The following is a 288,358-nucleotide window of genomic DNA, read 5'->3' on the forward strand; positions in this document are numbered from 1 at the left end:
TGAGGTTCATTCTCATGTTACACAGCACGTTTGAGCTTCAGCAAGAACCAATGAGGTTCATTCTCATGTTACGCATCACGTTTGAGCTTCAGCAAGAACCAATGAGGTTCATGCTTGTGTTACGCAGCACGTTTGAGCTTCCTCAAGAACCAATGAGGTTCATTCTTGTGTTACGCAGCACGTTTGAGCTTCTGCAAGAACCAATGAGGTTCATTCTCATGTTACACAGCACGTTTGAGCTTCAGCAAGAACCAATGAGGTTCATTCTCATGTTACGCATCACGTTTGAGCTTCAGCAAGAACCAATGAGGTTCATGCTTGTGTTACGCAGCACGTTTGAGCTTCCTCAAGAACCAATGAGGTTCATTCTCGTGTTACGCAGCACGTTTGAGCTTCAGCAAGAACCAATGAGGTTCATTCTCGTGTTACGCAGCACGTTTGAGCTTCCTCAAGAACCAATGAGGTTCATTCTTGTGTTACGCAGCACGTTTGAGCTTCAGCAAGAACCAATGAGGTTCATTCTCGTGTTACGCAGCACGTTTGAGCTTCCGCAAGAGGTTTGTTCTCGCGCTTTAAGTAGGTTCGGTTTAGCTTCTGTTTAGGTCCGTTGATGAATGTTTATATAATGAATGAATAAAAGCTTAAATTAAATCTGTTCATCATATAAAGCGATCGTGTCTCTTCAGAAAATTTGGACTAAACCGCTCAATTCACATGGATTAGTTTTACGATCTCTTTATGAACTTTTTAAAGTGTCAAAGTGGTAGTTGCACAGCTGTCAATGGAGAGAACAGAACTGGCTCAGATTTCATTAAAAAAAAAATGAATATGAACGAAAGTTTTACGGATTTGGATTGACATTAGGGTGAGCAATTAATGGCACGCTGTGTAAGCAGATAAAACCGGTCCCCTGTTCCCTGTTGGTTCATGGGAGCATCTCAAACACCACCATCTCACTGTCAGCAAACAGAGCGAGAGAGAGAGAGAGACATTTAATTAAAACTCACAATTGAGTTTGGTGTCCCGACAGCTTGTTACGCTTTAATAATTCACTGTCCGGTGAAGTCCTGGAGATGTGACGGGTATATGTTGTGTAGAACCCTGTTAGGTAATGAGAAGATCTGGTGGCCAACGGTCGAAACTGAGCCACAGCTGAAACCCAACAGTGACTCCTGTAATCATGCAGAAACTGGAGCGGAGAGGGGAAATGGATGCGAGAACGCCGGCGTTTCGTGTTGGGGTTTGACAGGGCCTGAAATCCACCGGCTAGCGGAGCGTCTCTGATAAACAACTCCTGGAGCGGGGACTGATCACATGTGTCAGGATAATGCAAAGTCTGGTAGTTTAGAAGGATAGTTCACCCAAAAAATTAAATTAGCTCATGATTTACTCACCCTGAAGTCATCCCAGGTGTATATGACATTCTTCTTTCAGACGAATACAACCAGAGTAATATTAAAAAATGTCCTGGCTCTTCCAAGCTTTATAATAGTAGTGAATGGCCGTTTCTGTTTTGAAGTCCATAAAAGCGCATCCATCCATGATAAAAGCGCATCCATCCATCCATCCATCCATCCATCCATCATAAAAGTGCATCTCTCCATGATAAAAGTGCATCTCTCCATGATAAAAGTGCATCTATCCATGATAAAAGTGCATCTATCCATGATAAAAGTGCATCTCTCCATGATAAAAGTGCATTTATCCATGATAAAAGTGCATCTATCCATGATAAAAGTGCATCTCTCCATGATAAAAGTGCATCTCTCCATGATAAAAGTGCATCTATCCATGATAAAAGTGCATTTATCCATGATAAAAGTGCATCTATCCATGATAAAAGTGCATCTCTCCATGATAAAAGTGCATCTCTCCATGATAAAAGTGCATCTATCCATCATAAAAGTGCATCTATCCATGATAAAAGCGCGTCTCTCCATGATAAAAGTGCTTCTCTCCATGATAAAAGTGCATCTATCCATGATAAAAGTGCATCTATCCATGATAAAAGTGCATCTATCCATGATAAAAGTGCATCTCTCCATGATAAAAGTGCATCTCTCCATGATAAAAGTGCATCTATCCATGATAAAAGTGCATCTCTCCATGATAAAAGTGCATCTCTCCATGATAAAAGTGCATCTATCCATCATAAAAGTGCATCTATCCATGATAAAAGCGCGTCTCTCCATGATAAAAGTGCTTCTCTCCATGATAAAAGTGCATCTATCCATGATAAAAGTGCATCTATCCATGATAAAAGCGCATCTATCCATGATAAAAGTGCATCTATCCATGATAAAAGTGCATCTCTCCATGATAAAAGTGCATCTCTCCATGATAAAAGTGCATCTATCCATGATAAAAGTGCATCTATCCATGATAAAAGTGCATCTCTCCATGATAAAAGTGCATCTATCATGATAAAAGTGCATCTCTCCATGATAAAAGTGCATCTCTCCATGATAAAAGTGCATCTATCCATGATAAAAGTGCTTCTCTCCATGATAAAAGTGCATCTCTCCATGATAAAAGTGCATCTCTCCATCATAAAAGTGCATCTATCCATGATAAAAGTGCATCTCTCCATCATAAAAGTGCATCTATCCATGATAAAAGTGCATCTATCCATGATAAAAGTGCATCTATCCATTATAAAAGTGCATCTATCCATGATAAAAGTGCATCTATCCATTATAAAAGTGCATCTATCCATGATAAAAGTGCATCTATCCATGATAAAAGTGCATCTCTCCATTATAAAAGTGCATCTATCCATTATAAAAGTGCATCCATCCGTGATAAAAGTGCTCCACACGGCTCTGGCGTGTTAATAAAGGCCTTCTGAAGTGAAGCGATGCTTTCGTGTAAGAAAAATATCCATATTTACAACTTTATCGACTAAAATAACTAGCCTCCAGCAGACGGGCGTACGCATCGATTTACAGTGAAAGAGTAACTCGTGACCCGACGCACAACGTAATGACGAACGCGGAAGCCCAGAGGATAGAGCAAAACAAAACACCAGTCACGAATTAGAAGTCTAAAACGACAATTTTTAAAGAGAAATGTCTGAGGAGCTTGAGTTTGTTATCCAGCCCTGTTTGTTTGAACCGCGAGAGGCGTCAAATCTTACGCTACTCCTACATCCTACGTCATACATCGTCAAGTGTTACTCTTTTGGCGTAAGTCGACTTGCGTACGGCCGTCTGGCGGAAACTAGTTATTTTAGTCGATAAAGTTTTATATATGGATATTTTTCTTACACGAATGCATCACTTCTCTTCAGAAGGCCTTTATTAACCCGCAGGAAGACGCGTGGAGCACTTTTATCATGGATGGATTCACTTTTATGCACTTAAAATCAGAAAGAGAGGGGCTGGAACACTGTTTAATATTGTCTGATACTGAATGGTTTAGTCACAGTTGCTGAATCGAACCGAACCCAATCTTACTGAATCTTCAAAATGTCATCAGTGCTGTGTGCATTTGGATGACTATATTTCCAACACAAGGTTTTTTATTATCAAATGAAGTGTTCCCAGACATTTGAATGGTCTTTTATTGCCAAATGAGGGATTCCTCAAAATTTGAATGCCTTAAGAACCTTGAATGGATAATCTGGAACAGCCACAACCCACAGGTCATGACACATGAGGCAAGCAAGAGGAAATATACAGCAAAAGAACGAACTTCTTGGCATATCTGAATCAATTTAGTAGTTTGTACAGAAAAAAAAAAACAGCTTTGGTCATTATTATGGATAATAAGTTATTAATGTGGAAGTTATTAATGTAATTAATATGGATTTCCGTAAAAAGTATTTTTAAGTGTACTTTTTTCCACAAGGGAAACATAAAGCACAAACACAAAACCTCATGACTCCAATGCTCGACATTGAATGAAAATGTATTGTAGTTTACATTTGTATTTAACGCAATTAGTTGAACTTGCGAACATTTTTCACACACTGGGACTAATATGTAATTTCATAATTACTTCTATTGTTTTTGAAATATGGTTCAAGTTACTGCTGAGTGAACAAGCATTTACGATCAACTAAAGTATACTTTAATGTCATTTCTATTGAAACTTGTATGTATTTCAATATATTTCTAATCACACATTTGTAATGATGAAACTTCAATTTAGTACATTTATGATATATTAAGTTTAATATTGAATAACAACACTACAGTTAAAATTATAATTATGCTTTACATGGGCTTTAGTATGATAGTCAGCACATTAAAACAAGTGCACTTATAAACATGATTTAAAATGTATTTTAAAGTAAACCTTTCAATTTGACATTATTACAAAGTGCACTTTTTAAGTTTGCATAAGTGTGTTAAGAAACAAAGTGTGCTCTCTTTAAGTGCACTTAAGTGTTAATAACCAATACCTACTAATGATATTTTTATTATTATTATTGCATGACATAACAAAAACAACATACACATACAGAGGATCACAATGTATTTAACTATTATCTATTACATTCATAATAGCATCAAAGGAAACAATAAAATACAAATAAAATAAAAATACAGGGGATAACTTACAAAACATCCCGAAAAGAAAAGTATTCTATAAATCCGGTTTTCTTTTTTATTTCTTGCATCTTTTAAGGCCTCAATATAATGCTTGAGTGCAATTTTAAATAATATAATGTTAGGTTTATTATTACTCCATTTCTGTTTGTGTATATGGACCTACTGATGACTATGCTGTTGTTTTCCCACTAAAATGATGTCACTTCCTAGTGGGTGATGTCATTAAGAAACTGCCTTTTCTTACTTTTTTCAAAGATTAACAGCATGGAATATGCAACTCAAAATTGAAATGATATTAAAACAATAATATCAAAGCAAAACATGCTTTGTTTAACATTAAATGGTCATTTTTCATGTTGTACAATTATTAGGCCATCCCCATGTCTGCTTAGTGATTAAATAAATCGTATCGTGATTTCCATATTTAAAAATGATGAATTAAGACTCCCCAGACAGCAACACAGTGCCGGCCCAGATCCGGCCCACATCTGGTACACGTTGAATCCACATTTACCAGATGTGGGCCGGATCCAGGCCGACGCTGCTGTCTGGGACGCGTAACATGACCTGCCTGAGAGGACTGACCCGTATCACAGCTGATGTCATTCTCAACCTTAGGCTGAGATTTCTCATAATGTATAAGTGTCAGTTTTGTAACCCTACGCAGAGGTTAAACAATAGCAGCTGACTCGCTGACCAGAAGCCCACGCTGCATAATGCACGAGGATCCAGCCAACCGCTCTCTTCCACAACACTTAAAACTTTGATGACGCTCGTGCTCTTTCAGGACTCGGGCGAGCCCAAATTGAATCGGATCTGAATAATAGCAGGTGATCCCCTTTATCCCAATCTGTAATTATTGTTTTCCATACTTCATACACCATCTAGCCGAAACAAACACCCTAGAGCTGACTAGCCGGTAACGCCGTGTTATCACGGAGGATGAGGTGCCCATTAAAGATTCAGAGACCTTTAATAAGTAAGACGACCCTGACACTTCTTCCTTGGTATGAGTTTTTGGTGACAATGAAGCGAGGCGCATCAATTATTGACCAGCGAGAGACACAGGCACAAGACGCTGGGATCTCCGGCCTTCATCCCACCAGACCAGTTAATCGCCACGGCAGGACAAAAGAAATTTGGCCGGCATTACTTATTTACTTCACTCTTTTGCTTGCCTTGATGAGACGCTCTCATCAAATCTTGCCGGGAAGCCCTGCTCGAGTTGCAGAGCGATAATCCCACCCATTCTTGCGGTTTCTTCGTGGCCCCCATGCATGACTGAGATGTCAAGTGTTCAGGCCACGTCTAATGAGAACATGCAGTCGATACTGTTCACCGTAGCTTCAGTTAATTACACGGGATTATCATTAAATGTGCATTATATCGCGCTGAACTGGTAGGTGCAGTCCTTCATTATTTATTAGATGCATTGGGATGGAGGTGAAAAGCTGGAGGACGCTTTAAAACATGGATTTGACATTTAGCCTATTTTTTTTTTTTTTTACCAGCTTGCTAATACCATATAGACCTTGATTAAAGTTGACTGCATATTTAATATAATATTAGGGACGCGTTTGTATCATGGGAGAATATCAAAAACTGTAAAGTGTTTAAGTAGATAGATGGCGTTTGGATAAATGTGCTTGGGATGCCAAAAGATAATATCTGAAGACAAATCTTAAAGTGCCCCTACTATGCTAATTTAAGGGTTGCATTTTCTCATACAATAGGTTTACATAAAAAAACACACACAAAAAAACACTATAATTTTCTCATAATATACATTGCACCATCACCTTTTTTTCTCACCAGTTTGTTGTGATTGGTCTACTCTGCTCTGATTGGTCAGATGACCTGGGGCACGTTCAAGTTCAAGGCCCTGTCCCAAATGGCGTACTTCATGCGGACTTTCGGTCTCGTGGACTTAAATTGCGCGTGCTCGCCGAGTCCGTAGGCCGTCCCATTTAGCATGTTAACGCTCTGAAGTGTGCTCAGCAGCGCCCCCTTTGTACCCTTGAAGCGGTCTTCCGCGAAGCCCGCGTAGATGCAGACTCCACGCACTTTAACTACCCAGGAATCCTTGCGAAAGGCCAATCAGACAACAGATGGGAGGAGATTTCGGTCACGGACAATTATTAACATGGCTGAGAAGAAAATATTTAAGCGTAATTATGATTACGGTTTTTATGACAAGTTTATACAAACATTATGATCATCGACCAGTGGTTGATGTCTCAAACATAGGCGAATAATAGCGAGCTGAATAATACGATCGAATTATGATTCATTAAATAAATAGAACAGACTGTCAGGGCTTTACTGAGTCATATGTAAACACAACAACAATAGGCAGCATATTTCCCCGAACCTGTAGCTCCTGTCCATAACAACAATCAGACCGTCTTCCTGTTTCCGGCGTGGTGATCGAGTCTGTCCCAAAAATACCTCTCAATGCGCCCTCGCGGACTCGCGCTAAGGGCCCTATAGGTCTGCACTACATGACGTCATCGAAGTGTGGACTCTGAGGAAGTCCACAAGTCCGGAGTGTGCCATTTGGGACAGGGCCCAAAACGGTGTGCAACAGGGTTTGAGATACGTTTTCTCTTGTTTGGTGGGCGTGTCAGAACTGCAGTCCAATCAGCAGCAACATGTATATAAAGCACGCCGTAATAAAGTAAACTCGCACAATGCGTTCAAGGAGTCACAAATGTGTTCGATGTAGCTCGGTATACGCAACAACTGAGGGTATTAGAAGACATGTTTGTCGTAAGTTTTATAGTAAAAATATAGGATATCAACATAATGATGTAGTTGTTTATATTTTTAGCTTCATTGCAAGTGTATGACATTTGGTATAGAAATAAACAATGGTAATTAAGTGCTTTTCCTAAAAATGAGAAAGAAAATACAGGGTATTAAAACAGTATGAACTACAAATAAAGTCAGTAGCCTATGTGAGGCTAAATAGATGTGTTTTAGTCTGAATTAGGTAAGATGTGCTTCCATTTCAGTTTCCAGAAATCCCTTCACTCGATTGGGATGTTCTCTTGTGTTCTGGGCGGCAAGTGCAGTAACTGTAACATCGGGCATATTTTGTAGTATTAAACACATATTTATATCGACTTCATCAGGCTCCGAAAATTCTTCACAAAGAACACAAAGATTGGCCTTCTCAGCTGCCATAGTTGCAACTCTTGCGTCATCAGAACAGTGTGTTCAACGCATCACCGTTTCTGTTTAAAAAACGTTGTGCAACGTTTTGTCGGGGCTGAACGCAGCCCATTGGTCTACTCTGCTCTGATTGGTCAGATGGCCCAGTCTGTTGTGATTGGTCTACTCTACTCTGATTGGTCAGGTGACCCAGTCTTTGTGATTGGTCTACTCTGATTGGTCAGATGACCCAGTCTGTTGTGATTGGTCTACTCTGCTCTGATTGGTCAGATGACCTAGTCTGTTGTGATTGGTCTACTCTGCTCTGATTGGTCAGATGACCTAGTCTGTTGTGATTGGTCTACTCTCCTCTGATTGGTCAGATGATCCAGTCTGTTGTGATTGGTCTACTCTACTCTGATTAGTCAGATGACCCAGTCAGTTGTGATTGGTCTACTCTGCTCTGATTAGTCAGATGACCCAGTCTGTTGTGATTGGTCTACTCTGCTCTGATTAGTCAGATGACCCAGTCTGTTGTGATTGGTCTACTCTGCTCTGATTGGTCAGATGACCCAGTCTGTTGTGATTGGTCTACTCTACTCTGATTGGTCAGGTGACCCAGTCTTTGTGATTGGTCTACTCTGCTCTGATTGGTCAGATGGCCCAGTCTGTTGTGATTGGTCTACTCTGATTGGTCAGATGACCCAGTCTGTTGTGATTGGTCTACTCTGCTCTGATTGGTCAGATGACCTAGTCTGTTGTGATTGGTCTACTCTGCTCTGATTGGTCAGATGACCTAGTCTGTTGTGATTGGTCTACTCTCCTCTGATTGGTCAGATGATCCAGTCTGTTGTGATTGGTCTACTCTACTCTGATTAGTCAGATGACCCAGTCTGTTGTGATTGGTCTACTCTGCTCTGATTGGTCAGATGACCTAGTCTGTTGTGATTGGTCTACTCTGCTCTGATTGGTCAGATGACCTAGTCTGTTGTGATTGGTCTACTCTCCTCTGATTGGTCAGATGATCCAGTCAGTTGTGATTGGTCTACTCTGCTCTGATTAGTCAGATGACCCAGTCTGTTGTGATTGGTCTACTCTGCTCTGATTAGTCAGATGACCCAGTCTGTTGTGATTGGTCTACTCTGCTCTGATTGGTCAGATGACCCAGTCTGTTGTGATTGGTCTACTGTGCTCTGATTAGTCAGATGACCTAGTCTGTTGTGATTGGTCTACTCTGCTCTGATTAGTCAGATGACCCAGTCTGTTGTGATTGGTCTACTCTGCTCTGATTGGTCAGATGACCCAGTCTGTTGTGATTGGTCTACTCTGCTCTGATTGGTTAGATGACCCAGTCTGTTGTGATTGGTCTACTCTACTCTGATTGGTCAGATGACCCAGTCTGTTGTGATTGGTCTACTCTTCTCTGATTGGTCAGATGACCCAGTCTGTTGTGATTGGTCTACTCTGCTCTGATTGGTCAGATGACCCAGTCTGTTGTGATTGGTCTACTCTACTCTGATTGGTCAGATGGCCCAGTCTGTTGTGATTGGTCTACTCTGCTCTGATTGGTCAGATGACCCAGTCTGTTGTGATTGGTCTACTCTGCTCTGATTGGTCAGATGACCCAGTCTGTTGTGATTGGTCTACTGCTTACACTGCGTGTCGGAAACCAAGCGGCCAACGCCATATCTGAATTTCAGCTCCAGATCATCATCAGCACACAGTACACAGTGATGCGAACAGTACCAAAGACGTTGGGTTTTCTGCATCCATTTGATCTTGAGTCCTCATCCTTTGGAAGTAAATGCAAACTGGTTTTGCTTTCACAGCACAGAAAACAGTGTCTTCTCGACATGTCAACAACACAAACCAAAGTCTCAGCTAAAACTACAGTGTTTAAGAGTCAAAGTAGACATTGTTTGCGAGCAGCCAATAAAGACCATAGGCTGGCAATATACACATTTGTTACAAACGTACCTAGGTTTGCTCAGGAAGTAAGACCGAATTACTGATGACTCGTTTCAGGCAGTTCTGCTTTTCCCTGCTTTTTTTGTTTATTTTATTTCTTTCTTCTTCTTTTTTTTTCTTTTTTTTCCCTGATAATGAATTATACTGAATCCACTTTGGGTCAATTGGCAGCAGCACAAAAATCAAACCCAGAATTTGAATGTAATGCAAGGGATTAAAAGTTGACCACCTGTAGGTGTATCAATTCTATTAAACATAATTTGATGTTGTAAGGTGAGAAAGCTGAGTAAGACTAATAACTAAAAAGCAAGAATGATGGCTAAACACATCACATGCAGTCTTGCGATTCAGATATTTGTGAAAACCATGCCTTTGCCTTAATTTGGCTTCTTCTTGTTCTTACTCTTCAGCTTAAGACTGTACAGTAATAATATTGCACTGTCACAACTGTCCTGCTCAACTGCCCTTGTCACATGATCCTATTCTACTGTCCAAAGAGTCAGCCTGGACCTGGCGTCTCCGATTTCCTTCCTGTTTACAAGTCATGGTTTCTGATCCTTTAGGGGTCATAGATCTATTGTATCCCTGAATAGTGGTATCCATGACTGTCCCAGCCCTGTATATCCCAGCAGTGCTGCATGCACCTCATTCACAGCTCTTACGTCTTTGTCAAGCTCATTAATATACACTTGACATTGTTTATTTATTTATGTCACTTTTTTCAGTTCATAAACATGGCAGGATTTTCTTTGACAATGGATTATGAAAATGTTCTAACTATTTCGACAAAAATTGCATTTAGGCAACGCCAATGGTTTTCTGCTCTGGATTTAATCTGGGATTTTTTAGGAGATGATTATCAGATAAATAATAAAATATCAAAACTGCAGCATTAAATGTTCAGGGAATATATTTTGAAACATTGGAAATGACTTTTTTTTTTGCGAAATTAAGTCCAAGCAGAAGCCTCAATCACATGCTTCAGCGGTGGGCGGGACAAACACACAATCGGTAATGCCATTGGCTGAACGCACATATGGTGATTAATATTCATGAGCCTGCCTGACATTAACCTGACAGGAACTGAGCTGCCGCTGACAATATGCAATCTACCTGAGGGAAAATGTGAACAAAAAGAGAAGCCATCTCAGACTTTTGTAAGTTAATGTTGTAAAAGCATAGATGCAATTTTTAATATGTTCTTAATATTCTGAAACCTAAAATTACAAATGGGACACACTATGTTTCCTGATTTTGCTGAGTTAGACCAACATATTTTGTTGATCCTGGAACAACATTCCTCTCCGAAAAATGTGCCTGTGCATTTTATAGTTCCCATACATAATTAATTAACTGATATAATATGCATTGCCAACATATTTCAACTTCAAAAACTGCTTTAAAACATATACTGATAATCATCATCATAATAATAAGGGGTTGTAAAATAAAAGGCCTTGATGGTTTAAAATGCATCAAACTGTCCCTTTAAACTGTAGTGGAGCAGCTGAGCCTAAATTGAGAAGAGATCCACATTTTGGTGGAATGGGATGTATGATATTGAGATTCACAATGCAAATCATGTTATTAATGTCTCTCAACACAATGTTCAATAATATAGAGACAACCATATTTGGTTGATCATTAATCAGAGTGCCTAACCAGAATTTAACAATATTTGTTTACTGTAAAACGCTATCATTGGAATTTTACTCTGAAATCAATGGAGACCATTCTGTCATGACACACACATTTACAGAGAAAAACACAACTTTGAAGTGTTAGAACAGGAAATGACATAACCTACAGCGAATGTGTAGTACATTATTTTATTGTAATGATTGCTGTTACTGTTTTTGGTGAGATCCTGGCGATACCAGCCAGCGCGGGCCTGAAGCAGCAGAGCGCTGTGTGCTAATGTCAGGGTGTGGCGTGTCTGGTGGTCAACATGCTCGCTCTAATTCTAGGTCCTGTTGTGTAATTCTCTGCTATTAAAGTCTACAGTGAGCTGACTGTTTGGAAAACATGCATTTGTGTAGTAAATCCATTGATACACTGGGGTTGAATTACAGTGTATATGGAGCCAGAATTCTCCACCGACATCCTGACTGAGAGCAACCGGAAAAACGTCCAGAACAACTCACTAAACGTGGGTTAGAGGCCATCTATCTATCTATCTATCTATCTATCTATCTATCTATCTATCTATCTATCTATCTATCTATCTATCTATCTATCTATCTATCTATCTATCTATCTATCTATCTATCTATCTATCTATCTATCTATCTATCTATCTATCTATCTATCTATCTATCTAACTATCTATCTAACTATCTATCTGTCCACATCCATCCATCCATCCACATATCTATCTATCTATCTATCTATCTATCTATCTATCTATCTATCTATCTATCTATCTATCTATCTATCTATCTATCTATCTGTCTATCTGTCTATCTATCTATCTATCTATCTATCTATCTATCTATCTATCTATCTATCTATCTATCTAGCCACATCCATCCATCCATTCACATATCTATCTATCTACCTATCTATCTATCTATCTATCTATCTATCTATCTATCTATCTATCTATCTATCTATCTATCTATCTATCTATCTATCTATCTATCTATCTATCTAGCCACATCCATCCATCCATTCACATATCTATCTATCTATCTATCTATCTATCTATCTATCTATCTATCTATCTATCTATCTATCTATCTATCTATCTATCTATCTATCTATCTATCTATCTATCTATCTATCTATCTATCTATCTATCTATCCATCCATCCACATATCCATCCATCCATCCATCCATCCATCCATCCACCCATTTATCCATCCACCCATTTATCCATCCATCCATCCATCCATCCATCCATCCATCCATCCATCCATCCATCCATCCATCCATCCATCCATCCATCCATCCATCCATCCATCCATCCATCCATCCATCCATCCATCCATCCATCCATCCATCCATCCATCCATCCATCCGTCCGTCTGTCTGTCCATCTATCTATAGATTTATGCCACAGGCAAAACTGTGCACGCTAACTCTAAGATGATTGACAGCAGCCATAGTTCTCCTAATAATATTTGCTCACACATTGTCTCTGTGCATTGCGTGCTCAAACTGAATGACTCACTTTATGTGCTCTAGCAGCTAGCTAAGGTAAACACCTAAATTATCAAGCTTTTAGGATTACTTTTGTTGGCATATCATTTTACAACACATTTTATTTCAGCAGTAATAAATTCATTGTTTTAGTTCATTTATCATAAATGTAAAAATATTATTATAATTCTTGTAGCTATTATTAACTCATTATTTTTAATTTCACTACATTTTATTTATATATTCATTACATTGAATTAATGATTTATATAATTTTATTAATACACTGCAATCTTGCATCATCTATCCATATCTGTATCTTGCGATCAGAAATGTGAGTGACTCTTTGTGTATGAGGAGTTTTACATATTATTTTTCGGCACCTTTATGTTTTATTTCTAGCGAACATTTACCATAGGTCATTTACAGTAACTGACACTTTTTTCCAAAGTGAATCCCATCAGTAGCAACATGTTATCACTCATACTGTAATTGTAAAGTTTTATTTTCTGAAGACATTCATCAAACCTCACTGTCTCATTGGGATAGGTGTTATTCCAGGTCTATTGTTCACCTCTTCAATATTTCATAACAGTAATGAAAATAACACAGACAACATTTTAAAGATTTTGATCCGTTTATTTATTTATTTATTTATTTATTTATTCACTTAAATAGTTTTCAGGTAGTTTTACATTTGGTCAATGCCCATGTGCGCCCCTCTACATATTCAAAAATCAAATAAAACCTCTGGAGTGTGTACAGTATACATCTGCATGTGTGTGGACTCTATTGACCGGGGTGGTGTCCCGGGCCGGGAGTAAAAAGAGTCCTGTGTATGGAGTGGCGAGGCTGCTGAACTAAAATGAAATCTGAGTACAAGAGAGGGGTGAGATGTGTACTGATCATTCAGGACAGAACCATCGCCTGGAATTCTGCAAGAGATCAGAGAAACATTTTCATTGACGTGGGACGTAAACCTGCAGATGCTTCAATAAAACAATTTACAGCAGTTATCATAACTCTCTGAATAGTTTAAGCATTTTATTGAATGTGGCAGTGTTCATGTATTTGCTGTGAAATAGACATACATAGATCGTGTAGCTGATATAGGCAGGTGGAGCTGGGGAGGTGGAGGGGTTCAGCAACACTGATCTAGGATATTTGAATGTTGAGCAAGCAATCTCATTGGCTGCAGGATCAGCCAATCAGCTTGTGCCATGTGATAATGATGTGGTAGATTGGACCGATCAGCCTGCGCCCTCTAAAGTTTTACGACTTACCTATACATATCCCACTAAGCATGATTTGGATATTAAAATTGCAACTAACTTTACATAGATGTGAGGTGACAGCTATTCAAATCATGTCAGAAGAATAGCAATCAAATTAAAACTGACTTGCTATTTATTCAGTTAATTGCGAAAGATGGAAATAAAAGCCATAATCACCATCTACTCCGATCTTGCCATCGCTGTCATCGTCGGCTGCTGCTAGGAAAGCCTTGGTCTCCTTATCGGTCAGCACACGAGCACCAGCTGAGAACCGCTGCAAGAAAAACCTGGAGAAAAAGAAAAAAAAAAGAGAGTCGGCTCATGTCCCACATCAGATAATCCCGCTGCCTCGGGAGGCAATACTCTAAATATTGGTAGCTAGAGACAGGGTGCAAAAAAGCAGCTGGAGGATAAAGTGTCTAGCTTAATTCAAAGGCTGAATGCATAAAAACAGACTGTCCTCGGGCAACGTAATCCCTTTCTGTTTATGAACACTTGGAAAGCCCAGGAAAGGCTAAAGTCTGTTGTTAGGGTTGATTCTGCACATATGCCGTTATTAAGTCAAACATCCTAAAAGTTCTTTCATGTTGAAAGAATCAACGTGGCTTTAAATGCGTGTAAAACTCGTGTACTTGAGTTCCTCCTCCTCGATGAATCCACTGGCGTCGTTGTCCAAGATGTTAAAGACATTCTTCACTTCCTGAGGGCTTTTCTTTGTCAGACCGCACAGCTGGAAGAACTTTTTGGGGGTGAATGAGTCTGGAGCTGGAAAAGCAACAACGGAATAACCGATTAAAACACACGTGAAACCTGACACTGGCATTTATGGTAAGGCGCAGCAGAATTGGACTGGGGTGAAATGGATTCGCGCTAAGATCAAAAACATTGCTTGAGGTAAATGAAGTAAAGACTTCAGAAATGAATGCAAATACAGGTTCAATTTCTAATGTGCGGATGAGACACAAACATGCTGAGACAGGAGAGACGGCGGATCCTACCTTGACAGTCCTTGAGCGCACTGTCGATGGCATCAGCGGAAAGAACAGATGACAGTGACATGGTCCTGAAGAAGAAATAATTCACTTATTTTCATATCTCTTCACACTGTAAAAAGTGTTCACTTAGGCTACTTAAAAAAAAGCCTTAAAATGATTAAGACAGTAAACTTAATGCTCAATCAAAAAAATTAAGTTGTCAAGTTCAACTTAATTTTTTTCAGTTAAGCATTACTCATTTCTTTTAAGTAAGTGAACTGAACACTTTTTACAGTGGTACAAAAACCTTTGAATACACAAATCAGCCTGGACTAGATTCAAATAAGTCTCGCCTAGATTAAAACGAAAAAGATGGTCAGCCTGAAACGTTGTTGAGCTAAATGCTTTCCATCAAAATAAATAAATAATCGACTAAAGATACAGGATGACACAACCTCAGCAAAGCATTTTACGTGCTCCTTTTTCCCCCCTTAAATATGTTCTAATGCAATCAAATAAAACCTCTATATGCATGCATTTTCAATGCAATTATTATTACATATAAATCCAATAAAAAGAAAAGAGTAAATGCATGCATTTGAATGCACTTCATTAATGCAATTTTCTTTAAAAAATAAAATAAAAACTGTAGCCTAAATGCATGCTGTTTTAATATAAACCTTGCACACTCATGCAGGTGAAGTTTCCAGCTGAAGCAGCGAACAATATGCCGCCCCACAAAAAAAGAGCTCGGCGTGGTAAAGCTGGGACTCTTACCTCGGTGAAGTTCTCCTGGCAGGTGATTCAACAGAAGTAAGGCTGAGTGGTGACTGCGGGTCGGTCCAGGTGCGATTTATATAGGTCTGAATGCAGTGACAATGGCTAATTCTTGAGTTACCAGTCTGTGGATCAAATTCGAACTGCCAGGCCCTAGCTCAAATTACTTACCTAACTAATTAACCTGTACTATTTATATCTGTTTGACTGTGTGTGTGTGTGGGCCAGCCCTTAGACATCTGTGTGACGCCCTTGTAAAAGGCAAATTAAGTAATAAATGCTTTGCTGTCTACCTGCTCATCACGTCCCTCCCATCCTATATCATAATACAGGCATCACACTCGTTCACCCCTGTCATGCACATCCGATCCTCCTCTCAGGTTGGTCAGCTCCCTCGTTCCCCGCTGCTTTACATGAGGTCATTCCGAATTCCTCATTATAATATTACATAAACACTTTTATATTGCATTGCTGTGGGGAGGGGGACAAATTCCGGGGATGCTCGAAAGCCATCTTTCTTTGATGTTAGCTTTAATTTATCACTTTCCAGATGTCTATTAATTTATAAATCCCATAATCTGCAATGGATTTTTTTTTTTTTTTTGCCATAATCTGCTCCATATTGTCTTTCTGAACAGATGGGAGCATATAATCCACTGCTCACCAGATGCAAAACTAATTCATAGGTATAGCTGTGGACACACACACACAGAGAGAGAGTTTATCCTTCTCATTTCACCCTCCATAGGCAGACAAACAGCGAGCTGTCATTTTTCCTCTGCTGATTCAGGGATTCAAGGTCACCTTTTGACCAGCGCCCAGCAGAACACTGTAATCAATGTTTAAAACGCACCTGCTAGACGCATATATTATGTAAGAGGGTGCAATATGTCCTCAAGTGCAGGAAAAGAAAAAGGAAAGACACTGCTCGCTTAACTTTTTGTCACCAAACCCGCATGTTTCAATTAAATCGAGGTACTGTTTCCATCGGAGCGATGGAGTTACAGACAGCGCATCCTTCATACGCGTGTAACAGATACAGTGGCCATTATTGGTATTGACTTTCCTAGTTATCTCATGATTTAATGGTCATGAACATAAAATGTATTGGTTTAATTTGTTTCAATGACAGATTGTGCAGTTGAATCATGTGCATTATAGCTTTAAGTAGAAATTTTGGGGTCAGAAAGATTTTTTTTTTTTTTAAAGAAAGTAATACTTTTATTCAGCAAGGATGCATTTATTTAATAGATCAAAGGTGACAGTAAAGACATTTATAATGTTACGAAATATGTCTGTTTCAAATAAATGATGTTATTTTGCACTTTCTGTTCATCAAAAAGAATCCTGACAAAAAAAGATCATGGTTTCCACAGAGACATTAAGCTGCATAAACTGTTAAAAATGTATAAGAATAATAAGAAATGTTTCTTGAACATCAAATCATCATATTATAATGGTTTCTGCAGGATCATGTGACACTGAAGACTAGAGTAATGCTGCTTTACTAGACTAAAAATTACATTATAAAATGTATTCAAATAGAAAACATATATTGTAACAATATTTCACAAAATAATATTATTTGACTCTCTTTTTGATCAAATAAATACAGCCTTGTTAAGCATAAGATACTTTAAAAAACATTAAAAAATCTGACTGAAAGTTTTGAATGGTATTTATGTTTGTTTGAACAGGTAAATGCTGTCATTTTTGATCAATGCAGGGGTGCCCAACCCTGCTCCTGCCGATCGACTGTCCTGCACTGTTTATCTCCAACACCCTTATTAAACACACCTGCCTTTAATTTTCAAGTGAGCCTGAAGATCTTAATTGGTTGCTTCAGGTGTGTTTGATTAGGGTTGGAGATGAACTGTACAGGACAGTCGATCGGCAGGAGCAGGGTTGGGCACACATCCTTGCCAAATAAAAGTATGAATTATATATGGCAAGTTTAAATTTGTTTTTATTGAACAATTTTAATGCATCTATTATTATTAAAATTATTATTACTACTATAGCAAATAAGTCCATTTGCAGTCAGCACATCTGCTAGTGTCAGCATCTATAAGCATTTACATTGACCGTCATGTTTGAGCGCATCATCACAAGAGACTGCGTTACTTCATGCTTGCCTGCCTATTGAGTTGCAGGGCGCACATGGCCCATTTAAATGCATTAGGTGGAGGTGTTTGCTGTGACAAGCTTTGGGACAGTCCATGCGTGGGATGGGATAACCCGGCGTGATGCCGCACGGAGAAACCCAAGACCCTGGAGCTGACAAGGACACCGGATACAGAGGTGCCGCTTACCCAGAAACACTGATGTCATGGGCCATGATGATACCTCATATCCTATACGGTTACTAAGCAATCCTTTTATTTATTAATTTACGTTTGCTTATATTCTCTGCAGGCATTAAGCTACACTACGCTTACTGGCCTCTACTAAGGTGTCTGTTTTGGCAACACTCCGCTGGGATTAAGTACGTCTTTAAGTGGTACGATATGCTAGTTACCCTCTGACTCTGACTAGAGGCTAACTAGCGGCTAACTAGCATATCGTGCCACTTTTAGCCTCTACTCTCTCTCTCAAAAGCAAAAAAAAAGCAAAATTGTGTACCTTTATTTAGTGGTACAACAGCAGCATTTAAGGGACATATTTTGTACCGTATCTAACTCTAAAAGGTGCATATAGTAACTTAATAATAATAAAAATAATATAAAATTTATTTTATATAACGCTTTTAAAGCGGGTTCCCAAGGCACTTTACACAATAAAACAGACATAACAATACAAAGCTTAAGAACAGACAGGAATACAAAATAATTAAGACCATAAAGAAAAAGCTAATAAAAAAAAAATATGCCTATACTAATACTAATTTTGCACACATTGCAATTTGTTAAGTGTGGTTTTAGGAACGCCAACAAGAAGTGCATCACAGTAGTCAATGCCGGAACAAAATAAAATATTGATAAGCCTTTCAGTCACAGGAAAAGATGACATAGGGCGAAAAAGTTATTCTTAACAGTATATTGCAAGTGTGGGTCAAAAGACAAACCTCCTGATGAGAGCCAATAAGCATTTTCACTATTAAGACACAAAAAGTTTTGGGTCATCCATGTTTTTATCTCATAAATGCAATGTGAGAGAAAAGAAACATCCACATTTTGACCTGGCAAATCTGAGTATCATCTGCATGGAAGGGATAATTAACCCTGAGTGATCTTAAGAACAATCCGAGAGGAAATACTATATATAAATTCAGAAAAAAGTAAGGGGCCTAAAATCAAACCCTGTTGGACACCAGTAGGGACAGAGCCAATCTCAGACCTGAAACCATTCAAACAAACTGCCGGCGATCAGAGAGATATGATCTAACCCAGGTTAAAACAGTCTCAGAAACACCCAAGACAGTTTCAAGTCTGTTGAGTGGTTGACAGTATTAAAAGATCAAGAAGGATAAGGATGGAGAACGAACCAGAATCTGAAGCTATTAACAGATCATTGGTTAATAGCTGAGCTGTGACCAGAGCTGTCTCTGTACTATAAAGTTGTCAAAAACCAGACTGAAGGTGCTCGAACAGATCATTAAGATCATTGTAGCTTTCCTGTAGCTCAAACAGCAGATCGTTGGCGCTTGCAACGCCAAGGTCATGGGTTCGATTCCCTGGGAAAGCAAGAACTGATAAGAATGTAAATGTGTACCTTGAAATGCAATGTAAGTCGCTTGATAAAAGAGTCTGCCAAACGTATAAAATGTAAATCAAAAGTAAGGTGATTGTGTAGCTGCAAAGCCACAATGCGTTATACATTTTTTTATGCCAGAAATGGAAAGTTTGATATGGGGCGATAATTATTTAAACTGTCTAAATCAACATTATGCTTTTTTTGGAACTGTAACTTAGAGAAGGAATATATGCACTACTATTAAGACGAAACCACTAGCTTTTTACATAAATATTGTACATCAGGATTGCCAGGTCTGCGTAACAAAACTAGCCCAATGGCCAATCAAAAGTAGCCCAACTATAAAAACTCAAAATATGCCATTCCCACATCTAAAATACATATTTTAGAGTCACTGCAAATTGAAAACCAATAGTGATCATAAACGCAGCTCAAGTGCACCAGTGGCCCTGCTTTGCAAAGCTTAACATCTAGAACAGTTTTATCCCTGTGGTTAAAATCAAGTTTTTAATGTTGTTTATGTGTCTATTTGGTGTTTTTGATATGCTTTAAGACACACCATGTGCAAAGTCATAAGTCGACAGCATTGCTGAGTATTTTCTCCTTAAAACTGCAGTGAACCAAAGACAGTCTTAAAAACACGGTTTGAAATCGCTGGTGTTTCTGACGTCACAAACTACCTTGTAACCAATCAGGCCGACGTGTGATCGTCAACCAGTGGATCTCTGAGCTGGTGTGAGTGAGTGGAGGCGGGGCTCATTTGCATATTCATAGAACCGTGTATACTAAATGAGGCAAGGGTGTAGAGTTACATTCCAGCTATTTTAAGGGATTAAGACGTTTTTTTTTCAAGGAAAAAACGTTTCAATATGTAATTTTAGTGATCAAAGGGGAATTGTATTAAAATGATTGACTACAGGTGGGACTTTAAAATATTTCAATACAAGCATTTCAGTCATATTTAATTCATGCAATGTCAAACCTTTAACCCCTGGGTATCAACCCGCAATTTTTTTTCTGACAGTCAGTGTATAAAAAAAAAAAAAAAAAAGAATAATTAGCTACTTATACATTTTTAAAAAGTAAGTAAACATGTGTGCAATATAATGTTTACAATAAGCAATTCATTGTGTCCGGTGTGTGCACTTTCAAAGGAGTTTGAGATGCTTTTCCTACTCATTAACACATTGTAAAGTAATGCCATCTAGTGGACCATTTAACCCAAAACATCACTGTAAAGAAAATGCTGCCTTAAATTCTTGTAAGTCATTTCAACTTACAGTTGAATCTTGTATAACTTCTAAAAATGGTGCTTAACTTATTTTGATGAGTTAAAGCAATCTAATACATATGTTGTCATAACTTATTGATCATACAATTGTGTTGATTTATTGTTGATTTATTTGAACAGGTAAACATTGGCTTGTTAGTGAGTAATTTTCACCTTTGTAATAGTTTCTTAAGTATGAGTCTACAATAAAAAATGCATGTGATCAACCAAACAAACCGGAAATATAATAAATAAGCCATTGATAATAATAATAATATATAAAATCATAGTGTATGGCAGTGATCCCATAGATAAACCTAGCAAATATGTGTATTTTTCATTTTATTTCATGGAAATGTGATTAATATAAACTCTCTCCATACAGCTATCTAGAGTGAAAAGCAGATTTGCAACAAGAAATGAAAAGAAGTCTAGGCTATATTGTAAAAGAATATTTATTCTTTTCTTGTCGTCCGTTCCCGTAAAAGTGCATCAGATTTTACAGTAAGCAAAATTCATATTTAAGACAGGAGACACAACCGCTACATTCAACGGTCATCGTTTTGACAGTGTGCTGCATGGGAGGAAACTTCTCATAAGCATCATGAGTATAAAAATTATTTATAGTAGGATGAAAATGGGAGGTCTTGGGCAAAGTTGTTCCTTCAGAGCTAAAGGTGTTGTTGGTCAGAGGCAATTTTATGCCTTAACCAAGGCAGCGAACTCTGTCGGAAAGAAACAAACAAGCACGTTAAACGTTCAGTCGTGGTTTTCAATCAAATATAATGCATTTTGATATTCTTAGAGCACTTTGAAGCACATTGGGATTGTACTAGAGGTTCCAAGACCGTGTGGAAAGTGTGAAGCCGGCTTAATCTTAAAGGTGACTGACCATCAATCCCGATCTTGCCGTCACCGTCAGCGTCTCCAGCCTTTAGGAAAATCTTGGTCTCTCCGTCAGTCAGTGCCCTGGCACCAGCCTTGAAGTTCTGCAGGAACAGTCTGCCAGCACACGGTTCAGTTTATCAGTACATTCAAGATGCAAGTATTTCTTTATGAGCTCAAAGCTGCTCTTACTTGAGTTCCTCCTCCTCAATGAAGCCACTCTTGTCCTGGTCGATGATTTCAAAAGCCTTCTTGACATCATCGGCGGACTTGGCTGACATGCCGACCTTGGCGAAGAAAGCCTTGTGGTTGAAGGAGTCAGCAGCTGTGTGAGAAATATGGGAAAGAGGTCAATAAATACCCGCGTTTAATGTGTCGAAGATCTGGCGGCTCACGCTGTCTCACCCTTGCATGCCTCCAGTGCTGCAGCGATGTCAGCTTCCTTCAGGCCGAATGCCATCTTTAGCTGAATGATACATAAAACAACATTAAAACATGAAACGCGTGTCGTCACACAGCTGCCCGAAAGCTCGGGTGTGTTTAGTCCAGTCAGTTTGCCTCACATTTGACAGATTACTCAATATAATATAACTTCATATCTGAACATGTATAACATTTCAAGCCATGATTTCATTTTCAACCCATGCAAATCCAGCGAAAAGGGAAACGTGGCTTTGAGTTACGAGGATGTTAAATCCCAAAGGGTCCTTGAGGTCCTCTTAAAATAAGCCAGCATTGCAAACAATCCCACAGCCGATTGAGATGATGAGAAAATTTAGGATGCAAACTTTTCCGTTTCTGCTCCGAAAACAAATCTGGAAGAACCAGTCCTTTTTTTTTTTTCTCCGTAGATAAACTGCAAACTCACCTCTTTTGTCTTTTGGTGCTGAAGGTAGTTTCAGAAGACTCGAGCTGTGAACTGCAGTGGTCTCCGGGCCCCTGATCTCCCCCTTATATACCTTCAGCCACTCCAAATAGGAATCATAATGTAATAGACACCCGCTGGCTGAGGGGGGCGGCTCGACATGCGCCCACCAGACACGCCGTACTATATTTATCCTCAAAAGTGAAGATGCTTAAAAGGTGCGTTTGAAAAAAAAGTCCATCATATACTTGCATGCTAATAATACACGCTGCTGATAGTGCATTGACATATTCCTATGGACACTCGCTCATGGGGTTTGGAAAGAGTATATGAAGGGAAGCTTGCGGGACGCTTTTCAGAGGGACATTTCTGTTTGTGTTCAGGGTATGGACTCTGCTGCGGTTGATTTTGCTTGTATTTCGTGTAAAGTGGTTCGTTTAGTGATAATTTTGCATGTTGTTGTTTGTGTGTGCATATGTTGCTTGTGTTGGATTTTGCCACATTAAACACGTTGTCTGAATTTGTCCTGGTTTTCTTCTGTACCCAAACAGACCAAAAAGAAAATGTAATATTTTAGTTTTGGGTAACTCCAGGATATACTAGTCCGTTATGTTACCTTGACTTACTTTTTCTCCATTTGACATATGGCAAACTTGAATTTACTATAATATATAGTTTATACACTGAGGAAACTAATTTAGTGTAGACAATTTTCACTCAGAAATTGCAAGCAAATTTCACAATTACTTTCAAAGAAATTGCAAGTAACACCATTGATTTGAATGTGAAATTCTGAGGTAGAAAAACTGATAAAAAAAGTGATCTTTCTTTTATTTATGGCTACATCTTTCCCCCATTAAAATTATTACAGCTTTGCCTGTTCTTTTTAGTGTATGTAGGTCTACACTGTACAGTATGAAGTGTGTTAATTCGCCCCTGACAGTTGCATACAGCGTTCAAACAGCAGAGAGCAGCAGTGCTCATCCTGGCTGATGATGGCTCTCTTTCACAGGTCAGAAACCCTTCTGCTTGTTCTACACCGTCGAAAGCTGAACTGTAATAACTGAATTTCGTTTTACATTAGAACTTAAGGCTAACGCCGTGTTTACACCGTCGTTCCATTTCTGACGTAGGCAGAGAAGTAGCGCGAGCTCGTTCCTCGTGTGAGAAGTAGCGCGAGCGCTTGAAGTAGCCTATACGTCAGAAATAGAACGAAACACCATCGTCTGGAATTTATCGTGATTCGTCGCGTCACAACGGCGATGATTAAAATGGGTTCTACTTGCTTTTGTCGCATTGTTTTTGTCCGGTGTAGAAACGGTGTAAATTCTAAATTCTCTATAGCTGTGGTGTCTAAACTCGGTCCCAGAGAGCCTCTGTCCTGCAGAGTTTAGCTCAAACCATGATCGAAATCACCTTTATGCAATTGTCTAGTTACTCTGAAGACTTTGAATAGCTCTCTGTGTGTTTGATTAGGGTTTGAACTAAACTCTGCAGGGACCAGATTTGAGGAACCCCGATCTAAACTTCTAATACGTCAACGATTTGATCACCATTGTGGTTAGGAGAACATTATTACACGAGCATTACCAGTTGCTCTGATGAAATCGTGCCCGTTGGGGGGCGTTTAATGGGATTTGGACGACTGAGCTTGGCTGAGTGTTCGATGAGCTATTCTGAGCATTCGGGACGCTGCCATGGACTCTAATTGGGCATGCGAAAACTATCCTCTGCAAATCCCTTCCAGTGCATCTCAGCAAATCTCCGGGCCTTCCCTCGCCCAGCCTTGTGCCAAGAGCATCCTGCAGGACATCCATGGCTATTGGTGCGTTCAAGTCCTCCTGGGAAGTTCGTATGTACGAGTTGGGAAGTCGTGTTTAGCCACCCAGACATCAACATAGTGTCGGCCCAGATCCGGGCCACGTCTGGTACATGTGGATTCCACGCGTGCCAGATGTGGGCCGGATCAGATGCTATTGGAAATTTCCAAATTCCCACTTCTGAAGTGATTACTTGTCGCATTCAATTGCTTTGTTGTCGTAAATAACACGAATCATGGAGGACACCGGGTTTATTCATGCCGATTATTTGGGAAAATCTGATGATATTTGGCATCCCATTCATTGACAACCATAAACATTCACTACGCTATCAAAAATGATCCCAGAGCTTCCCAGTGGTAAATATATCTTGAGTTCATGTCAAATTTTTAACAATGAAACTCGTATTTGCGATAATTCCAATAGCATGTGAAGGCAGCATTAGCTTATTTGGTTGTAAATAAGAAAAGCATGACAATGTTACTGCTATAATACCTATAAATATTGTTGTATTCTGCCATGTTTCTCACTGACACATCCCCAATTTGTATACATCGGGTCTTCCCACAAGAAAGTCCCGAGCTTCCCACTTGTATTTACGACTTTGTGGTGGCGTTCATACGAGTTCAACTCGCGAATACGATCTTTCCGGCTATGACTTGAACGCACCATATGAGTGGATTATCATGAAGAGATTGTCCCGGGAGGACATCTGACAACACAACGGGAACGTCGATTAGCGGCGAATGCGTAAAAAAGCTCGCTTCAAAGACATGTTACACCAAAACTATGTTTATTCCTTGTTTTTCACTCTTCCCCAGAAGTGCATTCAAGATTGTACATTTGCACAGGCCAATGGGCTTGAAATAAAACATCCAACTTACGCATACAAATACCCTTATCCAGACACGTACTCGAAACTGAGTAAACTGTCCAAAGTCAGTCATAAATAAGATCATATAAAAAAGTTTCAGCTGAGAAAGTTGTGAGCTGTCGTGAGTTCTGGTTCCTTGAATATGGAAGGGTCTTGGTCAGACGACAATTTAAGCCTTTACAAGAGCAGCAAACTCTGTGAGATGAGACAAAGATGAGACAGAGATCAGACTACCATTAGTCAATTCTGCAAGTATGAATTATTCTCATTTCCAAATATCATCAAGGGTCGGCTATAGTGTTGATAAACGGCACTGCCACTCGTCATCCTAAACTATAGCTGGAACTGACACTTACATTATTAGGCCTTTTTGTGTGGTTGTGATATTCTTTTTTTTGACAACTTGTTAGCTATAGGCAAAACAATCTTACTGGCTAACATTAATAATTAATAATTCATTAATTTGTTTCAATATACCTCTTAAACGTCATATATTTATTTATAATTTGCATATGAATATAAATATATATTCATATATATCTTGTTGAAATTGCAAGAACAGATTGTGATAGTTTCGGTAGCATCCATGAGAACGGGTTGAAAATGTTATTGCGAAATTGTCTTTGTAAAGAAAAATGTAACATTTTATAAAAAATTGTATATGTGCAGAAAATGTATAATCATGATGAATATATTTTTTTTATTTGCATATGAAGTAAATATATTATATATGTAATATTTTTTATATCTACAATTAGAAATTTACATATTTAAAAATGTTGACTTGATAGCATCAGTAAAAATGGGTTTAAAATGTTATTTTCTTAAATTTATGTGTGGAAAACGTATAATGATTAATATTATTTTTTATTAAATCTACAATTAGGAATTTACATTTTTACTTTTTAACTTGATATCATCCTTGTTTGGAAATGTTATTGCGACTTTTTTTAATGAAAAATGTAAATGTATATGCGTGGAAGATGTATAGAAAAAAATAACAGTTGCATTTGAATAATTATATTTAAGTTAATATTAAAATATATACAATTAGTCATTTACTTTTCAATTTTTTTTATCTTTTTTCAAAATGACTATTTATTGTTATATCTGAACAAATAATTCATTCATTTGTTTCAGTATACCTCTTAAACGTCATTTATTTATAATTTGGATATGAATATAATATATATCTAAGTACATATTAAATATATATGTAAAATATTTTTACAATTAGATTGAATTTTTTTTTAATTGTTTTTTATTCATGTTGAGGCCATGCAGTATAAATGTGAAATCTGAACTATTGGCCTGACCGCTGCAATCTCACAGCAATTCATAACTATTTTACGTTTTGCTTAAAGGGATAGTTCACCCAAAAACTCAAAACTCTGTCATTATTTACTCCCCCTCAAGCGGGGACCCATTGACTCCCATAGTATTTGTTTTTCCTACTATGGAAATCAACTCTCTGGTTACCGACATTCTTATAATATCTTCCTTTGTGTTCAACAGAAGAGAGAAACTCACACAGGTTTGGAACAACATGACAGGAATTTCATTTTTGGGTGAACTACCCCTTTAATTGGTGGCTAATTATGTAGCATCTGTTTAAACGCAGTGACGGTTAAGTTTAGGGGCGGAGTTAGATGAAATAAGTTACTTTTTAAAAATAGTACCATTCAAACCGTACGTACGAATTCATTCGAGATCGCCACCTTGTAAAATAATGAGATCAGATTGGCCCGACCCAGTGTTGCCAATTTAGCGACTTTTTACACCCCTTAAGCGACTTTTTTTCGAAAAAGCGAACAGCTTCATTGGATATTCGCTATATATCGCATTAAAATACAGTATGAGAGGGGACGGATGTAAAGTGCCGACAGTTGGAGCGTTACGTCACCTAGCGACATTTACTGACTTTTCGAGCAGGCTTTAGCTGCTTTCCAGTGAAAATAGCTGGCAAACCAAGCTTTCTCCGCTACACCGAACTTTAATGTAAAGCACACAGGGGTTTAAGCTTCCTATCTCGACGTGAGTTCAACTCTTCTATATCTATAATTGACATTTTTTCATTTACCGTCGACTCCAAGCATGCCGTCACCGTCTTTGTCACCAGCAGCAAGGAAGGTCTTGGTCTCTTTGTCGGTCAGCGCCCTGGCGCCAGCCTTGAAGTTCTGCAGGAACAGCCTGAGGAAAGAGCACAGGCCTGCTGTGAAGCCCACAACTGACTTGCGTTGGACATTTGTTTCATGTAAACGATGTGTTAAGAGTCTCACTTCAGCTCCTCCTCCTCAATGAAGCCACTGTTGTCCTGGTCAATGATGAAGAAAGCCTTCTTGACATCGTCGGCGGACTTGGCTGACAGGCCGACCTTGGCGAAGAAGGACTTGTAGTCGAAGGAGTCGGCAGCTGCGGGGAGAGATGATTCATTTGATCAAACTGTTGTTATGGTAATTTTACGGTAACCCAGCTAAGTCTCAGAAGAACAAACATTGCTGCGAGGTTCTCTCGAATTTAGGAACAATCGTTATAGACTACTAGTGACGTTCTTCCAGGGTTGCCTGGTCTTTAACCCGAATGAACGTTCTTCTATTGATGTTTCCGGATACTGGTTACTTTAGCATTAGCACCAAAATGTTTTTAATGGAAACTTCTTCTGACATTTTTCAAATGGTACTACTTGTTTCAGAAGCTTCAGAGAACATTCAAAAGTAACGTTTGAAGAGTGATAACATTTTCCACTTAACTTTTGCAAAAAAAAAAAAGTCTGCACATCCTAAACATTCAGAAATAGCGTTTTCATATGTAAATGGGAACGTTTGCAAAACAGTCTTAGAACATAATTTTGTTAGCTGGGAAGGAAGCCACTATATATTACTTTTAAAGTAAAAAAAAAAAAATGCATGTGCTTTTTTACTGTTTTTCACATCTTAGAATGGCATCAAAAATACAGAAACGCTTTGTAGAAAAAAGTACAAAAAAAGTTCCATAAATAAATTCCATAGTATTTCTGTGTATATATACTGGCCACTTGTTGACTGTTTGTTCCCCCCTCAATATCCTGTCCAATTCATTTATGAAAAATGAATTATATTTATGAAAAATTTAATATATTCATTAATATTTTAGTTATGAAAAATAAATTCAACTTCTACAAAAAAACAACAACATTTTAAGCATTTAAGCAGAAGTCTTTAGATCATGTTTATAAATAACCCAAATATTTATTTATTTATCATGAGTCTGTATTTATTCATGTATGTCATTATTAAATCTTCAGATTAAATCTGGCCACTTGTTAACCCCCCCCCCCCCCCCCCCCCCCCCCCATTTTTAATAAATAATATAATATATTTGCTATAAATGGCTTTCTTTGGTGTTCTATCTGATATATATCTTATATTTTTACTAATTTGTTTCATTATACCTCTTCCACATCATTTGTTTGTTTTGGATTCCATAGGTCTATAATTATTCATGTATATCAAATCTTCAGATTAAATTTGGCCACTTTTCCCCCACCCAATTCTGTATTATATTTATTAAAATTTAGATATTTATTCATATTTTTGTTTTGAAAAAGAAATTCAACTCCTACTCAACGAATTTAGACATTTAGGCAGAAGTCTTTAGATCATGTTTCTAATATAATATAATATAATTAGTGTAGTATAATTGCTATAAATGACTTTCTTTTGTGTTTGTATCTGATATATGTATATATATATATCTTAAAATATATTAATTTCATTATGCCTCTTCAACATCATTTGTTTGTTTTGGATTTCATGTGATCCAAAAAAATTATTATATTAAATTTGGCCACTTGTTGAGTATATTTCTTAAAAAAAATCAATATGTATTAATATTTTTGTTTTGAAAAAGAAATTCAACTTCTACAAAACAAATTTTGTATTTGGATCATGTTTCTAAATAGCCCAAATAATATAATATAATTGTTATAAATCACTTTTAGTGTTATATCTGATAATATATATATTTTTTTCATTCTACCTCTTTGTTTGATTTGGATTTCATCATGTGTCTACATATAGGCTACTCGCATATATCAAATCTTCAGATTAAATTTCACTAATTGATAACAGCTAATCTCTTTAAAATCATCATCAGCAAGCGCTTCACAGATCACTAGTCCGTGTGCAACGGCAGGAAATATAATCCAGCCAGAAAACTGTTTGGCTCATCCCTTTTTATATCTGAATGCACACGAGCTACTGATGTCCACTCACGCCAGTCTGTCATCTAGTGTTTTCCCAGATGTGGGATCCCCTGTCCCAGTCTGAGAGTGCCACGTGATGTCTTACCCTGGCAGGCGGCGATGGCAGCATCCACATCAGCTGCGGCGAGCATACTGGCAACGGCCATTTCTCTGCTTCTGAGTAAAGCTGCAAAACAGTAAACTGAGTGAGAACAATTCACAAATGAGTTCAATAGCTTATGCAATGCATTAGAGAAAGAAACTCAATTCTGCATTCCCCCATCGGTGCCACACATGCAACTGCCCTGCTCTCCCTCTTTCACAACTGACAGTATATTCTGTAATAAATATTTTAGCAATTTAGTTATTTCAACTTATTTTTTTGTGTAGAGATAACTAGATTGTCCAGACAACAAGAAATTTTAAGTTTTCTTGTCCTCAACTTATCGAAATAAGTTAGTTAAACTAAAAACAACCCATGCAAAAAGATAACACAAAATAATGAGTTAAGTTTTTTTACAGTGTATTCACAACCCCCCTATGTCCTCTAGTTATCCTCAGAGTTCAAGCAATCGACATGTACTCTCCAATGTCTTATCGCCCGCATCCATCGCGGGACGTGTGACCCGGAGCACACATGATGCTCTCTCCGTTACCAGTACAGCATATTCCCATCATCATCAGTTCAGTGGCTGTCCCCTGCTGAGGAGCATGGATGTGTCAGATCCACTTGCACTCACCTTGCGCTCGTCTAAGGCGAGTGAAAAAGCGAAGGAGTTAGTCGAGGTGTGAGCGGCTCTGCCCCGGCTCCCGGCTTATATACCCCTCAGCCTCACCATTTACAGGAATTCGGGGCTCAGTAACGGATAGCTCTAGGTTTGGAATAGTGTCGAAAAAATGTGTCCAGTAGTCAAGTCGGACTATTTTTAGTTTCACAAACGGCGTTCAGAACCGCGTGTGGGACCCTATAGATCATGAGGCCCTCCCTCGGGTTGAGCTGCCGTCCCTTTCCCTGCCTGATCATCCCGATTTAAGATTTTGGGGAGACTCCCATCTGTTGATTGCTTTCATTCGTCCCCGATTGTTTGATTGAGGGGGATCGTGTTTCTCTTCCAGGTAGAAGCATGAGTTCATGTCACATGGAGATATATGATTGGTTTCAGTGTTCATGTTGAATTCTTCTTACACATGCATGAACCAGACTGTGCAATCTGAAACCTTCCTTACAATGTTAAACGCAGATCGAGTCATTGCTCATCTTTAAATTCATTTTTATTTATCATATCTTATCATGTTTTTATTTGATCTTATATCTCATCATATTTTATTATTTTATTTTTAATCTTATACTATATTTTATCATATCTTATATCTTATCTTGTTGTATTTTATTGTTTAATTTTTAATTATGTCTAATGTCTTATATTTTTTATTTTAATAAAAAATAATTTGATCATATCATATATATATATTTTTTTAATTTCAATTATATCTTATTTATTTTTATTTTTTTATATTATATTCTTATGTCTTATTTTATTGTATTTATATCTTATATTTTATCTGATCTTATCTTGTTTTATTTTTTATCTTATGTCATCATTATTTTATCTTATATATTGTCTTATCATATATTTTTTAAATTTGGTCTTAGGCTATATCTTATCTTATCGTATTTTATTATTTAATTGTATTTTTTATTTAATATTTCATCTTATCGCATTTTATTTTATCTTATTTTAAGAAGAACTTTATTCTTTTTAATATTTGTATTATTTATTATTTTTATCTTATATTTTAAATTATTTTATTTTTGTCTTATTTTTTCAATATTAGCCTACTTCTTATTATATATTTTTATTTTATTTTATATCTTTTCTTATTTTATTTGATCTAATCTTATATCTTATCATATTTAAATTTTTTTTGTCTTAAATCTTATTTTTTATTTTATCTTAATGCATTTTTATTTGATTTTTTATTTTATATTATATCGTATCTTATCATATATATATATATATATATATATATATATTATTTTACTGCTGTTATAGTGATATTTGTATTGTTGTTATGCCATCTGTTTCATAAACTTGAGAGGTATAAAAAGATCACATGAAGCAAAGCATTCCCGTACTTGGAGACTTCACTTTATTGAGCAGTTTCATCATTTCCTACGATCACTATAGTTACAGAAGCAAGTTTTTATTCAATTTTATTCCCAAACATGATTTGCACATTTTCTACAAAGACTTACTAAGCATATTTTAATTAGCAACTCATAAGCAACTTAATTAGCAACTTATAAAACACAAGAACGAACCACAGATAACACATGCAATGAGAGAATCTGGAAATGAAGTTCAAGTCGGTCCAGACAATCCCCCCGTTTTCAATTCAGCAGGCCGCAGAACTCTGAGGGGGGAAAGAGAGAGAGAAAAATAAGTGAACGGTCCAATCAGTTAAATCACTGGATACTGTCCCAGACAGCAACATAATCTGGTACGTGTTGAATCCACATGTGCCAGATGTGGCCCGGATCTGGCCCGGACACTATGTTGCTGCTGGGTGTCACATTATATTAAGTAGCCTAAATGAAGTCAATTAATATCAAAGTGTGGATGTTTCTCACATGCAAATCTAATCCTTCCTTCCCAGACAGAGTCAAACACCCTGCCGGAAAGACATTGCCTTGGGAGAAAGAGAATTCCCAGTCTTTCAGGATAATCAGTACATGTGTGTGTGTGTGTGTTAATGGGAGCAGAACTGGTCTGATTCTCATGTGTAGAGCTGATTAATTCCCCAGGCTAGCCGAGGAGCCAGACAGTGAAAGAGGAGCCCTGGTTTCTATAGGAGTACGGCTCCCCATGGGCCAGTTCAACCGCTGATTTGGCTTTATACCTTCCATCCCGATTTTGCCGTCTCCATCGCTGTCCCCAGCCGATAGGAGGGTGTTGGTCTCCGCCTCCGTGAGCTCTCTGGCCCCCGAGGAGAAGTTCTGGAGGAAGCGTCTGGAGACCCAAGCAAAGAACAGGGCTTCATGTTGTGCCGTCATACAATGTGCCTCACAATACAAACAAGGTTTAAAGAACGCTTTACTTCAGCTCCTCTTTTTCGATGAATCCACTCTTGTCCTGGTCCAGGGCCTTGAACACCTTCTCCCCATCGGAGGAGGCTTTACCCATCAGGCCCACTTGTTCAAAGAACGTCTTGTAGTGGAACGTTCCTGGGGCTGAAAGACAAAAATATGACAAACAAAATGGAATATTAAATATTAAGGCCTAAATTTCATGTAAACTTATAAACTTCCAAGTGGATTACACAGTTTGATCATAAACTTAGTGAGATAATTGTCAGTCATATATGAAATAATCAGGTTTAGCTATATATTTATCATCCATAAATTTGTTTTAATCTCATATATTTTAACTAATTGATTCTTGCTTGTTCCACAGCCATGATAAACCTGCAAATGTTAGTGCTGTTTCTGCATTAACCCATAAAATTAATTTTGTTGGTATAAATTAATGTGTTTAGGTTGATTCAGTGATGTTGTTTAAAGCCCTGCTCACACAAATAATGATACCTATAACTATAACTATATTAAAGCGTCCACACCAAAGTACAACATTGTTCTGTTTATGCTCGCGCTCTATAAAGCAGGATGGATTCTGATTGGCTGTCAATGATTTTATCGTTCATCAGCTGAAAAAAAAAAAATCGTTCGGAAAGTGATTCCAATGAAATCGTTACTCTGTGCCGTTTTCGCTATAGTGTGGACTGGACTCTAATTATTCTTTTATATTTAGAACGATTTTTAGAACTATATCTTTATCGTTATTGATACTTGTGAATTATATAATTCTGTTTATTCTAAACGCTCGCTGCAGTTTTGTTGCCTGCCTCTTTAAATGCTCGAGCTCGTCATAGCAGGATGGATTCTGATTGGCTGTCGTTAACATTATGCCGGTGGTGTGGACTCTACTATTCTCTATTCTCTACTTACTCTAATAGCCTAGTCCTTAAAACTATAGGCTAGTTAATTTAGATGTAACCATTTTAGGTTACAACAGTTGCATTAACTGCCAATACAGTTGTATTATAATTTATAAGTTATAATACATTTTTTAGTTTAAATGTTAATTTATAAGTTTTTTTTTTAAATATGCAAATGTGATAAAAAACAAATTAGTTAGGCTATATTAGCCTATATATTGCATTGGTTTGGACAACATGCTTTTGTGTGCCATTTTTATGAATATACAGTAAGCGTGATTGTGATCTGAGATGTGTATGGCTGGTGTGAGTGTGTATGGTCTTGGATACTCGGCACAAACACACTGGTATCCTGATGGCAACTGCTCCCCAGTCTCCGGCTGCCTGGATACCTGGATCTACCCATTCCCAATACACCCGTGTGTGTGTGTGTGTGTGTGTGGCATGGTATACATTATGGGGACACAATGCCCCCACAAAGATGGCAATATCCGAAATCCTTGTCCTTGTGGGGACACATTTTTTATATTATGTCCATGGAAAGTGCCTATAAAACTTGAAAACACAATGTGTGTGTGTGTGTGTGTGTGTCTCACCTTGACAAGCCTGGATAGCTGCAGTAATGTTGTCTTGTTTCAGGAGTCCTGCAAGTGCCATGATTCTTCCCCAAAAAGCTCTACAAATGCACATTACAATTAAAGAACCAGTGAAATACTGAATCAAGCATGATGAAATCTGCATGTGTTCGCTAAACGTGCATCATCATACGGTGGAATTTTTAGAAACTTTTCTGTCAAATTTGAATGTATACATGAACAACACTCACATAAATCTCTGAAATGATCTTGGAAAATGTGAGGATGCTATAAATCTCCGAACTGACCTTGGGAAAATGCAAGGATGCAATGCAATGAGAAATGTACCAACTGGCATCAACAAGTTCAATGTGGCGGTAAAATGAATGGGAAGAAGCAGGCATTACTAACCTTTGGACCGGGCGTAGAGGTGATGATGAATCCTCAGCTGTATCCTTTGGAACAATGAAGAGAGTCTCTCCTGCAGTTCTGGGACCTAAAGTGCACAGAGAGCGAGACACTCGTGCCCTTAAACCCACGGAGGCCTTCCTCACCACAGAACACCTCCCTCCTCATTAGCTGGTCCAAGCACATCGTTTCTGATCGCTATTGGCTTGAAATGCGTTTTTTTTGTTGTTGTTGCACATGCTCGTGAAGGACTCGGAGGTCATTGGCTCTGGTTTACTACTGAGACCTGGGACATGGTTTGCCTTTGTTCTAGTTTGTGAAGGATGCTTAGTTGTGAAACCAAATTACACACCACATATAGAAATAAAACAGAGAATCAGCGTAGAAAGGTTAATGATGATGAGCTGAGGTGGACTTCCTACTTGGAAAATAAATATTCAAATTGATTTCAAATACTAATATTTGTTTCTGTGAGGCATTTTTACACATGTAACACTACATGATAAAAGTATTTTCCAATCCCTTTAACTTTTAACATCATTTTCTGTCATTTCTACTCAACGATTTAACCTGATGACAGTGAAATATAGGATATAAAGAACTTTTCACTTTGATTGCACTTAAGCCTTTGCAGCAATTGAAAGTTGAAGCTTATTTCATATTTCATAGCTTTAACAATACTTAATGGCAAACTTTTGTTATAATTCAGAGGTTTTTCCTTTGTGTGTCTTCAAGTGTTTAATTATTTCAAGTTAAGCACCCCAGAAAAGTCACTGTAAACCCTAACACTCAAAATAATTAATTGTAATAATTAACTTAAATTAAACAAATTAGTTCAATCAAATTAACTTTTATGAGTATTGTTATTTTTTTTGTTTTATTAACTTGATTCTTTTAATTTAGACTAACATAAATTTAACTGAAACTGGGCTGGGATTTCTATTTCCCAGTATACTTTGCAATGACACAAGGGAGAGTAGCCTACAGTAAATGCTAAAATTAGGTTTTATATAATGTTCTGCTTACTTAAACTTTGAATTTGTTAACTTAAAAAATTTGAAGTAACTGATTGCCTCATTCTTTTGAGTTTTGCCAACTTATTCGGGTTTACAGTGATAACTTTTAAAGGCCACTCTTTTGGAAAATGTATATACTTACGCATTTGTGTGTGTGTGTGTGTGTGTGTGTTGGGACCTGTTGGGACATTTTTTGGTCACTGTGAGGAAAACGGCTCATAAACCATATTAAATTGTGTTTTTTGAATATGTATAAATCCAGTTTTCTGTAAGGGTTGTATTTTTAAAAAAATCATTATGTCTATGTAAAGTCCCCAAAAAACATGGAAAACTAACACGCGCGCGCGTGTGTGTGTGTGTGTGTGAGGTAATTTTTTTACAGAAAAATTAGAGAAACAAAACAATTTGTGTGAAAATGAGTAATAAAATAAAGTGGTGAGCACAGGACATAGGAGTGGGTTGCTAAAGTGATATAGATACAGTCATGTGAAAAAGAAAGTACACCCTTTTGAATATATCAGAAGCCCCAGGACATAATTAAAAAATCATCTGGGGCCGTATTCACACACATCAAGGCTAAAAGTATAGCACCTAACTTGCCGATTTAGGATAAACTCTTAAAAATAATGGGTGTGTCAGTCCTAATTTTATTGGCTGTTGTCGGCAAAGACACTGAACACCATTGAGGCAAGAGGCGATCGAGCCTTTTCAGGCAATAAATATAAATAGTTTTTATTTTAATCTCCGATGACATAACATAAAGGTGCATTTATGTATAGGTAATATGCATTGAATGATGGAGAATAAAATGTTGTAGTCAGGTTGAAAATAATGTCCCATCGTCTGCGCTGATAGTCTTGTTCGGGAGAACGGAGTTCAGTTCCGGCTCGTGGACCTTTCCCGATCCCGTTCCCCCTTTCTCTCTTCCACTTCGCTGCCTGTCTACTCACTGTCCTATCATAATATAAAAGGCAAAAATAAATCTTTAATAAATAAATAATTTAAAAACGAAAATAATGGCCGCTGTGGCTGTTGTTTTCACTAGTTCGAATAGAGTAAACGAGTAAAATAAGCATTTGGTGTGCTGTCCGAGGGGATTGAGGGAACCGAGCACTGAATTTAGCCCAGAGTTCCCGCCATATCCCCGGCTGGGCCAAGAGTGAGGAGTCGGGGTGGCGGAGCGATGCAGAAAACTGTCGAGGTAACTAGACGAGTCGCCTGTCTGTGTATGTGTAGTTAAACAAAAGCAATGAGCTGAATATTTGTTTAATTTGACACTTTATCCTACATTTTAAAATCTTTATTTGAATATGGCAACATGATACCTCGTTCTACAATATTTCTATGATCAAATCACTGACAGAAACCCCTCCCCTATCAGACACACATGTCTATGTGGTGTTTTTAATATGCTTTAAGACAACCCATGTGCAAACTCATAAGTCGACAGCATTGCTGAGTATTTTCTCCTTAAAACTGCAGTGAACCAAAGACAGTCTCAAAAACACGGTTTGAAATCGCTGGTGTTTCTGACGTCACAAACTACCTTGTAACCAATCAGATCAACGTGTGATCGTCAACCAGTGGATCTCTGAGCTGGGCTGCGTTCAAGTTCAAAACGGTGCGCAACGTTTTGCTACGGTTTCCGGGTTGAACGTCATGTTTCCTGGAAACGGCGTGCACCAGTGTGCAACGGGGTTTGAGATCTTTTCTTTTACTGTCTATGTTTGAGATACGTTTTCTCTTGTTTGGTGGGCGTGTCTAGCCTGGCATGCCAGACCTACATCAAGATGTTAGGTCTGGGAACTCTCCATTGACATGCCTCTCAATCCGAGGGGCGGGATAAACGGTTACCTTTCAAAATCCCTCTGCACGCAATAGGATAACGCTACAACCAACCAGAGCAACGAACGGTTGTGGATGAGTGAGTCCCATGCGTTTTTCCACCAGCGGAGCTAATTGATATATTAAACTTTTGCCGTATCAGGACGGCAAAAATCCGAACACATCTTCCTTTTTTAAGAATGACTTGAGTGACGTTCTCTTAACTCCAAGTCCTCCAGAGTCGCGGCCAAAGCCGATTCGAAAGACCGCTGCATCTTCATTGTTTTCAAGTAGCAGGGAAATCACATAGACAGTAAAAGAAATGGACAGAGCGATCTCATTGGAACTCAGTTGAGACAGTTGAAGCCCACTTTTAGCGATTTTTGAGAACTTCCGTTCCTGACGCGCAGACTCAGACCGACTCAAACTAAGCTTGATGACGTGAGCAACCTGTCTGACAGACGTTAATCTTCTAGTAGCTGTGCGTGAAAACTGCCAACGTTAATCTGGCAGAGACGGGGAACTTGAGCAAAGAGTTCTTTGGCGTGAGTGAGCAGGAGTAAGTATTCCGTTGCTTTTATGAACTCATTATCTATGGGCTTCTCCCTTGACGGGACGTCCCCCCGATTGCCTGCGAGCTTCTCCTCCTGTCTGTACGGTAACTTCTGTACAGCGCGACAGAGAGTCGAGTGGTTATGACGCAATCGTTAGCCTATTTTTACTAAATCTGTTTCTACGGGGCCATAGTGTAACATAGAAGGTAATGGAGCCCTTTATACATTGTCGTGTTTCTTTAGAAATAAATAATGGACAAATGGAGTCTTTAAACGCCTCAGATGTAAAGTTATTCGCTGTCAAAGTGACGCAAAAATGAATGGGAGTCAATGGAAATGCTAACGCAAGTGAAGTTCTGCTACAACATGGCGGCACCCGGCCGGCTTCAACTTCAGGTCGATGGATTACCCCCTTGGGAAATCACCAATGGAAATCACGCGGAACGGCATGAACTGTGCCGTCATTGTGTTAAGCCCGCCCGCCGACTCTTTACACGATGTGATTGGCCTGACCAGTTTTTGGTTTTTCCAGCTATGGAGAGTTGCTAGACCACACTGGCTGCGAAATAATTTTCGCTGCCGCTAGGGTGCGTCTAGATTTCTAGGCTAGGGCGTGTCAGAACTGCAGTCCAATCAGCAGCAACATGTATATAACGCACGAAAGTGAACTCGCACAATAGGTTCAAGGAAAGTAATTTACAAATGTGTTCGATGTAGCTCGGTATACGCAACAACTGAGGATATTAAAAGACATGTTTGTCGTAAGTTTTATAGTAAAGTATAGGATATCAACATAATGATGTAGTTGTTTATATTTTTGGCTTCATTGCAAGTGTATGACATTTGGTATAGAAATAAACAATGGTAATTAAGTGCTTTTCCTAAAAATGAGAAAGAAAATACAGGGTATTAAAACAGTATGAACTACAAATAAAGTCAGTAGCCTATGTGAGGCTAAATAGATGTGTTTTAATTGTGTGCTTCCATTTCAGTTTCCACAAATACCTTCACTCGATTGGGATGTTCTCTTGTGTTCTGGGCGGCAAGTGCAGTAACTGTAACATCGGGCATATTTTGTAAAAACATATTTATATCGACTTCATCATGCTCCGAAAATTCTTCACAAAGAACACAAAGATTGGCCTTCTCAGCTGCCATAGTTGCAACTCTTGCGTCATCAGAACAGTGTGTTCAACGCATCACCGTTTCTGTTTAAAAAACGTTGTGCAACGTTTTGTCGGGGATGAACGCAGCCCTGGTATGAGTGAGTGGAGGCGGGGCTCATTTGTATATTCATAGAACCTTGTACTAAATGAGGCAAGGGTGTAGAGTTACGTTCACGCTATAAGGCATGGCGAAGGAAAAGGAAAAAACATTTAGATATGTAATTTTGGTGATCAGAGATGAGTTTTAAGGGATACAATTATTGACTGCAGGGGGGCTTTAAGACTTCTCTCTGTTCCTTAGTAAAAGTTGGTCTCGGCAGCTTTGTGAACCAGTTTTAAGAGAAAACTCTAAGAACTTATAAGAACTCTTAGTGGTAAGATTTTGTGAATACGGCCCCTGGTCGTTAGCTCTTGAAATGAGGACCTCAGGTGAACAACAACACATGGCATATTAAACCATGTCATTATTTATTTAACAAAAATAAAGCAAAAATTGAGAGACCATGTGTGACAAACTACACCCTGTGATTAAATTGCTTAGAACCACCTTTAACAGAAATAACCTGAATGATCATTTTCATCAGTCTCCCACAATGAATTTTGTCTTGTCTTCTTTACAACGTTGCTTCGGTTCGTTGAGGTTTGTGGGCATCTGTTTATGCACAGCTTTCTTACGGTCTCTGGACTTTGACTGGGTCACTGCAAAACTTTGATTCTGGTCTTTTTCAGCCATCATTGTCCTGTCTCACGACCTCACATTTGACTCTAGAATACTTTGGTTTACAGAGGAATTCATGGTCTTGAGGCTGCAAAACAAGCCCAAAATCCTCACCCCTGCATCAGTGTGATGGACAGTGAGGTGTTTGTGCTGATATGTGTTTAGTTTCGCCTAACTTAGTGCCAAACATCAAGCTATTGATTCAATCACCTTAACCAATAAGTCCCAAAATATATAATATTTACAATGACTCTTATTACATTCATCAGGATCATTCACATTTGATCAAATTACTTCAAAATCAGCCTTTTGTCATTGCGCTGTGACCTCATCAAGACAATTTTTGAAATGCAATGGGGGTTAAAAAGTGTTTAGGAAAGTAGGCTATGGGATTTGTAATACATCAAATAATTATTATCTCCTATATAGATATGGATGAATAAGAGGCTTATGTGCTAAAACAAATCAGTAATCCTTCTGAAATTGTTCAGTATAGCCTACAGCATGTTATGACAGTTTCACGGTTTCCTCCTAAAACAGGTTTTGCGTTGCTCATCATGGTCAACACATTTTTGTTTGTTTGTTTAGTGTTTCTCATCTCATCTCATCTCAGTGACAATGACATGGCCAGACTGTGTGTCATCATTCTGAACGCTGTCAGTTTCTGTCACCAACGCCCTCGCGTGCGGCGTGCGTGCGTGACGCGGGGGGCGGCGCGTGACGTCACGAGACATGGCGCTCGTGCGGAAAAGTGATGCTGGACCACTGTGTTTACTGCGCCTTTGATTTTTCCACGAACCCGGGAGTCTTACAATGCAGGAAAAAGACACATCATCGCATTTAATCGTCCTAGAGAGGTAGTAAACGAACGAGCGGTTTCAAACGATGAGAATTAATCGTAAATAAGACGCCGGTAGCGGTTAGCATTAGCTTAGCTCGATGAACATCACAGCACTGTCGTGTTAGCTAACGCTCATAACACGACATATGACTAATATCGCACAACATGAGTCTTTGACACGGCGGACATGACAATATAGATGTACATAGACATAGATGAGCCAATTCAGGCGTCCTTCGTGTTATTTATTTAGATGTAATAGCTGTTTATTGGTAGTTGAGCTAGTGGATTAGCTGCAGTGGTGAGGATGGAGGCTCTTCGTGCAGGTGTGTGTTTACTGGGATTTGCCACACTCACACAAGCTGCTCCAGTCTCAAAAACACACGCAGGTAAGATGTCGAGCACGTTGTAATGTGTGTTTGATCATGTTATCATTTATGAAAGTTGTATTGGGTGTGTATAGACCTTATTTACATGGTACTCCAAAGCAGGGCTTATCAATGTTGTAGATGCCAGGGACTCCCATCCTAAAATTTAAATGGCAGCTATATAGTTTAATGTCTAAAGGGCCTTTGTAAAAACTAATAATATTATAAATATGCATAAAATAGATTGTGGGGGATATTTAGCTTCTATTACGTTAGATTACTTTCTCATTTGTTCTACTTATTGTGGCATTGTACTTATTAAATCTATGCTAACACAGTACTATCATGGGACATGTCCCAAACCATTTTAATACCATGTTAGTCTTTTGTTATGGTGTCATTAGGTGAGTTGACAGCTGACCTGTCTGTAAACAAACCACCTTGACCATTGATCAAAACTACCAGCAGATAAACTGGTAATTCAACGCTAATCCAATACGGCCATTGTCTTGGAACTGGAAATTCGTGGGTTAATGACTGATCTTGCTCATACGGTAAATGATTCCTGCTTTTAGACGTATGAGCACTTCAATGAGTCAGTACTCAGCATTGTGTAACAGATTGTAAACCTTTGTGTTGGCCTTCTGGATCATCCTGATATATTAGGGATGCACTGATGCACCGAAATGAAAATTATGGGCTTTCAGGATGCACTTGGGCCAAAACCAAAAATAAATAAATTAATAATCAATTAATTAATCAAACTTATTTGATGAACAACACTCAAATAGCTAAAATAGTTGTACGAACATTTAAATTGTACATAAAGTAGTTTTATATCAACTTTTTAATAATAGAATTCTTTCTAATTCACTTTTTTTTGGTGAAATATAAACATTTAAATGACAATAAACAGTATTAACTTGATTTCATGACAGATTTATTCAAACATACATTAAATAATGAAGATATCACTAACAGGTTAAGTATAAATAGAATGAATATGTAATACAGTGCTAAACGTGCTTCTCTAGAGTTATTTTTTTCTAGCTGACTGAGTTTATTGACATTGACTGGCTTTCCTGAGGTGAATCTATGATTAAGTGACATTATAGCCTACAAGCTGTTTTGTTGACATCTTTCCCCGGTTGAAACACCGATTGAGCGATTATGACACGTGACAGGAATCAGGATTCATTTCCGTAAGTTTTAACATATCTATAAACATACCTTCTGGTGTTCATCCATGTTTGTTTGGTGCCGTAACTAGTAGTAAAGAGGAAGAGATGATCTGCGCTGCCACTTGAACAGTGATCTGTGTCACGCCGTATTAAAAAGCGCCTAAACAACATTTATTGTTTGAAATTCGTAATAAAATCGACAGAATATTAAAGTTGAGACTTTGCTTCATATTAAAAGTAACAAAGCTTTTGCGATTCATTGGATGGCGGGTGCGCTACAAATGTTTGGTGAAGTTTTGCTCACTCATCAACAGAAAACAGCACAGATTAAAAGATTTTAGATTTAAGAAACCATGTCATTACCGATTAAAATGGAGAAACGAATAATGTCAATCAATCAAGATCTAGTGTCCACACAGCTGACATGTTTAACTGGTGTAGTTGTGTGCACGAATAGAAACCGAAAACAGTCAAAACGTGCCATCTGCCGCTGATTTCGCCAATTGTAGCCAAAATTTCGGTGCATCCCTGTAATGTCAGTGTGTGAGGTTTGCAAGCAGATGTGGTGAGTGTTACGCTCATCTAAAACTTGATTGGTGCTGATGTAAAAAAAAAAAAAAGGGCCTGACATGCTCTACATTTACATTTATGCCTTTGGCAGACGCCTTTATCCGAGGCAACGCACACTGCATTGAAGCTATGGAGTTCGTTTGTTCATGTATTCCCTGGGAGATGAACCCATGACATTGGCATTGTTAGCACCATGCTCTGCTGATTGAGCTACAGAAACTCAATTTGTTCTCTTAAATGGGTCTGGTGGTTTCACTAGGTGAGGTATCCCCCTTTCTTCCCCCCATGATGCTTTGCAGGAATCAGATACTGACAAGAAACTGCAAAAACTGGTTACAGTGACTTTTGTCTCATCACCCCTTAACCACTGAACATCAAAAGGAAACAAAGTATAAAAGTTATTAACAAATTACTGTCAGCAGACCATGAATAAACCCAAATGCTCAAATGAGTCTTTCCGCAGCAATATTACAGACTTGTTAAATATTATCGTAGTAATATGCACTGTAAAAAAACTACTTTTTATGATTTATCACAACATTTTTTCTTTCTTCAAATCAACTTAGATCATTTACGTGGTTCAGATAACAGAATATTTTGAGTTTCTGTTGATTAAACCAATCTCCTTAATTGTATTAACTTACTTTTTTTTTATTTCAATGAGCTCAAAGTTTTAAGTCAACCAGCTTACTTTTTAAGTTTTTTTTTACAGTGTATGTAAGTCTATATATTATGTAAGATACAAGTGTTGGGTCATTATCTGGGACATTGATGGGTATTTTATTATATAATTCTTTAGAAACATTCCAGTAAACACTGCTGAGAGGAATAGCAGTGAAAAAGGAAAGAAAATTGCATTTAAAGCACCCATTTGAAAAAAGGAGTGAGGATTTGAGGAGAAAAACAAGAGATTCTTAGTTAATTCTAGCAAATTATTCATGTTCATTAAATCGGGAAAGTAGTACACAATGTCTTTTCTATATTGTCTTTTCCCATCAGACTGAAGGAGCTCGTCGTAATAGATATTCTTGTCACATAGAAATACCAAACATATTTACCTGACGGGCAAAATCACATTTACAGCTCATTCAGTCAGGATTATTTGTAGTGCAACCTTATTATTTGAAATTTGTTTGTGTCCCTTTGAGCGGATGCTTCACAAACCAGAAGTGCCAGCCATAATTTAAAACACAGTATTTCTCGTTTGGAAAAATATTGTTAGGCCTCTACTTCCTTATTACAGGTAGTGTGAGTTACAGTAAGGCCAAGTATAAACCCATGCATGACGCTCTTATCTGTGGTGAATCATTTACTTGGGTAGAAGGTCTTTTAGAAAGATGACTTGGGAATTACAAGCACTTTATAATCATGTTTGAATGAACCATCGTCATGTGATGGGTTTTATTTTTAAGACCACTTTCAAGGCCATGTGTCTCTCAGTAAACAACTGATGCAGTTAATTAGGAAGCACTGATGAAGATGATGAAGATGAAGTCTGCGCGGACTAATAAATGTGTCCCAGATGGAGTCTCTTCACTGCTTTGGTTTTGTGATTATATTTGTATTGATGGTTCAGGCTTGACCAGCAGTCTTAGGGTGTAAATGTTTACTCTGACGGGGATTGTCTTCGATTATGATTCTTTTGAATTTTGAAATTTGAACTTGGTATTGATTCAGTTTGATCATTTTTGTATGATTCATCAAATATAGTGTTTCTGGACATTGGACTGTATTATTGTGTTATCCAGCTCATTCGTCCCGTTCATGAGTCGCTATAGGTAAACAACCAGAAGGCAACAGTAAAACAATTTGCACTACAAATCAGTGTGTTTATGATAATAGATAATGTGATTATAAATACTAGTTTGCATTGACAATCACCATAATGGACTGTTTTTGTATAGCTAAAAGTAACTGGAAGTGGCTGACAAAGTTACAAATTTAAAGTTACAAATGGGTGTGCTTTCTCTTACGTTCAAACTAAGATGGATAATTGATTATTACATTTTGTAATTATTAGTGCATTGAATTTTCATTGTCAGTTCGATGCACTGATAAATGTTCCTTATGCCTGTCTTTGTGTTTAGCTTTGCCTTATTAGCCTTTTTTTCCTGTGGTCGTCCGTGTGGAGTGTGAGTGTCTTTCATTTCTCACGGTGGCTTCATCTTCACATTTATGTTTTTTTCTATGCAGATGAGCTAAATCTGGAAGGAGTGCTATTTGTATTGTGTTTGACTTTGTTTCAACTCGGTCTTCTGACACAAATTCCCAGCAACAGACTTTAGAGTCGAGAAGCCCAAGCCTGTCTCGAAACGCCCTGTTCTCGCACTTTCAGAGGTGTTGTCAAAAAAGATTATACCTTACACACAAAATGTGACTTAATCATCATTGTTTATTTTCAGTTGGGCAGTTTGCAGTGTCATACTGTCATTATTATTCAATAACACTATGAGCAATCTAGCAGCAGTGCTTAAACCAGTCATTTTAGTAAATGAAAGCGCTAATCCTTTACACACAGTTGAGTGATTCAGACTAGGCCTAAGTCTACATGCAAATCTACACATTTTCAAAATCAAAGGCTCAGTGGGTTGGAACGAAAAGTTGACGAGTCTGTCTTAAGGACAATTTTTAATCAGGCTGGTTTAGGATAAAGTGCATGAGAAGACAGTCAGATGTGTTTCTTACCAATAAATGGAGAGAAGTGCAACTTTTCAAAAGTGTAATTAATAGATATAGCCGACAAATAAATAGGCTAAATTGGTGTAAGCTAAGCTAGGTTTATTGTCGAAGGTAGTGAATTTATTACAAAAGTTGTGCTTTGATGGTTTTAGCAGCGACGTTGTGGCAGAGATTGTATTTAGAGTTGTAATCCTTATAATCTTGCAAATGTTGTATTGTACACGTCCTTTTAGCATGCTGAAGTTCACCCACACAGCACTTTATTTTTAGCGCACTGACAGTCAGCCAGTGAGTGTAGACCTGTGTGTCGTTCCTTTCCAAACACACACTGTTAATCCCAGATCATCATCATAAGATCACATCGCATGTGTAGTTTAAACACTCATCAGTCCTGACCAACATATAGGCTCGTTGGAAAAATGCGTTTTTGACTCACGTTTGCTTTTGTTAACACTATTGGTTAGGCGTAGTTTAGTTGGTACATTTTCAATGTGATAGAGCATTTTTGGCCACTATATTTAGCCACTCACTGGACATTTCATTTACGAAATGTCATGATACGTACATATTCGTTAAAATGTTGGATTTTCTTCTTGGCAACATTTTAAAGTGTACCAAAATGTGTTCATGCAAGTCACATGTGCCTCTGTGAGTGAAGCTGTCCTCTTATATTATGATATTATATACACTCACCTAAAGGTTTACTAGGAACACCTGTTCAATTTCTCATTAATGCAATTATCTAATCAACCAATCACATGGCAGTTGCTTCAATGCATTTAGGGGTGTGGTCCTGGTCAAGACAATCTCCTGAACTCCAAACTGAATGTCAGAATGGGAAAGAAAGGTAATTTAAGTAATTTTGAGCGTGGCATGGTTGTTGGTGCCAGACGGGCCGGTCTGAGTATTTCACAATCTGATCAGTTACTGGGATTTTCACGCACAACCATTTCTAGGGTTTACAAAGAATGGTGTGAAAAGGGAAAAACATCCAGTATGCGGCAGTCCTGTGGGTGAAAATGCCTTGTTGATGCTAGAGGTCAGAGGAGAATGGGCCGACTGATTCAAGCTGATAGAAGAGCAACTTTGAAATATCCACTCGTTACAACTGAAGAATGCAGCAAAGCATTTGTGAAGCCACAACACGCACAACCTTGAGGCGGATGGGCTACAACAGCAGAAGACCCCACCGGGTACCACTCATCTCCACTACAAATAGGAAAAAGAGGCTACAATTTGCAAGAGCTCACCAAAATTGGACAGTTGAAGACTGGAAAAATGTTGCCTGGTCTGATGAGTCTCGATTTCTGTTGAGACATTCAGATGGTAGAGTCAGAATTTGGCGTTAAGAGAATGAGAACATGGATCCATCATTCCTTGTTACCACTGTGCAGGCTGGTGGTGGTGGTGTAATGGTGTGGGGGATGTTTACTTGGCACACTTTAGGCCCCTTAGTGCCAATTGGGCATCGTTTAAATGCCACGGCCTACCTGAGCATTGTTTCTGACCATGTCCATCCCTTTATGGCCACCATGTACCCATCGCCTGATGGCTACTTCCAGCAGGATAATGCACCATGTCACAAAGCTCGAATCATTTCAAACTGGTTTCTTGAACATGACAATGAGTTCACTGTACTAAAATGGCCCCCACAGTCACCAGATCTCAACCCAATAGAGCATCTTTGGGATGTGGTGGAATAATTCCTGTTATGAATTATTATTCCGCTGCATAGTTCGATTCCAATCGGGCCGAGACCACCTCGTTCAGGTGGTCTCGGAGCCATTGTTTTGCAACCGGCACATTCAGTGAGCCTGGGTTGGCTCTGATGCGTCCCGGACTGCAGTGATGCTCCGTCCCCTCACCTACAGTAACACATGATTGATCTGGGTCATGTGAGATTACACGTGCACCAGAGAGAGAGACATTCTCAGTCTAGAGAGCATTTGATATTTATATAAATGTGTATATGTATATACACATATATTTCCCCATCTTCCTGGAAGAGAAAGACTTTGAGGTTTAGATGTGAATGTTACCTAAAACTTGATGTGAATGACCTGAAAGCTAACAGAAGCCACGGAGCTCCAGTTTTGGTTTAATGGGTTTTTTAAAGCTAAAATAAATGCTGGTTGGGTTAAAATGAAACCAATTTGACCAGACTATTCTTGGGCATTATGAAATCTGTTTTATTTTTTTCTCTCCAAATTTTTAGTTTTTTTTCGGACTCCCATTTTAATGGTTAAATTTAAATGTTAGTACCCAAAAAGCATGTCTAATTAATTGAAATCATGAAACTTATACAATTTCACATCAATTTGTTAAAAGTTTAATAAAAATTACATGTTTAGGGCCCTATGAAATATGTTTGTTTTTTTCCCCCCTCAAATTCTTTTTTTTTTTATAACCAAATTCTTTGTTTTCCGTTTTAAGTTTTCTGGATTCAATTTTAATGGTTTAATAAAATTGTAATAATCACATTTTTCTTTTTAATTTTTATGGTTTTTTTTTAAATGTGATGTGTATTTAAATTTGTCTGGCAATCAAATGAAGGCATACAACATTAATTTAATTTATCTTTCAGCCATATTAATGACTTTGTCAAAAGTGCTGCACAACAGAGCTTTACTGTTAAAAATAAAACATGGAAGAAACTATTTGATTTATTCCTTAAAGTTTTAATAATAATTTATTATTAGTGTTAGTATTATTATTACTACGTTGAGACGTAGCTAAATTCTACTGTACAACAGTAATATATATTTCACGCGTGCTTCTGTGTGTGTGGTAAATGAAACCATTCATTCACACACACAGAGACACGCAGAACATGCAGGATTCATATTTAAATAGTATTTTTTGCAGTTTAATATTCACAGACACTAGTCTATATGGTGATTTGACTAAGTGTACTGACCTGCTTTTTATTTATTCATCAAAAATTTGACAAACTCCGCGTTATACAATGAATTCCGTTTTTATGACTGGATTCCACGATTCCGTCCACGTTTTCCGCATCGTGGAAATCATAGGGCCCTACTATTCAAATAATCAAGTACTTGTTTATTAGATGATAGTGTCATCCCAAAAGGCACTAGCTAACTCTACGAGTTTTGTCTTCAAGTGTCCGTCTAAAACTCCATCTGAATCTGTCCACACGTACGCCAAATCGAGAAGAAAACACCCCGTCCAATTGGGTCATCTCCACTTCTGTGTGAGCGAACATCACTTCATTATGCAAGAGAGACGAAATAAGAGCTGACAGCTTGGTGTTTATTGGCCTGGGAAGCAGTTGAATAATTCGTGCTGCTTGCCAAGTCATGATATAAATTCATGACTCAGATAAGAAGAACAAACGGGGTGGTATTTGTGCTGCTGCCCACCGCTTGTCACTCATCAGAGGAGCAGGAGCACTGGCCGCAGTAAGGATCTCTCAACCCCTCTTAACCTTTGTAGTCACTGAGCGGAAACCCTGCCATCTTTTGCTCTTGCTTAGTCTCAGGTGATGCGTCGACGCTTCAGCCTTTAATTTTTTATTTTCGGAGCACATGACGCAGCGTTGTTATTGATTTACTCTCAAACTCAAGAAATAAGTAATGTAGTGCACTCTTGCTCAAGGCTGTCAGGTTCTGTATGTCTGAAACCGTCTCTCAAATGAGCCACCATTTATTATTAACAATTAAACCTTTGACCTCCTTTCAATTGTGTGTTGTAGCTGAGAGTCGGACAGTTTTACTTTCACACCCTGCAATCTATGAACTGTTGTGCCCTTTATCGAGAGAATTAACCCCAGTGAATTGGCTGTACGTTTAAGATAGGTTGTTTAAAATTTGTACAAATGTTTGTGATTGACAACCATATTGAAATACGGGAAATAATCTCCTAAATTGACATTTTGCGTGTTGCAGGGTTCATTCTAGTAATTGAAATAGGCTAGGTGATAACCATAGCAATGTTTTAGTATCTCATACCTGTAACCAAGGAAAAATGGATACCAACAGTTTAACACGTTGTGTGTCAACAGTTTTTCATGAAAGAAATATTAGCAACCGGAGAAGTATTAATGTCTAGCAGTTTTTGGAGATAGATTGGTGTCAAAGTGTCAAGACACATATCTGTTTGTGGGTCGATGACATATAATAAAATATTATAATGTCATTTGACTCTGTGTACTGAGGAGTTCAGGTGTACATTACAGTCAAAGGGGATGTGGCTAGTAGGGCTTGGTATCGTTCAAAAATTTTCGATACCTTGACTTCGATACCGGTTCCTGAACGATACTTTTTTTGATACCAATTTTATGAAATCCGTTTTAACAAGATTACTTTACATATTGCCTTGACTTTTGAAGTTTGTTGACTTTTTTTACAGCCACTGGGGGGCGTAATATATGCCTCGCGCTCAAGCGCACATAAAGCTTGGAGCAAAGCACTGGCAAAAGTAGCCTAATGATTATGAATGTGTCGGGAAGAAATAGCAAGACATTTTAATTGTTTATTGTTAAACTAGTGTTTTCTGAGTCAGTTGGCTGCAAATATGAAGTTGACGTTGCTGACTTGTCATCTCCGCAGTATAGTGAACCTATAGAGCGAAATGCACCTTTCATTTGATTACATTATCAGAGTAGGCTATTTGTTTTCGATTTGAATTGGTTCTTTTTTTCGAAATGGTTCGTTTAAAAATGGTTTCGCGCCTATAGAGCGAAATGCACCTTTCAGCAACTTTCTGCTCTTAAAGGAGAACTCCGGCGCAAAATGAACCTTTGGTCTAATAAAACATTGGTACCTAGTCAACCGTTCTCTGAGATTTGTTTTCATGATAATCGAATGTAAAGAGTTTTATCTCTAAAAACTGTTTAGCGTATAACGCTAGTAATGGGGGCATATAATAAGTAAAAAGAAATCGCTAGTTAATACCACTAACAAGGGTCAAAATAGCCCCACACTAACACAGTTACATAATGAGGGTCCCTACTAGGGATGGGACGGTATGAAAATTTCATATCACGATTATAGTGACCAAAGTTATCACGATTATCAATATTATCACGGTTTTGTTAAAATGAGATGGAAATGTTCAAAAAGAACTGATGCTCACCCTGAGAACATTTGAAAATCAACAAACAAAAAATACAATTAGCAGGCTAGCAGCTATATGCACTTTTTTAAGCATAAACATTATATTAACATTAACATGGAGCCCTGAGAGTGAGAGGTAGTGCAGGTTTTAATGAACCCGTCATTAAACCCTATCATTAATAATGATAATAACACTTATGGATGTGTGTATGACTGAATATTATTATTATTAATAAATAATAAATCGCTTTCTCTCTCACACACACTCACACCCACAAACGCACACACACACACTTTAAATGAACAAAATATGTTGGTTGGGTCAGGGTGACTAAACTACTGGAATACTTATAATGACTGTTGTAAATAGCAACGCACTACACAGCGCACATCCATGTCTCGGATCACCGTGGACGCAATCTCTGGTTTCATTCAAATGTGTATGTCTTGCGTCTCAGTTTTGATTGTATTGAAAATTAAATCAGAGTAATTTAGTATTAATACTACTAAAATATTGTTGAAGTGATCACATTTACTTTACGATTGATTTGGACACTGTAACTTGTATAATGGATTTATAAACCGGCAAGATTTAAAAACATTAAGTTAATCACAATTCAATATTTCATGTCCCTGAAATTATTTCTGTGGTAAAAAATAAAACTGTAATAAGTTTACTATGAATGAATACAATATCCCTTAAATGTCACCCTTAATAGTTTGAATATGTTCGTTCGTCTTGGCTCAAATCCACTTGCTGTAAAACTTTTCTCTTCGCGGAAGCTTTGCAATAATTACAAGTGAGATAATGAAATAATTCATCTCCAATAATTGTTTGTCTAATTATTTGCCCAAGTTAGTTGTGCTATTAAGGTACAAATTAACTCAGTGGGTGGTTGTCACGTAACGTTAGATGACTTAGCAGATTTGACGTGTTTCCCCCTTTTGCAGCGACTTTCCTCTTGCAAGATTTGCAGACAGGGTGCCCATCCTCGATTAAATTGCCCTCGGGACTCTTGTAATAGCCAAAATACGACCATACCTCCGATTTTGTCCTCTTGGATGGCTGAAAAATCTCCCGTGCGCTGTCACTGCCTTCCGCCATGTCTTCTCGCGCAAAAAAACAACATTGCATCTGCGCGCCTGCTCGCGTCGCGCCTGCGTCAGACTGATTCTGGCTGGACAGGATTTACCGCGAGTTTTCAAAATCACGATAATAAAACACGGTTTTTATGATAATTAAATTTTAAACGATAATACTAACCGCCAGGACATTTTATCGTGGTTTATCGTGAAACCGGTAATCGTCCCATCCCTAGTCCCTACATGCAAAACGAAGCATTGAGAACTTTGTAAGTGTACAGACCGTTTAATAAGAAGATATTTTATAAAGACAGTCCACTTCGTGTATACAGACAGGAGCCATCTTTGGAAAACGTCTAATCAAACCACGAACGCCATTCATACAGTTTAGAAGTTCACTGAACTTCATACAGTTCAGCTCACTTAGCACGTCGTCCTTGGTTTGATTAGTCGAGACTGTTTTCCAAAGATGGCTCCTGTCTGTATACACGAAGTGGACTGTCTTTATCTTTATCTTCTCCATTGACTTTATATTGCGTGAAGCTGCCTCCTTGTCATTTATGACATTTTAAACAAAACAATGTCTTAAAGCTGCTATGTGACAGTGGGTACAGCAAACCCCAGAACTACGTTTTTATATGTCGACCCCAGAAAACCAGCGTTTAATGAGACAAAAGTGGATACAGGCAATAAGACGTGAAGCATCAGCTGGAAGGATTAGGTAAATTGTGGGATCCTGACACTCAGTGTGCACTAAAAATACACTACGTGTCAGGGATGGAAATTAGCACCCGCCACCAGCCAAATGCGGGTGATTTTGTGTTGTGTTCTGGATGCTTCAATAAATTATTTTGTACTAAATGCCTGATGTGGTTCTAATGCACAACAAAGCAAATATTTTATCACATAAATGGTAAATGGTAAATGGACTGCATTTATATAGCGCTTTCACAGACCCAATGGCCACCAAAGCGCTTTACAATTTGCCTCACATTCACCCATTCACTCACTCATTCATACACCGACGGGCGACACATAAAACTTGATTTCAATATATGAGACATATTCATTTTGTATTGAATGCTATTTATTCCATTTCATATCTAGATTATATTAAATATTATTCTAATGTAAAGGCAACCAACATACTATAGCTCATAAATCCGTGTCTGGAGAGTGTTGTGTGAGAGAGAAAAAAAATCACAGGACAGGTTAATTACTTTTGGAGGCTGGCTCAATTTATCATCAAAACAAAAATAAATGACAGATTAGGTGGATGAGGCCGAGGGTGAGAGAAAGAGAAAATGTCAGTATTTTATTGAGACTTGAGATTAAATAAACTGCTTAAGTATTCTTGTAGTATTCATTTTCACATGCAGTTACACATTGTCGGTTAAAAACAAGAAAGTGGCTGGTAAAAACATTGAGTGGCTGGTAGATTTTGAAATCCACCAGCCACAGTGGCCGGTGGACAAAAAAGTTAATTTCCATCCCTGCTACGTGTGCAGTAAACATTTTGTTGCCCAAATTTTAGTTTTATATATTATATTTCTGTAAGCTAAGCTATCCCTGTCGCCGATTACGTTCCCCTCCAGTGAGTGAGCGTAGTTCTCAGAGTAATATGACACGTTGCGCTCCCTCTCAATTGCCTGTATCCACTTTTGTGTCCTTTAACACTTGTTTTTTGGGGTCGACAGCTTATAAAAACGTATTTCTGTGTTTTTTTTTAGCTTGTTTGCTGTACACACCGTCACATAGCAGTTTTTAGACATTTTGTTTTTTGTAATAAGTCAAAAATGACAAGGAAGCAGCTTCACGCAATGCAAAATCAATGGAGACGGTTGGATTGTCCCAAGGTGTGGGCGTGGCCTAAATGCGCTCTGTCTCTATACCGACCTATACAGAAAACATACTGAACTGTGACAGAAACATCATATTAGTGTACCGTTACACCCCTAAAACACAGTAAATTCTAGTTTGAAAAGATCAAGGCATCTTTTCCAAACCCTAATGCTGCTGTTACTGAAGTTTAAATAAGGAAAATCTGTCTCTCATACTCTCAAAGGGAAGGACCAGTGGATATTAATCTTACATGTGAGATTATGGCAGAATGAGAGAGTTACCCTCGAGCCACGACCTGTGTACAGCAAACCACCTTTTATGAGAAGGTGTTCAAAATAGCTCCGTCTTTGCTCCTCGTGTTTCATGCGGTTCTGTGTGTGGCCTGTAGGATTACTGAAGCCACATTTATTACTATTATGGGCGATCATGCCAGCCACTGCTGAAAGATTCGTCTTAGCATATTATCCATACATGCACATCCTTGTCATCTAATTGCGCAAGACAAACTACTGGGTTAGCAACACGCCAAACATGCACAGACACGTGACACTGGCGGCCCGACTCATCTGATCTCAGATCTGTTACTAACCTCTCCTGCCACCAATTATACCGCCTGCTGTTCTCAAACCCCAGAGGGTTGTTTTGTTTTGATGAGAGGAATGGAGAGCGGTGTTAATGGTGTTGTAGTGACAGAACAGGTGCTGAAGCACATCCAGTCTTTCATCACTTGATATCTGAACTGCTGTTGGAGGACAATGGTTTGTGTGTAGGCCCGTGAGAGATCCGAGTCGTCCCATAATCTCTCAGAGAGAGACAAGAGTGGAGATTATTAAGCATAGACCAATCTAGTGCAAACATTCACCCAGCACCTTTTTTTTATTCATGATGTGGCATGTTTTTGGGTATTGTATCTGTCTGCTGAGCTGTTCATATAATCCCCTCATATAACCTTTTACACTTATGACTTTTGACTCTATACAAACAGGTATAGAGCGATTGTACAAAAAATATACATTTTAATAATACATATGAATATATCGTTTTTCTCGTTTACTTCTCATTTATATATTTATGCTGTGTTTTGGGGGATATGAAGTACTTTTTTACCTATTTACTGCAAAATTCCTCAACTACACCATTAGCATACATTATGAAATATTAAATTTTTATGAAAAAAAAAACATTAATGACAATCAAATTTAAATTTAAATTCTGGATATTGATCTAGGTGTTAGATGCATAATTCTGCTATCTGCTGGTTAGATGTTTTTTTTTTGTAGATAATATAGTTTTAGTCAGAAAGTGTAGCCCCATAGAGATCCTTTCATTTTTCTGGATGTGACTATAACTGCTCTTATAACAGCTTTTGTTATGAATATATATATTTAAACATTGTGAAATACATTAAATCAGTATTTTGTCAAAGTTTAGAATTATTTTTGCTGTTGTTTGAGGTCTTTTGAAGTATCTTGTTATTGCAATAATGCTATATAAATTTGCAGTAATGCCACATACGTTGCCGCTAAAAGAAAATACTTGATTGCAATTACATATTATTTCAATAATCGAAATGTTCAATAATCGAACAGTTATAGGCGAATAGGAACAGGAGTGAAGAGTAAACACACCTGTGTGTGTTTGTGTGCGCGCACGTGCATGTGTGTGTGTGTAATCATGCTCATTCCACATTGTTTTTTTGCTCTAGTGCCAGGCCTTCATTTATGTGTGAACATATTTAGATTCATGCTGAAATTATTGATTTTATTTGCCAATTTCAATAAAAATGCTCTATTGCAGTCGCACCTCTCTCTATCTGTGTGTGTCTGTGTGGGCGCACGTGTGTGTGATAATGTTTTTTCCACATTGTATTAGTGATCTAGTACCAGGCCTTCATTTATGTGTGAGAATTTTCAGATTTATGCTGGGATTATTGATTTTATTTGCCAATTAATTTCTATTAAAATGCTTTCTATTGGAGTCACACCTGTGTGTGTGTTTGTGTGCGCGTGCATGTGTGTGATCATGTTTGTTCCATACTCATTGCATTTGTGCTCTAGTAACAGGACTTCATTGCGGTATGGAAATTTTCAGATTTATTCTGGATGTATTGATTTTTTTTTTTTGACAAATGAAAAATTAAAAACACTTTTTTTTTTCGATTTTCCCATTCCCATCATATTGACCCCAAAGGTCATGAGTGTGACTTTTTTTGTTTTTATTTATTTAAAAAATTTTTTTTTATACATACCTTTAGAACAACCGAATCAAGCCCAGTTTTTTTTTGTGTGTATAGTGATAAGGATAATGCAGAAAAAGTGACAACATTTTATGCAACTAAGATGAAGGGAACCAAGTTTATTTACTACGGAAAAGTCGATTGGGGTCATATAGACCCCAAAGATAAATTGAGGGTTAAGTACACAGAAAATAAGGGAAAATACATTATAAAATTGACTGGATGAGCCTTATTTGAAGCCACTGCAAAATTTGCGACCACACATTTAAATGCCGTGTTAATGCGGCACATTAAGACATTGCTACTGTGAGATATATTTGAATAAATTAGGTATTGTGATATGGCTTAATGCTTTATTTATATCAATCCTCAATTTTAATTTTACACTAGTACAATAGCATTATTACAATTTTTTTATTTAGTTTAATATTTCTATAATTGCTACTAGAGCTGTGCAATAATATATATATTAGTCCGTGAGGCAAACCCCCAAATTTCAGAAATTTGTGTCATAAGAGGGCACCAATGCTACTCTTTTTTTATTCAACAGAGGGATGTCCCTGGACCACAAAAATGCATGATAGCAATTCTTAGTGGGTAGCTTAAGGTAAAAAATCACCAATTTTATGTTTGACCCCCCAAACATTTGGCAAATTCCATTTACGGTCGGTTATTTCTATAATTCATTATTTTTGGTACCAAAGCATTCATACTTGGTGATATCTAGGTTGGAATTTTGTCGAAATTTTAACTTGTTTAAAAAATATTGTTATTGTGATTATTTCTTTTGCAGAAAACATAGTGGTGTACAGCTTTAACTCATTGTTTTAAACTTAAGACCAGTCTGTAAATGCCTCCGTTTAACAGGTAAGAATGAATTTTGCAATGAGGGCGTGGCTATCAAACAAACGCTCTCTGGCTATTCTGCGACTCGCAAGCTCGTTTAGAGCGGGGACCAAGAGTCCCCACAGAACCTTTCTGAGGATGCTAGGCCTCATGGCCTCTGCTTCATAAGTACGTCCGCAGAGTATGCTACACATACTGCAGTACTGGCTAAAACCACAGGTTTCCCCCCAATCATGGCGCTAGAGCCATCTCTATATCAGGGTAAGCCACGGCTGCACCAGAGCCCTGGTCGAAACCCAGTCTCTTGGAGTCAGGGGTGAGCTTGGACCAGCACGGAAGGACGGTTTCATATCAACTGCCTAGAATTGCTGGTGGTTTTAAAACCTTTCTACCACGTTTGTCAGGTCACCATGTCCTGGTCCACACGGACAACACAACAGTAGTGTCCTATATAAACTGCCAGGGGGGGCTCAGGTTGAGACGACTGTACGAACTGGCCAGAAGTCTCCTCTTATGGGCAGAAAACAACCTGCGCTCACTGAGAGCAACGCATGTTCCACGGAAACTGAACCAGGAAGCAGATATGCTGTCCCGGGGCAATGTGTCCCTAGGGGAATGGACCCTCCATCCCCAAACAGTTCAAATTATCTGGAGTGTTTTCAGGAGGGCAGAGGTCAAATTCTTTGCCTCCAAAGACAACTCTCACTGCCCAATATTTTTCTCGAAAAGCAGGAATGCGCTGGCCCACGAATGGCCCAGCCTTCCCCTGTATGCCTTTCCTCCAGTCTTGCTCCTCCCTCAGGTCATAAAGAGGATCAGGGAGGGCAGACACTCAGTCCTACTAGTGGCCCCTCTCTGGCGGACCCAACCTTGGTTCCCCGAGTTGATTCTGCTGCTCACAGCAGCCCCATGGCCAATACCCCTGAGGAAAGACCTAGGCGAACAGGAAAATTTGGCACCCCCCGTCCCAAACTATGGGCCCTCAATGTGTGGCCCCTCGACGGGAGCTAGTGGAGCTCCCAGCGAGTGTCCTGAGCACAATCAATGAGGCTAGAGCTCCGTCCACAAAGACGCCTCTTTGCTCTTAAGTGGTCTGTGTTCTCTGGCTGGTGCTCAGCAAGAAACCAGGACCCAAACCTATGTGAGGTGTCACTGATACTTTTCTCCAAACTCATTCAACCCTGTTTAAAGCACAAGTGATCACTCTCTCTGCTCTTCCCACATCGGAAGATGAGCAGCAATTACACCTACTCTGCCCGGTACAGACGCTCCGCTCAGTACAAACAGTCAGAGCAGCTCTTTATGAGCTTCGGTGGTCGCACAGTGCTTGATCACAAAGCAAAGATTATGCCGATGGCTGGTGGATGCTATGGCTTTAGCATATGGGCCTGCAATGCCCCATAGGCATCACAGCTCCCTCCACTAGAGGCATGGCCTCCTCCTGGGCATGGTCCAGTGGAGTATCTATTGACGATCGATATATGTATAGTGGCCGGCTGGTCCTCGCAGTCCATCTACGCCAGGTTTTATAACTTGGAAGTCCCTTCATTGCAGGCACATATCCTTTCTGTGTGATGAAGTCAGCCTCAGTAAACAGGCCCATCATAATTAGGGCTTTTGCCCACTCAACACGTCATGCCAAAAGGCCCTTGCTTCGGACCCTTATGCAAGCATCCTGACATCAGAAGATGTCGTTGCTCTTATCATAGCACAGCGTGATTGGGTTGGTTCCCCATAGCGTATAGCTACGCAATACATATGACCGTTCGAAGGGAGATATATTGAATCATATTTGCACAAAATATTATTTTGTGTTAATATAATTCCAAAATTGTGTTATATTTTCCTTATTTTGTTGTATATTTTCTGTCCTAAAGAGCATATATATTTTATTTTTAATTTCACTGTGATATCTCATAAAAGAGAAGATCTAAAGCAATAGATATGTCAATATAACAGTTTATCAATGTTGAAATTTAGTTTGCATAATTAGAATTTTTCAGCACAATTAAATGTAAAATTGGTATTTTTCATACCTTAAGGCTTAAGCTACCTACATGGCACTGCTATCATGCATTTTTGTGGTCAGGGGGCATGCCTGTTTTGAGAAATAACCATTAGAATTGGTGCCCTTTTTGATACCAATTTTCTCCCCGCCTCACGGACTATATTGCAGAAAAACAAAATATGGCAATATCAGTTTTTATTTGTATATTGTGCATCCCTAATTGCTACTGTAAACAACCTACAAAATACATATGTCTATCGGATGTGTGATGTAACGTGTAGTGTCAAAACTAAATTGCTCCCATTACAATCAGTTCTTGGTGTTAAGTAGGCCTCTCTTGATGGTGACCTGCTGTGTTGTTACTCTAGAAACTGAATAAGTGTGTGTGTGGTCCCTCTCATTTCAAATAATACTGGCTACTACACAAGGGATTCCCTCTAAGAGATCATCACTGGTTTAGCTAATCAGGTGTGTGTGTGTGTGTGTTTGTGTTCAGCAGAGGCTGCCGGTGGATATGTGGATTTCTCTCTGGCCATCCCGCTGCTGCTGTCTCTGGCTGTGTTGGTGGCCCTCGTGGTTTTGCTGCTCAACTGTGCTTCCTGCTGCAAAGAGCAAGAGATCAACTTTAAGGTGAGTGAAATGTTCTGTCTCTGAAAGTCTGTATATTGTTTTGTAGCAATTTCTGTCCCATCAGTTCAAGAGTAGCTATTTCTTAAGTGCCGCTATTATTCATTTCAAATGTGATTTGTGATCTGTCAGGAGTTTGATGACCACTTTGAGGATGAGGTTGATTTCACGCCCCCAGCGGAGGACACCCCCTCTATGCAGTCGCCCGCGGAGGTTTACACACTCGCTGTTCCCCCTGTGCCCCTCCCTGGACCCCCTCACCTCCAACTGCCCCGCTTAACAGGTCAGGTCATTAGCACGCCTGCAAATGCACCCCACTGCGTTGAGTACAAAGATACACTCTTTTATCTAAATAGAGAAAAGTTGCTCCTTTTGACGCGTGTATGGTGTGGGAGCGGCAGGTTAGTTGTAACAATGAGCGAGAAAGGTTGACATGGAGCAGCTAAACTTCTGGGAAATCACCCGTTTTAAACAAATGCTGAACAGAGGAGAGTCTGCTGGCTAAAAAAGAACAAGACAGAGCTCGTAATAAAACAAGAATCAACATTGGCTTGGCTTTTCGGAGAGGGTGAGAACTAGGGCTGGGTGATGTGGCCAAAGAATGATACGGCATATCTCTGTATTTTTGTGCTGAATGGTATATCTTTCTTCATATTTGGATTTTTTAAATATTTGTATAAAAAAAATAATAATAATAATCACTTCCTGCCCAATGTTGTCCTACAAACAATGTTTATAATGGAAGCAATGAAAACAAATGTAGTGAACGTAGAACGTATTATGTGGAAAAAAGGAAAGAATTAAAAACGCATTACGTTGTAACAGTATTACAATCTAAAAACAAAAGTAAAGCAGAAGTTAAAATCATTAAAGCGCAGACTTAATGTTCACTGGTAAGAGGAACACATTCACTCCCCTGATCTTAGTACTTATATTAGCCTACATTTGATTACCCCTTTACAGTTACTGCGATCATAAAAATACACTTACTTGTAGGTTTAAAATTCTACATATGGCAAATATTTGATCAGAATCTATACATTTAGTCAGAAATGTTATGTTCCTATTCTATTGCGCTGCTTCTGTTTGGCATACGGTGGCGTCTGTGACGTTTAGCAGAGACTCGCTTGCATAAGGCTTGTCCACTCCTGACAGCAAAATGGATATATTTGCAAGACTTTCTAACGTACAGATGGAGAATACCTGTTTTGCACTGAGGAAAACGCATCTCCAACAGATGTAGCTCTATAACAGAGTTCATTGTGAAGCATTATCTATTGTGAAGGGTCATTTCATTATGGTTGTTGTAGTGCTGTGCAGGAATTTATTTTCAAGGAAGTACAGTGTCCATTAAACAGTCCTTCCAGAAAAACGCGGAGTTTTTTTGTGATTGTTGCGGGCAAAAATCCTTGATTACGCGGCCCGTTTTCTTTAAAAATGCGATGGAATATGCGGGATATTTATGCAATTTTTTGCGATGAAATTGCGGGAACTTGCAAAAACTGCGGTTTGATGAAAAAGAGAAAAAAAAGTGATTCCCCCAACACCCTTTTCTCACTAGGCTACTACCTTAATGTAAAGAGTCATTTCTTATTACTTGCTATGATAAGCAAGCATACTACATCACAGAAAGTGCTGGAAATATTTAATTTCTCATCTTGTTTTATTTCAGACTGTAACGAGTGGAAATAAGGCGTGGCCCCTTTAAGAGCTGCGCGCTCCCTGTCTTAACTGTCTGCAGTGTTATACTCTATGTGCGCCTCGAACACCCCATGTGTGCGGGTAATTTCTGTTTGATGCTACTTATTTTATCTTATTTTGTTTATTAAGTAACAACGTGGACGGGAGAACGCGTGACAGACAGTTATACGAGTTCGATTTGGGAATAAAGTGTGAGTTGTGAGAAGATGCCAATCGCCTCCGTGAGTCTGTCTGGCCTCTAATAACTTCAGCTGTGAGCTATCCCTAGTTACAAGACCTTAATAAACACATCAAACTTACAAAAGATTGATGAGTCAAACAAATTCTGTAGCTTTACTAGAGGAATATGCTACAACTTCAGTAAAAATGAATAAATTAAATATTTAAAAATAAAGTGTGCTCCTGTTTTACAGCTTTTCGATGATGTTCACGTCGTGTAATTACGTCACTTCATAACGTTCCCATGGCAACAGGGGTAACGGCTGCTCTTGTGTGAAGCAAACGCAACATTTTCCAACTTTCTGCTAAGATATATGTGACTTTTTTGCGACGAAAATGCGGGGATTATGAAATCATGCAAGCCCCGCATATTTTGCGCGGAAATCAGCAATTTATGCGGCGAAATTGCGGAGTATTTGAAAAAATGCCACCCCCGCATAAATATGCGGACTTTGGCTGATTTTGCATTGAATTCAGCGATCGCATAATCGCGTTTTTCTGGAGGGACTGATTAAAGGGTAAAGCTATAGTAACGTCTTCAGCTAGTCAGCTTGAGATCCTTTAAATCTAAACCGGTTATATATCTTAAGCCTAGTGGTGAATCTTTTATGAGCAGTGGGACAATCTTTCTCTTTGACCAGAATATCAGTTCTAAAAATATTGCAACGTTTGACCATATCAGACCGGCAATTGTCATCGCTTTTGTAACGTCATTCATTTAAAAATGTCTGTTTCTCCAATTAGTCAAAACAACAGCACAACTTGAATGCTCATATGACATAATTTTTGGATATCCATGTGTTCACAGTCTCGCAGAGCCAAAGCACAGCCAAAACAATGTTCTTCTGCAAAATGCATGCAGTTTTGTTTTTCAACTGCTAGAGGGCCAAAAGTTACATAGTGCACCTTTAAGTGAAAAAAAAAGCGCTGTTGAAGTCTTATTCGCTCTCAATATCCAAACATGCTTCTGAAATAAACCGTATTATGATGAATGAAGGGTCAGTCTTACATAACCAGTTTAGGAGTAATAGATTCTATTGTCTTTGTTATTCGGGAGGTTTCATGTTCATTTTAAGCGTTATATTCAGACTAGCTGACTTTTTTCCTACTCCTTGCATTTGCTGTTTATTTGGTCACAATGATCCATCTCTATGTTCTTATATTTGGTCTTTTAGACGTCTCATCAGGTCCTCACGTGGCACGACACTCTCTCAGTTACATTCAGGAGATCGGGAGCGGCTGGTTTGGAAAGGTAAGCCTGTCTTCCTGAAAGTGTGAAGGTGCATTGATAGACTTTTGTCTTGCGACACACATTGTGTGAAAGCAAAGCACTGGCTTCTGAAGTTTCTACAATTTCCTCCTGAGGTTTAATCTTAAATAATCGCACCCTGTGATCTTGTTGGTACTTGCTCTCATCTCTATGCGCGGGGGCCCTTGGAGGCCATAGTTTGACGTGTTCGAGGGAGCATTATACGGCGCTCAAGCTGTCCTCCCGTTGCCTGCGTGTGGATGTGTTTACCGAGATTAAGACTTAAGGGAAAACCTTATTTCCTGATGCTTTTTCCTGCCATGGGAACATCCTCATCTGAGCCACCTGCTGCGCTGGGGTCCACCTAACAGGCCTTGTTTTCAGGAAGGACTCGGTTCCTCCCCAAATCAACAGTCAGTCTTAGAATCGATTCTATATCAGACAAAATGTCTCTGTTTGTCTTCTTCTGACAGGTTCTGCTCAGTGAGATCTACGTGGACCCTGCGGTCGCCCGAGCCGTTGTCAAAGAGCTGAAGGCCAACGGCAGCTCCAAAGAGCAGAATGAGTTCCTGCAGCAGGGCGACCCGTTCAGGTAAGAGAGGGCCTTTATCTGTATTAGGTTTGATATAAGCTTTTACTTTGTAATGTATGTTATATTAGCAGTGTTTTCAATAACACATAGTTAGTCAGTGTTAACAGATTTTTGTAAATACTGATATAGTATTATTGTGGCTAGCTGAATGTGTTAAACATGGCTGTATTTGGTGTTTTTCGTTGTGTCTTTACAGGGTTCTTCAGCATCCCAATATACTGCAATGTCTTGGTCAGTGTGTGGAGGCCATTCCTTTTCTGCTCATCTTCGAGTACTGTGAACTGGTAAGTGTATAGATTTGTTTGCATCTCAGATGAACAACAAAACATGACATCTTACACAGTGTCATTATTTATTTAAAAGAAATAAAGCAAAAATTGAGGAGACGTGTGGAAAAACTAAGTACACACTGTGATTCAATAACTTGTAGAACCACCTTTAGCAGAAATACCTTGAAGTAATATTTTCTGCATGACTTTATCTGTCTCTCATAATGAATTTTGTCCCGCTGTTCTTTACAACGTTGCTTCAGTTCATTGAGGTTTGCGTGCATCTGTCAATGGCATCATTGCAAAATCTTTTCTTTTTCAGCCATTCTGGTGTAGGTTTTCCATAATTCCTGTAGATTTTACTGAGATTTTAGAAGAGACCGTGATCAGTCAGGACACCATATTTAATGTGATGTGAGAGGACAGAAGTAAATGTGAAAAGTTGTCCTATCTTAAAGCCAAAGCGCACTCTTTTTAAAGTGTGCCATCAAAAGTGTGTCGTCTATTCTGACTCTGTTCTTTCAGAGACGCGAGACTGCCGTATAATAGGAAAGCAGATAAGCAGGTGCTAGTCCTTTAGCATAAGATGGAGCACAGTGTGATGCATGGTTATAATGGGAAATCTTTAGTGATGTTATTTGTTGTTTGGTACTCATTATTCATCTCTTATTGTGATCAATGATGTATTAGAGACCTGAAAACATCATTTTTTTTATTAATTCTTCTGCATCTGTTTAGCACTCCAGGTCATCTCGTCTTGAATCTTGTTTCACAGCCACGTACGGCATCTCAAATTCATTTCGGACAAGTCTGATAAAAGCACGGATACTCCAGCGTACCTCACTACTTCATTTGTTCCCAGCACTTTAATTAGGCCAGCATCCGTCATAAGTTACACAGCCAGTGTCTGTCAGTGGGCCGTTTCTTGCCCTTTGATTTATTTTCTGTTTTTCTTGTTCTATTTCGGGTGCGCTGCTTGTGCCTGTGAAGGATATGAGCCGCATAACTGCATGCAGGAGGTAGCTCTCCGATTCCCTCATATCCCAATAAAGCAATAGGATTCTTTTACTGACACTGTCACTCTCACATCTTGCTGCGTTGGTGCATTTTATCACCATGCTGCAAAAGACACTAGGAGCTAGATTATGATTATTAACGTGGTTTAATAATCATACTGCATATGAACTACATATTTGTGCAGGTAAGTAACACAATAAATAGGTTACACTTTATTTTACAGTACATGTACCCAGGAAAGTACTGGTAATATAAGGTAACTAACTACACGGGTTAAGGTTAAGTTTAGGGGTATGTTCAGGATTAGTACCTAGTTATAACCCAGTTATTGTAATTATATAATAAGTGTAGAGTATGTACATGCAGAGCAGAACTGTAAAATAAAGTGCTACCAATAAATATTTGTATATAATATGTTAAATTAAATAATAAAATAAATATTCAAACAGGCTTGCCTCAAAACGATTTGAAAGTAATATTCTGATTTCTCATTTCTAAGATGTCTTTACATGCAGTTACATATTAATTACTAATGCTAAAGTGCTGCAATAAAGCCACGCTGTCTTTACAAGTCTCAAATGTGCAAGTGCAAAGTAAAAAAACTAAAAAAACAGATGTCATCATCTAATAATGAATTCCCTGCTATTGCTTTTATGCACACAGATGGAGTCTTGCTAATGTCCTAACTGTTTATATGCAAAAATATAGTAACACTTTATGCCAGTTCACTGCTCGTGTTTGTGTCTGAGAAAGAGACGATATTATCTAGTTCCTTTCGGTTTCTGCTGCACCTGACTCTGTAATTAGTTAGCTGTTAATCCCAGAGCGGTAGTGGTTAGGAACATCCTCCACACCTGACCAGTTGTCAGGAACAATGGCTGTGGTCTGGGATCCTCTGGGCCTGAGCAGGTGGATGGCTTCGAGCCATGTCGCCCGTCTCCAGAGAGGGCATGAGCTCACTGCGGCCCGCTGTTGCGTAATGCAGTCTGGGCCGTTTCCTTAGCTGGTGTTACGGCTCGGGTTTCGACCCAAGCCGTTCCTTACCCAGTCAGAGAGTAGCTTCACACGAACCGAGAGGCTGAGACATAGACCATTTTGTGTGTATGGTCCTACGACTTCTCATCTCAGAAGAATAATGGAGAGGCCTGGGCATTTCATTGCTCTGCTCTGGCTTTGTTTCCCACCCTAGACCAGTTTGTATGGCGTATTGACATTCATATTGAGAGGTTTTGTTGAGGTTGTCAATGGCTGAGTTCAGAATAGCATACTGGCTTTATTAGCGTGTGCTGTAGTATGTTTACTGTGGACAGTGTGTGGTTTTCTGTACGTGTGACCTGCTATATTTGACTAAATGTGCAGGATACAACCAGATCACAATTCAGTGCGCTTAACTAGATTGACATATGAGCCTGATCAACCCCATTTTCTCATTCTTGACTCATTTTTATCGGACTGGAAGAAATACAATTTTCAAGATAATTGGATTCCAGTCGGTTAATTTAACATGCTGATATCTGTAGACTTGATGAGGTCATGTGACAACTGTGTTGGTTTTAAAATGCTTTCTGGTTGCATAATGTTTACAATTTTATCTACACTGTCGCTCAAAAGTTTAAAATCAGTAGATTTTTTTTTTTTTAAGTCTTCTGCTCACCCAGACTGCATTTATTTGAGCAAAAATACAGTAAAAACAGCTGTGGCATACATTTTGTGGCATAAAGAATCCTAAACCATTATTTTAGGATTCTTTGATCAATAGAATGTCCAGAAAACTTTACTAACTGCTTTCACTGTGTTTTTTGATCAATTTAATGCATCCATTTCTTTAAAAAAATAATTTTACTGACCCCAAATTTATTAATGATAGTGTACATTTTTAAATATCAGGCAGAATACAAGTATATATTTTCAATTATACTACAAGGCTGTTGAATGCTTGAATCTGATTGGTCGACAAACATGCAAAGGCGTGTAATTATTTTCAGGGAAACGCACGGCTAAAGTAGTTCCAGCCAGGCAGGTTTTGACCGCCTTACAGTCCATATCACTTCACCAAATGATTTCAGTTATTTCAAAGGTCCTTACACACTACAACAGCAAAATAACCAAAACCCACAAGGACACTGACCGAGCAAATAAATATAGCAAACAAAAGGATATAAACAACAAATAATTTCCATGTTTTTGCCACAAATTTAAGTTATGTACAGAAAGCACATACTCTAGTCTCTTTCTCCTGCTCTCTCTCCCACTCAGACACACACTCGCACAGAAACGTGTTGTCAGCACTGCTCAAATGATTTTATTAGTAAAATAGTTTAGCAACTTAAAAGCTACATGACATTTCTCACTAGCGTGGAGATAACGGCGCTGTTCTTGAAGCAGATAAACTTACATTTTCGCGATTAGTTGAGACGCAGACTCAGGCAATTCACACACGCTTAATCTCTCTTGCTAGTAACATCAGTAATAGCTGCATTAGTCTGCTGTCAATGGCTCAAGCCTCTGTTACTAGCTTTAAAGAGACGTTTTGGAATTAGCAACAGAGGCATGGGATGAGATACGTAAGAAATTAGTCCTACCCTCAAGATTGTTTTAAGGACAAACCTGACAAATGTCTTGAAATGCATCATCTGAACAATGTCTTGAGGTGTGGTGACCGTAGTATAAGTGGAATAATTGACTCTGGTCCGTTGAAAAATAATGCACACCCGAGGTGTAACTCCACTTTGCGTGGTGGCTGCATTACCAGCTCAGGTGTGCATTATTTATTTTGTAATAATTCAACGACCTGTCGTCGATTATTCCTTGCGTATGATTTTTCATGGCCGATTCATATTACCGTTTTTGTTTTTTACAAGCAAATTGGCAAATTTTGATAACGTTTGCCGAACTTTTTTTTTTTTAATACATACCAATTTTACATACCACTTCTGATACCGGTGCATCTCTATTCTGAACATATCAGCACCAGCACTCTTCTAATGAGTCGGCTGCTACTCATTACCAGTTTGTAAGGTGCAGAACAGGACGTTTTAAGACTATGTTCAATCACTGTGATTTTTATCTTTTACTTTATATTAAAACGTTTGCTCAACGTTTCGCTCTACCGAGGTAGAGAGAAGCACATCTGAAAGCTCTTTGGATGGTTGATTTTCTTTGTGTATCACTAGTAACCACTGGTAACCCTGACACAGTGCATTTTAGAGAGCAATATAGCTGCAGGGTGCAACTGGAGCTGGTTTGCAGAATGCCAGTTGCTCTCTGATTGAGTGACAGTCTCTCCTGGAAAGGCTTTCTTTAGGGAGCTGCTCTAAGCGTATGCGTGTTTGTGTGTTTAAAGGAAGACCTTGTCCCCTGCTAAGATTTTGGGAGGGCTTTCGTATGTTTCACAATGCTGTGCTCTTAAAATTGCTTTAAAAACATCAAACAAAAAGAGTGTACATTTCTTAAAGTCCTCCTGTGGTGAAAATCAAGCTTTTAATGTCGTTTATGTGGGGTTTTTAATATGCTTTAAGTAGGGCTGTCAGTTAAACGCGTTATTAACGGCGTTAACGCAAACCCATTTTAACAGCGTCAATTTTTTTATCGCGCGATTAGCGCCCTTTTTGGCCTAGCAAACTTTGTAGTTTTTTTCACATGCTTTTGCAACAGGACGTGGCGTTGCGCTATGAAACCCATTCATTTCAATGGCTTGCGCCGCGCGAGGACGTTTTGAAAGTGCAAGCGGACCTAGCTAGACCGGAAACAAAACAACAGGCACGACGCACACAAATGGATGCCAATAAGATTCTGAATGGAAAGTTTACTTTTAAAAAGTTGCCAAACGGTCCCATTGACAAGACCAAAGTGATCTGTGTGTTTTGTCGTTGTGAACTGAGCTATCATCATCGCAGCACGTCCAGTCTGAAACACCACTTGATGATGGCCAAGCACACACACACACACACACACACACACACACACACACACACACACACACACACACACACACACACACACACACACACACACACACACACACACACACACACACACACACACAGCTGATGTGAATTCTCCGCCCCCTCGTCAATATCAGGACCTCGTCAGTATTTTTCACCCTTTTATTGATGAACAGTGTTACATTGAGAGATTATTTGCTCCAAGAGCGAATGTTAGTGTGAATTTGAACACAGTATATGTCAATGTTGTTTTCAATAAAAAACATTTGCACAAAGCAAGCCGATCCACTTTTCCATGTTGATAAGAGCATTAAAATGAGAAAAAATAATGGGGCAAAAAGAAATCAAGAGACATTTAGAATAGATAAAAATGTGCGATTAATCGCGAGTTAACTATGACATTAATGCGATTAATCGCGATTAAATATTTTAATCGTTTGACAGCACTAGCTTTAAGACAAACCATGTGTAAATTCATAAGTCGACAGCATTGCTGAGTATTTTCTCCTTTAAAACTGCAGTGAACCAAAGACAGTCTCAAAAACACGGTTTGAAATCGCTGGTGTTTCTGACGTCACACACTACCTTGTAACCAATCAGGTCAACGTGTGATCGTCAACCAGTGGATCTCTGAGCTGGTGCGAGTGAGTGGAGGCGGGGCTCATTTGCATATTCATAAAACCGCGTATACTAAATGAGGCAAGGGTGTAGAGTTACATTCAAGCTATTTTAAGCCATGAAGACTTTTTTTTTTCCAAGGAAAAAACATTTAAATTTGTAATTTTGGTGATCAAAGATGAGTTTTAAGGAATACAATTATTGAATACAGGGGGACTTTAAAATGTGTAAAGAACATGCTTGAGCCATATGTCCCCCAAAATCAAAAGGAAGAAATAAATAAATAAAGATTTGCTTGCTTTTAATTGTGATATTGTCGTCACGACAAATTAAGCACATCCCCCCCCTAAAAATATTTTTTTTAGAAATGAGAATTTAATGACAATGACCAGTGAGAACAATGGGTATTACAAAGTACAACATCTGTTGGCATAATAGCATATGCAAGAAAGCTTAATGGTACTAAAAATGGGCTGCAGTTCATTTGGCAATACATCACTTTTTCCTTAAGATTTTCACAATATTCACATCCTATTGGGTGGATGTTTACTGACTCATGCTCTTTCATTCATATCATAGACTGGTCATAAAAAATGGGCATCCAGTTTTAAAAATGGATAGGTTAAAGGCAGAATTGATGGCAGTTTGCCAAACCTCATGTTGTGTGCAAACAAAGCTCCTTTCCCAGCTTGGTTTACAGGTTGGCTGATTTAACAGAAAGTTAATCATATATTACACGGCTGCCAGCTGTAACGCTGTTTCTCCATTATCATTCCAAAGGGAGAACTTCGCCCTGTGTGTCGCTAGGAGTCTGAGATATCAGGATCCTCTCGAGACCAATGCATACGCACTACTTGACTTGTGTAATAATCCTCAGTCGTTGAGCGAGAAGACTTGAAATAGTGGAAGGAAACCATTCGAAAGGATTTATCTGACTAATATATTTTTTTTATTGAAACATGGCTACAAGTGGAGGCTGAGAGGGCAATTTTATAAGCAAAAGACGTTAAGCAATTAATCAAATGTGTGTTTAATGTAATCAAGTCAGTGATTTTATTGTGACTTTTTAAAATAAAAGAAATACAGGACAGTTAATTCTTTCTGCCACTTTCTATGCAAGACCTGCAACATTGTCAGAATTCATAGTTTTCGTGTGGCGTCACACCCTTAAGGAGGGCAAAACAAGGCTTTCCTCTGTTGTCCGCCAGTTAAATTTACCAGGTTTGTACTGAGTACTAATGCAGTAAGACCTACTTCTGTATACACAATATTAATGATGCATACTATGTACAATCAAGTAGATACACCCAGAATATAAACACAACACACAGTTTCTCGTCACGTTTTTCCATAGAAAACCATTATGAAAAAACTCAAGAGCATTACATTTATAATCTGGGCTCATCTGCTTGCCTATATGCATCATCAAAAATGTTTATATGGAATATGATCTGTAAATATCACAGTTTTAGTACTTTAAGTGTTGTTCACACAAGTGTTTTATAATGTCCTGCTGTTTTTAGGGATTGAAATACTGCAGCAGGTACTGTATATGGCTCACAAAAGTCACAATTGGCCAAAACATGCGTTTTGCTCACATATTTAGTTTTTAGTTTTGTGATCTAAATATGCATGGCTTGAAACGGATGGAAAATTGTGCTGCAGCTCTATGGATGTTTTGCCCTCCAGGTCTCCGTGCCAGTCACGTTACTGAAAATGATGAATGATGTGATTCAATGCAGTCTCTCCAAGAGCTAAACTGGCCTGTAGACTTTGGGCCCAGAAACCCAGCACAGCTGAACAGCCCGGCACTGTCTTGCTGCTACTTTTTTATTTTTACATGACTGTGGCACGGCATATAGTAGTCACTATTAAACAGCCTTTCCCTTATTTGGTCGAGTTATCCATTCGGCAGTACAGCATCTGTACAGAGAGAGAATACTGCCCCTCTGTGGCTGCCTCCACAAGTTACCTTTCACACACAGGCTGTTATATGTTCAGGCTGGTTTACTGCTGGAAACTGCTGCTTCCCAGGATGCTTATAATCATGTTTCAGCAAATTGTTTGTTTTTGTGGTCTTAAAACTTGATTCTGTGTGACTGGGTCGTGAACTCTTGCCCTTGTGTTTGTGTTTTGGTGCGTAGGGGGACCTGAAGAGTTACGTCTCTCAGCATGAATGGCTGTACAGGAATGGAGAACTTCTACAGCTGCAGAAAATGGCCTGCGAGATCGCTGCGGGAGTCACCCACATGCACAAACACAACTTCCTGCACAGGTTAACCCTACAAATATCACCTTCAGCTCACTTTAGATGCATCATATGTGTCTGACATTGCTTAACCTTTATGTGAACATCTTACAAGTAGGTTTAATGCAACTCAATGCATCTATCCGAATGCATGCGTGTGTGTTTTTGTCCAGCCTTTCCTCCTCAGTGCTGGCTGTCCTCGTTTTTTTTCCCCAAAAAAGGCCACGGGGCTGTAAAAGGCAACGTTGCACTTTCATTCTTCCCCTTCCAGTCTTCTAGAGGAAGGTTGAGTTATCTAGGGTGTCTTGCTGTACCCTCCTGCATGCTCAGAATATGCTGAAAGGTGTCCGATTGCACAGCTCCTCTGGATTATGGGGTTGTTGGCTGTCCTCCGCTGCTGGGATATGATGATTCTGCGGTTTGAGCGTAAGAGGATCCCCTCGTATGGGGCGCGGAGCGTGGGCGGGGTCGTTTGGGATACAACTCCAAAGGAGGCATGGAGATTCCTTGCTGTTGTTGTGGCCGTCATGAAAATACTTGGGCTCTTGGATTTTGGGTTTCAGAGGTGATTTACTGCAAAACGCTGTCTGACACTCCCACTGTGGGCATCTACATGAGCTCGTTCAGTTGTCTGGAATGGCACGAAGTTCAAAAGCGCAGTGGTATCTTGGGAAATATAGCCATTTCAGCAGCTTTGCATGTCCAAATGCAACTTTTTTAGACTGCTCATGTGCTAAAGGCCTGCTTAACCCTGTTTAGAGTCTATTTTTGGGGTCCGAGCAGTAAAGGAACAGTAAAGGAACTCTTTTTATGATTTTTATGCCCAAGAGTATCCAGTATATGCGTCAAAACAGAAAAGTGCAGAGACTCTTGGTAGAATGTCCCACCCACTACTCGGGCAAGCGCGCGCACAGACACCCACCCAACATTATGTGGCGCTATAATAAGGAAGCTGTAAGCTCACTATGAACTTTATGGCACTTTTCCCCTGCGTGGTACGATTCGGCTCGGTTTGCTTTTCCACTGCAGTTTAGTACCGCTTCAAAGTGGGTGGGTTTATAGACTGCTCGTTAAGCCTGGAACACACCAAGCCGACGCCGACGAACTAGCGCTGATGAAAGCCGACTGTGTTGTCGCCTTGCGTCGGGGTAAAAAGCTGCACTTGAACACAGCGAGAGAACTACTGCCGACTGTCAGCTAGAATGCGCGTTCTGCGCCTGCGTGTAAATGAGACAGCTGTCTATTTCTGCAGATATATTCGTCTATATTAGTCATTCAAAAAGGGAAAACCGACGCTGCCGGTTGCAGATACACATATACCATAAACAAAGCAGTGCGTGCTTACCGTTTTAAATATCAATCCTGCTAAACACTTTCTTTATTCCACTCCGCTCGTGTTAATATTGAAATATTCGCCAAGGAACACTCAGGTAAGATGACGTAACATAAGAACAGCCTTCTATCTGTAGAGTTTTGACTTCTTTGCTCGCTGTTTTGCTATTATTCTCATGCATGACTCTTTCACTAAGCTAAAACAGCCAATCAAAGTTCCCTCTTTCACCGACGGCCCGACGCCGATTCAACATGTCGGATCGGCCGAAACAAAGCCGGCGAGGACCAATTTCAGCCGACGGCACGGAACCATGCGGAACACACCGAGGAAACTTAGTGGGTGGCTTGGTGTGTTCCAGGCTTTAAAGTTGCTGAGAACATTTTCTTTCCTAGTCGCAATATCCGCTCCTCAGCTACCAACGAGAGGAACGTCTGCAGGAACGTTCGGCCATTTCTTTTTTCAAGTTTTCTTTTCTTCTTTTTGTCAAGCAAGTCGTTTAATACAAATTTTGCAAACAAATAACACTGCGGTGGCTGTTTCTGAACTATTTAAATCTAGCGGGTTTGGTATCTCGTGTTGCAAATCCAATGACGATTAGTAGTGACGATTCCCTCTGACCAATCAGTGATCTGTAGTGTTTTCATGTCACATTTTAGTATCGGTACGGTACGCTTGCAAACTCCACAGAGGTGGTACCATAAAGCGAGCCTTACTGAACTGTACCATGCAGTGGAAAAGCGCCAAAGTGAGCTGTACCGAGCCGTACCATGCAGTAGAAAAGCGCCAATAGTAGCTGGAATAATTTTACCCCCTAATTTTTTATGTTTTCTTTATTTGAATTGACCTCTGTTTATGGATTTAGTTTTAGTTAACAATAATAACCCTGGTCTGCACATGTGAATTTTCCATGTATGGCTAAAAGCACAGCTCTGCTTCCCTGTGACCCGCCAACAGTACTGTATTTGCCCCTTTTGCCAAGGCCAGAGTATCACGTCTAAAATATCAGTCCATTTATCATGTGGCGGGTTCAGTGAGCACGACTAGAGTCAGCGGTTTCACAAGAGAGGGTGTAAAAGAGACAAATCAGAGAAGATGGCCAAAGCTGAACTCAGATCTGCCGTGTTCACAAGCTCAGTTTGAACGAGACCCCATATGTCCTCCTATCCCACTTACTGCTTAAATGGGCGTATTGTTCCCCTCTGGAAACAATATTCTGATGCTTTTTGCATGTGGATAAGCTCCAGCATCACTGTTTTTGTTGAAGGGGGTGAGTAGGGCTCGACAAAGTAGCCTGTTGCTTAGATTTGTTCTTGCCTTGCCAGTGTTTTCACTGACCCGACCACAAAACAACAAGAAACTCAAATGAAGCAACATGGACACTTCTGCTAGTCTGTTCACAGAAACCACACCTCAAAACCCACTCGCTACTTCTTGCATGGTGTTAGCAAACTAGCTTGCTACCTTATTATCTGTCCACTCTGTCAGCATGCACTTATACTAATTGGACTCAGAGTGGATCGAGATGATGACATCTTTGTGATGGGTTTGTAGCCAATTTTTAAACAGTTGATTCCTTGCTAATCTTTTAGTTAGGAGTCCTGCTTTAGGCTGCTTGTAAATGACATGAGAAGAGGGCAAATAGGGATGAAAATCTGGATCACACAGGCTTCCTTGTAAACATTGAAGCACCATTTGTTGGATCTTGTGGCATTGGGTCCCATTCTCTAATCGTACATGTCTGTGTAAAACCTGTATGCAAATTTTAATGTAGAAGTCATGTTTCTATCAAAGGTTTGCACTTACATTTTTCTACTTTTATGCTAAAATTGGGAAACTTGGAAAGTGTTGAGACAATGTTTATTTATATCTTATTAATAGATTATTATTAGGAATTAAATAACTGAATGACCTTACAGTAACAGTTTTCAGAGTAGTTGATACTAAAGTAACATTTGTATAAAGTTATTAGTGGATGAGATCCAATGTATAAAGTCGACATGAAATCAAAATTCACACTGTAATTCATATGTTCTAAATGCGTGTTATTGTTTTCATAAAAACAATTCACACATGCATGTGTTTTATATTTTATATGACCGTATAATTTTAATTTACGGTCATACAGCTCACTTCACAATGCATCACAATACGGAAGAGAAGATCTGTCAGATACTTCAGTTTCATCGCAACTTTAATATAATTTTTTTAGTATGTAGTCAGTATAGTTAATACTTCACACTACAAGAGAACCATTTTATATGTGAATGTTTTTTAAAAGCATGCCATGCAATTTTTTTCTTCCTATCACAGTGATTTGGCTTTGAGGAACTGCTATCTCACAACGGACCTGACTGTCAAAGTAGGAGACTATGGCATTGGCCCTACGAGTTTTAAGGTAAAACTTGAAAAGCATCATTATTTTTTATTGATTTTATTATTTAACATTTTTGTAACATAATTTTTCTGTCTCCTTGCAGGAAGATTACATCACCACAGAGGATGACCAATGTGTGGCACTGCGCTGGCTTTCCCCTGAGCTGATTGGTGAGCTGCATGGGGGCTTGATCACATCAGAACAGACTAAACCCAGCAATGTTTGGTAGGTAACTCAAAATGATAGGTTTACTTGTTTAACAGGATGCACTTTTGCAGTCTCATGTCTTTTTGAAATTAAAAAAATATGTAGAGGGAAATGGTAAACGGCGGTAGTGATGTTGTGGCCTCTCACAGCATTCGGCAGATCAGAGCACTCTGTAAGTGAGGTACCACTACACATGTCTGAATGCAGGGTTGTACATTTTAAAGGTTTTTGACTCTTATAGCATCTGTGAATCACTCTGACTGACCAAATGATGGCTTGGATGTCAGCCAGTTATTTCATGAGCATATTAGGAGGCCTTATTACAGACATACCCCTTTTTATGTTTATGTTGAATATGGATATTGGATTTCTAGTGTCTTAGTTTAATTTTTGGACATTTGAGTTACATTAATAAATGACCTGGATTGAAATAAAAAGTTTTATTGTAAATATGCTATAGATGTAATATTACAATTCAATTATTCAATTACATTATAATTCTACATTATATGTTCATAACAGAACAAGATTTTTGTGTTTTCAGGGCACTGGGTGTGACATTATGGGAGCTGTTTGAAAGTGGAAAGCAGCCGTATCCTCACTTGTCAGATAGAGAAGTGCTTCACCATGTGCTCAAGGATCAACAAGTCAGACTTCTCAAGCCACAACTGGACTTACCATACTCAGAAAGATGGTTAGTCCTTCACAGATTCATAAACAAGATCAGTTTCTCTCTAGAAACGTCTTAACTCTATGCTTTGGTCTACAGGTATGAAGTTCTACAGTTTTGTTGGCTCCCTGCAGACAAGAGGGCCACTGCTGAAGAGGTCCACCGCCTGCTCACTTACCTCCGTATGCAGGGTCAAAAAGATGTGGAGGATGACTTCGAGCAGCGCTGGAGCTCTCTCAAACCCAATCCCACTACTCGTCAAGCCACCGTCAGTCATTCCTCCTTCCCCATTCTGGAACAGTTTGATGACGGCCGAGAACCAGACGAGGTGCTCACAGTCACCGAAACGAGTCGTGGACTGAGTTTTGAATATGTGTGGGAGGCAGCCAAGCATGACCACTATGACAACCACAATCGTTCTGCCTTGGACACTACTTTGAATTACCACAGTATGTTCTTTCCAGTGCCACGGCAGGACATTCAGGCTCATTTCCCTGACACTGTAGCGCAAGTCCCGGAAACCCTGCCAGTTTTTGATGCACATAAAGCATCCTCTGGAAATGACTATTTTATTAAGTTGGAGGAGCTAGATGAGAGTGAAATTGGGATGGGGGAAAGTCAGGGTGCTGAAGGTACCAATGCTTCAGAGCAGGATCAGTTTGTAGTCTTACAGGATGTCCGATTGGATGAATCCAGTACAGATGCTGATTTCTTTCATCAGAGCATTGACTCAAAAGACTCTTTCCTTCAGGACAGCCACATATGGTCCTCAAGTGAACATGATAGCCCTTACCATACTAACATTTTCAGTGAGGGCGATGCAAAACTGGAAGATTCTCATTCATTCAGGGGAGGTCTCATGGAGCTCCCAGAGATGAATGTACCGAAGAGGGATTCTGATGGTGAAACTAATAGTAACGAGGCAAGTAATAGTTTTCCAAAGTCTTTTTTAGGGGTTCGACCAGAAGCCATTCATCTGGAGATCTCCGATAAGGACAGTTCAGATGTAATGATGCTTCTTAACACTGAGAAACTGGCTGAAAACTTCTTATTTCTTAAAGATAACAGCCTAATGAAGGACAAGTCTGCGCTTTCACAGCCCGACTCAAAAAATATAGAGGAGACCATGAGCTCCATTGTTGAGACGGATGTCTCAGATAGTGTAAACCTTACAGGTGAGTCTTTGAAATCAGCTGTGAATTCTACGCAGCTTAAGGATGAATTCTTGGACTTAGTCAGCCCGATTTTAGAAGATTTTCTGTCGCCTTTGAAAGGAAATGAAACAATGGTGCCTTTTGATATATTAGTAACAGGACAGACCTGTAGCAACCACCTGCCAGACTCAAATGGCTCTTTGCATTCCCCAAAATCTGGGAATTACTCCTCTTCCGAGTCTACCTCGAGTGTTGAGGTCATTGTTGACAGTCCATCTAAAAGTCATCAGTTCCTTGAAAGTGCCACTACAGAGACACTGCATATGTGCATAGATGCCAAACCCCCCAGCCTTGAAGAATGCTTTGGAGCCTCAAAGGAGAATGGGCAGTATAAAGGAATCATAGACACAGCTGTGCTTAGCTTTACTCCTTCACCTGTTGGTGAATGTACAGAAGGTGGCCTCACTGAAGGTCTAACAAGTAGTGACTCAATGAGTGATATAATGGAGCTAGATAAGAAGACCGCCAATGATATTGCACTCTTAGAAGCCATCGATCAAGATCAAGAAACTTTATTGGACAACCATGCAACTCAGGACTTGTCCTCACTGTTGGTTTCAGACTCCTGTCTTGACCAAATAAGTCAGGACAGCCTTCTTGATGATAGCACCTTATCCACTCTTCCAACCATTGAGAATTCGGCTGAAACGCCAGACTCATTAGATTCTTTGGACATGCATAGGGATGTGGTGCATGGACAGTCATCGGAAAATCCTGTAAACAATAAGCTTCAACCCCCATACAAAGCCGCTGACAGTGGGTATGAAACAGAGAACTTGGAGTCACCCGAGTGGAACTCTCAAACAGGCTTGAGGGATTCCTCTGAAGAGAATGAGACGGGTAGTGCCGTGGAGCCTATGGCACTGGTTCCACCGGAAATCATTGTGTCTGAGGTGGACAGTGTACCTGACGTTCAGGTAAATGCTGGTAGAGTTGATCACCAACAAGAACTTGGTGAAGTTCCCTTGGGAGGAAACTACAGAGACTCTGCTTACTTCTCAGACAATGAGGAGCTAGATAAAAAGAGTGATGACATTGGTGGAAGCGGCCAAGGAGATGCTTCATTTTGGCTCCAGGGTAATCGAGAAGCTGGCGAAAGTCAAGGAGCTGAAGCTGTTGAGGAGCATTCGGTGTCCGAGATATCCCTTCAATCTGCAGGTCCTACTTTAGAATCAACTGATGGTGATGTACAGACTCCTTTGCCTGAGTTGGTTCTCACCACTGAGGAAGATTGGAGGCAGGATAAACCATTGACTGTTGACGACTCAGACCAAACTCATCCCCATGCAGCCCCAGAACATGCAGCAACACCACCTACCTCAACGCAGCCCTCAACAGACGTCAAGGTCCATGCAAAGCTAACAAGGACATATGCTGGGGAGGGAACAAAGAAAAAAGAGCCAGATATGGAGGGGAGGTACTTAGGAAAGCTCGATGGATCCTCAATGGAATATGGCACTGAGGATGGAATGGATGCTGATGAAGAAGATGAGAACAGTGATGAGTCAGATGACGACATGCGTGCCTACCGATTACACAGCTCTAGCTCTGAGTGCAGTGAGGATGAAGTTGTGCACCCGGTACCTGTTATCATCTCGGACAACAGCAGTTCCCTCAGCCTCAAAAGCTTACTGAAACCCAAATCCCTTCAGACTGCTAAAGCAACATCAGAAGAGGGCAGCGATGGAAATAATAGACGTGGCGTGTCGTTCTTTGATGACGTCACTGTCTACCTTTTTGACCAGGTCAGATGTTTCCCTTGCATTCTTAAATCTTTTTAAATAAACTCGATTATTTTTTTAAGAGAGGCTTTTTCTGTGCCTGATTCCCTGTTTTTCAACCAAATAGGAAACCCCAACAAAGGAGCTTGGTGAGCATACTCTTGACCCCAGTAGTCAATTGTCTGATTTCAACAGTCCAGTGTCCTCCAGCTACTTTAATAGATTTACCAACTCTGAGAGCTCCACTGATGAAGAAGGTAATGACTATTGATAATTTTCTTCTTTACGGTCATCAGTGTTTCCCAACCTTGGTCCTGGACCCCTCCAAACAGTGCACTTTTTGGAGGTTATCATTATCTGACACACTCATTTCAGGTCTCATGCTGTCCCCCAATTCCTCCTCTTATACTATGCCCTAAATGTAACGTACTCTTTTTAAGAGGAAAAAGTAGATACTTTTGAGTGTGTTGCAGAAGGCAAGATTTTGGGACATACTACCATGTCTTAAAATTGTCCTTTGTCGCATAGTGACCTGCATTCTGCCACCATAAAAGCTACATTCTCATATGCAAAAATCTACCAAAAATAATAGACCACCGTTACATTTGGCGTACCCTTTTCTACATACTATTTTTTGGGACACTTATTTCACACACTATTTATGATGGAAAGTATGCACATTGGGATGCAGGGTGGGAGTCTCTATTAATGAGCCAATGAGTTCAGTCAGGTGTGTTTGATTGACGAGGCGTTCAAAATATGCTGTGTGGCGGATACTCCATGACCGGGGTTGGCAAGCACTGGTCTACATTTGAACTGTGAACCCATTAAACCAGTGGTACTTAACTTAAGGCCAATCAGAAACCAAATTTCCAAACATTTTTTGGTGTCTCTGCGAATTAAATTCTTTTAAATTGACATGTCATCAAAGAGCCATGGTTGAATACAAAGACTTTAAACCTTTGGATTTGATTCACAGGCGGCGCATTTGAGTGGGATGATGACTTCCCATCTCCAGAGCCCAATTTTCTTGCAAAAGCAGCCAGTGATCATTCTGCCAGTAGGTCCAGTGGGACCTCGGCAGCTTCTAAGTATTTGTCACCACCCCCTGCGAATCGCACCTTGGAGCAGAGCTGGAACAGTCCCTCCAACTACACGCGCTTCTCCATCTCCCCAGCCAGCATCGCTAGCTTCTCCCTCACCCACCTCACAGACTCCGACATTGAACAAGGGGGTAAGTTGAACACAAACATCCACGCATGAACAAACTAGAATGGGACCTCAAGAATCTCGACTTCTGAATCCTGTTTCTCGTTTTCTTTCTCAGGAAGTGGTGAAGATGGAGAGAAAGATTAACCAGTCTTTTGGAGACGTGTAAATGTTGGAGAAATGTGACGGATACATTTGCTTTGAAGGCTTTGATTGCTTCTCAGGCAGCATTGGTATTTATTTGAGGTTATGAAGGGGACTGCAGAAACTGAGCAGGTGGAATCATGTGTTCTGCAAATGAGATATGATTTGCAATGTTTTTCATCAGTGCAATTTGAAAGAAACTTTGCTTCACATATGCTTTAGAAACTTTCACGCGCTTCCCAAGTGTCCTGCCTCACTTTTGTTTTTTCCTTTTGCTCCATATGCATTACTTCTTAGTGTCCACATTTTACTTCAGAAGGATGAAGCTGAAATCTATCGTTTAACCAGAGGACTCCCTCTTAAACACTAATGAGCCAATCGACTCAAACTCAGTTGTGCAATTGAAACCGTACAATACTTGCCTTTTATTTTAACACACTGGATTTTAAATGTTTTTTTAAAAATGTGAAATCTAGTGTGACATGCTTATTTATATGATTGTGTATCGGATTAGATGTCCAATAGAAGCAGTATGGGTCTCTCCATAGATATTTTTGTACAGTGTTTGGACCGTTCATTCATGACAACGCACCACTTTCACCCAAGCAACAACTTGCATAGTTTCAGTGACTTGTTTTGTATTACATGATGTAAAAAGTCAGGATATGAGCAGCTGAGCGGTTTCGGACATGAGACGCTAATAAGTCTTAAAGTAGTGAGCAGTCTTTGTCATTGTGGTCTATTCATGAGGAGTTCTTAAGGAGTGCTGCATATCAGGGCTTTTTGTTGAAGCTTTGTGGGATTGTATATTGAATGGGCCGTCGCAGTGCCTCACAGCCCCCTCTCCTCCCGTGTCTTCATCCTTGCTGAATGTTGTGCGAGTTTTATTATTCAGTACCAAGGGGATTCTCACCCATCTAGAACATACCAAGCTCATATTTCACCTCAAAATCAAAAGAAAAAAAACGTATATTTCTCCAAAAAATGAAGCCTATTTTTGGGATCATTTTTTCGTGAGATTCACCAACAAGTTGTCATTTGTGGCGGTGGATTGATCTACAAGTCAGCGAGTAATTCTGAAAGGTGGTGCAGAGAGACTAGCTCGCAACTGGCAGGACTTCCAGCTGACGGCTGCTTGCGAGCATCGAGTAGACATACTGTTCAATGGAAAAACAAAAGAACCTCCTTACATTTCTGATTCCCTGTGTTCACTTTAAAAAGCAGCTTGTAAACACTCAAGGGATTGGAAATGATTGAGTTTTTCCTCTTTTGTGCATGTAGTATTCATTGGACCTGAAAGTCATAGGTCATATGAATCCTTTATATTTGCCAGTCTTGCTGCTCTGAATGCTTTTCCTTTGGGTTGACGATGAACCCGATCGACTAATGTATATAGCCTTGTAATGTATGTCACCTTGTATCAAATCAAGGTGAAAACTACACAATCAGAGGAAAGATCGAGTATTTCCTCGGTTCAATCTGGAAGAACGTCGATTTTGCTATGACATACTCAAGATTGTCTTGCATAAATTGGGAGCCTGGTTATTTGTAAAGGTTATTGCTGGAATAATCGGGTTCATAGCTTCTACTTCCCCTTGTAATTCAGTACAGTAATCTCTTGTTTTAGACCCGTTGAATATCTGTATTACCAGCACTCGATCGTCAGTTCAAATTGAAATTTTATGAAAGGAAATTGTTTGGTTTTATTCTACAGTATACTTTGCTTAATCTTGCACATCTTTAAAGTGAAACTTAATGTTGAGTTGTTCTCCTGTATATAAATGTTTAATTTTGTCTGTAAATTGGGTATGATGTTAGGAATAGGTATGAGGACTGATTTGTTTTTGTAATTTAATGCTAAAATGTGACATCACGGGTGAGAAGTGATCGAAAAAGACAAATTAACGATGGAGTAAATGGGGAAATGCAGGTCATCATGTCCTTGTAACTTGTAAATTTTAAAAAATGGTGATATTTTTACTTCATATTGATGACGATGATCATGCCTAGTGTCATTGAAGGAATGGTTTATAATGAATTGCTCTGTTTATTATGGAATTAAATGAAAATGAACTTCTGTCTTGTATTATTTCTGTGTCATGCATGTTTCACACATGCTTTTATTCACAGGTTCAAGCAATGGTGCGAGTTTGGGGAAAGTGTGTCAGACCAAGATCAGATGGGGTAGGATTTAGAAAATCATTTCTTTATTTTATTTTTGAACTTTTGTTTGGTGATGCAGACATTTCTTTACTTGAATTCACAAAGAAAAACAAGCTGGTGCTTTTTAACAGATCTTTATTGGAAAAGAAAGACCACAGTAGGGAAGTTGTCAACAGCATTGTCTACTTAAGTGGACTATTTATATTATTTCCAAATAATTTAATCAAACCAATAACATAAAATGGGCGTCTACCGAGTACAGAAACAAATACGGCAACAAGAAAATGTGCCATGCGCAAAACAAATTGACCTCAGGTGATTCAAATCATACATGTACAGAAATCAAAAGAAGTTCAGTCACACCCAGAAGCTTGTTTTCACAGAGGTGAGAGTTTGTTATTCAGGCAAGTGGAATCAAAAGAAGAAGAAAAAAAGTCCCATTTGGTTGGAAGGGCACTGGGCAGAGACAGGAAGGGTGTCAAGAACAGCAAGCTGGGACGTGCAGTCAAGCATGATGAAGGTGATGATGATGGTGGTATTGTGTGAGTAGCAGCAGAATGACTAGCAGCTCACAGCATTCCCGTTCACCTGACTCTGAGTCCGGCTGGGCATTGGACTGCGCAGTGCCACACGCTGCGCCTCTAAAGAGTTCCCTCTCACCGACAGGTGGTCCCAGCCGCCCTGTTGAAGAAGTGACTGTGTAAAGATCTGTTGACACCAGGTCTACATTAGACCTTATGTAACTTTTGCAGAAATTATACACCATTTTAAAATGGGACAATATGTAAAATAAGCATCTGTTGTCCCCAGAGTGTGTGTGAAGTTTTAGCTTAAAGTACCCTACAGATACTTTTTTTACAGCATGTTAAAATTGTCCCTTTTCGAGGGTCAGTAATAAACGCGTTGTTTCGTGTGTGTCCCTTTAAATGCAAATGAGCTGCTGTTCCCGGCACAGAGGACGGCGCTTCAAGAGCTGTGTGTGTGTGATTACCTCACGCAGACACACACTAAAATATCAGAAACTGTTCTGCCTTTTAAGTTTAAACTGGAGTCGGACAATGATGGAGAGACTCAAGAAGAAGTGACAACGTGTAGAATTCAACAGGACGTCTCTGAATGGTTAGTTGATGAATTTATGTTGCTGATGATGTGAAGTTAACTATCTTCAATTAGCATATTCTGTCATGATAATCTATAAATCGCTCGTGTGGGAACGGTTGTAAGATGCCTACAGAGTGACGTGATATTGCATTTGTGTTACGTACTTATTTCATGTGAAAGACGGATGCGACAGCTCGAGCAAACTCACAAATGTGCTCGACTACAACAACTCTTCCTCTTCTCAACATGGACTGCGTTCCCGAAGGCGGGTTTATGTAAACATTAGGGTTGGTGATGTCAATAACCCGGGAGGAATGTCCTGTAGTCCTTAAAAAACGATTTCTTTAAAAGCAAATCTCTTCCTTTGCTTTGAACTTTGAGCGTTGCAACTTTGCAGATGTTGTTTATGCTCAAACAGCAACATCACACACTAACTAAAGTCAGAAAAGTGAATTCATAATCAACCACACTTTAATGTGAACAGTTGTGGAGAGACTCACCCCGATACCGAAGTCCCAGCTCAGGCCTTTCGGCTGCATGGGCTTCACTCCCAGTCTGTGGCACACAGTTCCTGAGCTTTCTAATGGATAACCTGCCACTTTATCAGCAATTATCCAAACCTGGACAGATAAAACATCACAACCACAACCAGTTTCACAACCAGCAAAACGTGTTTTTTGTGTCAAGTTATTTCATATTTAGGTTTGTTAGGGGTGGATCTGGGCATGATGGGAGTTGGTAAACCTCAGGAGGAGCAACCCAAGGTGTAGATGGAGGAAAGGTTACGTCTAAAACAAGAGAAGGCAGCATAAAGTAACAGTGGATAAAGGAAACAATAACTTCCACACACAGAGATGGGGAAGGTGCAGCATATACAAGGAGAACAGCAAAGGGCCTAAGACAGAGCCTTGTGGAACACCATACTTTAGTTTGGTCAGGTAACCTTTCATTTACACACATGAAGTGCTAGTGATTTGATATGTAATATTTAAACTAGGCCGAATACTATTAACTCTTTCCCTGCCAGCCACCTACAGCATTTTTGATATTTTTTTACAAAACTTTTATGGACCCCAGAACATTTTGTTGTATGAATATCAACATGCAATATATAAAACAAAGAACAGAGCCTCTACTTTTAAACTACAACAACAACAAAAAACAATTTATTGCACTTCTTTATTGCATGCTTTTTTTTTTTTTTTAAATCAACACTTGAATGTGGGTGTTTCATAAAAAAAGCAACATTTTGAACAAAAAGCTGAGAAAATCGTGTTTAAAAAACAATTGACTACAGTGTGCATAAGCAAGGCTTTTTTTATGCTTGTTTCTGCTTTTTTGCCTGTGTTTTGATTAGGGCTGCAACAAACGATTATTTTGATAATCGATTAATCTAACGATTATTAGAACGATTAATCGACTAATCGTCGATTATTTCGCCGACTAATCAGTAAGTTTGGAACGATTATTCAGCTTTTCCAAGTAGTTAAAATATTGAGTTATACATATTCTAACTATAATATAAAAAAAGAAAGTCACTTCAGCTTTTGAAATAGTTGTTTTAATGAACTTTGAGCCAACTAAACAGGTCATTCTCTTTAAGTTTTCAGATTTCGGTCCAACTCAAATCACACACAAATGCTCTCTAAGCATTGTTTAATAGGCCCACTGCTTTTCTTAGAACTGAAACAGAAAAAGGGACATTTACTTCAGGACACAAAGAATGGTAAAATATGAATCTGCAAACAATTATTATAATTATAAAATTACAATCTTTTTTTACATGACAATTGAGCTGACAGAGACGTTCTCATTCCCTTTTAATTTATAGTATGATAAAGTGCCATGATATTCTTCCTATGTCATAGGAAGGATATAACATCTCGTTTTTTAAGTCTTCATGATTATTGAACAAAATACAGGCAAGTGATAAGACTATAATAATACCTAATATACTAATAGTGTTACAATAATAAAAACAGCCCTGACTTCTAAGCTCGATCAAGCTTTATTCTATACAAAATAAGTCATCACATTACTGTAATTATATTACTATTGATAATATTATTACTATTATTAGTAGTATTGCATTCTCTAATAAAGAGAGATTTACCGCTGGTTAGTAGGCTAAGCTCCAGCTGGAGAACACTCACTTCTCACCGGCTCCTCTTTTGCCGGGATGTTTCCTCTTGCACTCCAACATGCATGTTGTGCTCCCGTGAAAATTGCACACGACAGCATTCTTGATTTGAAGTTTTGTGAAACTTTCCCAAACCTAAACCTTGCTAGTTCGGATTCGTTTGCACTGTCATAATTCGCGCTGTTTTCTCTTCTACCGCAATAGCATTTGTAAGGGCTGCACTACACTCTAGCGCTACAGCGCCGTAGCGGTCAAATCGCGGGATTGCAGGCCCTTACATTAGGTCACGTGAGATCAAACGACTACTCGACAACAAAGATATTTGTCGACAAATTTTTATTGTCGACGTTGTCGACAACGTCGACTAATCGTTGCAGCCCTAGTTTTGATCCGGCAGAGATTCTGTACTCTCAGAAGATGCGTACTAGCACCCCCCCCCCCCCAAACCCCCACATTATAAAATATTATAAAATGTGTAATAGCCCCCCACAATATGTGTGTGCTTTAGTATGTTATAGAGGCCTGCATTTCAGCCCGAGCCCGACGGGCCCCGACTTATTTATGCTCCTAGGGCCGGTGTGGTGAATAATCGGGTTACTCGGTGTGAATAGTCCGGGCGTAGGACCCCATTAGTATGCCAGTAGTATGCCTGATCTGAATCTGTTCTCGCGATAACTTGTAGCTAACGTGAGCTGTTTTAGTGTTATTATGTGGTAGCTTTATGTAGAATGCTAACTCCCGTTGCTATATGCAAGGTAAGATTAAATTAAATTGCATATTGTATATGTAAATTGTGTATATTCTATATCTAATATTTAAAATCTCAAGTTGCGTCAATAGCAGAGGAGAAAGACCGCGAAATTTAAAAATACTACTGTTATTGTGTATGAAATGTAGTTTTAAGAGTTTTTCAGTCGACAATGTAGTTGCTTCAATCTCAAATATGTTGTTTGTTTATACAGATAGCGCCTATTTAAAATTATGATCTGACGTTTTCGGAGATGTCGTTTTCGGACGCTCAGCGCTCAAGTACCCCGCCTGGACCAGCCCACCTCGGCTAGTCCAACCATTCCTTCTTTCCTAGGAGACTCTTGTAGATAAAAACATATTGCAGCATCAAGCAATATCTAATGAATCATATCACAGTTAAATTTTCCAAATTTTGATTTTAGATTGGGAGAAAAATCTGATTAATCATCTGTCCACTGTAGTGGACCTCATGCATCAATGGCTATATTTCAGCTACAGTTCATACTTATACTGTGAATATTCTTATTGAAAATACTTAATCTGCAGTGACATTTATGTAAATAAATGTATTTGTATTATTAGAATGTAACGTGCTTACATAATGTATGTGACTTGTATTGCATTGTATTACTTTACTTTTAAATGAGTAATAAATGAGAAGAGTTGTAAATGAGAGATAACTTCTTAATGAGTTTGTCTTATATAAAAGCCCTTAAAGTGATGAAAAAAGAATGCAATAAATATTGTTTGCATTAAAGAAGCATACGATTTACAAAACAAAAACCCATCCAAGCCCCTTTAACCTTTCAATCTTTTTTGTTTAATACTGATTATTATTTTTCTTGTTTTATTTGTATTTCTTTTATGCACCTGTTCTTTATATTCTAATGCAAAGATGTAATGATATTGCCATGCCGTTTTTTACATCACAAAAAAAACGTATTAGAGATAACGTTTTTTCACCAATACAATATTTTTGCACACATCGAAAGGGCAATATATATGTTACACAGGTTTTTAAAAAACTATTTACGCGACTCGTCAATACAATATTGTCATTTTTAAAGACACTTGAAAATCACCAATGAGAATGTCTCATCACTTTTTTTTTTTAATGTGGGACTATATATACGATTGCCATGTTTCACAGGTCCCTTTCGTCAGAAATTCTACAAAGTATCTCTGCGAAAATTTCATCTTTGGACATCTGTGCATCTCTCTGGACAGTTTCATCTCTGTGACCAAACATCTCTGGACAATTTCATCTCTGCGACCAATACATTTACCTTACTTAATTCAAAAATACAATTTAATTATCAATTTAACTTTACATTAATTTTTTTTTTTTTTTCTCATCATCCAACATTTCAGTAAGTATATCCATCACCCGGTGTATTTTAATAATGTTTAATTGTAGGTATATTTTAATATAAACGAAATTATCGGCCTGTAATTTTTTTTTTACCGTTATAGATATATCTATAACGGTAAAAATAGGCCTACTTAAGACAAAGTTCATAATTATTGCATGAACATGCTTTTCTTTAGGAAAAAAATATTTGCAATGTTATAGGCCTAATACAATTTGGACGAAAGTCTTTGTTGCCGAATGAAGAATTAAAAATGAAAGGTCTCAGCTCATGTAAGTTAGGCACTTGCAAAAATTACACCTAAGCGAGTGTGAGCACCTGGGCACAGTTGCATTGAATATATTAATAACTCGTGCTATCAAAGTTAACGCATGCGATTATTTTAGTCCAGTTTAACGCGATGAAAATAACGCAGCATTGGTTTTATTTCTGTCATCCTTTAGCTAGCGTAACATTTAACATGCACTTAAAGCACATGGTTTGCAAACATTCGAGCGCGAAAAGATACATATGTCCTGACAGTTACGCGCACCTTCTGGTGCGCACTGCGCAGCAGTAATTGGCAGTCGGCAACTGCAGTTCTTAAAGGAACAGCACCCAATATAGCTGTCTCCACTCGACGTCAATCAAATAACAATGGGAACAGAGAACATTACTCACTGCTCCTAACTAAAGAACTTTTGTAGCTTTAAAAAGGATTCATTTATATATAATTTAGAAGACAGCTGTCTATACCCTCACCAGTCAGCACTTACATTCCAGTGCACACTACACACGACACTACACACTACAGTGTTCAACACCTGTTGTAGATGTGTAAACGCATGAATAAATATTTAAACGCATGAATAAACACTTTTTGCATCCCCCAATCTAAAGTGTAAACTATTAATTACTTGTTAATGTGTTACATTTACCTTTTACAAATGATACTTACCTGTTAAAAATTATCTGTATGTGCATTCAAGGAATTTACAACGCTTTCTGCACCCTGTAATTGCTACATGTACATAAATGTTAACCCATAAAGCTAAGTGGTTTCTTAAGTTTGATAATTAATCTGCTGTGTCATGTTTATGACAATTTATGTTGTCTTGTCATGACAAAGACACTGACAGGTTATGATGTATTGGTTTATGTCAAGTTGTCATAACAAAGACATCTCAAACAATTTCATATCTGCATTCAAAATGTCATAATTGAGCGAATGACACTTAATGACTGTTGTCATAAACATGCATAAAAACTCCTGCATATTCATGACATCTGATGATTGATCTCATGATTATGAAGGTGTCATGTCAGTCTTATGCACACCCCTTCAAGTAAAGTGTTACCAATCAGGTACTAATCACTTGTAAATGACGTGTGACGGAATTTACAAAACATACATAAAATGTTAGTAGATCATTTGCTAATCATTTATGAATGTTCTGTAAATGATTAGTTCATCATTAACTAACCACTTATAAATGACTTACAACTGAACGCTATTATACAGTGTTACTGAAACTTGAGTGTTTATAATTGCGATCAATCGCAATTAATCAGAACAAAAGTGTAATTAATCTAGTTAATTTTTTGGATCAATTGACTAAAAAATTAATACGTTTAATCAACCTAATATCATTACTTTTGTTTTGCATTAAAGTTATGTTACAGTTTGCGCTGCATGCTGAGGTGAAGGAGTACCTGGAGCGTGGAGTTTACCAAGGGAACGCCGACAACGGACGCAAGAGAATTGTCAGGCGTTCTGCTAAGAGGTTCATTGTGCAGGGGAAGTAGAAAAAATATCATTGCCTTTTAATGTGTTATGTATTCTGTAATTTACAGTATCCGCTACGTTTGCATATGATAAAACAACTAATTTTACATAATATTTTCTTCAATAAATAACATGATTTAAATACTGTGTGTTGCGTTCCCTCACATTACCTCTTTATGTCTCTAATACAGGTGGACACCTTTATTACAAGACTGCAGACGGATCAAACCGTCTAGTTGTCATGGATGAGAAACAGAAGGAACGAGTCCTTCGGGACTGCCATGACAACTCAGCTACAGGTGGGCATCAGGGGAGAACAAGGACATGCAATAAGATTGCAAGCACATACTACTGGCAAGGCATCTTTTCGGACGTCGCGAAGTGGGTAAGATAATTGTAGACTCAAATTCCCGAACCACAAGATGGTTTCATACAGCCCCTCAAGTGTAAATAATTAACTCATGGGTACGTTATGTAGAGGCCACGACATATTATATTGAGGCCACAAGATCATATTATACTAAATACTTAATAGTGTTAAGTCGTGTCCTCAAGATCCTATGTTGAGTTTGAGACCCCTGATGTAGTTGTGCAGAGTAATGTGTTTCTGTTGTCTGTAATGTTACAAACACCTAAACATTTTTTTTTAGATTGCCCAATGTCCACAGTGTCAGCATAATGATACTATTAAAACAGTGGCTCCAGTGTTGCACCCTATCAAGGTCACTAAAGCATGGGATGTAATAGGAATGGATTTGATGGGACCATTTCCAACCAGTCCCCAGGGGAACGTTTTTGTCCTCACAATGACTGACCTCTTCTCCAAATGGGTTTTCGCCAAACCCCTGAAGTGTAAGACCGCAGTTGAGGTGGCTAAAGGGGTCTTAAAAGCATTTAATGCATATGGACTGGTTGAAAGAATAATCACAGACCAGGGGAGGGAGTTTGTCAACAAGGTTATTATAATTTAGTTAAGAAGATTTTATTATTCATTTTTTTGGCTATTTGTTATAAGAATCTACCATGTCTTTGATACCTTTTTGATAACAGCTAAATGAGGACATATTTACGGTATTGGGTGTGAAGCAGTGTGTCACATCATCGTACCACCCTCAGTCAAATGGGCAGGATGAGAGGACTAATCAGACTATAAAGAGGTCATTGTCAAAGTACTGCAATGACATGCAGAATGACTGGGACGAAAAACTTGAGGATGTGGTGCATGCCATCAACACCTCAAAGCAGGTGATTGGAACTGCTTAAAAAAGAAATGATTATATGCAATTGATTATTTAAATGTAATTTGTTGAAACACTTTTTTTAGGGCTCTACAAAGTATACACCATACTTTTTGATGTTTCATCGGCACCCAAAAACGCCAGAGGTTCTAAACACAAAGGTAGTATCTGAGACAGATTGCTTTGTACCTGAGGATCCGGAGGTTGTAATGCCCACACGGATAGTAGAGGTGACAGCAGTACAGACAAAGGTAATTGTCTGTAGTATGAACTATAATTAAGTAATAATTCACATTATTTAAGGTATTCTATTAACTCTGTTTATTATACAATATTTTAATAAGGCACGGGATTACATCGAAAAAGCACAGGGGAAGCAAAAGGCGGAGTACGAGTCCCGGAAAAGAAAAAATGTGAAATCATTTCACATCCACGAAGGAGAGGAGGTACTCAAAGCAAACAAAAGAAAAGAGGGGCGCAAAGGTGGATGTTTAGAGGGGAACTGGACCGGCCCTTTTCTAGTCGAAGACATTACCGGAAAAGGGGTTGCTACACTTGCAGACAAATCAGGCAACATTCTCCGCCAGAAAACCAATGTGTCCCAACTCAAACCATTCCTGCGGCGTAACATTAACCTGAATGGTGAGAAAGGCAGTGCATTACAATAGATGGTCCACTTTTTGAAGTAGATGTTTATGGCAAATTTAAAATATTACATATACAACCTTTTCAGTGAATATTCATGATGACCATGATTCTTACTGCCTGAAGACAGACATGGCAGGAGGTGATGCATCACGCACAGGTATGCTTTATTTGATTTGCTTTAAAAAAAGTACAATAAGTAACTAATTTTTGACTGATCCAAATGTGTTTACAGAAATTGAAAAAAAAAGTCAGTTTTCAGTGGATCGCTTTCACATCTTGGAGCTAGAAGAGGTAAGATGTCAAATAAATGGAAGTCTGTTATATATTATATAATATTATATATGTAAGACAATTACAAAGTATTTTTTTTCTAGGAAATGTATATGAGAATTTTGAGTGAGGAAAGCGACAGAAAGCGGCCACTCATTCAGTTTCCGAGATGCCAGGCCACAGTTGAAGATTTCGAGACACTGTGTCCACAGGAAAAAAGTTTCCCATGGCTGAATGACGACGTTAGAATTTTAATTTGATAACATTTTTGAGACATATTTGTAATAGCTCTGATTAGTCCTGGTTTCCAGAAAACGTTCAAACAAAAAGCTGCAAAAGGGCCAAATTTCATCCCAAAATTTCAGTCTCTATTTGCCCCAATGGAATAAATGTTGTGGGATCTCCATATCTCAGCTCTGGAAGGCTCTAGAGCCTCCAATCATGCATTCATGTCTATGTCTCGGCACCCTCTAACAGAATACAAGATTTCGAGAATATCCAAGAAACTTTTTTTTTAGACCCAAAATATCTATAAGGGGTACACGTACGGTACACCTTATAGTTTTTTTGGGTCGAAAAATTAAGTTTCTTGGATATTCTCGAAACCGTGGATTCTGTTAGAGGGTGCTGAGACATAGACATGAATGCATGATTGGAGAAATTTTGGGACTCAGGCGAGCCCTCCATATCCGTCCAATGGCAGCTTATTTGTATGGTCGTTTGTACACGAACCTCCTATAATGTACTTCTTATATTATTCAACGAAATTTTTATTGATATCTACTATTTCTTTTAGATTCTTGACACAAGGATTGCACAGCTCTGTAAAGCACATGGTGGAACTGCTTTACAGGTGCACACGTTCGTTCTCTGGTGGCGATCCTTCACTATCAAGAAACATGTGGATGACAGTCACATTTCTTGTCTGAAGGTAAATGAAAATCTATCAAATAAATTTCAGGGGCAGGGGACACATTTACTTACTTATGTACTTAAAAATATTTTAAAGGACCTTGATGAGATTGACACAGTCCTTATTCCAAGAATTGTTGGTGGACAGAGCCCCGAAAAGGGAAACCACTTCATTTTGTGGGTATGTATGGATAAAAAAAAAAACATTTTTGCTCAACAGTTGTTACTCTGGTTACAGCGGTTTCTGTTTATGTTGTAAAGGTCTTGGATGGTTTGCTGAATCGTATTCGCGTTTACGACCCCACTGGCAACTACAAGTCAATTTCTGCGATGGACCTGGCTATACTATGGTATTATGTGCTTTGTAAATGTCAAAATTGTTATCTTTATTTACTAATGTACATTTATTAATTCCTTTTTTCTATTGTACAAAAGCAATGCCTTCCGAAATACTTGGGACTTGGGAAAATGGACTGTTGAGTACCCAGAACAGTGGAGGCTGGCTGACTCTAACAACTGTGGGGTTTTGGTTTGTACAGTAAGTTAAACAAATGCTTTTATTTATTTATTTTATTTTTATCTACATTACTTTAACAACTGTGTTTATTGCATTAGATGGCAGAAATGGAGGTGCGGGACAAATGGACCTCTATGAAAAACGAGGTGATACAGGGAGACGATCTGTGGCATCTGAGAAGATATCACGCATCATCAATGGCAGCATATGCTCTTCAGCATATGACGTATAAAAGGTATGTGTAAAATGTGTGTCCTCATTTAAATAAATCAACATAAAAGTGTAATAGATCAAGTAGATCGATGATTTTTAAAATATAGGACAGTCGAGGAGGTGGAAAAAAAGGGAATTTGTTCTCTTGTCAGTGATACTGAAATTAAGGTACATATAAGACTTTACAAAACTTAAAATGGCTAGATATTGTTTGCTATATTAAATATTTTTTTCAGGAGTTGTTCCAAGGAATTGTGAAAGGCTCACTGAAACCTACGTGGAACAAATGGTGGCAAACGAAGACTGGGAAAATGTCACAACCAAAGAGCTTTCATCCAGCCTTGTCAGCACATGTTGAGGAACTTCTAGGACACATTGACAACATTGTGTTTAAGCAAAAGAAGGAAAAAAAGCTTGAACATATCGACCTTGTAATGTGTGAACTGATTCCTGAGGTACGCAATTTAAGGTATCATTTTGGTACAAATATATACTATATAGTATATATTTTAATTAAGAAATTTAATCTTCTGTTGTTCAGATCAGCCTTATAATACTGAGACGAATGGAAGGTTTCAGTCAATTTTGGGCTGAGATATCTTATCTTGTGGAGTGTGTCATTAAAATGGCCTTGTAATGTCACAACATCCTAACAGTGAGTGATGTTACACAGCACAACAGACTTTGCGTGTACAAATGCACGTGTTGCAGCATGTGTGTGTGTTTTGCAGAGTTCCCTCAAGCCAGTCCATCCATGACACCCAGGTTCAACGAGCCAACTACGTTCTGCTGCGTTGCACCTTTGGGCTTGCATAGCCAAGTAAAAACAGTGAGTGATGTTCCATAGCACAACAGACTGTGCATATGTACAGTTGCACATGACGTGTTGCAGCATGTGTGTGTGTTTTTGCAGAGTTCCCTCAAGCCAGTCCATCCATGACACCCAGGTTCAACGAGCCAACTACGTTCTGCTGCGTTGCACCTTTGGGCTTGCATAGCCAAGTAAAAACAGTGAGTGATGTTCCATAGCACAACAGACTGTGCATATGTACAGTTGCACATGACGTGTTGCAGCATGTGTGTGTGTTTTGCAGGTCACGACCCAATCATGCCAAGGGGAAATGACGACAAGGTTCAGCGAGCTCACTACGCCTGCTGCGTTGTGCCTTCCAGTGTGCCCATCTAAGTAAAAACAGTGAGTGATGTTCCATAGCACTAAAGACTGTGCATATGTACAGTTGCACATGACGTGTTGCAGCATGTGTGTGTGTTTTTGCAGAGTTCCCTCAAGCCAGTCCATCCATGACACCCAGGTTCAACGAGCCAACTACGTTCTGCTGCGTTGCACCTTTGGGCTTGCATAGCCAAGTAAAAACAGTGAGTGATGTTCCATAGCACAACAGACTGTGCATATGTACAGTTGCACATGACGTGTTGCAGCATGTGTGTGTGTTTTGCAGGTCACGACCCAATCATGCCAAGGGGAAATGACGACAAGGTTCAGCGAGCTCACTACGCCTGCTGCGTTGTGCCTTCCAGTGTGCCCATCTAAGTAAAAACAGTGAGTGATGTTCCATAGCACTAAAGACTGTGCAAATGTACAGTTGCACATGACGTGTTGCAGCATGTGTGTGTGTTTTTGCAGAGTTCCCTCAAGCCAGTCCATGACACCTCCTCGCCTACCAGGTCACGACCCCACCACTAAATTGATGGACTGCATCATGTAGGCCTTAGGATGGTTCCACAAAGAATTGACTGCATATACAACATGAATATACTTCAAACTAAAGATTTGACTTTTCATACAGCAAAAGACACTGCATCTATTTGTGTCTCATTAGTTCTCAAACTTTAACCTTACAGTTCATTAAATATTTAAACACAGCTAACTCGACATTAATTGTTTTTAAATCTTCACAATGTATAGCCAGAGAACTATCACAAAAGTATTTAGGAAAGTAAAGACATACAAAAGTATTTCTGTTTAAAGCTGCTTTGTATTGTTGTGTATTTTTAAAAGCTCTATAAATGTCCTAAAACGATGTGCATTTTGCTTGTAGTTTTGTGTTAATAAAAATGTAATATATTACATCTCATAATTCAGTTGAATTCATTATGTATTGTGAAATTTAATTAAATTTTTATACAAGTTTTGGTTCACTAATTTTATTACATTAAATGTTATTGTATTGTATGATGTTCTGTATTAAGATTAAATTATGCCATACATCATAATGCATTAGTACACAAATGACATGCTTGTAATAAAAAAAACATATTATACCCTATTGCTTAATAACAAATAACTTTGTCACAAAACACACTTAAAAATGGTATTTCTTTAAAATAAAAGATTATTATATAAATTAAGGGGTTTGATTACATTAAGATTTGTGATTCCATAATGTTATTATACTGTCTTTAGTCAAGGCTTGACAACCAATTAAATATTTATACCCACAAAACATAGCTAGCATTCTGTAATTATTTTAAATGTCTAAACTGTTAATAAGAAAATAGTAATACACACAAATAAATATTATGTTATGGCTCTTTTAAAAAATAAACATATTGTGTAACATATTGTGCCGATTATTGCGATAAAAAATAATGACATAATTATAATTGCACTACTAACTGCTGTGAATACGGTAAGGCAGTATCAGTGCAGTGGTATAAGCTCAGGTAAAGCTCATAGCACGATCATCGGATAACGTTAGCTGTATGCTATGCTACTATCTAAGCTAACTAAAAAACACACTAACAACGAGAAATGTTTAATTTCACAATCTATAGCTTCGGTTAAATACTAGTATATGAAACGTATAATTTAAAATACATTAAATACATTAATGACTCGTTATACCGTAGTACAAACGTCTTCTATAATAAAGTGATTTTGTATGATTTGTAACCAGGCACCAAAGCGATTACCTATAAAACGAGCTTTGAACCAATCGGATTGCTTGGGTCCTACGCCCGGACTATTCACACCGAGTGACCGGATTATTCACCACACCGGGCTTCGGGCCAATTTTCACGTCATAGTTCACACGCGGGCCGGGCCTCGGGCCTGTTTTAGGCTTATCTTTTTTATAGCCTATTTTAGACATTAATTAAAATAAAACATGAGAAGATGACGATTGAAAAGCAAACATAGAAAGACGTTTTATAACCTATCACACTGACATAAGACTGACACATGACAGTCTGCTCATGCTCACGCTCACGCACACACACACACACAGGTTTCCCGGCGGCGCGATCTGAGATTCGCGCGACCGGCTCGTTCTAGTGTCCCGCTATGGTAGCGAGCGTGACTTCAGCGCAGCTGGAAAAAGTACGACTGGATTAAAACCTTCCACTGTGGATGCTGTGCCTTTTCTTCACGATGCTCTGAGACTGTTCTTAGCCATGTTAGGAGGAGGTTGTTTTTTGTTTGATTGGACTTTATTTTCATGAGTCTGTTGGAAACTATTGGAAATGGCCATGTTCTGTAGTGAAGACTTGATTTTTGAGGTAAGATAACCTGCATGTTTGTTTTTAATGTAATTTATTTGATTTGTTTAGATTGCATTCTCTGTATTGTAGCCTATATTATAAATTCATTTAGTTTGCGAGCGCTGTTGCGACTGAGCAGCAGAGCAGTTTGCCTCAGCTTTTCAAAAATGACAATAAACGTTTAAACTAACGTTAACTGTCTGTGTGATATGCTTAAGTTGTTTTATATCTATGGATTTTATTGTAGCCAAGTAAAGTGTTGATTTGAGAGGCTATAAATCAATCAATGGATCAAACATGTTTAACTCGCTGTCGGCTGCTTGGTCGTCATAAATTTTGTTTTTTGTTTTTTCTTAATTAACTTTATAAAGAAATGAAAATAAACCTACCGGTAAATACTTTGCCATTGAAAACAAAATATATCTGGTTGGTTTACTGACTGCAACATAGGTCAGGCTGTTTATCCTTTTTTTTTTCTTTTTTTTTTTACGGGCTCGGGTCGGACTCGGGCTGATCATTCTGATGAGCTGTCGGACACGGGCCGGGCTAGGGCCTGAGCGTCTCGGGGCAGGGCCGGGCTAGGGCCTAGATTTGAGGCCCGTGCAGGGCTCTAGTATGTTAGTCAACACATCAAAACTCAAACATAAAAGGTCACAAACCTGGTCCAGTGGTCCCACGGACACCTTGCACACATTACTGGAGATGAGTTCCCATGCAGAACCCTGAGGATAGCTGGGTGTCAAACCCTGTCTGTACCACAGATTACCTGCACAAACAGACTGAGCTCAGACTCCACTGGAGAGATGTTCTGCTCAGTATTTGAAAGACATTTCACATAACAGTGCTGCATTGACATCATCGCGTTGCATTTTTAATTCAGTGAGTGTCTTCTAGTTCCTTGGGAAATAAAGGTTACTCTTAAAGGTACAATATGTAAGAATTTTGTAATAAAATATCCAAAAATCACTTGCACAGTGTGATATATTTCCTGCAGTTGTGTACTTACAATATCCCAAAAGTCTCCAAAGATTTTTTATTTCAGAGAAATTCACATTTTAAATAAGTTGTCGTCCCGGAAAAAAATGACGCCTGTCAATGACGCAATATCCGCACTATCCTCGGTTTCCGCTCGTACTGCCATAGCCATGACGTAACCATGGCGACAGACGTGGACAACTGCGTAGTGCGTAACGTTTAGCGGCACACAGTTCTTGTTTCTTTCAAACATAGACCATGGCAAGCAGACTTTGGGACAAACAAGGAGAACTAAAATGAGGATCAATATCAGCGTGGCGTTTTTGAGATGCCGAGAGCTCCACGTCCGCGACTAACTTGGACTCGACACAGCTTCACGAGTCACGACTTGACAGCTTTATTAGACAGGTGAGCAAATGTACATAAAACAAATCAATGTTATATAACGTTAGCTCAACATGATGAAATGTTAGAATATGGTCAGTTATTCTAATGTTGATCTAGCTTACTGCTAGTTTTCGTATAGCAAACGAACTAACACGTAGAATAACATTATAACTTTCAACACACTTTTAAATGCCGTTTAGTGTGAGACCGAGTGAAGCAGCGCTGCGTTACCTCACAAGTTTAATTCGTCTAATAAACTGACCTGTGTGAGTAATCCAGCACTCGCTGGCAGTTCGGTAGAATTAAATGTCCTTATTCCTTTATATCCGCGGGACTCGTGTGTGATATCTGTCTCTTTAGCAATCGCGACCTGCTTCATACCACTGTAATGTTAAAAAACATGAATGTTTGCACTCATCCATAAACATTATTAGATCCATCAGCTTGACAGCAAGTCCCATCATTCAGCTCATCACTGCGTCATCAACCTACGCCTGTGTTATTGTTGGAAACTGCGCCCTCTTGTGGCGAAAAAATCTTACATATTGTGCCTTTAATCCTAATTTGTGTAAAAATGTCCTTTGGCAGACAAATCAAATCAAGGAAGTTAAGACTGATGTTTAGGGCTGAAAAGGAAAAGGAGCTGTGCTCTGTTTGTATCATCCAGGTTTTCCAAACCACTCATAAACAGAAAAACGTGCATGCTTTGAATCGACACACTCCCAATGAAGATAGAGTTATTCAGAGCACACACAGCTCGATTCAACCAAATAACAAGAGAAGTGAGTAGAAACAACTGTCTCACTGTTTTCATCCACAGCATAGACGGAGGTCCTGCCCACAGACACCTGTTTGAGCATCTGCCTCGGCGGAGACGGGATGTGGTACCAGCACTCGCCTGAGAAATGAGAAATTTAACAAAATGGGTGTGCCTTTCTTCATTTTAAGTGTAAATGACAACAGTTTAATTCGGGTAAAGTTGGCATTTTTCTGAAAATAACAAGAAAAAACAGTAACTTAAAAAAAACGGTATTAAGCACTATTAAAGGGGACCTAATATGCCTTTTTTCCCCCCAAAGTCTTGTTTTTGTTTTCTCCTAGAATAGGTTTTCATAGTTGAAATTTGAAAAAAAAAAAAAATTCTAATATTTGTTGCTGTCAGTTATTCTTTATTTTATAGTCCTAAAATATCAGCATAAAATCTACTAATAATACATTCATATTTTCACTGTAAACTATCAATCCTGCTACCTTTCAACATTTTCAAAACTATTTTTGATTGATTTTTTTTTGTAACCACAACTTAAAAAAAGTACTTTTTTCAAAATGTAACGGGTCTAACGGTATCATGTTCATCACGAGTTGTTGAATTTGGAAAGTATTTGGCATATCGTCATTCCCTGGTTGAAATGGGGATCGGGGTGCTTCTTCTCACCAGCCGGATTGAGCGCAGACACAGAGCCCCGGTAGAAGACGGCCCCGTCCCTGGCGATGGCCCACACCTGGTGTCCTCCTCCTATACAGATGGACTTGAAGGGCTGGTCTGTCCCGACGTGGAGCCAGGAGTCGCCCTGTGCTGAGACACAGTCAGAGGTTAGAGGACACCAGGACTCGACATGAGAACAGACAGAGCCATATTCACCCTCTGAACACTGATGCCATACATTCCCGGACAGCAACATAGTTCCGGCCCGGATCCGTGTTGAATCCACATGCACCGGATCTGGGCCGACACTATGTTGCTGTCTGGGTTGAGATGAGAGTTTTGTAGGATACTATAGCAGATATATGCATTGGTTGATTTTCAAAATAAATTACAGAGGAGCCGTAATTTATCAACGTGTTCAGACCTTTATTTTGAAATAGTGATGAACATGAAAAATCATGAAAGAAGGGAAGAAACTTCAGTTTGTTTTCATGCCAAGAGTTCAAAAGATAGCATCCATTCAATTATATTAGAAAAAAAGGTCTGAAATGTTTTTAAATATAAAGAAAAAAATTATAGATTCACCATTTGTGATGTGGCAGGAAGCTATAACGCACATACTTGTTCTTTTTGTGTGTTTCTTAGAGGTTTAATTCATATCAAAATCTACCAAACTTCTCATATTACTTCGGAATAGGATGTCTACTTCATAAATTGTATGACAATTGTGGAAATAATGGTTCATATCACTCAAAACACATATGGAAATGGAGACGCCCTTATATGGGCAGTAATGGAGTCTGGTTGCGACCTAGTGAAGAAGTTTGGTACTGCGCCCAAACAAAATCTTACTGAAAGCTCATTTTTTGAGATATCAACCTAAAATTTGAAACACAACTTGTTCAGATTTTTGGCTTTGATTTTTCTGCAGTTTTAGAGTCGCCCAGGTTTTGAAAATATATATATTTTTTTATAAAATATGAATAATTCAATTTTTTACATTGTACATTTTCATAAACTCAAACTTCTATAACTTTTTTTCTGTTTCACTTTCTTAATTTATTTCACTTCTACAAAAATCTGCCAAATGTCTTCTTTAAAACGAGACCAATCTTACGTCTGCATTCTTGAATTACAAAAATGTGCATTTTCATGTATAATCAAAAAAAAGGGGGATGACAGTTAACAGGTTAACACTTTTATTTTTTTTTACTTTCCCCCGCCATCGTTTTTGATCATTTTAAACACATTTTGTTGTATGAACATCTGAACATGCAATATGTCAAACGAAACAACAGAGCTTTTGCTTTTAAACAAAAAAAGCTTCATGCATTCTTTTAACACTTGAATATGGGTAAGTTTCATATATATATATATATATATATATAAAACTTGTTTTTGCCAAAGATCGGATTCAAAATGATGATTAAAACACAGATGGAGTAGGTCGAGTCCATCAACACCCCTAAAGCTCGTTCTGGGGCGACATTTCATTCGGTAACATTAGGCAGTTTTGATTTATATGCTGTTTAATGTTAATGATCGGGTTATTTTACATATGCATCTGATTACATAATTATGCTACCGCTCATTTCTGCTTCTTCTTCGCCTGTGTTTTGATCGGGAGAGTCTGTACTCTTGTGCAATAGCGCCCCCTACTGTATAACAGTGAAAACACGGAAAGACGGGAAATTCCGTCATTGGCCGGGAAAGAGTTAAGACTGTTATTATTAACCATTTTGCTCTGACTTTCAGCTTCAAGAAAAGACATGGGTTATTAATAATTCTGTCAGTTATGTGTGATGTATTTACAAGGCACAAGGCACAACCAGGCTTTACTTTTCTGGGACTTGCGCCATTGGGGATTTGGTGATTACTAATGTTTCTTGAGGTCATCGTTTCAAATGAAATGAAATGTTGGTGAAGTGTTTTGTGTGTGTGTGTGTGTGTGTGTTTGGTGCTCACAGCCGGGTTCTCTGCAGTGACCCCCAGCCGGCACAGCACATCCCCCTTCTCACTGATGGCCCACACTGGAATCTGCTCCAGGCCGCTCTGAGCCAGACACGGCAGGACGGTGACGTCAGTCAGGGGGATCGGCGGGACCTTCTGCCAGGGGCCCGTGAGGCTGATCTCACACCTCCTGTGAGACACAACATCCTTTCTTATACACACAGCACAATTCTGACACACTAGAAAACAAATCATGCTCTGGGAAATCAGAACGACATAAATAGTCATAATTATAAGATAAAAACTCAAAGTTATGACATTCAAAGTCAAAACGATGACATACAAAGTCAAAATTATCACATAAAAAGCAGAAATTATCACATACCAAGTCATCATTGTGCAATAAAAAGTCATAATTATGGCATAAGTTAGAGGCATTGCAAAGTCGAAATTATGACAAGTTACTTGAGATTAAAAAGTCAAAAATATGACTGTCATAATTATACTTTTAACATAATTTTAACTTTTTTATCTCATAATTATGACTTGGTGTCATCATATTTACTTTTTATGTAATTATGTCTAATTCATAATTTAGAATTCTTGTCATAATTTCGACTTGATATAATTACGACTGTCATAATTTTGATATTTGAAGTAAGAATTTAGAATTTTTGTCATAATTTTGACTATTCAATGTCATATAATTTTGAATTTAAAGTTATAATTCCGACCTAGCATGTAATAATTTGGAATTTCTTGTCATCATTTTGACTTTATCTCATAATGACTTACTATGTCAAAATTTGGATTTTTGTGTCATAATTTTTACCTTTGAAGTAAGAATTTCATAATTCAGAAATTTTTTTCTCATAATTTTCAGTCAATTTCAGATTTGTATGTCATAATTTTGACTTTTTATCTCATAATGACTTAGTATGAGAATTTCGGATTTTTATGTCAGAATTTCGGATTTTTATGTCAGAATTTTGATTTTTTATCTCATAATGACAGTGTCAATTTAGTTTTTTTGTCATAATTTTGGATTTTTATGTCAACTTCTGATTTTTATGTCATAATTTTGGATTTTTATGTCATAATTTCGGATTTTTATGTCAGAATTCTGACTTATCATCTCATAATGACTGTCAATTTCGGATTTTTGTCGTAATTTCAGATTTTTATGTCATAATTTCGGATTTTTATGTCATAATTTTGGATTTTTATGTCATAATTTATGATTTTTGTCATAATTTCGGATTTTTATGTCATAATTTCGGATTTTTATGTCATAATTTCGGATTTTTATGTCATAATTTATGATTTTTATGTCATAATTGTGCATTTTTATGTCATAATTTCGCATTTTTATGTCAAAATTCATGATTTTTATGTCAGAATTTCGGATTTTTATGTCAGAATTTATGATTTTTGTCATAATTTTGACTTTTTATCTCATAATGACTACATTTCTGATTTTTGTCATAATTTTGACTTTATCTCATAATGATTTAGTATGTCATAATTTGGGATTTTTGTCATAATTGTGACTTTTTATGTCATAATTATGTTTTTCAAAAGCAGTATTTTCTTTCTTGTGTGTCAGAAATGGGCTTCTATAGGGGCTGCTGTGGGAGTTAGTGGTTTACATTTTTTGCCCAACATTAGAAAGAAACAGATGTAAAACGTTGCTAAAAATGTTAATGTTAATCCATGTATCAAAATGTTCAAAATCAGCAAAAAAGTGAACTCACCGAGCCCACCTTCTGCGCCGCACAAAATCCTTTATTGTCTTATAACCGTGAAAGGTCCTGTATGTACATAAAAAACATATAATATATTAGTTTGAAATAGAAACGTCTAGCTAGCGTTCATTAATATGTCCCAAAATCAACATACACAGGGAAATCTGCAGCGTACTGCCAGCCCTCTTTATCTGTCCCTCCCGGGACACTGTAGTCTACGGCCCAATCAGAGACCTGTGAGCACGAGATGAGGAAATCACTCGCAGACAATAACCATCTAATCTAAATAGCATTGCAGAGACACACGCTATAAAGACTGCAGGTTGTGTACCCATGTCCACTGTGGCGAGGGGGTGCTGGTGTTGTCTTTAGTGCACTCTCTCAGACCCGACGAGTCGCTCCACATGTAGCGGTCAGTGGGAAGACCCCTGAGGAGGAGAGCACACACACACACACACACACACACTGAGCGTTTGCTTTATACAAACACACACCAGCTCCGTCACATCACACTCACTTGTCTGTGTATCCTGTCATGGGGTTCCAGCGCTGGTTCTCATAGATGCACACGCTCCTCACATCACTTACTTCATTCCCTGAAACCCCACAGTTTCAAACATCAGGCAGACGCAACTGCTCTTTCATAGAAAGACTCGACATGCTGATCTAGACTCACAGGATGTCTTATTTGAAATGAAAGGACAATTGGGAAAATGAGAAAACACTGGTTTCACATACACCAACTGTGCATTTGAGCACAGAATCCAATGATCCAGTGTTTTCTTTTTTTTTGTTTTGTTTTTAAATCGCAATTTATTCAAAATTTACAAAGAATTTAGGTAATATGAACATAAACATGTACACACTTTAACTTTAACACATTTTATTGTAATTATACATATATACAGTATATAATGAAATACTGTCTGTTACAGTATTTCTCAATGGAAACGTATTATTTATGTACTATTATAGTATGTATTCATATTTTGGATTTAGATTTTATTTTTATATTTACATTTTAATTTTAAGTATTGGTAATTTTATGTGCTTTAGTCATTTTTATTCATTTTGATTGTTTTGATCATTTTAGTAGGCAAAATTTCTACGTTTGTTAGGTACGTTGTCCCTTTAAACTTGCTATTTTTAATTTATTGCACCGTTATTTCAATTACCAAAATAATTTCATAACTGAATAATTTTAGTGATGCAAGGCTGTGGAGGAGAGGTCAGAAAAGCCCTTATATGGAGATGGTTTGGGTGTGTATTGTGTAGATTACTAACCTCGGTCACATGGTTGCTCAACTAGAAAATGGCAAATTCGTTAACATTAGACAATAAGGGTAAGAACAAATGTACGGAGCCCCTGCAGGGACACGGTGAAGAAGAAAAAATCAGACGGGAGGAAAAATTATTTAGCAATATTTTGGATGTTTTGCATTCTCCTGAGAAACGAACACAACGAGCGAATGCAAAACGGTTTGCGAACGAACACAAAGTTTCTCAGGGGAACGAAACACATTTGCGAGAGAACGCAAAAACATGGACTTATTTTTTTTCCTCCCATCTCATATATTTTCCCCAACACCATGTCCACATGTTTGGAGCACAAAATTGATGTGTGTATGCAAGAGTTGTGAATGAGGAGGAACTTTTCTGAGAGAAGTTCTCCATATTAATACGAGTAATTCGGGAATGAGGACCCGATGTTTTGGGAAGGTTAAAGGTGATTGGGAAGATCAGTGACTATGTTTTTGAATGTAATTCTATCATCCATATAGCAGGGGTGTAACAATATATAGTGTCATAATATATCACAATACAAAAATGCAACAATATGTATCGTGGATAGTTCACCCACAATAATTACTGTGTGAGAAAAATTCAAGTTTTCAGAGTTTTAGAGTTAAACTACTATATATAATGTTGAATATAATGTATAATAATGCAATGGGGGAATATTTAAGGGTCCTGATAATGCCAAATATCTTATGTTACCAGTAAAAGTGGCCTACGTTATTTTAAATATATCTAGTCTGTGACAGAGTGCAAGCATATTCGTCTAAAATAATGTTTTCAGCTTCAGAATCATGAATATTGTTATTCTGGTGTCTCTATTGTCCTGTGCATTGAGTTTCCAGCACCAAGTCCAAGCCTATTCATTTACACACACAATGATATATCAAATTTAGCATTTTAATCAACAGCATATTTTTTGTTAAGCTTTTATCATATTTCTTGGAGTATCGCAATAATATCGTATCGTGAGTTCAGTATCGTGATATGTATTGAATCGTGACATGAGGGTATCGTTACACCCCTAGTATATACTGAATATCCCATCCTGATGCAAGGTTCAGCTTGGTTTAACCAGGCTGGTTTATACTGGTTCGGTACTGGTCTAACTGGTGAAACCTCATGGGAACATCAGCACACCAGCATCCAGAACACAGCATACGCTCACCCAGCTAACAGCGAGCGTTCTCTGAGTGTCGGCTAACGTTCTGACAACGTTCTCGCCAAAGTTATCTAAGTGGCATTAACAGAATGTTTGCTCAAAGCAATCTTTGTCCCTTGTGCACTGTTCGAATTCTGTGTACACCCTTTATGGACCGGGTCAAATTGACCCTAATTGGATTCAATACAATTCCTCAAAAATCACACTATGAAAAACAACAAAGATTTAGATACAAACTGTAAACTTTTAATATCAACATTTGTCAAACATTACAAAAACATTATATCTGAAAATATGATTTATGAAAATAACCATTTTTTAAACCAATTTTTGAAAAAAATCGGAAAATAAACAGTATACTGACTTTTTTTACTTTTTATGCTTTGAACATCGTAACTGAACAATAAAATTTTGCTGTATAAGTTAACTTTCCCTAGTTTCCTAAGACCTATTTTCCTAGTTTCATTATTCACTCACAGGGAAGTGAGAAACCAAACATAACAAAATCATACATCAAATAAATGTTTTTTATTTATTTTTTGGCTCTGTGAAGCTGCCTTTGAAAATCCTACATAAACGTTTTGGTTAAAAGCTAGGTATTTTAGATATCTTGAATATTGAAATTTTACTAGCTTATTTTACTATCTGTGTCTGACAAAGATTTTCATCTGTAATTTGCAAATAATTCTAAACACTGTAATTTTAGCTTTTTCAAGTGTGTTTGCTTAGGGTTAGAGCACTTTTAGATGCACTTGCACGTTAGAACTAGGGATGTAACGATTCACTCGCAACCGGTTGAAAATCGATAAAAATGTGTGACGATTCAAGTTGGTTGAAATGTTAAACGAATCGCGATACACGTTTTAAACAGCAGGGCGCGTTTACTGTATAGCCTACTGTGAAGTTGTGAACCTCGCGTTACAGGCACAATAGCAGCGAGCACACACTGGCGTGAAGCTAGCGAGTGTTTTCACTTCATTCATGGAACTTGATCCTGTGTAAGCCAAGCTCAACTTCCATAGGAATGAACTGAAAACGCTCGGTTTGCTCCGCTCGCGCCGCGCCAGTGTGTGCCGACTGGTGTGCACGCGCCGTCAAACAGTAGACATGGCGACGGCAAGCGTAGATGTTGACGTTGACTCAAATCGGAGGTGTGGCGGCATTTTGACTTTCCGTAGACTAATAATAATCACCACCGTGAGAAGCACCAGTCACCTCCGTTTTCATGTAAAAGTCATTAATACTACAATTGCGAGACCCACGGAGATCACTGCTATATTTATTTTACTACCTTTCTCTAAATGTGTTTTTTTAACTCTTACTAGTGTAATGATACAAATTATAACAAAATTAGAATCTTGCCTTTATTACAGTGTAAAACCCCTGTCAATCTGGTACTAATTTTACAGTTTTTTACATAGTGTGCGAAGGTACCAGTGTCCAGCCTCTTGACCAAACAGACAGAAAGACTGAGTTGAAACAACCTTGAAGGGAATTTTTTTAATGTAGTTTTATTATTTGACAAATATATTTTAAATTAAAAAGAAATGTGCAGCATTTTGTCTGAGAAATGATAAAAGGGACACTTTTGTCTTAAATCTCACTTGTTAAAAAAAATCGTGAGAAAATCGTATCGTGAAACCAGTATCGTGAATCGTATCGCATCGTGAGATGAGTGAATCGTTACATCCCTAGTTAGAACTGGAGTTGAAGTGCCCTGACATACAGAATATAAATGTTTTTATTTTGTGTCTGTACAGTTGCTTTTGAATGGCTGTCTATGAGGGTCAAATTGACCCGCGAACATCACGAACGTAATAGTAATTTTGTTTGTATATGTCAAAACACATCAGCATGTTGAAACTTTGCATGCATGTTCATCATGATAAATGAGAAAAAGTCACAAAATATCAAGAAAAAAAACAAAGGTTGACCAGTATTTCCAACAACTAGAAAATCGAAACGGGTCAAATTGACCCGCAACATAACACAAGGGTTAACATTCATATAACTTAATGGAAACGTTAGCAAGACATTCTTTGAACATTGACAGCACATTGTCGGCCCAGATCCGGCACGCGTTGAATCCACACGTACCAGATCTGGGCCGACACTATGTGCTGTCAGGCTGGGCATCAGAACTGGATGTAGGTTAGTGAGAGAGACAGGGTTAGCCGCATGCAGGGTTATGGTTAGGGTGTGTGTTTACCCGGAGCCGATGGTCCCCTGCCGGCCCCTGTGTAGACCCAGGCTGTGTGATCGTGACCGATGCCCCACACCACACCCAGACTGCTAGACTCCACACACAGCAGATGAGCAGGAACCTGACGCCAGAACCTGAGCCCACAGCAGGTACGCGGACAGACACATGAAGCATGCCAAGCCCAACAACACACACGCATTACAGTGACAGACACACATTCACACACACCAAATCAAACGCATCAAACAGTTGGGTGGCATGCAAGCTTAAATTATGAAATTATGAATCTCCAGCTCAAAACCTAGTGAGCTGCCAATGTGGACAGCAGTTTAGGCTCGTACTATACAGGGGCCGTTTCAAAACGCAGTGTTAATCTGCTTTACAAGCAGTGTTTGGGAGGAGCCGACTATTTACGGTTTGCAAATTTGGATGAAATGGGAATGTTTCTTTAATGTTCGCATAACCGAGAAAAACTTTTTTAAAACATTTGAAAACTGGACATTTTTGAAAGTTAAGAGAACATTCAAAAATAACGTTTTCATAAATTAATCTGATTATTAGCAAAAAGTTCTTGGAACGTATTTTCGTTAGCTGGGATATATAAAATAGCAGCATACCTATAAGTTCACTATTATAGTTGCAATGCAAAAAAACCCAACAACTTAGACTATTGCACTTTAAGTATGCTTAAAATTATACATTTCTAAACTAAAAGTGGGTTAATTTAGTCCCAATAATTGTTGAAATAGTAGACTACGAGTGCACTGATATTAGTGTACTTACTACATAAAGTATACTTCAACGTCATTTTACTTTACTTAATAAAAACTTGAAGAATAATTAAAATAAAATAATGGTTTAATGACCAAACGCCACATGTACCGTACATTGCTGTTGTTATTGTCATACTGTATTGCACACAGGTTTAGTCAAGCAAGCTAAATTGTCCTCTTTCATACGTAGATTTGTTTCGTTGAATAGATTCATGTCAATATCCGTTTAGAAACAATGCACTGCTTCACAGAAACCCTTGTGCAATATTTTGTCTTTTACTCGAATATTTGTATCATATTTAATATAGTTAATTGCTTCTGTTTTTGACTCTGTTTTCTCTTTTTAGTTATCTTAAGTGTAAATTTATAAGATCAAGTTCATAGTTGTTGTCACCCTCATCCATATGAACTCATTCAAAACCCCATAGAACCAGAGAAATACGGCTCTGATGAAGTTATGAATTATATAATCCTATAGTTTCATAAAAATGTATTGCCCTCTTAAATCTTAAAAAAAAACGAAAAAGCTACTTTCTTAGTAACTTGTAGTTTAGTGTTTAACTTGTTAATTTCTTTTTTTAGCTTAGCTAGTTTCAAAGTAGCTTCCCCAAAACTGCTTATAAGACACCTCTGGCCAAACTGAAAGACAGGATTGCATGTAATCCCACAATGCAGTGCGTTGAATGGAGATGGCAGGCGGAGTGTATAGAAAAGTCGTAAATGTATTCATAAAAACATAGTTCAATCTACTTTAAAATGAACTATTGTGCTACAAGCTTTCTAGAATATGGTGTTGTTAGCTTAGCAACATGCTAATGCCAAACTCTTTAGAAATCAACTGTGAGTCGAGCCTCCCGTGTGCTTTGCTCGAGGAGCTCTATGTGTGAAGGTGCTGTCGATGTAGAAAGCAGACAGTGAAGCAGTTAACTAGGTTTAGGACGGAGATATAGTGAGAGACAGACAGACGGGGAGGGTCTTACATGTGATCGCAGGGCAAGTACTGCGCCGGCGCCTCCAGGCTGGGTGATGGCTCATGCACCATGACATCACCTTTACATGTCACAGCCCACAGCGCCTGCTTGGATGGATGGTCTCCGAGACCCCTGGACTCACAACACGACTCGTTCAGCAGAGACAGCTGCAAAGATCACACACAAAAACATGCTGTTACTCTAGAAATCTCATTTTCTTTGTGCAAATATAAATTCTTTTTTTCTTTTGATTTTGGGCAAGACATATGTTCTACATGAGAATAATTTATTCGTTGGTAAAGTGCGGCTATTATGCTTTTTTGGATGCAACCTTTCAGTGTGTAATATAGCGGTTTGTGAATGATAATGGTCTGCACGACGTCTACTTCGACTCTCTGTAGTTGTAGCTGAGGCCTAGAAGAGTTTAGTTTGTGATGTTGACATGTCCAGAAGACGCTGTTTTCAGCGCTGCCAAAGAAAACCCACTGAGCTGAGGCCTAGAAGAGTTTGGTTGAAGATATAGTAATGGACACACACTGTAAGCGGTAGACCAATCACAACATACTGGGTCACATGGGGCACGTTCAAGCTCAAACCGGTGCGCAACGTTTTGCTACGGTTTCCGGGTTGACCGACAGACATAATTCCTGGAAATGGTGTGCAACAGGGTTTGAGATTCGTTTTCTCTTGTTTGGTGGGTTTGTCAAAAATGGCGGCCCAATCAGCAGCAACATGTATATAAACCACGCCGTATTAACGAGACAGCTCGCACAATGGGTCCAAGTAAAGTCTGACTGGTTCACCTGACCAATCAGAGTAGAGTAGACCAATCACAACAGACTGGGTCATCTGACCAATCAGAGTAGAGTAGACCAATCACAAAAGACTGGGTCATCTGACCAATCAGAGCACAGTAGACCAATCACAAAAGACTGGGTCACCTGACCAATCAGAGTAGAGGAGACCAATCACAAAAGACTGGGCCACCTGACCAACCAGAGCACAGTAGACCAATCACAAAAGACTGGGTCATCTGACCAATCAGAGTAGAGGAGACCAATCACAACAGACTGGGTCATCTGACCAATCAGAGCAGAGTAGACCAATGGTAAAATGGTAAATGGACTGCATTTATATAGCGCTTTCACAGACCCAATGGCCACCAAAGCGCTTTACATTTGCCTCACATTCACCCATTCACACACCGACGGCGGTGTCTGCCATACAAGGCGCCATCCAGCTCGTCGGGAGCAGCTGGGGTTAGGTGTCTTGCTCATGGACACCTCGACACTTGGTCAGGTGGAACCGGGGATTGAACCACCAACCTTTTGGTTCGCAGACATGAACCTACATGAACCACTGAGCCACTGCCGCCCAATCACAACAGACTGGGTCACCTGACCAATCAGAGCAGAGTAGACCAATCACAACAGACTGGGTCACCTGACCAATCAGAGTAGAGTAGACCAATCACAACAGACTGGGTCACCTGACCAATCAGAGCAGAGTAGACCAATCACAACAGACTGGGTCATCTGACCAATCAGAGCAGAGTAGACCAATCACAACAGACTGGGCCATCTGACCAATCAGAGCAGAGTAGACCAATCACAACAGACTGGGTCATCTGACCAATCAGAGCAGAGTAGACCAATCACAAAAGACTGGGTCATCTGACCAATCAGAGCACAGTAGACCAATCACAAAAGACTGGGTCACCTGACCAATCAGAGTAGAGGAGACCAATCACAAAAGACTGGGCCACCTGACCAATCAGAGTAGAGGAGACCAATCACAAAAGACTGGGCCACCTGACCAATCAGAGCAGAGTAGGCCAATGGTAAAATGATAAATGGACTGCATTTATATAGCGCTTTCACAGACCCAATGGCCACCAAAGCGCTTTACATTTGCCTCACATTCACCCATTCACACACCGACGGCGGTGTCTGCCATACAAGGCGCCATTTAGCTCGTCGGGAGCAGCTGGGGTTAGGTGTCTTGCTCATGGACACCTCGACACTTGGTCAGGTGGAACCGGGGATTGAACCACCAACCTTTTGGTTCGCAGACATGAACCTACATGAACCACTGAGCCACTGCCGCCCAATCACAACAGACTGGGTCACCTGACTAGTGCTGCCACTAACGACTAATTTTCTAACGACTAATCTTTCGACTAATTTTTCGATTAGTCGACTAATCTAAACGACTAATTTAAAAAAAACCATTGTTTGTCATTTCGTTGTGTCCATTTTATTTTGAACTGAAGGGCCAAAATATAAAATGTCACCTGTTGAAAAACATTATGTATTAACAATCTAAGCATAAGTATCTGCATTTCCATTACCATTAGTCAGAGTCCTAATCTAATCCTCTATTAACAAACATGCATGTATGCATTACTTAAATTAGCTCTTTGTCCTGCCTTAAATTAATACATTAGCTTACTGTACATTTTTATATGTACATTTCTGAAATGCATAACTGATAACATCACTGTGAATTGTAGGCTAAAGTAGATGCACTCATGCATTTTAGGTAAAGCTGCTTTGAAACAATATGTATTGTGAAAAGCGCTATACAAATAAATTGGAATTGAATTGAAAGAGTCTGGACTAGCCTACTACGCTTAGCTCTGCCTTATAATGAATCGCGCTGAAGCAGGCAGGGACGCAGATATGCAGCTCTCGTTTACACTTGCGTGCATGCCGGGCCCGCGCCGCGGTTCGCGTGAATGTGAAAGCAACACGGACTCGGGTGCGCGTTTTAGCTGATTATGTATTTAGTTAAAAAAAACACTTGTAAGGGATGATAATGTTGATGATTTACCTTGGATACGAGCGAGAGCGAGTCTGCAGTGTATTCGCGCTTAGCCCGTGGAATCAGGGCAACACATTTGGAAAAGTGTCTCCTCAAAAGAGTCAATTTGCAAGCAGCAGAAGGCCACCTTATGCGACACACGCACCTGTGTTGTTCACTCAGCTGCGCATAATAGCACAGAATTAATTAAAATATATATATATATTGACCCGCGTTCTGTTTTCTATCATGCGCCGTGTACGTTTGCGATTGCGTAAGATGCACGCAAACACACCAGGGTTCGGTAGAATTAAGTTGAGTGTGAAACCAGACCAACGCTGCGGGGGCGCCGGGAACAATCGCGCGCGGGCTCGGACCGCAGCAAACGAGCCCAGTGTGAAAGCACCGTCACCTGCCTCCGCAATTTTTCATATCAAAGCAGTGAAGGCGGGGGAGGGGGAAGGAAGAGGATAGCAGATTAACCAGCAGGGCGCGCACATCGCACAGACTGGTGTGTGGAGGTGAATTACAGTGAGCCGTTTGAGACCAAAAATAAATATGCGGTCAATAGTAAAACGACACGTCGACTAAAACAATTGGCGTCGACTAATTTGCATGGTCGATTACGTCGACTAAGTCGACTAATCGCGGCAGCACTACACCTGACCAATCAGAGCAGAGTAGACCAATCACAACAGACTGGGTCACCTGACCAATCAGAGTAGAGTAGACCAATCACAACAGACTGGGTCACCTGACCAATCAGAGCAGAGTAGACCAATCACAACAGACTGGGTCATCTGACCAATCAGAGCAGAGTAGACCAATCACAACAGACTGGGCCATCTGACCAATCAGAGCAGAGTAGACCAATCACAACAGACTGGGTCATCTGACCAATCAGAGCAGAGTAGACCAATCACAAAAGACTGGGTCATCTGACCAATCAAAGCACAGTAGACCAATCACAAAAGACTGGGTCACCTGACCAATCAGAGTAGAGGAGACCAATCACAAAAGACTGGGCCACCTGACCAATCAGAGTAGAGGAGACCAATCACAAAAGACTGGGCCACCTGACCAATCAGAGCAGAGTAGGCCAATGGTAAAATGATAAATGGACTGCATTTATATAGCGCTTTCACAGACCCAATGGCCACCAAAGCGCTTTACATTTGCCTCACATTCACCCATTCACACACCGACGGCGGTGTCTGCCATACAAGGCGCCATTTAGCTCGTCGGGAGCAGCTGGGGTTAGGTGTCTTGCTCATGGACACCTCGACACTTGGTCAGGTGGAACCGGGGATTGAACCACCAACCTTTCGGTTCGCAAACATGAACCTACATGAACCACTGAGCCACTGCCGCCCAATCACAACAGACTGGGTCACCTGACCAATCAGAGCAGAGTAGACCAATCACAACAGACTGGGCCATCTGACCAATCAGAGCACAGTAGACCAATCACAAAAGACTGGGTCATCTGACCAATCAGAGCAGAGTAGACCAATCACAACAGACTGGGTCATCTGACCAATCAGAGCAGAGTAGACCAATCACAACAGACTGGGTCACCTGACCAATCAGAGCAGAGTAGACCAATCACAACAGACTGGGTCACCTGACCAATCAGAGCAGAGTAGACCAATCACAACAGACTGGGTCATCTGACCAATCAGAGCAGAGGAGGCTCTCAGAAAGGAGGGGTTTAGAGAGACTGAATCCTTTATCAAACCGTTTCAGACTCTGTAATCCTGCAATGTATCTCATAATGTGTTTTTTGACCTTGCATGTAAACCTATTGTAGAAAACCTCCAAAACAAAATTATGAACCTTTAAAATAGCATAATAGGGGCACTTTAAAGAAGATTATGCAAATACAGGATCATGGCTGGTAAGATGTAAGATTGTATGCATTTTGGCCCCTGTGTGTGTTTTATGTCATAGAGATCCTTTTTTATCCAAATGTGCTGATCATAAGGGCTTTTTACCCAAGTGCTGAAGTCCTGCTGCGACGGAGTTGCCAGTAAGATGGGGCTCCTGTGCCTGGTCCTCTCTGCGGTGTACACCGCCATAGTGTACAGAGAGTCCCTCAACACGGGCACCAGGGCCGTCACCTCCTTCATCACAGCATGCAGATACTGACACACACATCAGGACAATTGTGGGATTAGATTACAGTCTCATATCTTCAACAACACAAACTCATTTTGATCTTCATTTGTAATGACATTCATTGAAAGAGTCCACAAACTGCCATAATTTAATTTTGCTTGTGAACTCTTCTTTTAAAAATGTAGTCAACATGTGTCTGTTGATATACCATACACACCCATGTGAAAAAGAAGTGTATTTAACTGTTCTGAACTGTAGAGTACTTCAAATCTTTAATGTTTAATTGAAAAAAAATAAAAAATAAACCTGTACTTGCAGATAATCTAAATGAAATAAAAGCCACTTTAGTGCACTTTAAGCGAGTACACATTTGTGACGCATTTGTTTCTAACACACTTAACTCTGGTGCTCTTCGGTCATTTATCACCGAAAAATTTTACGTTTTTTTTTTCTTGATCAGAATGGTACAAAACTTAAAAGTTTTGGCATTTGCTATGTGAACACACACAAAAAAAAATATGGACATTATTCGAAAAGGTTAAATGGTCCTGAAAAAAATAGTCACACTTTGTGCTCCTCGCAGTCAAACATGACGGCATTGGAAATGAATGGGAAATGAATTTCATCTAGTGGAGACTGTACTGCGGCCAAACAAAATCTGACTGAAAGCTAATTTTTTTAGATAACATTTGGAACACAACTTGTTTAGATTTATGGATTAGATTTTCTTGCAGTTTTGGAGTAAAATGTGTTTTTCATATAAAAAAATTAAATAGTATTTTTGTGCATTTTAATAACAATAAACATTAAAACTTTTAAAACTTTTTTCACTTCAGCAATAATTTGCCAAATGTCGTCTTTATAAAGAGATCAAACTCAAGTCTGTGCTCTAAAGCATTGAAGACTTACGACAGCTTAAGTTGGAAATTAAATTTTCAGGTCTATGCTCAAAAAGTGAATAAATGGATTTTAAATACATTGTAAATATGATTTAGTACCATCAAATCCCCTAAAAAAAAAAAAAAAAAAAAACCATGGTTCCACTTAATTTCAACAGTCCACTTTAGACATTCTACTAACTAGAAGTAACTTTTCAACTACATGTCAACTAACTCTCATAGTATTAGTAGACTGTTAGGTTATAGTTAGGTGTTCGGGTTCGGGTTAGTAGAATAAGTTGACTTGTAGTTCCCAAGTTACTTATAGTCAGCAGAATATCTGTTGGGGGAGCATCAAAATAAAGTGTTAGCAGATATTAAGCAGACAGTCTACTGATACTCTAATGCCAGTTAGTTGACATGTAGTTGCAAAGTTACTTATAGTTAGTAGAACGTCTAAAGTGGACCATCGAAATAAAGTGTTACCAAAAACATAATCGAACTAAAATATAGACATGCGACGAGCACCAGAGGTAGACTTTAAAAAAGTGCACTTTGTGGTAATAATAAGGTAACACACACTCCCGGTGTGTGCTACCTTCTTGTCCAGGTGCTGAGTGTAGTGGAGGTAAAGTATGTCTCCTGTCTGAGCTCCGGCACCGGTGACCTGCTCCAGCGTCACGCTCACGTCCTCCCACTCATGAGGAGCCCAGTCCCTCCACCAACACATGCGACCTGTCGTCACACGCACGGACTGACACACACACACACACACAGAGCATGATTTGAGATCCACCATTGACGTATTCTCTCATGTGCCGCTCACAGTGCAGTACCTTCTCTCCGGCGGCTCCTGGTTCTGTGTGTGGAGCACCGAGGGCAGGGGTGATGGCTGGAGAGAGCGGCCCGGTATCTGAGAGAATCAAACACAGTAGAGACTTGCTTTTATATCGCCAAAACCTCCCGGACAATTTCATTGAATATTTTTTTTATATATATATATAATTGAGGGAGGGACATCATTCACCCTGTTACACTACCGTTCAAAAGATAATTTACCGTTTCAGAAGACGTATCTTATGCTCAACAAAGATGCATTTATTTGATCAAAAACACTGTAAAAACAGTAATATTGTGAAATATTATTACAATTTAAAACAAGTTTTTCAGGATTCTTTGGTGAATAGAAAGTGCAAAAAAACACCTGCATTTCTTTGAAATAGAAAGCTTTTGTAACATTATAAATCTTTACTGCCACTTTTGATCCGTGTAATGCATTCCCAGACAGCAACATAGTGTCGGCCCAGATCCGGGCCACATCTGGTACATGTGGATTCAATGCGTACCAGATCTGGTGAATAAAATAATTTCTTTCAAAAAGTTTTATTGGGGATGTGCATTGTCCCTGGTAAGCTCAATATTTCAACTCTCAGAATTAAAAACAGATCTTAAATGTGCAACAATATTGACCGTGAATGTTGTGCAGTGTGATGATTTTTTTACTAGTCAAGGCCATTACTAACCATTTAATGGCCTTTATCCCCAAAACATTATGAATATAAAACTTAGCCATTAAAACTGAATGTCAAATTCCTCATTTCTCATGTCTATTTCATGTTCATATTCAAATGATCGATTAAGAGACGCATGAGAACCTGTGCCGTATGCCATCATTAATGTCACACGTTTTGATGCGGCATTCTTGAATATGGGGAAACTGAATATAGTGTATGTGTCGAATAAACCGCTTTTATGATACTTTTGAGTTGTCTTTAATCTTGGCAGCCTCGGTCAATTGAGGCATTTGCACATTCTGACAAACCGGTTACACTTTACTTAAAGCCTTTATACATACACAACGCATTATAAAAGTATTAAATATGCCCTGTAATGCATTGTATGATCTCATGAATCTCAGAAAGTATAATGCATTAAAGCAACCTATTTCAAAAGTAACAAGAATTCTGCAAGTATTAACATGCATTTGAACTTTGTTTACAATTATTTATGAAAAGAAATAACGCATAAGCCAACATCAATACCTATAATGCATTATACACAGAGGCTTCGAGTAAAGTGTTGGGAATGACGTGAGGGTGAGTAAATAATGAACTATCCCTTTAACTGGGTTGCACCTGAGGTGTTAAACCAGTCGACATGTGATCTGGAATGGATGTCACATCCTCCACCGGTTACCCAGGCCCAGGGCGGCGTGTCCTCCTGCTCTACCGTGTTGTGCTGCAGCTCGATGGGATACGTGGCCACTGAGCTCCTGGGAACCGAGGCCTTCATCTCCTCCAGGTCTACATTGCTCCATGGCGTCGGGGTCGGGACAGAGGAACCGGACTCTGGGCCGGTCACCTGGTCTCCCTCAGGTACATCGGGAGGCACTGTTGGGTCGTGTAGTGGAGCGGAGCGATCCGACACCAGCGCAGAGATAAAGCTGTCACTCGTGATCTTGGGAACACGTGGCTTCGGGATGTCCGTGTCATCACAGCCCAGAACGGATCCCTGGGAAGGAGCGGTGACATCACCACCGAACACACCGGCATCACCGTGCGCATGGACACTGGGAAAGACACAGAAGCATTCAGGGCACTGACACACACAGCGCCATCTGCTGGACGGACGGGAAATATGAGGATCCTGCTGTGCTAGTGTTGCCCAACAGCCCATCAATAAAGCTCAAGTGACCCTTCATCAACACCAAAACAGAAATGTGTTCCTTTTGACACACAAGGGGAGGGGGAGGGGGTAAGGGGGGGTTTGCACATACAGTACACTATTTTAGTAATGAACACAACTTTTACATGCAATTAATCGACAAATAAACTGTGTGTTCCTAATTCAGTGTTGTTGTTAAGTTGTGGATATATTTTCAGCAGACAGTTATATAAAACAGTTGGCATTATAGGGTTAAACGACTGATTGAACGTGAAAGATTGAACGTGCTAAGATGTTAACTGTTTTAAGCTAACTGAAGCTTTTATAGACCTAATGTTTCTCCTTTAAAGTCATAAGTTCTGTTTTCTAGGTCCCCTCTGGATCCTATTTAAACAGGGCATGTCGGGCATCACTGTCCTGTACAGTGTTTTTCCACTACCTGGAATGATTTATGCTTTTGCTGCTATCAAGCTGAGCCGACACTGCGACCCATGACCTTCCGGTGACCTCTGTGCCTGTCACGCCATGACGAAAATACACGGTCCGGTCATCGCTGCCAACACCCCAAACCTGCGACACAGAAAAACACACATAAAATATAGATTTTATATATATATAAAATAAATATATATGTATACATCACATCAACAGTGTTTTTACATATCTTCTTCAAGCTGAGATATCAAAACATTCGGGACAACATCACTCTGTTTGAGTCATATCCTCTAAACATTAAAAGCAAAGTATCATTAAGTTTCATTAAAAGACTCTATTTTAGTAACTTCACACTGATTCGCACACTTAGATTCGCACAAAGCTTTTGAACGGTAGTGTTTGCATTGGAAGTTCGGAGAGGGTCTGACTACCGGATGTTATGGTTATTATATAAATATACGATCGCAGAATGCTTGATCGACCCATCTCAATAATACACAATATAATAAAATCAACTGCATTATAATGAAGTTGGCATCAGAAAATCATCATGTTATGAGACGATCTTCTAATCTTTTCTTTTTATGTGCTGACATAGTTCTCATAGACAGGATATTGTTTCTTATTAAGTCAAATTGACGAACAGGTTCAAAATATGAGCGTCGCAGCTGAGCTGAACACACGGTCCAAGCGGTTAGTAATAAAATGTGAAGTATGGAATGGCGGAGTGCGGCCAAACTCAAATTAGACGTTCCCATATGGCTGTGCGCGGGTGAAAGAATTGGAGGTGTATATATATGGCTGGGCTGAGCCAGGCGGTCAAAGGGTCAAGTTACAGAGAGAGAGAGAGAGAGAGATGCAGAGAGAAGGTTTGCATCGCTTGCAAACTCCACACTGAGACTCAGTGGCTCTAGTAATCAACACCCACGGACACCCAACTCCACCAGACCTCACATTCCGGTCCTGGCGGGAAGGAGGAGCCAGTGCGAGCTGGAGAAGCTGATTGGACGACGGGTGTTTGTGCGTATAAACATGGACCGTGAATACAGTCGGGCTGTTGTGCTGGGTGCACATATTGGTCTGAGGATCTAATGATGGTTAATCCTCAAAGCTTCATGTGAGAACAGGAGTGTAATCAGAACTGTCTGCCCCACCCCTTTCCCGGCCCACAGCAGATGGATGGGTGTCCCCCAAGGGCAAGTACTGGGACCCCTAGAGTTGTCCACACAGGAGAAAATGATTATTACAATATCACCAGATGAAATATGATATCAGCAACAGTGATTGTGAGTGCGATGAACTCTATCCAGATTGATTCATCGCTTGTTAGTGAAGTTTGTTATCGCTCGTACTTGGGGTAAATGATTTGAACAAACCCAGAACCCTAACTATTGAACTTATCTTGCCCTGCACTTGTTGCACTACAGACAAGATGATACCTCAAATCATGTGGCTTGATCGTGTGGAGTGGTCTCTATCCGCTTGTTTGGTTCTCACAAGGGTTCAAGATGGCAGCGTTCACACTTATTCAAATGAACTGCACTAAAGGCCCCGATATACTTCAAGCGAAATCGAAGAATGAACTGATGTGACGTCATTTCGGACAAAACTAACTTAGTTTGGAGTTTGTTTTGGGAGTTCGAAACAGATACGACAGCGTGTTCCAGGTCCTGCCAATATCCAGCAACTTCGCACAGCCATTGAAGAGGAGTGGACAAACATTTCACAGGCCACAATCAACTATTTTTTCCCCCGGATCCCCCCAATACAGTAAAACAGAGTGGCCTTTAATTGTGGCCAGCCTAAGGCACACCTGTGCAATAATCATGCTGTCTAATCAGCATCTTGATATGCCACACCTGCGAGGTGGATGGATTATCTCGGCAAAGGAGAAGTGCTCACTAACACAGATTTAGACAGATTTATTTAGACACGATATTTGAGAGAAATAGGCCTTTTGTGTACATAGACAAAGTCTTAGATCTTTGAGTTCAGCTCATGAAAAATGGGGGCAAAAACAAAAGTGTGTATTTAAATGTTTTTTCCTTGAATTTTTTTCCCGTCATGCCTTAAAATAGCTTGAATGTAACTCTACACGCTTGCCTTATTTAGTATGTGTTCTATGAATATGCAAATGAGCCCCGCCTCCACTCACTCACACCAGCTCAGAGATCCACTGGTTGACGATCACACGTTGACCTGATTGGTTACAAGGTAGTTTGTGACGTCAGAAACACCAGTGATTTCAAACCGTGTTTTTGAGACTGTCTTTGGTTCACTGCAGTTTTAAGGAGAAAATACTAAGCAATGCTGTCGACTTATGAATTTACATATGGTTTGTCTTAAAGCATATTGAAAACACTACATAGACATATAAACACTTGATTTTCACCAAAGGGGGATTTTAAGGCCCCCCAATGTCAAAGACAAAATTCTAGGGCCCCCTTACATGATGTCAGTTTACATGTTTACATGTTACAGTATACGGAGTATACTGACCACCTGGCAGAACACTGCTCTACAGTGAGTGTGTTTATTGTTAGACAGTATAATATGATACTCCACTCATCTCACCTGGTCATTGGGCCCCACGCTGAGCATCACCATCTCTCCACCAATGCTGATCCAGCCTGAGCCAGTGGGATTGTGGGAATTCACACCCCTCCTGAACCAGACCTGTCACACACACACACACACACACACACACACAGAACTCTTTATGCAAGAATAAACATTTCAGTAATATGCCACACTGCCAATTATCATCTGGGTTATTTTTACTCCATTTTTAGATGAAAATGGACAGTTACGTTGCACAATTACTCTGATGGCAAGACAATATTATTACAGAATTTTAAATTACAGTAATCCTTTAAATTAATAGCACTAAATGAATGTGCGATACCCATAGCAGTGATATTAATGTCAAGCCGAAGCAGTGCACAGAGCATTAAATATCGTCTTACTTTGTTGTCCTTAGTAACGGCCCAAACGACAGCGATGCCCACGGCAACATGAACGGCTCCTTTCTGACTTGGAGACTCAACTAGATCCCACGATGAGCCTGACAACATGCAAACCTCTCCGTTAAAGATTAGACTTCAACACAGATGCTCGACGTACCCTTGTGTAAAAGAAGTACACTTCAGCAGACTTGTAAACAGAGTACTTATCATGAAAATAATATACTTTAAAAGCATGTACTTAAGTGCAGACTGAATGAATGAACTGAACTCAAGAGTGTTTTTTTTGACACTCTTAAGTAGGAACTAAGCACATCTTTATATGTAATAATTTAATTTTTACTTCTATTTTCTTGTAAATATGGTTAAAGTTACTACTGACAATCATTTATGGTCAACTAAAATATCCTCATGTCATTTCTATTAGAACTTTTATGACATGTTTTTAAATATATTTATAGTTATGTAATGAAGTTGCAATTTAGTATATAATAACTTTAAACGTATTATTGAATAACACACTACAGTTAAAATCATAATCAAGTACTTGTGCTTAAGTATGTTAGTCAACACATCAAAATAAGTGCACTTCTTTTAATATAAAGCATGACACATTTTTAAAACATAACGACTTAAAATGTACTTTCAAAATGTGACATTATTACAAAGTGCACTTTTTTTTGTAAAATTCTACTTAAGTGTGTTCTTTTAGTGCACTTAAGTGGCCTTTTATTTCATTACTATTATATTATTATCTGCAAGTACAGCCTTTCAATAAATATACTACAAGTGCACGTTCAATACAATTAAGCACACTTCTTTTTCACCATGTAGTTTAAGGCACACTATTGAGTCTGGACTATTAAGCTACACTAAAAGTTACTGTACTATGTTAGGTTTGAAATGATAAAACAAATCGATACACTACAAAACAAAAACAAAAAGTACTGAGACATTTTGCAGTTGTCAAGCATTATTTGATCATGTTGATAGTTAATGTGATTCTCCACACCTGTGAGAACTTTAGGACTGACTTCATAAGTCCACTAAAAATCACCAGCTGATTCAAAGACGATGAGCAAAAATTATGCAAACAAGTGAGACGTTAGTGAAGAGAAAAGAGATTCACATGTTTGCCTGCAATGACATCTGGACATTTTTAAGTGTGGCTCAAGTGTCACACGTGCTCTTTAGGCCCTCTGTGTGTTCATACCTCTGTCATGCTATTGACATGACCGTGACCATGATCACAGTTTGACCGTGAATAGATGCCATTCAAAACATGTACTGTATGTTCTGCATTCTGTGTGTGTGAATTCAAAGGACAGGAATAAATGTGTCAGTGTCGGACCTTTAGGACAGTCTTTACTGATGCCCGTCCTGGCCAGCATTTGTCCGTCCCAGAGAACGACCCAAAGCAGGTCTTTCGGGCCGGCGCTGACCTGTGCCACCTCTCGGGGAACCTGGACGGGCTCCCATCGTGTCCCCTCCGGGTTCTGCTGGCTGATGCCTGTGCGGGACCACAGCTGTGTAGACACACACACACACACACACCTGAGATCTGTGTGGTGGCAGGAATAGAATTTTAACACATCATAAACATGACAAAACATTCAGCGAGTGTTTAAATTAACCACTAGGCTGGGAAATGGTTCAGATTCCTGTGAGCATGTGGTTAATCCATAAGGTAAGGAGGCGTCGGCTGAGCTCAACATATAAAGAGCACGTCCCAGAACAGCAGTGAGCTCTAGTGGTCACAAAACTGCCCTGCAACTGCAAACAGGTGAACTGAGGGGCTTTACACGACACCGGTTTCAACTAAAAACGTAACACTTTTTATGCGTTTTGGACGTTAGTTTACACGTCAACGGCGCTTTGGCTGGCTGAAAACGCAAACTTTTGAAAACGGGTTTCAAAGGGTACGTTTACGCGACAATGATACGCTTATAACTGAGAAGTTTTTACTTTTGAGTTTTCCGCGTACAGACGACACCATTGTCAAAGCGATTCCCATTCACACGGATCCACGAAAACGACTGAAAACGCTGTATTCTGCTGCCAGGCCAGTAGATGGCGATGAAACACTATAGACTGAACATGTAATACACATGTGCAGGACGTCATCGTCTTCAGAGATTCGTGTTTTTATTGTTTACACAGAGACCGTTTTCAAAAACTTGCACTTTGAAACCCGTTTTCAAAAAGTTTGTGTTTTCAAGCACCCAAAACGCCGTTTTCTTGTAAACGAACGGCCAAAACGCATAAAAAGTCTTCAGTTTATAGTAGAAAACGGTCTCCGTGTAAACAACAAAAACGTGAATCTCTGAAGACGATGACGTCATGCACTGGTGTATTACAGTCTATAGTGTTTCATCACCATCTAATGGCCTGACAGCAGAATACAGGGTTTCTAGTCGTTTCACACATAGATATCCATAATAAAGGCTAGATGTCTTACGGCGGAGTCTCTATCGTAATCACCGTCGGCCATCTTGTCACAGGCAAGCTTTCTGGCGGGTTCTGTGATACCTGATGTAAGATGAGTGATCAGCACGAACACAAACACTCTTATCTCGTTGGAATCTTGACGGATTTACAAACGGTTTGATTTCTTACAAACGTTATTAACGTAGCTATAATTCTGGATGATTATTTATTGATAAACTTATGATTCATAAGTATGCAGTGTCATAACTACATCTCTGACGTTTATAACAAACCAAACCGTTTGAAAATTGGTAGAAAATTGAGCAAGTTATGATTATTTAAAAAGTACATGCTCCATTAAAACACAATGTTACGAGTGAGCGAGCTGCTTGTGACAAGATGGCCGCCAGGTGCGGTCGTCGACCTCCATTGGCCAGCAGCACGGACGAGACATCTAGCCTTTATTATGGATATCTATGGTTTCACTGATCAGTGTGAATACGCTTATTTCACGCAGCCGCCATTTTGAAATGGCTCCGGTGGGCGATATTTTTTTTCACAGGATGGTAGGGGAAGACTCATGAATATTCATTAGGGAACTCATCCCTGATTGGTCTTAACCCATAACCCGGTCTTAAGTGACGGGTAGGTTTAGGGGCGGGGTTAGGGGTAAGTCATCAGACCCCCAGTGACGGGTAGGTTTAGGGGCGGGGTTAGGGGTAGGTCATCAGACCAATCAGGGATGAGTTCCCTAATGAATATTCATGAGTCTTCCCCTACCATCCTGTGAAAAAAAATATCGCCTCCGGTGGGAAGAAAACCGGAAGTGTCGCTTTTAATCATAGGAGAGTTGCGAATGCGATGGCGTATTGTTGTGTTTAATGTAGAAATTAGTTATTCTAAAAATGTACATACATTTCTTTCATACTTTAGACTATATACAGTGAAATTCATTTATAAATAAAATTATTTTTTTATATATAATTCAGAACGTAAAAAAAAGAACCAGGAACAAACTATATACATATCCTATATTGGATATTAACATCCAATAGTGTAAATCGCGGCAGCAGCTTCAGGTTGGTAGCATAGACAGTAAAAGAAATGGACAGAGCGATCTCATTGGAACTCAGTTGAGACAGTTGAAGCCCACTTTTAGCGATTTTTGAGAACTTCCGTTCCTGACGCGCAGACTCAAACCGACTCAAACTAAGCTTGATGACGTGAGCAACCTGTCTGACAGACGTTAATCTTCTAGTAGCTGTGCGTGAAAACTGCCAACGTTAATCTTGCAGAGACGGGGAACTTGAGCAAAGAGTTCTTTGGCGTGAGTGAGCAGGAGTAAGTATTCCGTTGCTTTTATGGACTCATTATCTATGGGCTTCTCCCTTGACGGGACGTCCCCCCGATTGCCTGCGAGCTTCTCCTCCTGTCTGTACGGTCATTTCTGAACAGCGCGACAGAGAGTCGAGTGGTTATGACGCAATCGTTAGCCTATTTTTACTAAATCTGTTTCTACGGGGCCATAGTGTAACATAGAAGGTAATGGAGCCCTTTATACATTGTCGTGTTTCTTTAGAAATAAATAATGGACAAATGGAGTCTTTAAACGCCTCAGATGTAAAGTTATTCGCTGTCAAAGTGACGCAAAAATGAATGGGAGTCAATGGAAATGCTAACGCAAGTGAAGTTCTGCTACAACATGGCAGCACCCGGCCGGCTTCAACTTCCGGTCGATGGATTACCCCCTTGGTTGGTAGTCCAAGCATTGTTGTCTATCTGTACTTCCGGGGTTCTTCCCACCGGAGCCTCGATTTTGATTTCAAAATGGCGGCTGAGTGAAATCAGCGTATGGGGATCGTTTTGAACATTGGTGTGGAAACCTCAAAGGAAAAACTTGTCCGTTTTAAGCATATCGTTGTTGTGTAAACGTCCCCTCAAACTAGCATAAATCGTTTCTGTTGATTGATATAAAGCCGAGATAAAACAACATACAAATATTAGATGAAAAGTTGAAAACCTAAAACTAAAATTAGAAATATTGCTCTGGCAACTAACTGAAATAATGTTTCAGTCCCAGCAAAACAATTATAAAAAAACAAAAACTGAAAAAAATATATTAATTTGCTATATTATTGAATAAATTAAAGCTTAATAGAAACATTTAAAAAACAATTAAATCACAACAAAATGACTAAACCTTAAACTGTATTAATAAACACTATAGACCTTATGTAGTCCCGCCACTTTTCAGAGCTGCGCTCGTTGTCTTTTGACTTCCGGTCTGTATTTTCACAGCGATCTTGCATAGACATGAATGAACTGCTCGTAAAACAATTTCCCAGTCGACATTTGTTAAGACATCTGCTTTACAATGCTTATGATAAACATTGCAATGCTCATGATAACTTTTGTTAACTCTACAATAAGTAAATCCACTTCACCAGCGAATTACTCCTGGACAGCGATGCCATAGAAATATACAGAGCGACCGCAAAAACGGAAGTTCAAAGACAATATTCTAAAGATGACGGCGCCCACGTTTCTCTGGTGCATAAGGTCTATAACAGTAGATGAACACTACTAAAGCAGCAGCCTTTTGACACACTGAATCCTATATGGGGAGGCTGCAGACCTGGAGCCGGCAGATATACGCCCCTGGCAGTTTTACGCCCCGGCAGTTTTAGGACCCTGTTGTTCCTGATGCGTCCAGTAGAGGGATATACTGCGAAATAACATCATTAAATCGACGCTTACACATGAATAACCCGTCCATAGACTTGACAATTTTTTGTTTTTTGTTAATTTAAATATAAACGTTACAGTGTAGATCTCCACGGATTAAATTTTCTGTAGATATTCAGTTGGGCTTCACTCTCTTCACTCAACCTACAGAAGACTATTTGTTTTTGTGAATTGAAAAATTAAAAATACACATAGTTGGATCAACTATGTGTTATGACAGGTGATGCTATGACCTACCGCAGTTATAGGCCAATTCACCGTAGGTTTTTATATACAGGAGACTGAGTGAAATATGTTTTTGTGAATTTATATAAAGTCACATTTAGATATTAACTATATTTAGCCCATTAAACATGCAGTACCGTGTAATAATATGGATCCTCGATGAAATATCTGCTGTACTATTCTATTGGTCATCATACAGCTACAAAACAGTGTCCTACACAGCATTTTATGAAGACAAACACAATTTATCCCTTTTCTAAAATTCCATGGGCCATTTAGAAAATATAGACAATATTGTTGTTCACAAAAAAATATTTATTAACACCATTTATGAATTATGATGACTCCCCTATGGTTTGCCACTCTTCTTTTACTGTTTTTTTTCTTTAACTGCTCCTGCTCACTGATGAAACATTTAAAAATGAAACATTAAAAAAGTTAAAAAGGACATCCATGGTGAATTTGACCTTGTCCCTGTGTGTGTGTGTGTGTGTGTGTATTTCCTTAAGTAGCTAAAGCAAACACACCTTTATGAGATCCAAGTTAAAGAGAACTTGGTAAAGACAGAGTATGATTAAACCCACATTAAGTGCACATACCCTACATTTGAGTCCAGATCAGTAAGCTATTTTAAGAAAAAATGTATATTAAGATATAAATGAGATCATTAGATCATCTCATTTATAAGAAACAACTCAAACCAGAATCTACATTCAAACCATATGGGGAAAGTTTTTAATGTGTTTTAACGTATTTGAGTGAGTGTGCAGTTTAACTCTTTACTTAGAGAGAGAGAGAGAGATTTACATACCTATTATAAATGTGTCTTTTGTGTGTTCACACCATAGACTGTAATTTTTTTTAACATATTTCCATTATCTACTGTAATATTGCTCTATAAACCATGTGGAGTATGTTTTAATGCAAGGAGTAAACAGAGTCTTACCAGAAGAGGCCAAGCTAAAGACAGGCAACAAAAGAAAATTAAAATTTTAATTTTAAATTGAGTAGAGAAGATAGGGGAAGCTAAACCTACACGTGGTTAGCTAAGTTTAAGCCAAATAGAACAGAAACATGTCAAAATACATTATAGACCCATCCATTGATATATAAATGAATTGATATCTACCTACCCTAGCTCTATCGAGCTAATCGTTTATAAATAATAAATGTTGCATCATTGCTAAAAAACAATAACTTTAGCAGATTATTTAACATACAAATGACAGAATCTATTTTTGTCAGATTTTAATTCTAACGATGTTAAACTTGCTTATACGGTATTATTACTTTGTCTTCTGGGCAAGTTTCATCTTCATAAAGACAGAACCATTCAAAGTAATCCTGATTCTAGAATATTCTCCTCTGATATAAAGGTCATTTTTTTCTTCCTTTAAGAAAATGTCAGAACCTTTAAACTCAAAGGTTTATAAAACAAATAATATCATTGAGTCTGTTGTAAAGAACCTTACATGTTTTTATATTGACGAAATGTAATATTGCATTGATTTGTGTAACCTAATTCAATCTCTTTTGATGTCCGTTTACCCCCCTTGTTTTTTTGTTAAACAGATAATTTAATCCGTGCAGATCTACACTATAACGTTTATATTTAAATTAACAAAAAACACAAAATTGTCAAGTCTATGGACGGGTTATTAAGCGTCGATTTAATGATGTTATTTCGCAGTATATCCCTCTACTGGACGCATCAGAAACAACAGGGTCCTAAAACTGCCGGGGCTTAAAACTGTCAGGGGCGTATATCTCATAGGTATATCTGCCGGCTCCAGGTCTGCAGCCTCCCCCTACTCACTGAATCACACAACAGGACCGCAGCGGCCTCTAGTGCTCAGATATCTGCAATGCAACCACAGCTTCACTGCTTAAAGAGGTTTTGGTAACACTTTAGTTCAGCCTCCAGTTCTCACTATTAACAAGCTGCTTATTTTTTAGGTTAATATATTGTAAAATGTATTTCATTCCCGTGATCAAAGCTGAAATATCATCATTTCTCCAGTCTTCAGTGTCACATGATCCTTCAGAAATCATTCCAATATGATGATTTGATGCTCAAGAAACATTTCTGATTATTATCAGTGTTAAAAACAGTTGTGTTGGTTCTTATTTCCGTGGAAACCGTAATTTTTGTCAGGATTCTTTCACGAGAAAGTAAAAAAAAACAGCATTTATTGGAAATAGAAATCTTCTGTAACATTATAATTGTCGCTTTTTATTAAATTAACGTGTCCTCGCTGAATAAAAGTATTAATTTCTTTCCAAAAAGACTCTTGATTGGTAGTGTATATATAGTTATCTACGCTATATTCTGTGCAGTCGACAACATTGCACATAACTTGTGTTAAACCAGGCCTATTCCTTTGCACAAACCTTCCCTTGTTGGGACACGGCCCACAGGTGAATGTGCTTCTCAGGGCCGTCGCTCATGTCCCAGCCTCCACAGCTGAGGTCGACGAAGGGCTCGGGCGGAGACCTGCCCCGGTCCAAAGGCACCTGCGCCAAAAACACACTTTCTCAATGCGACATGCGTGTTTAACATTGAAAGAACTACACTTTTGAGCTTTTTACTGGTGATTCCACCTTGGCCCATGATCCCAGTGCTTTATATCTCCTGTAGCGAAGCCATCGCCTGCGACGGACACATGAATTCCACTTCTTGTCTTTGCTGAAGGCTGCAGGGAAGTCCACCGCGTACTCCCAGCCCTGACGGCACAGGAGAGGGTCAGCGCTGCTGGGTTTAGAGGTTAAGTGTCGAGTAAGTTAGGTTTGGGATGGGGGGAGTTTATGAGATTGTGTCCCTCACCCCAGTCTCAGTGGATTCCCTCCCACAGCTTTCATCATCCACGTACCAGTCGCCCTCCCACTCCCAGTTAGCAGACGGCAGCTCAAAGCTGTGAAGGGGCTGTGGGATGGAGCCGGACTCATCCGTCCACTGCCAGCGGTCTGTCGGGAGGAGTGTGTCTGTGAAACCCTCAACTGGGTTCCACCTCTGGAAAACACACAGAGAGTCTTAGCAGGTCAGAGGAGATTTGTGGCAAACCAATACAGAAACCTACATATTCTAATATAAAAAATTTGAATTATTAGAACATATTTCAGTAATTCAAATTCAAAGATGAATCTAATATATTTAGTATAACTACATATGCATGATTATACTTTTCAGAGGGCCGACATTTCTGTATTTAAAATCCTTTTTTTTTATTGATTTCATGGAATATTCTAATTTTCTGAGATTTTGAATTTGGGGTTTTCATAAGCTGTAAGCCATAATCATCAAAATTATAACTGTTGCACGACATGCAAATGTTATATATACTTCTAAAGCATTTATTAGTTTCTGTCAATATTAATTGTTTACTAATACATTATTAAATTCAAAAGTTGTATCTGTTAAAATAATTTGAAGAGGACCTATAATGCAAATTCACTGTTACATGGTGTTTGAACATAAATGTTTAGTTTGCAGTGTGCACAACCACCCTATAATGGTAAAAGTCCACACACTCCTCTTTTTTTAATCCCCATAAATCATAAGCAGTGTCTCAGAACAAGCCGTTTGCAGATTAGCTTAATGATTAGGCCCCGCCCATGACTGTCCTATTAGCATATAGACCCCGCCCCCAGTGAGCTGTACATCGTCCACCGTCTTTATCTCCACGCCAGTTCAAGTAAGAAATGCTTTCTTAATAAAGATGCTAAATAGGGCCCTGCAATGAAATCTGTTTTATTTTTTATTTTTTATTTTCTGTTGTAATTTTTCTGGATCCCTTTTTTTTTTGGGACTCCATTTTAATGGTTTAATTACATTTTAGTCATCAAAAAGCATGTGTAATTAATTGAAAGCATTTATTAAAAGTTTTTTTTCTTTCTCGAACTCAGTTTTATTTATTTTTTTGACCAAATTCTGTTTTCTGGAATCCTTTTTAATGGTTTAATTACATTTTAATAATCAAAAAAAGGATGTCTAATTAATTTACTTCATAAAAACAACCATTTATTATTATATATATATTTTTTTAAATCATTTCTATGAAATATTTGTTTTTGTGAAATTCTCTGTTGTTTATTTACATTTTTCTTGCAATCAAATGCAGGCATACAACATTAATTTAATTTATCTTTTAATCATGACCTTGTCAAACAAAGTGCTGCACAACAGAGCTTTACTATTCAAATTAAAACATTGAATAATTAAAATATAAAAAAATATGAATATTCCTTAAAATAGCCTATCAAGTTTAAAAAAATAATTTGTTCTTATTATTATTTTTCATTATTATTAGTGTTAGTGTTATTATTACATTGAGACGTAGCAAAATTCTACTGTACAACTTTCTGTCACAATTTCTCAAGTTAAATCGAACTTTTATTTTGACGGATCGCCGTGAGTTTCTGTGTGTGTATGATATGACAGTAGTTTAAATGCTGGTGAGGTGTCTCAGAGTGAGTGATTTTAGGTTTTCTTTTATGGTTTGATTCATATTAACACTATAGCAGTAGGTACTGTATATTAAGCTTCTTTCACTTTAATACACAGATCTAATATACACAGGGGATTTCCTTACTTGCTGTTTACATTCACAGACATAACTGACCGGGTTTATGTGAACTTTGTGTGTTTTTGACATAACCACATGTGTATTTGACAGTTTAAGCGCAATAAGACGTGAAAGAGAACTTAGTATAATACCGTTAGGCTCCGCCCTCTTCTGGAAATGGGGGCGGGAGCAGCAGCTCATTTGCATTTAAAGATACATACACGAAAATAAAATTTCCTTCCACTCAAAAATGGTATAATAAATGATCTGTGGGGTATTTTATTTATTTACTTATATTACATCTTGTAAAAAAGGGGCATAATAGGTCTTTAATGGAGCTGAGCTAACATGAACTAACAATAACCTGTTGTATTTTCTTACTTCATTTAGAAAAGTTAGTTGACGCATTAACTAATGTTTAAGACACCGTGAAATCAAAATGGACAATTCTTGCTTTTAATGGATTATTGCAGTATAATATTGCAGTATTTATAAATGTTGGTAACACTTGATTTTACAGTGTCCTTGTTACACGTTACATGTACTTTACTATAGTGATAACTATAAATTATACATCATACCAACTAACCCTAAACCAAACCCTATTCCTAACTCTGTAGTAAGTACAGGCGAAACTCGAAAAATTAGAATATCGTGCAAAAGTTCATTTATTTCAGTAATTCAACTTAAAGGTGAAACTAATATATTATATAGACTCATTACATGCAAAGTGAGATATTTCAAGCCTTTATTTGTTATAATTTTGATGATTATGGATTACAGCTTATGAAAACCCCAAATTCAAAATTAGAATATTGTGAAAAGTTTTTCATAAGCTGTAAGCCATAATCATCAAAATTATAACAAATAAAGGCTTGAAATATCTCACTTTGCATGTAATGAGTCTATATAATATATTAGTTTCACCTTTAAGTTGAATTACTGAAATAAATGAACTTTTGCACGATATTCTAATTTTTCGAGTTTCACCAGTACATGTAGTTAATTAATATTACTCGTGACTTAAATCTATAATTACACAGTAACACCTTACAATAAAGTGAAACCTAAATGATTTATCTGTGCACATAATTTTTTTTAATTCTTGTGCTTTGTAATCTTGAATCCGAATAACTTCCCCTCCTCTTGCAGCTCATCTCTGATGATGTGTTTACTGGCGAGAGGGCGGGGCAACCTGTCACTCACATGAGATCAGCCAATAGCAAACCACAACCATCCAATCAAATCCACATGGACAAAATCAAGCCCCGCCCTACATTTGTTCTTGTTCCAGAAGCAGTGAGTTTCACTCCTACGTCACAGTAGGGAAATAAAGAATATCGCAACTTCCATTTCATGCCGACTTTAACAAATGGGACCTTATTATGTTTACAGTATTTACGCAATTGAATTGAAAATCCGAGTAAGAATATGAAAGTGAACACACCTGGTTTTCGTAGGTCTCTTCCTGGTGGCGTATAGGCACTTGACTGGGATACACATGGAGATAGACGTGATGGTCGCAGCCGATGCCCCAGCAGCACTGATGAGAGCCCGTCACACGCTTCAGCTCCAGCACTATATCAGCAGCGCGGCTCCAGCGCCCTCTAGCGGCCGGAAGACTGAACACCCGCCCGTACACATCCACCGCCCACAGCAGCGACCCGGACATGGTCACACCACTGACCCTGCTGTACCACATGTAGAGAACACAGCTTATATTCAGTATACTGTGAACAAGTATTAGGCATGACAGTATTTTGACCAAAAAACTAAATGCTTTTAAACCAGTTATTTATATATTTTGCAGTAGTGTGTCAGTAGAAATATCAGTTTACATACATTAATTTTGCCATCAATTTTGCAACAGCCTAAAAACTTTCTCACAGTGCTGTAGCTTTGCAGGAAGGTTTCTTCAAGCGTCTTGGAGAGTGTTGTTTTGGGTTCGGTCTGTCTCAGTTTTTTCTTGTTTCTTCATGTAGTCACAGACAGACTCGATGACGGTGAGATCGGATCATACCGGCTGTTGTCAAAAATGACAAAAAAAAAAATGTGCTTACAAAAATATCACTGGATTATTACAATTAATGGCAAAATGGAAATGTAAACTGATATTTCCCACTGACACACTACAGCAAAATATATAAATAAAACCATTTTTTTGTTCAAAATACTTAAGTACGTAAGACTCTTGCACAGTACTATATATATATATATATAAATACACACGCTGCCGATATACTACCATTCAAAAGTTTATGGTCAATAAGAATTTGTTTATCTTTTTGAAAGAAGTCTATTCTGCCCACCAAGACTGCATATTTGAACAAAAATACACTATATTATTGTGAAACAAAAATTCAATTATCTGTTTTCTAATTTAATATATTTTAAAATGCAATTTATTATCAAAGCTGTATTTTCAGCATCATTACTCTGGTCTTCAGTGTCACATGATCCTTCAGAAATCATTCAGAAATGATGATTTGATGCTCAAGAAACGTTTCTGATTATCAATGTTGAAAACAGTTGTGCTGCGCAATATTTATGTGGAAAAACCGTGATACATTTTTTCTTTCAGGATTCTTTGATGAATAGAAAGTTCAAAACAGAACAGCATTTATTTGAGATAGAAATCTTTTGTATTATTATAAATACTTCAATGTCACTTTTTATCAATTTATAGTGTCTTTGCTGAATAAGTCTTAATTTCTTTAAAAAAAACCTTAATGACTCCAAACTTTTGAAAAATAGTATATATTATATATACTTTATTTCATATAAAATTAAAGTTATAAATAATATTTAATATATATATGAACAGCTCTCAGTTGTTTAGTTATTAAACCACAGACAGTCAAAAAGTTCACAATTAAAATTACACAAATGGCATTTTAAAGTTTGCTTATTTAATTTGAATCATAGATCAAGCAATTATCCATTTATATACTAACTAAATACTCAAACAAAGTAAGAGATACAGGCAACTGTTACTGGACACCAGTGGTCAACTCGCACCTGTCTCTCTGGATTTCATATTACAGTCGTATTATTCTCTGCTTAATTTAATTTAATGTAAAACATTAATGCACTTGCTATTGCCTTATGATTTATGACGTTTAATGATAGCCTAATCAATACGACGAATATAAATTCCAACACACACACAACGAATTCCCATTCCGCTCAGATGTGCTCCTAAACTCACCCTCTGTGTAGTCTAATGATTGTGCAGCGAGTCTTCATCTATTCCGAGCATTACAAACACCAGCAACCCGTTTATTATTATTCCCAGCATTATTCTAAGGGCTCAGAGAGCCAAAGCAGGAAGTCAGGGGTATTTTCGCTCTGATTGGTCAGCGCTGACGGAAATGTCGAAATCCAGGCTTCTGATTGGACAGCCTGTGCGCGCACGTATGTTTTTCCGTCGCGCAGAGCTCTCATATATGCGCAGGTTTACTCGATCAATTATTTACTCTTTACTCTCTCAATAATTAAAAACTCAAGGGTGATACACGAGTACTAACTCTTATACTTCAGCTGTTACTTCAGACTGATCTAATGCATAGATAGGCGATGCATTAGATGAATTTGCAAACGAAAAGGCTATAACTGAACATGTTTGAAATACTGTTGTTTTTCCTTCTTTTCGACCTTGTGTGTTTTGAAGTGTATTCATTATTTGTGGTGTGGATAAATACAAGCACATTTGGGAAAAACGTGTGCTGTGAACATTATTTTCTTTATTAACATGAAGTAACTGAGACTGACTGATGTACAGTATGTCAGAGACTCTTTCGTCATCAAAATCACATCACAGATGATATTAGCAGTTAAATTCTGTATGCTATATTGCATAAAAGTTCGTTGGATAAAAAAAGCAACAGCTGTGAAGTTTAATGTAAAAGCATTGCATGCAGTAACACTTGCTATACAGTTTGACAGCTGTATTTCTGTATTGTAGTGTCTGTCATTAGACACAGATGCATTAATTTAATTTGATCAATTTCACATAGCCTATTAGGGTGGGTTTGGCCCTTTAAACACGACTTGCGAAGACGTTCTTGTGATTTCAACTAGGAAACTCGTATTATATTCGTATTGTATGTTATAGGAAAAACTGGTTATATTCACTCACAGTCACACCGGGTTTTTGGAAACCAGATAAAATAATTTATTGAAAAGATATGGGTTGAACATTTGTTCACAACACTCATTAGCGTGATTTTTGATCTGTTTCATAATCATAGGTGTGTTTATTACCGAGATTCCAACAGCTCAGGTCACGGTTTGTCATCTCATAATAATTAAGGTAATAACGACATGACGTGAACACAGCGTGACCCACATGTTCAATATAACACAGTGTTTATCAGGTTACTAATAAGACTAGAGCCTTCATCTCATGATTGTAAACAGAAATAAAAGCACTGTAACCTTTCTGTTTAATCTGATACACTTTTTAGTGAGCACTTTTATTATTAATCAGTCAACAATTACAAATAAAATATAACAAAGTATCAAACATTAGTAGATACAACATAGAACAGCAGGGGAAAGGAAAATCAAATAACAAAAATAGAAATGAAACTTTTTAGTGCGTAAAAAGTGAGCGTGTGTATAACTTTAAGGCGCGCCCCCTCCCCCGCCGCCGCGCATGCGCGTTCCACTTCATCACGTGACAGCGAGTCTTGTGACAGTGCAGCAGGAAAAACGTCGTTTTTGAGTTTGATAACGAGTTTCAGTCGTTACCAAACCTAGATTTCTCTCATAAACGAGAGAAATCAAGAACAGGTCGCTATGGCGCATCTTTAGGACATTTACACGTCTTCAAACCATTCCTGTCCCGAAGCTGTAAGAGCGCGTTAAAGTCGCATGGGGAAGAGTGGAGGAACTTTCATCCAATCTTTGTTTTGGTTTTTGTTTGCGTTAGTCCAAGTGATCGTTCAAGCTCAAGGAGATTTGAAACTAGTTTTCTGAAGTGGACAGGACGCCTCGGACTGGATATGGATACTAAACCTCTTCTCCAGGACAGACCTCCGGCGTACAACACGGTCCCGGCGGCGTACGACTACGGCTCGTTCCCCGCGGCCGCTGCTCCTGCGACGGGCTTCCAGCCTCAGGCTCCGCCGCCCTACCAAGGCAAGAGAACCGCGAACACACACACACACACACACTGCGTTTAAACTGCTCATAATCCTGCAACAATTCACGGACTGCAGGATTTTATAACGCATATATATGATGAAGAATGTGATTTAATATGTTTCAGATTTTTGAAAGAAATCTATTATGCTCATCAAAGCTGGATTTATTTTGATTAGAAATACAGAATAAACAGTAATATTGTGAAATATTATTTCAATTTTAAATAATTGATTTTCTATTTAATCGACTGTAATTTATTCCTGTGATGTAAAGGTGATTTTGTTTTTTTAGCGTCATTACTCCAGTCTTCAGTGTCACATGATCCTTCAGAAATCATTCAGATATGATGATTAGATGCTCAATAATGGAAACAGTTGTGCTGCTTAATATTTTTCTGTGTATATATATAATATATTAATATGTGATCTTTTTTTCAGGATTCTTTGAGGAATAAAAAGTTTATAAAAAAACATCGTTTATTCAAAATATAAATCTTTTGTAACATTATAAATATTTACTATCACTTTTTTTTTTTTTTTTTTTTAGCAATTTAACACATCCTTGCTGAATACAAGTATTAATTTATTTTTTAAAAAAAGAGGGAAAAAAACTGACCCCAAACTTTTGACCGGGAGTGTACATTGTCACAAACGATTTCCATTTTTAAATAAACGCTGTTCTTTTAAAAAAACGTTTTATTCATCAATGAATCCTGAAAAAAGTATCACAGGTCATAAAAAAATTAAGCAGCACACATTTTTTTTTTCAACATTGATAATAAATCATCATATTAAAATGACTTCTGAAGGATCATGTGACACTGAATCACAGGAACACTTTGATCACTGGTATAAATTAGCCTATATACTTAACCCTGCATGGGCCCGCCGGCGGGCCCATTTGCCATTGCATGTTTAAAACAATAATATCTTAGTAAAAACCTAAAGTAATATTGCCAAACTATATATCATTTGAAAGCTTAAAATCTCTAGTTTTCATATTTGGTGGCTGTTATCTAAAATATATTACAGAGGAGCAGAAATTTATCAATTTGCAACAAGAATATTTCATATTCATTACGAGTATTTAGGCCTTTATTTTGAAATAACAATAAACATGAAAAATCATGAAAGATTGGTAGAAACCTCAGTTTGTTTTCATGCCATGAGTTCAAAAGATAACACCAATTCCATTTTATGAGAAAAAAAGGTCTGAAAATGTTTTAAATATAAAGAAAAATGTATGGATTCTCGATTTGTAATGCGGCTGCGAGCTATAACGCTATAACGTAGTCTTTATGCATTTATTAGAGGTTTAATTCAAATCAAATACTGCCAAACCACCCCTACTACTTCTGAATAGGATGTCTACTTCATAAATTGTATGAAAATTATGGAAATACATGATTCAGATCACTCAAAACATATGAAAATGGAGGCGCCCTTATATGGGCAGTAATGGAGTCTGGTGTTCACCTAGTGAAAAAGTTGGGTACTGCGCCCGAATAAAATCTTACTGAAAGCTCATTTTTTGAGATATCAACCTAAAATTTGGAATACAACTTGTTCAGATATTTGACTTTATTTTTCTTGCAGTTTTAGAGTAAAATATATTTTGTAATATATATATTTTATATAAAATATTAATCATTATATTTTTACATCACACAATTTCATAAACTCAAACTTATATAACTTTTTTTCTGTTTCATTTTTTACAATTTCTGGACTTCTACAATAATCTGGAAAATGTCTTCTTTAAAACAAGACCAGCCATAGGTCTATATTCCAAAGCATTCCTGAATTACAACCATTTAAGTTTGGATAGTGATTTTTATGTCTATGCAAAAAAAAGGGGGGTGCCAGTTAACAGGTTAAATTGTAATAACATTTCACAATTTTTTTTCGGTATTTTTGATGAGCAGATGAGACTTACTTAAAAAACATTAAAACTAGTAATGTTTCCAAACGTTTGACCGCACAGCAGTCAGTTGACAATTGATGAAATCATTGATGAGATCATCATTTCGAGTTAAAAAAAAAATTACAAATCAGGAATAAATGTAAAACCATTTCAATGAGTGTGTTTACACAACTTTCTAATGACTTTTCACAGACTGGCAAGCAAATAATTGATAACTATAAACTATTAAAAATAACCGAAATTAAAACAAAATAAAAATATGGTACAACATTTACCGAATGGAACGGCGTTACTTTCTATTAAAATCTACTTATAAAATACTGCACTCACTGTATTAAGTGTCACGAGCCTTAGTACAACAAAACACAGTTCTGGTTTATTTTGAGTCAGAAACAAAACAAAAAAAACCCGTACTGGTTGGGAAAGCGGACTGGACTTTCTAGTCTGACTAATTCAGCCTAATGATAATCACTCCTTTCATTCTTAAATTAGCATTAAATGTATTAGTTATGGCCAGTTCTAAAGAAAAGATGCCTGACTAAGCAGTTTATGCAACAGGCTCCAGGTCACGTTTTATGTTTATTATCATTATTAATGTATTTCGCGACTACATTCTGTGAAAGACTGGTCTCAAGCTAAAACTCATGGTGTGTGAACAAGGAAACCATTCAGCCACAAGTTTCTTATGTAGTTTCAAAAGTTTGAAGTCCATGGACCATTAATACACAGATGCTCAGTTTAGTTAACGGTTTACCTCTCTTTCAATACTTCATAGTGTACCTTCACCCTTGTGGAAAAGTAGTCCATAGCTTTAAAAAGAGCTCTTATTATGGAAATTATATAAAGAATCTGCTTAAGTGTGAAGTGAATGTAATGGTTTTGGACACTTGATTTGCATGTTATTTACATTTATATTAAACGCAGTTAGTTGAACGTAAAAGTGCTTTTTTGACCCACTTACAGTAAGTACTTATGTCATTTCATAAGTACAAAGTCACTGACAAGCATTTATGATCAATTAAATATATTGTCATTTCTACTGAAACTTGTATGTTGTTTTTTAAATACATTTGTAATAATGAAGTTCCAGTTCAGTACATTTATAATATAGCCTATTAACTTTAAATCTAATATTGAATAACACACTAGTTAAAATCATAATCAAGCACTTTACATGAACAGTATGTCAAAATAAGAGCACTTCTTCAAAGCATGACAAAAGATTATTAAAACGTAATGATTTAAAAATGTTCTTTAACCCTGTGTTGCTCTTCTGTCGTTTTTTACTGAAAAATTGAAGTTTTTTTTGTGTGTGAATATTTCACTTCATCGGAATGGTCCGAAACTTGGTAAAGGTTTTGGCACTTGCTATGTGGACACAAATAATCATGGACATTATTTGAAAAAATAAAAATAGAAATAGTCACACTTGTGCTCCTCGCGGTCAAAATAACGCATTAGAAATGAATGAGAGCCGAATTTCATACTGCGGCCAAACATATCTGACTGAAAGCTCATTATTTGAGATATCAAGCTTAAATGTGGATTTATGGCTTTGATATCTTGCAGTTTTAGAGTAAAATGTATTTTTGATGAATATATATATTTCATATAAAAATTGAAAATAGTACTTTAGTGCATTTTACATAACAATGGGTCTCATTCATGAAACATTCGTAAATATGCGAGTGATTTGCGCGTAAAGAGACCTTCCCGAAAACTCTTCTCCTGATTCACAAATACTTCGTAAACGTCAGATGTGATAGTGAAATGTGTGTGTGTGTTAATGAATTCCAATCAGTCATAAATGGGATGCGTGTGCACGTTCATTCTCAATTACCATAAATCCCGCCCATTAAATCCGACTGACAACTATATATGGGCATCATATTATGACATGAATGCGAATGAAAAAAAAATTCTCAGATGCAGAAATTGAAGTTTTATTATCAGAAGTTCATTCAAAACGCCACATTTATTTTCAAGCGTACATAGTGGCGTATCGGGTCCTAAAAAAAAGGAAGCTTGGCAGCGTATTACAGATGCAGTTAATGGAGTTTCATCTGTTAATCGAACAGTCCCAGAAGTGAGAAGAAAATGGTTCGACATTAAGCTTGACAGCAAAAAACGAATTAGTTCACTTCGGAAAAATAGTATTCAAACTGGAGAAGGACCACCTTCGCAGATGCTATACTGGCTCTCATAATAAGAAAAAACGTATGTAATTACTATATATAATATTTTTTCAAAATGCTGTGCAAATATGTACCCGATTAAGGTGAATTAAAATGCAGCCTTATTAATGAGCAAAACGTTCGGGTGTTAAGCGCACTATTTACGCGTGGCTGGGAGCAGGTGTAGATTTCTTGTGTACCAACTAACATTTGGAAAATACGAACATTTGAATGAATCCGAAAATTTACGCCAGAACCACTTTACACACGATTTACACACAAATTCGTTCTGCTCGTGTTTCATGAATGAGACCCAATAAGTGTAAAAAATGTATAAAGCTCACTTTTTAAAACTTGTTTTCAATCTGCCAAGTGTCGTCTTTGAAAAGAGATCAAACTCTGTGCTCTAAAGCACTCAAGATTTACCACAGTTTAAGTCGGAATTTAAATTGTCAGAGTACAGCTTAAATATAAAATCCTCTAAAAATATTACATAAAAAACATTAGCGAACTAAAATATAGTACATTCATTTCATTGGAAAACAAAGGAGCACCAGAGGGTTAAAATACAAAGTTGACATTAAATCCACTTTTTGTAAATGTAATCTTTTTACCTGCAAGTACATAAAAAAAAGAAAAAAACCCGTAATGTTTGAAGGACACCACAAGTGCACATTCACTACAATCACATGACTTCTTTTCTCAAGGGTGTATCCTCACCTTTATCTTCCTGTACAATATTCAGCTCTGCTTGCTCATAAAACATCTCTTCTGTGAGAAACGTGGAGTGTTAATGGATGTGAACTCTGTCCCACAGGTTTCCCAGCCGCCACCTCAGGGTATCCGGCCGCCGCATCAGGGTATCCGGGCGTCCCGGGCCAGCCTGCGGCCGTGGCCACCCAGCCGGCCTACACCAGCACCTACACCATCGTCCAGCCCTCGGTGGTGGTGGTGGGGGGGTGTCCGGCCTGCAGGTGAGGCGTATACACACACACACACACACACACACACATCGCTCTCAATATCAGTCAGCTCTGTTCAGGAGAAGTCATGCTATCGTGTTTGGCAGTTAAGCTTTACGTGATGTCATTGTTCGCTGGAGGAACGGACAGAAATAAACCAGACGGAGTTCATCTGAATTCACAGTGGTTTCTGTATCCGCTCACTCATCTTCCTGTTCGCTTGTGAGCATGTGACAGTGCTGATGTCACTTATGTCATGCCATGACGAAAAAAAGAAAGAAAAAAAAATCAGATTTTTTGACACTTTACAATGAGGTTCATTAGTTAACTACATTAGTGAGCATGAACTAATAAGGAACTGCACTTATACAGCATTCATTAATCTTTGTTAATGTTAATTTCAACATTTACTAATACTGTAACACATGTATTGCTCATGCTTAGGTCATGTTAGTTAATACATTAACTAATGAACCTTATAGTAAAGCGGTACCGATTTTTTTTTTTTTTTTTCATGCTGGATGTTCTTTTCAACTCATAATCCTGGCCTTAAATTGGCCTCTTTGAGGTTGTTTTAAATCCAGAAGCACTTCATGCTTGCTCATCTGACTCTGAGAGAGAGTCATGTGACCTCATGACAGCGCTGATTTCACACTGAACTTTGGTTCATGCACCAGATCAGTCCAGTTCAGTGAGCGTGACCACAAAACAAACAATGTCCCTTCCTCCTTTTAAATCATACTGTACTATATCATACAGGACATATATATATATATATATAGAAATAATATAGAAATCTGTCTATGATTAAGAATTAAAGATGTTTGATGCTTTTGTTTCTTAAAAATGCATTTTTAAATTTCTAAATAACAGAGGCATGGCGACTGAAATTGAAGCTTCTTCTCTCATATCATAATACATGTTTTAATATTCAGGTTGGTTAGAGGGATAGTTTCCCCCCTAAAAGGAAAATTGTCATCATTTTCTCCCTCCTGTTGTTCCAAAGCCATAAAGGACGATAACTATGATGGTAACTATAAAGATATAGTTCTAAATATAAAAGAATAGCAGAGTCCACACCACATCTATAACAGCACAACGATCTCGTTGGAATCACTTTCAGAACGATAAAAGCATTGACAGCCAATCAGAATCCATCCTGCTTTAACGAGCAGCGCGAACGTTTAAAGCGGCGGGCGACGAACCTGACCTTTAGACTTGTATCCTTTCTGTCCATCCATATTAAGTCCACTCTGCCTAAAATTTTAAGGTTCAAAATATGTTCATAAAGAAATCAGAAAAATAATTTGATTGTGCTTGGAATTTCTTCGGATCTGCGTGATTCACAAAAATGACTTTTTCATTTAAAACGGCACATTTCGCAGAAAAGTTACTAATTTGCAGGTATTGTAAACACACACACATTGAGCACATCAAATATGGTAAACAGAAGCTCAAACGTTTCACAAACTACCTTGTAACCAATCAGATCAATGTGTGATCGCCAACCAGTGGATCTCTGAGCTGGTGTGAGTGAGTGGAGGCGGGGCTCATTTGCATATTCATAGAACCGCATATACTAAATGAGGCAAGGGTGTCGAGTTACATTCAAGCTATTTTAAGGCATTAAACATTTAAATATGTCATTTAGGTGATCAAAGGTGAGTTTTAAGGGATACAATTATTGACCACAGGGGGACTTTAACAATAGCAAGCACATTTGAGCTTTTGTTAAAAAAACAAAAAAAACAAAAAGTGTTATTGTTCGATTGATATGTATTACTTTTATGACGTCTATGAACTTTTTAAAGTTTTGACTTTCAACGTATAAACAAAAATCGAATAAAAGATCTTCATCATTTGTGTTTTGACGATGACCTAAAAAAGAGTTTTGAACGACACGAGGGCGAGTACTTGATGACAAAACTTTAATTTTTGGGGCGAACTAACTAACCCTTCAACAGGCCCCTGTTCACTTGATAACCATACGCAAGAAGAAGAAGAATTACAGCCCAATGCTATTTTCAGATTTGATTACAGCAAAGAATGACAATTACTTTGGTCGTGCGAGAATCGAGACATATTTTTAGCCGTTACTGCTGATGTGGTTTATCAAATGTCAAACTAGATTGGGCCAAATATGCAAAGCGTTTGTAATATGAAGGGCATTCTTCTCAATGGCACTGGCATATTTGAAGATATCTCAGCTGAAACATGCCTTTAGTCTGGTCTGGTAGAGATGTTTGAGTGGTGTGTGTGTGTGTGTGTGCTGACCGTGGGGTTGTGCTGTGTTCAGGGTCGGCGTGCTGGAGGACGACTTCACGTGTCTGGGAATCATGTGTGCCATATTCTTCTTTCCTCTGGGAATTCTCTTCTGCCTGGCCCTGCGTCAGAGGAGATGTCCAAACTGTGGAGCCACTTTCGGCTAGAGGGACCAAACCCCCCCACCCCCCCCGTCGCTGTCTTTTTAATTCAGTTTTAAGCATCAGCATAAGTTTATCTGTAATCATTGCACACGAAAAATGCAAAATGTCGCTTAACGCAAGTATGACAGATCACAATAGTAACCAGCCACAAACTTTTTGATTACTTCGAGATGGTCGTCCATGTTTTTAGTTTATACACGCCTCGCAAGCACTATTGTTTTTTTGTTGTTGTTGTTGTTTATATGAAATCTTAAAGCCAGTCTCCAGTCATCTAATCACTAGTGCCTTTCCGACGGCAGAGAAACCATGAACTGATGGAGCCGGGACTCACTGAGGGAAATTCCCATACGACTCTGGACAAAACGCCGAGTAACTGTGTATAAATTCAATCGATTTGCTTTCCTGATGATTTTTGAGAGAATGTTTAATCTGTTCATTACCATATACTCACTAATCGTGTCAATCACGTCTTAGTCAAGATCAAAAAGCATCGTATTTATCTTCTTCTTCTGTATTAATTGTTTTATGCTCGATTTAAAAAAACTGTTATTTGTATATCTCTGAATCAGTTTTAGACCATTTTCTCTTTCTTGACGGGGTCTTATTTCGGGGGCCATGTTTTCATCGCACTGCACTGATGATCAATGTTATATGTGCTGGGGGTTTCTGAATATGCAGTTGTGTTTCACAGCCAGACCCAAGTTGAAACGAAACCTTGCAATAAACAAGGGAAGTTGGCAGCGGGACAATGTAACGTCACCACCCAAGGACACGCAGTTAATCTTTGACAATGCGAATGGTTTTTCTTTCCAGTTGACCGACAATCAAGTCTCGGACGTGTCCAGTGTGATTTTTCATTCGTGATGTACTCATAGCATACACTTAGGCACGCTGTTATGATCGGTTATAACTTTTTTTTTACATTAAAAGATTGTATATAAATTCTACAAGTGTCGCCGCTTCTGTCTGTTCATTTTATTGGGCCTTCGTTTTGAAATGTCAAACGTTTTGAACTTCCTCGTCTGTTGAAACTTCCTCAAACTCACTTGTTACTGTAATTATTCACATGATGTTTTGAAGAATTCAATTTCATGTAATTGATCAAAAGTGACTATTTTACAAAAGATTTCTATTTCAAATAAATGCTGTTGAATAAATTAACTTTCTATTCATCAAATAATCCTGAAAAAAAAAAAGTATCATGTTTCCACAAAGTATGGTTTTAAACATTAATAATAGTAAGAGATGTCTCTGAAATATTACTGTTTTTGGTCAAACAAATGCATCTTTGGTGAGTATAAAGAGACGTCTTTTAAACCAAGACCGTCATGTTGTGTACCGTTTCTCCCCTAATATACACACTGTTCCTAATTATTATGCAAGTGACATCAGCAGCATTCTATGGAAGCTTGTTTCCGCCACAGAATGAAAAATAAAAAAGGTAATTGCGACTTTTTATCTCACAATTCTGATTTTTTTTCTCACAATTGGGAGTTTACATCTCGCAATTCTGACTTTATTTCTCAGAATTGCGAGATATAAAGTCGCAATTGCGTGTTGTAAAGTCAGAATTGCGTGAAATAAAGTCAGAATTGCGAGATATAAAGTCAGAATTGATTGATATAAAGTCGCAATTGCGTGTTATAAAGTCAGAATTGCGAGATATAAAGTCAGAATTTATTGATATAAAGTCGCAATTGCAGGTCATTAAGTCAGAATTGCGTGAAATAAAGTCGCAATTGCGTGTTGTAAAGTCAGAATTGATTGATATAAAGTCGGAATTGCGTGTTATAAAGTCAGAATTGCGAGATAAAGTCAGAATTGCGTGATATAAAGTCGCAATTGCGTGTTATAAAGTCAGAATTGCGTGTTATAAAGTCAGAATTGCGTGAAATAAAGTCAGAATTGTGTTATAAAGTCAGAATTGAGAGATGTAGCCTAAAGTCAAAATTGATTGATATAAAATCGCAATTGCGTGTTATAAAGTCAGAATTGTGAGATATAAACTATTCTGAGGGGAAAATAGTTAGTCTCCCCCCCCCCCCCATCCCATTAGAATTGGCCTGATAACTCGCAATTGCGAGTTAATATCTCACAATTCTGAGAAAAGATGTCAGTATTTCGAGATGTTAACTCGCAATTGCGAGTTAAAGGGTCACTCCACCCATTTGCATTAAGAGGTCCATTGTTAGACAACCAGTCATACTATTGAATGGTCGTGCAACATTCTTTCATTTTCCCCTGAGACAAGAGAAATCTACTATTTACCTTTTTCACTTCCTCCTACAATGACGCAAAAATCGTCATTTGACGTCATTTTAGGAGGAAGTGTAAAAAGGGGGGATTTCTACAAGCACAAATTCCCACCCTTTCAAACCCGCCCATAGGGGGTTGTGCCAATGCGCTAACAGAGCTATCACAGATCAGTGGGTGGGACTTCACTTGCAGATACTGAAAGCAATATCAGCCATCTTGTTTATAAGCTAAGCTAACAAGCGCTGTGGATATAGGAGTTACGACAATGACGGAAGAAACTAAACATGATATGGAAGTAGAGGATTTTGAAATTCTGCTGCTCGAATCCGCTCTTCGTGGCTATCTTTACGAGCCGCAATATAGTGAAGAGCAGCTGAGGCTGATGGAGGACCAGGAGGCGGCTGCCTGTCGCGAACGAGGAGCCCGGACTGGCTCGAGCTGAGGCGGGCTGCTGGTGCGTGTGCTCTCGCTGTGCGCTACGGACACAGATAGAGTCCGTCTGCTGCAGAGAATTTCAACGATCGCAATTTCTCCTGGACGAAATCTCTGAATCAGACGACCACACGGACGTTTGTGTTGTGATGTGAACCATCCTAGTTTCGCCTGACTGAACATCCAGGTAACATGCAATAATTCACCATATAGAAAGAAATACAAACGAGTAATTCACTAATGAGTTTGCCAATGTAACGGGGTTCGTTGTTGTGGGAAGAAGGAGGCTGGAACCGGCGAACATTTAAACGTTTTAATAGTAAAATAAACAAATACAAAACAAAAGTATAAGCCAGCTGGCCACACACAACAGAAACAAAACATAAAATCAGGCCTGTTCCTTTTGTGCTTCCGCTCCTCCGTGAGAGATATGAGACCGCTGCACAGGTGTCATTCATTATCACTCGCGTCGTCCTCTCACGTCCCTCGCCCTCGTCCTGCTCGCCACAGCCAACTAACTAGACATTTTTTGTGAAATGAATTTCAAACTCATTTGGCAGCTAGCCTTCTTGTAGACGGAAGAGTGATTTCTCTGATGTTTGCGCTGTTCTGGATTAACGTAGTGGGAGTGGCTTGCGGAGCTGTGCAACGTGGTGCATTGTGGGAGTTGTTGTCTTACATACAAATGCGCCCCAAAGTTATTTTCTGTCTTTTCTCGGTCAAGAGGGCACCAAATTCAAAATTCCTTTTACATTTCGACTACATATATAACCCACTTTCAATAAAGATTAATGTTGAAATGGGTGGAGTGACCCTTTAATATCTCACAATTCTGAGAAAAGATGTCAGTATTTCGAGATGTAAACTCGCAATTGTGAGAGAAAAAAAAGTCAGAATTGTGAGATAAAAAGTCAGAATTTATTGATATAAAGTCGCAATTGCAGGTCATAAAGTCAGAATTGCGTGAAATAAAGTCAGAATTGTGTTATAAAGTCAGAATTGAGAGATGTAGCCTAAAGTCAAAATTGATTGATATAAAGTCGCAATTGCGTGTTATAAAGTCAGAATTGTGAGATATAAACTATTCTGAGGGGAAAATAGTTAGTCCCCCCCCCCCCCCCCCCCCCCCCCCCCCCATCCCATTAGAATTGGCCTGATAACTCGCAATTGCGAGTTAATATCTCACAATTCTGAGAAAAGATGTCAGTATTTCGAGATGTAAACTCGCAATTGTGAGAGAAAAAAAAGTCAGAATTGTGAGATAAAAAGTCAGAATTTATTGATATAAAGTCGCAATTGCAGGTCATAAAGTCAGAATTGCGTGAAATAAAGTCAGAATTGTGTTATAAAGTCAGAATTGAGAGATGTAGCCTAAAGTCAAAATTGATTGATATAAAGTCGCAATTGCGTGTTATAAAGTCAGAATTGTGAGATATAAACTATTCTGAGGGGAAAATAGTTAGTCCCCCCCCCCCCCCCCCCCCCCCCCCCCCCCCCCATCCCATTAGAATTGGCCTGATAACTCGCAATTGCGAGTTAATATCTCACAATTCTGAGAAAAGATGTCAGTATTTCGAGATGTAAACTCGCAATTGTGAGAAAAAAAAGTCAGAATTGTGAGATAAAAAGTCAGAATTTATTGATATAAAGTCGCAATTGCAGGTCATAAAGTCAGAATTGCGAGATATAAAGTCAGAATTTATTGATATAAAGTCGCAATTGCAGGTCATAAAGTCAGAATTGCGCGAAATAAAGTCGCAATTGCGTGTTGTAAAGTCAGAATTGATTGATATAAAGTCGCAATTGCGTGTTATAAAGTCAGAATTGCGAGATATAAAGTCGCAATTGCGTGTTGTTAAGTCAGAATTGCGTGAAATAAAGTCGCAATTGTGTTATAAAGTCAGAATTGAGAGAAATAAAGTCACAATAAAGTCACAATTCTGAAATAAAGTCACAATTCTGAGAAAAGATGTCAGTATTTCGAGATGTAAACTCGCAATTGTGAGAAAAAAAAGTCAGAATTGTGAGATAAAAAGTCACACTTCTGTTTTTTTTCTCACAATTGCGACTTTATTTCTCATAATTGCGACTTTATATCTCACAATTGCGACTATTTCTCAGAATTGCGACTTTATATCTCGCAATTGCGACTATTTCTCCGAATTCTGACTTCATATCTCGCAATTGTGAGATAAAAAAACAAAAATTGTGAGATAAAAAGTCGCAATTTTTTTATTTTTTTATTATTCAGTGGCGGAAACAAGTTTCCATAGCATTCAGTACAATAAACATTCAGTTTAGCTTTTCAAAGAAAGTGTTTGTTTTATTTGATCTTTTTAGATAACTGGTATCAATCGGGCAGGTTTGCCAGGTCTTCGGGTAAATGGAAACGAGGTTGTTCCACATTATTAAGCAAGTCCCAGGTTCTCACGGTCAAATAAACATTACATAAAAAGAGACCAAATACAATTCTATTTTGTATTTGTGCACTTATCTTTTTTATTTATTAAAACCAAGTATAAATTTCGAGTTAGTCTTTTACAAATTTGTACATGTATTCCAAAATAATAACTAAAGTCAGTAACAATTTTAAAAATACATATTATTTGTGAACTACTGTTCAGCTTTTCTTTTTAATTGTCAACACTTTTCCAGCAGTGATCAAGATTGCACACTGGTCCGGTTTGATCTTGAGGTGACAAAGCGGTGATATTTAAATGAGTTGTTTACTTTTTAATCAGTCTTCATTCAGGCCGATTCGAGAATGCGGACGAAATCAAGAACGAATCATATCCTATCATAAACGATCACATATAGTGTGAAGGAGTGATTGCCTCCTCTCACGTGACTTTCTCAATTACCACCACACCATTTGACTCGTCTACATAATTTTCCATGTAGCGTAATGAAATTTCAAGCATATATTGTATAATTTAAAACTGGTGAAATTTGGTAACGTCACAAATCTAATGCTGCAGTTTTTGTTATGCTATGTTTTTCCACCCAAAACAATGTTTCCTTACAACATTTTCATAAAAAACAAATGTTTTTTTTTGTTTAAACTAGTGTTTCACAGTCTATATCAGGGGTTTTCCATTGGTTCCGGAAGCCTCCGCAGCATTGCATATGAATGCCTGTCGTAACACACATGATTAGTTGAGTACGTCATGACATGCACTGGGTGAAACAAAGATGTGTCTAAAAACCCTTGGTCTACATGTACAGAAGTATTTCCTACCAAGACTTGAAATTATTCGTACTCATTCACAGTGTTTCTAATGTTAATTACCTGCTTTCTCATATTTTGACACTAACACACATTTAGAAATAAAATATTTTTATTTTCATACAGCAATGATCTACAAGATCTCAGGCCAACAAGTGCATTGATACAATCAAAGCCAAATGAATAGTTTCCCCCGAAAGCAGAAGATAAATAAATCACTATCCACTGACCGACAATGGATCATTATTCAATGCTGTGACTACGCGGATAAAAGCAACCTAAAAGAATTGATGAAATCAGATAAAAGATTAAATCAGCTAAAAACGCTCTTGTAAATGGTGTTGTCTTCCGGGTCAAACTGAACGACTGTTCCTTAAAATGCCAGCTGAGCGAGTTAGCCAGCTAACTCTGGTAAACATGCCTCTCCTTTCCAATCTATGACCTTCACTGGGATCACAACGCTCACGAAGCCATCAGGTCAAGCTCATTCCACTAGTTACCAGGATAATTGGGCTCAAGTGTTTTTAAAGAATAATGACCAGTTCAGACAACACCTGAAATAAGTCAACAGCATTTCGGTTCACATCACTATCATCAGGACCTTTCTGCTAAAGCAGGATCCCATCTAGTGTAAATATATATATATATAAAAAAAACTTTAGACAATGATTTGAAAAAGTTAAGAGCACACTCATAATCTCTCGTGTATTTACAGAATGACACTCTGACTAGTGATCCTTACAGCGAAATGCATATACATTGATTCTTTCTCTATATATACACACACATTCAAAATGTATAACTAGTATATGTTATCTCTCTCTCTCTCCCTCACAGAGAGAGAGAGAGAGAGAGAGGGGGGAGGTTTTAAGGGGACAGGCATAAATAGTGGTTCAACAGTATGTAGTGTCTGTGTGCTTAAGTGTGTTACTGTGAATCCCAGCATCCTCAGCGGAGGGTCTCGGTCTGAATCCAGCGAGCCCTGTGGGAATGTGTGTGTGTTCACTGTAGTGCATGAAGGCCAGCGGTGGTGTCGATCAGATGGCGGGGGCTGATCTGTCATTGGTGATCGTGGGCCGAAGTTTTACCGTAGCGAATGGATTTCCTCCCCTGCAGACAAACAATACCAAACTTAGGCAAAAATGTATTTCTTGATGATTTGATAATGTCTAAATACCAATTGAAGAGCAAAACATGTGGAAAAAAGTATTTTAGGGAGTGGAAATGGCTAATGGCATCTGCCACCATCTACTTGTTATAGTTGTAATTTCATTTATTTTTTATTTTTAAATAAAAGTGTTTGTTTGCCACCAAGTGTTAGTTTTCCTACATCTTGAAACTTTTACAAATGCGAACAATCTTTGAAGGATAAACAACTAATGTTCGGTTAACATTTAAATGGGATAATATTTAAAGCTTTGAAAGTGCTGTAAAAAAGTGTGAACCACTAAAAAACGGCTTGAAAAGTGCTTGAATTTCACTCTCAAAATGTTGTACGAACCATGAGATGAATAATGTAAGAACATTGGACTATTTCTCTCTCAATATGATGGTTAAAGTTAGCGTTACTACATTAAATCCATGGTGAATGTTGGTGATTTGTGGATTGAAAATGTGACACATCGGCATAAAAAAAAAAAGGTCTCAGTGTGGAGTACGCAGACTCCTAATGAAGTCATCGAGACTCCTAAAGACGTCATCGAGACTCCTAATGACGTTATCGAGACTCCTAAAGACGTCATCGAGACTCCTAATGACGTTATCGAGACTCCTAAAGACGTCATCGAGACTCCTAAAGACGTCATCGAGACTCCTAAAGACGTCATCCAGACTCCTAAAGACGTCATCGAGACTCCTAAAGACGTCATCGAGACTCCTAAAGACGTCATCGAGACTCCCAATGACGTCATCGAGACTCCCAATGACGTCATCGAGACTCCTAAAGACGTCATCGAGACTCCCAATGACGTCATCGAGACTCCTAATGACGTCATCGAGACTCCTAAAGACGTCATCGAGACTCCTAAAGACGTCATCGAGACTCCTAAAGACGTCATCGAGACTCCTAAAGACGTCATCGAGACTCCTAAAGACGTCATCGAGACTCCCAATGACGTCATCGAGACTCCTAAAGACGTCATCGAGACTCCTAAAGACGTCATCGAGACTCCCAATGACGTCATCGAGACTCCCAATGACGTCATCGAGACTCCCAATGACGTCATCGAGACTCCCAATGACGTCATCGAGACTCCTAAAGACGTCATCGAGACTCCTAAAGACGTCATCGAGACTCCTAAAGACGTCATCGAGACTCCTAAAGACGTCATCGAGACTCCTAAAGACGTCATCGAGACTCCCAATGACGTCATCGAGACTCCTAAAGACGTCATCGAGACTCCTAAAGACGTCATCGAGACTCCTAAAGACGTCATCGAGACTCCCAATGACGTCATCGAGACTCCCAATGACGTCATCGAGACTCCTAATGACGTCATCGAGACTCCTAAAGACGTCATCGAGACTCCTAAAGACGTCATCGAGACTCCTAAAGACGTCATCGAGACTCCTAAAGACGTCATCGAGACTCCTAAAGACGTCATCGAGACTCCTAATGACGTCATCGAGACTCCTAATGACGTCATCGAGACTCCTAAAGACGTCATCGAGACTCCTAAAGACGTCATCGAGACTCCTAAAGACGTCATCGAGACTCCCAATGACGTCATCGAGACTCCTAAAGACGTCATCGAGACTCCTAATGACGTCATCGAGACTCCTAATGACGTCATCGAGACTCCTAATGACGTAATCGAGACTCCCAATGACGTCATCGAGACTCCCAATGACGTCATCGAGACTCCTAAAGACGTCATCGAGACTCCTAATGACGTCATCGAGACTCCTAATGACGTCATCGAGACTCCTAATGACGTCATCGAGACTCCTAAAGACGTCATCGAGACTCCTAAAGACGTCATCGAGACTCCTAAAGACGTCATCGACACTCCTAATGACGTCATCGAGACTCCTAAAGACGTCATCGAGACTCCTAAAGACTTCATCGAGACTCCTAAAGACGTCATCGAGACTCCTAAAGACGTCATCGAGACTCCTAATGACGTCATCGAGACTCCTAAAGACGTCATCGAGACTCGACTCCTAAAGACGTCATCGAGACTCCTAATGACGTCATCGAGACTCCTAAAGACGTCATCGAGACTCCTAAAGACGTCATCGAGACTCGACTCCTAAAGACGTCATCGAGACTCCTAAAGATGTCATCGAGACTCCTAAAGACGTCATCGACACTCCTAAAGACGTCATCGAGACTCCTAAAGACGTCATCGAGACTCCAATGACGTCATCGAGACTCCTAAAGACGTCATCGAGACTCCTAATGACGTCATCGGGACTCCTAATGACGTAATCGAGACTCCCAATGACGTCATCGAGACTCCCAAAGACGTCATCGAGACTCCCAAAGACGTCATCGAGACTCCCAATGACGTCATCGAGACTCCCAAAGACGTCATCGAGACTCCCAAAGACGTCATCGAGACTCCCAAAGACATCATCGAGACTCCTAAAGACATCATCGAGACTCCCAATGACGTCATCGAGACTCCCAAAGACGTCATCGAGACTCCTAAAGACGTCATCGAGACTCCTAATGACGTCATCGAGACTCCTAATGACGTCATCGAGACTCCTAAAGACGTCATCGAGACTCCTAAAGACGTCATCGAGACTCCTAATGACGTCATCGAGACTCCTAAAGACGTCATCGAGACTCCTAAAGACGTCATCGAGACTCCTAAAGACGTCATCGAGACTCCTAAAGACGTCATCGAGACTCCTAAAGACGTCATCGAGACTCCTAAAGACGTCATCGAGACTCCTAAAGACGTCATCGAGACTCCTAATGACGTCATCGAGACTCCTAAAGACGTCATCGAGACTCGACTCCTAAAGACGTCATCGAGACTCCTAATGACGTCATCGAGACTCCTAAAGACGTCATCGAGACTCCTAAAGACGTCATCGAGACTCCTAATGACGTCATCGAGACTCCTAATGACGTCATCGAGACTCCTAAAGATGTCATCGAGACTCGACTCCTAAAGACGTCATCGAGACTCCTAAAGATGTCATCGAGACTCCTAAAGACGTCATCGACACTCCTAATGTCATCGAGACTCCCAATGACGTCATCGAGACTCCTAAAGACGTCATCGAGACTCCTAAAGACGTCATCGAGACTCCTAAAGACGTCATCGAGACTCCTAATGACGTCATCGGGACTCCTAATGACGTAATCGAGACTCCTAATGACGTCATCGAGACTCCCAAAGACGTCATCGAGACTCCCAAAGACGTCATCGAGACTCCCAATGACGTCATCGAGACTCCCAAAGACGTCATCGAGACTCCCAAAGACGTCATCGAGACTCCCAATGACGTCATCGAGACTCCCAAAGACGTCATCGAGACTCCCAAAGACGTCATCGAGACTCCCAAAGACGTCATCGAGACTCCCAAAGACGTCATCGAGACTCCCAAAGACGTCATCGAGACTCCTAAAGACGTCATCGAGACTCCTAAAGACGTCATCGAGACTCCTAAAGACGTCATCGAGACTCCCAATGACGTCATCGAGACTCCCAATGACGTCATCGGCGCACAATGTCAAAGGCCATTTCTGGGATATTTTGGCTTCATTTGGAGACACGTGACCCATCTTTTTAACAGTCTAGTCTGGCTCTGAATAGTTAAAAGTGTGTCGCTATGCAGTTGATGGGGTGTTCGGGCTGGTTACTAGCCCCAAAACTACGATATTCTAGTGTGTAAAGATTATTTTTTATTTTTTTCCCCATTATGCAGCAAGAGATGAACGTCCTAAGCCTGTGTAGCTGCTCTCCACTGATTGGAAGTGAATAAATCACTGTCAAAAATCTTTTAATTGCATATCAATTCACTAGTCGAGTCACATCACAAGCATGGAGGACAGACACCAAACGTGATCCATTAATACTCACCCTAGGATGGGATGCTTCGGCAGCCCGTTTGACAGAGGGACCTACAGGAAACAAAGAGCAGGACATGTCACACATCTACACACTACACAGTAGACCGCGATCCATCATCTCAGTGATGAGCAGATGGCCAGGAGTGTGTTCGTCTCAGTGGGCGAATAACATTTAAGAGTAAGAGTCTGAGAAAGACACTCATACTAGCAGTACTGTAGAGTTTATACTGTATACTCGATACTCAAAAACAAGTATGTGACAATAAAAGTTTCAACTAGTAATGTGCTTCTTTGTTGTTACTTGACCTCATTTTGTTCCATGTTTAATTCAGCAAGTGGAACACAGTTATTTTTTTCCATAAAAAAAAAGAAAAGAAAAGCATATTTGTCTATTTAATCCAATTTTGTACATGCATTTCTTAACATTTGGATGTCTAATCTGCATGAAACATGATTAATTGCTTCTAGTTCCTTTAAATCACACTGGAAATGGAAGGTCAAGTAGAGTGCACTACATATTACAGTATTTCACACAGTGTGCTTTGGATGTACATTTTCGGCAAATGTAGTGGATCATTTATGTATTCCATGCACACTGAAATGTTTCATAATGTGCATTCACTTCTAATATAATGCAGACATATTCTAAATAGTATGGTAGTGCGCCACTCTGAGCACTATTAGTAAAACACAGTCTGATTATATAATGAGAAGCTTCCCATCAATAAAAGAAACATCGGAGCTGCTCTAAATAGTGTGGAAGGTCAGACACTCCTACATCCAGCAGTCATTCAGGTTTGACGTCTAACAGGAAGAGTTGAGCTCACTGAACGTCTGGAATCTAGCCCTGCTGGAAACACGAGTACGTTAAAGCCGTGTGACTGTTGCGACGGCTATAAAAGCGCACGCGATCTGGTACGAGTGAAAGTCTTTCATTATGCTGTCTTGAATTTTTTTTGCGTGCAATTTTATACCTCACATGCATATGCAAAACGCATGCATAAGAGATGGAATCAATAAACAAAGCAATACTCAAAATATCACAAGATGCAAATTTAAAAGCAGACATTAAAACATTGTGTTGTGGTTCTAGGTGGTTGTTTACCGACTGATGGCAAGAGTCCATCCACTGATCTCTGTGATATCGACCTCTCGATACGACTTCAGTGTGGGGCTGCATGATGGAGCGGGACAAAATCGTGATAAAATCAAAGGCTGGGATTTAATTGAAAAATATATGCTCCGTGTGTTTCAGAGTCAAGTGCGGCATTGTGTTCATTTACGTTTATATTGTAATTTATAAAAAAAGTAGGGCTGTCAGTTAAACGCGTTATTAACGGCGTTAACGCAAACCCATTTTAACGGCGTCAATTTTTTTATTGCGCGATTTACGGTCTTTTTGGCCTAGCAAACTTTTTTGTCGTTTTTTTCACATGCTTTTGCAACAGGACGCGGCGCTGCGCTATGAAATCCATTCATTTCAATTCATTTTGTTGCTTTGTCGACCAAAGCGCAAGCGGATCTAGCTAGACCGGAAACAAAACAACAGGCACGCCGCACACACTTGTTTGGGCTTGCGAGCCGGCCAAATAGTTGGTTAACGTTAAGTTTTGAGTGGATGACGAGCGCGAGACGCCGAAATGGATGCCAATAAGATTCTGAATGGAAAGTTTACTTTTAAAAAGTTGCCAAACGGTCCCATTGACGAGACCAAAGTGATCTGTGTGTTTTGTCGTTGTGAACTGAGCTATCGTCATCGCAGCACGTCCAGTCTGAAATACCACTTGATGATGGCCAAGCACACACACACACACACACACACAGCTGATGTGAAGCTCCGCCCCCTCGTCAATATCAGGACCTCGTCAGTATTTCTTTCACCCTTTTATTGATGGACAGTGTTACATTGTGTGAGAGATTATTTGCTCCAAGTGAGAATGTTAGTGTGAAATTGAACACAGTATTGTCAATGTTGTTTTCAATAAAAAAACACTTGCACAAAGCAAGCCGATCCACTTTTCCATGTTGATAAGAGCATTAAAATGAGGAAAAAATAAAGGGACAAAAAGAAATCAAGAGACATTCAGAATAGATAAAAATGTGCGATTAATTGCGAGTTAACTATGACATTAATGCGATTAATTGCGCTTAAATATTTTAATCGTTTGACAGCACACAAAAAAAAGTTTTTCTTCAATACAATTTTTTTTATGTTACACTTAAATATCACAATAGTAATATTCCTTGTTTTGTTAAATAGTTTTATTTATTAATAATAATAATTGTTATTATATTGTCATATTGATATATAAATTAAAAAAATTCTGGCAAAATAGTGCAGCTCTACAAACAAGGACAGCAAATCTGGAGCTTTAAAAAAATTAAATCAGATTTTCTCATTTTAATTTTTTTTTAGATGGTTTCTGATTGAAAATGAAATGAAGACAGCCATAAATATTAGTTTTGTTTGTAATTTTAGTCACACTGTAAAATAAACCTGTATTTTATAAAATACTCTCTTTATTTTACAGAGAAATATTACAATAGTAGTGTTCCCTGTTTTGTTTAAGATTTTTTAGTTAGTAATAATAATAATAATAATATAAATCATTTTAAAATGCAATTTTTATCAGAAAACATGCAGCTCTACTTCAGTCTCTCCTTTGTTGTAAATCTGTGGGATTGTTTTCCTCATTTCACTGTTCCCAAGGTGAAAACCCCAAGTCTGATCAACTCACAATTTGAGGCATCATTCATGTTCGCAGCACAAGATGAACTGAAGTGATTTGCTGGAATGCGTAACCTTGAGCATGAGTAACAGCGGTACTTGTGCAACAGTGATGACAGTGTGTGTGAGATCTCCACCAGAGGGCAGTCGTGCACCTCAATACCCGTACACAGGCAAGACATGCCTCTTCATTCACTTAGTGGGCATCTGGCATCATATCAGTCTAATGCTGTCGTCCAGCTGTGCATATCCAGCCAGATCTGGTCTATATCATCAACATGGACGTATAAATCGTCTTAATCTGGTTAGACACTACAGTTGTGCGTTCAGATGTACAGTGTCATTGAAAACAGTGAAATTCACATCTTTTTCTTTCACACACTCATAAAACCAGGTAGGGAGCATTTTTCACAATGCCTTCTTCACCTGTGAGCGTTCAAGACCCGGATAAAACACTGTGTGTGGAAAAATACAGCCTCTGCTTCGCTTGAACGGGAAGATCTCCTTTCCTGCTTAACAGCTACTAATACAGGGAGCTTTTACGATGAGTGTCCGCGTTAACCCCGGCTTTCCAGGGTGGAGAGAGACGAGCTTGGCTTGAGTAATTGCATGGCACGAGTCCCTCGCCAAGCCTCGGCAGGGAGGACAGGTGCCGAACAACGGGGCTTCACACCTACAGATCTGCCGCTATTGTGTGCACAGTATCAGGAGGTGAGCCACAGTCGTGGTGCCGACGGGGCAAATGAAAGTGTGGATCTGCGAGCGCTTTGAAACAGGTTTCGGGTTGAAGTTGAAGTGTGTGGAATTCCATCGGAAAGGTTGAGCCGTGGCCCGGATGTGTGTGTGTGTGGCTCGCTGGAGGATTTGGTGAGCGATGAATATTTCACCGCGTCCAGAGAGAGCAGTATCCACTTTCACAGCCTGGTCATTGACACCCGCACCCCACAAATATCACAAATCAGGGCTTCCTCCAAGCAAATTACACTACACAGCCACAGGTGGCTTTTCCAGAGGCATTAGACCTCATTAGACGAACACCTGGAAAGAGTTCACCCCGGGTCTCATTAGACTTGCCCTACCACTAAAATTAGCATGAGCATAATACAATAGACGTGGACCGTGACAAGACACAGTGCTGGTGTTGCGTTGCTGGCTTTACGTAACGCGCTGCTCGTGTGAAATCGCTGTGGGCGAATTAAACACAGGAACTTCTGGGAATAAACAAAACAGCATCATTTACATCCATTGGTAGGAACGCGTCCCTGCCCACAGTTCTGCCTCGCGTGTTTGCATGCATGCAAATGAAATGGGCTACCATGTTTGAGGATATCTCGTCATATTCATGTGTTAGCTGCATATTCAAAAGATGCGATTACAGGTTCAGTTAGAAATAATTACTTTGTGCATGTTAGAAAAGTATGAATATAGTCTGGACTTCATCATAATGTTGTCATGTCCACTTCAGAATCTCGCCAAAAGTAGTAGTTTTTTAGAAGTAGCCTAGTTTTATGAATTTGGACATACTATTTTCACATGCTGTTTTCCTATAAAGTAGAGAAATGCAATTTTCAGACGCAGCCAATCTAAAGCTGCCTATTTTCCCCACTATCTTTGACCATTAGAAAAGTATGTTCATAAAAGAAAAATGATGAGATGGGAAGAAAAACTATATTTCAATGCTTTTGTGTTCTCTCCCAATTATATAGTTGGGTAATTTGAATTTGAATCGCTGCATTCAAAAGCGCTATTAAATCGTTTGAATGCACACTCGCTTTTTTTTTTTTTGCGCAGAGCGGTAGACTATATGACACATCTTGTGGGGAAATATAAAACGAATGAAAAAATTAGGTTACTATTATTTACTGATATTTATTTTAATGTTTAACAGACTGTAGTGTGTGTTTTCACTGACGGAAGTGTTAAAATAAACACGCACATCTGTTACGAAATGGATGTTGAGCCTTGCTTATTTATTTTCTTACATATAAGCCGTGAGACAGAGGGTTAATTGGTACCATTTTGAGGGATTAAACCGCATGGTGATTTTTGTGTAGGTATATGACCCTGTATTTGAAAAATGTGTGATAGCATTAGATTCAAGGTAGTTTTTGGTTACGGAGGACGATTTTCAAACATATGTAAAGAAAAAGGATAAATTAATTTATCTTTAAATAAATTTTATAATTTTTTTTTTTTTTTTTTTTTATTATAAAAGGATAAATTTTTCTCTCTTGTAGTCACTGAACACCTTACCTTGAGGTAGGATGATATAAGTGTTGATTTCTAATGAAAGCTACCATGGATCGGATGCTATCACACATTTTCCAACACTAGAGATGTGTACCTTCATGAAAATCAAAAAGAAATTTAATCCCTCAAAATGGTACCGGTAGCCCAAATTTGGGGTCCCGTCTCATGGCCTAATATCAAAATGATTTTAATTAAGATATCCACCGCCGGTAGTTGCTCCATTACCAACTTCCACCATCACATCCCTAATTAAAATGGGAGTGATTTCGTATTGATCCTCAGGCCATGCTGTCCGGTGTAAACATAGTCAAGCAATATGGTGTATTAATATTGAGTTCAACTGATGTGTGGTCACGTGTCACAGGTCTGTAGGTGTGCGTTTACTACCAAATGTGTCCAATCTTTGTATCATGCAGTTTTGAGTCTTGGCTTTAAACAAGTGCTTCATAATGTGAAGCTGGTTTTGCTCATATGTCAGACACATCATTTATTTGTTATGAATGATCTTATCTTTGGGTTTGCAGCTTTTAAGTTCTGCTGGAAGTTTCTTAAATGTTTTAATTAAATATTTATGTATACATTACATAACATAACCACGTAGATGTTACTAGTACATGCTTATGTAATAAATACATTAGGGAGTTGAATTTCCAGCAAAACTAAGTGAATTGCATTACTCATCTCCCACTCCCATAACAATTTGTAATATGATCTGTCAGCGACATCTGACAAACAACGACTCGGTCTCATGAGGTCAGAATAAACAGTGGGATTGGTGGGTTTGAATGGGTAGATTTTTTTGACACTCGTCTATGTGAGCAGTTTGGATTTAGCTTTGCTCCACCGGCAATCCTCTTTAAAGTGATCCTGATCCTCTGATCCACTCAGACACAAGAACTACGACTGTAGCTTTCCTGTAGCTCAAACATAGAGCGTTGGCGTCATGGGTTCGATTCCCAGGGAAAGGAAGAATTGTTAAGAATGTGAATGTGTGAACATTGAAAACCAATGGATAAAAGCGTCTGCCGATAATACACGGCACGGCCTGTGACACATTTATACCCACACCTATACCTGAGAGGACTTCACATGAGCTTCAAATGTTCTGAGCTAAATTAAATGAACACAGCCTACCCTATTAATAACTGCATTTAGAGCTTAAATAGACTTGTACTTTTTGATGCTTGCCAATGGAAACTCACAGCCATAGTGCTATGTGTCCTGGGAGGTTATTTACACCCTCTCACCACTTTTCAATGCGAGTAAATGGGATTTTTTGCCTATTTTAATCGCCTGCGAGACGACAAGCACAAGTCAAACAAAGATCAACCATAGTCTGACAGACTCTATGAGCCTAGAGTGATGGGAATACAACCCAAAAGCAGCATTGAGTGTGTGTATAGAGGAAGATGAAGAAGACTGACCGAGTTTCCAGTGTGTGGGGTGTATGTCTGCATCAGACTCTTGGTGGAGTTTCTCCTGGCGGGCGGGTCGCTGTAGTCCGCTGGAGGCAGAGCCATCATGTAGTCCTCTGGGTCCTGGTGCATGAGGTTGGCCACGCTCTTACTGCGCATCGGAGGGTTTCCAACAATACTGCAACAAACAATCAAGTCCCCATCAGAACACTGATCCTATCCTTTATCCTTCTGCATTTATTAGTACTCTAACAAATAATGTATAGTTAATCCACAGATACCACTTTGGGTGGTATCAAGGGAAATCTACGGTGGCAACTGAAGAAAACATGCAAATCGAAAAAGAAAAAAACACCAGCAAATTAAGAAAACACCATTAACATAATTCGCGGGGCGACAGTGGCTCAGTGGTTCATGTAGGTTGTCTACAAACCGGAAGGTTGGTGGTTCAATCCCCGGTTCCACCTGACCAAGTGTCGAGCTGGATGGCGCCTTGTATGGCTGACACCGCCGTCGGTGTATGAATGAATGGGTGAATGTGAGGCAAATTGTAAAGCGCTTTGGTGGCCATTGGGTCTGTGAAAGCGCTATATAAATGCAGTCCATTTACCATTCCTCAAATAAAAGCCGGGGCCTTTATTTACCTAAACTGCAGAAGGTAACAGGCTTTTATTTGAAGCAGGCTTTTATTAGAGGCAGGCCTTTATTTAAAAAAAAAAAAATCAAAATCAAATTTCAGTCTGGGTTCCATATGCTCCTCAAGACAATTTCGTTTTCAATAAAGTTGTTGAAAAGACCGTTACACTAGCAGCACTAAATGATATCTGTGTTACATCTATTGTCTACTACCATCTATTGGCTGTACGTTATGATGAACTTGAATGCATATTAGGGGATGTTTACACCTGGCCACTTCATGTGTTTTCTCAGATCTGATTTATCAAAACAATTCTACTTAAATCTGCTCACAAATGCGTTTTCGCAAAACGGATATAAATCGCGCTATATGCAGATTTAATGGAGTGCACGTCACCGAAAGCAACAGATATGAGCTGCATTTGATAGATCAGCTTATTTCTAAATCAAAAGACCGCAATAAGAGAGAGCGACAACAACCCTGGTAAGATCATTTCGTTTCTTTACTTTTAATGATGAGGAGAATTGTCTGCGACTTACTTTCACTTTAATTCGCAATAGTTTGCACGTTGGCTTTATGAATAGATGCTCAGCTGCCGTGATGCGTGTTGCAGTAGCGTTGTCACATCTTGCTATAACATTACATAGCCTATAACACGCTCTCACACTTTTATTTTTTAGCGTTTTTGGGAGGAGTAAAATTTAGATACGTGGTTTCAACAATCAGATGCATTTGATTTACACTTGTGCAGTTTCGTCTGGAATCTCGTCTCAGATCTCCTCCTGAAGAAGCGGTTTGAGCGATTCGGATTTAAATGGTCTCGAATGCGCTTCGGATGGCATTTATACCTGGTCTTTTCACGATCAGATCACAGAACACGCATGAAGTGGACAGGTGTAACATCTCTTCAATGAAAGGCATTTAGGAGATTATCGACACTAGATTTCCCCCGGCCTTAATTTGAGACCGGCCTTTATTTGCCCGCGTTGATCACGCACCCGGCCACTATCAGAGGCCCGGCGTTTATTTGAATACCGGTATTTATTTGAGGAATTACGGTACTCACATACAACCAGGATGTTAAAATTTACAACGCGTTTGGTTGCGTTTTGAGTATTTTGCAGCATGTTTTCTGTATTTGGTTGCGTTGTGAGCATTTGTAGTGTGTGTTTATTTGGTTGTGTCGTGAGTGTTTGCAGCGTTTTTCCAACATGCTACCATTCATAATCAGCAACACAAAAGGCTTTTTGATCAGGCATTACAGGGACCCCTCAGGGTCCAAAAGGATAGGATTTCACTTGACATCAGAAAGCATCAAGTCTTGTGTTCTTCAAGCAAACATCAGCTGAGGTAGATGCATGATCTGACCTCACACACACACACACACACACACACACACTGTGAATAACATCAGTGGGAAAGAGCACAAAGGATTAGAAGTCTTATAAAGCACTCCTGGGTCAGTCTGGGTAAGCCTATTTCTAGTGTTTCACTCTCTGCTGACAGCATGACAGTCAGAGAGTGTGGGAAATCTGCAGCTAATTAAAATAATTGAACCAAAAATCAAAAAAATTAAATTCTGTCATTATTTACTCACCCTCATGTTGTTCCAAACCTGTAGGAACTGTCAAACAGAAAAGACGATATTTTGAACAATGTTGGTAAACAAACCTTTTCGGTTCCTATTGACTTCCATTGTATTTTTTGGGCCATTCGATGGAAGTCAATGGGAACCGAAACTGTATGTTTACCAATATTGTTCAGAATATATTCCTTTGCTTTTGGAACAACATCAGGGTGAGTAAATGACAGAATTTAAATTTTTTGGGTGGACTATGCCTTTACAGCAATATTGCATCGACTGTTCAAGTGGACAGGGCCTGAATTTCGTTTTGGAAAATGGGGGGGAATTCCCGCCTTAGGGGATTCTTATGGGCGGTATATTTTTATTTTTTATTTTTATGACTCATTGTGTTTTTGCAATGGGGTAATTTTGTTGTTAAGAGTTTACACAACACAAGGAAGCTTGATTTCAATCTTAGAATTAAATTGAAAAAAGAAGCACAAATAAATACAATATAGAATAAAGATACAAATAAAGAGAAATAAAGAGGAAAGTTTTTAGGTCTAACACTAGCATTCAGAAATACTACAGACACTGAATAAAGTAATTACATGTAAACTAACACTAGATAGTCTTTTAGTCCTGACTAAATTATATACATAGGCTATTAATATTCATTTCTTACAATTAAAGCCATCTTTTGTTGTTTTATCGACATTAACGACAGACACATGGTGTCACTTTAAGAGCTAGTGCATGGATCCATTATACTATTTTCATTATGCGTTTTTTGTTTATTTAAGACATAACCGACTGTGTTTACGAGGATACTCACTAAGACCGGAATTTTTACATAATTTAATACAAATTAAATCGCTAAAATCCACTAAAAATAACTCACAGCGAGCCGTTTATGATGCGGCCTTATGTATGTCCACGAAGAAAACCATCTTTCAGAGAGCGCGCAAGTACTGAATAGTTAAAAATCGCTTGAATGTTTAAATAGGTAAGACTTAAAAAGACGTGCAAATGATAAACTTTGGTGATGATGCAACACTGCGACGGAGAGAGAGAGAGAGAGAGAGAGAGAGAGAGAGAGAGAGAGAGAGAGAGAGAGAGAGAGAGAGACGCAGCACCGCTGAATCACTCACACTGTTTGTGAAATTGCGTCTCGCAGAAAAATGACTGATTTGATTTTATAACCTGTGTGAATTCATTTACTCATACAACCTACATGCTAAAGTGAATGAATGTTTGCGGGAATTTCCTGCATTATAAGTGAGAGACTTGTGGGAGTGATTAAAATGATGTGCAATACGCATGATGAGTGAATAAAATTATGCGCAATACGCATAGTGTGATTAAAATTATGCGCAATACGCATAATGAGTGATTAAAATTATGCGCAATACGCATAATGAGTGATTAAAATTATGCGCAATACGCATAATGAGTGATTAAAATTATGCGCAATACGCATAATGAGTGATTAAAATTATGCGCAATACGCATAATGAGTGATTAAAATTATGCGCAATACGCATAATGAGTGATTAAAATTATGCGCAATACGCATAATGAGTGATTAAAATTATGCGCAATACGCATAATGAGTGATTAAAATTATGCGCAATACGCATAGTGTGATTAAAATTATGCGCAATACGCATAATGAGTGATTAAAATTATGCGCAATACGCATAATAGGTGTGTAAAATTATGCGCAATACGCATAGTGTGTAAAATTATGCGCAATACGCATAATGAGTGATTAAAATTATGCGCAATACGCATAATGAGTGATTAAAATTATGCGCAATACGCATAATGAGTGATTTAAATTATGCGCAATACGCATAGTGTGATTAAAATTATGCGCAATACGCATAATGAGTGAATAAAATTATGCGCAATACGCATAATAAGTGTGTAAAATTATGCGCAATACGCATAGTGTGATTAAAATTATGCGCAATACGCATAGTGTGATTAAAATTATGCGCAATACGCATAATGAGTGATTAAAATTATGCGCAATACGCATAATGAGTGATTAAAATTATGCGCAATACGCATAATGAGTGATTAAAATTATGCGCAATACGCATGATGAATGATTAAAATTAAGCGCAATACGCATAGTGTGATTAAAATTATGCGCAATACGCATAATGAGTGATTAAAATTATGCGCAATACGCATAATGAGTGATTAAAATTATGCGCAATACGCATAATGAGTGATTAAAATAATGCGCAATACGCATGAGTGATTAAAATAATGCGCAATACGCATAATGAGTGATTAAAATAATGCGCAATACGCATAATGAGTGATGCGCAATACGCATAATGAGTGATTAAAATTATGCGCAATACGCATAACGAGTGATTAAAATTATGCGCAATACGCATAACGAGTGATTAAAATTACGCGCAATACGCATAATGAGTGATTAAAATAATGCGCAATACGCATAATGAGTAATTAAAATTATGCGCAATACGCATAATGAGTGATTAAAATAATGCGCAATACGCATAATGAGTGATTAAAATAATGCGCAATACGCATAATGAGTGATTAAAATTATGCGCAATACGCATAATGAGTGATTAAAATTATGCGCAATACGCATAATGAGTGATTCAAATTATGCGCAATACGCATAATGAGTGATTAAAATAATGCGCAATACGCATAATGAGTGATTAAAATAATGCGCAATACGCATAATGAGTGATTAAAATTATGCGCAATACGCATAATGAGTGATTAAAATTATGCGCAATACGCATAATGTGTGATTAAAATTATGCGCAATCCCGCGCCGAAATTCGAGCCCTAAATGAATATGGGGAGTGTTCAGGAAACCTGTTTGAAAACACACACCCTTTTTTTTTTTTTTTTTCAAGCTTCTTTCCCGCCTTTTGTTGATCCATGCAATACAGAAAGAATCTAACATCTGAGGATGTGGTTTTTGAGATAATTGCTGTAAAAGTCTTAAAATAGGGCTTGACTGCTGTGGAGCTTGTGTTTCCTCCTCTTCCGAGGCGCAGCGATCAGTATCAGAGCTAATCAGGACAACAAAGAACCATGTTAGTGTGTGTGTGTGTGTGTGGTATCTGATTACCTGTTATTTACTGCTGGCTCTGTGAATGCACGACAGTAAGATGATGGAAACCAGCCCCGCCTGTAAAAACACACACAGACAGACGGCATAAATCACTAACATGGAAAAAAAGAGTGGATGCTTTTATCGGTTATACATGTTATAAATGTCCACACTGTGTTTACTGAACACAGTGTGGAAAATGTTGGCACATAAAACACTGAGAGAAGCGTTTTTAAAGCAATTTGAACATGGAGAGTTGTATTGGATTCTCAGAAAGGAAGTCCAAGTGTAGGGCCGACATGTGAACGTGTGGCGGTGTGAGGTCATCAAATGCACATAGCCTGTCATTACTTCAAACACAATGGCAGTGTTTGTCTTGGTGTGAGTGTTCTCCACAGGACTTTATGTGCTTATAATCTGAGGGAATGTAAATATAGATAGGAAACTCAATGACTAGAATGGGCTCCACCCCTGAAAGGCACGGGGAAAGACAAATAGCAGCTTGTATGTAAACTCTGAACATGCAGCTTTAAAAACACTCCTCTCTGATCAAAGCGTACCAGCAGAGAATCTGAAAAAAGCATTCGTGTTTTATGTTTTATATTATATCTGATACATCAGGCTTTCGTGGCTCATATAGTGTGATGTAGTGAAACACCTCACTCTTATTCAGAGGCCTAAACTGAGCAGAAATATGCAATTTGGTGCAGTTGCTGATATGTATATGCCAAAAAGTAAGATAAAAGCTTGTAAGCTTGTGATGTAAATCATCAATGAGAATGAGTATATCACAGTATAGCAGATCCTTATATAAAATGCATATAAATATCAGTTGTCACTCTATCTCTCAAACTTAGTGAGATGATTTATAAATGCTTAGTTTTATGATCAAAGCGCTGTAGTTTTAAAACATATAATGCAATGGAATACAATGATGATCGAGAGATGGACGGATAAACGTTCCTCAAAAGCCCGAAGGATCATATTTGATACATTTCAACGTGATTTTTAAGTCTATTTTATAAAAAAATCAGTAACGATTTCACAGCGGAAATACGCGTGAACCACGACCTAAAGAGGAATGCATTTACAATTACACTAAAAGGTATTTTACGTGCTAAAAACATATAAACTATAAATCAGATGATTTATTGTGTGAAACAGGTTTTCCAGCAAAGTAAAAAAATAAAATAAAAAAAATGATCCGAGAAGCATTTTAAGCTCTATTAAGAGAACTGTATTGGCTGGTTTTGTAGTAAATCATCTCTGTGGTGATTCTTTAAAGGTCCGAAGAACATGTAATCTAACGTCAAAAACGCCCCAGACACTTGAATCCAGCGCAGCAAAGAACCACAAATAACCTTCATTTCAGGTAGAAAAAAAGACTAGTTGAACATATCGTATCTTTAAGCACTTTTAGGTTCCATCCGACATGTCTATTTCAATAGGACATCTGAATAAATAAGCTAAATAACCTACAGATTAATACAAGAGCATAGGAACGCCATTCACAGCAGGTCAGGGGATTTAAAGTCGGTCAGTAATTGCTGTAAAGTTTATGGCTAAAGGTGGTGAATTTATTACAAAAGCAAAGCGTCAATGGCGGCAGTGACGGGCCTTTGAAGACCCCATGAAATCAAAAGTGGAGTTTTGTGGCTTTAGTTACGGCCCTATGAAATCCGTTTTATTTTTTCCCAAATCCTGTTTTTTCCGTTTTCATTTGTTTTGATTTTTTTGGACTCCATTTTAATGGCTAAATCAAGCATGTCTAATTAATTGAATTCATAAAAACAACCATTTTTTTCTATTAAATGTTCCCCCACCCCCACCATTTTTTATTAAAAAAATCAAAGTTTTTATTTTTTCCGGCAATCAAATGAAGGCATAAAACATTCATTTAAATTGATCTTTTAATCATATGAAATTAAACAATTTTTTTTTGTCAAACAAAGTGCACAACAGAACTTTACTGCTTTAAAATTAAAACGTGGAAGAAAAATTGTGATTATTCCTTCAAAAACAAAAGTTTTAATAATAATTTATTATTATTAGTGTTAGTATTATTATTACATTGAGACGTGGCTATATTCTACAGTACAAAAGTCATAATGTCTTCAGGTTAAACCAAACTTTTATTTTGACAGGTTGCCGTTTTGCAGTTTAACATTCAGACACTAGTGTATATCGCAATTTGATTCAAGTGTACTGACCTGCTTATTATTTATGGATAAATATTTAACAAATTCCATGAAATTCCGTGTTATACAGAAATCAATGGGCCCTACTTTTGTCTACATCTGCTAGTTTTAAGGTCATCTACATGCTAATGTTGACTAAACTCTCTGTCAGGAGATGCTAAATTGTCATATTGCTTACAAAACCACAAATCCCAGGCCCAATCTCTCCACTTCTTCCCTCGTGTAAAGCATCTATCTATCTATCTATCTATCTATCTATCTATCTATCTATCTATCTATCTATCTATCTATCTATCTATCTATCTATCTATCTATCTATCTATCTATCTATCTATCTATCTATCTATCTATCTATCTATCTATCCATCCATCCATCCATCCATCCATCCATCCATCCATCCATCCATCCATCCATCCATCCATCCATCCATCCATCCATCCATCCATCCATCCATCCATCCATCCATCCATCCATCCATCCATCCATCCATCCATCCATCCATCCATCCATCCATCCATCCATCCATGGCTGGGTGTGCTTATCTGTGGACTTTAATTCAACAGACCCGAGGAGCCTGTGAAGGAGCCGCGATGCAGTGATCTGTAGACATGAGCTGGAAAGTTTCACCAGTGATTGTAAGCCCATTTCCTGCTGGGCATTTAAGAACACGAACGGACATTTTAATTGACCTGGCAAACGTATTATTAATAAGAACCGTCAATCAGTCTGACGTTTTCTTTAAATAGAAGCACTCAGTCACTTTGTCTGAACTGGTGCTTTAAAACGCCTCATATAGCAAATGGTGCTTGCGTGTAATTTGGCACATATTAATGGGTTGCTAGGTGACAAGTCTGACTTCGTCAATCGCTCCCTATAGGGTTCATTCATACAAGTTTGCAGAACACCACCAACATATATAAACAACTAAGTGAGTCACGGATTACTGCAAAGACTGAGTGAATGACGGAATTATTCCTTTAACGGTGAAGCTTCCCAGTTATCGGCTAATAACATTAGCAAAACAAAAAGTGAAATGCCTAACAGAAATTTGGTCGGACAAACATGTATCAGAACAACTGTCCAAAACACATGAAAAAGGGTTTTTAACCGAGCGTCTCAAAGAGATGGGCTCTGGAACAGTGCCGAGAGAAGGCTTAAAAACATTAATGTTTGGGATTTACTCCACAAGACTGGAAATTCAGGAGATGAAGGTGCACTCTGACCAATGAGAGGACAGTTTACTCGCGGACGTAAGATGTTGCCTTGTGAAAGCGAACCGAAACCAAGAAGAAAATGCAACATTGCAAATAGATTTAATCCCCGTTTCAGAATAAAGCAAACGATCTACCGGTCAGAAATTGCAGAGAGACCGAATGCAAAGATATAAAGGAGGGATTTCATTGGAAAATCACTTTGCGAAGTTTGAATTGTATTTGCACCACTTTGTCTTCATCCTGAAAGTTTATTAGCTCCATTCCAACCTCATCTTCTCACTTGACTCTGGTGGCGAAGACATTGGCGGCTCTGAACGCGTTCTTCTGTCTGTTTCGCCATCTGGTAGCATTCTCTCAAACCAACAATATCAGTTTTTGGCAGGACTGCTGGCGTGTTCGGATCGTTTTCTCTGCCATAAGTGTGTTCCTCTGATTACGTCTCCTCCACCTGCTGAAAGTCCGCAGGTCCGTGGGGAGATTGAGTTCTGCATCTCAGATAAGCTGCCGGCCCGTCTGCTCTCTCTAACAGGGTTTCACGTGGCACTGATTGACACACAAACGAACTGGTTTTCTTCTTCACAGCTGGTTTGCAGACTGCCACCACAGCTGTGTACACACACGGTCTCTCCAGCTCCTGAGCCACTTCTGCACATCTCAGCTGGATGAAGCCAAGCTTCACCTCCACATCGTTCTTAAAAACACATAGTTCGTAAGGGCTGGGCAATTAATACAATTTTGTCTTCCAACAATTATGGAAACAATATTATTTGTATATAACATACAGGGCTTGAAATTAACTTTTTTTTGCTTTGTTTTTTTTCAAAGTTACTGGCTTCTCAGCATTTTCAGTGGCCACAATTTTGACATCGAAACCATGGGGGCAAAATATTATAGATACAGTGTTTCCCCTACCATTGTTTTAGGGGGGCGGCCCGCCACACACATACACACACACACTGAAGCACGTGTGACGCTTGCGCTGTTTTTTGGCCTATATGAAGACACAAATGCATGAACTTCCTCTCCAGGCTCTCGATCCACTCCGAAAGTCACTTCGTGATCATTTCACCGCTTCATTTGAGAAAAACTATCATTATGACATAAACACACAGAAACTCAAAAGGTCTTCACGGCAACCCGTCAAAATAAAAGTTCGGTTTAACTTGACAGAAATATATTACCGTTGAACAGTAGAACTTAGATATGTCCCAATGTAATAATACTAACACTAATCCAAATAAATTATCATCAAAATTCAGTTTTTTTTAAGGGATAATCCATGTTTTAATTTTAACAGTAAAGCTCATTGTGCAGCACGTTATTTGACAAAAAGTTTATTTAATTTCAAATGATTAAAATTGATGATAAATGATAAAATTTGTGTTTTATGTCTTCATTTTATTACCAGAAAAAACACAACACAGAGTTAGTGAAATTTATTTTCATATATTTTTTTAAATGTTGTATAAGTTTAATGATTCATAATACATTATTTCAATTAATTAGACAAGCTTTTTGATAGCTAAAAAATTTACACCACGTATCCGTCACACGCCCGCTACGCAACACTAGCAGTTTCACAGCCCCCCCCCCCCCCCCCCCTTTGAAAGAAAATCCTAGGGGAAACACTGAGATATTTCTAATATTCTCTCATAATTTGAGCTATTATCTCAAAACCTGCAGACACTTTAACTGACAAATGGATCCATTATTCTGTTACACATGCGTTTTCTTTCTCAACTCTTTACGCTCACTTAAAACAACTGACTGTGTTTACGTGAATACTCGCCACCACCGGCATTTGGACATGATTTTGTGTTTATTTGACTGTTTAAGCGCAATAAGCAGCGGAAAAAGTGCTAGTACTGAGAGGCGGCTTCATGTGCCGCACTTTGGGTGTGAGCACAAAATCTGTGGGAATGAGTAAAATTATGCGCAATCCCACACACAAATTCAAGCCTTTTAACAGCAGGAATATTCATTCGGAGCAAATGAAACGAGCGAGTGAGTGAGGAGGTTTGTGTGTAGCTCGCTGTCGGAGAGATGAGAGAGACAGAAAGTGGAAGTATTTCAGATATTGGAAGCGTTTCAGATATTTTTGTATCGATATCTATCGAAAATCGAGATTTCTGACAGCACTACATTGCACTTAGCTTATTATGCCTTTTTAAAAGACTACAATTGAAAAATGTTTATATTATTTATAAAATTAAACCCGTAAAAGTGGCTTGAAAATTTTTTTTTATTTAAAAAAATGTAAATAAAACTCCACAGGAATTGAATTCATGCAGTTCACAGATCGTTAACACGGCCGGTCCATGTGGTAATTATGCCGGGCAGGAAATCCAAACGTTCGCCTTTCATTCATCGACATCAAACATGGCTTATTTTATGCATGCAAGTAGACACTTTACATGGCCGTGTTTACTTTACAATGTTAGAAATGTTACATATTATATTCTTTCTCAGCCCTGAAACTCAAAACATTTTTCAATGCCACCCCCCAGTATGTATTTAGGTAGTTAAATTAATATCATAAACGTGGGACTAGTCGACTGATGTCTTAAATTAACTACTACTAGTTGGGATATATACAGTACTGTGCAAAAGTCTTAGGCACGCTAATATTTTCACCAAAAAAAGGTATTAAGTCAGTTATTTATATATTTTGCTGCAGTGTGTCAGTAGGAAATATCAGTTTACATTTCCATACATTCCTTTTGCCATTAAAGAAGCTTCCTGAAAAACTATGCTTGAGTGTATCTAGGAAAAAAGCTGTTTAAACGCAAACGGTGGCGCACCATATATCATTCTGATTTAGTTCATAGAAGTTAACTGAGAAATAACATCTATTTATGACATTATTTTTGAAAGCATCCTCACTTTACAGCATTCAGATATACAAAAATATCACTGGATTATTACAATTAATGGCAAAAGGAATGTATGGAAATGCAAACTGATATTTCTTACTGACACTAACGTGCCTGAGACTTTTGCACAGTACTGTATATCATTTAGTAACATTTATTTTTATTTGTTTTTCAGTTTAATTATATTCAACGTTCAAGGAAATTTTTTATATTTAAAAAAATGTTGCAATAAATGCATGATGTTTTCAGTGAGTTATCATATATCTCAATATTGACCAAAATAATCATGATTATAATTCTCGCCATAATCAGGCACTTCTAATAGATCGCTAGTGTGTTCCAACTTGTGTCATGAATTAAAAGCGGTGCACAAAAATGTTCATGGCTTGGTTTGATTTACAATCAAGCTTTAAAGCCAAATTATTATTATTATTGAGTCCTCATTAAACCAGATCTCCAGAATCAGATGTGGTTCTGAACTCTGATGTCAAACTCCTTGCAGCTCGTATAAATGAGACCAGTTGCACTCACTGTCTGGTGTTCTGCAGCTCTCCGTACAGCCAGCCGTCCCTCTCATCGGGAATCAGCAGTGTGATGATGTCTCCTTCTTCAAAGCTCAGCAGCGTTTGGTTGTTTCCAGACTTGTGGGGGAAAATGGTGCGCACTTTGGGTCTTTTGTCTGTGAGATTGAGGCCTGTGGCCATCGACACAGACCTGGACAATCCATTGTCCTCGTTGTTGTAGTCTAGAGGGGCAAAGACCGACAACACGTCCTCAAAGCTTCACATTTGAATATAGATGCTGACAATTTGGCATTCAATTGAATTGCTCAATTGTGAATTTGAACAGTATATAATTTATAATTAACTGGTTTTTATTGTGAATTTCAAAGTGAAAAAGGATATTTAAACATAACTAAATATTTTATTCATGAGGAAAGTGACTGAACTGTAAAAAGCATCTCAACGTATCTCCAAAACTACGACAATTAAAAAAAAAAAAGTTTGTTAATTGAAATAAAGCTGAAATAAAACTAAATATGATTAAATTTTTTAATATAAATTTGAATATTTGAATTAAAACGAATATTTACATTTAAAACTTCTCTAAAATGTACTGTTACTGGTTATTATTGCTGGTAACTTTATTATGTTAACTGGTATTACATTGACTATTAGCAAGATATATCTCCAAAACTACGACAATTAAAAAAAAAAGTTTGTTAATTGAAATAAAGCTGAAATATAACTAAATATGAATATTAGATTTTTTAATCTAAATCTGAATATTTGAATTAAAACTAATATTTACATTTAAAAACTTCTCTAAAATGTACTGTTACTGGTTATTATTGCTGGTAACTTTATTATGTTAACTGGTATTACATTGACTATTAGCAAGATTTTTAAAAAGAGCCGCATTACCAACAACCGTAGCCTGAGACAATAAATAGTAATACATTTTCCCTTGCCTACACAAATGAAAAATTTATAAAGAAGTTAGAGGCGGAGTCATGCAAAGTTAGATCAGGAATGCGTTTTAGGAAAGTAGCGGGGTCGAATCTCGTGTTGATTTCAGATTACAGAGGTGTAATATGTAATAGGTGACGCTCACCAGACTCTCTCTCCTGTCTGGAGGACTCTGGGTTGAACATGCTGGCCAGAGGACTCGTCTGAGGCGGCAACGGAGGCGCCGGAATCATTGCATCCGAGTTGGACTGTACAGGGACAGAAAAACGCAGGTGTGAATTGACAACACAGCCGGCCTGCACACTGTACTCATTGCGTAGTGTAGGAGTCGGTGTCCTCACCCTGCTGTGGCGCTGGAGGGACGGAGACGCCTGAGGAGTGTTGGCCACTGGAGTGCGCAGACCTTCAATCATGGACATCACGCTGTCGGGGACATTGGTGGCGTCACTGCATTTGTCCTGCCAGCCGATCAGGTTCTCTGACAGAAGCTCTCGAGCCTTCAAGAACACAGAAAGGTTTCAGATCCAAGAGTTAAAGAGAGCACATGAGCAGAGTAATCATGAAGGCCTTCAGGACTTGACTTTAACTCTTAGGTCGCTGTGGCTAGTGGTTTTTCAAAGTTACTAGCCACTCAACATTTTCACTGGCCACAATTTTGACATTGTTACCATGAGGGAAAAACTGCCATATAGATATTTTTAATCTTATCTCATAATTTCTTTACATGAAGACTCGCCAAGACCGGCATTTTGAGTGCATTTGACTGTTTAAGCAGCAAAAAAATAACTTAATTTAGTACTGAGTATTACATAAAAAGTAGCCGTGTCTGATTCTGTCGATGAGCACTTTGGTTGTGACAGTTGAAGTGCGCCTCTTCATCTTAACATTAGTGGTTGACCGATGTATCGCCAAGGCCGATATATTGGCCGATATTTGTCATTTTTTAAATATTGGCGTCGGCCGTTAACTTTTTCTGTTCGGCCGATGTGTCGGGGGTAATAACTTATTCACACCACTGTATATGTAGCGAGAATGCTCATACATTTGTAAAAGTGTGTGTAACGACAGCTAAAGATAAAGCCACAATAAGCCTGAGGAGTGAACATATCAGTCCATCTTGATGGATGACGCTAAGAGCAGTTGCACTCTGACCAATCACAGGACAGTTTTACTCACATGTGACTTGCATAAACATTTTTGTATGCTTTGAAATGTTGCCAAAAGCGAACCAAACCAAGAAAAAAACAAAAAACTAACAATATAGGTCCCTGTTTTGGGGGAGCAAAAATTCCCCCCTATTCTCACCAAGAATGATAACTAAAATATTAACGATAACCATCAAGTTTTAAAAAATGTCTCTAAGTGAATAGTGGAGTCCATATAAACCCCATAACTATAACGACACAGAGGAATGATATGTTGCTGGAATCATTTTCAGAGCGATTCAGTGGACAGTAAAAACCTTGACAGCCAATCAAAAGTGAGCGCATAGAATAAACACAACATTTAGCTTATTTAGTCATTGTTAAGAGTTCCCGTTCTTGGTGTGAACAGGCCTTAGTTGTGCTAACTGAAGTAACCAACCTTGTCATGGAAAGCTGTGGTCTGGATGGAGAAGTTGCAGTGCTTGTCCACCAGGAAGCAGAAGCGCCTCTTCTCCTCCAGCAGAGCCTCTCGACAGCCGTCAGCGATGAACTTCTGCATGTCCATCTGACGGTGAGTGAGAGTCTCAAGACACTGCAGAGAACAAGGGCGCAGGTTCTTATCAGCTGTCCGACAAGCAGTGTGATCATGGTCGAGCATTGTGAAGATGACATCACACTTTTTGGTGTGAGCATTATAAAGGAACAAAGTGAACAGTGAGATTGAAGATTGAGATTGAGTGTCAAAGGAGCTGCATTTGTATCTCATGTACACCGAATGATAATGGATGGTTAGACATCACAATATGGTCTCAGTTGTCAGTAATTATGACGTTATTGCCAAGGGAGACTTCTTTCTAAGAGGCATGACGACTAGATTGAAAGTTGACAAGTTCGAATGAGCACAAGCGTGACTGCGGCTGATTTTCAGTGAATAAAGACTTACATGTTGGTCTGTTCTTCACACAAACTAACTATACGAGTGGTTTTCTTACGCCGCACATGTAGCCTGTGGAAGCTGTTCAGTGCAGGTCTATTCACATGAACACACCCTCATGATGGCATAATGCAGGTGACGTGAGAGAGCATTCATCTCACAATGGGTTTCATCAGATCCCCACTCCTCAGAGATGTCTCACTGATGAATGAAAGCCACATCCCTCCCCTCCTCCAACTCCACTGGTTGTCATAGGGGAAAACAAAATAAATGAGATTTTGCTTTGGTTTGTTGTTACTAGTCACTATGATTTTAGTCATAGTGGGACTGCTAGTGTTGCGTAGCGGGCGTGTTACGGATACGTGGTGTACATTTTTTAGCAATCAAAAAGCTTGTCTAATTAATTGAAATAATGTATTATGAATCATTAAACTTATACAACATTTAAAAAAATATATATGAAAAACAATGTCACCCTAATTTTGTGTTGTGTTTTTTCTGGTAATAAAATGAAGACATAAAACACAAATTTTATCATTTATCATCAATTTTAATCATATGAAATTAAATAAACTTTTTATCAAATAACGTGCTGCACAATGAGCTTTACTGTTAAAATTAAAACATGGATTATTCCTTAAAAAACTGAATTTTGATGATAATTTATTTGGATTAGTGTTAGTATTATTACATTGGGACATATCTAAGTTCTACTGTACAACGGTAATATATTTCTGTCAAGTTAAACCGAACTTTTTTTTTGACCGGTTGCCGTGAAGACCTTTTGAGTTTCTGTGTGTTTATGTCATGACGATAGTTTTTCTCAAATGAAGCGGTTAAATGATCACGAAGTGACTTTCGGAGTGGATCTAGAGTCTGGAGAGGAAGTTCATGCATTTGTGTCTTCATATAGGCCAAAAAACAGCGCAAGCGTCACACGTGCTTCAGTGTGTGTGTGTGTGTGTGTGGTAAATGAAACTGCGTGTCGGCTGCGCCATTCAATCACACAGAACATGCAGGATTCGTATTTAAATGGTCTTTGTGGTTTAATATCCACACACACTAGTCTACATCGCGATTTGATTTCAAGTGTACTGAACTGCTTTCTATTTATTCCTCAAAAGATTTACAAATTCCGTGAAATTCCGCGTTATACAGTAAATTCCTTTTTTATGATTGGATTTCGTCAGCATTTTAGGGGGGGCGGGGAGTCGTTTTGGAGTGGCGGGCCGCCCCCCAAAAACAATGGTAGGGGAAACACTGTACTCTTTTAAATTTAAATGTTGACTGCAATATGCAAATAAAAATAATATGCAGAAAATATGAAAATATGCAAAAAAGTATGCAAATTAGGTACTGTAAATAGGAATATATTTGCATTTTATATCAAGTACGCCACAGAAAATGTATTTTTTAAACTAAATAAAGGACATTAACAAATTACAAAAAAGCATAAACTACAATGTAAAATAATTTTTTATTCAGCAAGGATGCATTATGATTAAACTGATCAAAAGCGACAGTAAAAAAATTAAAGTTAGGTTAAATAAGTTCTAAAGATTTTGAACTTTCCATTCATCAAAGAAAAAAAAATCTCTCAACAATTTGAAGCAGCACAACCGTTTTCAACATTGATAATTATAATTTTTTTTTTTCTTAATTATTACATCATCATATCTGAATGATTTCCGAATTATCATGTGACACTGAAGACTGGAGTAATGATGCTGAAAATTCAGCTTTGATCACAGGAATAAATTACATTTTAAATTGTAATAATATTTCACTATATTAATATTTTTATTGTATTTTTCATCAAATAAAAATGCAGCTTTGGTGAGCATAGGAGACTTTTTTTTTTAAACAGTAGTACATGTAAATAGGTCTAAATTTTTTAGGTCTTAACCCTGAAATGCTTTGACATTTGTGAGTTTGAGAAAATGTTTGAAAAATGGGGTCTCTGTAAATGCTCAAGTGACCCGGTCCTGTATAAAAAGTAACAGACCTCAACTTGACTAACTCAAGGTAAACTAGCTATTATGAAACATGATATAACATTTAGTATGAGCGAAAGGTCTTTGAAAGAAGACACCAGACCAATGTTAAAATAGTGGGAGGCGGTGACATTTAACTACACAAACCCAATATTTTTAAAGATGTTTTGTGAAAGTTTGCTAGACGAAGCTGAAAATATAGTGGAAAGTCATAATGGTTTAATCAAAATCCTCATTTATGTCTGTGATAGCTTCATTCATTCACTCATCAGGGGACTCAAGGTCAAGTATTCTACACAAAACCGTAAACACCACAGTCCCAACTCGCAGCCGGGGACCGTAATCTACACGCTACACCTGCCACGACACTTCCTGTCTGCGCTATAACCTTTGGATCAATTGTTAATGAAGAGGAAGGGCCAGCCTTTTATTCAGCTGTTTTTCAAGCACAGGTACTGCTATAAATGGCGAATGAAAACAATAAAGGCTGGTGGTGTAGGAAGAGGGGCAACCCCTCCTAGTCAAGGGAAAGGCCTGAGGTCCTTACAGCTGATCTTAATCCACTTCCTCCTTTGTGCGCCAACATTTTCCAGTCAGTCTGAAGCATGTCTGCTTAAACAGGCCACCACCATCCACAAATAAACCCTACACTAAGACAGCAGGGCAGGGTAGGAACGGTCAGATAGTTGCCCGACAATCTTGATTTTTCAATATTTTGAGTGGAAGTTCTTTGAATCGAATCGAATTAGAGAAGCGCTCTAAAGAAAAATCTAGTGGATGTGACTCTAGAGGCCCGTTCACACCAAGGACGATAACTATAAAGATAACGATAAAGATATGGTTCTAAAAATCGTTCTCCATATTAAAGAATAGCCACAACTATAACGATAAAGATTTATACCATGGTCTGGGTGAATACTCGAATCTGATTGGCTGCAGGGTGTCCATTAAAAAGTGGTAGGCTGTGTCCGAAATCTCCCACTACTCACTATATAGTGAGCTCGCCATTTTGTAGTGCTGTCCGAATGTATAGTGATGATTATTATACCCTATATAGACCACTCAATGTATCCTAGAATGCATTTTGAAAAGTAGTGTACAACCGATGGTCACTAACCCAAGCCCTACATACCATCATGCATTGCGCTGATCGTAAAAGACCTATCAGCATCATCTTCATCTTTAACTTACAATTTGACGACAGCACGAACAGCACGTCGTTTTCTGTGTCTAGAAATCCTGTTTCTTTTGCTAATCCGCAAAATCTTCTGAATCACGAGAACAAACAAACAAAAAAGATAAACATTGAGTGGCATCTCCACAGCTGTTTAAAAGCTGTTTTATTAAGAGTATTATGAGCAAGATATTTGATAACGTAGACTGTTTTTTTTTCCTAATGTCGACAGGCAAGAGAAAACGGTGTGGCGCGAAAATGAAAATATGTGAAATATGTGTATTAATTTTATTTATGTTTATAAGTTATAATCATGTGTGGAGTAACGCATTATAACAGAAACGGCCAGAAATGACTTTTAATTTTACAATTTTGGAGAAATAAGCTCAATATAATGTATTTATAAAAAAAAAGCCCAGAGCTGGCTCGGCACCAGCTGACAGATGATGGCGCGCTTAAATAGTGCGACAGTAATGACGTAATCAACGGCGCCGAGAGACGATCGAGTAGTGTCCGAAAGTGGTGTTTCTATTATGCTGGTGAGCTCACTATATAGTGCTCTACTCCCTACCCCCTACATAGGGGTTAGGGAGTAGTGGTTTGAGTGAAGATTTCGGACACAGCCACAGAGTAAAGGAAACAATAGCCTCCTAGTAAAGGAGTTCTGGTGAAACTGACTGTTTACCGTGTGAAATTAATAAATAAAAGCGCTGGCTACATCAGCTGTGAGTAACCATAGCAACAGGCAGTCAAAGTATCCGTTTACAATTTATTGTATCAAAACAAACATCTAGTTAGTCGTTATACAGTGGGTACTCAACCAGAATAATACTTTTACCGCCGCCGCTACCGCGGCGGTAAAATTCTGGTGTGTATTTGTTGCCTTTTACCGCTAAGAGGCGCTACAATTACAGACTTTGAAAAGTGTCAGTTTATTCTCTCTATTGCGTAATCTGCCGCAGTGCCGCTGCTCATTCAGAGCGATTGTAAGCTGGTAACAGATGATTTCAAGTGAAACTTGTAGTTAAACGAATTCATAATCACAATAGGCCTACTGAAATTAAATTGAATAAATAGTGAAAACATTTCAACATAAAACATTGCAACCGAAACATATTAGGCTATCAATGAGGGGTTGGAAGACCATAATACACTATTTAACAGCGTTCAGACGATAGCTCAGCGATTAACGCAACTACATGAGCCTCACTACGCTTCAAACGATCTGAGATCGAATCTCAATGGAGCTAATTTGCTGTTGGCCGAATTCGTTTATGTTTTACCGTTCTTGATGCTTAAATAGGTAACTGTTTATTAGCGAGTTGAGTTCATTAACTGTTTACTTATGTAAAGTCAAGAGTTTTGTTTAAATTATCAATGGCACATTACAACATAAATTTGCTACATTCCAGTAGAGCCGCTGCACGACAAAACTGATGAGGGAAGATTAGCTGATCGCGTCAGAAAATGAAAATAATGAAGCTTGTCTTTAATCTGCTAAATTATTGTTTTGTGAATCATTCACGAAATTGAGGTGATAGACAGTGATACCCGGCCATAGCAACGGAAGAAATTTTTCAAAACAGATCCATAAATTGAACAAATCAGAAAAGACTGATTTTGTTGACTTGGCTACACAAAATAACAGACTAACTAAATAGTATTGCTTTCAATATAAAAACTAATGAAAATGTAAAAGAACACTAAAATTAATTAAGTTTGAAACCCCATCGCACATTTTTAAGGTTTAAATAAAGTGGGACAGTTTATTTGTTTAAAACAGCTGGTTGCATTGAGTTTAGAGTTTATTTCCTTTGCGATGCAAAATAAGAAACACAGAATCTTGTTCTTGCAACATTTTAAATTTGTATTGCCAAAGAAATTGCAGCTTAATTAAACAATTAAAACAGTACAAAACGAACAAAACGACATAAATTAAGAACATGCGTTTTTCTTTGCCTCTCTCTTGCGCTGGATCTCTTTTTAGCAAAGTTTATTTTGTCTCCCTCCAAAAAAAAAAAAAAACCTGTAACAAATTATTTTGCCTTTGTTGCTTCAAAGACACAGCATGCCTTGTTGTATTCACTTACAATAAAACGAGGTTGAATTAAAGAGCTCTTTATCTGCTTCGTTTCGTAAACAGTTAATGTTTAGATAATGCCAGATTGTTGACAATCATACACACTGCTTCAAACATTCTAAAACTTTATAAAAACAGTTGAAACAACTGGATTGAACACTTTAATTTAAATTTTGTGTGAAAAACTTTAAATACAAAAAATACACTATATTTATAATTAAATAAGATATAGGGCCTACATTTGGACACATCGAGAGATTTATCCTTAAAAGAATTTAGCCTTTGCCTGCTCATTGGGCTGGCTATCCGACATCTCCATATGAAAGACGAACATTAACACCTATTGTGCACGCACGATAAAGCCACTGTCCCTCCAAACCCCCACAGGCTCTCTGAGTCTGAGACTGACTTAAAACAAGAAGTCGCAATTCACACTTAAACCGCTATTAGACATTAGCATTAGGCTATTAAAGTGTTGATAATGAAGGAATTAAATAATGTGAGCTACATGTAGTGATATTTCTGTCATGAAACTTTATTACTAAATATTTAATTTCAATAATTCATTCAATTTCAATACGTTTTTCTTTTTTATTCAAATAAATCTCGAACCACAGTGCTTCGTTGTGCTGCTGTGAAACTAAATAACATTTATAGAATAATTATGAACTTAAATGAAACAATAGCGCAACATTTCGACAAATAAATTATTTGATTTGTTTTTACATTTTAATTCAGGGCGATTTAGCCTATTTAATTAGAGCGAGATTTTCCCCTTGCCTTGTCCTTTCCTCATTTCTAAGCGCTCACATAGTTAAACATGTTTAAGTAGATCCTCTGTACCTCTCAGTTTCAGATGGATTACATAATCAGATAACATTTATTAAATATTTAGACATTTAAAGGCTTTAACATGAGCTGAGGCAAGTGGCTTTCGGTTCAGTTTTGTGACGAGCAGTTCCCGGAGACAGAGACGACAGCTAAAATGTTGTTAGCCTAATATGAATAAAAGTTTACTAGTAGCCTATTAAGTTATTTTAGCTGTTATGAGAAAAATAAATCCAAGTGAACGCGCCGCCGCGTTTGTCGAAGTTGTCGAACACTAATTCAACATGCCAGAATAAAACACGACTTTAGAACAATAGCGACACTCGACGTGATGTGCCAAAACACTTAATTATAAACTTCAATATTTCATTCAAAATAATCTCAAAACGCTTTGTGACATTTTGAAAAGCCGTGCATAGGGCCTACATTAAGGCCACTGGATCCACGAACGTAGGCTACTGTCACTGAAACGCTGGTTTTGATTTTATTGTTTGTCGTTTAAACGTGCCTGTTGCATATCTTTATTTTATATATTTTATATGGTCTATTGGTGAAGTAGCCTAAGCCTATTAGCACGGATTACTGCGGAGGAAGGGGGTGGGGGGGTTAAAATAATTCAGCAGAAGCAGGGATGTTTAGACCAGAAGGAAATCCCCGTCCCCCCTGGCAAATCGCACCTTGCTTAAAACCATGTTTTAAAAACTCAATGTAGGGAATCCAAAAAACAGGCTATATAGGCCTATAGGCTATATATATAGGCCTATATATATATATATATTAGGGGTGTAACGGTTCAAAAAATTCACGGTTCGGTTCGATACGATACACTTGTGTCACGGTTCGGTTCGGTACGATTCGGTACGTTTCCGATACAGCAAAAAGAAAGAAATGCCAGAGAAATTTCCTTGATTTAATCTTTTTAATTATATTTTTATTAAAACTAACATCATAAAGTATGATATTTTTTAACTTTGAGCAATGATGGAGCTATACTTGACTTTTCTTAGGAGCTTATAAAACAAAACAGCTCCTTGGACAAAATTAAATGTAATATTGTAGTAGTTATAAACAAAGGTTTATTTTAGTTCAGATTAACATTTGAGGGCAGCAATTGTATTCATAATGTCAAAATAAAACCGACGTGATGTTACTTGAAAGCATTATAGCCTACTATTCCTGCCAAACTTCCATGGTTACAGTTAGTAGTGTTACTACAGTAAACCCATGGTGAATGTTGCTGATCTGTGGACACTGAATAGTTCATTCATGGCACAATGTTTCTTCCTGGTTTCCACGTCAGCGCTGTTTGATCCGTTAATAACGGAGAAATGCGAATGTTTCTCACTAGATCTTGCAGCGATGTTATTACTTCAGTAGCGAATTCAAATGCTTTCTTTACTGGATTTGGCTGTGTAGTAACAGTGCTGATGATTAAGATCGTCTCGCGCTGTATTTGTCCAAACTGATAAACGGTCCTTCAACCACACAATAACGAGTGGTTTCGTTCCGCTTACATTACATTTGCCATTTGATGTTGGGCAATGTTGTGGTCACGCACATTATGAGCGCGCTTGCCATGCGTGACGCGCCTTCATTTGAAATAACGAAATTTTGGTCGGCAGGAAAAATGGTCCAACGAACCGTTCGGTTCAAAAATGCGTACCGAAAACCGAACCGAAAGCCTCGTACCGAACGGTTCAATACGAATACGTGTATCGTTACACCCCTAATATATATATATATATATATATATATATATATATATATATATATATATATATATTTTTTACAGAACTGCTTTTGAAATTACGATTGGTATTAGATGTTAAGTCATTCTGTTGGATACAGAATACGCCGCTGTGTTTGTTGAACTCTATTTCAACATGCCAGAATAAAACCCGACTTTAGAATAATGCGTAGCGCCACTCGGCGTGATGTGCCAAAACACTTAATTATAAACTTCAATATTTCATTCAAAAACATCTCAAAACGCTTTGTGACATTTTGAAAAGCCATGAATGTATTAAGGCCACTGGAACCAGGATCGTAACTGAAACGCGCTGCATGTTCGCTCAATACAGGAGCAGAAGCGCCGGTTCAGATTTTATTGTTTGTTGTTTAAACGTGCGTGTTGCATATTTTAAATATATATATATATTTATATATATATATTTGATATGGTCTATTGGTGAATTAGGCAAAGCATTGATTACTGGGGGGAAATCCCCCACCAGCATATCGCACCTTGTTACACAATGTTTTTAAAAACGTAGCCTATGGAACCCCATGAAGTTTTTTTTTCTGTTTTTTTAACAGAACTGCTTTTGAAATTACGATTGGAATTATTATACAGATTGATATAAATTCAGTCAATCTGTTGGATAATATTTGTTCCTTTGTGTAAAATGGAAATGCATGGAATTGTATTTTATAAATAGGCTACCGTGTTTGGACAGGATTTGAACCCGTGTCATCTAAATTATTGAAACCTAAATTCTACCACTCGACCACAACTTTTCTCACTGAAAATTTCCCAGAAGTTCGGTAGTTCAGCAGTCAGTGCGCGCACACGAGAGAAGCGCTCTTCAATCCTCTCATTCCTCAATAGTTTAGCGTCATTGCACCTAATTGCGAGAGAGGCCTATTTTAACTTTTGATTCATAAAATGTTCTGCTCTAAAAGTTTGTTATATTCTGTTTAAATGTAGCCTACTTTTACTTTACGTTTTGCTTTTGTTTAATTTAACTGAATCTGTTAGCCTATAGGTTAAACTATTTATATTTTTATTATTATTATTTTTTTGTTCTAATGGTTTGTTCTATTCTCTTTCGTTTGTTTATTTTTATTTTATTTTTTACATATTCAATCAGTCTCAACTATTTCATCCTTACTGTTAATTTACATTAGCCCGTTTCAAAATGCGGCAATTGCGGCTGTTTTGCTAAATGCCCCTTTGCGCCACCTGGCGGTCATTTCGCGAAGGACTTTGAAATGCGACTAGTTTATTTTTGCCGCGGTGGATTTGCCGCGGCACGAGTCTCGGCGGTAATAGGCATTCTGGTTGAGTACCTACTGTACATAGCCTACTAATACAACAATGAGTGACTTACGTTATTTCTTTTAAACTTTTTGGAGAATTTGACATAAAATACGTTAAGTTTCTGGCTCGTAAGTTAGCTAAACTGAAGGGTTCTCCGAGCTGAGCGGACTATAAATATCTCCGGTTGCTGAATAAACCGTCAGGCGTAACCAGGGAAACCAAGTTATTGTTTGTAAAAACTTTAGATTTCGATTGTAAAACTAATTAAAATATAAACGAATGTTTTAAAAATGTGTTATGGCAAGTGACCATGGTATAAGCGGGTTAATGCCCTTCGAGGTGTCCATTGTCAGGTATTAATGGACTCTGCTGCGCGTCGGACGGTTCACGCCTCGCCGTCGTCCATTAATACCTGACAATGGACACCTCGTCGGGCATTAACCCTTACTTAAACAAGGGTCTCGCGCATTTAAAATGACAGACGACAATGTGGAGAAGTAATTTGCAGAGGTCCAGAAAAGTCAAAGAAGAAATGGATATTGAAAACAATCGTTCATACCATCTAAATAAACGGTGAGAAGTATTACCTCAGGTATCCAGCGCTCGTTGCGAAAACACTGTCTTGCTTCCTTTGAAGTTGCGGTGAAAACGACCAGGTGTTGTTGTTATTTCACTATATTGACTAAAGCCGTGTAATGCAACAGGTTAAAAACATGTTCAATGACGTTGTACACACTTTGAAACCGCAGCGCACGCCTTAAGGCTCGTACACACCGGGACGAATATCGGCGCGCGTTAATTTGCCAGCGTTTTTCAACGCGTTTTTTGTGTTCACACCCAAGCGATTTTCGCTGACGATGAGCCGAGTGAACATGCCAATTCATTCCCTGACATTAGATGGCGCTTAATGTAAAACAGAAATAGTCCTATGTTGTAGTCGCTGTCGCGTTTGTCATATAGTTCTTTATGCTCCGACACCAACGAGACCAGCAGCTCTACATTCATCTTGCCTTGCATCTTCCTCGTCTTATTTCTTCCCGGGAGTGTAGACGCTACTTGGCGTATATCTTCTTCGCCGTTACGTATGTGTGCTCGGCAAGACCGTTTTGTGTTTGAGCGCCCCCAAGTTGTGTTTTACTGTAACTTCAGAAGCTCCAGACACGTGAGCAAAACCACCAATCTCATTGGTCGGATAGTTTTTGACGCGGCGCGTCAAACCCGAAAAACGAACCCGAGACGTTTTTTAAAAAAATGACGCTTTTACGCGTGCCGTTTTTCGTGTCTGTGTGCGACACTCACATTGGCGCCCTTTGTTTAGTCACGAGGCGTTAACCGTCGGCGAATATCGCGCGCGAAATTCGTCCCGGTGTGAACAGGCCTTTAGATTAAACAGACTGTTATCGTTCGTTGGTGTGGACGCAAATATCGTTATAGTTATCGTGCTTGGTGTGAACGGGCCTTAAGGCAGGGTTGGCTGGATGCAGTAAAGGTCACAAACCCACCTATCCCATGTAAACAAATGGTCGGGTCAGAGGTCACTCTTCCCCACAACTAGACTAGCGTACGGCAGTTACGGAAATCAGTGATGGTAGTTTTTAAAGTTATAAATATAGATATTTTTCTTAAATATCTATAAATAAAAACGGATCCCTTCGCTTCAGAAGGCCCTTATTAACCCACTGGAGTCATATAGGTTACTTGCTTCAAAAACTCAGGTACCATTCCCTCCCATTATAAAGCTTTGATATGACTCCAATTGTGTTTGGCTGAAAGAAGTCAGTCATACACACCTAGGATGGCGGGTGAGTAAATTACGGGATCATTTTCATTTTTCGCTACACTAACCCTTTGAGACTTTTAAAAGACCAATGGGTAAGGCCTATTCACACTGCACAGAATTACACAGTGTTTCCTAAAGACAAACTTGTCAATTTAAAAAATATATATAGGTCTGAGTTTGAACTGGGCAGATTTAAAAACACACTGAGGACACATGTGGGTCTTTCCCTTACATCTGTGCATTGTGTGTCTGGCTATAGTGCACACACAAACACACAACAGTCTGGTCAGCTCAGATAACAGCTACATTTTCTGCAACATTACGGACCAACACACACACACACAGAGTTAAAAGCACCAGCGTATCTGTCCGAGCGAACACGTCCCAGAGAGCTGTGATGGATCCGTGGGAGATGGACAGGGGCGTAAGTGTGCTGTTTGTCTTGTTTATCATCACAGACCCGTGATAAAGTCGGTTGCTATGGACACCTTCATTCTCCCCCCGTGGAGGAAGGTAAAAGAAACAGAGGACATGCCACACACGGCGGAGAAGACATGAAAAACACACCATTCCTGCCTAAACGGGCAAACCTCAAAAAGGCAGATGCGCACGGATCAACACAGATCTTTTCCAGAACCTTTATAACCATCATGAAACGGATTTGAACAAGATACCACACAAATGATTCATACAAAGTCTGACATTAGTACGCTGATATATGAACAAAATGATGCTCTAATAGGCAAACAAATACATAGTCAACATACAAACATTGGGCAAACTAGTTTTTTATTTTTTATTTAATACTTTTATGGGCTTACTACTCTTTTTCAGAGATCGTTTTCCAGGACATTTCATTATGACAGGAATAAGAGATTAGGATCACGGATTCACAGCCTAAAGTATATATATACCAGAAGTCCGAAAGTGATAGTTATGACTAATATTTTAAGTGATAGTTCACCCAAAAATGAAACTTCTGTCATCATTTACTCACCCTCAAGTTGTTCCAAACCTGTGTGAGTTTCTTTCTTCTGTTGAAATTCAGTTTTTCAATTTACTATATGTAATTGACAGTATTCAGTGGTTGCCCACTGTCTTTTCCTTTTTGGGAAGTGCACTTTCTATATTCATCTTAAATTATGTTATAGCGCATTCATATTATATTGATAAACTATTTAATAAAATGATCCCAAACAATCATTAGTAATAATCTAGTGAACTGATATAAACAAACAAGATATCACAATTGCATAAATATTCCTATGAGTTTAATGTTTTAAAATAATTACAATATTGAATAGTAAAAAGGACCGATACTTTTAAAATTACCGCCAGTAGGTGGCAGCAAAAGACTCAGTGGAGTCTTACAAACGATTCTTTCGAAACGCTTATGTATTTACGAACTAAGCAATTAACGGTCTGTATGAACGGATCATTGAATCACTTTCTTAAACATTTCGTTCAGAAACGCAAAAACAAGGCCGGAGCAGAATGTTTTTTTTTACCAACATCAGTAAGGTTTTGTTTTTGTGTTTTTGAACGAATTGTTTAAGAAAGTGATTCAATGATCCGTTCATACACACCGTTAATTGCTTAGTTCGTAATTACAACGATCTACATACAATGACGTAACGTAAAGTAAATACAACGTATGTGAAACGGACAATATTTTGTCTAAAATGGAGGTAACTTCTTGTTTAGTGAACTGCTGCAGTAATTCAATATCACATTTGCAATCATGCTTTTATTAAGTTCATATAAGTAGCCTACTATAACTATGTTACCGCAGATGATGCATATAGCACCGAGACAGGACTGAGCTAAAGTCTTTGCCTGGGCCTCGTGCTTCAGTTTAGCACACTAGTCTGAATGAATCGCTGAACGTCTGATTTCGACTTCCCATATCGTCTCTGCTGGCGAGGTCAGGAGAGGCTGATTACAGGGAACATGGGAGCGGTAAAATGTCAGGATGACGATGATGTGCTGTCTGGAACAAACAAAGGGAAAGAGGCATGTCTCTTATCACAGACACCGGCGTGACTGGCACATCCATCCATCATCGGCGGGAGAGAGAGAGAGAGAGATCTGACAGTAAAGTCCACGGTGAGGTGAGACATTAGCCATCAGGGTGCGGACACACAGAGCAAAGTAATTAATTTCTGCAGGCCACCCTGATGAACAGGCTGTGCGGAGAGTCGGAGCTCTGGGCGGATGAATAAACGCCTGCCGTTTACAGATCAGAAGATTAGGGTCGGATTTCACGTACAGCTGTTTTGCTAGTGGACTTTATTCATACAGGGGATCCATCATCCACCACTACGGTCGGAGGGTTTATGGAGGCGGTTGTGTTTGTGTGAGGTTTCACCCTCGTTCAAGATAAGCAACGCCAACGGCTCCTTCATGAACGTGTTGCATATGAACACAAGTCTGCATCTGATAATGTGGCAGGGTGTGGGTTAAAATATATCTATGAAATATACAGTTCCAGTCCTGTCTGCTGATTGGCCAGTTCAGCATTGCAGATGGGGCTGACACCATACCAAGATTTTATGAGACGCTATTGAATAGGGCTGGGTATTGACACAAATTTCACAATTCGATTTCAATTCACAAGCTTGCAATTCGATTCCGATTCGATTCGATTCAATATTGATTATTTTGGATGTCAGGTACATGGCAAATTTCCTCAAGGAAAACAAATCTCTTAACTAATGCTGTAAACTATGGGAGTCAGTTGTAGCCCACTAGGCTTCATTAGCCTACTATAATATTGAAGGTAAACATTAACTGATTTGTAGCTATACAAACACTTAAATTACACTTTTATTTATTTTTATAATAATAAAGTTATATGAAATATAAACATATAAATGGTGGCTGTCATAAAAACTTGCCAGATTTATTCAAACATGCATTAAATATCGAAGAACATTACAAATTATAATGAATATGTAATATGGTGCATATATTTAGCAAAATGCTCCTCTTTAGAGTTAATTTTTCTAGCTGACTAACGAGTTTATGGTCACATATGGTTTTTCTGAGGTAAATGTGACGTTACATGACATTGTTTACAAGCTGTTTTACTGACGTCTTTCCACGGTTGAAACACTGATTGAGCGATTCCATGTGACATGATACGGATATGATAAGTTGTACTCTATCTTTTAACACACTTTCAGACGTTCATTCATGTTTATTTGGCGCTGTAACTGGTATTATTAAGGCGGAAGAGGAGATCATGTGCGCTCCGCGCTGCTGCTTCTCTTGAGCTGAGCCAGAGCGATCTCACGCCACAGCGACAAAACGGTATTTATGTTTTTGAATTTCGTAAGAAAAAGGACGTAATTTGAAATTTGAGACTTTATTTAGTATCAATAGTAACAAAGCACAAAGATTATTGCGATTGATTGGATGGGATGAGCGCTACAATGTTCCATTCATTCATCAAATGAAAACAGGATGACTAATCGATTCTTGAGACTTAAGAATCGATATCGGTTCGTAAAAATAAGAATCGATTAATATCAAGAAATCAATATTTTTTACCCAGCCCTACTATTGAATACATATAGAAATATTAACTAATAAGAACTAAGTCAGTATTTCAATGCTACATGCCATTATTGCTACATGGAAGTTTATCCATGCAACCATTCAATTACTAGTTTGAGCAATGAGTGGCATATGACAACATAATAGACAGTGGTAGATACACCAGTGTTTCCCAAGTTGTCAGGTGTGCTGTGGAAAATGATCCAAAAATTAAGTAAAAATAAATGCTACAAATAAGAATATATCATTACTGTTGGGCCGAAACCTCGTATCTCTATATTTCGTCATTTTTGTTTAATAAAATGAATGCTATAGGTCAGCCTTTATGTCTGTTTCACAAATACAGGTGAATCTCGAAAAATTTGAATATCGTTAATTTATTTCAGTAATTCAACTTAAAAGGTGAAACTAATATATTATATAGACACATTACATGCAAAGTGAGATATTTCACGCCTTTATTTGTTATAATGTTGATGATTATAGATTACAGCTTATGAAAACCCCAAAGTCAAAATTAGAATATTGTGAAAAGGTTTTCATCGCTGTAATCCATAATCATCCAAATTATAACAAATAAAGGCTTGAAATATCTCACTTTGCATGTAATGAGTCTATATAATATATTCGTTTCACCTTTTAATTTGTTGGCACAAATAACAAGAGGTTGTGACTAAACCTTGTAACTCCATTGGCTCCTCAAACTGTCAATCAAATCTCACAACTCCACCAGCCTCTATCGTGAATGAAGTGCAGCACACAGTTTGGAGATCTCCGCTTGTTTGCAATGCAAGGGTGAACAAAAAACTGATATTTGAGTAAGTGCAGCGTTTTCTTTACTCAAGAAACACTGCGTCAATAAAGGCTAAAGCTTTTTGTATTTGCAGAGCGGAGAATAGTCTTAGTCCGGTGTTAAATATCCTGTGCATGATCTTTTGTATCATGAGATTTTGATTATGAGATTTCAAAAACAACTGAGTGCCCATATAGCAACAATAAACGTCATATCCTGTAAGTTGATGGAAACGTAATGTGCACTGATTGCCTCAGACAAAATATCTGTCATTCGCTGGTCAAAAACTCCATTTGAGCTTGATTTGCAGAAAATGTTGATATTATAATGACACACAAAAAGTGTTGCCTAGCAACACCCTAGCAACCACTCAGAACACCCTAGCAACCGCCTAGCAACACCATAGCAACCACCCAGTAAACCCTAGCAACGCCCTAGCAACCACCCAGAATACCCTAGCAACACCGTAGCAACCACCCAGAACACCCTAGCAACCGCCTAGCAACCATCTGAACACATGAAAAAGCCATATCTCAGCACTAGAACATCGTACAGACTTGGGTGTTGGCTCGTATGCAACCCTGTACAACACCCTAGCAACTGAGCGGCGAGTTTTGCCACTGCAAGCACCACTTCACATTTTCTTCTGGAAATGTACATCCTAGAGGTTTCCGCCCGACAGGGACGATATGTAAATATGTTGGTTTATCATCACCAAAATCATAGCTACCTGTATGACCTTATTTAGTTCCTACCTGACTTAAGTTTCACATTAAATGTGAGTACCGGTACTACTTTTAATAAAATATCTAGTTTCAATACGCCATTTGAAGCAATGCAGCTTTGTGCAATTTTGCTTATCAAAACATATACTGTATTTTTATACTGTAAAACCTAAGGCTGCAGGATTTTGGGGGAAAAATATAATTGTGATTAGATTCTGATAAAACGGCGACTGATTTAATAAATAAAATAATCCTGGTTTGATGTGCCTGTTTGTAGGGCTGCAGAATTTGGCCAAAATTTTATAATAATAATAATTTTATTTTTACATTTTACCACTGTAAAATTACAATAGTAATATTTATGGCTGTCATAATTACTTTTTGGTTACCCGTTTATGTTAACTAACCAACTGTGTTTACAACAACACTTCTCTAGACGGACAGTTTGACCATGAAGTGCGCAACCACATTTTTGCAGGGAGCGAAAGCTCCTCATGAAGGAGTGTGTTCATGTGCATGCAGGCACTCAAAACAAGCCTCCTGTCAGTAAGACATTGTGTGGGTACCGATTTGAAACAGAAATACTTGTATCTTTACATCTTTTGACATACTTGTTCCAGCCATTAAAATAAATGCATAACACAGCAAGAGTTGCGCCTGTTCAGCAGTTACTGTGCAGCATCCGTAGAGACCAACTATTAACCTTAGTTCACATGTTAGGGACTAGATCAGGGGTATTCAATTAAACTTCCAGGAGGTCCAGTCTCTAGATCTCCTTCCCAGCGGAGGTCCGGACCAGTTTTTTTTGGAATCGGTATATTTCCATCCATATATATATTTTTTTTATATTATAAAAAAATATATGTTTTAATGAATGATTCAAAGACTTAACTTGTTTCATTACTGGATGAATCAGCGTTTCTGAATTAATCTCTTGATTGAATGATTCAATATCAAATAAATATAAATATTAATATTAATATCAAACCCTCTGAGCCCGAAGAACGTGCCGGCGCGTTCTGCTGGATTTTTTCCTCATGACAGCCTAAACAACTTAAAATACTCCGTAATTTTTGGCCATTCATACAAGTCTTTATACATCTTTATGAACTATAAAGGGTCTTCTTTTATTTGTGTCCACTCACAATGACAACAAATAAATCCTTGTGTTTTTGTAAAATAAAGAAAATAAACAGGGTTCGCTTTCAGCTGTCGCTATATCCGCGAGAAACTTTCTGAAAGAGGTCTGAATAATGAACTGAAACTCAGCGAATACTTATCACACTGACATGAAACGTAGGTCTAAAGAAAGCTTGAAATGTTTAAAACAAATATTCTACTGCAATGTAATCTCAGCTAATTATTGTTAATGTGGTCACACTACTATTCATAAGATAATGTGTTGAGGCGATCTATGCGAAATGATAAATGCCCCCAACAATGCCTTAAATCTTTCTATTTCAGATAAATATTCTTTTGAACTTTCAGTTCATCAAAGAATCCTGAATTTTTTTTTTTACACAACTGTTTTCAACATTGATAATAAAAAAAATGTTTCTTGAGCAGCAAATCATATTAAAATGATTTCTGAAGGATCATGTGACACTGTAGACTGGAGTAATGGTGCTGAAAATTTAGATCACATGAATAAATTGCATTTTAAAATATATTTAAATAGAAAACATTTAAAAATAAACAGTTTTTGCTTTATTTTGGATCAAATAAATGCAGCCTTGGTGAGCCGAAGAGACAAAAAATAAATAAAATAAAATAAAAATTGGTAGTGTTGGTCTAAATTTTTTAAGTAAAGATTTGTTCTTAAGCCAAAACAATACGTTCAATCATTAAGTCTCCTCACATTCATTCTCTACAGTTCCCTCTGTCACATTCCTCATTGATATTCCAGCAACGCCTCCTTTTACAGTCCTGTTCCCCATGTACATACTACGTACTTATTATAGTAATTACAATTACTGGGTAATAACTAGGTACTAACCCTAAACCTACCCCTAACCCATGTACTTACCTTATATTAGCCAGTACTTTCTAGGTAAGTACACTGTAAGTACACGTAAGTACTGTACTGTAAAAGGAAGCGTTACCAATATTCCCAGGGGAGGGTCTTTGTCTCTTCAGGTGTGAATCACAGCATTATTCATGATGTTTCACGCCTCCCCGCATATCAGCCACTCTGACAATTAAGTGTCTTACAAAAGTTAAAAGACTATATTGTTTTGTATGAAGGAGTGATCGGGATGGTTTTAAAAAACTCTAGACAACAAGATCCAGTTTTAAAAAGCCTTGTGAACAAATGTTTACTATGTGTTATATGGCCTTATTTCAGTGACTTAAATTTTTTGTTTTTTAATAAACCACGCATAAATGTTATTTTCGGTCTTAAAGTGACAGCAGCCTAATATTCCTGATGTTGTCTGTGTTATTAATATTAATAAAAAAACATCCTCATCATCTACTATATATTCGAGAGAAAAGTAGATAGTGAGGAGAGTAGTCAGGAGGAAAGTGATTTTTTCAGGATTTTTTCAGGAGAAAACAGGTTTTTTAGTTTGAATAAATCCTTTATTATAACAAACTTGAAACCGTTTGTTTGTTTTACTCAAATTTCAAAATTCAATAATCAAATTTCAATAATCAAAAGCATGTCAATCAATTTAATAACTGATTGTGGGGTTAGATTAACAACTTATTTCTATTATTAAAGATTTATTAAACGTTTAAAGAATACTAGAGTCCTATGAAATTTTTGTCAGTAATACTTATCTGTGGATTTGAAAAGTAAAAACAAATGTGTGTGTATATAGTCACGTATATACGCGTTATTAAAAACACACGTACCTCGTTCTCTTTACTCTCATACTTCGAGGCGTTCTTTCCTTGACTTTTCCTCCTGAGCTTCTTCAGGTCTGACTGCGATCTCTCCAGCGAGTCCTGCTTCATCTTGTGTTCGGTCTGGTATCTCTTGAATGTGGCCTGTGGGCAGACAGTGTTCGATCAGTGTACGCTCAGGGACAGGGAAACGTGTCCGCACACGCATGGCGTGTCAGCGCAAAGATGAGTTTGATTGACTTCTGCTCTAGATGCAGACAGAAAACAAATAGTGTGACATGAGCCGGTCTGATTTTCATTCCCATCTCGAAAGAAAATACAGTTTTAAGGCACATTTCCCGAGTATCCGCAGATTATCATATGTGGACACCAGCACTGGGAATGTGACAAAGTGTGACAGTAGCCAATCAAGCTTTTCCTGTTACCAGCAGAGGTGGGTAGAGTATCCAAAAACTGTACTCAAGTAAAAGTACAAGTACTTATAGAAATATTTACTCAAAGTAAAAGTAAAAGTAATAATCTTAAAAGTTACTTGAGTAAGAGTAAAAAAGTATCCAATGAAAAAACTACTCAAGTAGTTAGTTACTAGTTACTTTACACATAGGCATATATATATATATATATATATATATACTGTATATGTAACATGATATTATTTAGATTTTTTTTTTCATTTAAATGACTATTATTATCATAATTAGATAAGCTATCTTTGCAACAAAAACAGAAGAGACAAACATTATTTCTGTATATCTATAGCCTGAAAACCATTGGCTGTCCTTTGGTTTGTATAATAGTATAGTAACTTATACAACTACATTTGGATTATTAGACAATGTCGGAATAAAGTGACTCTATGGAGTTTTGCATTCAAGGGATGGGAACCATTGACAGATTAGAAAGTGTTAAAACTCTTCACATGTGCCCGCAGTCATGTCATGCCCAACATAAACAACGATCAAATACACGGATCTTCTTCTGTCTGTTCTCCAAAATGTATTTAAATGTAGGCTATATTTATGAAAGCATCTTTAAACTGGTTAACTGAGTCTAATAAGGCAGGCAAAGGCATTCGTTTTCAAGTCGAGTTCGCACGCCACTGCGCAATACCGACACTACAACACCGAGAATACATTGTGTGTGTACACACATTCATAAACTGGACGATGATAGCTTATTTAATGTATAAAGTAATGTATATGTCCAAAAAAAGGGTAATGCCATACTTTGTAGTAGTGCTATATGGCGTAATAATGTGTTTGGTTGTAAAATGTATTACCTGAATGAAATCGAATGTATCGTCGTGTGGAATAATTCATTCACAGACAGCTTACGAAGTATACGAAGATGTTCAAGTTCAACTAATAAAGATCTTCATCGCTGGCAAAAAATATGATGCATTTGCAGATTTACTTTCTAGACTGTATGTAGACTATGGACCGCCACACAATGTTCTTGATGTTCTTAAATCTTCCTGTTACGACTCCGAGACGATTCAGTGCGTGCAGGAAACTGAACAGATCATTCAAACTGATTCGCGAACCGATTTAGACAGATCTGCCCAACTTGTTTGATGAAGTCTTTGAACAGAATCGACTCAAAAGAGTGATTCATTTGTGAATTGAGCATCGCTCATGCCCAGAAAAAAGAGAGAGCGCGCGCTTAGAATAAACTACGCTTTTAACAACATATTGCATTAAAATAAAGTAACGAGAGGAACGTCGCCAAACGTAACGAAGTAAAAGTACAGTTTTTTCATTAGAAATCTACTCGAGTTAAAGTAAAAGTACCCACAATTAAATCTACTCTTAAAAGTACAAATTTTCCAAAAAAATACTCAAGTAAATGTAACGAAGTAAATGTACTTCGTTACTACCCACCTCTGGTTACCAGCTATGTTTTCCAACTACCAGCATTGTAACATGACACACTATATATCAGTGTTTATTTTTAGGTCACATTGTAATGCACACATAGCCAATAAACAACCTTTACCCTTAAAATACTTTCAATGTAGTTACTTTTTGTCAATATTTCAAGTAGCTTCCCTATCAATGATTAATATGGCAGCTCACCGTCATGTATTTCACATCCATGTCTGTCTTCCTCTCCAACTCTGAAATAACCTCCCGATGAAACCGTCTGAACTGTAGAGAAAGAGAAAGATATGAACGATAATGGTAATGAATGATAATGACTGGGTGTGAGAGTGTGCTGGTGAGAGGCCTACATTGATAAAACACACACACACAAAACTAGAGGTGTGCGATATTGACAAAAAATCATATCTCGATATTTTCTGGGATTTTTCCGATAACGAGAATTAGACGATATTTTGCTGAGTGTGTTTATTGTGCTGGTACTTACCTAATTAAATGTAGCCTATGTATAATTCATTATGTTAAATTATTACAATTAATCAAATTAATTTTAAAAACTTTGCATTTAAATGTAATTTTGGTGATCAAAGATGAGTTTTAAGGGATGAAATTATTGACTACAGGGCGACTTTAACTCTATCATATGATATAAATATAGCCTAAAAGAAAAATACTCAATACAGGGGCATTTTTACTGCATTTTAATAGAGTAAATCACGCAGTGAGAGTGTGCACTCTAAATGTGCACATGCAGATTAACCTAAATCGAAAAGGCAAGATCAAGCAGTGTGTGCGTGGAGTCTAGGCGTGTTTTGGCAAAGTGAGGGACATAGCCTACTCAATAATGTCAGACTGCACATTGTTTAAAAACAACAATTATGATATTATCGCAGACGATATACATCCCACACCCCTAACACACACACACACACAAATAGAAAATGAGGCAACTGGGCGAGTCGGCAGGCAGTTTACTGTTGTTGTATAAGCTAAAGTGCTTACAGAGGAGATGAGTCACAGACAAACAGAGGGATACCCACACACACACACACACACACACACACACATCAACCTAATGAAGGAGGGCGAGAGTGCTGGCATCAACACATCATCATGGCTGCAAGTGCGCCCACCCACCCCTCTCCCTCCTTTCTGCTCCACTAATCTGCTTTTACCCCTCTTTAAAAACAGAATCCACACGCCCAGCGTTAGCCTACACTTCCTGACACGGACACGTCTTCATTAATGCATGTCTTCATTCAGAAAAATGCTTCATTTGTTACGAGGAATCGCTGTTGTGTTTTAGATGCGTCTGCCCTACATTCAAGACTTTCTCCTTTCATCATTGCTTCATTCTTCTACAGGAGTATTTTTAGGTTCTGCTGACTATGTAACATAGTAGATCTGACGTAGAAATGCACCTGCAAATGTCACGGGTCAGGCTGCAACTAACGATTATTGTTCAATCGGTCAATATTTTCCAGATTAATCGATTGATCTAATGATTTTTTTTTTTTTTTTTTTTTTTTTTACAGATTAATCAACTAATCCATCAATTATTTTTCAACCGATTAATCGAACCATACATCAACTGATTATTTTCTGATTAGACGATTAACCCTTAGGTTTAGGGATGCACCGATAATTTTCGGCTGCCGAAGATTATCGGCCGAAAGAGAAAAAAGGCAGAAAATATAAGCCGGAAATATAAGCAGGTTTCACTCTGGCTCAGCATGTTTTGCAATTTCGAAGCGTGTTCTGCTGTGTGTGTATAATAGCTAGATAATAATAGCTTTGTAGGACTACTTTAGTTTATTTTGTCAAAAAAATAAATCTGTTAAATCTGATTCTGCTGGATAGAACTGAATGAAAAATAATATATTGATATTAATACATTGATATTTAATATTATTTTAATATAAGCCTATTTCTGTCCAATTTTTGTGTTTTGAAATAAAAGTGTGCTTACTTTATTGGCTTGAATTTTTTTTTAGGGCTGTCAAACGATTAATCGCATCCAAAATAAAAGTTTGTGTTTACATAATATATGTGTGTGCACTGTGTATAATTATTTTTAATACATAAATACCCACACATTCATGTGTATTTAAGAAATATTTGCATGTATATACTGTATATAGACTGAATGTAGCCTATATATAATGTATATTTTATATAAATATAAACATTTTATATATAAATAACATATTTTTCTTAAATATATACATGCGTGCATTTATATACAAAATAATTATACACAGCACACACACATATATTATGTAAACAGAAACCTTTATTTTGGATGTGATTAATCGTGATTAATCGTTTGACAGCCCTAATTTTTTTAAATTAATTTTTTAATTAAATTATTGAATTTAATTTTATATATATATATTATTTATTTTGTTATTTTAAATTATTTTTTTATATATATTTTTTATAATTGTATTATAAACATTTTCGGTTTTTGCTATTCGGAATGCTATTTCGGTGCATCCCTATTTAGGTTAATTCGCCAATAAATAATAACCATAACTTCTGGCCTCTTCAGTTTTTGGCCAAAAGAGAAATAAAAGGCAGAAAATATATGTCACCCCTCAGTGTTCACTGTTCAGCTCTCAGGTTTCATTCTTGTGCAGCATTTTTTTGTAACTTTGCAAGTGGCTCCACTTCTGAAGATGCACAGCTTTGAAGCGACTCTGGCTGAGCCGGTAAGTCTGTACCGAGACCCAGTTTGCTATTCTCAGTTTGTGAAGCTACCTCTCGTTCACCGCTCCCCGCTATCTGCTCAAAAAGCTCTGATAATAATAGCTTTCTAGGACTATACTTTATTTTGAAAATAACACATAACACTGTTGAATCTGATTCAGTCGCATAGAACTAAATGAAGATTAATATATTGATATTTAATATTATTTTAATATATTTTCTGTCCAATTTTGGTGTTAATTTAAATGAAAAAGGTTATTTTATTTTATTGGCTTGTATTTTTTTTAATTCAGATTCATTAAAAGTATTTAAATCGACATTATCGGTTACCTCGTATCCCCCTAATAATGAGAAATCCTCATAAAGCACATCTGTCAGGCTCACAACCATCAGTGTTGGCCGATAAAAGTAATTATCAGTGCGACAGGACATTAGTATAAAAGCAGCCAATGATCAGAGCCCTGTCAATCAATATGGGAAAGGGCGTCAGACGCTTGAAATCTCAAGAAGGGAAGAAAATGTCTCCATCTTGGGTGAATATGACAGCAGATTTGTAATTCGGAGCATGGAAAACAAAGCGTATTCAAATTTTCAATAAATTACACACAAAGCAGCAATGCAACAATATCAGAACGCACCCATCCCGTTATAATCACTGAAGCCGTCACTGCAGATTAAGTTTCACACAACAGTTTGAGTCCCTGTGGTTCACAGACTTTTGGACTCTCACGAATGCCCCCGGTAAAATCAGTCAAGCTGACTACACTAGACAGTCTATAATGGGTTTAGTTTTGTCGCATCACTTGCAGTAAGCAGTGCACTGAACGCATTTGTGGTTTACATTTGTCAGATACCAATGAATATTTCAGCTGGTCTTATTTATTAATGAGAATCTGAGTTATAAATCACTTTAAGTGAGCTAAATAAATGATGTAATGTTATGGAGAATAGATAGCCTGGATGCCAGCCGAACTTAGCCTCGCCCGCAACATTTGAGGATGGGAAGTTCGGTCTGGACTTGATCCGTTGTGGAGCAACTATGCTCAAACTAGAGCTGTTCGGACCAATCAAATTGTCAGGGCGGGCTTTATACGATGATGGACAGATGATAAATTCATTGTTATTTGATGGAAAAGAACGACCAGCACATCATTCAAAATGTCTCCTTTTGTTTTACATGGAAGAAGGTCTTGAATGGCATGATGGTTAGTAAATGACGTTTCAATAATTTAAACTTTAATGTAACCCTAATTGAGATGCTCATTCAAACCCTCATTGTGTTTGTGCCAAAAAAAAAAAAAACTATTTTCATTTAATTATAACAGTCATTCAACAAAGTGGGCGCTATCACAAGGGCCTCAACTAATACTTGTGTTCTTATATCTGAATAAAAGCCTAAATGAAATCTGATCATCACATAAATTTGACCATTTCTCTTCAGAAGACTTGGATTAGACCACTCAGATTTTAAATTTTGGTTTGGTGGACTTGGTTGGACGGATGGTTTGGAACGGCACGGGGGAAAGAGAAATTGATGACAATTTAATTTTTGGATGAACTAACACTTTAAGTCATACTATGTAGCCTGACTACAGTAGTCAACATTTGAAGTGGATCAAAAAAGTTAATCAAAGTTGTACAAGAACGGGTTTTGTTCAAAATTCATGTATAACTTTGATGAAAGGTTTTGATCCACTTCAAATGTCGACTACTGTACTTTAAATCATGTTAGTGTAATAGTATTTATGCATATTAACATACATTTTAGCCCTTAGTGTGAACACTCCCATCGAATTAGTAGATTTATAATGTCAGTTACATTAGTAACAACAAACCGAATGTTAGGAATGGTATCAGAATCGCCACCAAGCTAATTCTTTGTCAGGTATTTATGAATGTTAAACACGGCCTGTCTTCTGTTGTGTGGCCTGTTTTTGAGCCGCAGGTTGCAGTCAGCAGTTGCTCGTCCGTGTCATCATCAGGCGCTGGGCTCAGGTGCATCAACAGGCATGTTTAAACCTGCTCTGATGAAAAAAAATAAAACTACAAATCTAACACGCAGTAGGTGTGTCCACTCGTTCCTGGAGTTTACACAAATATGACTGCCTGCACGTCAACAGGAATGAGTCCACGAAGTTTATGGGAAATGGGATGTTTGATATGAGGCTAAATTGCAGATGGCAATCGTTTGTTTGGGTGAGTCCGAGCATGTGTTCGGTCAGCCAAGAATGTGTTTGCAGACACGCACTTAACAGGACACACTCACGTTCTCCTCCAGTTCTACATTGACTTTCCGGTGGACGTCTGAGATCTCCATCAGGACGACCCCTAAGGAGAGAGAAAAACACTTATCAGCCTCTCCAACACCAACACAAAGGCCATTAACACATCCATTGTTTTTTAATATAATAATCCTTAGTATTCCCCAGTCTAATAAACCCCCTCAGCCTTGTTTTCCAAGAACAGTCCCTCCCTCGGAGCAGCTACTGTAATTAAAACACGCTGTGCCGGCACGGATATTTCTCCCAGCGTGCTCTTTCCCGCTGTAATCAAATGGGGATTAAAATGCAAAACCTACGGCATAAATCAGAGCATTTTATATAAAGGATTCACCCACCACACACTCACTCAACACTTATTTGAGAGGCAATTCTTAAGCATCCTTAAGAAATGGATTTGATGGTCGGACAGAGCGACAGACAGCGAGCTCTTGCTCGGCTCTAGTGAGAGGAGATTTTATCCCTGCCCTAGGGACTGATGCGTGTACATGTGGAAGAAGAAAAAACGAGTGTTTTCCATAGAAACAACAATACAGTCTCTCTCTTCCGTCACATGACTTCTTGGGTCAATCTCCCACAGTACTAAACACAACATGTTAACTATAATCAGACAAAATAACACGAGCTGAGAATGCAGTGAATTTATATCTATAATACATCTATAACCTCGTCGCAGACAAATTTATGGTCTTTAAAATTGTCAAACAAATAGAGAACTATGGATTATTAATGTACATGATGTGAAGCTTGGGTCTGATAAGCTGATAAATACATTCATGCTATGGCTGATATTAAAGGAATAGTTTAAAAAAAATCCAAAAACAAAAATGGAAGCTCAATGGGTTTGCTTGGCGCACAAGGCCCAATGAGTTTTGTTCTCGCAAGTGAGCTTCCAGAAGAACCAATAAGGTTTGTTCTTGAGCGTCAAGCAAGTACGGTTGAGTTTCCAATTGACCATATTTGATGCGTTTACATGAATAAAAGCCAAGATCATGTCTCTTCAGAACAGTTGGATTAAAGTAGACCAAACCATTTTAATCAAGCAGGTTTACAGTCTTTTAAAACTTTTTGCTATGGTTACTCACAGCTGTTGTAGGCAGCGCATTTATTTATTAATTTCGAATGGTAAACAGTCAGTTTCACCAGAACTACTTTACTTGGTGTCCTCTATCACTTTTTAACGGACACCCTGCAGCCAATCAGAATCGAGTATTCACCCAGACCATGGTATAAAGCATATATAGGGGACAGGATACGATTCAGACAGTGTAAATATGCTTTCCATTGGGGCGAATGAAGTCTGGTTTCACGTTAGTGTCACACAAACACCGCAGCGTGAACACAGTCTGCTCCAGAGACACGATCATGAGCGGATCATATGATCGAGTCGCGCAGACCAGAAAACAGATCGGACCCATTTGAATTCGGCACAGAATGCTATACACTTACCTAAAGGATTATTAGGAACACCTGTTCAATTTCTCATTAATGCAATTATCTAATCAACCAATCACATGGCAGTTGCTTCAATGCATTTAGGGGTGTGGTCCTGGTCAAGACAATCTCCTGAACTCCAAACTGAATGTCAGAATGGGAAAGAAAGCAATTTTGAGCGTGGCATGGTTGTTGGTGCCAGACGGGCCGGTCTGAGTATTTCACAATCTGCTCAGTTACTGGGATTTTCACGCACAACCATTTCTAGGGTTTACAAAGAATGGTGTGAAAAGGGAAAAACATCCAGTATGCGGCAGTCCTGTGGGCGAAAATGCCTTGTTGATGCTAGAGGTCAGAGGAGAATGGGCCGAATGATTCAAGCTGATAGAAGAGCAACTTTGACTGAAATAACCACTCGTTACAACCGAGGTATGCAGCAAAGCATTTGTGAAGCCACAACACACACAACCTTGAGGCGGATGGGCTACAACAGCAGAAGACCCCACCGGGTACCACTCATCTCCACTACAAATAGGAAAAAGAGGCTACAATTTGCAAGAGCTCACCAAAATTGGACAGTTGAAGACTGGAAAAATGTTGCCTGGTCTGATGAGTCTCGATTTCTGTTGAGACATTCAGATGGTAGAGTCAGAATTTGGCGTTAACAGAATGAGAACATGGATCCATCATGCCTTGTTACCACTGTGCAGGCTGGTGGTGGTGGTGTAATGGTGTGGGGGATGTTTTCTTGGCACACTTTAGGCCCCTTAGTGCCAATTGGGCATCGTTTAAATGCCACGGCCTACCTGAGCATTGTTTCTGACCATGTCCATCCCTTTATGGCCACCATGTACCCATCGCCTGATGGCTACTTCCAGCAGGATAATGCACCATGTCACAAAGCTCGAATCATTTCAAATTGGTTTCTTGAACATGACAATGAGTTCACTGTACTAAAATGGCCCCCACAGTCACCAGATCTCAACCCAATAGAGCATCTTTGGGATGTGGTGGAACGGGAGCTTCGTGCCCTGGATGTGCATCCCACAAATCTCCATCAACTGCAAGATGGTATCCTATCAATATGAGCCAACATTTCTAAAGAATGCTTTCAGCACCTTGTTGAATCAATGCCACGTAGAATTAAGGCAGTTCTGAAGGCGAAAGGGGGTCAAACACAGTATTAGTATGGTGTTCCTAATAATCCTTTAGGTGAGTGTATTTTAAAGCAATATGGAGATTAAGAGGAGAAACGCTTAGACTCGGCATTAGAAACAGCGCGGGTAGAAGAAAAGATAACGGGTAGAAGAGATGTACCAACATACACACTTTTCAAAATACACATCTTCATGATTATAATCACTGTTTTGCTTTAGCAACAGTTTCATATTAAAACTAAATGGGAATCAATTAAGAGTCTAATAGTTAGACTGTGGCTGTCATAAGCTTTCAAATGCGGATTTGCCGAGCTGTGATATAAACAAAACACTATTGGCTATTTATAAAAGGGGAGGAGCTGCTTGATATGTCCCGCCCTGTCTTTCCGTTTCAGTGGAAATTACGTCAACAAATTGAATAATGCTGTGCGTTTCAACGCACTTCATTGGGCCTTTAATATTCTGAGAGTCTACGAGTTACTATCGCTAAAGCACAGCACACCGTAACATTTGAATCACTCCTTAAGCTAAATAAACTACATAATTCGCAGTAATCGGAAGTCACTAAACAATTAATTGGCCATACCACTGGTTGCCATCAAAAGCTCCAGCTCTAGTCATGTGGTGCTTAACAGACTGTGTCGTGAAACTCAGCCTCTGAGAAAAATCAAAAGTCAAGGTGCGGCCATGTGAATGAGGCGAGGGGAGTGGGGAGAGATCCAGAACATGAAGCCAGTCTTGGTCCAAAGTCACATGAGTCACACAAGGCCACCTGAGAGCAGCAGGTGCCTCGGCTGACCCACTTTAACTTTATCTGCTCTCTGACCCTGATTCAGCCCGGATGTCTTATCAGCTGCCCTCGAGGCATGTGCGTTTGTTTATGCGTGCCTGCGGCAATGCCATAAAAGAAAGATTAGGCCTAGCAAAGTGTAAATCATCCTATACGGAGCCATGTTTCTGGACTTTTACAGGCCCAGTGTCCAGGAAATACAAGCGGTAAGCAGAATTTACTGCTTTCTCATAAACACTGTTATTATTGTCCTACATTAATAATATTAATGTAATGGAAGATTGAGCCAAGGCATAGGCACTCAAAAAGGAGAGATATAGGTTAAAATATCAAATCTGTCAGCATAAATAAAACATATTGATAAAAGGATCCAAAGCAGAGACTGGCCTGCGATTACCTTTGATTTGGCCTGCCATGTCACGTGGAAAAAAACATCCCACCGAAACATCTTCATTTCTAATTTATCTTTAATTTATCGCATTCAATTGTTTTCATATTTTTTGTTTCATTTGTTTTATTTTTGTAATTTAGAGAATATAAGTGCATTTAATAAAAAGGTACATTTTAATATAAATAAAATAGAATTTGAATTTTGAAATACTCAACCAAGCTTGGCCCATCGTAGTAAAAAGTTCGGGCTTCCCTGATTTAAAGCACTGATGTAATCTCAAGAACAAATTTATTGTTATAGCCAATACCAAAACATAATTGCCCTAATAAATACAAAAAGTTGCAGAAAGGCCCTTTTAACCAAGGACTTCTGTGACTTCTGATTAGGGATTTTAAGAAGACTCACAAAGAAAACATATCTAGCCAATATTTAGGAGCTGAGCGTACCCAAACACCTTTAAGCTTCCGGCTTAAAAGTCCTGAGAAAGTTTTACAATTCTCCGACATTTCCATGATCGTGGGAATCCTCGAAAAGGTATAAAAGATGAGTTGACAAATTCAAAATACTCTGCTCGTTATTGTATTGATTCATAGGGGTTCATGAGCTTGTTGGTCAAGCCACCCGAATGTGAATGTTGTAGTAATTGAAGGTGAACGGCAGGGTGAACTGTGGCGGGAGGGGTGGTGTGTTTTCACCCACAGACTTTGATCCTAGCAGCCGTAGGTGCCGCCCAGTCAGACACAGAAACTTCCACTGCGAAGAACAAAAGCTGCAGGCAGACAATGACTGCAGAGTCATAACAGCGACATGACCAGTGCTTTACAGTCGACAGTTATTGTGATACAATAGATCATCCAACGCTTCTGTATTATCAAAGACAACAACAGCAAACATTCCAGCTACAATGAGCATGAAACTGAGAACCGGCGAATCCAAACTCTCGGCCTTCAAGCTCAACGTTTCTAGATGGATTTACACGAGTGACAACTGCTCTCAGTGAGAGACGAGCGCTGGGATAGCAGATCCCATGAGAGGAGAACTTGAGTCACAAGAGGCGGTGGTTTTTCCACAGTTACGGGACGACGTTGCTTAGACTTGCTGTGAAAATAGCGGCAACAGCAGCTTCGTTATATTATTTAATAGTAGTTATGATCACAATAAACAACTCTTGTACCAATAGAGCTCTCAGACCTTTTAAATAATGAATTTCAATGACTTCTCCATGTTCTGTCTAGTCGTTTCTGATCACTGGATTTTTAAAGACTCTCAGTGCAGATTTCCATCTTAAAATGTGTGTCTAAAACAAGAACAAAGCTCAGATTACATCTGTCGGACAATTTTCTTTGCAGACTGACTAAAAAAAAAAAAAAAAAAAATGTTGGGTTGTTGGCATGCAAATGGTCTGAATAAGCCCATAAAACCTATTTCTATTTAAAAATTGACCTTTTTATCATTATTTTATTGTTTAAGACCTAATATTAATAAAAAAGGTTTTAGAACACAAAGAACACACACTTGAGTATCCGTTTAGCATATTTGATGATATCCATATACTGTATGTGCATTGATAAATGTTTCTGTGAGTAAATGCCTCAACTAAATCTATTTCATCATATAAAGCGATCATGTTTTTTTTTGTTTTTTTCAGGAGACTTGAATTAAACTGCTTGATTCATATGGATTTCTTTTACGATAACTATACTTTTGAAGTTTGGACTTCCAATGGAGGGACTGAAATATCTCGGGTTTCAATAAAGACATCTTTTTTCTCTCATGAATGTAAGCCGAGAAGGTCTCAGTGATGATGATGAGTACGTGTGGACTCTATTAGGTGACAGATATGATTTTTAAGTTTGTGTAAATTGAGTGTTTATGTGTGATCGCCATAAGACACAAACAAAATCTCACCACATGGACAATAATGACTAAGAATAAGATTTGTGTTTCGAAGAAGAATGAAAGTCTTATAGGTTTTGAACGACATGAGGGCGAGTAAATGAAGATCATTTTCATGAGTTTGAAAATGAAAGCTCATGGGTTTTTGATTCCCAAAGAATGTAAAGCTTTAACTCAATATAATCTAAGTTTAAGGGTAAATGACACAAGATATAATTCTCACACTCTCCAAACTGGTCGCTGATGTGTATGTGTGTTGACTGCTGTCCTGTGGCCAGCCTTGCTAAGCACAGTTCAAACAACACAGGAGACTAAAGGTCACCAGAACGTCCTGGTAAAAAGCTTCCTTTGTGGCACCGGTGAGGGAGTGTGTGTGTGTGTGTGTGTGTGTCGGGGACTGGCCGTCACTGCTGCATTCACTGTTACATAAATCAAGAAAGATGGGTGTGGGCACCAGAACAGGTGACATTGTGTAAAAGAAAATCAACAATGAGGCTAAAAAAGAACATCTATTATTTTACAAACACTATACTTCAATAAATCTAAAGATCTTAAAACGGTAAAGCCTTTGGTTTGGTGAGGTGATTCAGTTTGGTATTATTCAGTTTAATGACCCGAATCAGATTGTAATGGAATAGCTAAGCCAAAAATGTAAAATCCTGTGGATATTTGTTTAATGTCATGTTGCTCCAAACCCAAATGCTGTTGTTTTTATGCAGTTAAAACCTCTGTGGAGTCTTTTAAACAGCTCTCTTATATACACAATAAAATACTGTCAAACTACAAAAAGGACAAAAACATCACGAAAGCACCATATTGAAGTCTTGTTCTGAAGTCATACAATGAGCAACAGACTAAAATAACAAAGGAAAATTTCCTTTTCATTGTAATTTTAGACTGAAATCCCCATGGGCGTCAGAACCATTGTATTTAAGACCAATGATATTGGACCCACTCAATTTTACTGTAATTCACCGGTTACATCACTTGCTCTCCGAGGCGCAGCCCCCACAGTTGTTTGATTTTTTTTTTATATAGTCAGTTAGAGAACAGACACTACAATTAAAAACTGAAGGTGTTTCCTCAATGCAGCTTGAGCCGAGAGTCTCGTAGCACAGATCAGCAGCAGGGGTCAGATTTCATTTCTCACGTTACGAGAGTGACAGACAAAACGATGGCGGAAGATTTGGTTTCAATGTAAAATGTAAAATCGCCTATTTGGCAATATTTTGGATTTAAACCCAATGCAAATAGGTAACCTGCAAAGAATTAGTTGTTGTGCGTCCCTGAATTGGTGCTAATTCAGCAAAAGTAAAGTGAAAACGCACCGTTATGAATGGCAGTGCACATTTTACTTTCGCTTTCTGCCCAGAAACCTTAATATTTAAACATGTGTTGTGTTTCTAACCGCTGTATGTCATGGTAAAACCATAAAGAAGGCATATTTGGTGTAGCCTTTTTAATCTAATTTAATTTTAATAATTTAGAATTTTTTTACACTTGTTTGCTGTACCAATTAGCTATTAAACGGCTAATATTTGCATTAGAGGTCATGAATGGTAATTATGATTCGTTAAAATCTATATCTCCTCAGCCATGGAATTGCTAGTATTCATGATTTCAGTTTTTTACCCCATTATTTTATAACAGGAATTATTGTTCATTAGTTACATTTACAAATAAACAACTTAAAATGTATTATGAGCTCATCTTCATGATTTACTTTTGGAAAATTACATTCTACGTTTTGACTTTACTTAAAGCCATCAATGATGCCTTTATAGAGGTTAGAAACTGTATTATCACTCGCAATAAGTATTTATAAGAACAGAACACGCCTATTAATAACAATACAGTATATTCACTTATTTGACAGAAATAAATCTGAATTACTAAAAGGCCATTGTAACTATGATATAATAACATTATAGCAATGCAGGTTGCATCTTTATAAATACATTCATGTAACCACATACGACTGACTAATTAATACTTAGAAATCAGTGTATAATGGATTATGAGTATACGCATTGAAAAAGCAAATGCATGACTTATAAGTAATTATAAAAATAATATAAATGAAACTATAACTGTTCGTATAATGCAGTATAGGTCTTATTATAAATATATTTTCTTTCTATGAAGTCCATGCATGTAATGAATTATAGGGTTACCCTGACGGACTCTACTTGATTGCTACCATAGACATCAGCGCTTGAATCCGAACAATACACTTTTATCCCAGTTCTTCTGTGATAATTTGAATTAATTTGACACAGAAATAATGATACTGTGTGGTTGAAAGACTGTGACGCTGTTTCATACCTGTACATGGCAACTGCTCTACCCGGCTCATGCCAGCGCCAACACAGATCTGAACGTTCGCTGTGGTCATACCAGAGTTTCTGCTAGGTTTCGTTTAACGGACATTTTGATGATATGTTGGTCAAATATCGCCTCTTAATTAGTCAAGTTGAGGAAAACTGGAGGCAGGCTATGTAACTTAAAAAATGACATAATCAGGCCGTATAGAATGCAACATGTTTATTAGCCTAACTTTCAAATAGACGGAAAAAAACATGAACGTCTGACTGGCGTCAATCAACACCACTTGTTTTTTTACTATGGTTTCACACACATTCACTTTTTGAAACATTGAGGCACGGATGTACCTAATATAAATAAAACATCTCCAGTTAACTAGCAGATCATTCATTTAGTTTGCTATTAAATAAGAGATCTAGCGCTAAAATCAGTTGTTTTTTAAATCAAGCATGGACGCATGGACGACGTGATGCGCGAGTTGCGCAATCTTCACTCGGACGTGCGTTTCAATCTATCACCGTTGCGGAGACTCTCTATTCATTCCGGTGAAATCACAAAACAAAATGCACACAAACGTGTCCCTGCTTGATATAGGCTGTAACCACTGATGAACATATGCTATTCAGTTTTGATGAGAGAAAATAAACAACTGTAGCCTAGGAGTGCGCGGATTAGAACCACTGATCTATATAATGAGATATTCCTGATTCACTGATGTTCGTTCGTCGCGTCTGGCCTCTGAAAAAAGCTTTTAAGGCTATAGCCTGCCTGGGCCTGGCCATATCTGAAACGTCTCACTCAATCGTTCGTTGTTTAGGTCTATATTACAGCCGTTTTAGGCGTGCGCTTTATTTGAAATGCAGCATGCGATGTTGTTTAATAACTTTCAAATGGTAGAGCCTGTTCCTTTATAACATAGCCAAAGGTCGGTGTATTTTTGCTTTATACATTTTAGGCTTATTCTCAAATTCATATTGTGTTAGGGGGGCGGGATTATTACGCAATTTTAATCTGACAATTTGACCGGAGAAAATTTCTTTTTTTTCCCGGCCAATGTCCGGTAATTACCGGACAACGGAAACCCTGGGTCATACTTGTCAAAAGTTTAATAGATGTAGCCTAATCACTGTCATTTAGGTATAAGATCGAGATCGCGATCTTTAAACGCTTAACCAGGCAGCTCTAGCATATGGGATTAATGCCGTGAAGGCATGAGTACACAATGACTTCTATTTGTAGCAGAACAAATCCTTTTCCATAGAAGGTACAGGTGTTTTACACAAAAGGTGCAAATATCAGTAGTCAATCAGAGGGAAAGCAAACAAGCGGACTGGAGTAATAATGAAAGCAAACTCTCAAAGCTGGTTCATAACTGTCTGTTTAAAAAAAAAAAAAAGAAAGCAAAACGGGCAAAAATGAAATGTGTCAGGACTGGGCTGATCTCCTGGCTTAGAGACTCATGCCCCGATGCACAATGATGATAAGCAGAGGCTTGAGTCACTCGAGACACACAGAGGCTGATTTGCATCTTCCTGGGCTGTGGTTTACTCCTGCTTTGTTTGTGTGTTCTTCCCGAAAGACAACACGAGTCCAGGCAACAGGTGGGGTTTCAACAACTGAGCCTAAACGCTCCTGACAAAGTGAAGAAATATTTGACCCACTATAAGCATGACATAACACAAACAGAGAAAACCACGTCTTCACCTTTCTGTTGTCCTGTGACACTAACACTATCTAATAAGGAAAATTAGGGATGAGATGAGAAATACAGTGTGTGATCTATTAAAACATACAAAGTATATGAAAAAAAAACGGCAATATGTTGAGTTTGGACACATATTTGACAGAAACAATAAGACTAAGCTATGTTGAGCTATATAACAATGATTAGTTTTCTGTCGATGAATGTATCCAAACAGTTGCTCACCTGTCCAATTAAACACGTAATATATTAAAGCATCGTTGGTGTTTCCATGGTTTCTAAAAATCCTACAGTACATATTGTGCTTTTAATGGTGCATTAAATCCTTTGTGTCTTTATGCTTGTGTTCTGCCGACTGTATGAGCGTTTTAATGACTCTAAGCAGTGTGATCATAAATTGAGTGATATAGGGAACCAGAAAGACCGTTTTGAATGAATGCACAGGGTAATATCACAATGCTCCAAGCGTTTTTCTAGCACAGAAGCAGCCTGGGGATTTCATAGGAAAAATAGCATACAAATTCACTTCTCTTTGTCTCTCAAGCTCACAGACTCAATAAATATAGACGGTTGAAAACAGCAATGCGATCGGATTTTCGCAAACGCGGCAAGAGCAGTTCAGTTTTAGACCACTTTTAGACATACACTCGCCATTTGGAAGTGCGTTCAATTTTGTTTATTTGGACCCTAGACCCCTCGATTTTGACAGAGGGAGTGAGTCTACTCATATGTACACTTCAGACAGCGAGGAAAGTGCATTAAAGGTGGATTTAAAAGCGGCCCAGAGGATACAGGAAGAGCTGGGGTTTTGTTTGTGAGGCTCCTTATGATATGAGCATTAAAGCTACAGCTAAAAATTATTTTGATAAAACGGCATAACTGTTTTAAACATTGATAATAATCAGAAATGTTTCTTGAGCATCAAATCATCATATCAGAGTGATTTCTGAAGGATCATGTGACACTGAAGACTGGAGTAATGATGCTGAAAATACAGCTTTGATCACAGGAATAAATTACATTTTACAATATATTCAAATAGAAAAATGGTTATTTTAAACAGTTATAATAATTCTCAATATTACTGTTTTTACTGTATTTTTGATCACATTTGGTGAGAATAAGAGACTTCTTTCAAATACATTAGTAAACCTTACTGACCTCAAGCTTTTGAATGGTAGTGTAAGTGTTAACTGGTAAGAGTCAACTGCATGTTGGAGTAACTATTAATTTCAGACTGCAAAGTCCACTTTTTGTGTTGTTGTCCTGTAACCAGTTCAACACAAGCACAATCACAATCACACTCCTAACTCACATATCCACTTAATCTTGATGACCCTGATCTAGTGTAGGGATATGCGAGACTAGTCGAGTAAACTATACTGCTGCTGCTAGTCGACATTGGAAATACAAGGCCTAGTTGTTTACATTATCTGCATATTTATGTTTTGTAATGTTTTATGTTTCTATGTTCAAGATTTTTAAAGTATGTAGCTGGAGCAGAAAACAAAATCCTACATTTTACCCCAGACCTCGCAACTGTTCGTTTTCTCTGTCCCTCACGGCTCAGAGAAACGTCCACTCGTAAGACAAGCAAAATTTGACTTTTGACAAGGTTTGTGTAGGTTATGCCATGTCAAACTGGTATTTAACAATCGATCAAGCTTATGGGCTTGTGATACCAACGGTTATGAGAGACAATACTGGTATGAAATGTCATGCTGGTTTAAAAGGAAACGCATTCTGTTTGTACTTATTTGTCCTGCATGCACTTTCTGTTGATTTGAATAAATATGTCTCTATTGGCTAATGTTGAATGCTTAAGTTTAATGTACAATGATCGTAATCACAGTGCATGTATATAACCCATTTTTCAGTGGCACTCAATGCCTGTTAGATTCATTGATTAAGTACAATTGTTTCATATGGATCAGTCTTCTGTGAGTTTCTTAGACCACTCGACTTGTCGGTTACAAAATTTTCATTAAACGTTAAATTAATTTGTCGTGGCGCACATCCCTAGTAAAAGGAGGACTCTTTATCCACTAAGGCGCACAGTATCTGAGCAGGAATGTAAGCGTGCCGCACATGTGCGTTCATGCATTACTCCGCATTTCCACAGTACCAGCACACCTCCATGGGAAGGCATTTCAATGATTTTCCAGTGAACTCTACAAGCGTAATTTGATGCTCTGCTGTCAGCGAGGCGCTCTGGAAGTCTATGCGGTCAAATGCCACAAAAAACAAGGTGCCTCCTTCAAACAGCGACAGTGCCATCATTATTCTTAGCGAGCAGGACATCACACTTGTTGGGCTTAATGGTGTAAACACAGGAGGACAGAGGTGTTGTCTTTGGTGCCACTGGTTAAGAATGAAAGCATCTCCATCTCTCTGACACCTGACCTCGTTGTCAATCTGTCCGTGACTCTCAAGACTATCTAATGTCAGCTCATCTGCCTGAAGGCGGCTCCGGTTTCAGCTCAGCCAAGCAAGAGCTCCAGAGGCTCCAGTCGCTGAGGAACACTGGTGACGTGGGAAAGCGAGGCCTGCGTTTGGACGTTATCTGCCCAAACAGACGCAAGTTTCGGCTCTTATCGCCTACGGATAGGGAGGACATTGTGTTAACAACCACTGAGGCGATGTCCAAATGTTACGGCCCTCAAAGGAAAAGGTCAAGGAAAGGTCATCCAGACTACAAGATGAAGGAAAGAACATCCGTCACTTTGAAGCATGAATGTTGATAAGTGTTCGCACACAAACACCATGTACATTGGTGTTTCTCAAAGATCTGTGCCCGGGTGCATAAAGCACCTTAAGTGTAATTTTCCCTCAGGAACACCCTTAGGTTTCCCTTAAACTTAAGGGTGTTGCAAAAAATAACACTTAAGTGTTACTTGGGGTGTATAATGTTTCGACTTTCAACAAGTGAAATTCTTAAGGGTTTCTTTAAAGTATCTATATTTCCCTTAAGTAATCTCTTAAAGGGGTCATATAATGCCATTTTTGTACAAGCTAGTATGATTCTTTAGGGTCTAAATTAAAAGTTTGTAATATACTTTAATTAAAAATTCTCATTAGTATTGTAAGAAAACACTTATTTTACTTGGTCAAAAACAGCTCTGTTTTCAGCACGCCGTTTCAGTGCATATGACTTTAAATGATAATGAGCTTTGCTGACCCCGCCTCTCTGTTCTGTACATACACCGTTTGTAACACAATAACACAATAACCATAACGCGTTGTTCAGTATAAACGTGGGATTATGAATTATATTGAGAACATCATACATAGAAAACATGCCGTAATGTACCCTGAGTGTAAACCTTAGACGCATTCATTGTGAAGCATGCAGCTAGCGATTTGCAAAGATTAATATAAATATTAATATAAAGTTTAATAAAACGTTACACTCACTTCAGTTGTTCTAGAGGTTCAGCAGGAACATGAATAGCTGGTACCGGTCCTTTATTCAGGAGCAGCTTCTTAGCAAAACCAGCTCATACTGACCCTCGTTTATAAAGCAGTCTGGTGTGTGAAATGATTCCCGCAAACATGAAAGCATTGACGTTGCTCGTGGGGAATATTCCCTTCGAAAACAAACTCAGCCACTGCGTCTTCAGCGGTTCGGATTTAGGAACATTAAAATGACTGCTGTGTTCGTTATTACACCCAAGAACAGAACACCACAATCGCTTAGACGCCATTCTGCTCATAGACAGTGCTCCAGCATATCAACAATGACCGCGCCGGTCCGCGCAGACTATGATTGAAACGCTGCTGTCAATCAACAATCGTGGGAGGGGCGTGCGAGCTTGTGACATCACAAAATCGAACGGCTCAATTTGAGGCAGGGGAAAACATATAAGGAGATTAAAACAAAAACACTGGATGGATTTTTATCATTATATGATGGTTGTGTACAGGCACTGCCAACACACATTTCAGTGCAATCAACTTGTAAAAGTGCATGTACCATTATATGACCCCTTTAAAAAAACGATAAGTGTTGCATAAAGCCCCTTAACTGTCATGGTTCAATCCAAGTCTTTTAACGAAACGCAATCGGCCGCTTTATATGACAAACAAATTTTAATTTATCATTTTTTTCCACATATAAACACATAAAGCACATCTTATATGGTTAACAGAAGCTCAAGTGTTGCATAAAGCCCCTTAACTGTCATTTTTCTAAGTATAAGTATATTTTTTCTAAGTATAACGTAAGGTTTGGAAAACTTCACCTTAAGTGTTACACGGAGCGAGTAGGCTCAATCCAAGTCTTCTACTGAGACGCGATCGAAGTTTTTTCACATATAAACACATACAGCACATCTTATATGGTTAACAGAAGCTCAAACATGCATGTGTCACACACAAGAACAAACCTCATTGGTTTGAGTTTCCGGACCAGCCTGAATCATATGGATTACTTTAATGTCTTTCAATAAATGGGCAGAAATGATGAGCAAATATAAAAAATATCTTTATTTGTATCTAAAGATGAATGAATGACTTATGGGTTTAGACCGACATGAGGGAATTTTCAATTTCGCACAAACTATGTAAAATAGTAAGCAATCAGTTGTTTTTAGGTTAAGAATGTGATGTTTGTATTTTAACCCTTTTATATGCTTATAATGTACAGCATAGCCTACATAGGTATTCACTATACTTGTTTTCATAGGCTTTATATTACTTGATATTGCTTTATATTACGCATTGTTTGGAGGACAGCATTGGGCAGGATGTGGAATAACATTGTTTAAATTAATGTATAATAATTTTTTGATTTTGCATCTGATTATATGAAAAAATAAATCGACAGCCCTACCCCAGACATTCCCATAATGACTACCAAACCCCTCACACCATTCCTGCGGTCTGCAGAATCTACAGTATACTGTACGCATTATGCAAATGATCTGCATTCATGGGACACATGGTTGGCTTACTATATTTGCCAAACTGTGCAGTAAAAAAGGGAGCTCACTGTGTGCAATACTGCATCCCACAATGCACTTGCCCTGACTTAACCTTCCATTTCCAGCTTGACTAATGAAATGAAAATAATATCAGCTTTTTCTCGTTCTTCTCATTATCTGATCAGACTGCCGAGAGAAAAATAAAACCGGTTTAAAAATGCAAAAATAGAGCAGCCTCAGTCTATGTTGGCGGAGCAGATTTCGCTGAGTTTATCCCAGCCAGCATGCACACGAAATCCCTGCATGTGTAATGTGTAATCGTGCGTGACCTTGCAAAGTCAGTCTCCTAATTTTCATTTGTGAAATAGGAGTATTCGGCTACAATCCATGCAACATACGCACAAGAGGATCTGGTGGAGTCTCTCAGTCCACGTCCTGCTGTTCTTAAGTCCTGTTCTGGGATGAAGCGGCCCAAAACAACTGCTGTAGGATCAGTCTACCATAGCCTTAAACCTTAACCAATAGCAAAAAGCTGTTTCTAGATTGGCAGTGGCTCATAAATAATAAAGTATGAGTTCATTGTTTATCATTTTTATCTTACCGTCTGCAGTGCCATGGTCTAAACATTTTTATCAATGTAATGGATGGATTTAAATTAATTAGGTTATGGTAGAATAAAAAGCAAAGATCAAAGTATGTAAGCAAAGCCATGTGTTTTTGTTTTTTAAGAAAAAATATCCATATTTATAACTTTATAAACTATAATCACTGCCTTCCGGTAACGACTGTACACGAGTCGACTTCTGGCGGATGAGTGACCTCTGACCCGACGCATCATAATAGAAATCATAAATAATGGGGTAATTTTCATTTTTGTGTGAACTAACCCTTTAATTTTGAACTCTCAAACTTGTGATCCAGATTGATGCATTTAACTTTAAAATGAACAAAACTGTCTTAAGGGAGGTTGGCATGACCCTGGACACCCCTAAAGGAACAGAGGTCCACCCCACATGGTCTCATAAAACCTAGGGGAAACACTGCACTCATATCATGTATATTATTTTTAAATGACTTCGCATAATAATTCATAATGTTTCTATACCACCACAGAAAGCAATTAGCAATTAATGTTTTCAAAATTCAATCTCCCACTCTTTAGGAATATTTAAAAAGCACCACCATGACTAGTACTAGTACATACTGGTGTACTGAAGTGCCATTAATGACCTACACATTATGTCTGCACTTGAACTGCTAAGCGCCCCCACTAATTTCAGAAGCACCCTCGGTAGTTGTGTTCTGGTCCCGGGAAAGCAATGTACAGCATACAATGTAGCATAGTGTTGCTTGAAATCTTTATTCCATTGTAGACATGGGCCGGTTAAATGGTAATACGATATATCATGACTTTTTTTGCAACTTATTTCAATATCGTGATAATACAGTACACCGTGATAAAAGCTTCAGCAATTATCGCAACATGACAATTTGATATCGTCACATGCGTTCTGACAATTGTTAAAAAAACACACCAGTCAGCATGTGCTATCAAAACCCTGATTTCTCAAACATGACACGGGTCAATAAATGCAATATATCCACCATTATCATGATCTATACAATGCCAAGTCAACAAACATGCTGAACCGAACATTAAACCGAAACTTGGACACGTAACATTCTTTATGGCACATTTCTGTATCACAACGTCAGATTATGACCCATGTTATCTTAACACGATAGAGGAAATAGTGATAATGAAAGATTAAAAGTCTATTTGTTTCTCATTGTTCAGTACTAATGACAACCACATGAACTGAAGTGACTGCTACCCTAGATGTTTTTTTTTCTTTATTTTGTGAACTCTATAACAAAGACACCATATAATCCTCTTCAACATTTTCAAATCTCTACACATGAAAACTGGCACTTTAGGAAGAGTAAATGGAAAAGGGCTCATGCAGTTCTCAATAAAAAGCATTAGCCGTGACTCACCCAGTTCCCTGGACACTGGAGACACGGCTGCGTTCTCCCCGATCTTAGATACAGCATCAAAGTACTGCTTCCCAGCCAGAGCCATGGCTGCAAAGCGAGGATAAGAACGTGTGTTATTCTACTGAGGTGGAACAAAGAAAGACATGCATTTCACTTTCTATATTACAACATAATGCAAGATAGTTATAAAACATTGGATGATCACCATTCTGACTTTTCTGATTTACAGAGGTGTCTGGTGTCCATTCAAAAACCCACAGACAAATTTAAAATACTTGTGAGTACATTTTGAGTATCATATTATGTTGTTTCATCAATCTGCACGCGTCTCATTTGTTATCACCATATTATAAAAAGCAATTCAAAAGCAGCTGGGAGGAGAAGATATTTGGATGTACTCTGATGTCTAGAGAGCCGTTTTAAAAAGCCGACACACTGACTATGTTTACATACAATAATCAGATTAAGGACTTCATCACGATAAGACGTTTACCAGACACGAGAAAACCTCTTCACTCCCGTTTACATGCAATTTTCATTATTCTGGTTATTCACTAAGTATTTTTTTATCACATATTCACATATCTAGGGCTGTCAACTTTAGTCGTTTAGTCGACTAATCGGTCGATGCCGTCTTGGTCGACTGACATTCTCATTGGTCGACCAGTTGCATATTTATTTATTTTTTTACCAATAGAAAGAAATTTTCATTGATTTACTCCTTGATATTTATTCCTTTATAAGCAGTTATATATTACTGTATTCTAAATATAATTAGCCTATGTTTTATCCCCAACTTTAAATGCTGTAATTTAGGCTATTTTGTAACAGCGCCACAGTTTTGACAACAGCCCTACAAATATCCCATATCCCATACACAAATGATGAACTCGCATACAGTAGACGTGTTACTGGCCACTGTTTTAATCTACTTATGTCAAATGCGAAACATTTCTACTTCGACTATGTGATTTTTTTCAGTGACGAGCCTTAAATATCTTCATTTCAATGTTTTCGACCATCATCATACTGCATTTTTATCATCATGCAACGCTGTCAACACGAACTCCGTTTTGTTAGCACCCCAAAAATGATTTACGAATCCGCATGAAAACATCATTCGTGTGTACATGTCACAAGCACATGTGCACTTTGGTGGAATAGATGTGAATAAAGTGTTAATATACCAATTTATTGTGATTAAAATTGGCATAATCCACGTTTTTACTACGATTATGGTTACTGCGATTATGAGCTTAATCGCATCAACCTGATCGAAGTATTGCGTTAACATAAGGTAAAGTTTAATCGCAGTATCTAAATCTCACTATAATTGCATTACGAGGGTGCATGAAAACGTAGTCAATGCCTTACCACGGGGTTTATAGCAGAAGAGAGAAACCTCAACAAAACCTTTTCAGTCAGTCTAAGCACAACAAGCCGTATAAGAGGCGTTGTGTTTAGTCTGGGATCATGGTTATTATGTCTAACCCGATTCCTCAAACAGTAATACATTGGTTCAAGGTTTGATGAAACCTACCCTTTGCTCAGTAGACATACTTTTTTAGATTGACATGTAACTAAGTAAGCAATCTGAAGAAAAGCTATATGTGGGAGTGAGGGATGATACACAAAAACAGGAAAGGGAAGTCAAAGCTCCATCCTTTCTATAACTCATCTTGATGTTTTAGATGTCTTGCATCAAATGTTAGGTCTGCCCTTTGTTTAGATTTACACTTGATTGCCATTAAAAGCTTAATAGATTGGAATGATTTTTATTTTAAAACAAGAGATGTTGGATGTGTCTTATTATAATGATTTCTGGAGGATCATGTGACACTAAAGACTGGAGTAATGATGCTGAAAATCCAGCTTTGCATCACAGGAGTAAATTACATTTTAATATATCTGCAATTAGACAATTAGTTTTTACTGTACTTCTGATCCAATAAATGCCCTGGTGAGCAAAGAACTTTTAACCAGATGTTTATTTATAATGCCATAATCTGTCAGTCTGCTCTCTAGATATCGACATTAAAAACTCAGTATTTATTATCAACCACTAATAAATAGACTGTAGAGACTCACAAATAACCAAATGCTTCATAACACAACGCCTAAAATATAGACTAATGCTATATGGAAGCTGCTGAACGGTAAGGCTCACCTGAAACGGCTTTCTCGTAGCTCTTTCCCAGGTTTATGAGGTTACGTAACCCCGGGTTGAACTGATCCATAACATTCTGCCAAGAGAGGATTTCAAACAAAGGAAATGGTTAAAAAGTTGGCATGAGCAATCCTGATGTAATCATCGCAATTATGACATTGTGTGGACTGAGACCGTTCTGTCCATGAAACAACCTCTTCAGTCCCATTGTAAAGTGTCTCTGGTTTAATGTACGATGCATGCAGGGGTCCATCAAAGTGCAAAATGCTTCTGCTTTGGCACATACAGTAACACCATATTTAGGTATGTTAGTATGCTGTCTACCCACCCATCAAGAGACTCGACAAAATACAAACTGTTGAGTTCCAACCTGGTTCAGGTCCGATTTTCATGGATAACTTTGGTTTGTAATTAGTGGTTAAACATATTGTGTCTTCGAATCACTGTAACTCATTTTGTCCAAGCGTCCACCAATGAGTCAGAATAAACTGTTGGACCAACTTCCAGTTTGGTCTTAAATACAGACAGTAGCTCTCAGGCCTGACTTTTAATGAATGCCCACTAGATGAGACTGCAATTCTGCCAAATATTATATAGACACCAATATTATATACTATTTTCCAAAAAAATAGCAATATTCTTTCAAATGTTTCATACATCCTCAGAGACATAAGAAGATGGGGATAGTCCACTCGTAAATGTGAAATAAATTTGAATGGGAAATCATAAAGCTCAATATAAGTCCCACCTTCTGTTTAAAAAGTGTATAATAGTGATGCATCATAATGAATGAAACCAAAATTTAAGTTTTCATGAAGCCGAAAACTGAAACCAACAGTTTCTGCAATTAGATTTGGGTAACTCACCACGGTATACTGTTCATGATTGGTCAAGTTGCTCAACAACAATATACACTCACCGGCCACTTTATTAGGTACCCCATGCTAGTAACGGGTTGAACCCCCTTTTGCCTTCAGAACTGCCTCAATTCTTCGTGGCATAGATTCAACAAGGTGCTGGAAGCATTCCTCAGGGAGTTTGGTCCATATTGACATGATGGCATCACACAGTTGCCGCAGATTTGTCGGCTGCACATCCATGATGCGAATCTCCCGTTCCACCACATCCCAAAGATGCTCTATTGGGTTGAGATCTGGTGACTGTGGAGGCCATTTTAGTACAGTGAACTCATTGTCATGTTCAAGAAACCAATTTGAAATGATTAGAGCTTTGTGACATGGTGGAAGTAGCCATAAGAGGATGGGTACATGGTGGCCATAAAGGGATGGACATGGTCAGAAACAATGCTCAGGTAGGCCGTGGCATTTAAACGATGCCCAATTGGCACTAAGGGGCCTAAAGTGTGCCAGGAAAACATCCCCCACACCATTACACCACCACCACCAGCCTGCACAGTGGTAACAAGGCATGATGGTTCCATGTTCTCATTCTGTTTACGCCAAATTCTGACTCTAACATCTGAATGTCTCAACAGAAATCGAGACTCATCAGACCAGGCAACATTTTTCCAGTCTTCAACTGTTCAATTTTGGTGAGCTCTTGCAAATTGTAGCCTCTTTTTCCTATTTGTAGTGGAGATGAGTGGTACCCGGTGGAGTCTTCTGCTGTTGTAGCCCATCCGCCTCAAGGTTGTGCGTGTTGTGGCTTCACAAATGCTTTGCTGCATACCTCGGTTGTAACGAGTGGTTATTTCAGTCACTGTTGCCCTTCTATCAGCTCGAACCAGTCTGGCCATTCTCCTCTGACCTCTGCCATCAACAAGGCATTTCCGCCCACAGAACTGCCGCTCACTGGATGTTTTTTCTTTTTCGGACCATTCTCTGTAAACCCTAGAGATGGTTGTGTGTGAAAATCCCAGTAGATTAGCAGTTTCTGAAATACTCAGACCAGCCCTTCTGGCACCAACAATCATGCCACGTTCAAAGTCACTCAAATCAACTTTCTTCCCCATACTGATGCTCGGTTTGAACTGCAGGAGATTGTCTTGACCATGTCTACATGCCTAAATGCACTGAGTTGCCGCCATGTGATTGGCTGCTTAGAAATTAAGTGTTAACGAGCAGTTGGACAGGTGTACCTAATAAAGTAGCCGGTGAGTGTATTTCAGCCAAACAAATTGTACATATCTTTGGTCATCAGAGAAGCACCAATGTGCTGTTGTCACTGTTTTGTTTTGGTCAATGATTTTGACCCTCCATTTCGGCCTCTGATTTTTTTTTCGGTTGATGAAATTTTAGTACATTATTATTAAATCAACTCATTATAGACATGATTCTATTTTCCTTATTCATTTTTGTGCAATTTTAGCTAAAAGAGCCAATTGTATGCAGGTTGTTTTGGTGATTTGACATGTTCTTTGAATGTACTGTAATCCTTTGTAGATGGGAGTTGTACCTTTACCAAAGCCACTAGATGACAAGCCTGCAACCTTTAGCCGAAAAAGCGTAACGGCTAATGCTAACGCTGGTACGCAGGGAAGGAGAGCAGAGGCCATTTTTCTATGAATGGATGTCAATGGAGAGGAGGCTTCACTACACCGAATAAACCACTTGTGTGTGAGGAAACACCTTATCATTTAAGTAATCAACAGCCTGTTCGCTAAAAAGCTAACAGTATTATACACACAATATGCTAATGTGTTATTTCACATGACGATTTATGAACTTGAGTTGTTAGCAGCTTACATCTTCTTTTAAAAGTGACCTATATCCAATATCCGCAATATACACATGGCGAAACAACCCAAGGTAGATATACTGACCCGGATAAATCTTACTATAAAAAAACAATTTGCAATTGACACAGACTAAATGATAACACAAGCTTTTGCTTTCCGCAACGTCTTTAAAGGTCAACAACAATACATTGGGTTGAGCCTTCGCCCTCCATGGCGCCACTGAAAAGAGTCATGTGATCACGGTTAGCGTTAGGGGTGGGGGAAAAAATCGATTCTTAGATGCATCGCGATGCGGACGTGGACGATTCTGAATCGATTCACAATTGTCAAAAATCGATTTTCAAAAAAAAAAATTTTTTTTTAGATATATATTTATAATAACGTAATATTGACGGAACGCGAAAGACGGAACTCTGAAGCGCGGAAGTGCAGTGGCCGGACCGTCTGTGGCGTGCACATAACAGACGCGGACGCGATGGCTGAGCGCCAAATCCAAACACCCTCCTCGTTAAAAGCTGACGTGTGGAAATATTTTGGCTTCTGAAGTTGAAGGGGGAAAGGAGCTGGACAAGAGCCACACTAGTTGTAAGCTTTGTAGAGTAAAACTAAAATATTTCGGAAACAAGACACATGAAGCCAAATGACACGTTTCCAGCCAGAGGAGGAAAAACACTCGGCTGTAACGTTACCGGTCGTTGTTATATTATTAATTTACTACAAATATGCTGCTAGTTCAGACACACATGTATTTTCCTGTTGGTTCTTTGCAATGTTAATAAAATATATTGTACGTTAATTCTTTATGGGTCATTACTTTGTACTTTTAAAGCAAAGTATTTATAGTCACACACACACAAAAAAAAGATTCTGATAATCGATTTAGCATCGAATCGCAGCCCTCTGAATCGTAATCGAATCGAATCGTGAGGTGCCTAGAGATTCCCACCCCTAGTTAGCGTCCACTTGAGTTGATGTAATTCGTCACAGGCACTTTTTCAATGACGTACGACTTGCATTGACGGAAATATCCGATCTGGGGTGTGTTTCTCGAACAACGACGTAACTCACTGCTTAACTACCAGAGTAAGAAACCAACTACATCCGTTTCCCGAAACCAAACCATATTGTCACAAATTTGTTGTTCAACCATGTTTTTAATGACGTCTCGCACATGGTGGAGTAAAAACTTCTTTTAATAAATCTGTTTGAGACCGAATTAATGCTAGATGTTTTCTAGAAATTGCAGACATGGCATCTGAGGAATATTTCTCATTTTTCTCAGTTATTTTGGTTTATTTACAGATTTAATCATAGGCTCGTTCTTACACACTAGAGCACGTATGTACATGCGCACTCTCCAAAAACGGCGCGTTAAATCTCTTGACAAACTAAAAGACATGATTTACAAGTGTGTTTATTCGAAATAAAAGATATAGACTGAACTGAATGTCAGCTTGCTTTAAGGATTTATTGAGTCCACATGTCACTCAAACAAGAAACTATGCTTCTAACCACAGCTCGAGAGCTGTCGTTTCAACCACACAACTTTGAGATGCCGTTAGCGAATGTTTACTTGCAAATGTTTTGGGAAACAGTCTCGCTAAGCTATGCTGATGACGACGGAACTTGCGACCATATTTGGGAAAACGCACCACATATAAATGAGGCCTGAAACCAAACTGAGAATATCGTAATTCTGCTTACACGTCCCTGGGTCATATTCGATCCATGCCACGTGGAAGGAAAAAATAAATAAATAATCGGAATTGGGTCACTTGAACCATGTAATGTAAATGCGGCCTTAGAGAGAGCCGATCATCAGCTTCACATAACTCTGTACACACATCCTCTGAGAGACCTTCAATTAGAAATTGAGAGTGTGAAATATCCAGTCATGACTCGACCCACTTGAGCCTTTCTGTAGAGTTTCTCACAGGTTGCCCATCTCAGGGTTTGAGGTGCTGTGCCTGTTCCTCCTCTGTCAGGAGCGAGAGTGTATGTGGAATAAATTCATGCGCACCCCTCTACGTGTCAATATTGCGAACTACCTCGAGTCGACGAGACAGCCTGGTAGTGACATAATGGGAATGACAAAGTTTGGGAGAATGAAGTTTGGACAAGTAAATAAAACTACTGCTTTTCACAACAAGATCAGTTTCTGAGCAAAAGCCCCATGTGTTGTAGTAGTTGCCAAAGCTGCATTACGAAGAGAGGAAGCAGAGATTTGAATGAGTCACTAGTGAAGACTTGGGCTTGGTTATATTTACTGAACTTTAAGCGGCATACATGTGCTTACTTAATGCTTACTAATCCTCACTTCAGCCCACTCCTCTCCACTCCCTGACACGTATCGAGCCGCCTGAGACTCCTGCCGGTATGACAGGAGGCACAGCTCACATTATACTGGAATGAAACTATATTGGAATGACACACTCATGGACAGATCTGACGTGTGAGCGGGTCTCTGGTAATAAATAAACCTCCTACCAATGAAAGCGTTCATTCGGTGCCACAGCTATACTGTTTGGTTATTTATTTAAAAACTGCTTTAAACCCATGTTAGACCAACAGAATTCACCGATAATGTTGTCCCAACTAGTTAACACACAGTTGTCTGAACAAAGAATTTCAAAATTAATAATACTTCCTGAAACATTAAAGGGATAGTTCACCCAAAATTTTTAATTCTGTCATTTTCTCACCCTGATGTTGTTCCAAGCCTGAAGGATCACCAAAAGTCAAACACAAAAGACGATATTTCGAAGAATGTTGGTAGTCAAACACTTTCGGTTTCCATTGATTTCCATTATATTTTTGACCATACTATGCAAATCAATGGGAACCGAAACCGTTTACCATCTTTTGTGTTCCACAGAGTAAAGGTAGGGTTGTGTTCACACTAGTTCAGTTCTCTTGATTCCTTTGGTCCGAAAACGAAAAAGTAAATGATACATTTAGCCCTGTTTCACTTAGTGTTCACACTGTCATTTTTACACCAAACCTAAAGATAAAAAACAAAAACGAACAAAGACGTACAGTATATTTGCAACAGAGCTTGTCGAACATCCAAACCAATGCTGTCTTGTGGGCTAAATGTGCTCGTTGTAAATGCGTAACTACATATGATGGTATTTTGACCAGCTGAGAACTCGTGAAGAGCTTATAAAATGTGTAAAGGAGTCAAAATAGCGTCAGGAATCCCCCCGTCACACACACACACACACAAACGAAGATCTGCTGCGAGGAGACGCGGTTCTGATGCCTGTACTGAACTGAGACGGGCAACATCACGACTATGACGAGAAAAAACAGGTATGCTTGAGCATCTGTCCTTTTTAGGGACACATTGTGTGACAATTTCGTGTTTTTGGTTTGTTACATGTCTTTGGTCCGTGTTGCGTCTCATATTTCATTTTATAACAAATATACATCTTTCTAGCTATGCCAAGCTCTAAAATATTGTATATGAAGTCAAAAAGGTTGAGATCCACTGCCATACAGGCTAGGATCGACATGAGGTTGAATAAATGATGACAGAATTTTCATTTTGTTTAAATTAATTATGCATTTACTGTTATGAGATTGTTTTACTGGTTGCTGTCTTTAATTACGTTTTTGATATTTTGTCATTATTTGTTGTGTTGTGAATGTAAAGTAGTCATCTTTTAACATTTGTTCACAATTTTCACTGAGGATTATGCGTCACATGTTGTGGTCTGTGTACAACCTTTAACACTATTTCTCAGATATCTTTGCATTGTAGGATGATTACTCCTTCAGAGATAAAGAAAGCATAGTTCACTTCACATATTAAAGGGATAGTTCACCTAAAAATGAAAATTAGCCCATGATTTACTCACCCTCAAGTCATCCTAGTTGTATATGACATTCTTCTTTCAGACGAATACAATCGGAGTAATATAAAAAAATGTCCTGGCTCTTCTAAGCTTTATAATGGCAGTGAATGGCCGTTTCTGTTTTGAAGTCCATAAAAGTGCATCTCTCCATGATAAAAGTGCTCCACACGGCTCTGGGGGGTTAATAAAGGCCTTCTGAAGAGAAGCGATGCGTTCGTGTAAGAAAAATATCCATATTTTTTCGGCCATACGCAGTCTACTTGCGCCTAAAGCCGTGTGGAGCACTTTTATGATAGATCGATGCAGTTTTATGATGGAAAGATGCACTTTTATGATGGATAGATGCAAATTAATGGACTTTATGGACCTAGGATGACTTCAGGGTGAGTAAATCATGGGCTAATTTTCATTTTTGGGTGAACTATACCTTTAAAGTAACCATGAAATTAAAATCAACAATTCCTATTTTTTGTGGAACATTGCAAACCACAACCATCCAATCAAATCCACATGGACAAAATCAGCTCCTGAATTAATTGTCCTATAAAACTATATAGTTACCAAAATGAAATTTTTAAAAATATTTAAGAAAGCAATTGAGAGAATTTAAAAATCTAAATGCTGCATCACATTGCCTTTTGACTTTTTAACTTTTGTCAACACTTTCTCTTTTACAGTGTGGGGTCTACTGTATGTCTCTGCGATTAGTTATTACATATCAGTAAATTTGTCACGACAAATGTCAAGAACAAGCTTGGGTCATATTCCAACCCAAAATAATACTAATTATTATTCCTTTTATATTATAAAGAAAATGAAAGGGTACATTTCAGGATTAGGGCATAACTGCAGAATACCAGAAAACAATTATAAATAAATAAATAAATATATATGTGTGTGTGTGTGTGTGTGTGTGAGAGAGAGAAATGTGACGTCACGTTTCCCTCACTTTGATTCAGACAAATTAAATTAGGCTATATCTGCTTGTGCCAAGCCCAATATTAAGGCTGTTTTTGGCTAGTTTTAAAGGGAAATAAAGAAAATGATTCACACAAGGGTGGAGAGATAATAAAATAGGCCTACATTCGCAATAGGCAAAAAACAGTCTCAGTATACGTGTGTGACTAAATCCCAGAATGATTTAATCTACTGTAGGATTCAGATCTGACTCATTTGGGTGTGTCAATAAATCATTTGACAACCATATGTTCTGTGGTTAAAACCCACCTGTTGCTCAAATGTCAACCCGAAAATTTGAATAACCTTTAGAGAATCGTGTTTGTCTTCTTCAGCAAACGACCCAGTTTGACAAAAAGTTTCCTGACCTGGTTAAAAGTTTCTCAACCAGCAAATTGACCACCTAAATCCAGAAACGTCCTACCTCTCAACCTGTTATCGACGACGTGTTTGAAATGTCTTCATATATGTGGATGTTTCACGCTTAAGCAAGCCACTGTGATCTCCACAGGTGAATAATATTGGTGTTTTTGTCTTGAGGTAAGCGTCATTTCTCTCACCTTGTAAGTGCTCTCGGTCAGCTTATTCACCTCCTCCGGGTCGCGCGACATTCTTCAGCGACGAGCGCGCGCACTCAAATGTCCACAAAGACTCTCCTCTCAATCGAAAATTACTCCAAAATAACTCGTACCGGACAGCACGCTTATCGCCTCCCGACAGTCCTCATAGCAAGACGCTCGTCTACAAGAGCTGTGCTATAGATTTCCTTAAGAAAGTGGCAGCAGTGTTACTCAGTAACGGACAGGTGGAGTTGAGCTGAGAGTCGAGGCTTTGCTTCAAACTTATGAGCGCGTGAATGAATAGTGTGTGTGTGTGTGTGTCTCTGCGACGTCAGGGGCGGGACGGATAAGGTGAGGTGTGGGACGTCACGCACGGTCCTCTCTGACAGGTGCACTCGGACAGAAACGAAAGATAAATGCTGACATCTGCTGCTTATTTTCGTTATTGCAGACATCTGAACATTCATAGAGTCTGTACTTGCTTTCAAGAAAAACAACGAGAACAAAACAAAGAGAAACATGCACTGAAAAACCGTAGAAGCTGAGTGCAAAAACTCGCAAGTTTACTTTTCTTTTCTAAGTTTTTGCACTCAGTTTTTGTTTTGTTTTTTCAAGTGAATGCAATTTTTATATTTATTGAGCTTTTTACTTTTTATGCACGTGGCATTTTGGTGCACTTTTCTCTTTTTATGTTCATATTTATAATTATATATAAATATGCATGTGTAAATTTACATAAGTATACATTTACACACACACACACACTGTAAAATATACAAGTATAGTTTCAATAAAGACCCAATTAAAACTGTGGAAAATCAAAAATATAGATGTGCTAAATGTGCTGATTATGTTGGGCTACATTGCGTTTTTTTCTACTAGTACTTTACTGTTATAGGCCTATGTGTTGTTTTTTTTTTAGATCAAAATGTATTTATTTAGATTTGCAAATGATATTTATTTTAACCCATTTAAGCCCACCGGCAACTATAGTTGCCGCAGTGTATAGTTGTCATTTTCCTTTTGTAAGTATTTTTCTAGATGTTATCTATGTTTTAGGTCTCAATGACATGCAAGGAAACAACCAAATAAAGGATTTCAAGAAAAAAAAAAAAGGTATTCACTTCCTTCCTGTCACATGAGGCTGTTAACTTCCTACCCCTACTTCCAGGAAGCATAGCGAAGGCAAACCCTCCCAAAGAAAGCTCATTTTCATATTACTAATAAGTTTTTTTGTTGACATATATATATCTACATAATCATGAAGGTCTCTAGAATCATCCAAACAAAACAAGTACTGTCCACTTATGAACCTACCACTTTAACCCTTGTGCGCTGTTCATTTGAGGTTTACAGTCGGGCTGTTTGTGGTCTCAGAGACCCCAGGCAACAAACTGTCATTTAAATTTTAATTTTTTTTTTTTTTTTTACATTTTTATGTAAAAGACCCACATTTCTACAGTAAATTTCATTCATGGGGACAACATGGATAATTTGACATGGTTTAGTGTAAGATTTTTGCCCATCTTTTGGGAAATGACGTTTTAAAAGTAGTTTAAAAGTGTTTACTGTAACCAGTAGATACCAGTAACATTTCTAAAAGTTTAAAACTAAAAGAAATCTTTTCACACGTTTTTCCAGTTAGATTCATATCGACATATTATGAAATCATAATTATAACAATAAAAGTTACTTTTTGTCAAAGTTTAGCAAAAAATCAATAATGTTACATTATGATTAGAATCAAATCTGATCAGGATGTTACAAAGAGAAAAGTTGGAGTCTTTAGAGTTGATCATTTATTTCAAACATCTGTTTTTCATATAATTCTAAACAATTTAAGTGTGCCACTTATTTTTTGTCTATGTGTGTTCTTTCTGATTTTGAGGATGAATTTTGTCCATTGACAAAAATCATTTGATTCTAATCATAATATAATATTATTGAAAAACAGGGGGTTTTTTCCAGTACAAAAAATGCCTAAACTTAGACAAAAAGTTACTTTTATTGTTATAATTGTGATTTCATAATATGTAGATATGAATACAACTGGAAAAACTTGTGAAAAGATGTCTTTCATTTACGGTAGTCAAATAGCAAATAGCAAATAGTGGACTTCTGCAGCCATACTGGGTAAAGTGATAATTTGTTACTTTTAAAACTGCATTTTTCAAAAGATGGGCAAAAATCTTACACTAAACCATGTCAAATTATCCATGTTATCCCCATAAATGAAAGTTAGAAATGTGGGTCAAAAAGACCCCAAACAGCGCACAAGGTTTAAACCAAATGGATTTGTTGTTTGTTGTGTTCTCATATTCAAGAGATTATAAGCTAGATTCAGCTTTTTTGGGTTTGCATCAAACGTTCTTCGACTTTTATACACAATAAATTTGTTTATGAATAAAGATTGATCTGTTGAAAGCAGTTATTTTGATATAGATTCCAAATGTTCTCCTCCTATTCATATTTGTTGCCGCACATTCAAATATAGTTGCCGCACATTCAAATACGATTTTCAAGAAGAAGAAAAAAAAAACTGGGGAAAATAAATGCAGAACATGTTCACATAGGACACTATTAACATGACTATATGCATGAAACCATTCAGAAAAATTTGGGCACAAATGTTTTTTTTTTTGTTTAATTATTTATTTAGTTATTTGCTTGTTTAAATCAATGTGTATTCATCAATATTTATCAATTTATTATTTTGATAAAATGTGTTTGTGTACTTAATTTAACATTTTTTATTATTATTTTATTATTTTTGTTGAGTGCTGTCAAATCGATTAATCGCAATTAAAGTTTGTACTATATATATATATATATATATATATATATATGCAACCACACACACACACACACAAATATATTAACTTTTATGTTTATTTTTTAAACATCTTGCAAGGGGTGGCAACACCAAAGCAAACACGCATGCATAGTTTTATTGTGGATTTGTGGCCTGACATATATTCATATGTGTTCATGAATGTGTATTGGGTGCTGTCCAGCCAAAACAAACTATGTTGCATTATTTTATTATAATTATATTTAGATATTTATAATATTATCACTGCTGCTTTGAAACAATCTGCACTGTAAAAAGCACCATATACATAAAAGTTACTTGACTTGATGAATAAGTGAATAAAACAGCTGCATTATCACATAGTAATCTGTTTGAAAAGAGTTAAAGTCCCCCTGTAGTCAATTATTTATCCCTTAAAACTCACCTTTGATCACCAAATTGACACATTTAAACTTTAAATTATTCATGGCTTAAAATAGCTTGAATGTAACTCTACACCCTTGCCTCATTTATTATATGCGGTTCTATGAATATGCAAATGAGCCCCGCCTCCACTCACTCACACCAGCTCAGAGATCCACTGGTTGACGATCACACGTTGATCTGATTGGTTACAAGGTAGTGTGTGACGTCAGAAACACCAGCGATTTCAAACCGTGTTTTTGAGACTGTCTTTGGTTCACTGCAGTTTTAAGGAGAAAATACTCAGCAATGCTGTCGACTTATGAGTTTGCACATGGTTTGTCTTGAAGCATATTAAAAACACCACATAGACATATAAACAACATTTAAAGCTTGATTTTCACCACAGGGGGACTTTAAAAATAAATAACAAAATGGCAGTATCCAGAGCATCAACTCAAGACACTCTGTGTACTGTATATCAAAAACATCAAAAGATTATAAATGTCTCTGAGCTTATATCATTACTTCATAGAAAAGACTAGTTGTTTTAGTAGTATTATATTCCGATTACTTGGATGATATGAATCTTAAGAGCAAAAAAATCTTGTGAATTTGTTAACATTAGAACGAAATAGCCTAAAAATAGGACTAGTAGTAATAGTTGTGTTTGCAATAATTATCATTTAATTTCATTGTAAATATTCTGCTTATATTTTATAATTCAGTATAATCCCTGCAGAAATGCACAGAGTTTGCCATCATTCTGATTTGAATGAGCTTTTATCAGTTTTGAAAGCATGTGTTAGCATTGGAGAAATCTGCTGCAAATATATAGTGTTTTGCAGATGGTGATGAATGACAAAAGTGTTCATGGATTTTGGGAAATGTGGTCATTGAATGCATTTTGTGTGAAAGCAGTGAAAAATGATTCAGTTTGGCATAGACTTCTGGTTCTTCAGTATTGACCGATGCTTGTTAGCAATTGAAAAAACTGCAATACACACATTTATTATGACGTGTTATTTCAGTAGCAGAAGTTCAGCTATATTAATGAAAGTTAAAATAAGAGTCTCTGTAATATCTCACTGTTACTGATAGCTCAAAGTATTATGGGTAAAATCTCTCTACAGTCTATTCTGAAACATCAACACAGTTTCACTGATGATCTGTTATCAACATAAAACCCAGGATAGAGCGGCTGAGTGAATGTGGTCTGGACTGTGTGGATGAGGCTCATTGTGTCAGAGACGCTGTAGAAGGACAGAGTTCCTGCACTGTGATCCACACACACTCCTATTCTTCCGCTGATGGACTTTACAGGGAGAGGAGTGTGTATGTTATTGTGCCAGAATGAGTATCTGGAGGAAGAGCAGAACAAACTCCAGGACTGATCATTACGTCCAAACACACACTCATCACCCGATCCCTTCCTGCTGATGCTCTTATATGACACTGATATATACACACCATAATCTCCAGTCCACTCAATCTCCCAGTAACAGCGTCCACACACACTCTCTCTACACAACACCTGAAGATAATAATCAAATCTGTCTGGATGATCAGGATACGGCTGCTCTGTGCTAGTGTAAGTAATAACTCTGTTCCTCTCAGACAGACTGAGGTGTTTATACACTGTGTTCAGATCCAGAGTGAGCTGATGAGAATCTGATGGAGAGAAAACACATCAGAATCAGGAATTATGAATCACTCTGATCTTTTAATGTCTCTGAACTCTTCATGACTCAATGTTCAATGTATCATCAGTGTCTCAGTACAGCTGATCAGATATCCTGTGCAAATCCTCATTTACACGATCAATTATAATAATCATGTTTTTCTCTCCTTCTACAGGAAGAACATGAACACACTCAGTGAGTTTTTCTGCTTGTTTCTTCTTAGTGACTTACATTGTAGGAAGTCGTTCCTGGTCTTGGGATTCATGTTGGTGAATGTGACTGTGGAAATAAACAGACATGAACAGTGAAGAGAAATGACAGATCAAATGCATCCATTTCTAAGACGTTTCTAATCTGATATTAGATGATGGAGGACTCATTTCTGAGAACAGATTAATCTCCAGATGCCTCATATATACAACACTCGTATCGGATTCAATCCTAAATCCCAATGGACTTCATCCTACAGTACGTCACACAAGTATATATTACTTCTAAACCATCAAGGGATGTTTGTGGCTGTTCTGGAGAGTTGATGCACTTGCTCACGTTGCACTTGAATTAAAGATGAACTGTGATTTATAAAGTGGGATGCATTTAGGAAAACTGTTTGTGCGTATGGATGTTTTATAAATCACAAGAACATTTCAGAAACTGTTGTAGGTTCACATTTCGGATCATTCTACACACGTCTTTATAAAGGAGGAGCAGGACTTTACCTCCGTCTGAGATCTTCTTGATCTCCTCTTTGCAGAAATCCTCCAGTTTGTCTCTCAGCTGACGGACAGATTCTCTCACGCCATCAAAAGAGGAGAGAGAACCGAAGGGAACGTCGGGTTCGTCTGTATATTCAGGAGGAGCTGAGAGAGACTGGAAACTCTACAGAAAACAGAAATCAAAACTCATCATCTCCACACTTCAGCCAATAACCTTCACTATATCAGATCTGTGCGGCTCTTGTAGACTTGACTTCTCTTCAGTGACTCGCTTCAATCCAGCACTTTCACACAATCAGAAACTTTCTTCTCTTATTCATTATATGACATTCATTTCACAAACTCCAGTATTTGTCACTTACACACTCCTTGTGAAAAAGAAAGTAAACTTTTAAAAAGAATACCGTACTTATAACAGAAATAACATACTTAAAAAATATATAAGTGCAGATTGGATGTAATGTTTTAAGAAACTTAATTGCATGTTATTTTCAGTTAAATGAATGTGGTATAGTTTCATTAAAGGAGCTGTATGTAAGATTGTGGCCAAAACTAGTACTGCAATCACTGTCAAATTACTGTAGAGTGGTGTATCCCCTCCCCCTCCTCCCTGACTCGAGGTTGCCAGATCGGCTGCAGGATCCAGCAGGGACGTGACGAGCTGCAGCTGTGGTAACTACAGCAGAGCTGGCAACCCGGATGCCGCAACACTACTGACTTCGTGATTGGTAGATAGGTGGAGGGTGGAGCATCAGACCAAAACACAACATGACAACATCAACATCAGTTGAGGGCTGCAACTGCACTTTTTAAATGGCAATATCCTGGCCGGACTGCTGTTGTCAGTGATATAAGTATTTGAAATGTACATGATTTCTTAATGTCTAGTGACATATCAGGGCCATTTTATGATTAATTGAAATAAATTTCTTACATACAGCTCCTTTAAATGCAAATAGCTGAACTTTAGAGTGCTTTGTTGTTGTTGCTCTGCTTAAGTTGGTCTCATTCTGCTCTCATGAAATGTTTCTCTGTGAGTCTCTTGCTCAAGTCCACTATGATCCAGTTCTCCTCGATCTCTGTTACCTGCAGGAACTGGATGTGATCTTGTGTGTGTGAAAGCTGCTCCAGCTCAGCGTCTCTCCTCCTCAGATCATTGATCTCCTGCTCCAGTCGCTCCAGTCGTCCTTCAGCTCGACTCACTGCAGTCTTTTCCTGATCTCTGATCCGCTGTGTCGCCTCAGAGAGGCTTCTCTCAATGGAGCGGATGATCTCAGTGAAGATCTTCTCACTGTCCTCCACTGCTGTGTGTGCAGAGCGCTGTTACACACACACACACATCACACAGTTAGTTCAGTGAGTCCAAACTGAGACGTCTCACACTTCTCTTCTTCTCCAGACTCACCTTATGAGACTCCACATCCTCTCTCAGCTGATGAAGATCTTTCTGTCTCTGCTGGATTCTCTGACGGATCTTCATCTGCGTCTCCTTCAGCTGTTTCTGGAGGACAAACCAATGACAGCAAATGACACATAAAACTACTATCACACAATAAGGGTTAAAGATCTAGCATAGCAAGTTTACAATAGGTTCAAACCACAGATCAGTGAAGTTTGATGCTATTGACGTCATCATCTTTGATTTGGGCTCTGCGTACATGAGTTGATCAATGATTTGATTTGATTTGATTTGTGAATCAAAATTGGTCCTTTAAAAAAATAAGTACTTTTAAAAGTAGCATTCCTTTAAAAAGTGTATGTAAATAATATACTTTGAAAGAATTTACTTTAGTTTGAACTGAACGTAATGTTTACAGACACGTAGTTGCATGTTAATTGCCATTAAATGAAAATGTATTATAGTTTAAATTTATATTTAAAGCAATTAGCTGAACTTAACTGATTTCTAAGTACTTCTTCATATGTAATTTCATAATTGTCTTTAAAATATAGTTAAGTGTACTGTCATATGTACAGATAAGCATTTATGATAAGCTAAAATATACTGTAATAATGAAGTTGTACATTAAAAATATATTAACTTTAAATATATCAAATAACACATTACAGTTGTAATTATAATCAAGTAGCCTACTTTGTACTTTAGTATATACACATCAAAATAAGTGCACTTCTTTAAAGCACGGAGAAAAAGTCACATTAAAATATAAAAAATTATTAAAAGGTACTTTAAAGTAAAACCTTTAATTTGACATTACAAAGTGTATTTATTAAGTGAAAGTCATGAAAATTGACTCTCTTTAAGTGCACTTAAATGGCCTTTCATTTCATTAATATTATATTATCTGCAAGTTTTAATTTGAAGTACACTACAAGTGCACGTTAATACAATTAATCACACTTCGTTTCTAGACCACTAGTGGTTAGGATTACTTTTATGTTTTTTTCTCCTTTTTGGAGCTTGAAACTTTTGTACCCCATTGTCTTTCAATGTATAGAGTAAATCTTCAATTCTTCAAAATATCATCTTTACAATCTACAGAAGAAAGTGAGTAAAACCGGTTTGGAACAACATGAGTAAATGAGTGAGTAAATGAAGACAGCACTTTCATTTTTGCGTGATCAATCTCTCTCAGCTCATACCTGTTTCTCTGTCCTCTGCGCTGCAGTTGATACAGTGTTGTGGTTTTTATGTTCATACTCCTTACATCGCACACAAATGCATTCTTGATCAGTGATACAGAACATTTCTAGCTCTTTATCATGTTTGCGGCAGATCATGTCCTGCAGTCGTCCAGTGGCATCAATCACTTTGTGTGGTTTACGAGAGTGAAATTCCTCATGACGGTCAAAATGAGTTTGACAGTAAGACTCCTGACACACCAGACAGGACTTGACGGCTTTGTGTTTTCTTCCAGTACAGACGTCACACTCCACGTCTCCAGCTCCAGCGTAACAGTCTGCAGGAAGTTTAGTCTTCTTCAGTTTCTCCACCACTTCAGCTAGCATGGTGTTTTTAGCTAAAGCAGGTCTTGGACTGAAGGTCTGTCTGCACTGAGGGCAGCTGTAGACGCTCTTCTCATCCTCCTGATCCCAGCAGCCAGAAATACAGATCTTACAGTAACTGTGTCCGCAGAGGATAGTCACTGGATCCTTCAGGAGATCCAGACACACTGGACACATGAACTCATCCTGAGAAAATCTGGCTTCTGTCATTTTACTGAATGAATAACCTACAGAGAGACAAAAACAAACAGCTCAAAATACTTAAGTTTCGGTTTCCCGAACTGAGGAGTTGAAATAGTTCCTGCTTCTGTGTTTGAGTGACGTGTGTAAAATAGGCGTGTCTGTAAAGCAGCTTCCTCTTTGCACACACACTTTACTTCACACACACTTTACTGCTGTGTTTAGTGCCCTTCAAGTGGAGTCGAAAATATCATAATTACGAGTTCCGAGCTCGTGAATGACAGAGCGAAGATGTATTCATGAATGCATGCGTCTATATCCTGTGTCAAAGTAATATCAATATGTCAAAAATGTACAGTTGTAAGCAGAGGTGGGTAGTAACGAAGTACATTTACTTCGTTACATTTACTTGAGTAGTTTTTTGGAAAATGTTTACTTTTAAGAGTAGATTTAATTGTGGGTACTTTTACTTTAACTCGAGTACATTTCTAATGAAAAAACTGTACTTTTACTTCGTTACGTTGGGCGACGTTCCTCTCGTTACTTTATTTTAATGCAATATGTTGTAAAAAGCGTAGTTTATTCTAAGCGCGCGCTCTCTCTTTTTTCTGGGCATGAGCGATGCTCAATTCACAAATGAATCACTCTTTTGAGTCGATTCTGTTCAAAGACGTCATCAAACAAGTTGGGCAGATCTGTCTAAATCGGTTCGCGAATCAGTTTGAATGATCTGTTCAGTTTCCTGCACGCACTGAATCGTCTCGGAGTCGTAACATGAAGATTTAAGAACATCAAGAGCGTTGTATGAAGTGGCTGTCCACAGTCAGTACAGTCTAGAAAGTAAATCTGCAAATGCATCATATTTTTTGCCAGCGATGAAGATCTTTATTAGTTGAACATCTTCGTATGTTACTTCGTAAGCTGTCTGTGAATGAAGATCCACACGACGATACATTCGATTTCATTCAGGTAATACATTTTACAACCAAACAGATTATTACGCCATATAGCACTACTACAAAGTATGACATTACCCTTTTTTTTGGACATATACATTACTTTATAGTTATACATTAAATAAGCTACCATCGTCCAGTTTATGAATGTGTGTACACACACAATGTGTGTATTGCGCAGTGGCGTGCGAACTCGACTTGAAAACGAATGCCGTTGCCTGCCTTAGACACAGTTAACCAGTTTAAAGATGCTTTCATAAATATAGCCTACATTTTACATTTTGGAGAACAGACAGAAGAATATCCTTGCATTTGATCGTTGTTTGTGTTGGGCATGACATGACTGCCATCCCTTTACATTTGAATGCAAAACTCCATAGAGTCACTTTATTCCGACATCGTCTAATAATCCAAATGTAGTTGTATAAGTTATTATACTATTATACAAACCAAAGGACAGGCAATGGTTTTCGGGCTATAGATATAATATACAGATAAAAAAAAAAAAATTAAATGAAAAAATATCTAAATAATATCATGTTATATACACTCACCGGCCACTTTATTAGGTACCCCATGCTAGTAACGGGTTGGACCCCCTTTTGCCTTCAGAACTGCCTCAATTCTTCGTGGCATAGATTCAACAAGGTGCTGGAAGCATTCCTCAGGGAGTTTGGTCCATATTGACATGATGGCATCACACAGTTGCCGCAGATTTGTCGGCTGCACATCCATGATGCGAATCTCCCGTTCCACCACATCCCAAAGATGCTCTATTGGGTTGAGATCTGGTGACTGTGGAGGCCATTTTAGTACAGTGAACTCATTGTCATGTTCAAGAAACCAATTTGAAATGATTAGAGCTTTGTGACATGGTGGAAGTAGCCATCAGAGGATGGGTACATGGTGGCCATAAAGGGATGGACATGGTCAGAAACAATGCTCAGGTAGGCCGTGGCATTTAAACGATGCCCAATTGGCACTAAGGGGCCTAAAGTGTGCCAGGAAAACATCCGCCACACCATTACACCACCACCACCAGCCTGCACAGTGGTAACAAGGCATGATGGTTCCATGTTCTCATTCTGTTTACGCCAAATTCTGACTCTAACATCTGAATGTCTCAACAGAAATCGAGACTCATCAGACCAGGCAACATTTTTCCAGTCTTCAACTGTTCAATTTTGGTGAGCTCTTGCAAATTGTAGCCTCTTTTTCCTATTTGTAGTGGAGATGAGTGGTACCCGGTGGAGTCTTCTGCTGTTGTAGCCCATCCGCCTCAAGGTTGTGCGTGTTGTGGCTTCACAAATGCTTTGCTGCATACCTCGGTTGTAACGAGTGGTTATTTCAGTCACTGTTGCCCTTCTATCAGCTCGAACCAGTCTGGCCATTCTCCTCTGACCTCTGGCATCAACAAGGCATTTCCGCCCACAGAACTGCCGCTCACTGGATGTTTTTTCTTTTTCGGACCATTCTCTGTAAACCCTAGAGATGGTTGTGCGTGAAAATCCCAGTAGATTAGCAGTTTCTGAAATACTCAGACCAGCCCTTCTGGCACCAACAATCATGCCACGTTCAAAGTCACTCAAATCAACTTTCTTCCCCATACTGATGCTCGGTTTGAACTGCAGGAGATTGTCTTGACCATGTCTACATGCCTAAATGCACTGAGTTGCCGCCATGTGATTGGCTGCTTAGAAATTAAGTGTTAACGAGCAGTTGGACAGGTGTACCTAATAAAGTGGCCGGTGAGTGTATATATATATATATATATATAGGCCTATGTGATCCAAAGTAGTAACTAACTACTTGAGTAGTTTTTTCATTGGATACTTTTTTACTCTTACTCAAGTAACTTTTCAGATTATTACTTTTACTTTTACTTTGAGTAAATATTTCTATAAGTACTTGTACTTTTACTTGAGTACAGTTTTTGGATACTCTACCCACCTCTGGTTGTAAGTAGGGATGTCGCGGTACCAAAATTCCAGTAGTCGGTACCGATACCAATAAAATTGTACGGTTCTTCTCTGTACCAATTTCGGTACCACAGCAAAATCAGTTTGAACTATTTTTCCAATTTATTTAACTATTTGAAAAAAACTATTAAATTAATTTCAATTACTTTATTATTTATGACGGTAAATTTATGAAAGCATTGAAGGCTACATATTGTTTAAATAAAAAATATTGATGATATTGAGAAATAATGCTTGTAAAAAAATCAAGTGAAAATAAGCAACCTTCTATGCACACATTATTATTAGTAGTAGTAGTTGTAGTATTTTTAATTAATGGAGACGTAGTTAAATCTATTGTACAGTAGCCTAATATAATTAGCCTATTTCTGTCAAACTTTTATTTTGACGGGTTGCCGTGAAGACCTTTGAGTTTCTGTGTGTGTATAGACGAATCCGGCGAAACTACCGGAAGTAAGCGGGCGCCATTACTGAGCTGTTGCTGGGTAGCGTTGCGCCATTGCCTCCTACTGTTTTATTTGCAACTTGCGTCCACTGGAATAAACAGCCCGCGATTTACGACTGTCACTAACCTTACAACTTTTATAATGTCGAGTGGGAAAACATGTTGGCATTTTGAAAAATCATCGGATGCCAGGCGAAGGAGAAAATACTCTTGAATACCTTTAAAACAACAGAAGGGGCGCATTGGGGTAGTAACGTTAGTAACAGTACTGTTATGTCTGTTGTTAATGTTTGATTTGCTTTACTGTGACAGATTTTTTTTTAAATAAATTAAATTAAATTAAATATGCATTTTTTGCTATAATAACAATTATTTAATGACATAAGTAAAAAAAAATATAATAAATATGTAATATATTTTATTTTATTTTATTTTATTTAATTATATCAAGAAGCCTAAAACATAAAAAAACAAAAGGCATCAAAATACAATCGAGGATTAAAACACAATAAAGTCCAGGACTTATTTCCATTGTGGTCCTCTACACATAACGTCAAGACAGGACAATTACATACTGTGCGATAATCAAATAACACAACATACTATATAAAAAAAAGATTTTAAATAAGAAAAATTGTAAATGGTAACTGGCTCCTGGTTCTATTTCGCTACCCTCTCTAATAACCACTCCCTGGCCCTCTTTTTAAAAGAATTGATGCTTAAAATTCCTTTAATTTGCCGATCTAACTTGTTCCACTGAACCGCCCCTATGTAGGTAAATGTTTTTTTCCCTAACATTGTCTTAAATGCATAAGGACAAAGGTCTGATATACTGCCACGAGTGTAAACAGTGTGTGTGTCCTTCACCTTGGTAATAAGACACAACAAATAATTTGGGACTTTACCATATAATATTTTGTGGGTCATGGTCAGTCTTGACATAATAACGCGTGACTCAACAGGGAGCCAGTTAAGCTCAACAAATTGTGACCTTCCTATATGAGACCTATGGCCCATGTTTAGAATTATTCTTATTAAATTATTTTGTGCTGTTTGCAGCCTTCCTTTAAGTCGTTTTTTAAGGCCTTCAAACCAGGAAGTGCATGCATATTCAAACTGGTTTAAAATTAAAGCGTTAGCTAAAATGATCATTGTTGACCTATCTAAAAAAGTAGAATTTCTAGCTAAAAACTTTATAAGCCCAGTGACTTTACTCAGAACCTTATTGGCCATCATCCTGCCATCCAAGTTGTTTTCTAGGATGCAACCCAGGTATTTTACTGAGGTTTTTGTCCTGACCTCAATATTATTCAAAATGACCCTAATTTCGAGCATCTGTTTAGTTTATATTTTGAGCCAAACAGAATGGTCTCTGTCTTTTCAAAATGTAGAGACAGTCTATTGTCAATCAGCCAGTTATTTACAGAAGATAGTTCAGGACTCAGGTTACTCTCTAGAATGGATTGTTGTTTATGAGACATTAAAAGTGCAGAATCATCTGCGTACAAAAATAGTTCACATGAACAGGAATCGGCCATATCATTAATATATGTTAAAAATAATGATGGTCCGAGAATACTTCCTTGTGGAACGCCACATTCAACTATACAAGGGTCTGATAATATTCCCCCTAAGGCTACCAATTGTTCCCTCCCTGATAGGTAAGATCTAAACCATCTACAGGTGGAGCTATCTGCCCCTAAGGCCTCAAGTTTGGCAATCAGTCTGTCATGGTTCACCGTATCAAACGCCTTTTGGAGATCCAATAACACCATTCCGCAGAGATTTCCATTATCTATTTCTCTGTGAATGATTTCAGATAGATAGAGTAGGCATGATTCGGTAGAATGTGACTTCCTGAATCCGGATTGAAATTTAAACATTAAGTTATTTTTATTCATGTATTCATTAAATTGCTCATTGACCAACCTTTCAAATATTTTAGATACTATACATAATATAGAGACTGGTCTATAGTTACCGGGATCGTGGCTATTTCCTTTTTTAAAAAGGGGGATTACCTTGGCCCTCTTGAGGTCATACGGGAAAACACCACTTTCAACAGACAGGTTAAAAATATGTGAGATGTATGGGGCTATTTGGGCAGCGGTATCTCGTAAAAACCGAGGAGATAAACCATCTAAACCGTGTCCCTTAGAGCAGTCTAACTGTAATAGCTTTTTTTCCACCTCTCCTATTTCAACCTTCCGTAAAGAAAATGAATTTGGCAGTGCCCTAAGTTTATTGTAGAATAATTTCACCCTATCAATATTAAAAAACCCATAGGAAGGTTGAAGCTTTAAGACCAGCTGTTTTGCTATAGAAGTAAAATAAATATTAAAATAATTAGCAACCTCTTTCTTATTGAAATTTAGGACGCCCTTAATTATTAATCCTATGTTTCTTGGTTTCGTAGTATTTGTCTTAGTAGCCCCCAATTCCTTTAAAGTCTTCCATAGATTTTTTGGGTTATCTTTATTATTTAATATATCATTCTTATAGTGGGTTGATTTAGCCTCTCTAATAAGTACCTGCGTCTTATTTCTTGCTTGTTTATATAAAATAAAATCAGCATTATTTTTGGTTCTATGAAAAATTTTAAGTGCTTTTTCCCTGGTTTTTATAGCGTCATGAATACCTTTGTCAAACCATGCTCTAGAACGCTGTTTGACTCTAGTTTGTCTAAGAGGGGCCACTGATTTTTGGTTAATAATTTCTAAAAATATATCTTTAAATTTTTGCCATGCTATATTAACACATGCACAATTTAAAACAGGGGACCAATCCATCTCATCTACCAACATCCTGAAAGTTTCCTGGGAGTAATGTTTAAATGATCTGGATAGTACAGTCTTGTGAGAGCAATAGTTTTTTTTACCAATTTTTCTTGTACAAAAAATTATATTATGGTCACTTATACCGTAAGTAATAGTACCACTTTGAGATATTTTAGTTTTGTCTGATACCAAAATAAGATCTATAATACTCTCACAAGTCTTACTTATTCTCGTGGGCTGTTTAACCAGCTGTTCAAGACCAAAACAATGACACAGATCCTCCAGTATTTTGCCATAAGGATGGGCACAGCCTGATACATTAGTGTTCATATCCCCAATTAAAATCATCTCAGAGCTCTCTTTGTTTGATAGTCTCAAGAGAACTTGTTCTAATTTATCATAAAAAGTAGAATGGCCTGGCGGTCTGTAACAGGCCCCCAATAAAATGGGATTTGTTTTTGGTAAACATATGTCCATCCAAACAATCTCTAAATCACTAGCAATATTATCTCTACAGTTGAAAGCCATATCTGAGCGTACAAATACACAGACCCCACCCCCTTTTCTATTCCGGTCCTTCCTAACTATACAATAATTATTAATGGCAATTTCCTCATCACTTATAGTTTCATCCAACCAACTTTCGGTTAAACAGATAACCCCGATCTTTAATTGTTTCACCAATTGTCTTATTTCCTCAATTTTAGGTAGTAGACTTCTAACATTAAGATGTAGGAAATGTAAACCTTTCTTACTAAAAGTTGATTTAAAGTCTGTGCCCTTATCGTCCATCGTCAGACCATCCGCTGCATTGCTGTTCGAAAATGCTGTCCTGTGCTTGTTGTCATAGACTTCACTACTCCGGGGCATATTCTCAGTACCATTACGATGGTGGGCACCGAAGATAGGAGACAAGACTGTAACGTTATGAGGTTCCGATTCACGAGCTACTGGACTGCCCATAGCCCCTGTTTCGTCTCCATTGACGACTGGGCTGATGTCGCATTTCCAATACGGCGCGTCATCCGAAACACCGTCTCCACCAAACTGAAGAGCCCCGTAAAACGTTGACCACGAGGACGCAGATCCAGATCCAGACCCCAGCCCCGGGTCAGTCAGCTGGGAGGCTAAGCCTGTTAGCTCACCGGTAGATCCACTGACAGGTGGAGCTAACTGAAGATGTTGTACTGTGTGGCTAACAGTAGGATCCATGTTAGTAGATTGCCAGGGTTGTGGTCCCGGGTTCATCTCGATATCCCCCGCCAACAACAGCATCACCGCATATAGTCCTCAGCAAAATCTCCTCTCTAGCTATTTTTTCTATTCAATTAACATGCTATGGTCATTCAGTGGCTTTCCTGAGCTAAATGTAACGTTATGTGACATAATTGTTCTCCTGCTGTTATATTGACCTCTTTCCATGGTTTAAAAACACTAATTGGTCGATATTATGTATACTTTCTAGCTGTACCTTACCCTTGCCTTTTGCAATGTGAAAATGAGATAAATAATGGACACAAATGAAAAACATGAATTCGTTTATTTGATGTCATTCATTTATTTATTGTTGCCAAATGGACAGATCTTTTTATAATTTCCTCGTTAGCTAACGTTAGCCTAGCTAGCTTGCCAAGCTATTTTCATAAATAATCTGTAAGATCGTTTGTACCTTCATCTGTGACTGGAGGCCACTGTCTAACATCATCAACCCAACAAGTCATTCTGCCTGGCTGTAGCTGTCACATAGAGCTGTCATCGAGGGTGCGTAACTTATCACCACAGTCTATGGTTATCACGGAGGTTTGTTTACATACCGGTAACAGCTCAGTAATGGCGTCGCCACAAGATGGCAGCCTACACAGAACGCTCGTCGGATTCGTCTATAGAGGGGTTTCACCAACGTCACGTTCTGGGCGGTAACCCGGATGCGCTGCCATTATGGAGGCACTCGGATGTAAACAACAGCATAGATTGCACTGTTTCTGTACTACTGAACACATTGTTACACTAATAAACCACGGAAAAAACACGTGGTAGGTGCGAAATCATATAGAGAAGGACTTGGGAAGCAGGAGAGAGCGCAACATTTTGACAAACTAAAGTTAATATGTGGTAAAGATCCGAACGAGTTAGGTTCTCTAGCACGTAACATTACTGCAATTCTTCCATCTATTTATTATAATCCCGACATAGGATACGTTCAGATTGTCAGTCCAAAAAAGCACATGAAATCCGTTTCAAGTTACATCCATATGTGGTTTGAAATCCTATTCAAATCACTTATCAGGACATCAGCCTCAGTCTGAACGATTGGATTTCGCTTGGTTTGTCTTAAAATGCAAACGTCTTTATAGGAAACATGCTGAAAGTCACTGCCGAAACAATGCTGTGTTGTTGCAAAGTGCCGGACGAGCAGAAAAGTATTATTTCTGGAACCGGCGCAGAGGAGCGTGGGAACAAAGCAGTAACGTTACATACCAGCCTCATACAGTTCTGCCACAGTAGTCCAGCGCGGCGGCTACACATTTCCATTTAAAAAAGACAACATCTAACATTATATTGCAAATGCAACCCCCTTATCAACGCAAAGTCATCGCCATATTACCAAATAACATGCATGGACACACACGTCGGATCTGAACAGTTGCGATACACAGTGTAGACATCATTTTAGATCAGATTCCAGTTTGATACAAAGATAATCGAATTTGGACTGACAGTGTGAATGTAGCCATAGTTAACTACGTCGACATTTTAGCCATAGTCAACGCTTCATCATTTAGCAGCTACATGTGTCTGATGCTGTACCTCTCTCAACCACAAACGCAGCAATAACCAGCCAAATTTGCGAGTCCATTCAGTTCAGTGGCATTATTTACGTTCTGTGCCTCCAAAATGGCCGACTTCCGGATTGATGACGCGTCGTGAAACCCCTCTATGATATGACGATAGTTTTTCTCAAATTAAACGGTAAAATGCTCATTAAGTGACTCTCGGAGATGAATTGAATCATGAATCATGCCATCATATCGTGAGGCAGCAGACTGAAAACGTCTCTGGTTACTCACGTAACCATAGTTCCCTGAGAGGAGGGAACGAGACATTACGTATGGGGAAATCCATTTTCCTCGAATCATGAAGTCTGATAGAATAACTCTTTTGCTTGCAAATAGCCAATGGCGGTCCCGCCATCACCTGATTGGCTGACACTGCTCAATATAGGTGACGGCGGGCGCCAAAAACCTCAGAATCTTAGCTGAACGAGAGTAAGGAGACAGAGTCCCTCCCACGCGGCAGGTTACGTAATGTCTCGTTCCCTCCTCTCAGGGAACTACGGTTACGTGAGTAACCAGAGACGTTCCCTTATCGAGTCGGTCTCTCGACATTACGTATGGGGAACAATAAAACCCCCGCCGCGTGGGAGAAACCCCGCCCAGCTCTCAGGAACAGACACCGGATCTGGTTGAAACATCTATTGGCACAGAGCCAACTCGGCATCTGCACCAACGAAGGCCCCTCCCATCAAGCTAAGCACGCTGAACTGAATGGAGGGAGATTGCAGCAAAGTGTTTGGTGCTTAGGAAAATACTGCCGGCTATGAATGCGGACATAACAAAGGGCACAATATAGTGAACATGATAGCTATGCTAATAATAACTCGCACTGTCTGACGACTAGTCGAACCGTGGCTAGAGCGCGCGCCATCGGGGCAGTCTAGCCAAGTCCAACGACAGCTCAGCTTTCTCTCCCTGCACTGACAGACATGTGGTGCGAATGAAGGGATATTCAAGTTATAGAATCTCGCGAAGTTATTACGAGACGACCAACCTGCCTCGAAACAAATGTCTTGAATAGACATGCCTTTCGCCCACGCCCATGATGACGCCAAACTCCTAGTGGAGTGGGCGTGCACCCCTATAGGGAAACGGCTTCCCGGGAAGCATAAGCCAGCCAGTGCACAGCCTCCACTATCCAGTGAGATAGCCTCCGTTTCGACAGCGCGCCGCCTCTTAGCACCCGCGTAGCAGACGAAGAGCTGCTCTGAAGTTCGAAACTGGCTAGTTCTGTTCACATAAGCACGCAGGGCACGCATGGGGCTCAAAGCGTACTTCTGAGACTCTGAAACACTGACCTCATCCGGGCAAAATGCTGGAATTGTAACCACCTGGGCTCTGATGAATATACGCAGTAGATAATAGCCCCATAATAGCATAGCACCTCAGTAAACAACAAACACATAGCCGTAGCTACAACTGTGAGTAGACGAGTTAGCACAGAATAGCCAGTTGTACTGAAGGAAACGGGGCAACATAACAGCATAGCACATGTACGTAACAGGATCGGTCGCTGTAGCGCATCCATGCATGTACATAACGCAGCATAAGTCGCCGTAGCGACAGAACTGTGTAGAGACAGAAACTGAGATGTACAGTTCGATCAGGATGGCTAGCTGCACGGAAACGGGGCAGCATTACAGCATAACACATGGTAAATTGCACATCCGTGTACGTACATACATCCAGAAACTGTGAGTATGCACGGTAGATTAAGATAGCTAGTTTTGCACTGAAAGAAACAGAGCAACAAAATAGCAACACACATCCTTATACGTACATAAGTGCAGTGTAGTCGCTGTAGCGACAAACTGAATATGCAGTTAGATAGGATAGCTGGTTGTTGCATTGAATGATAGAGGGCAACATAACAGCATAACACATCAGTGTGCACATTTTAAACATCCGTGTGTATAATGCAGCTCAAGTCGCTGAAGCGACCGAAACTGCATGAATATGCGTACACAATGGTCCATTACATTGAAGGGCAACATAACAGCATAACGCTTCAATATCTACACAGATGCAACGCAAGTCGCCGTAGCGACGACTGACACTATGCACAAGCATAGTTACATTTTTGTGTACAAAAAACACAGCGTCAGAGGCATAGCGACATCGACTGTGAATACGTAGTTAATCGGAATAGCCGGCTGCACTGAGGATACAGGGCAATATATAACGGCATAAATCATAGACGCATATCAATGTACCTAACACAGCATCAGTGGCATAGCGACATCGACTGTGAATACGTAGTTAATCGGAATAGCCGGCTGCACTGAGGATACAGGGCAATATATAACGGCATAAATCATAGGCACATATCAATGTACAAAACACAGCGTCTGTGGCATAGCGACATCGACTGTGAATACGTAGTTAATCAGAATAGCCGGTTGCACTGAGGATACAGGGCAACATATTACGGCATAAATCATAGACACATATCAATGTACAAAACACAGCGTCTGTGGCATCGCGCAACAACTGTGACTACTAGGGATGCTCATATTGACCGTTTAACCGTTAACCGAAAGTAAAAAATTTGACCGATTAATACTATCAGTTAAACGGTTTAAGTTTTTTTTTTTTTTTTTTTTTTTTTTTTTTAGTTTGCTGCATGGTTAAAAAATACTATATAGCCTATATTTGTAAACTCACTGGGCGCGTCGACACGCGCAACCGCACGTGCCTAGAGACATATTTCACTGAGCAAGCAAAATGAAGCGAGCGAGCGAAAAGAAGTAGCCTACTGTGTGGGACCATCTCGACAGAAAGGGCGACGAAGTTACTTGCAAAATATGCTACGCGGTATTAAAATACAGCAGTAGTTACAAGTTAAATGCAAATATATCTTGCGAAGCAAACATCCACAAGCAAATGAAAGTCGCTTCACGAAGCTGGCCATTCTAGCGAGACGTTATCTCTGTATTCCCGGGACATCTGTGCCATCGGATCATGTGTTTTCGGCAGCGGGTCGAACTCAACAGGCTGCGCTCCAGACTAACCCCACATCATGTAGACATGTTACTTTTTTAAATAAAAACTAGACAATATGTGGATTGAGGTAGGCCTGCTATTTTTATTTGACGAAAAAACTTAGTCTGGAGGGGGAAAATTGCATTTTTTTCAAAGCTTCAAACGGATTCAGTGTTTTCTTTTTGTCATCTTAATTTGTTAACTATTTAAGAAATAAAATAAAGAAAAAACATAAAATAGGCCTACACTATTTTATGTTTTTTATTTATTTTATTTTATTCTGTTGTCACTGTCAAGTGCGTGAAAATTGAATGTGAATCCAGGTTCTGTTGTTGATCTGCTCTGCTGTTTGCACGTTAAAATAAACCTGTGGGGGGAAAAACGGGTCACAGACACTCAATTTTATTTTTATTTAAATTAATAGGCTATTATAATCTTATCAGTTAACGGTTAATAATCGGATAACGAGTGTCGGTTGTCGGTCGGGAAAATTAACCGAAATGAGCATCCCTAGTGACTACACAGTAAAAGAGTAGCACTGAAGGATACAGGGCAATATATAGCGGCGTAATAGTTACACAGATCAGTGCGTTGTGTGTACACAGCGTCAGTTGCATCGTACAACAATTGTGAATACGTAGTGATCAGAATAGCCATTTGCACTGAAGGATAGGGCAAAATATGACGGCATAGATCGTAACACATATCAGTGTGTAGTGTGCACAAACACAGCGTCAGTTGCATCGCACGACAACTATGAATACGCACTGCGTAGTAATCAGGATAGCCATTTGCACTGAATGACACAGGGCAATATATAATGCCATAAATCATTACACATAACAGAGTGCGGTGTGTACGTAACACAGCGTCAGATGCATCGCGCACGAACTGTGAATACGTAATCAGAATAGCCATTTGCACTGAATGACACAGGGCAATATATAAGGCATAAATCATTACACATATCAGTGTGCAGTGTGTACAGCGTCAGTTGCATCGCACGACAACTTTGAATACGTACTGCGTAGTAATCAGAATAGCCATTGCACTGAAGGATACAGGGCAATATACAACGGCAAATTCATATAGTGTGCAGTGTGTACATAAACACAATGTCAGTTGCATCGTGCAACAACTGTGAATACGTACTGCGTAGTAACCAGAATAGCCATTGCACTGAAGGACACAGGGCAATATATGGCATAAATCATTACACATAACAGTGTGTAGTGAGTACGTAACGCAGCGTCAGTTACATCACGCAACAACTGTGAATACTTACGGTGTAGTAATCAGAATAGCCATTGCACTGAAGGACACAGGGCAATATATAATGGCATAAATCCTTACACATAACAGTGTGGTGTGTACGTAACACAGCGTCAGTTGCATCGCGCAACAACTGTGAATACACACTGTGTAGTAATCAGAATCGCCATACAGGGCAATGAATGCTGCGGCGGGGGCTGGGCGCCAGCCACCGGGGAAGCATTGACTGCTATATGAAATGGTATAGCTCGTCCGCGGCATCATGCACGGGGACATAGATAGCCATCTCCTCGGGTTTCCCCGAGCTTCCGCTCTGCGATGCGTCTCCCGTCTATGAGGCGGGTAATAATGTTGGGGAGAGAAGCTCTTTTGCTGAGACATGTAATGTACCTTGTTATTGAAACAGAACACAGCGGTTTCAGAAACAACACATTCTCGTCGAACTCTGGGCGGGAACACGCCCTCTTCGCACGGGTCCGACGAACACGTCCCGCGCTCTTTCCTCCCTGACACGCACATCAGGAGCGCTGTTTTTTTAATTTTTTTTAGCGACTTCCTGAACTGCCTCTGGCGGAAGGGAGGCTCTGGCTCGCGACGTTCTGCCGCGCTCGGGGACGCGCGTCTGTTAGGTCCCGCTGGCGCTGTGCAGAAGATGGTCTCGATCTCACCGCCGGGGGGCGGGGGGGCTTTAGACCGTTTCGGCAGTAGATGAGGCGTCATCTTAGATTGCTTGACGGTATCTTTTTTGACGCCGCCAAAGCGAGATCTGCGGCCGTGCGCAGTTTCCTGAGCAACTCGGGGTCCGGGCTTCCCATATCCAGGGACCCTAGGAGTCGTGTCTGGAAAACCTGCAGAATTGCCATCGTGTGGAGGGCAGATGCTGCATGTCCAGCTGACGTGTAACGTTAGGCTTTCTCAGCCATGTGAGCAGTAGCGTGGCATGGTCTGGAAAGCAGTTGGGGGTCTTCCAGCCGAGAGAATATGCTAAACAAGCCGCGATGGCATCCTCGACGGGAGGCAATCGAACGTAGCCCAAATCAGTCGCTTCAGCTTGACGGCCCGCGCCGAGGCCACCTTTCCGACGGCAGCTCCTTGGGCGCTGTCCACTCCAGCTCCATATCTGCCTCCGCCTCAGTGAGAATGGCCATAAGCTCCGCATGCAAAGAGGCGAGGGCGCCTTCAGACGGAGACTCGGACCATTGGCGTCGTCATCTTTGTAACCGAACGAGATAATTCCCGTGCTTCCTCAAGAGGGCGGTAAATGGCCTCAAGAGTAACTCACGGGCTCTGCCACGTGAGGATGGCGTGGACCTTGGGCCGACGTCAGCGCCTCAACAGAACCCGCGAATGGAGATCTCTGCCGTCTCCCGGTCCGCGCCTGAAGGCGGCAGACTGGGGAGAGGCAGGAGACACAAGGTCGTCGCTACGTGTAACGGCCAGCCTCTCACGAAGGATCTGATGGGAAGCTCCTCACAGGCGGGACATCCCGATCCCTCGAGTGCCGCCTCTGCATGGTCCCGACCCAGGCACAGCACACAAGTTGTGTGCATCCGGGAATTCGATGGGTCCACCACACGGGCGACAAAGAGACATAATATAATCCACCGGAACGCGAGAGGGGAATTAAAACTCCTTAATATACTCTGCTCTGAATGCGTACATCAACGGTGAAAACAGACTCGAGTGAAGAAAAAAGATTCTGAGGTTTTTGGCGCCCGCCGTCACCTATATTGAGCAGTGTCAGCCAATCAGGTGATGGCGGAACCGCCATTGGCTATTTGCAAGCAAAAGAGTTATTCTATCAGACTTCATGATTCGAGGAAAATGGATTTCCCCATACGTAATGTTGTCGAGAGACCGACTCGATAAGGGAACAGCGCGAGCGTCACTCGTGCTTCAGTGTGTATGTGTGTGAGGTGAGGTAACGTTAAATGAAACCGCGCGTCTGCGCCGTTCATTCACACAGAGACAAGCAGATTGTCTCAGCGCGCCGCTTTCATGAAGAGGATGCAACTTCACGCCCATCGTGCATGCATGCGTATCCAGAACCGGGTTTCCCCGGGTACTCGGTACCACCGGAACTTGGTACCGTGACGTTTAAATTTTTTTAGTACCGACTTGGTACCGAAGTACCGAATATTTTGACAACACTAGTTGTAAGATAATACAGATCATGCAGTTAGCTAACATCATGTATCCATTAGGCAGAAACAATGAGCTCATTAACCCTTTCCCCACCAGAGCCTTAAAAAAAAAAAAGCCAGCAACTGCCAGCTTTTTTGATCATTTTCACAAAACTTTCATGGCCCCCAGAATATTTTGTTGTTGGCTATGAATATCTGAACATATATCAAGATAAATAACAGAACCTCTGCTGTTAAACAACAGCATTTTTTTTTAAACAACAGCATTTATTTTGAATGTGGGTATAAGTTTAATTAAAAAAGCAACATTTTTAATAAAAAGCTGAGAAATGTTGTTTGTTTTAAAAGGCTACAACATGCATAAGAAATGCTTTTATCGCTTTTGTTTCTGCTTCTTCTTTTGCCTGTGTTGATCAGGAGATTCTGTACTCTTTCAGAAGATGCGTGATAGCGTCCCCTACCGTATAACAGTGAAAACACGGAAAGCCAGAAAATTCCTATATGGGGAGGCTGCAGACCTGGAGCCGGCAGATATACGCGCCTGGCAGTTTTACGCCCCGGCAGTTTTAGGACCCTGTTGTTCCTGATGCGTCCAGTAGAGGGATATACTGCGAAATAACATCATTAAATCGACGCTTACACATTAATAACCCGTCCATAGACTTGACAATTTTGTTTTTTTTTGTTAATTTAAATATAAACGTTACAGTGTAGATCTCCACGGATTAAATTTTCTGTAGATATTCAGTTGGGCTTCACTCTCTTCACTCAACCTACAGAAGACTATTTGTTTTTGTGAATTGAAAAATTAAAAATACACATAGTTGGATCAACTATGTGTTATGACAGGTGATGCTATGACCTACCGCAGTTATAGGCCAATTCACCGTAGGTTTTTATATACAGGAGACTGAGTGAAATATGTTTTTGTGAATTTATATAAAGTCACATTTAGATATTAACTATATTTAGCCCATTAGACATGCAGTACCGTGTAATAATATGGATCCTCGATGAAATATCTGCTGTACTATTCTATTGGTCATCATACAGCTACAAAACAGTGTCCTACACAGCATTTTATGAAGACAAACACAATTTATCCCTTTTCTAAAATTCCATGGGCCATTTAGAAGATATAGACAACATTGTTGTTCACAAAAAAATATTTATTAACACGATTTATGAATTATGATGACTCCCCTATGGTTTGCCACTCTTCTTTTACTGTTTTTTTTTCTTCCCACTGATGAAACATTAAAAAATGAAACATTAAAAAAGTTAAAAAGGACATCAATGGTGAATTTGACCTTGTCCCTGTGTGTGTGTGTGTGTGTGTGTGTGTGTGTGTGTGTGTGTGTGTGTGTGTGTATTTCCTTAAGTAGCTAAAGCAAACACACCTTTATGAGATCCAAGTTAAAGAGAACTTGGTAAAGACAGAGTATGATAAAACCCACATTAAGTGCACATACCCTACATTTGAGTCCAGATTAGTAAGCTATTTTGCGGAAAAAAATGTATATTAAGATATAAATGAGATAATTAGATCATCTCATTTATAAGAAACAACTCAAACCAGAATCTACATTCAAACCATATGGGGAAAGTTTTTAATGTGTTTTAACGTATTTGAGTGAGTGTGCAGTTTAACTCTTTACTTAGAGAGAGAGAGAGAGATTTACATACCTATTATAAATGTGTCTTTTGTGTGTTCACACCATAGACTGTAAAAAAAATTCACATATTTCCATTATCTACTGTAATATTGCTCTATAAACCATGTGGAGTATGTTTTAATTCAAGGAGTAAACAGAGTCTTACCAGAAGAGGCCAAGCTACAGACAGGCAACAAAAGAAAATTAAAATTAAAATTTTAATTTTAAATTGAGTAGAGAAGATAGGGGAAGCTAAACCTACACGTGGTTAGCTAAGTTTAAGCCAGATAGAACAGAAACCTGTCAAAATACATTATAGACCCATCCATTGATATATAAATGAATTGATATCTACCTACCCTAGCTCTATCGAGCTAATCGTTTATAAATAATAAATGTTGCATCATTGCTAAAAAACAATAACTTTAGCAGATTATTTAACATACAAATGACAGAATCTATTTTTGTCAGATTTTAATTCTAACGATGTTAAACTTGATTATACGGTATTATTACTTTGTCTTCTGGGCAAGTTTCATCTTCATAAAGACAGAACCATTCAAAGTAATCCTGATTCTAGAATATTCTCCTCTGATATAAAGTTAATTTTTTTCTTCCTTTAAGAAAATGTCAGAACCTTTAAACTCAAAGGTTTATAAAACAAATAATATCATTGAGTCTGTTGTAAAGAACCTTACATGTTTTTATATTGACAAAATGTAATATTGCATTGATTTGTGTACCCTAATTCAATCTCTTTTGATGTCCGTTTACCCCCCTTGTTTTTTTTGTTAAACAGATAATTTAATCCGTGCAGATCTACACTATAACGTTTATATTTAAATTAACAAAAAACACAAAATTGTCAAGTCTATGGACGGTTTATTAAGCGTCGATTTAATTATGTTATTTCGCAGTATATCCCTCTACTGGACGCATCAGGAACAACAGGGTCCTAAAACTGCCGGGGCGTAAAACTGCCGGCTCCAGGTCTGCAGCCTCCCCCTACTCGAAAATTCCGTCAATGCGGAGAAAGGGTTAAAGCAATTATTATTACAAGTTGTGATCATAATGATCAAAATATATAGAAAATTTGGCAGTTTTGTATGTTGATTCAGAGTTGGCATCAACCGATGTCCTCGTAGGGGTTGGCATCCTCTCTTCACAAGTGTTGGATCATCTGAAATCTGCATAAGAGGCTGGATCCAAACTGGAGCTGGCGTAATCGGGATGGCATCCCGAGGTAAAAACAGAAAAGCAAATAGAAAATAATCAGCGTTGCTGCTGTTCATAACATTTCAAGTAATAGATAATTATGTGTATTTGATCTAATATAACCAGAGTATAAGGTTATTGTTATATATTTCTTTATATTTTCTAGGAAATACATGAGAGGCAGGAGTAAGCATAAACCAGTGCTTTTATTCCAACAAATGACACATTTAAACTCTACGGCGTTTACATAGAAAAATCACGTAACATAGGAGGGTTCATTTGTATTTCGTAAATACACAACATATTCTTCCCTCCTAAATTTGTAGTAAAAATAAAACATTACTACAACAGTAACGTTTTCTTTTAGCTTCAGATGCATATGCAAACATACAATATCCAGAAGATAAAACATTTTTTTCTCACTAACTACGGAAAGAGGGTAGACTACCTCTATTCCCGGACATAACCCTGGGGATTATTGTGCCCATTGTTGTGGGTTTGTCACTGACTAGAGTGTCAGTCTATTTGGAGGTCGACGTTCTCTTTTAGGATATGGCCGAACTGTAGGTACATTCACAGTTACAGTCTCTTTCGCAGGGGTTTGGGTTGACAAGGGCACTGACTGACTTGTACCTGGAACAGTCTCTTTCACCTGACTTGGCAGAGTCTCAGTCAGTGTATTCTCGAGGGTTGGTGTTGGAAATTTCTCAGACAGATCACGGTATTCTGGAGCAATTTCCAGGTAAGGATCTATCGTCACCTGTTCTCCCGAGTTGTCACATGAATTTGCCTCTAGTAACTGGTCTACATGTCTTTTCCAGATGAGAAGACCATCAGCAAGTTCAACTGTGTAAGACACTGGCCCTGTTTGTGCAGTCACTACCGCTGGTAGCCATATGACACCTTTCCCATAGTTACGAGCTAGCACTTTGTCTCCAGGTCTGAAACAACGATCCACACCCACACCTAGCCACCAAAGGTAACTACGGGCAATCTCCTTCATCCGAACAGTGTGGAGAAGTTCTTCCAGTACTCGTTGTCTCAATGGTGGCGGGATAATGGTCCTTGAGCCCCACAGTAGACATCCATATTTAACTGTAAGCTCATTTTTCCAGACCTTAGGAACGGAGACATTTCTCCCACTTCCCCTCTGAGCAAGAGATCCAAAACCTTGGACATCACTGGGTCAGTACGTGTGTGCTTTATTTCTGCCTTTGTTGGTTCTGGATGTGTAGTGGGCTATGGCAGTTGGGAGAGCCCGTCAGCATTAGCATGATGTTCCAATCTTCTGTACTTGATATCACACTGATGTGCAGACAGAAGAAGGGCCCAACACTGCATTCTTGCGGCTGCGAGTGAATAAATACCTGAATGTGGGTCCAAGATGGAGGTGAGAGGTCTGTGATCAGTTAGAAGCGGTTGAAGTGAGGGAGAGCTTCAGACTGGGCTAAGGCTGTTTTTACCTCATTAAAAGAGTCTTCACATTGTTTAGTCTATTCCCACTTTCTGGATTTGTTCAGTAGCTCGTGCAACGGTTTCAGCCTGTTAGCGATACTGCTCTTGGGTCAAAACCGGATTTACGGTCACCTTAAAATCTCCACAAAGTCGATGGGACCCGTCTTTTTTTATAACCAGCACAATTGGCGTGGCTCACTCACTCATGTGTACTGGTCGCAGAACTCAAGCCTTTACTAGTCTCTCTTTTTTTCTGGGGATATCAATTTACTGTTTTTCCACTGTAAATTATAAGATGACTTGTTCTTTTCCTTCCCAAAAGTACATGTAAGGATTTTTTTAACATGTTTTTTTATTTATTTTGTATATATTTATTAACTTTTTAACAACATATATTACACACACACCAGGAACAAAAATACAAAATGCAGTATAGACGCATATTGATGTCTTTCGCATCATTACAACTTAGCATATCTCAATTTGTACAGGAGTCACATCCTCAAGACTAATGAACTAAAAAAAAAAAAAAAACATACATACAAACTATTAAGGCCTCCTAATACAAATACATCCTATTATCTCACATATCTTCAATTGTCTCTTTAAACATGTCACTATCCTCCTTCTCTATGAAGGATCTAAAGGGATTCCAAACATCTTCAAAAGTCTTACCCTTTCCTTTAATAATATATGTTATTTTCTCCATTGACATATTCAGTACCATCTCCCTGAGCCACCTTTTTATGCTGGGTGGTTCTAGATTCTTCCATTGTAATGCAATGAGGCGTTTAGCTTGTAAGATACACATATAAATAAAGATACATTCCTTTGACTTAAGCTTAGGATACAAATGCAGTAGAAAAATCCTTGGTCCTAAAGGAAGACTCACATTTATAATTTTACCAATCATATTATGCACTTCTTTCCAGATTTTTGATATTTCTTCACATTCCCATATACAATGGAAATAGGTACCTTTACAAACATTACACTTGGGACATGTATCTGGTATATTTTCATTAAATTTGTTTGATTATACTGGAGTTATGTATATACGCATAAGCCAATTATATTGCAACAACTTTAATCTTCTATTAACTGTTTGTACTTGAGCATCTTGACAAATCTCACTCCATTCATCTAGTGTGATCTCCTCGTTAAGATCCTTACTCCATGCTCCCAAACGAGAGCTAGAAGACTCCGGGGAGCCCTCTACCAACATATTATACAGAAGTGAAATCCGACCTTTATCATAACAATCTTTGGTGACTACTCTTTCCAAAACTGATAATGGTGGTATATTTCCAGTACTTTTTTGAAATGATAAAATTAAACTTCTTATCTGTAAGTACCTAAAAAAAATGACTTTTAGGTTTATCAAATGTATTACTCAATTCTTGAAATGGCATAAGATTGTCTTCCTTATATAAATCTTTTACTTTTACTTTTTTTACTCTTTTACTTTTACTTTTTCTTTTACTAGACTCTCTAATTCAGCTTCAACCTTGGGATTGTCCACGGACACTGGCCCCCAGACCTTCCTGAGCGGCCAGCACCGCCATCGCCATGGCAGTGTAATGCGCTGTAAATAGAAAAGCCTGACAATATCACCGCTAAATACCTTTTAAGTATTGTGGTATTCCGCCATGTTTCTCACTGACACGCCCCCAACTCGTAAAGATCGGGCCTTAAAGAAAATCCCGAGTGTGGCGAGCAGGACGAGGCCGAGGGCTGTGAGGGAATGGCGCGAGGCCGGTGGCGTGATTAATAATGAGCTCGTATCTCTCACGGAGGAGCGGAAGCATAAAGGAGGAGCGACGACAGTGAAGATCGAGAGTGGAACAGTGTCCGTGAGGGGCTGCTGTCTTTTACTTTCGTTTTGTATTTGTTTATTTATTAGTTAAAATCTTTTGAATGTTTGCCAGTTCCCGCCTCCTCCTTCCCATAACAACGAAATGTGTTACACCGAGCTTCCCACTCATATTTACGACATTGTGGTGGCGTTAATGTGCGTTTATCTCGGAAATAGATCATTACGAGATGACTTAAACGCATAAATATAGACTAAAGTCTGTCTTGTCTTAAAGAAAATAGTCAGCAGATTATTGCTGAAGTGAAAGCTCTTCAAAAAATGAAAGTATGAAAAAATTATGGAAGTTTAAACTTACAGTAAATCAAATATACTGTACTTAATATTTTTATCTTTTTTATAAAATATGTATTTTACTAAATATTTTTTTACTATAAAATTCCTTTAAAATCAAAGCCATATATCTAACCAAGTTGTGTTCCAAATTTGAGGTTGATATCACAAAAATTGTAGTTCCCATGAGATTTTGTTTAGGCATAATATCAAAAATAGCCACCGGGTGACTTACATTCCTTTGAATTTAATTGTATGAATTCTACCATAACAAATTAATAAATTTCTGTCCAAATATCACTTCTGTCACAAAATATGGAACCTTGAGACTCGGACCTTTCTGACAATATGTGTTTTGTCAAGATTAGAAAAGGTTTTGATCATAAATGATTAAATATGACGATACCCAAAAGGGGAGGAGCCCGATAAAATAATTTAGAATACCGTTTCTATGGTAACACAATGTCCAATTTCAAAACGGGGTTCACATGCTGACTCTTGAGTTCGTAAGCTTTCGAATAATATATCATTTGTCAACATTAGATCAGGTGAAGTATGGGATATAATTGTTTTAAACATGCAGTGGCAGTAACAGTTAACAGATTAGGGGTTAAAGAGCTCTGACCTGTACCACCTGACACCTAACACATGATAGTGTTGCCATTGAAACACACAAATCCGAGTCTGATCAACTCTGAGTATAACGTCACGGGTTACAATCTCTTCCAATTTACAGTAGTTATGGACATGAATGCAGGATAAATGTTGTTTTGGTTCAGGAGGAACTGTAAAAGGTGGCTGATGTCTGCGCGAGAAGGTGCGCGAAGGTATGAAAATACATGTTGACAGGCAGGATACGATCCAATCATACGACAAACATTTTATGGTCCAGACGATATATATACTGTACATATAAATATATTTAGACCACTTAACTTAGTGATTCCTATCAGGAAGTGAAGAGAGTTTCAACCAGCATAACAAAAACATTTTCTGGAACAAATCACTCACCCTTCCTTTAATCTCACGAGAGCTTTATTCAAATCTATATATTTATTTAATGACATGAAGAATTTCGGGACTAACAATATATATTATATTATAGTAGATGTAAGGATGAAACTATCAAGTTAAAAAATAATTTATTAAATGAATAAACCTAAATAAATGAAACTCAATGTAGGCCTACTTATTCTGTCCTGGCAATGGTGTTTTGGACCGAGCGTTGACAGATAGCTAACCAGAGGTGGGTAGTAACGAAGTACATTTACTTCGTTACATTTACTTGAGTAGTTTTTTGGAAAATGTTTACTTTTAAGAGTAGATTTAATTGTGGGTACTTTTACTTTAACTCGAGTACATTTCTAATGAAAAAACTGTACTTTTACTTCGTTACGTTGGGCGACGTTCCTCTCGTTACTTTATTTTAATGCAATATGTTGTAAAAAGCGTAGTTTATTCTAAGCGCGCGCTCTCTCTTTTTTCTGGGCATGAGCGATGCTCAATTCACAAATGAATCACTCTTTTGAGTCGATTCTGTTCAAAGACGTCATCAAACAAGTTGGGCAGATCTGTCTAAATCGGTTCGCGAATCAGTTTGAATGATCTGTTCAGTTTCCTGCACGCACTGAATCGTCTCGGAGTCGTAACATGAAGATTTAAGAACATCAAGAGCGTTGTATGAAGTGGCTGTCCACAGTCAGTACAGTCTAGAAAGTAAATCTGCAAATGCATCATATTTTTTGCCAGCGATGAAGATCTTTATTAGTTGAACATCTTCGTATGTTACTTCGTAAGCTGTCTGTGAATGAAGATCCACACGACGATACATTCGATTTCATTCAGGTAATACATTTTACAACCAAACAGATTATTACGCCATATAGCACTACTACAAAGTATGACATTACCCTTTTTTTTGGACATATACATTACTTTATAGTTATACATTAAATAAGCTACCATCGTCCAGTTTATGAATGTGTGTACACACACAATGTGTGTATTGCGCAGTGGCGTGCGAACTCGACTTGAAAACGAATGCCGTTGCCTGCCTTATTAGACACAGTTAACCAGTTTAAAGATGCTTTCATAAATATAGCCTACATTTTACATTTTGGAGAACAGACAGAAGAATATCCTTGCATTTGATCGTTGTTTGTGTTGGGCATGACATGACTGCCATCCCTTTACATTTGAATGCAAAACTCCATAGAGTCACTTTATTCCGACATCGTCTAATAATCCAAATGTAGTTGTATAAGTTATTATACTATTATACAAACCAAAGGACAGGCAATGGTTTTCGGGCTATAGATATAATATACAGATAAAAAAAAAGAATTAAATGAAAAAATATCTAAATAATATCATGTTATATACACTCACCGGCCACTTTATTAGGTACCCCATGCTAGTAACGGGTTGGACCCCCTTTTGCCTTCAGAACTGCCTCAATTCTTCGTGGCATAGATTCAACAAGGTGCTGGAAGCATTCCTCAGGGAGTTTGGTCCATATTGACATGATGGCATCACACAGTTGCCGCAGATTTGTCGGCTGCACATCCATGATGCGAATCTCCCGTTCCACCACATCCCAAAGATGCTCTATTGGGTTGAGATCTGGTGACTGTGGAGGCCATTTTAGTACAGTGAACTCATTGTCATGTTCAAGAAACCAATTTGAAATGATTAGAGCTTTGTGACATGGTGGAAGTAGCCATCAGAGGATGGGTACATGGTGGCCATAAAGGGATGGACATGGTCAGAAACAATGCTCAGGTAGGCCGTGGCATTTAAACGATGCCCAATTGGCACTAAGGGGCCTAAAGTGTGCCAGGAAAACATCCGCCACACCATTACACCACCACCACCAGCCTGCACAGTGGTAACAAGGCATGATGGTTCCATGTTCTCATTCTGTTTACGCCAAATTCTGACTCTAACATCTGAATGTCTCAACAGAAATCGAGACTCATCAGACCAGGCAACATTTTTCCAGTCTTCAACTGTTCAATTTTGGTGAGCTCTTGCAAATTGTAGCCTCTTTTTCCTATTTGTAGTGGAGATGAGTGGTACCCGGTGGAGTCTTCTGCTGTTGCAGCCCATCCGCCTCAAGGTTGTGCGTGTTGTGGCTTCACAAATGCTTTGCTGCATACCTCGGTTGTAACGAGTGGTTATTTCAGTCACTGTTGCCCTTCTATCAGCTCGAACCAGTCTGGCCATTCTCCTCTGACCTCTGGCATCAACAAGGCATTTCCGCCCACAGAACTGCCGCTCACTGGATGTTTTTTCTTTTTCGGACCATTCTCTGTAAACCCTAGAGATGGTTGTGCGTGAAAATCCCAGTAGATTAGCAGTTTCTGAAATACTCAGACCAGCCCTTCTGGCACCAACAATCATGCCACGTTCAAAGTCACTCAAATCAACTTTCTTCCCCATACTGATGCTCGGTTTGAACTGCAGGAGATTGTCTTGACCATGTCTACATGCCTAAATGCACTGAGTTGCCGCCATGTGATTGGCTGCTTAGAAATTAAGTGTTAACGAGCAGTTGGACAGGTGTACCTAATAAAGTGGCCGGTGAGTGTATATATATATATATATATATATAGGCCTATGTGATCCAAAGTAGTAACTAACTACTTGAGTAGTTTTTTCATTGGATACTTTTTTACTCTTACTCAAGTAACTTTTCAGATTATTACTTTTACTTTTACTTTGAGTAAATATTTCTATAAGTACTTGTACTTTTACTTGAGTACAGTTTTTGGATACTCTACCCACCTCTGTAGCTAACAGAAATAAAGCTCCATCACACGTTCTTCTTTGTGCTTATGTGATGCACACTTTACTTTACTGTAAAACTAAAAGAAATACAAAAAAGTACAAATTACAAAGTGATCTACAAAAAGTTATGGATATTGTTCACATGCAAACATCCACTTACACATTTAAACAACTAAATAAACAACCGATATGCCTTTAATATCTTAAAACATGTGCTTGAAGAAAATAAAGGGAAGAACAGCTTCACTTGTATACAGTGGCGGTTCTAGCCCATTTCAACTGGGGGGGCCAAGCTGGGGCCAGTTGTACTGTTAGAGGGGCCAGTTACATTTAGACCTTATTGTTGTCCTCATCTTCTGCACTACTGCAGGCATTAACTGGCAAAATACCGTGTTTATAATCATTCAACAATGTATTTGCATTTCCATTATATTTTTACATTTGCATTACATATTCAGTATTAGACACAGTAACTGTAGCCTAATAGACATGATGTCCTTCTTTCTCTTCATTTTGAGAACTATAGAGCAAAAGCAATGGGGACCAAGAAGCTTATTAATTCATTTACTGAAAATAACTGACTTTCTAGGTAACTACGTCTAACCGTTTAAGGGGGGGCAAGCTTTTTGTCACAGGGGCACTGGCCCCCCCCCCCCTGGCCTCCCTCTAGAACCGCCACTGCTTGTATATTAGCCGTTAGATCGCGCTAGCTTTCAGTATCAAACATCAATGTCTAAACATTTTAATAACGACTAGCTCTACTTAAACTAACACAACATTATTACAGTTGTTTTCAATATAAATGTATAACTTACGATCGTATCTACTCCAAGGATTAGACAGCAAACAATGACGTGCATCCAAAACAGATCACAGAACGAGTCTCTTCTTCTATTGCAGTGTAATACCATTTCCCCCACTAGGTGTCACACACAATCCTCTTACAAAGAAAAACGTCTCGGGTTATGACTATAACCCTTGTTCCCTGAGAAGGGAACGAGACACTGCGTCGAGAATCGACTCTTTGGGGACGCTCCCTTAGCGTGCGCCTCTGAAGTATGAATGAAACTATTCCAATCCTGATTGGTGTTGCGTCATGACGTAACATGTGACGGCATAACCGGATGCATAAAAGCTACGCCGGAACAAACACAAACTAGCCTAGCGATGAAGCAAGCCGCTCTCAGGCCTTAAGGGGCGTGGCAGAACGACGCAGTGTCTCGTTCCCTTCTCAGGGAACAAGGGTTATAGTCATAACCCGAGACGTTCCCTTTCGAGGGAACTTAACACTGCGTCGAGAATCGACTCTTTGGGGAACGAGTGCCCACTAGGCCACGCACCGAATAGGCCTGTCCCGGAGTGAAACTGTCTAGGCACTCAGCGAGGACTAAGCACGTGTGCACCAGGCGTACTAGGAAGGTGGAGACTGTAGAACCTAATAAAAGTATGTGGAGTAGCCCAACCGGCTGCCTCACAGATCTCCTGTAGGGGTACTCCCGAAAGAAGGGCCCTAGAGGAAGCCATGCCTCTAGTTGAATGAGCCCTCACGGCTAAAGGTGAAGACAAGTTGCGCACCTTGTAAGCCTCAGTAATAGCTTGAACAATCCAATTACTAATAGTCTGCTTGGATGCTGGGAGCCCCTTCTTAGGTGACCCAAAACATACTAATAATTGGTCCGACCTTCTCCAAGAAGAGGACCTCTCAAGGTACACGCTCAAAGCTCTGACGGGGCAGAGCAAATGAAGCTTCTCTTCTTCTGCCGACACATGAGGTGGAGGATGGAATGCCTGAAGGACTGTAGACCGAGCCGTACTAGATGGAACTTTAGGCACATAGCCCGGACTCGGGTGCAAAAAAGCTTTTACTCTGCCAGGGGCAAACTCCAAGCAAGCTGGTGTCACTGCCAGGGCTTGGAGATCTCCCACCCTCTTAAGTGAGGTAATAGCCAAGAGAAATACCACTTTTAGCGTCAAGTCCTTAGGCGAAGCCGACTGCAAAGGTTCGAAGGGGGCCAGGGATAACCCTTCAAGAACTATTGCCAGGTCCCAGGTAGGAACCCTGGACCTGGTTGTCGGTCTCATCCTCCGAGTACCACGGAGAAACCGAATGACCAACTGGTGCCTCCCCAGAGGCCCCTCACTCAATGGTGCATGGAAAGCCGCAATGGCAGCCACGTACACCTTAAGTGTGGAAGGGGAGAGACCCGCAGAGAAACGATTTTGAAGAAACTCCAGAACTGAAGCCACTGGGCAGTTAACTGGATCTAACTCCTGTTCTCTACACCAAGCGGAAAAAACATTCCACTTGAGGCCATATAATCTCCTAGTAGATGGAGCCCTAGAACTAAGTATGGTTTCAACCACTCCGGCTGATAGACCAGCATCTAGGTACTGAACCCCCTCAGAGGCCAGACCCACAGCTTCCACAGCTCTGGGTGAGGGTGGAAGACTGTGCCCTCCGCTTGAGACAACAGATCCCTCCTCAGAGGAATCTGCCATGGCGGAGCTATCAGGAGTGATATTATGTCTGAAAACCATACTCGGGTCGGCCACCTTGGGGCAACCAGAAGTAAACTGATGCCCTCCTGACGGACCCTCTCCAGGACTCCCGGAAGCAGAGCGATCGGGGGAAAAGCGTACAGGCGAAGCCTCGGCCAGGCCTGTACCATGGCATCCAACCCCAGTGGGGCTGGATGTGAGAGGGAGAACCAAAGTGGACAGTGGGACGTCTCTCGAGACGCAAACAGGTCCACTTCCATCGGTCCAAACCTCTCCCATATTAAATTCACCACCTCTGGGTGAAGTCTCCATTCCCCGGGCCTCAGCCCCTGCCTCGACAGGATGTCTGCTCCCTGATTCTGAACCCCCGGAATATACATTGCTCTGATAGACAGTATTTTCCCCTGGGACCAAAGAATAATCTGATGCGCCAGTCTGCACAGAGGGCGCGATCTGAGTCCCCCTTGTCGGTTCAGATAGGCTACCACTGACGTATTGTCTGATCGTACTAATACATGGTGACCTCTGATGTCTGGGAGGAAGCTCCTCAGAGCCCTGAACACAGCCATCATCTCCAGGCAATTTATATGCCAAGAATGATGATGGTCCTGCCACAGACCCCTGGCAAAGCGGCCGTCCATGACCGCGCCCCAGCCAGTGAGGGAGGCGTCTGTCGAAACGGTTTTCCGGCGACAAGACACTCCCAACACTGGCCCTTGGGACAGGAACCAAGGTTTCTTCCATATTTGTAGAGAACGAAGGCATCTGCGCGTTACTCTGATCATACGAAACGGATTTCCCTTGGGAGAAAACCCCTTGATTTTTAACCACCACTGAAGGGGCCTCATGTGTAGAAGGCCCAAAGGAATGATGTTGGATGCCGCTGCCATGAGGCCCAGCATTCTTTGAAATTGCTTTACAGTGATGGCTTGGCCTAGCTTTAACCTGGATACCATCCCCAGAATTGACTCGATACGTGCGGGAGACATTCGTGCCTGCATCGTAATCGAGTTCCACACGACTCCCAAAAACATCGTGCACTGGGATGGTTCTAGCACACTTTTCTTTGTATTGAGTCTCAACCCCAATTTCTGAATGTGGCCAAGGACGACATCTCGATGCCGAACTGCCATCTCCCGAGACTGAGCCAGAATGAGCCAGTCGTCGAGATAATTCAATATACGAATGCCTTGAAGTCTCAGTGGAGCAAGGGCTACATCCATACATTTGGTGAATGTGCGGGGAGAGAGAGCTAGGCCGAACGGAAGAACCCGATATTGGTAAGCTTCGCCCCCGAAAGCGAACCTCAGGTATCTCCTGTGACATGGAAGGATGGAGATGTGAAAATAAGCGTCTTTTAGATCTATCGTGACAAACCAGTCCTCGGACCTGATCTGACTCACGATTGCAGGAATGGTTAGCATTTTGAACCTGAACCTCCTCAGAGACCGGTTCAAAACCCTGAGATCTAAAATTGGCCTTAACCCCCCATCCTTCTTTGGAACTATAAAGTACCGGCTGTAAAACCCGGACTCCCTGTCCAAAGGAAGAACACGTTCTATGGCTTCCTTTAGCAGCAGAGTCTGTACCTCCTGTTCCATCACCTGAGCCTGCTCTGGAACCACTGTAGTCTGCACTACCCCTGAAAACCTGGGGGGGCAGCGCGCGAACTGCAGTCTGTACCCTGATTTTATTATATGCAGGACCCATGCAGATATGTTTGGAAGATGATACCATGCCTCTACAAAATCTACTAGGGGTACCAGCCTCTCGAGACTGGCCTCTGGTGTTTTTCGAGCATCTTTCTCGACCCCCTGAAGCGGAATACCGGCAGGGTGTAGTCGATACGGCTTTTGTGACCATAACTGATGCTTTTTCTTTATTAGAATATTTTCGCTGGAAAGAGATGCGGCCCGAAGCGTCGTGGACGGCGGGCAACATACATCGTTTCCTAGAGGGCTCCGCTGCGAGAACAACCTCGGTTGCCCTACAGCGGAGGGGACAGCCCTCAGAGGTCCTACCACTTCGGTTAGGACCTCTTCCCCGAAGCCCTCCTAGCCTGAATGACGTCCCTCAGGTCGCCCTTCTGGCTGGAGGACTTCGACTTTTGAGAGTGTTTCCTCTGTTGCCAAGCTCCAGGAGGAGGGGCTCTAGAGGAAACGCTCTCTCTCTGCTCTGCTCGGTGTGAGGAGCCGGCTGATGGCTGGGGCTGATCTTTTGGCCCCACCCTACTCGATTTGGATTTCGCCTTACGGGGGAGGTACTGCTGGAACGCCGCAGATTGTTTCTTCGCCTCCTGAAACCTGTCGACGACCGATGTAACGGCGTCGCCGAACAGGCCAGAAGGCGAAAGCGGCGCATCCAGCAGAAAGGATCTATCTTTCTCTTTCACGCCAGATAAATTCAGCCACAGATGTCTCTCCGTGGCCACCATAGCTGCCATAGAGCGGCCAATAGCGCGGGCCGTCTCTTTTGTGGCCCGAAGAGACAGATCTGTGGCTCTCCTTAACTCCGCAATATCTTCAGGAGTTGGCCCCTCCCCCTCATCCAAATCTTTCAGGAGGTCGGCCTGGTATGCCTGCAAAAGTGCCATAGAGTGCAGACATGAACCAGCCCGACCTGCCGCCATGTAAGCCCTGCCTATTAATGCAGATGTATCTCTGCAGGGCTTACTAGGCAACGCCGGGGTTTTTAGGGAAGATGCCGACTCAGGAGAAAGATAACCCGCTAAAGCCTCTTCCACCTTAGGCATCTTCCCATAACCCATATCCCGTGCCCCCATAACATTGCTGTAATCCACCATACTGGGATTGGAGACACGGGATGAGTGCGGTTTATCCCACGATCTCGAAATCTCTTTGTGGAGATCGGGGAAAAACGGCAAACCCCGGCGCTGAGGTTGCGATCTGTGCTGCAGGAAACGCTCATCAAGCTTGCTTCTAACTTGCGTTCCCTGCTCATCATGTGGCCAGCTGATGTTAAGTCTGGCCACAGCACGAGTCACAACCTCCACCAGCTCCTCATAACCTTGGCCGTGAACTGGCGCGCCTAGATCACGGTCATCCGCATCGATGCTGAGCACATCTACTTCCTCGGAAGCAGAGAGCTCAAGCATCGGGACCTGATCATGGGCAGGAGAAGCCGCGATGCGGGCTCCTGCACCACTCTCAGAGGCTACGAGATCCTCGGATGAAGAGTGAGAAGGTGCCTCAGCAGTCTCAATCTCATCCACAAGATCCCGCTGCGAACCCCACGATCTCAATCGCCGCGCCGCCTCAACGGACGCGGGACCAGAACCATGGGGAACGCGAGCCTGACCGTGCTCATCAAAGCACGCCAGCCGGGAGCGCAGCACTCTAATGGGAAGTGCTTCACAGTCTACACAAGCAGCTCCCTCGAGAGCTGCCCGTGCATGCTGCGCTCCCAAACAACTCACACACAAAGCATGTGTGTCCCCACCCGTGATGAAACGAGGGCAGGGAGGCACACAAGCTTTGAATTGTTCGCTGGCCATAATATACAATATATGTGACAAACAACACCAAATAAGACACACAGTTTTCAACACAGAGCGCTTGCTGAAGAGCGAAAGCTAGTTTGTGTTTGTTCCGGCGTAGCTTTTATGCATCCGGTTATGCCGTCACATGTTACGTCATGACGCAACACCAATCAGGATTGGAATAGTTTCATTCATACTTCAGAGGCGCACGCTAAGGGAGCGTCCCCAAAGAGTCGATTCTCGACGCAGTGTTAAGTTCCCTCGAAAGGGAACTAACACTGCACAGAACAATACTATTGAAATTGATTTCTGGACTCCTGTCCCACCCACTTTTTAAACCGTTATTAATATAGGTTGAAATGCCTGTATGAATGTTATGGAAGGTCAGCCAGAACACCCTAGCAACCATATACTGTAGCAACACCCTGGCAACTGCTTAACAAGAGCCTAGCAACCACCCAGCATATCCTAGCAACCATTTTGCCACACTTTAGCAAACACCCAGAACATCTATTTATTCTGAACCAACTTCAAACTATTTTACATTTTATTATTCAAAACCACACTATCCTCAATCTGTTCATTTTGTAACTGAAAGATACTTTTGATAGTAATAATAAAAACGATGCATTTGTTTCACTACAATAAATACTAAAATGAATGTGATTTTCATTAAAACAAATAGAGTTTGAGAAAATAACAGAAACACATTGTTACTTCACACACACACACACACACACACACACACACACACACACACACACACACACACACACACACACACACACACACACACACACACACACACACACACACACACACACACTAACATAAACTCGTTCCACCATAACACTGGCAAAATTCCCATTCAGAAAACATACATTTCACTCATAACAGACTGACCTAAAAAACACCAACAACAGGGAGTATTTCATAAATGTTGAACTTTTATTTTTAACGTTTGAATGTTTTATTTTTCACATATATATTCATTATATGATAAGAATACGACCTTTTAATTTTATTGACTGTATTACAACATAAATAATGAATGAGAAATGCAGCAGTTAATTTCCCCCCCTATATCTTTACATATAGTCATTTACATGCACAAAATTTAAAGTTGAAAGAACAACAACAAAATCCTGAAGCAATAATACAAAATAAAATAAAAATACATGTCTAGCATACTGTAATGACGTGTAGTATTGGAGACCCATCTGTGTCCGGAGGAGTTTGTATGTTCTCTCCGTGTTGACGTTGGTTTCCTCTGGGTTTCCCACACAATCCAAAGACATACAGGACAGGTGAAGTGGAGACACCGCAGGTGTGAGTGTGAATATGAATGTGTGTGTGTCTCATCCTGTGATGGACTGGCCATTCTGTCCAGGGTGTTTTGCCTACGACCCGAGACGCTGAGAAAGACTCCAGCCTCCCCACGAACCCTACAGGACAAGCTTCACTTCTGGAAAATGTATGGAATAGTTGGATGAATGGACGGATATACAGTACAGTGAGGATTCTAGTCCTCCCTCTCTCTGCCACTCTTCTTTCCCCACCAATGTGTCTCCTTGATCCAAGTTTCCAAACAAAATCATTCTGAAGCCATCCCGATTTACCAAAAGATGACTGAAAAAATGACTACTGTAATAAAGACTAAAAATTGTAACTTGCATTTAGTTGTGTTTGTAATAATTATCATTTAATTTCATTGTAAATATTCTGCTTATATTTTATATTTCAGTATAATCCCTGAAGAAATGCACAGAGTTTGCCATCTTTCTGATTTGAATAAGCTTTTATAAATTTTGAAAGCATGTGTTAGCATTGGAAAAATCTGCTTCAAATATATTGTGTTTTGCAGATGGTGAAGTATGAATGACAAAAGTGTTCATGGATTTTGGGAAATGTGGTCATTGAATGCATTTTGTGTGAAAGCAGTGAAAAATGATTCAGTTTGGCATAGACTTCTGGTTCTTCAGTATTGAACGATGATTGTTAGCAATTGAAAAAACTGTAATACACACATTTATTATGACGTGTTATTTCAGTAGCAGAAGTTCAGCTATATTAATGAAAGTTAAAATAAGAGTCTCTGTAATATCTCACTGTTACTGATTTATCGTGCAGCTCAAAGTATTATGGGTAAAATCTCTCAGTCTATTCTGAAACATCACAGTTTCACTGAGGAGTTATAACCAACATAAAACCCAGGATAGAGCGGCTGAGTGAATGTGGTCTGGACTGTGTGGATGAGGCTCATTGTGTCAGAGACGCTGTAGAAGGACAGAGTTCCTGCACTGTGATCCACACACACTCCTATTCTTCTGCTGATGGACTTTACAGGGAGAACAGTGTGTATCTTATTATGTCTGAATGTGTAACTGGAGGAAGAGCAGTCCAAACTCCAGGACTGATTATTATATCCAAATCCACTCTCATTACCCCCTACCTTCCTGCTGATGCTCTTATATGACACTGATATACACACACTCCCACTCCACTCAATCTCCCAGTAACAGCGTCCACACACACTCTCTCTACACAACACCTGAAGCCACTGATCAAACCTGTCTGGATGACCAGGATACGGCTGCTGTGTGCCAGTGTTAGTAATAACTCTGTTCCTCTCAGACAGACTGAGGCGTTTATGCACTGTGTTCAGATCCAGAGTGAGCTGATGAGAATCTGATGGAGAGAAAACACATTAGAATCAGGAATTATGAATCTGTCTGATCTTTTAATGTATCTGAACTCTTCATGACTCAATGTTCAATGTATCATCAGTGTCTCAGTACAGCTGTTCAGATATCCTGTGCAAATCACATGATCAATTATAATAATCACGTTTCCCATTCAGTCGTTCGCGTTCGACGTGACGACGTAATTGGGATCACTTCAGGGTGCCCTATCAACTTCGAGTGACTACAGAACGAGCCAATGAACGTTGGCGTGCATGAGAAGCACGATTCCTTATCGATTCCCATATCGATTCCTGTACCATTTGCTGAACACTTACAGGGTGGCTTTGAGAGTTGTTAGCTTTGAATGTCTAACTTAAAGTGGTTTTAGAGAATGAAAACCAAGTGTGCAATATCTAGGGCCCTATTAAATCAGTTTTATTTTTTCCCAAATTCCGTTTTTTTCCGTTTTAATTTTTGGGAATTCATTTTTTTTTACCCTTTACTGTTATTTTAGTCATAAAAAGAGTGTGCTTTTAAAGTTAATGATTAAAATGTATACAAATAAACTAGGAATGACCTTAAATTACAGACATTTACTGAGTAGCCTTTTCAGGACAAATACTGCATGATGCCACATGACACTGCACTCTTCAAGTAACAACAAAATATGGTTATGAGCTTTAAACTGTCCAGTAAAATAAATTATATTAGTTTATATAAGTTTAAATAAAACAAATCACACTCTGTCTCTCTCTCGCCCAGTGTCGCTCGCGGAGTTCGCTTCGGTTTTGTCCAGTCCGGCGCCTCATAGACAGACGCGGTGTGTGTGTGTGTGTGCGTGTATGTGAGAGAGACGCGTGAGTGATGGAGAGACGGAGGGAGAGCGGGGAAAGGAAATACAACTGAAAGAATACGCTGCGTGTTTTAAATAGCATAAAAAAAATGAACGAAACGCAATATGTGGCGGCCGGAGTTGATTTTGTGGCCGCGAATTAGTCTATGTGTGGGAAACACTGCATAAAAGTCACGTGCGAACTGCTCGGCTCGGTACTGAGGGCTCATAGCGTCGAGTTTCTTAACTTTTTCGCCGACGAAAGCAGAGCCGTGGAGAGCCGCTTCGCCATGCTTTCATTGTTTTGATGCCGTCATTAGATCTGAAATGACGGGAGGGGTTGCGTCGCCCCCAGATTTGCTTCCCCGGTCTGCATTTAAAATGAAGCCACACTCTCGATCGTTTACGTCTCGTAGCCATCGCGCTTTTGGGGGATTTAAAAATCCAGTCGCATAAGTTACTGTAACGTCATGCTGCGACGCGGGAATGGATGGAACGGAACATTCGGAATCGTTAGTGGAATCGTTAACGTGTGGACGTGTACGATTCCGATGGATCGGAAAGTTTGGAACCGGTTCCAAACCGGAACCTGGAACCGATTCCCAAGCCTAAGTGTGACCCTGCGTCGTTTTCAGGATGTCATTCCACTTGTGCGTTTCTGGATGCGGTCGTTCCCTGGCGCCAGCAGACGGCCACAGTAGTTGCCTCTCGTCTTTGGGCATTCAGCACGCTGAGGCAGCTTTTGTGAATAGTTCATGTTCCCATTGCGGGAATATGACTATGGCAGCGCTGAGATCGAGACTTCGCTTATTTGTATTTGTATTTATTTGTATTTGTATACGCTTATCTCAAGGGAGGTGTAGTCCCCTCGCCTATGCCCTGATCTAGCGTCTATTCTGAACCTCAGAATAGACCTACTTCTGTGCATGGTCAGGGTGATCTGAGGATTACCATGAGGGCTTCCCCGCCGAGGCAATCTCCGTGGGTCCCTCACGCCTCACAAGCGCTGCCACCGTTGGAGCTTCCAAAGGAACGCGCTGGTCCTTCTCATGGACGACCAGCCGTGTCCTTTGGAGCTCCACCTGACGACCAGATGTCTATGGCAGCATCGGAGGGGGAGCTTCAGTCCTCTACAGATTCGGCTGCGTTAGCCCCTTCGGGGAGTGTAGCGTTGCCCGAGTCTGATCCAGAATGGGCGGCTATGCTTTCCCGGGCCACCGAGAAGGTCGGGCTTGTGCGGAACCCTCCACCACGTCCCGAACCTTCTCGGTTGGACGATTGGTTTCTCGTCTCGATTGGACGGGACCATTCTTTCCGGAAGTGCATGAGGAGCTTACTAGGACGTGGACGGCGCCGTATAATGCCAGAAGCCGTCCTAGTGGCTCCTCCCTCTTCACCACCCTCGATGGCGCAGCAAAGGGGTATGTGGATGTCCCGCCGGTGGAGCGTGCCGTCGCGATGCAACTGTGTCCGGCGTCCGCTTCCTCGTGCTGGTTTTTCTCTGTCCCGTCCGCGCTCTGCGCCTGTACGTGGACAGAACGCAAAGCCTCAGGACCTCAGATCAGCTCTTCGTCTGTTACGGAGGCCAGCAGAAGGGAAAGGCTGTCTCCAAGCAGAGGATGGCCCACTGGATAGTGGATGCCATCGCCTTGGCTTACGAAGCCCAAGGCGTGCCTTACCCGCCCGGGTTGAGAGCCCACTCCACTAGGAGTGTCGCTTCTTCTTGGGCGCTGGCACACGGCGCCTCGCTGACAGATATCTGTAGAGCTGCGGGCTGGGCGAGTCCTAACACGTTCACTAGGTTTTATAGCCTACGTGTTGAGCTGGTTTCTTCCAGTGTGCTCGCTTCAACCAGCCGGTAACACCGAAGTTCCCGCTCTAGTGTTTGCTTTCTGCGCCACTCCCCTCCACGGAGCGGATACGTGCGCTTTTTGGGTGAACCCTGTGAGTTCCTCTGCACCCCTACGGCAGTCGGACGTTGCAGAGCGTCCGACGCCAGGCCTAGTGCTCGTATGCTTGTGTAACTTGTGCTAGGCTGGGTTCCATATGTGGTGATCCCTGCGGCGATCCTATATGAGTATTCTTCCACGACCAGCTCCCTGCGGTGAGCCTGTGTCTTTCCCTTGGCAGAGTCCGCTCTGCCGTCACTGTCTAGTGTAGCCTCCCCCTTCTTAGGCTGGAGCCACCCCAGTGACATTCCATATGTTGCACTGCTCCTACCGGCCAGTCCATATGTGTATTCTCCACGTTACCTCCCTTCGGGCAGGATGTGGCTTCCGCAGCGTCCCCTTCCCCTGGAAAGGCACGCTTTCCCAATGTTATCCAAGAGTTCCACTGTGTGGGTTATAACGGAGCAGCAGTCCGAACTCCCTCTACGTAGGCCTTCCGCCCTAGCCAGTTGGGGGTCTGAGAGTCTTGCGTAGGGCGCTGGATGTGGCAGCAACCGTGGCGTTTTCCATGGGATCCCAATTACGTCGTCACGTCGAACGTGAACGACTGAAAGGGAACGTCTTGGTTACTGTTGTAACCCTCGTTTCCTGAAGGAGGGAACGGGAGACGTGACGTCCCGCCGCCACAGTTGCTGACCATCGCTGTACGGCCGTCACAATCTCGGCTCCTCAACGAAAAACAATGAGTGCGTGCGCCCGCTTCCTGTTTATACCCGCGCTGCGGGGCGGGCGCGTGATGCTTCTCACGCAAGCCAACGTTCATTGGCTCGTTTGGTAGTCACTCGAAGTTGATAGGGCACCCTGAAGTGATCCCAGTTACGTTGTCACGTCGACGTCACGTCTCCCGTTCCCTCCTTCGGGGGGAAGGGGAGTTTTTTACCTAACCGAGACGTTTTTTCACCTTCTACAGGAAGAACATAAACACACTCAGTTTTTCTGCTTGTTTCTTAGTGACTTACATTGTAGGAAGTCGTTCCTGATTTTGGGATTCATGTTGGTGAATGTGACTGTGGAAATAAACAGACATGAACAGTGTGAAGAGAAATGACAGATCAAATGCATCCATTTCTAAGACGTTTCTAATCTGATATTAGATGATGGAGGACTCATTTCCGAGAACAGATTAATCTCCAGATGCCTCATATATACAACACTCGTATCGGATTCAATTCTAAATTCCAATGGACTTCATCCTACAGTACGTCACACAAGTATATATTACTTTTAAACCATCAAGGGATGTTTGTGGCTGTTCTGTAGAGTTGATGCACTTGCTCACGTTGCACTTGAATTAAAGATGAACTGTGATTTATAAAGTGGGATGCATTTAGGAAAATTATTTGTGCGTATGGATGTTTTATAAATCACAAGAACATTTCAGAAACTGTTGTACGTTCACATTTCGGATCATTCCACACACGTCTGTATAAACGAGGCGCAGGACTTTACCTCCGTCTGAGATCTTCTTGATCTCCTCTTTGCAGAAATTCTCCAGTTTGTCTCTCAGCTGACGGACAGATTCTCTCATGTCATCAAAAGAGGAGAGAGAACCGAAGGGATCGTCGGGTTCGTCTGTAGATTCAGGAGGAGCTGAGAGAGACTGGAAACTCTACAGAAAACACAAATCAAAACTCATCATCTCCACACTTCAGCCAATAACCTTCACTATATCAGATCTGTGCGGCTCTTGTAGACTTGACTTCTCTTCAGTGACTCGCTTCAATCCAGCACTTTCACACAATCAGAAACTTTCTTCTCATATTCATTATATGACATTCATTTCACAAACTCCAGTATTTGTCACTTACACTCCTTGTGAAAAAGAAAGTAAACTTAAAAAAAAAATACCGTACTTATAACAGAAATAATATTTAAAAAATATATAAGTGCAGATTGGATGTAATGTTTTAAGAAACTTAATTGCATGTTATTTGCAGTTAAATGAATGTGGTATAGTTTCATTTTTATATTAAATGCAAATAGCTGAACTTTAGAGTGTTTTTTTGTTGTTGCTCTGCTTAAGTTGGTCTCATTCTGCTCTCATGAAATGTTTCTCTGTCATAGCAGGATCTTGCTCAAGTCCACTATGATCCTGTTCTCCTAGATCTCTGTTACCTGCAGGAACTGGATGTGATCTTGTGTGTGTGAAAGCTGCTCCAGCTCAGCGTCTCTCCTCCTCAGATCATTGATCTCCTGCTCCAGTCGCTCCAGTCGTCCTTCAGCTCGACTCACTGCAGTCTTTTCCTGATCTCTGATCCGCTGTGTCGCCTCAGAGCGGCTTCTCTCAATGGAGCGGATGATCTCAGTGAAGATCTTCTCACTGTCCTCCACTGCTGTGTGTGCAGAGCGCTGTTACACACACATCACAATCACACAGTTAGTTCAGTGAGTCCAAACTGAGACGTCTCACACTTCTCTTCTTCTCCAGACTCACCTTATGAGACTTCACAGCCTCTCTCAGCTGATGAAGATCTTTCTGTCTCTGCTGGATTCTCTGACGGATCTTCATCTGCGTCTCCTTCAGCTGTTTCTGGAGGACACACCAATGACAGCAAATGACACATAAAACTACTATCACACAATAAGGGTTAAAGATCTAGCATGGCAAGTTTACAATAGGTTCAAACCACAGATCAGTGAAGTTTGATGTTATTGACGTCATCATCTTTGATTTGGGCTCTGCGTACATGAGTTGATCAATGATTTGATTTGATTTGTGAATCAAAATTGGTCCTTTAAAAAAAGAAGTACTTTTAAAAGTAGCATTCCTTTAAAAAGTAAATGTAAATAATATACTTTAAAAATTTTTACTTTAGTGTGAACTGAACGTAATGTTTACAGACACGTAGTTGCATGATAATTGCCATTAAATGAAAATGTATTAGTTTAAATTTATATTTAAAGCAATTAGCTGAACTTAACAGGGATTTTTTAAGTACTTCTTCATGTAATTTCATAATTGCTTCTATTGTCTTTAAAATATAGTTAAGTGTGCTGTCACATGTACAAACAAGCAAAATGATAAACTAAAATATACTGTATTAATGAAGTTGTACATATAAAAAATATAAACTTTAAATGAATAACACACTACAGTTGTGATTATAATCAAGTACTTTACATGTTAGTCAACACATCAAAATAAGTGCACTTCTTTAAAGCACGACAAAAGAGTAACGTTGACATATTAAATATTATTAAAATGTACTTTAAAGTAAAACTTTTAATTTGACATTACAAAGTGTATTTATTAAGTGAAAGTCATGGAAATGTACTTTCTTTACTTAAAGGGCAGCCCGTTCTCATCCCAAGGCGTCATCTAACTGACGCTTTTGACCATGCGTCAACATGCCGACGCACATGGTACCCCTTAAGCGTCAATATGAGACGCGCCTCCTAGTGGTCTAACCCTAACCCTACCCCAGACCTAAACCTACCCATAACGGAAGCGTCATCTAACTGACGCTAAAGGGTGCCATGTGCGTCGGATTTAGACGCATGGTCAAAAGTGTCAGTTAGATGACGCCTGAGGATGAGCGTCTCATATTGACGCTTAAAGGGTACCATGTGCGTCGGCATGTTGACGCATGGTCAAAAGTGTCAGTTAGATGACGCCTTGGGATGAGAATGTGTTGTAAAGGGATACTCCACCGGTTTTTCATATTAAACTATGTTATTCCCTTAACTAAGACGAGTTGATACATACCTCTCTCGTCTCAGTGCTTGCACTTTATCGCTCTGTATTCCCGTAAAACTATGTTAGCACTTAGCTTAGCCCAGTGCATTAAATATGGGCCAAAAAGAGAAGCGACCAAACACTTCCTCGTTTTCCCTATGTAAACACAGTTATTCGAGTAGTGTAACTCGACCTAGGCTGGTGACACAAAATAAAACGTAAGAGGACTTTTCACGAGTGATGATATTATTGCGCCAAGTCGAAGTGCTCAAAAGCACTTGTTATGGTATTCCGCCATACAATATAGTCATCAATTTTAAACGCTTAGAAAAGCGCAACGTTTTATTTTGTGTCACCAGCCCAGGTCAAGTTACACTACTCGAATAACTGTGTTTAAATAGGGAAAACGAGGAAGTGTTTGGTCGCTTCTCTTTTTGGCCCATATTTAATGCACTGGGCTAAGCTAAGTGCTAACATAGTTTTGCGGGAATACAGAGCGATATAGTGCACGCATTGAGACGAGAGAGGTATGTATCAACTCGTCTTAGTTAAGGGAATAACATAGTTTAATATGAAAAACCGGTGGAGTATCCCTTTAAGTGGCACATAAGTGGCCTTTCATTTCATTAATATTATATTATCTCCAAGTACAGTTTTATTTTTTTAAATATACTTTTAATTTGAAGTACACGCTAATACAATTAAACGCATTTCTTTTTTTAACCACTAGTTGTTAAGATTACTTTTATGCTTTTTTCCTTTTTGGAGCTTGAAACTTTTGTGCCCCATTGACTTTGAATGTATAGACCAAAATAGTTGAGACATTCTTCAAATCATACGGGTCATCATACTTTACATTCCACAGAAGTGAGTCAAACCGGTTTGGGACAACATGAGTAAATGAGTGAGTGAATGAAGACAGCACTTTAATTTCTGCGTGATCAATCTCTCTCAGCTCATACCTGTTTCTCTGTCCTCTGTGCTGCAGTTGATACAGTGTTGTGGTTTTTATGTTCACTCTCTTTTCACCACACACAGATGCATTCTTGATCAGTGATACAGAACATTTCTAGCTCTTTATCATGTTTGCGGCAGATCATGTCCTGCAGTCGTCCAGTGGCATCAATCACTTTGTGTGGTTTACGAGAGTGAAATTCCTCATGACGGTCAAAATGATTTTGACAGTAAGACTCCTGACACACCAGACAGGACTTGACGGCTTTGTGTTTTCTTCCAGTACAGACGTCACACTCCACGTCTCCAGCTCCAGCGTAACAGTCTGCAGGAAGTTTAGTCTTCTTCAGTTTCTCCACCACTTCAGCTAGCATGGTGTTTTTAGCTAAAGCAGGTCTTGGACTGAAGGTCTGTCTGCACTGAGGGCAGCTGTAGACTCTCTTCTCATCCTCCTGATCCCAGCAGTCTGTAATACAGATCTTACAGTAACTGTGTCCGCAGGGAATGGCCACTGGATCCTTCAGGAGATCCAGACAAACTGGACACACAAACTCATTCTGATCCACTGAAATTCTGGCTTCTGCCATTTTACCGCATGAATACAGAGAGACACAAACACACAACAGCTCAAAAATACTCCAGTTTCTGTTTCCCTGAACTTAGGAGTTGAAATAGTTTCCTGCTTCTGTGTTTGAGTGACGTGTGTAAAACAGGTGTTTGTAAAGCAGTTTAATTCCTCATTCCTGCTCAAAAAAGAGTCACTTTCCTGCTGTGTTTATGTGCTCTTTAAGTGGAGTCGAAAATATCATAATTAATTACGAGTTCCGAGCTCATGATTGACAGAGCGAATATGTAGGCTATTCATCATGAATGCATGTGTCTATATACTGTGTCAAAGTAATGTCAATATGTCAAAATGTACAGTTCTAAGACAATACAGATCATGCAGTTAGCTAACATTATGTATTCATCTAGGCAGAAACAATGAGCTCATTAACCCATTCCCCACCAGAGTCTTTAAAAAAAATTGCAACTCCCATTGTTTTTGATTATTTTTACAAAACTTTCATGGCCCCCAGAATATTTTTTTTATGAATATCTGAACATACAATATATCAAAATAAATAACAGAACCTCTGTTGCTAATCAACACTTAAATGTGGGTAAGTTTAATAAAAATAGCAACATTTTAAACAAAAAGCTGAGAAAATTGTGTTTGTTTTCAAAGACTGCAACATGCATAAGCAATGCTTTTATCGCTTGTTTCTGCTTCTTTTGCCTGTGTTTTGATCAAGAGATTCTGTAATCTTTCAGAAGATGCGTGATAGCGTCCCCTACCGTATAAAAGTGAAAACAGGGAAAGCCGGAAAATTCTGTCATTGTCAGTTAAAGAGTTAGAGTTGTTTGTACAGTTGTACAATTATAAGTTGTGATCAAAATGATTACAATATACATAACATTTGGGAGTTTTGTATGTTGATTCAGAGTTGGCATCATCTGATGTCCTCGTAGAGGGTTGGCGTCTTCTCTTCACAAGTGTTGGATCATCTGAAATCTTCATAAGAGGCTGGATCCAAACTGGAGCTGGCGTACTCGGGATGGCATCCAGAGGTAAAAACAAAAAAGCAAATGAAAAATAATCAGTGTAGCTGCTGTTCCCTTTCGAAAGGGAACTCGCACTGCGTCGAATAAAGCTAGGGGAACGCCTCAGGCGTGACAGGTGTCTGAAATCACTATCAAATCACAGCAATCTCATTGTCCGGCGACAGCCCGTGCATGTGAATGATTAACGTGCAACCTGGGTATATATAAGGGTGCCTTGCAAACATGACAATCATCTTTTCATCTTCAGGGACTGTTCTGTCTGTAACGTGTAACCCTTTTCACCATAGGCTTGTGATGAGCAAATACATTATACAGTGACATATAAGGTATTAAACCCTGTTAATTCTAATGTTTGGTAAAATGGTGAAAGAGACATCCCATTGTATAATAAACCTGTCTAGGAACACTACGATTCTCACTCTCTTCCAAACAATGAGTGACTGAAGAAATAATCTGGTTTTAGAACCCAGCAAATATTATCACAGATAATATTTATCTACACAAATACAGAACATGTGATGGAAAAAACAAGAACGCAATAGCTCAGTTTCCTTCTTTGTATTATGAGGAGAAAATCACAACCTTTGAACAACAAATATGAAAATAAACATAAACAATATGAAAATACCCAAATAATAAAGTCAATAGTCTATGATAACCTGAGTGCACTCTTTTAGTTTTGTTCTTTTAGCAGGCCTGCATTAATCGTTGGCGCGCTTACTGTTGGAGCTCATGGAGTGGACAAAACAACAACAATACCTCCTCAAATAAAGTGAAAGAAACTTTCTCTCTCATCAAGCGACGCCGTCTGTGGCGGCTGAGCGAGGGTTAAACAGCTTCGTCTGTCCAGCACTCGTAACCAAACGGTCTCCGGTGAAGGAAAACACCTGCATCAGCCAGCGAAAACTCTTCCCGATGTAGTCTCCTCTCATACAATCGAACGACGTGTCTGCGGTCCTTCTCACGACGATGTCACAATACTGCAAAACCACGAGCTAACTTAGCCAGAGAGGCTAACAGATCTAAGCTCGCTCCACAGTGTAAAACTCACATCTCCCGTAGTAGTTCACAGTTTCACAGTCACAAACCCCTCAGCCGATAGCGTGATGTGCGATGAACAAATTATAGTCCAAATTAAAGCATTAAGTGCACTAAACTCTCTGTTAGTGGCAGACTATCCCTCGTGCTCAATTCAACTCTGTCCCCCAGGGTCTCTTCTCTTCCCGTTTTTTCTTTTTTCGCGTGATTACGTATACATTCAACAGGATACTTTATTAGTCACTAAATCTCGAACATTAACAAATAGAATAGTAAGCTTTTCCTATGTACTGAACATCTTTGAAACATTTGAAAGAAAACACAACTTAATTATTAAATTACCATACACATCTGAACAGCACAAGGTAAGGTAATTAAATGACAATTCTTATACCTTATTGTAAATTATTGCATATGAAGTAAGCTCTTTATCAAACACAACAAAATACAATAACTTGCCTATTTCAGAAAATAAAGCAAAATAAGCGACTGATATTGTCACAGGTCGGGGGGGCCAAGCCAGACTGCACCCACCCCTCAAACCCAGGACCACCTTGAGGAGCGTACCAGAGACCAGACAGGCAAGTGGGATTAAAATAAACAATCTTTATTGAATAATAAAAAGAAGATTAAAAGTCTTGACGTGCGCTTGTGTCTTTTTCCAGGAAGGGGGGACCTGCCTTTGGACCCTGGAGAGCAAGAGGTTCGACTGCCGTCCCAGCAGCAGGTAAGTATCTGGGTAAGTCAACCTTCTTGGGTGCGATGCAGGCGGACAGATGCCCGGACGGGACGGGACCGGAACCAAGGACTAGAAGGGGACTCTTCCACCGGACAAGTAAGTGGCTGGTACGTATACCTCTCAGGAAGGCCAGCGGGCAGAGGGGCCTCACTGGAGGACAGGTGGGTGAATAGGTCGGATGCTCTTGGGCCGTTGGTCGTTCCGAATATGGTCAGCACGGGGGCTGTAAGCCAGGATGAGTCCTTCCCTCAGGTAAGCAGCACACACAAAGATAGCAGCAGAAGGGTCATCTAGTAGAACAGACAGAGCAATTTATACAGATGCGAGCACACTCCTCTGTAGGACGGAGACTCGGGCCTACGGCTGGACAGTGTAGCCCTGGAAGACAGCGCTGAGGATAGGGTGTGTCCCTCCTTCAGACAGGCAGTCACAAAAGAAGGCAGTGGCAGAAGAATCGTGGCTGGGTGGGGTGGCTCTAAACGGACAGCGCCAAGGCCAGGAGGGGTCCTTCCCTCAGGCAAGCAGCACACACGGAGACAGCGGCAGAAGAATCATCTAGTTGAACAGACAGAGCAATTTATCGGCGTTCGTTGATCGACTGGTAGAGACTGTTTTTCAAAGATGGCTCCTGCCTGTATACGCGAAGTTGACTGTATGTATTAAATATCTTCTTATTAAACTGTCTGGACACTGACAAAGTTCTCAATGCTTCGGTTTGAAGGTAGGGACCCTCATTATGCTACCGTGTTAGTGTGGGGCTATTTTGAGCCTTGTTAGTGGTGTTAACAAGCTATTTTTATTTGTCATTGATCTATGCCCAATATACTAGCGTTATACTAGCTTTATAGGCTAAACTGTTTTTAGAGATAAAACTATTTACATTCGATAATCATGAAAACAAATCTCAGATAACGGTTGACTAGGTAACAATGTGTAATTAGACCAAAGGTTCATTTTGCGCCGGAGTTCTCCTTTAAGCCAGTCAAATCCTCACAGCCCTCTCCAAAGATCCCAGCGAGTTCAAGCCACTGCCAAAGAAAACGATTTCTCCCGGGGGAGTACCACACTCAATTCTCTCTTCCTTTTCCTTTTAACTGTTTCCTCCAGCCCCGGAACCTCACACCAATCGCCCGCACCTGATACCGTTTTTCTCATCAGCTGCCGCTGTCATGGAAACCAACAACAAGCGGGATCGGCTCGGTGTTTCACTATTATTGTTCCGGGGGGAACACACTTCCAGCGAACATTGGTTCCGCTTCCCTTGTCTCTCGTGACAATATTTATCAGGTCATTACAAACGCTAAAGGATTACGGGTAAGAAAATGGTTGGGATTTTCAAGGAGGCGAAGGCACGCTCCGCTGCTTTCAGGATCTGCATACCGCTGAGATCCGGGTCCACGCCCAGGCAGGCGGGAGGGCCTGGCCCTTCTCGTTCCGAGGACCATAGACAGGGCCAGAGAGCCAGTGTCGCCTCTCGTGCGCCCCCTCAATGGAGGAGCAAGGCGCAGAAGAGGCGTGACTCCCGCAAGAAGAGGGATCTGAGGGAGGTTATCCAGCACAAGCGCACAGAGCGTCGGTGATGGATAATCTCCCCGGAGGGCCTCATTACATGACAGCCCTCTCCTCTCTTACCGACTCCCTACATGAGGCCTGGAGCTGGGCCCATGGTGAGAACTATGTTCTAATGGCCCGCCTTGGCTTGGTTAGTGAGAGCGCCTCTTTCAGGAATGTAAAGTGGTGGATCCCAGGTTCATAGAGAACTATCTGGTGAGTCTTCACTCCGCACGCCGCAGGTGAGCTGACTAGTCCTCTTTAAGGAGCATTTTTTGTGTGTAACTAACACTAAAAATGTATTTCCATACAGACTTTGTTCCCTGTATAGAGTTAGGGGAGCAAGTTTGCATTAAGGAATAAAGTATGGTAAATTTTGGATGTTGGGGCCCTGAAGTGCCCCTGTTAGATGGCTAAAACGATAGCGAAGCACCAGCTATTGGGCTTCTTTTGTGAGTGTCCCATGGCTTTCTTTTTATGTATTCATGGGGTGTGCCATCACTCATTCTAGTTATAAGGACTTTTAATAGCTTAGGCTTCTTCTCATGATGAGAGCCTTTGAGGCCGCCACTCATTCACATAAAGAAATGTTAGCGGAGCGCTAAGTTCTTGTCAGCCCTTGAGCTATTAGCCACCTCAGGGTAGAGTAGTCTGTCTCCTCTCTTAGTAATAATTATTTTATTTGAGAGTATATTAGATTTTCCTCTAGAGACTGACACTGGAGCTTCAGATAGATCTTATGCCCGGTCCACGGTGCCGTGTGACATTTTATTTGTGCTCCTCTGAGCCTCATGTAGATCTCTGCTTATGGGCTGGCCCTCACCAGGGCCGCCTCTAAAGCTGGCATAGGCTATACTAGGGATAGTGGAGGCGTTCTGGTGAATCATTTCTGCTCTGGCCGCTCGTGTAGGCTTCTTTTTTCATCCCTAGATTACAGCCTCCTCCTATAATAGGGAGTCGTTCAGCCAAGGCCCGTCCCCTTCTCTGAATTCGGGGGTGCTAAGAGTAATGCAGGTTGGTAGCAGAGGCATGATTGTTAAAGATCTAGGGTTAGGCCTCTAGTAAGGCCTCCCCATTACAATGGGTCTTTTCAGGCAGGGTTAGTCCATCTTTCGCACTGCGAAGATATTGTTTGTTGCCAGACACCGCCGTACATAGCTAGCATATGGACTTGGGCCTCCAGAGTTAGCTCCACTCAAGTCGCTGAGCTACTGCTCAAGCGATGGGTTGAAGGTGGTTGGCTTGCAAGCGAGCCCCACTCCCCTAGGCTGGGTATGCATCACAGGATAATCCCTGTCACCTCTAGAGCCACTGGCAGGCCCGCACCCTGTTAAAATTATCATGGGCAGATGGTTGTTACTCCCCCATTGACTCAGGGTAGTTCTGAGTACTCCATTCTCAGCTCTGTATCAATCTACCTCACACCACTCGGGTTGAGTGGAGAGTTCTAAACTTCATTTTATTCTGGTTTTTGAATTATGCTCTCCTGAAGCCAGAGCATTGCCATGAGCTGACACACATGCATATAGATGGTAGGCCCCTCAATCTGGGGCCTCCACTGAGGCAGAGTGGAGTATGTTGTACTCCCCTTGCTTAAAGGGTATTGCTTTGTTGCTGAGTACACTGCCTTTGGCAATGTGATTAGGTACCAGGATGTTATAGGCGCTATTTAAGCAGCTTTTCTGCCAACAAAGGCTGTGTGGTTAGGTAGTAGGCCTCAGCAGGCCTCCTTGACCGGGTAGCCCCTCAAGAGGGCTCTTTAGGCCAGCTTACCTCAGGTTTTTGGCCTTAGCAGTTCGGGCAGTAGACTCATTGATGGATAGTAGGCCTTAACAGGCCTCCTCGGAGGTGGGTCCCAACATTGTGGGACATACATTATGGCTGTGACCAGGTAGCTAGCCCTATTAGGCCTCCTGTGGGTGGGCCCAATAGCTATGTTTAAATTGTATGGTTCCCAACAGTGTATGTTGTAGCAGAATAGACTTGCTATCAGCTAGTAGGCCAGACCAGGCCTTACCAGGCCACCATGTAGCTCAGTCCCCGACCTCTCTGGTCCTTGGTAGTTAGTCTCTTTCATAAGAAGACTTTCAGGAGGCTGGCTTAAACAGGCCGCTTCGAGACTGGGCCCCAGGACTGGCTGGCCTTAGCAGGCCGCCCTGGGACTGTCACCCGGATTCAGGGCTCATAGCAACCAGTTTAGATTGCTATCAGGTAGTAGGCCTCTTCAGGCCCCCTTGAAGGTGAATTCCCACTTAGGATGGTTATCAGGTAGTAAGCCCCACCAGGCCTCCCTGAAGGCGAATTCCCACATATGGTGGCTATCAGGTAGGAGGCCTCACCAGGCCTCCCTGAAGATAAAGCCCCAAGGACAGGCAACTGGACAGCAAGCCTGACTTGCTATCAGATAGTAGGCCTCACCAGGCCTCCCTGAAGGTGAGCTCCCAAATATTGGGGCTGTCAGGTAGTAGTCCTCACCAGGCCTCCCTGAAGGTGAGTTCCCATATACTGTGGTTATCAGGTAGTAGGCCTCACCAGGCCTCCCTGAAGGCAAAGTTTCCACTTATGGTCGTTATCAGGTAGTAGGCCTCATCAGGCCTCCCTGTGAGTGGTTTCAGGTTTCTGGGTTCAGGAAGCTAGTGGCCGCTTGCTATCAGTTCAGCTGGCCTTAGCAGGCAGCTGCTGAAGGCGAGCTTGCGCCCTGGCTCGACTAAACTGTTCATTCTCTATCCCTCCCAGAACCTCTTTTATCCTGCCTACAGCCTGGTTTGCCTACCAGGCGGACCATGCGCTCCCCTCACCGAGGGTCATTATGAGTATACGGACTCCTGAGTCTGGTCAGACGGTCGTAGGCCTCCCAGTTAGATCAGTCCTTAGGCCTTCTCAGGCCTCCTCAGTGCTTTGAAACATAAGCACTGGGTAGATCTGTGGATCGAGCAGAGTAACTGTATTGTAAGCACTATGCTGAGTCATGCTCTCTTGGATACCCCGTCTCTGAGATCCGGGCCGAGTTGTTCACTGCCAGCTTCGCAGTCCCTCGGGTTGGATGCCTTACCTAAAGGCAAGTATCCAGAGGCTCTGTCTTCAGACAGACAGGAAGTGGCCAGACTGAAGTGTCTATGTAAGTGACACCAGGTCAGGCCGTCATGGTGGCATTTCGGGTGGTACGTCCCTGAATAGTGACTGGCTGGGGTTCCTTCGGGTTCCCTAGCCACATTCCCTAGAAGGGACCCCTTCTAATTTGAAGTTGTGGTCCTAGGCCCTTGAGCAGTCCCATGTAGGCCTTTTATTAAACTATGTTTATGGAGGTTTCCCAGTGGAACATATAGCTTGGGCTATGACCGTAGGAAAATCTGTCACTGACAGCCCAGTGTGACCTGAGGGTGAGTGGTTCTAGCGTTTCATTGAATCTGCTGGTTCTGACAGTTGTCACTGCCTATGGGCATGCACTCCCCTTAGCATGGCGGCATGGGTATATCGTTCCCCTAGCGTCATTCGACGCAGTGCGAGTTCCCTTTCGAAAGGGAATGTTTCAGGTTACAACTGTAACCTATGTTCCCTGAGAACAGGGAACGAGACACTACGTCTTCTTGCCATGCCGCGGGGCCTGCCTATCAAACAGTCCCTTCAGACGAAAGGATGATTTTCATGTTTGCAAGGCGCCCTTATATATATCCAGGTCGCACGTTAATGATTCACAGACTGTTGCCGGTCAATGTGGTTGCCGTGATTTGATAGTGATTTCAGACCACCGTCACGTCTGAGGCGTTCCCCTAGCGTCATTCGACGCAGTGTCTCGTTCCATGTTCCAGGGAACATAGGTTACAGTTGTTTCAAGTAATAGATAATCATGTGTTTTTGATCTGATATAACTGGAGTATAAGGTTATGAGGTCCATTATGTGAATGATTGGATAAAGAGATGTTTCTTTAATTTATACTTAAACTGGGAGTGTGAGTCTGAGCCATGAGCATTATCAGGAAGGCTATTTCAGAGCTATCCCTCCTTTAGTGGACTTAGATATTCTAGGTACTACCAGAAACCCAGAGTTTTGTGATCCTAAAGGAAAGTGATGGATATAGGGTGATATGAGATCAGTTAAATCAGCTAAACCACTTAGGGCCTTATAGGTCAGTAGCAATACTTTGTAATTG

At 39.2% G+C, this 288,358-nt stretch overlaps 9 protein-coding genes and 1 pseudogene across 11 annotated transcripts; 2 read left to right on the forward strand and 8 right to left on the reverse strand.

Moving 5' to 3' along the window:
* Window positions 1-13,460: 13,460 nt before the first annotated feature.
* On the reverse strand, window positions 13,461-16,000 carry pvalb8 (parvalbumin 8). The gene is made up of 5 exons (XM_056253444.1): window positions 15,845-16,000; window positions 15,092-15,156; window positions 14,726-14,858; window positions 14,271-14,380; window positions 13,461-13,754 (listed from the first exon to the last, which is right to left on the reverse strand). Exons 2-5 carry the CDS (start codon window positions 15,150-15,152, stop codon window positions 13,729-13,731), a joined length of 330 nt encoding a protein of 109 aa, XP_056109419.1. The 5' UTR covers window positions 15,153-15,156; window positions 15,845-16,000; the 3' UTR covers window positions 13,461-13,728.
* A 5,244-nt stretch (window positions 16,001-21,244) lies between these two features.
* Window positions 21,245-22,667, reverse strand: pvalb4 (parvalbumin 4). The gene is made up of 5 exons (XM_056251432.1): window positions 22,561-22,667; window positions 22,098-22,158; window positions 21,885-22,017; window positions 21,700-21,809; window positions 21,245-21,532 (listed from the first exon to the last, which is right to left on the reverse strand). Exons 2-5 carry the CDS (start codon window positions 22,150-22,152, stop codon window positions 21,507-21,509), a joined length of 324 nt encoding a protein of 107 aa, XP_056107407.1. The 5' UTR covers window positions 22,153-22,158; window positions 22,561-22,667; the 3' UTR covers window positions 21,245-21,506.
* Window positions 22,668-25,153: 2,486 nt separating this feature from the next.
* On the reverse strand, window positions 25,154-30,321 carry LOC130085595 (parvalbumin beta 3-like). The gene is made up of 5 exons (XM_056251445.1): window positions 30,214-30,321; window positions 29,580-29,660; window positions 27,531-27,663; window positions 27,332-27,441; window positions 25,154-25,446 (listed from the first exon to the last, which is right to left on the reverse strand). The coding sequence occupies exons 2-5, from the start codon at window positions 29,638-29,640 to the stop codon at window positions 25,421-25,423; spliced, it is 330 nt and encodes a 109-aa protein (XP_056107420.1). The 5' UTR covers window positions 29,641-29,660; window positions 30,214-30,321; the 3' UTR covers window positions 25,154-25,420.
* A 1,494-nt stretch (window positions 30,322-31,815) lies between these two features.
* pvalb5 (parvalbumin 5) lies at window positions 31,816-34,136 on the reverse strand. Its single transcript, XM_056251457.1, has 4 exons — window positions 34,066-34,136; window positions 32,573-32,705; window positions 32,375-32,484; window positions 31,816-31,888 (listed from the first exon to the last, which is right to left on the reverse strand). Exons 1-4 carry the CDS (start codon window positions 34,124-34,126, stop codon window positions 31,866-31,868), a joined length of 327 nt encoding a protein of 108 aa, XP_056107432.1. The 5' UTR covers window positions 34,127-34,136; the 3' UTR covers window positions 31,816-31,865.
* A 6,303-nt stretch (window positions 34,137-40,439) lies between these two features.
* Window positions 40,440-80,657, forward strand: lmtk2 (lemur tyrosine kinase 2). Of its 2 annotated transcripts, none has more exons than XM_056251471.1 (14): window positions 40,440-40,960; window positions 58,959-59,092; window positions 59,222-59,372; window positions 62,185-62,261; window positions 62,732-62,850; window positions 63,047-63,134; window positions 70,843-70,973; window positions 74,590-74,674; window positions 74,757-74,878; window positions 75,405-75,554; window positions 75,630-78,489; window positions 78,593-78,722; window positions 79,445-79,699; window positions 79,793-80,657. In XM_056251471.1, exons 1-14 carry the CDS (start codon window positions 40,879-40,881, stop codon window positions 79,819-79,821), a joined length of 4,413 nt encoding a protein of 1,470 aa, XP_056107446.1. In that variant the 5' UTR covers window positions 40,440-40,878; the 3' UTR covers window positions 79,822-80,657. The 2 variants fall into 2 exon arrangements, with proteins under 2 accessions (XP_056107446.1, XP_056107456.1); XM_056251481.1 differs by having other exon boundaries at window positions 58,962-59,092.
* Window positions 80,658-82,206: 1,549 nt separating this feature from the next.
* On the reverse strand, window positions 82,207-132,785 carry tecpr1b (tectonin beta-propeller repeat containing 1b). Its single transcript, XM_056251493.1, has 24 exons — window positions 132,561-132,785; window positions 129,376-129,561; window positions 129,153-129,275; window positions 128,943-129,065; window positions 122,506-122,680; window positions 121,158-121,255; window positions 120,766-120,867; window positions 118,196-118,326; window positions 117,228-117,661; window positions 115,929-116,005; window positions 115,691-115,846; window positions 114,091-114,240; window positions 109,304-109,461; window positions 107,557-107,684; window positions 103,407-103,485; window positions 103,221-103,317; window positions 103,044-103,123; window positions 102,899-102,955; window positions 101,160-101,334; window positions 99,204-99,339; window positions 98,574-98,666; window positions 97,066-97,172; window positions 83,583-83,702; window positions 82,207-82,662 (listed from the first exon to the last, which is right to left on the reverse strand). Exons 1-24 carry the CDS (start codon window positions 132,783-132,785, stop codon window positions 82,543-82,545), a joined length of 3,330 nt encoding a protein of 1,109 aa, XP_056107468.1. The 3' UTR covers window positions 82,207-82,542.
* A 2,996-nt stretch (window positions 132,786-135,781) lies between these two features.
* Window positions 135,782-144,072, forward strand: bri3 (brain protein I3). The gene is made up of 3 exons (XM_056251506.1): window positions 135,782-136,255; window positions 141,176-141,332; window positions 143,617-144,072. Exons 1-3 carry the CDS (start codon window positions 136,120-136,122, stop codon window positions 143,747-143,749), a joined length of 426 nt encoding a protein of 141 aa, XP_056107481.1. The 5' UTR covers window positions 135,782-136,119; the 3' UTR covers window positions 143,750-144,072.
* Window positions 144,073-150,223: 6,151 nt separating this feature from the next.
* On the reverse strand, window positions 150,224-229,079 carry baiap2l1b (BAR/IMD domain containing adaptor protein 2 like 1b). The gene is made up of 14 exons (XM_056251539.1): window positions 228,774-229,079; window positions 220,702-220,777; window positions 218,535-218,621; window positions 201,907-201,968; window positions 197,127-197,198; window positions 195,061-195,195; window positions 175,738-175,890; window positions 174,495-174,650; window positions 174,299-174,401; window positions 173,216-173,429; window positions 166,417-166,476; window positions 161,092-161,260; window positions 154,700-154,740; window positions 150,224-150,770 (listed from the first exon to the last, which is right to left on the reverse strand). Exons 1-14 carry the CDS (start codon window positions 228,822-228,824, stop codon window positions 150,698-150,700), a joined length of 1,452 nt encoding a protein of 483 aa, XP_056107514.1. The 5' UTR covers window positions 228,825-229,079; the 3' UTR covers window positions 150,224-150,697.
* Window positions 229,080-232,651: 3,572 nt separating this feature from the next.
* On the reverse strand, window positions 232,652-237,589 carry LOC130085636 (tripartite motif-containing protein 16-like protein). 2 transcript variants are annotated; one of them, XM_056251527.1, is made up of 6 exons: window positions 236,990-237,589; window positions 235,791-235,886; window positions 235,472-235,705; window positions 234,389-234,548; window positions 233,901-233,948; window positions 232,652-233,658 (listed from the first exon to the last, which is right to left on the reverse strand). In XM_056251527.1, exons 1-6 carry the CDS (start codon window positions 237,560-237,562, stop codon window positions 233,135-233,137), a joined length of 1,635 nt encoding a protein of 544 aa, XP_056107502.1. In that variant the 5' UTR covers window positions 237,563-237,589; the 3' UTR covers window positions 232,652-233,134. The 2 variants fall into 2 exon arrangements, with proteins under 2 accessions (XP_056107502.1, XP_056107494.1); XM_056251519.1 differs by lacking the exon at window positions 233,901-233,948 and having other exon boundaries at window positions 236,990-237,570.
* A 33,603-nt stretch (window positions 237,590-271,192) lies between these two features.
* Window positions 271,193-279,879, reverse strand: LOC130085657 (tripartite motif-containing protein 16-like; annotated as a pseudogene).
* Window positions 279,880-288,358: the final 8,479 nt, after the last annotated feature.

The sequence above is a fragment of the Rhinichthys klamathensis genome, unplaced genomic scaffold (assembly GCF_029890125.1).
Source record: "Rhinichthys klamathensis goyatoka isolate OS25496 unplaced genomic scaffold, OSU_Roscu_1.1 h1tg000004l_1, whole genome shotgun sequence".
Taxonomy (NCBI): Eukaryota; Metazoa; Chordata; class Actinopteri; order Cypriniformes; family Leuciscidae; genus Rhinichthys; species Rhinichthys klamathensis.

Bases quoted from the DNA above. Each gene is read 5' to 3' on its own strand.
- pvalb5 (XM_056251457.1), bottom strand. From the start codon at position 34,126: ATGGCACTTGCAGGACTCCTGAAACAAGACAACATTACTGCAGCTATC. The intron at 32,485-32,572 runs GTAAAGCGTTCT...TTGGGTCTCCAG, and splicing joins ATCGAAAAAGAGGAGCTGAA to ACGCTTCCTCCAGAACTTCT. The intron at 31,889-32,374 runs GTATAAAGCCAA...TTCCCCCCTCAG, and splicing joins CGGCAAAATCGGGATGGAAG to AGTTCTGCGGCCTGCTGAAT.
- lmtk2 (XM_056251471.1), top strand. From the start codon at position 40,879: ATGGAGGCTCTTCGTGCAGGTGTGTGTTTACTGGGATTTGCCACACTC. The intron at 59,373-62,184 runs GTCAGGTCATTA...TTGGTCTTTTAG, and splicing joins CCAACTGCCCCGCTTAACAG to ACGTCTCATCAGGTCCTCAC. The intron at 74,879-75,404 runs GTAGGTAACTCA...TTGTGTTTTCAG, and splicing joins ACTAAACCCAGCAATGTTTG to GGCACTGGGTGTGACATTAT.
- LOC130085636 (XM_056251527.1), bottom strand. From the start codon at position 237,562: ATGACAGAAGCCAGATTTTCTCAGGATGAGTTCATGTGTCCAGTGTGT. The intron at 235,887-236,989 runs GTATGAGCTGAG...TTTGTCCTCCAG, and splicing joins CGCAGAGGACAGAGAAACAG to AAACAGCTGAAGGAGACGCA. The intron at 234,549-235,471 runs GTAACAGAGATC...TGTTTTCTGTAG, and splicing joins ATCACATCCAGTTCCTGCAG to AGTTTCCAGTCTCTCTCAGC.
- baiap2l1b (XM_056251539.1), bottom strand. From the start codon at position 228,824: ATGTCGCGCGACCCGGAGGAGGTGAATAAGCTGACCGAGAGCACTTAC. The intron at 201,969-218,534 runs GTGAGTCACGGC...CTCTCTCCTTAG, and splicing joins TCCAGTGTCCAGGGAACTGG to GGGTCGTCCTGATGGAGATC. The intron at 174,402-174,494 runs GTGAGGACACCG...GTCCCTGTACAG, and splicing joins CCCTCCAGCGCCACAGCAGG to TCCAACTCGGATGCAATGAT.
- pvalb4 (XM_056251432.1), bottom strand. From the start codon at position 22,152: ATGGCATTCGGCCTGAAGGAAGCTGACATCGCTGCAGCACTGGAGGCA. The intron at 21,810-21,884 runs GTAAGAGCAGCT...GTGTGCTGGCAG, and splicing joins ATTGAGGAGGAGGAACTCAA to ACTGTTCCTGCAGAACTTCA. The intron at 21,533-21,699 runs GTCAGTCACCTT...TCTTTCCGACAG, and splicing joins CGGCAAGATCGGGATTGATG to AGTTCGCTGCCTTGGTTAAG.
- LOC130085595 (XM_056251445.1), bottom strand. From the start codon at position 29,640: ATGGCCGTTGCCAGTATGCTCGCCGCAGCTGATGTGGATGCTGCCATC. The intron at 27,664-29,579 runs GTAAGACATCAC...CTCTCCCCGCAG, and splicing joins TGCCATCGCCGCCTGCCAGG to CTGCCGACTCCTTCGACTAC. The intron at 25,447-27,331 runs GTAAATGAAAAA...CTCATCTCACAG, and splicing joins CGGCATGCTTGGAGTCGACG to AGTTTGCTGCTCTTGTAAAG.
- bri3 (XM_056251506.1), top strand. From the start codon at position 136,120: ATGGATACTAAACCTCTTCTCCAGGACAGACCTCCGGCGTACAACACG. The intron at 136,256-141,175 runs GCAAGAGAACCG...TCTGTCCCACAG, and splicing joins GGCTCCGCCGCCCTACCAAG to GTTTCCCAGCCGCCACCTCA. The intron at 141,333-143,616 runs GTGAGGCGTATA...TGCTGTGTTCAG, and splicing joins GGGGGGTGTCCGGCCTGCAG to GGTCGGCGTGCTGGAGGACG.
- tecpr1b (XM_056251493.1), bottom strand. From the start codon at position 132,785: ATGTCCGGGTCGCTGCTGTGGGCGGTGGATGTGTACGGGCGGGTGTTC. The intron at 83,703-97,065 runs GTTTGTGACCTT...TTATCTGTCCAG, and splicing joins CCGTGGGACCACTGGACCAG to GTTTGGATAATTGCTGATAA. The intron at 82,663-83,582 runs GTGAGTCTCTCC...CTTCTTCAACAG, and splicing joins GCTGGGACTTCGGTATCGGG to GGCGGCTGGGACCACCTGTC.
- pvalb8 (XM_056253444.1), bottom strand. From the start codon at position 15,152: ATGTCACTGTCATCTGTTCTTTCCGCTGATGCCATCGACAGTGCGCTC. The intron at 14,381-14,725 runs GTACACGAGTTT...CTTTTTCTCCAG, and splicing joins ATCGAGGAGGAGGAACTCAA to GTTTTTCTTGCAGCGGTTCT. The intron at 13,755-14,270 runs GTGATTATGGCT...GATCTCTTGCAG, and splicing joins TGGCAAGATCGGAGTAGATG to AATTCCAGGCGATGGTTCTG.